The 288358-nt window shown below is 37.5% G+C and overlaps 1 protein-coding gene and 2 long non-coding RNA genes across 19 annotated transcripts in view; 2 read left to right on the top strand and 1 right to left on the bottom strand.

The window, feature by feature from the left end:
- Window positions 1–113934: 113934 nt before the first annotated feature.
- LOC140848927 (uncharacterized) lies at window positions 113935–121482 on the bottom strand. The gene is made up of 3 exons (XR_012130234.1): window positions 121350–121482; window positions 115048–115159; window positions 113935–114695 (listed from the first exon to the last, which is right to left on the bottom strand). It is a non-coding gene; the product is annotated as an uncharacterized lncRNA (long non-coding RNA).
- ZNF644 (zinc finger protein 644) lies at window positions 120365–225766 on the top strand. Of its 17 annotated transcripts, none has more exons than XM_017666255.3 (10): window positions 120365–120695; window positions 121490–122076; window positions 124508–124665; window positions 146521–146581; window positions 176625–176750; window positions 203365–206396; window positions 206577–207182; window positions 209077–209199; window positions 223252–223354; window positions 224070–225766. In XM_017666255.3, the coding sequence occupies exons 4-10, from the start codon at window positions 146538–146540 to the stop codon at window positions 224260–224262; spliced, it is 4227 nt and encodes a 1408-aa protein (XP_017521744.2). In that variant the 5' UTR covers window positions 120365–120695; window positions 121490–122076; window positions 124508–124665; window positions 146521–146537; the 3' UTR covers window positions 224263–225766. The 17 variants fall into 17 exon arrangements, with proteins under 17 accessions (XP_017521744.2, XP_017521745.2, XP_017521746.2 ...); XM_073234262.1 differs by lacking the exon at window positions 120365–120695 and adding an exon at window positions 120702–120994; XM_017666256.3 differs by lacking the exon at window positions 124508–124665.
- A 61133-nt stretch (window positions 225767–286899) lies between these two features.
- Window positions 286900–288358, top strand: part of LOC108400708 (uncharacterized) — a 61355-nt gene continuing 59896 nt past the window's right edge. The window contains exon 1 of the long non-coding RNA XR_005055944.2: window positions 286900–287076. This is a non-coding gene — a long non-coding RNA (uncharacterized lncRNA). The remainder of the gene's footprint in view (window positions 287077–288358) is intronic.

Raw genomic sequence — 288358 nt, 5'->3', positions numbered from 1 at the left:
CGAATTTGGTCACATTGTTACCATGTGACAAATGATAGGCAAAAATCCTAGTCCATTATAATAAAATATGGTTCTTTCCCAAAAAATGAAATCAACAGAGGAATTGCAAATTGAAGTTCGGGACATCTGGTTTCTTAATGCTGTCTTGGGTCGGCTGCTGGGCCTCAAAGGATTACAGCAGGGTAGTCACCTGGTCAGTGAAGCAAGGAGGCCTGGTTACCCTGCCGTCTGAGGATCAGCTGGTAAGCTATGGCAGATAGGGGTGGGGTTAAGCGTTATGTGCTGGCTCCAGTGTGGTAGAGGTCTCCTACTTGGCAGCAGCTGAGCTGAGAGGCAGGCAAATCTCTAGTGTGTCGCCCCTGTCCCCAGCCGATGGCACTAATATTCTCAAGTTATAGGCCTTGCTTTGCCCATTTTGTCACCTCAACTTTCCAAACAAGTCCCTCACTCTCCCAGTTAGGTATTTTCAAAGCATCATTATTCAAAGCAATCAGAATTTTTTTTGTTTTGAAGAAAAAAATCAAGGAATGCTAACCTATCAATTGTTACACATAGCCAAGTACATGTAAAACCACATGTCTAATTTAAATACAAATACAGGCAAACAGTAAACTCTAATGCTTGGCATGAGATTAGTCTGGCTGCTATACACTTGGGAATGGAGATGGGGGCAGCCTGGAAGCCTCTCCGTGCCCATTAGGTCATCTAAGCTTTCTTTAAACCCTTCTGCAATCCCCCAATTTCTGAAAATTTATACTGCTTCTATTTCCTCTGTAACACTCTAGTTTCCTTTCTGGGACCTCAGCTCCTTTAATGGAGATCCTGACACCTTGTCAGACTTCGGCCTGCCCCATCTCAGGGTCTGTTCCTGACTTACTGAAAAACACATGCATATAACCCATTTCACACACCTGCTGGGGGTCTGTCTGGCTCACCCTCTGTCCAGTCCTAGCCCCTAATAACTCCCCTTCCATGCTGCCTTCACCTCACAACTACTCCTATTGTGATGCCCAAATCATAATGAATAACAAAAGCTATGATTTCTCTAGCTCTGGCCGTGTGCCAGGCAGTGTGCTAAGAACATAACATATATTAGCTCATTCTCTCAACAGGATGAGGTAGATGTACTGTCTTAATTTCACACCTAAACTAAGGCTCTAAGAAGTTAAGTAGCTTGCTCAAGAGAACAAAACTCAGTGATAAAGCCAGGATACAAATCCAGGGCTAAAGGGGGCCAAAATCAAAGTTTCTGACTGTCCCTCATAGTACATTAGAAATAAAGAAACCATAGAAGTAACCTAGAATCTTAAAGCTGATTCATTGAAATTGTTTGGTGTATTGGACATGTCTGTGCCCCACTCCAAATCCTCCAGCCCCTGAAGAGGCAGCTAGGTCTGGGTGGGCTTTAATCTTCATGCACAAGCAACTTGGCAGTGTCTGACTTCAACCCGTGTCCCATCCTCTCACTTTCTGCCCTGTGGTTTCTCTGCTGTCACACATGGGACACCAGGGCACAGCATCCCACATGAACAGCACAGAATGCAGAGAAGTCAACACCCAGGGGCCGATCTTGACCAGTCAGATAACAGCTAATAAATTAATGTTTCTTTCTTTCAGCCCCCATAGACATTCTTTTTTTTTATGTTTTAAACTTTTAAATTATTTTTTAAAACTGAGATATATTCAGTAAAATGCACACATTTTAGTGTGCAGCTTGAAGAGTTTTGACATGTGTATATACTCATGTAACCATCACCCAAATAAAGATATCAAATATTCTCACTAATTTTTTTTCCCTTCACCTGTTTCACCCACCCCCATAAGCCCCAACATCTTTTCATGTGCCCATTGGGCGTCTGTATGTCTTCTTTGGAAAAAATGTCTATTTAGGTCCTCTGCCCATTTTATAATCAGATTCTTTGTTTTTTTGGTGTTGAGTTGAATGAATTCTTTATATATTTTGAATATTAGCCCCTTATCAGATATGTCATTTGCAAATATATTCTCCCAGACAGTAAGTTGCTTCATCATTTTATTGATCCCCATAGACATTCTGAGACCCATTTCATATGGATCCTCAGAAAGTTTTACAGGATCAAGCCCTGTTTATTGCTCATGGCATGGCCAACTCAACAATACATCCGTAAGTCAGTTTTCCTTCCTTCTCTGTTTTATTTCCCTCATTCCTGCCCTCTAGGATCACATTTCCAAGTAAACTACCTGGATGTAGCCTTTGTCTCAGGCTTTGCTTTTAGGAGACACAGAGGAAGTGCATTTCTCAAGAAAACCAGTTCTTTCCTTCACATATTGCTCTCTCTTCTAGTGACCAGTGTTTTTTTTCTCTCTGTTTCTCTTCATCCTGGGGACATAGTGGAATCCCAAACCTCCATCCTTTTTCCAGAGTCACTACTGATTAAAACGTGCTGAAAAGATTAGGAGGAGGATCTGGCAGAGAGTGTAACCAATCTGGATGCCTTTTATTTCTTTGTTTTGTCTAATTGCCGTGGCTAGGACCTCCATTACTATGTTAAATAAAAGTGGAGAGAGTAGGCATCCTTGTCTTGTTCTCGATCTTAGAGGAAAAGCTTTCAGCTTCTCGCTGTTAAGTATGATGTTGGCTGTGTGTTTGTCATATATGGCCTTTATTATGTTGAGATACTTGCCCTCTATACCCATTTTGTTAAGCGTTTTTATCATGAATGGATGTTGAATTTTGTTGAATGCCTTTTCAGCATCTATGGAGATGATCATGTGGTTTTTGTCTTTCTTTTTGTTGATGTGGTGGATGATATTGATGGATTTTCGAATGTTGTACCATCCTTGCATTCCTGGGATGTATCCCACTTGATCATGGTGTATGATCCTCTTGATGTATTTTTGAATTCAGTTTGCTAATATTTTGTTGAGTATTTTTGCATCTATGTTCATCAGGGATATTGGTCTGTAGTTTTCTTTTTTTGTGGTGTCTTTGCCTGGTTTTGGTATTAGGGTGCTGCTGGCTTCATAGAATGAGTTTAGAAGTATTCCCTCCTCTTTTGTTTTTTGGAAAACTTTAAGGAGAATTGGTATTATGTCTTCTCTAAATGTCTGATGAAATTCAGCATTGAATCCATCTGGTCAGGGATTTTGTTCTTGGGTAGTTTTTTGATTACCAATTCTATTTCATTGCTGGTAATTGGTCTGTTCAGATTTTCTGTTTCTTCCTGGGTCTGTCTTGGAAGGTTGTATTTTTCTAGAAAGTTGTCCATTTCTTCTAGGTTATCCAGTTTGTTAGCATATCATTTTTCATAGTATTCTCTAATAATTCTTTGTGTTTCTGTGGTGTCATCATAATCTTTCCTTTCTCGTATCTGATTCTATGTGTGCAGATCCTCTTTTTTTCTTGATAAGTATGGCTAGGGATTTATCTATTTCATTTATTTTCTCAAAGAACCCACTCTTGGTTTCATTAATTTTTTATATTGTTTTATTCTTCTCAATTTTATTTATTAGTTCTCTGATCTTTATTTGTTCCTCCTTCTACTGACTTTGGGCCTCATCTGTTCTTCTTTTTCCAGTTTCAATAATTGTGAATTTAGACTGTTCATTTGGGATTGTTCTTCTTTCTTTAAATAGGTCTGGATTGCTATATACTTTCCTCTTCGAACTGCCTTCACTGGGACCCACAGAAGTTGGGGTGTTGTCCTGTTGTTTTCATTTGACTCTATATATTGCTTGATCTCTGTTTTAATTTGGTCTTTGATCCATTGATTATTTAGCAGGATGTTGTTAAGCCTCCATGTGTTTGTAAGCCTTTTTGTTTTCTTTGTACAATTTATTTCTAGTTTTATACCTTTGTGATCTGAGAAGTTGGCTTGTACAATTTCAATTTTTTAAAAATTTGCTGAGGCTCTTTTTGTGGCCTAGTATGTGGTCTATTCTGGAAAATGTTCCATGTGCACTTGAGAAAAATGTGTATTCTGCTGCTTTTGGGTGGGATGTTCTATAGATGTCTGTTAGGTCCATCTGTTCCAATGTGTTGTTCAGTGCTTCTGTGTCATTACTTATTTTCTGTCTGGTTGATTTGTCCTTTGGATTGAGTGGTGTGTGGAAGTCTCCTAAAATGAATGCATCACATTCTATTTCCCCCTTTAATTCTGTTAGTATTTGTTTCACCTATGTAGGTGCTCCTGTGTTGGGTGTATAGATATTTATAATGGTTATATCCTCTTGTTGGACTGACCCCTTTATCATTATGTAATATCCTTCTTTGTCTCTTGTTACCTTCTTTGTTTTGAAGTCTATTTTGTCTAATATAAGTAATGCAACACCTGCTTTTTTCTCCATATTGTTTGCATGAAATACCTTTTTCTATCCCTTCACTTTTGGTCTGTGTATGTCTCTGGTTTGAAGTGAGTCTCTTGTAGGCAGCATATAGATGGGTCTTTTTTATCCATTCTGTATCTCTGTGTCTTTTGATTGGTGCATTCAGTCCATTTACATTTAGGTTGATGGTCAATGGATATGTACTTATTGCCATGGCAGGCTTCAGATTTGTGGTTACAAACGTTTCAAGGGCAGCTTCTTTACTATCAGTCCAACTTATCTCACTTATTATGCTATTATATACACAGTCTGATTATCCTTTTTCCTCTCCCTTCTTTTTCTTCCTCCTCCACTCTTTATATGTTAGGCATTTTATTCTGTACTCTTTGTGTATCCCTTGACTGACTTTGTGGGTAGCTGATTTAATTTTGCTTTTGGTTAGTATTTAGTTGGTCTCCTTCCTTTGCTGTGGTTTTATTTTCTCTGGTGACAGCTATTTAGCCTTAGGATTACTTCCATCTAGAGCAGTCCCTTTAAAATACACTGTAGAGATGGTTTGTGGGAGTAAATTCCCTCAACTTTTTCTTACTGGGGATTGTTTAATTTCTCCTTCAGATTTAAATGATAATTTTCCTGGATAGAGTATTCTTCTTTCAAGGCCCTCCTGCTTCATTGCATTAAATATATCATGTCACTCCCTTCTGGCCTGTAAGGTTTCTGCTGATAAGTCTGATGCTAGCCTGATGGGTTTTCCTTTATATGTGATCTTTTGTCTCTGTCTTGCTGCTTTTAATACTCTGTCTTTGTCCTTGATCTTTGCCATTTTAATTATTATATGTCTTGGTGTTGTCCTCCTTGGGTCTCTTGTGTTGGGAGATCTGTGGACTTCCATGGTCTGAGAGACTATTTCTTTCCCCAGATTGGGGAAGTTTTCAGCAATTATTTCTTCAAAGATACTTTCTATCCCTTTTTATGTCTCTTCTTCTTCTGATACCCCTATTATGTGAATATTGTTCCATTTGCATTGGTCACTCAGTACTCTTAATATTCTTTCATTCCTAGAGATCCTTTTATCTCTGTCTGCCTCAGCTTCTCTGTATTCTTGTTCTCTGATCTGTATTCCTATAAGAGTCTCTTCCACCTCATCCAGTCTACTTTTAAATCCTTCCATTGTTTGTTTAATTTCTGTTATCTGCCTCCTGAATTCATCTCTTAGCTCTTGAATATTTTTCTGAAGCTCTGTCAGCATGCTTATGACTTTTATTTTGAATTTTTTTTCAGAAATATTGGTGATTTTAGTCTCACCAAGCCCTCTCTCTGGTGTTTGAGGGATTTTGGACTGAACAAGGTTTTTCTACCTTTTCATGGTGATGGGAGTGATAGCCAGTGAGTGGCGCATATGTCAGCTGGAGAACAAAGTCCCTTCCTGCTTGCTGGTCACCTTGCCTGTCTCACTGTCTGTGCTGGCTAACTGCACACAGGAAACGGCCTCTGGGTTAAGTCCCTGAGCTGCCATGGGTGGGGAGGCCCTTGGGATGGCCTAGGGCACTGGAGGGGGTCACAGGCAAGCCACATGTGTTCTGGTGTGAGAATGGAACCCCTTCAGACTTCCTGACTCTGCGCCCATCTCTGCTGTCAGTGCCGGTCAGCCATGGGCAGGAGCAGCCTCTGGGTCAATCCTGTAAGGTACCGTGCGTGGGGTGGCCCTTGGGATGGCTTAGGGCACTGGTGAGGGTCTCACGCAAGTAGTGTATGTTCTGCCACAAGAACAAAGCCCCTTTTTGCCTCCTGGACTCTGCTCTGGTCTCCACCGTCTGTGCCAGTCAACTGCATGCAGGGAGCAGGCTCTGGGTCTGGGTTGGTTAGCTGCATGCAGGAAGAAGCCTCTGTGTTAATCTGTGTGGTTGCTTTAGGAGTGGCTGCTCCTCGGCTATTCCATAGCAATGGCTGGTCAGCTGGTTTGCTTGCAGTGCCGTCAGAGTGGAAGTAATGGCAGGCTGCTTATCGCTGTGAGGGGATTCAGAGCTGCACTGCCACCCAGGGGGTTAGGGCACCTGAAGTTCCTTAAAGTTCCCTTGGCTGAGTGTGCCAGGATGATTTAAACCCTTGTCCCTTTAAGACTTTTAAAGTGCCTGCTTTTCTTTTGTCCCAGTGCAGCTGGTTGTGGGAACCTGTTCACAGTCTTAATCTCGGATTTTGCATTTCTGCTCCTCTAATATCCAGTGCACCATGCAATGTGTGTGCCTCTGCTCCCATGGCAGATTACTAGGGCTGGTTATTTAACAGTCCTGTGCTTCCTCTCCCTCCCCACTCTGATTCTTTTCCTCCGACCGGTGAGCTGGGGTGGGAGGAGTGCTCGGGTCCCACTGTGTCGCAGCTTTGTATCTTACCCTTTTCCGTGAGATGTTGAGTTCTTGCAGGTATAGCCTGGCTCATGTTCTGTATCTTCTGGTCACTCTTTTAGGAATAGTTGTATTCACTGTATTTTCAAAATATATATTGTTTTGGGAGGAGATTTCTGCCACCGTACACACGCCGCCATCTTGAGAATCTGCCCCAGCAATGATTTTATCATGGATCAGCATTTGACAGTCTGAGTTGGATGAGCTTTGAAGTCCTCTTTACCTTGTAAACTTTATGATTTTTAGCATCATTTTTCCATTTACAGTTATTTCAGAGGTTTCTAGCTGTTGGGTCTTTGTAATTTAATCCTTCTTAAGCTTAAAGGACTATTGGAGATTTTACATTCAGAATAGCAACATGTGGACATATAATTAACTGTCCCCCATCTTAACACTGCATGGCTTCTCGTTTCCCTTACCTCCAACCCAGGGAAACAGAGCAATGATCTGAACTCTGACTTCTTCCTTCTTAGGCTCCTTCAGGCCAAAGGAGTCAGGCTTAAGCTCCAGCAGCAGATTTGGGTTTTCTACTGACTGAGAGCCCTCTGAGATTTGACACTTGCACAGGGTCTAATCAGGGAGTTTTGTCAACCCTTGGACTAAGAGGGAGAAATTCCTAAAGAAAGGAACATTGACTCCATGTAACAACTTGTGGGAAGAATGGAACTCTGGCCCAAATGCCTCTTTGAATTATTTTTCCCTTGGAAAATTCATTTCTTTGTTTTCTACTTCATATTGCCAAGTCATATATATGTGTGTGTTTGGAGTAGGGAGAGAGCTGGGAGGAAGTTAGAGCATAATAGTACTAGAATATAAATGCATTGAAGGCAGAGATCTGTCCACTGTTCTGCCTCTGCATCTCTGGCAATCTTCCTGGCTAAAGCAAATGTTCAACAAATGTTTGTGGAATGCACCCAATTTTTAAGCACACTAATTTAGTAGCAATAACTTTATCGTGTGACTGCTAGTGCCATGATTGGTGTTTTACAAAAATTTTCCTCTAAGTCTTACTGGAACACTCTTTGGTAGGTGAATCATTATTCCCACTGTATGTATGATGAAACTGAGGCCCAAAGTGGCTAAGGGACTTGGCCAAAGTCACCACACTGGTTTAAGTGACAAATAGTCTTTGTAGTGTGCTGAGCTACAGAGCCTGCATGTAAACCAGGCTCCAGGAAAAGGAGTGGAAAGGCAGCTGGCATCTCCCTGCAAGGGCTTGGCAGAACCCCTTTCCAGCCAAGTCTGTGAGGGTTGCAAGCAGACAGTTTTGTCATCACCAGAGAGGAAGGAATTGCTGACCTTTGTAGACCCTCAGATCTCTGAGACCATTTAGGTTCATCAGGAAGTGAGGGGTAGAGCTCAAACAAGGACCAACTCTTCTGACTGCCTGTCTGGTACTTTAGCCAGACTTCAGAGACAAGCAAAACATAGAAAGGCTCATTGTACCCATCAGGATAGGCAAACTGCTACAACCACTACCATGAGTATCCACAGCTGAACACAATAAGAATTTACTTCCCATTTTCCACAGTCCAGTGTTGGTAGGAGGTGGGTCTTCCCTCTTCCCTCTAAACTGGCCCTCTCTTAGGCCCTTGATGCTCTTGGAGTCCTTCCCATTCAGCCAGCAAATGAAAAACAGGGCAAGGATTATACCTGGGAGGGTTTAACAGGCCAGGCCTAGAAGTGGCCACCTCACTTCCATGGTCCAGAATTCAAGCAGATGGCCACATCTAACTGCAAAGCAGGCTTGGAAATGTAGTTTGAGTGTGTGCTAAAAAATAAGAACACTCGTGGACATTCATGAATTCCTTAAGTCTCTTCTGAGAGCAGCAGCTTTCAAGGGGTCTATTCTCAGTTTGCAGTTTTACCCTGAAATTACTATGGGTACTTGAACTTTAATTCCTTATAACATTTATATAATCATAGTTTTCTTTGAGGTCACTGCAACTAGCATGCTTGCAAATATAAGTGGAAAGGAAGGAGTCAGTGGCAGTGTTAAACAGATAAAACATTTTATGTCTCTTCAGAGTTTCTTGTCCTATTTTTGTTTATTTGGTTGATAGGGTTTTGTTTTGTTTTGCTTTGTTTTTTGTTTTGCTAACATTTATTATGTACATACTGTGTGCCAAATGCTATATGAGACATATGATATGTCTTATCTTTATTGATCCTTATAACAACACTAGAGGGTAGGTACTGTTACCATTCCCATTTTACAGAACATGGAAACTTAATGAGGTCACAAATCCAGGAGGTATGAGAGCTGAGATTTCAGCCTGGGTCTCTCCCCACTCCAGACCCTATGCCCTCTACTCCATTGGCCTCTGGCTGGCAAGCTTCTGGCCAGAGCTGAAGCCCACTCCAAGCCTGGGACTTGGTTCTCTTGGAGTCTGTGTACCTCTGTAATGTGAATTCCACTTGTGGACATTGAGGTCACCACGTGCCTGTCTGCTGATGGAAGCTTCCCAGGCATACAGGCTCCTACAAACATTTCAACTGAACAAAGGGATGTCTGTATTGCCGTGACTCTTCCTTGAGTATAAAACAAATTTTTTCATGTTCATAAATTTTTGGTCCACATTTTACAGACTAATTTCACTGCAAATGAATTAATCTATGTTCATCCCAATGTCTCCTAAATAACTTTTAGTTCAGTGGGGTATTTCAAAAGGAATACTATAGCAGTTCTCTTAAACCACGATGGTAGCAGGCTGATTAGATCTTTCATTACATGCTTTTAAATACTTAGAATGCCTTGGGAGTGAGGCACTGGATCAATTAGGGCAAACCAACTAAAGGTTAATTTAACAGAGCCCTGAGCAGATGCTCTGCCTGTCTTTGTGGCTTGGTCTAACAAGCTGAACTACTTTGACTGTGTGATCGCCATTAAAAACACAACTGGGCCTGGGTTGTGTACCTACTCCACCATTAGAGAGAAGCTTAAAAGACCCTATTAGAAGGAAATCACTGGGCAGGAGGGTGACGAGAAGAAGAGGGAGAAGGGGGTTGTTGAGCTATTGAACTCTAATTGAACTATAAACAAAGGCTTATTATAAGCACTGCTCCCAGTACTCCCAATGTGTGACCCCCTTTGGGAGTTTCATTGTAAGCAGAATTTAATCCACACCTGTCTTTCTAGGGCATCATGCCACACTGGAAGGTATGAACAACAGATTTGGAGATCATGAGACTTTAAAAGTGGAATATGAAAGGAACACTCAAGCAGCATAGTCTGAGATCACTCAGAGGTGGTCCCAGGGCTCATGGATCAGGCATGGAGCTGGTTCCAATCCCATGCACTCTCCCCTAACAGCGACAGCCATCATGGTGACCAACAGCCACATGTTAATTTCTCAGGGACTTATTACCTGGTTTTCAAGTTATTCCCGTGGAAGCAGGGGGAGCCTCATGAGAGCCTGAGTCCTCCACTCCTCCTCTAGCATGGTGATTCTGTATCCTGGCTGTGTCTCATATGTACCTGGGGAGCTTTTTAAAATACTGATGGCTGGGGCCCTCCCCGTAGAGATGGTGTTTTTCACAGGCTCCCTGAAAGGACCTATGTGTAACCATGACTGAGAACCAAGGGAGTGGCCCCCCAGCCTTTGCCAGCATGGTAAAGTGGTTTGATCTGGATATCTTAGATATAGAAAATAGAAAGGAGGTGGGCCTGTGAAACTGCTGACCATGGCCAACAGCAGCAAATGGGTGGGTCAGCTGTGCTAAACCTCTTCTGGGGCAGGGAATCTAGTGGGACTCTATAATCCTGGATGGTCATGTTTCAACTCAAGTTCTTTGCCTTTTCTTCTTCCAGCCACATTGCCTTCCTTCTTGCCACATGACAATTTAATGAGCATTTTTTGCATGTTTTCTGTATCTGAGGCACTAGACTGGGCACCATAGAGAGAGAAAGACATTGCCCCTATCCTCAGTTTACCAACCTTCACCAGGAAAGCAAATGCAATAGTATGGAAATCAGTCTGCTATCTGTGAACAGCTCTTATTAAAGGTCCCACAGATAAGATAAATACAGAATTGTGCAACGTTTTCAGAGATTATTGATGCTTTTTCTCATTATAGAGGTAATGAAGAGTTGTTAATATCCCTTCTCCAAAGCTGTTCTCTCTCATGCACACATGCACATACACATGCCTTCTTCAGAAACAAGAAAAGCTACACAATTGATATTTTAGATACCAGTCACAGGCCTACTATCTTTTTTATGTGGATATAGGAAAACTGGATAAGCTAAAGTTTTGGCCCTAGACTCCCTCTAGTTAGTCCCTAGTCAACAGGCACCCCCCCATCTAAGCTCAATAGGCCTTTGCACCCGGCTGCTTCACACCCCCACATTCACAGAGTCAACTAAGATTTGAGTTCTGTTATGCACCACACACCACACTAGACAGTGAAAATGTAATACTGAGCCAAAAAGACCATCCCTACTCTAATGGTGCTAAAATCTAGTGAGGAAGACACATTTCCTTGTAAAATTACTATTTGTGGTAAGTGAAAATATTCATGAGGTATGTGAGAATGTTAAAATGGGAATCCCCCTAGGAAGTCAGGAAGGACTCCTGAAAACTTGGTCATGAACTTGGGCATTGCATCTATAATTGGTGGCCTGGTGAACAGGTCTGGTGGGCGGGTAGCCTTTTAGGTAGAAGGAAATGTATGAGTGAATTAGTGAGATGGGCCAGAGTGATGGTTCTCAAAGTGGCCTCTCAGACCGTGTGGGTAGCAGAGATCCTTTCAGAGGTTCTGCAAGGTCAAAATTATTTTCATTATTACCCTAGAATTTTATTGCCCCTTTTCACTGGATTGACATTGCACTGATGATGTAAAAGCACTGGTGGGTATAACTGCTGGGGCCTTAGCACAAAGAAAGGCAGTGGTACCCCCAGTTTCATTTGGAAATACCTTTATTTAAGCAGTAAAGTTGTTCTTTTAAGTCACTAACCTTGAGAACACATCTTAATATTCTGTGTGACAAATGGGAAGTACGAATAAAGCACGTCTATGGCCTACAGAAGTACAGTGTTGTCTTGAGGAAAAGCACTTGTTTGATTTTTTGAGTTTTCCATAGAATTAGCTAGTTTTTATCATAGAACACAATTTTTACTTTAAAAAACTACTGAGCATAAACCATAAACTATTATTCAAACTTGGGTTCTTGGCAGAATTTATTTCTTTTGAGAATGAATAGAGTAGGCCTGTCACTTTAAGGAAAATAACTGACAATGTTGGTTGCTAAAGATAAAATTCAAGCTTTCAAACAAAATTACAATTTTAGAAAACTTGTAGCCACTACCATGAACTTGACAGCTTCCTAAAAAAGACTCTAATGAAATTGATGGTGATACTAATTAATGTGATTTAAAAATATATATCGTATCACTTCCTTGGTTAGGTCTATTCCTAGGTATTTTATTCTTTTTGGTGCAATTATGAATGGAATTCTTTTCCTGATTTCTCTTTCTATTAGTTCATTGTTAGTGTATAGGAAAGCCACAGATTTCTGTGTGTTAATTTTGTATCCTGCAACTTTGCTGTATTCTGATATCAGTTCTAGTAGTTTTGGAGTGGAGTCTTTAGGGTTTTTTATGTACAATATCATGTCATCTGCAAATAGTGACTATTTAATATATATGTATAATAATATATACATCACTATTTAATATATGCATATAAAAATATAATATATATATATATAAATTTAATATATACATATAAAAATATACGATTAGCATGTATAATGTGGGGGGGGCATGGGGAGGGCTGTGTAACACAGAGAAGACAAGTAGTGATTTTATAGCATCTTACTATGCTGATGGACAGAGACTGTAATGGGGTGTGTGGGGGAGGACTTGGTGAAGGGGGGAGCCTAGTAAAAATAATGTTCTTCATATAATTGTAGATTAATGATAACAAAATAAATAAATAAATAAGTAAATAAGTAAAATATATTGTATCATGAAATATGTCAACATTTAGAGGATTTGTGTAACTCAGTGAACTAATCTTTTCCAAACAACCAATGTATAAGGCTACAAAATCATGCACAGCTAAAGGATTCATTCAAAGTGCAAGGAATCCAATTTGGACTCCTTGTATTTCTTTGTTTTGTCTAATTGCCATGGCTAGGACCTCCAGTACTATGTTGAATAACAGTGGGGAGAGTGGGCATCCCTGTCTTGCTCCCAATCTCAGAGGAAAAGCTTTCAGCTTCTCGCTGTTCAGTATGATGTTGGCTGTGGGTTTATCATATATAGCCTTTATTATGTTGAGGTACTTGCCCTGTATACCCATTTTTTTGAGAGTTTTTATAATGAATGGATGTTGAATTATGTCAAATGCTTTTTCAGCATCTATGGAGATGATCATGTGGTTTTTGTATTTCTTTTTGTTTATGTGGTGGGTGATATTGATGAATATTCGAATGTTGTACCATCCTTGCATCCCTGGGATGAATCCCACTTGGTCATGGTGTATGATCCTTTTGATGTATTTTTGAATTCGGTTTGCTAAGTGTCCATCAGTAGATGAATGGATAAAGAAGGTGTGGTACATATACACAAAAGAATATTATTCAGCCATAAGAAGAAAATAAATCCTACCATTGGCAACAGCATGGATGGAACTACAGGGTATTATGCTCAGTGAAGTAAGCCAGGTGGAGAAAGAGAAGTACCAAATGATTTCACTCATATGTGGAGTATAAGAACAAAGAAAAACTGAAGGAACAAATCAGCAGCAGAATCACAGAACCCAAGAAAGGACTAACAGTTACCAAAGGAAAAGGGACTGGGGAAGATGGGTAGGAAGGAAGGGATAAGGGTGGGGAAAAGGAAAGGGAGCATTACGATTAGCATGTATAATGTGGGGGAGGGCATGGGAAGGGCTGTGCAACACAGAGAAGACAAAAAGTGATTTTACAGCGTCTTACTATGCTGATGGACAGAGACTGTAATGGGGTGTGTGGGGGGGACTTGGTGAAGGGGGGAGCCTACTAAACATAATGTTCTTCATATAATTGTAGATTAATGATAACAAAATAAATAAATAAATAAATAAGTAAAATATATAATAGGGGAGGAAGAAGGGGGGTATTAAGATTAGCATGCATGGGGGATGGGAGAAAGGGGAGGGCTGTACAACACAGAGAAGACAAGTAGTGACTCTACAACACTTTGCTATGCTGATGGACAGTGACTGTAAAGGGGTTTATAGGGGGGACCTGGTATAGGGGAGAGCCTAGTAAACTAGTAAACATAATATTCATCATGTAAGTGTAGATTAATGATAACAAAAAAAAAGCAGTTCCTATGTGGTGACCTCCAATGAGTTCTACACAATGGTATAAAGGGCATATAAAAGTGTAGGCAAAGGGTTTGTTTGTGCTTATACAGAGGATCAAAGCCTAATTTGGCTTCCCCGATAATGAACTAAGATACGATATGAAAAAGAACTTCCAACATCAGCACTCTCTGGAAGACTCATGCCAGAAGATGATCATCAAAAAACCCGAACAAAGATCCATGCACTGCTACAGGTGTAGATGCACTCATCCCACCAGTTCCTGGACTTGCCATGGGAATGAAGAAGGAGATATCTAAGCTGGCCTGTGCATACAGCAAAACAACAAATTTGACTGGATCTACACTGTTGGAACTCAACCAAGAATTAGGAGAAGTGAAAATTGTAGTGCTCCAAAATCTTACAACTACAGACTATTTACTGTTAAAAGAATATATGGGATGTGAACAGTCCCCAGGAATGGGTTGTTTTAATTTGTCTGATTTCTCTCAGACTATTCAAGTTCAGTTGGACAATATCCACCATATCGTACATAAGTTTTCACAAATGCCTAAGGTGCCTAACTGGTTTTCTTGGTTTCACTGGAGATAGCTGGTAATTATAAGTATGCTTTGGTTATGTACCTGTATTCCTATTATGTTAATGTGTGTGTGCAATTTAATTAGTAGTTTAAAACCTATACGTGCTGAAGATACTATGCAAGAAGATATGTCAAAGAAATAATCAATCTTCCCATGTTTTCTTCCGCCTGCTACTTCTATAGCTTTTCTTCTTCCTTCCTAATTACAACCCATAAATAGAATTCGTGCCTCATATCGAATTTACCATGTATCACAATTCTTCCAAGTGGTAAAGATACCTCAAGGCAAATGCTGGGCATAGAAGCCACAGGGCATAAATATTCAAAGAAGTAAAAAACTAACCTTTTCAAACAATAAGGCTTCTCTCTCACTTACCAACTTTACATTTCCCTGTATGGCCCAGAAGGTGACTGGTTAGCCAGAGACGGGTAAGATTCCTCAAGGGAGGAACAATCTAAGACAGGCACAGTCGCAGGGGGGCTACCAGGTGAAGAATTGGGGATCAACAGAGGTGAGGCTTAGAACCTCCCCCCGCCCCCGTTCTGAGAGAAATCTGCATCCGTGGATGTTTTATTGTCCTTGTCTAGCTTGGATTAACACATAGTCTACAGGCACACACCTGATCATCTACATTTGCTCTCTTACAACACTAAACTATGTTTTCTACCTTTATCTTGCATCTACCTACCACTTCAGCATTTTATTAAAAATAAAAATAGTAAAGGGAGAAATGGTATCCACATATAAATCAAGTATAAAAATCAAACGAATATTCATATTTGAACTGTTTATAGTTCATAATGCATGATCAAAACCGAAAGCTTCTGTGATGACTGCCCTTGTACTATTCACCATGTAACTTATTCATTATGTAAGAATTTGTTCTCCATGTAAGAACTTGTTCATTATGCTTCAGAAGATTGGAGACTGACGAAAATTAGGCTTGGGGTGGATTAATGATTATACATTGAGCATTGAGTCCCCTATACAGAATTTTATTGTTGTTAACAACCATTTGATCAAAAAAAATAGGAGAGATGCCCTCACAAAAATAAATAAATAAATAAATAAATAAATAAATAAATAAATAAATAAATAAATAAATAAATAAAGTACACACTTACAATTGTAAAATAAGTAAGTAACCGGGATGTAATGTATACCATAAGGAATATAGTCAAAATATTGTGACAACTTGGTATGGTGATAGCTGGTACCTAGAATTATCATGTATATAAATGTTCGATCACTGTGTTGTACACCTGAAACTAATGCAATACTGTATGTCAACTACCCTTCAATAAAAAATAATTATCTAAAAAAAATAAGTAAAATATATTGTCTCATGAAATATGTCAACATGTAGAGGATCTGTGTAACTCAGTGAACTAATCTTTTCCAAACAACCAATGTATAAGGTTACAAAATCATGCACAGGTAAAGGATTCATTCAAAGTGCAAGATAGCCTAATGGATTTTAATGTAGGAGTGTGATAAGTTAGTACATATGGTTTCAGATACCATACTGTAACTTTTAAGAAACTACCACATGTCAAGTTGTGGTGTAGTATCCAAAAAGAATATCCACAGTAATCAGAAAAGACTAATACATTTTCTTTAAACTACAGTATCTGTGTGAAGCCAGATTTTCTTTATATACCTCAACAACAGCAACAAAACAGATTGTAACTGATTAAATGCAGGAGCAGATATGAGAATCCAGATGTCTTCAAATAATCCAGAGATTTGCAAAAATGTAAAATATTACCATTCTCAGGTTTTTTTTGGAAGCTAGCCATTTTTCACAAAAATATGTCATTTGTGTTGACATATAATGGCTTTATTATTTTAAAATAACATATATATACATTTAAAATTTTCTCAATTTTAAGCTCTGATATGGAAATATTGCAATAAAATCCATGTAAACAAAAGCTCTTTGGGACCATAAATTTTAGGAGTTTAAAGTGGTCCTGAGACCCATATGTTTGAGAACTCCTGGGCTAAATTATTTTGCAGTAACAAAATTGTATTGAATCTCAGCGGTTGAACATAACAAATGTTTATTTCTCTGTCATGCCCAGTGAGTCAAGAGACTCTCGAAAGACATAGCCTAAGCCACTAACCCAATTCACTCACCCACACCTGCACACATACATAAATGTAACCCTAAACCTAATCCTAATCTTAACATTGAATCCTAATCCAATTACTAACTGTAACCATATTCTCACCTAAATTTAAACCTAACCCTAATCCTAGGCACTGACCATAAGCCCAAACCCTCACTTCCACCCACACCTCACCATACCCTAAACTTAAAAATAATCCTAACCTTAACATTAAAGACTAAACCTAACTCTCATCATAAACATATCCTCACTGTACACTTAATCTTGAACATACCCTAACCCTAACCATAAACCAAGCAACTAAATGGAACCCCTAATCCCTCACCTGTGCCCCAAACCAATCATAAGCCTAAACTTAAACCTAACCCTAAGTTTGGGTTAATACTAAACCTAACCATAACTATTAGTTCATTGAACCCTACACCCAACTCTTACCATAACTGGATCCTAATCATATACCTAACCCTAATTCTAACCTTAATACTAATCCTAACTGTACACCTGACCTCTAATACTTACCCTAAATCTAACTCATATGGAATCATAACCTTAAACCTAAATTAAACCCTATCCTTCAACCTAAACCCAAAACCTAACTCTAACTATAACCATATCCTCACCCTACACCTATCCCTAAACCTAACCCTAACTCTAACCCTAGGCTCTACCTCTCCCCTCACACATACCTCACTGTTAGTGTAAAGACAAACTTAACCCCAGCACAAACCATAACCCCTCATTCTAACTCAAACCATAACCATAACTTCACCCTAATGTTAAGCCTAACAGTAACCCTAGTCCTTACCCATAACCCAGAACCTAAACCCAAACCCCTGAACCTGAAACCTCAAAATCCTGAACTTGACACCAAACCCTTACAACTGAACTGAAACCTCAACCCTAACCCTGACCCCTTACCCTGAATCTGAACCCCTGAATGCAAATCTGAACCCTAACCCTGTCCCCTGAACACTTACCATTGACTCTCACCCTGAGCCCTGACCTGGACCCTTAGGAATCCAAAGGAACAACCATGTCCTGTTCAAGCCCCAGGTGCATATGCAAAACGACTGCACCAAATCATCATTTAGGTTCTTAGATCTTCTTCTTAGGTGCATGGCTCCCTTGTTAACCCCACCTTTATGCCCATGATTTCCTTGTGAGAAACTGGTATGGATAGAAAGGACATGTTTCCTTTTGGATGAATCTGTTCCTGGTAGACTGGGCAAGACCCGGGAGAATGGAGTGTTTCTCTGTACTTATGTTTCTCGTTCTTCTTCTCATCCTAATCCTATACATTTGCTAAACCCTAATCCTCACCCTCACCTTCACAAACACTCTCATGGAACCATAAACCTAAACCTAACTCTAACCCCAAACCTCACCCTAAGCCTTAAATTCTAAACCCTGACCATAACTTCATCCTAAACCTAATTCTACACCTAATCCTAACCCTAACCCTACCCCAACCCATAACCCCTCACCCTCATCCCCACCAAACTCATAACTAACCAGAACCCTAAACCTAAACCTAACACCATTTTTACCTAATATTGAACCCTAAATTTATCACTAATCATAACCATATCCTCACCCTACACCAAACCCTAAACATAACCCTATCCTTAGCCACTAATCATAAACCCTCTCCATCAACTTCCCCACACCTCACTATAATCCTAAGCCTAAATCAAACACTAACATTAACATGAAAACCTAAACATAACTCTCACCATAACCATATCCTCACAATACACTTAACCTTAAAGCTGACCCAATCCCTAATTCTAGCCACTGACTCGACACCTAATCCCTCACCTTCACCCATACCTAACCAAAAGCTTAAACATAAATCTAACCCTAACCCTAAAATTGAACCCTAACTAAACTCACCATAACCATTTCCTCACATTATACTTAACCCTAACTGTAAGTGTATGCCTAACCACTAAACCTCACTCTTAGCCTCACTCACATAGATGCAAAACCCTAAACTTAACTCTAAACCTAACCCTCATCTTAAACCCTAAAGCTAACTCTAACACTAATAACAACTTCATCTTAAACCTAACCCTACAGTTAACCCTGCCCCTTGCCTACCCCTACACATTAACCTCACCCTCACCTTCATCCACACCTAACTGTAACCCTAAACCTAAACCTAGCCATCACCTTAAAATTAAGCCTTAAAACTAACTACAACTGTAACCATATCCTCAATCTACACATAACCTTAACCCTAACTTTAACCCTATCCCCTAACATCACCTACACCTATACCTCACTGTTAGCCTAAAGCTAAATTTAAGCCCAGCCCAATCCCTAGCCCCTCATTCTCAATCAAACCATAACCATAATTTCACCCTTAGGGTAATCTTAACCCTAACCAAAATAATTACCCCAACTCTGAACCTGAATCCCCAAAACCTGAACCTGACCCCCAAACCCTTACACCTGAACCAAAACCCCAACCCTAACCCTGACCCCTTACCCTGATCCCAAACCTCTGAATGAGAATCCAAAACCTAACCCTGACCCTTGAACCCTTACCATTGACTCCCACCCTGATGCCTAGCCAGACACTTAGCAATCCAAAGAACAACCACATCTTGTTGAAACTCCGGTTGCATAAGCCAAGGGACTGCAGCAGAATCATTATTTATTTCATTAGATCTAATTTTTAGGTAAATGTCTCCTTTGTTTATCCCACCTTTATACACATGATTTCCTTGTGGTAAACTGGTATGGACAGAAAGGACATGTTTCTTGTTAAATGAATCTCTGTTCCCAGTAGACTCGGCTAGCCCCAGGAGAACTGAGCTGTTTTTGTACTTATGTTTCTGGTCTTCTCAGCCTAACTCTAACCCTACCCTCACCCTAACTGTTAACCTCACCCTCACCTTCACCCACACCTAACCATAAGCCTAAACCTAAACCTAAAACTAACCCTAACCCTAATATTGAAGCTAAAACCTCTTACCATAACCATATCCTGACCCTACACTTTACACTAATCCTAATCCTAAGCCTAAACCTAAATGTATGCTGAACCCTAACTCTCAGCCTGACCCTCATTCACATGGAAATGTGACCCTAAATCTAACTCTAACAATAACCCTCACCTAAACCATTAACTAACTCTATTCCTAAGCATAATTTCATCCTAAACCTAACCCTACTCCTAACCGTAACCATAAGCCTACCCATACACCTACTCCTTAACCTCATCTACTTTCACCAACACCTACTGTAACCCTCAACCTAAACCTGGCCACCACTTTAATATTAAACCCTAAACCTAACTATAACTGTAATCATACCCTCACACTACACCTAACCCTAAACCTATGCCAAGCCCATAATGCTCCTTTCACCCATACCTCTTTGTTAACCCCAGCCAAAACCCTAAACCCTCACTCTAACTCAAACCATTAAAATAACTTCAGCCTAATGCTAAGCCTAACAATAACCTTAGTCCTTACCCCTAACTTGGACCCTGAACCTGAATTCCTGATCCTGAAACCCAAAACCATGAACACAACCCCAAACCCTTATACTTGAACCCAGACCCCAAACCAACCTCTGACTTCTTACTCTGAATATGAACTCCTGAATGTAAATCCAAACCATAACCCTGACCCCTGAACACTTACCATTGACTCTCACCCTGAGCCCAGACCCAGAACCATAGGAATCTAAAGAAACAACCATATCCTGTTCAAGCCCTGGTTGCATATGACAAACGACTGTAGCAGAATCATTTAGTTCTTTAAATATCTCCTTTAGGGACATGGTTCCCATGTTAATCCCCCCTTTATACACATGATTTCCTTACAGGAAGCTGGTATGGACAGAAAGGAAAAGTTTCTTGTTGAATGAATCTCTGTTCCAAGTAATCTGGACTAGACTGGGGTGAATTGATCCATTTTTCTACTTATGTTTCTGGTTCTTCTACTCATCCTAACTCTAACCCTAACCCTAAAAAAACCTTCAACCAAACATTAAAGCCTAAACCTAACTCCCACTGGAACCATATCCTCAACCTACACCTAATGCTAGCCCTAAACCTCACCATCACCCTCACTCACACAGAACTGCAACCGTAAACCTAACTCTAATCTAAACCTGAACCCTGAATCCTAGAGCTCACTCTTACCCTTACCATAGCTTCATCCTAATCATCACCCTACACCTAACTTTAGTCCTAAACCTACACATACCCTGAATCCTTCATCCTCACCCTCGTGTTTAAACACACCTAACCATAATCTTAAACCTAAACATAGCCCCACTCTGAATACTAAACCTAATGCTAACTTTAACCATATCTTACACTGCACCTAATACCCTCACCCTACAATTACCATCAACTCCTCACCTTCACCCACACCTAACCACAAACCTAAACCAAAATCTAACCTTAACCCTAATGTTGAATCCTAAACCTAATACTAACCACATCGATATTATCACCCTACACCTAACCATAAACCTAACCGTATCCCTAACCTAAGCACTAATCATAGCTCCTTGCCCTAACATTCACCCTCACCTAAGTATAACCCCATACCTAAACCTAATCCTAACCCTAACATTAAAGCCAAAACCTAATCCCCACCATAACTATATCCTTACCCTACACTTAAACCTAACACTAACCCTAGCCTCTAAACTGATCACTCACCCTCACCTTCTTCCGCACCTAAACATAACCCTAATCCTAAATCTAACCCTAAGCCTAACATTGTACCATAAACCATTGCTAATGATAATCATATCTTTACCCTGCCCCTTATGCTAACCCTAACCCTAACCCCACCCAACTGCTAATCACTCACTCTCACCCCCACCTTCTCTCATATCAAACCATAATCCCAAACCTAAGCCTAACCCTAACATTAAATCCTAATCTGATTGCTAACTGTAACTATATCCTCACCCTGTACTTTACACTAACCCTAACTCTAATACTACACCAATCCCAAACCCCTCACCCTCACCCACACTTGCACTCATACCTAAATGAAGCCTTAACCCTATACCTAACAGGAAAGCCAATATATAACTGTCACCATAATTACATTGTAATCATAAACTGAACCTTGAAGCTAAGCTTATCCATAATCCTAGCCACTAAACTAAACCCCTAATCCCTCACCTTTACCCACACCTAACCATAGGCTAAACCAAAACCTAACGCTGACTCTAACACTGAACATTAACCTAAGACTTACCATAACCATCCTCACCCTACACATAACCCTAAGCCTAACTGTATGCCTAACCACTAATCCTCACAGCGAGATTCACCCATATGGAACCATAACCTACACCAACCCCTTTGAGTAACTCTCAAAATAACCATACCCTCACTGGACACTTAACTTTGAACATAACACCAATAATAACACTAGCCCCTAATTAGAACACTTAACCCCTCACCTACACCAACACTTAACCATAAGCATAAATATAAATCTAACCTTAAGCTGAACTATAAATCATAAACCTGACTCTAACCATAACCATATCCTCATCATGCACCTTATGCTAACCCTAACCATAATCCTACATTGAGGGTTTAACCTGACCCTCACCTTTAGCCACAAAAAACCATAACCCTACGCTGACACCAGTGAGCACCCTAATGTTAAACCCTAAACATAACTAATTGTAGTGATATGCTTACACTACAACTAAACTAAACCTAAACATAGCCAATAACTCTTCCCTCACCCACTCCACACTGTTAGCCCAAAGCTAAACTTAACCCCAGCCAAAATCCTAACACCTCATGCTAACAAAACTGAAACAATAACCTAACCATAAACCTAATTTTAGCCCTAAACCCAACTTTACTCGTGACCACTAAACTAGGCCCATTTAACCCAAACCTCTGAACCTGAAACCCCAAAGCCCTGAACCCTAACCCTAATGCTGCAATCCAAACCCAAACCCTTGCACCTGAACATGAAACCCAACCTTTACCCTAAGCCCAAACCCGTGAAGCTGACCCTGAACCCTGAATGCAAATCTGAACCCTAAGCCTGGACAGTGAATCCTAACTGTTGACTCTCACCCTGACCCCTAGCCACACACTTAGCAATCCAAAAAAACAACCATGCCCTATTCAAGAACTGGTTGCATATATTCAAGGACTGCAGCAGAATCATCCTTTAGTTCTTGAGATCTGCTCTCTAGGTGCATGGCTCTCTTGTTAGCTCCCCCTATATGCACATGATTTCCTGGAAGGACACTGCTATTGACAGAAAGGAGATGTTTACTGTCAAATGAATCTCCTTTACTACTGGACTGGGCTGGAAACCCAGTGAAGTGAGCCGTTTTGGTACCTGTGAGTGTGGTCGTTCTTTCAACCCTAACCTTCACACTCACCATCACCATAATGCTAATCCTAAACCATAAACCTAACTCTAGCCATAACCATTGCATCCCCCTACCCTTAAAACTAACCATAACCCTTGGCCTACACCTTTTCCCAGCACCTCACTACCACTCTCAACTTCACCCACATCCAACCATAAGCCTAAAGCTTAAACTCTAAACATAATCATAACATTAAACACTAACATTATCTCTACCCATGACTATATTCTCAAACTAGCCTTAACTCTCCAGGTACCTGTAAAATTAAAACTGGCCACTAAGCCTAACCCCTCACCATAAACTACACCTCTCTCACACCAAACGGGAACACTAATCCTAGAAAACCTAAACCTAACACTGAAAACCAAACCTAACTATACCATAACTAAATCCTCACCTTGGAACTAATGATAAACTTAGACCTATCGCTAACCCTATGCCTAAACCCTCGCCATCACCTGCATTCACATGAACCATAATCCTAATCCTAACTGTAATGCTAACCCTCATTCTAAATCCAAATCCTATCTACAACCCTGACAATGACTTTATCCTAAACCTAAGCCTACACCTAAACCTAAACCTAACCCTACCCATACACCTACACCCTCACACTCACCCTCACCTTCACCCACAACTAAGAGTAACCTCAACCTAAACCTAGCCCTAATAAAACCATACATAAATCCAACATAAAACCATAATGCTAACTCTCACTGTAACCATATCCTCACCCTACACCTACCCTAAACCAAATCCTAACCTTAAACCTAGGCCCTCACCATCACCCTTGCTCACACTTCACTGTTAGCCTAAAGGCAAACTTAAAACTAAACATAATCCTAACCCCACACTCTAACAGGATTGAAACCATAACCTCACCCTAAACTTAATCTTAAACCTAAACTTAACCTTAATCCTTACCCCTAAGTTGGGACTCTCAAAACCGAACCACTGGATCTGAAACCCCAAAGTCCTGAACCCGAATCCGAATGCAGAACTTTACCCACGTCCTTTCCCCTGAACCCAAGCCAAAACCCTAACTCTTACCAGGACCCTGAGCCTGAACCCCTAAAACCCTGAATGTGAATCCAAATCCTAACCCTGAATTGTGAACCCTAAACTGCTGACTCTCACCCTGACCCCTAGCTGCACACTCAGCAATCCAAAGAAAAAATGATGTCCTGTTCAAGTCCCACTTGCATATACTCAAGGACTGCAACAAAGTCATCCTTCAGTTCCTGAGATCTGCTCTTTAGGTGCAGGGCTCTCTTATTAGTCCACGCTGTATGTGCACGATTTCCTTGTGGGGCACTGCTATTGAAAGAAAGGAGATATTTTCTGTTGAATAAATCTCTATTCCTACTGGACTGGGTTGGAACCCTAGTGAATTGAGCTCTTTTGCTACTTGTGATTGTGGTTCATCTTCCAAACCCTAGCCGACATGCTCACCCTCACTGTAATCCTAACCATAAACACTAAACCTAATTCTAACTGTAACCATTCACTCACCCTCCTCTTAAAACTAACCAGAACTCTAACCCTACACATAACCCTAACCCCTCGCTGTCACCCTCATCATCACCCACATCTCACTGGAACCCTAGAGGTAAACCTAAATTTAAATTCTAACATGAACTCTACCCATAACAATAACCTCACCCTACACTTAACCCTCAAGCTATAGTAACCCACTCTGACACTGTAACACTACCCTACCCACTCTAACGTTGACCACTCTAACACTGACCACTAACCCTAATGCCTCATCCTCACCCTCAACTTCACTCACATGTAACAGTGCCTGAAAACCTAACCTTCACCGTAACACTGAACCCTTTTGCTAACTCCAATCTTATATATAACCTGACCCTACACCTAATGCTGACCATCACCATATCTATAAACGTAGCCTTATGCCTATCACCAAACATTCACCACCAACCTCACTTAAACAGAACTGTAACCTTAAACTTAAATCTAAGAGTAACTATCAGTCAAAACCATAACACTAACTCTTTCCTCCACCATAACATCTTTCTCAACCTAACCCTACACCTAAACCTAAATCTCCAAGTATGCCTAACCCTTGCGTGGACCCTCAGCTTCACCCACACCTAACTGTAACACTAAAACTATAAGTAGCACAAACTTCATATTAAACCTTAACAAAAACTCTACCCATCAACATATCCTCACCCTGAACCTAACCTTTAAACTAAATGAACTCTTAACCTTTGCCACCAACACTAACACCTCACCCTCACCCTCACCGTGATTCACTAAAACTAACGGTGAATTGAAACATAAACATAACAGTACTCACAACACTGAAGCCTAAACTGAACTCCAGCCATAATCATAACCCAACCCTACCCATAACGTTGACTTAACCCTAATCCTAATCCTAACCCTGGACCTAACTCCTAATTCTCACTCTCACCCTCAATCACAAGGAACCATAACCAGAAACCTCACTCTAATGCAACTCTCACTTTAAACCCTAATCATAACTCTCACCCTAGCTGTAAATTCTTCTTCAACCTACTCTTAACCCTACCCTCTCACCCTCACACTTAATTTCACCCACACCTAACTGCAAGCCTAAACCTAATCCTAACCCAAACCTTAACACTACACCCTAACCCTAACTCTCAACATAACCATATCTGAAATCAACACTTAACCTTAATCAAAACCCTGGCCACTAATGCTAACATCTCACCGTCATCATCATCTTCACTCACACCTAATGGAAACCCTAATCCTAAACCTTACCCTAGCCCTCACACTGAAAACAAAACCTAACTCTAACTATAACCTAGCCTCACCCTGCACCTAACGCTAAACTTGGCCTTAATCCTAAACTAATGCCTAACCACTCACCCTCACTCACATGCAACAGTGACCCTAACCTTATGTCTAATTATAACTCTCACCCTAAATGCAAATATTAACTGTAGACCAACCATAACTTCCTAACATTAAAGTGGAACCCTAACACACCCCATAACCATATCAACACACTACACCTATGCTTAAAGCTAACCCTAATCTTAAGCCTAGGCCCTCACACTCACCCTCACTGACACCTCACTGTTAGCCTAAAGACAAACTTTACTCTAAACCTAAGCTTAACCCCTCACCCTAACAAAACTGAAACCATAAGCTAACCCTAGCCCTAACCCTAACCCTAAACCTAATCTTAATACTTAACATTAACAAGAGCCTGAAAAACCTCCACCCCTGGACCTGAAACCCGAAAGCCCTGAACCTATATCCTTACACTGGAACCCAAAACCAAAACCTTGCATGGAAACCTGAACCCCACCCTTACCATGGCCCTTTACCCTGAGCTGAAACCTACCTCTAACCATAACCATATCGTCATCTTGCACTGAATACAAACTTTAGCTCTAAAACTAACCCTTTGCCTAAGCACTCACCCTAGTTCACATGATCAGCAATCTTAACCCTTCATCTAACAAAACCCTCACCCAAACCCAAATTCTAAATCTAACCCTAACCATGACTTCTTCTTAAACCTAACCCAACACTTAAATGTAATACTACACATATGCCTACAGTCCAACCCTCACACTAATCTTTACCCACTCCTAACCATAACATGAAAGTAAACCAAGCCCTTACCATTACATTAAATACTAGCTGTAAATCTCATCATAAATATAACTGCATCCTATACTTAAAGGTAAACATAACCATAACCTTGGCCACTAACCCTAAACACTTACCTTGAACCTCACCTCGCTCACACCTAATGGGAATCCTAATTCTAAAGAGAACACTAAACCTATGACTGAAAACTAAACAAAACTATAACCATAACCAAATCCTCATCCTGACTTAACACTACCTTTAGAACTAACCCTAAACTGACAACTAAACCCTCCATTATTCATGTGGAAACATAATCCTAGCCCTAACTGTAATGCTAACCTTCATTCTAAACCCAAATCCTAACTCTAACCCTAAACATGACTTCATCCTAAATTTAGGCTGACATGTAAACTAATCTCTAACCTTACCTGTACACCTACTCCCTCAGCCTCACCCTCACCTTCACCTACACCTAAGCATAACCCTAAACCTAAACCTAGCCCTAACCCTAACATTAAATCCTAACCATAACTCTCACTGTAACCATATCCTCACCCTACACCTAAAACTAAACTTAACCTTAACCCGAACCCAGGCCCTCACACTCTTCCTCACTCACACCTCATTCTTAGTGGAAACCCAAGCTTAAGCTTATAGCTAATCCTAACAACTCACTCAACCAAATGAAACCATACCTTCACCCTAAACCTAACCCTAGCCCTAACTCTAAACCTACATTGATCCTTACCCATAAACGGGGACAACAAACCTGAAACCCTGGACCTGAAACCCCCAAAACCTGAACTCTTACATTAAAACCACAACCCTAACCCAAACCATTGCACCTGAACCCCAACCCCAGCCCTATCCTTGACCCCTCACCTTAAGCCCAAACTCCTGAACCCCAAATGGAACCCCTGAATGCAAACCTGAACCCTACCCCTGAACAATGAACCCTAACTGTTGACTCTAACCCTCACACGTAGTGGCACACTTAGCAATCCAAAGAAACAACCATGGTCTGTTCAAGCCCTGGTTGCAAATGCTCAAGGACTGCAGCAAAATCATGCTTTAGTCCCTGAGATCTGCACTTTAGAAGCATGGCTCTCTTGTTAGTTCCCCCTGTATGTGCACGAAACTCTTGCAGGCCACTGCTATTGACAAAAAGGAGATGTTTCCTGCTGAATCTCCTTTCCTAGTGGACTGGTCTGGAACCCAGTAAATTGAGCTGCTTTGGAACTTGTGATTGTGGTTCTTCTTCCAACCCTAACCCTCACACTCACCCTCACTGTAACCCTAACACTAAACCCTAAACCTCACTCTAACTGTAACCATCCCCTTCCCCTCCCCCTGGAACTAATCATAACCCTCGCCCTACTCCTATCCCTAACCCCTCACCATAACCCTCACCTTCATCTGCATTTAATGGTAACTCTAAATCTAACTTAACATTAAAGACTTACGTGAACTCTACATGTCACCAAATCATCAACCTACCCTTAACCCTCAAACTAACCATAGTCTTAACCCTGGCCATGAAAACTAATGTCTCAGCCTCACCCTCACCTTCACTCACATGTAATGGTGACCCGAAACATAATCCTCACCCTAATACTGAACCTTATTCCTAACTCCAGTCATAACCATAACCTGAGCCTACAACCTAATGCTGACCTTAACCCTAACCCTAATCCTTGCTGTTCTCCTAATCTCTAATCTTCACCATCACCTTCACTCTCACAGAAACATAACCCATAACCTAAATCTAACGGTAACTGTTAGCCAATACCCTAATGCTAACTCTATCCTTCACATAACAACAATGTAACCGGAACCTAACCCTAGCCCTACAAGTACACCTACCAATCACCCTCACCTCCTTTTCACCCACACCTTACCATAACCCTAAACATAAAAGTAGCACAACCTTCATATTAAATCTTAACATTAGCTCTACCCATCAACATATCCTCATCTTGAACTTAACCCTAAAACTAAATGTAACCTTAACCTTGGCCACTAACCCAAATGTCTCACCCTCACCTTCACCATGATTCATAAAACTAATGGAGAGCCAAAACCAAAATGCAACTCTACCCATAACACAGATCTTGAAATCTAGTCCCAGCTGTGACCTTAACTTCACCATACCTGTAACATGGATCATAATCCTAACCCTAACCATAGCCTATGCCTAACCCCTAACCTTCATCATCACACTCACTCACATGCATGGAATCATAACCCTAAACCTTACTCTAATGCTAACTCTCACTGTAATTTCTAATCCTAACTCTCATCCTCACCATTACTTCCCCCTCAAACTACCCTCTCACCCTTGAATTCAGTTTCTCCCATACCTGGCCATGGTTCCATGGGTTTCGGCTTAAGATTAGGGGTAAGGGTTAGGGTTGGCATTCTCGTCCAGGTATAAGAGTTTGGGTTCATGTTGTGGTATTAGGGTTCAGGTTCAAGGCTTTGGCATTTAAGGTCAAGGTTTCGGGTGTGGAGAGCCCAGTTTAGGGGTAAGGATTAAGGTTAGGCTTAGGGTTAGGGGTAGGGTTTAGGGTGTGGTTATGATTTCATTTTGTTAACGTGAGCGGCTAGGCTTAGGTTTAGGGTTACGTTTGGCTTGTGGCTATGAGTGAGGTGTGAGTGAGGGTGAGGGTGAGGGCTTAGGCTACTGTTAGGATTTGTGTTAAGGTTAGGGTTTGGTGTAGGGTGAACATATGATTATGGTTATAGTTTAATTTCAGGGTTATGGCTAGATTTAGATTCAAGGTTATGCTTAGCTGTGGACGAAGGTGAGGGTGAGGCTGAGGGGGTAGGTGTACAGGTTGGTTAGGGTGAGGTTTAGGTGTAGGCTTAGATTTTGCAAGAAGGCATGGTTAAGGTTAGAGTTAGGATTTGGGTTTAGAATGAGAGTAAGCATTACAGTTAGGTAGGGTTACTGTTCTGTGTGAATGCTAAGGATGAGGGTGAGGGTTTAGGCAAAGGGTTAGTGTAGGGCTAAGGTTAGAGTTAGGTTCAAGGTGAGGATTTAGTTATGATTAGGGTAAGGTTTAGTTTTCAGTGTTAGGATTCAGTTTAGGATTAGGGTTCCCGTTAGGTGACAGTGAGGTGAGGTTGAGAGGGGTTAGGATTAGCAGCCAGGGCTAGGGTTAGGGTTAGGTTTAGGGTAAAGCATAGGGAGTGGAAATTATTATGGTGTGAGTTTGGATGATAGCTTAATATGTGGGCAAGGGCTAGATTGAGTTATGGTGAGAGTTAGGATTAGGGTTTAATGTTAGGATTAAGGCCAGGATTAGGTGTAGGCTTGTGGTTAGGTGTGGGTGAAACTGACTGTTGCGTTAAGGGGGTAGGTGTTTGGGTAGGGTTAGTGTTAGGTTGAGGAAGAAGTTATGATGAGGGTGAGAATTAGGACTCGGGTTTAGAGTGAGGGTTAATATTATAGTCAGGTTTAGGATTATGATTCTGTGTGAGTGAGGGTGAGGGTGAGGCCTAGGGATGAGGCCTAGCTTTAGGGTCAGGGATAGGGTTAAGGACAGTGTTATGTGTAGGGGTAGGTTACGGTTATGGCTGGAGTCAGGTTTAGGATTCAGTGTTAGGAGTAGGGTTATGTTTAGGTTTTGGTTCACCGTTAGGTGTTTGTGAAGGTGTGGTTGAGGGGTAAGTGTACAGATTGGATTATGGTTAGGTTTACGTGTAGGCTTAGGTTTATGATGAAGTCATGGCCTGGGTTAGAGTTAGGTTTTGGGTTTAGAATGAGAATAAGCATTACAGTTAAGGCTAGGGTTATGGATCAGTGTGAGTGACAGTGATGGCAAGGGTGAGGGTTAGGGCTAAAGTTAGCATTAGGTCCAAGGTGAGGATTTTGTTAAGGTTAGAGTTAGGTTTGGTTTTAGTGATAGGGTTATGGTTCAGTTTAAGATCAGTATTCCTGGTCTATATGAATGAGGTGAGGTTGAGGGTGAGGGGTTAAGGTGAGCGGCCAGGGCTAGGATTAAGATTAGGTTTCGGGTTAAGTGTAGGGTATGGAAACCGTTACAGTGTTGGGGTTCTTGCTGGGTTTAATTTCAGGGTTATGGTTAGTTGTGGATGAAGGTGAAGGTGAGGGTTTAGGGGCAAGAGTGGAGTTAGGGTTAGGGTAAGGTGTAGGGTCAGGTTTAGCATGAATTTACCGTCAGGGTGAGTGTTAGGATTTCACTGAGGGTGAGGCTTATCATTAGATATAGGGCTAGGGTCACTTTTTGGTGTGAGTGAGGGTAAGCAATTAATTGTAGGGTTAGGGTTAGTGCTAGGGTTTGGACCGAGGATAGCTTTAGGTGCAGGGTGAGGAAATGAGTTAAAGTTAGAGTTAAGTTTCATTTTCAGTGTTAGGGTTATGGTCAGGGTTAGTATTAGAGCTCTTATTAGGGGCGAGTAAAAGTGAGGGTGAGGATAAGAGTTTAGGATTAGTGGCCAGGGTTAGGGTTAGGATTATATTTAGGGAAAAGTATAGGTTACAGATAATGGTACAGTAAGAGTTATGGTTAGGGTTTAATGTTATGCTTAGGGCCAGGATTAGGTTTAGGTTTGTGGTTAGGTGTGGGTGAGATTGAGTTAGGGGGCAAGTGGGTAGGTGATCATGGAGGGTCAGGGTTAGGTCGAGGAAGAATTTATGGTGAAGGTAAGAGTTATGACTCGGGTTTAGAGGGAAGGTTGGCATTAGAGTGAGGTTCAGGCCTATGGGTCAGGCCTAGCATTAGGTTTAGGGAAGAGTTAAGGTCAGCTATATGGTAGGGTCAGGTTATGGTATGGCTGAAGTCTGGTTACAGGTTCAGTGTTAAGGGTAGGATTACATTGAGGATTAAAGACAGCAGCATGAGAGGTGAAACAGATACCTCCTCCTGAAACCGTATATAATACGAAAATAAAATTAGTACAATTAATCCTGAAAGAGCAACAAGAAAGAAGGCTGAACCAGACTGCGTAAACCTGGAGGAAAGAACAGACATCACAGAACAGAGTAATGTACCAAAGCCATGACCCGGCAGGACCCAAGCCCTTCCCCCAGCCCAGCTCACCTGCAGGAAGAAGAGAAGCAGAGTAGGGAGGGAGTGTATACCTGGGACTGCTGAGCACCTAGTCTTGGAGATCTGTTCTGGGAGCATGAACGTACATTGCATGGTGCTCTGGTGATTAGTGGGTTTGGAGAGCTAAGACAGGCAGAATACATGGAGAGACTGAGATTCCAGCTGCTTGTGGAAAACAGGGATATGGCTGAACTGGGTGGGCAGTCTGAGAGACTTCCTAACAGTGAGAGGGCTGCTAATGGGGCAAGGATTGCACAGAGCTTACTGCTCAGGAGAAAGGACAGGTAGACAAAATTGTCCAGGTGCACTCTGCCAAGCAGCTTGGGAACTTTCACGATCTTTAGGCACTCCATTCCCCTGGCTGGCTGTGAAGGTCCAAGGCCTCCGACTGTGATACACAGCCTACTGTGCCTTCCTCCAGGCCTTCCCACACCTGGCTTGCAAACAGAGAAATCCTGCCCTGGTGTCAGGATAGTCAGAGGGAAGCCATGCCTACAGCAGCTACAAATGCAAAGTATAGAGGCTTACACCTTTGTGTCTATCCCACTGGTTCTGGCAGTGGAGACAGGCATAGCAGCTGTGAAGCAGGAAACAGCTCTTTCTTCACCACAGGCAATAGCACCATTCCCCTGCAACTAAAGACAGCACTCCAGGGGCTGAGCAGCTCCAGAGAGTAGAGATTCTAGGTACTAGAGGATGCCATATGAAAATATGAAACATCAAGGAAAACTTGTTCAAAGCAAAATCTAAACACCAGATAAATGATACAAGTGAGACTGAATAAATCTTCCTGAAAGATATTTCAAAATAAATATCACAAACATGTACCTGGAGGTACAGAAAAATATTCACGAATTCAGTAATGAATTTAGGATGTAGATCCAATACTTGAGTAACACAATGGAGGGTATTAAAAGAAGATTACATATAGTGGAAGAGAGGATTAATAAAACAGAAATTAGAGAAGAGGAATACAAAGAAGTTGAAGTACAGAGAGAAAAAAAGGATCTCTAGGAATGAAAGAATACTGAGAGAACTGTGTGACCAATCCTAACAGAACTGTATTCACATATAAGGTAGTAGAAGAAGAATAGAGAAAAGGGGATAGAAACTGTATTTGAGGAGGTAATTGTTGAAAACTTCCCAAATCTGGGGAAGCAGTTAGTCTCTCAGGCCATGGAGGTTCACAGATCTTCAAACACAAGGGACCCAAGGAAGAAAACACCAAGACATATAAAAATTAAAATGGCAAAGATCAAGGATAAGGACATAGTATTAAAATCAGCCAGAGAGAGAAATAAGATCACATACAAAGGAAAACCATCAGGCTATCATCAGACATCTCAGCAGAAACCTTACAAGACAGAGGAGAGTGGCATGATGTATTTAATACAATGAAGCAGAAGGGCCTCGAACCAAGAAAACTCTATCTAGCAAGATTATCATTTAAATTTGAAGGAGGGATTAAACAATTTCCAGATAAGCAAAAGCTGAGAGAACTTATCTCCCACAAGCCATCTCTACAGTGTATTTTGGAGGGACTGCTATAGATGGAAATATTCCTAAGGCCAAATACATGTCACCAGAGGTAATAAAAAGGGAAAGACAAAGAGTACGGAATATGATACCTAATATATAAAGAATGGAGGAGGAAGAAGAGGAGGGGAAGATAAAGAACATTTAGACTGTATTTGTAATAGGATACTAAGTTAAGTTAGACTCTTAGATAGTATGGAAGTTACCCTTGAAACTTTGGTAACCATGAATCTAAAGCCTACAATGGCAATAAGTACATACCTATTACCTATTGATAATCACCCTAAATGTAAACGGTCTGAATGGACCAAACAAAAGACACAGAGTCACTGAATGGATAAAAAAACAAGACCCAACTATTTGCTGCCTACAAGAGACTCACTTCAAACCCAAAGACATATACAGACTAAAAGTGAAGGGATGGAAAAAGATATTTCATGCAACTAATAGGGAGAAAAAAGCAGGTGTTGCAGTATTTGCAACAGACAAAATAGACTTTAGAACAAACAAAGTACAAGAGACAAAGAAGGACATTACAGAATGATAAAAGGGTCAATCCAACAAGAAGATGTAGCCATTATAAACATCTATGCACCTAACACAGGAGAACCTACATATGTGAAACAAATAGTAACAGAATTAAAAGGGGAAATAGAATGCAATGCATTCATTCTAGGAGACATCAACACTCCACTCACTCCAAAGGACAGATCAACCAAACAGAAAATAAGTAAGGAGACAGAGGCACTGAACAACAAATTAGAACAGATGGACCTAACAGACATCTACAGAACTCTCCACCCAAAGCAGCAGGATGTAAGGATGTACATTCTTTTCAAGTGAAGATGGAATATTTTTCAGAATAGATCATATACTAGGCCACCAAAAATGCCTCAGGATTGAAATTGTACTAACCAGTTTCTCAGACCACAAAGGTATGAAACTAGAAATAAATTAAGCAAAGAAAACAAAAAGCCCAGAAATGCATAGACATTTAACAACATGCTCCTAAATAACCAATGGATAAATTACAAAATAAAAACAGAGAACAAGCAATATATGGAGACAAAGGACAACAATAATTCAACACTTCAAAATCTCTGGGACACAGCAAAGGCCATGGTAAGAGGGAAGGATATTGCAAGACAGGCCTACCTCAGGAAAGAAGAACAATCCTATATGAAAAGTCTAAACTTACAATTAATGACACTAGAAAAAGAAGAATAAATGAGTCCCAGAGTCAGTAGAAGGAGGGACATAATAAAGATTAGAGCAGAAATAAATAAAATCAAGAATAAAACAATAGAAAGAATCAATGAAAGCAGGAGCTGGTTCTTCAAGAAAATGAACAAAATAGATAACCCCTATCCAGACTGATCAAGAAAAAAAGAGAGTCTACTCACATAAACAGAATCAATAATGAGAAAGGAAAATTCACGATGGACACCACAGAAATACAAGGAATTATTAGAGAATACTATGAAAAATTATATGCAAACAAACTGGATAACCTAGAAGAAATGGATAACTTTCTCAAAAAATACAACTATCAAAGGCTGACCCAGAAAGAAACAAAATCTGAGCAGACCAATTACTAGCAATGAAATTGAATTGGTAATCGAAAAACTACCTAAGAACAAAATCCCTGTACCATATGGCTTCACCACTGAATTTTATCAAAGATATAGTGAAGACATAATACCCATTCTCCTTAAAGTTTTCCAAAAAGTGGAAGAGGAAAGAATAGCTCCAAACTCATTCTAGGCCAGCATCACCCTAAAACCAAAACCAGACAAAGACACCACAAAAAATAAAATTATGGACCAATATCCAAAATGAACATAGATGTAAAAACACTCAACAAAATATTAGCAAACCGAATTCAAAAATACATCAAAAAGATATTCATCATCATCAAGTAGGATTTATTCCAGGGATGAAAGGATGGTACAATACTAAAAAATCCATCAACATCATCCACCACATAAACAAAAAGGACAATAACCACATGATCATCTCCACAGATGCAGAAAAAGCATTTGACAAAATTCAACATCCATTCATGATAAAAACTCTCAACAAAATGGGTACAGAGGGCAAGTACTTCAACATAATAAAGGCCATATATGACAAACCCACAACCAACATCATACTTAACAGCAAGAAACTGAAAGCCTTTACTTTAAGATTGGGAACAAGACAGGGATGCCCACTCTCTTCACTTTTATTCAACATAGTTCTGGAGGTCCTAGCCATTGCAATCAGACAACACAAAGAAATAAAAGGCATCCAGAAAGGTAAAAAAGAAGTTAAACTGTCACTATTTGCAATGAAATGCTATTGTACATAAAAAACCATAAAGAATCCACTCCAAAACTACTAGAACTAATATCTGAGTTCAGCCAAGTTGCCAGATACAAAATTAATATGCAGAAATCTGTTGCATTCCTATACACTAATGATGAACTAGCTGAAAGAGAAATCAGGAAAACAATTCCATTCACAATTGCGTCAAAATGAATAAAATACCTAGGAATAAACCTAACAAGGAAAGTGAAAGATCTATACTCTGAAAACTACAAGACACTCATGAGAGAAATTAAAGAAGATACCAATAAATGGAAACACATCCCGTGCTCATGGCTAGGAAGAATTAATATTGTCAAAATGGCCATCCTGCATAAAGCAGTCTATAGATTTAATGCAATCCCTATAAAAATACTAACAGCATTCTCCAATGATCTAGAGAGAATAATTCTAAAATTCATATGAAACCACAAAAGACCCTGAATAGCCAAAACAATCCTGAGAAGGAAGAATAAAACTGGGGGGATTATCCTCCCTGACTTCTTCAAGCTCTACTACACAGCCACAGTAATCAAGACAATTTGTTACTGGCACAAGAACCAACCCATAGATCAGTGAGTGGAACAGACTAGAGAGCCCAGATTTAAACTCAAGCATATATGATCAATTAATACACGATGAAGGAGCCATGGACATATAATGGGGGAATGAAAACCTCTTCAACAACTGGTGTTGGCAAAACTGGACAGCCACATGCAGGAGAATGCAATTGGATTATTGTGTGTCCCCATACAGAAGAGTAAACTCGAAATGGATCAAATACCTTAACATAAATCATGAAACCATAAAACTCTTAGAAGACCACATAGGCAAAAATCTCCTGAATATAAACATGAGCAACTTTTTTCTGAATATATCTTCTTGAGCAAGGGAAACAAAAGCAAAAATGAACTCACGGGACTACATCAAACTGAAAAGTTTTTGTACAGCAAAGGACATCATCAACAAAACAAAGAGGCATCCTAGAGTTCAGGAGTATATATTTGTAAATGACATAGCTGACAAGGGGTTAACATCCAAAATATATAAAGAACTCACACGCCTCAACACCCAAAAAGCAAGTAACCTGATTAAAAAATTGGTGGAGGATATGAACACACAATTCTCCAAAGAAGAAATTCAGATGGCCAACAGGCACATGAAAAGATGCTCCACATCCCTAATTATTAGGGAAATGCAAATAAAAACGACTATGAGATATCACCTCATACCAGTTGAGATGGCCAGTATCAAAAAGTCTAAGAACAGCAAATGCTGGCAAGGATGTGGAGAAAGGGAAACTCTCCTACACTGCTGGTGGGGATGTAAGCTAGTTCAACCATTGTGGAAAACAATATGGAGATTCCTCAACAAACTAAAAATAGAAATAACATTTGACCCACGAATTCCACTCCTAGGAATTTACCCAAAGAAAACAACGTCTCAGATTCAAAAAGATGTATGCACCCCTATGTGTATTGCAGCACTATTTACAATAGCCAGGATATGAAAGCAACCTAAGTGTCCATCAGTAGATGAATGGATAAAGAAGAGGTGGTACATATACACAATGGAATACTATTCAGCCATAAGAAAGAAACAAATCCTACCATTTGCAACAGCATAGATGGAGCTGGAGGATATTATGTTCAGTGAAATAAGCCAGGTGGAAAAAGACAACTACCAATTTATTTCTCTCATTTGTGGAGAATAACACAAAGCAAAACTGAAGGAACAAAACAGCAACAGACTCACAGAAACCAAGAAGGGACTAGCGGTTGCCATGGGGGAGGGGTGGGGGGGTCGGGTGGGGATGGAGGGACAAGGGGATTGAGGGGTATTATGATTGGCACACATGGTGTGGGAGGGATCATGGGGAAGACAGTGTAGCACAGAGAAGACAAATAGGTACTGTGGCACTTTATTATACTGTTGGGCAGTGACTGCAATCGAGTATGGGGGGTACATGATAACATGCATGAATGTAGAACCACATTGTTTTTCCATGTGCAACCTTCATAAGCATGTATATCAATAATACCTTAAAAAAATAAAATAAAGTACATAGGGAATTTCAATCAGATTTTTAAAAAGGGTAGGGTTATGTTTAGGTGTTGGTTCACAGTTAGGTGATTGTGAAGGGGTGGGTGAGGGTGCAGGGGTAAGTGTACAGGTAGGGTTAGGATTAGGTTTAGGTGTAGGCTTAGGTTTAGGATGAAGTAATGGCTCAGGTTAGAGTTAGGTTTTGCATTTAGAATGAGGATAAGCATTACAGTTAGGGCTAGGGTTATGATTCTGTGTGAGTGATGGTGAGGGCCGGTTGAAGGGCTCAGTTTAGCGTTAGGACCTTGGTGAGGATTCGGGTATGGTCAGAGTTAGGTTTAGTTTACAGTGTTAATATTAGAGTTCTGTTTTGTATTAGGGTTTCCGTTTGGTGTGACATGAGGTTGAGAGCAAGGGGTTTGGTTTAGCAGCTGGGGCTAGGGCTAGAGTTAGATTTAGTGTTTAGTGAAGGGTGCGGATATGGTTACAGTGAGAGTTAGGGTGAGGGTTTAAAGTGAGAGCAAGAGCTAGATTGAGTTTTCGGGTTATGGTTAGGGGTGGGTGAAGAGTAGTGTGAGGCCGAGATCATAGCCGTATGTGTCAGGTTAGGTTTAGGTGTTGGGTTAGGTTTAGGAAGAAGTTATGGTGAGGTTTAGAGTTAGGATTCTGCTTTAGAGTGAGGGTTAGCATTAGAGTGAGGTTAAGGGTTATGTTTCCATGTGTGTAAGGGTGAGGGTGAGGCCTAGGGGTCAGGCCTAGCTTTAGGATTAGGATTAGGGTTAAGGTAAGCTCTATGGGTAGGGTCAGGTTATGGTTATGGCTGGAATCAGGTTTAGGGTTCAGTGTTAGGGGCAGGGTTTTGTTTAGGTTTTGGGTCACCATTAGGTGTTTGTGAAGGTGCGGATGAGAGTGCAGGGGTCAGTGTACAGGTAGGGTTAGGGTTAGGTTTAGGTGTCGGCTTTGGTTTAGCATGAAGTCATGGCTTCAGTTAGAGTTGGGTTTTCGGTTTAAAATGAGGATAAGCATTATAGTTACAGCTAGGGTTACGGTTCCATATGAGTTATGGTGGGGGCAATGGTGAGGGTTACGGCTAAGGTTAACATTAGGTCCAGGGTGAGGATTTGGTTATGGTTAAAGTTAGGTTTAGTTTTCAGTGTTAGGGTTAGGTTTGAGTTCAGGATTAGGATTCCCGTTTGGTGTGAGCAAGGTGAGGTTGAGGGTGAGGGTTTACCGTTAGAAGGCAGGATTAGGTTTAGGTTAGGTGTAGGGTGATGATAGGGTTATGGTGAGAGTTATAGTTACAGTTCAGTGTTAGGGTTATTGCTAGGTTTAGTTTTAGTGTGACACTTCAATGTGGGTGATGGTGAGGATGGGGTTTAGTGGCACATGTACGTTTAGGGATAGGTTAAGGTTTAGGGTCAGGTTTAGGATGAAGTTAGGGTGAGGTGAGAATTAGGATTTGGTTGAGAGTGAGGTTTAGCATTAGATATAGGGTTGTAGCACTGCTCCATTTGAGTGACGGTGAGCAACACACCCAGGGTTAGGATTAATGTTTGGGATTGTGCTGAAGATATCATTAGGTGCAGGGTGAGGATATGACTACGGTAAGAGTTAGGTTTTGTTTTCAGTGTTAGGGTTAGATTTGGATTTAGGACTAGGCTTCCCATTAGGTACAAATGAAGATGAGGTTGAGGATGAGGGTTTAGGATTAGTGGCCAGGGATAGGGTTAGGGTTACATTTAGGGGTAAGTGTGGGTTCAAGTTATGGTTACATTGAGAGTTAGAGTGAGGTTTAATGAAAGGGTTAGAGACAGGATTAGATTTGGGCTTGCAGTCAGATATGGGTGAAATTGAGTGCAGGGAACAGGAGGTAGGTGTTCATGTAGGGTTGGGTTATGTGTAGGGTTAGGTTGAGGAAGAATTTATAGGGAGTGTGAGAGTTACGATTCAGGTTAAGAAGGAGGGTTAACATTAGAGTCTAACACTGAAAACTAAAACTAACTCTAACCATAACCAAATCCTCACCACAGAACTAATGATAATATTAGCCCTATCCTCACCCTCGCCGTCACCATCACTCACACAGAACCATAACCCTAGCCCTAACTGTAATGTTTATGCTCATTCTAAACCCAAAAGCTAACTCTAACCTTAGCCATGATTCGTCCAAAACCTAGGCCTACACCTCAGCCTAAACCTAACCCAACCTGTACACCTACACCCACACCCTCATCCACACCTTCACAAACACCAAATGGTGACCCAAACCTAAACACGGCCCTATCCCTAACACTGAATCCTAAACCTGACTCCAGCCATAACCATAACCTGATGCTACCCATAAAGCTTACCTTAACCCTAACCCTAACCCTAATGTTAGGGGTGACCCCTAGGCCTCACCCTCACCTCATGCATGTGGAACTGTAACCCTAAACCTCACTGTAAAGATGAAACCTAATGTTCATCCTCAGCATAAGTTCTTCCTCAACCTAACCCTACACCTAACACCAATAATACCTGAACACCTAGCCCCTCAAACCCACAGTCAATTTCACCCACACCTTACCACAAGCCTACACCTAATCCTGGCCCTAACTCTACATTAAATCCTAATCCAAACTCTCACTGTAACCATATATGCACCCCACACTTATTCATAAACCTAATCCTAACCCTAATCCTGGCCATTAATCCTATTCCCTCACACTCACCTTCACTCGCAACTAATGGGAACCCTAATTCTAAACCTAGCCCTAACTCTAACACTGAAACTGAAACCTAACTAAAACCATAGCCATATCCTAATCCTAACCCTATGCCTGACAGCTCACCCTCACTCACACGGAACAGTGACCTGAACCCTATACCTAACGCTAAACCTCTCCCTCAACCTAATTGTTACTCTCACCCTGACCCTAACTTCATCCTAAAAATCATCCTACACCCTAACCCTACCCATGCCCCTAACCGCTCACTCTGACCTTTACCCAGACCTAAATGTAGCATTGAATGTAAACCTATCAATAACCTTAACATTGAACCATAACCCTCTCACCGTAACCATATACTCACACTACACCTAACCCTAACCTTATCCTAACACTATGCCCTCACCCTCTCCCTAACACACATGGAACCATAACCCTAAACCTCACCATAATGCAAATCCTCACTCTAAACCTGAACCCTAACTCTCACCCTCACCTTCACTTGTACCTAATGGGAACCCTAACCCTACTCCCTCAACCTCACTCTCGCTCACATGGAACCATAACCCTGAACCTAAATCTAAAACCAAGCCTCAGACAATTCCCTAACCCTAACTCTACCCTCACCATAATTACTTCCTAAACCTACACCAACACTGAAACCTAACTCTGCTCATACGTCTATGGTCTCACCTTCACGTTCATCTTCACACACCCCCTAACCATAACCCTACACGTCAATCTAGCTCTTGCCTTCACATTAAACCCTCACCCTAACTCTCACTCTTACCATGTCCACACCCTAAACCTAGCACTTAACCCTAAATCTAGCACTATCCTGAGACCTTGTTGCTAATCCTAACCCTTCATCCTCAACCTCACCTCACTCACACCTAATGGGAACCCTAATCCTAACACTGAAAACTAAACTCAACTCTAACCATAACCAAACCCACACCATGGACCTAACACTAATCTTAGCCCTAACCCTCACCCTCACCCTCACCCTCACCTTCACTCACATGGAACTGTAACTGTAGCCCTAAGTGTAATGCTTATCCTCATTCTAAATTCAAATCCTAACTGTAACCCCAACCATGACTTTGTCCTGAATCTAAGCCTAAACCTAAATCTAACCCTAAGCCAACCTGTACACCTACACCTTCACCCCCATTGCACCTTCAAAAACACCTAATGGTAATGCAAAACCTAAACATAACTCTTCCCTTAACACTGAACCTTAAAATTGATGCCAGCCATAACCATATCCTGACCCTAGCCATCAAGGTGACCTTAACCTTAACGCTAACTCTAATGATAGGCATCATCCCTCTGCATCATCCTCACCTTCATGTACACAGAACTGTAACCCTAAACCTCACTCTGATACTAACCCTCACTCTAAAACCAAATCCTAACTCTCACCCTCACTGTAACTTCTTCCTCAACTGAATCATTTAAATAACTCTAACCCTATTTGAACACCTACCCCCATGTCCCCACATTTAATTTTACCCACACTGACCCACAAGTCTAAACTTAAACCTTAACCTAACCCTAACATTAAATAATAACTCTAACAGTCACCATAACCATATCACCTTCACTCGTGCCTAATGGGAAACCTAATTCAAAACCTCACACTACTAAATGAAATCTTACTTTAATCATAACCATATCATCACTCTGCACCTAACATTATTCTCAGCCCAAACACTAATACTAACCTTAAACCTACACCTGACTGCTCACCCTCACGCACATGGAACAGTGACCCTAACCCTATGTGTACTGCTAAACCTCTCCCTTAACCAAATCCTTACTCTCACCCTGACCCTAACTTCATCCTTAACCTGACCATAAACCCTACTCTAACCCTAACCCTAGCTGTGCCCCCTAACCCCTCACCCTCACCTTCACCCACACCTAACCATAACCCTGAAACTAAACCTAGTAAGAACTCTAACATTGAACAGTAACCCTAACTCTCACCATAACCATATCCTCACCCTACACCTAACCCTAACCCTAACCCTAGGCCCTCACCCTCACCCTCCCTCACATGGAATCATAACCTTGAACCTACCTCTAACCCCAACTCTCAGCCAAAATGATAATCCTAACTCTAATCCTCACCATAACTTCTTCCTAAACCTAAGCCAACACCTAAATTTATCCCTACCCATATGCCTATGGTCTCGACCTCATACTCATCTTCACCCACCCCTAAACATAACCCCAAAACTCAATATACCTCTTGCCCTTACATTAAACCCTCACCTAACTCTCTCACCAGAACCATATCCTCACCCTATACCTACCATAACACTAATCCTACCCCAACGCTGAACCCTTTACCCTCGCCCTCACATTCACCCACACCTAACCTTAACTCAATCTAAACTGAGCCATAACCCTAATATTGAACCATAAACCTAAATCTAACTGTGACCATATCTCACCCTCCACCTAAAACTATCCCTAGCCCTAAACCTACCCTTTTCCCTAACTCCTCACCTTCACCTTTACCCTCTCTTAACCATATTCCTAAACCTAACCCTAACGCTAGCCACTAACCACAGCCCCTCACTGTCACCTTCACCCACACCTAACCATAACCCTAAACCTAAACTTAAACTTAACCCTTATGCTAATCTTAAAGCCTAAACCTAACTCTCACCATAACCATATCCTCACCCTACACTTAACCTTAAACCTAACCCTAACCCTAGCCACTAACTCAAATCACTTACCCTCTTACTCTATTTTGTGGTTTGATGTCTCAGCATTTGGCCTCCACGATGGCAGCTGCAGCAGAGAAAGCTGGAAGGTTGGACATCAGCTCCTGTATCTCCTGCTGCGTGTCACTTCTACTCACAGTTCACTCAGTAGAACAGGTCAGATAGACCCACCTACCTACAAGTGGGCTGGTTAATCTGAGAAAGTTTGTGAATATTTGGTGAGCAGCAAATGACTCTGTATGCTATAGAATGAAAAATTTGTGCCCAGAGCTTGTTGTGAGAAACTGAAGCTTTGTGGGAAGCACTGATTGGGCACAGATTGTGAGGTGAAGCAAAAGCAGGATAGACCTGTCGGGGCCAGACTCTAATGGCTGGCCTTATCAGCCATGACAAAGTTTGGGGTTTTTTTTTTCAGAGCAAGGGGAAATCATTGGGTGGTTCAAACAACAGGTGACAACAGTTTGCTTTATCTGTTCATGGACCACTATAGCTGTAGAAGGAAGTGAATGTAAGGGGACCAGAGTGGAAGAGGCAAGGTGCTGTGCTAATAAATCAGATCTCTGGGAAAAGCAAAAGTCTTGGTTTGTGGTATTTGCCAATTACTATTGTGAAAATACACCCACCACAGGCAGAAATTTAAGCTTACAACTTTGATGTCACTGAATGCAGAATTAGATAGAGGCATGCACAGTCAACTCTGCATGCCAGTGGGGCAGGTTACAGTGCCACTGTGGTGAGAAAGGGAGTCAGGAGGCTAATCAAGACAAAAGATGATCAGAGTCTGAACTTCACTCTCCTTCCAACACACAGCCGGTGCTAATCCCACATCCTCTGCATGTCAGTGACTGAAATCCTCCTGCCTCCCCCACAAATACAACCACCACCACCAAATAGCACCAAGATTTTCCAGCTATTATGATGACATCTGAGGGTGAGGGACATGGCTATCTCCCTGACCTATCAGTAGTATTGCCTCCAGTACAAAAGTATGGACCTAGATTCTTAAGAATCAGCAATGAAATATCTCCCCCACCTTTACCTCATCTTCCCAGAGCCATGTATGCTAACACCCTTAGATAATGTGGCATAACATTCCCCCACTGTGCTCCAGGGAGGGAGAAGCCTAGAAAGCTGCTGGAAAGGCCCTGGTTGGGTTTTCTGCCTCCCCTGGTACGTGAAAAGATTGATAAGAATCAAAGCAGCTGAGTCTACACCACAGGTTACTGAAAAGCCTATGCAAGCTTGTGAACAGGGTGAACACTGTAGCTTTTGCTGGCTGGCTCAGAAGGGAAGCAGATGACTGTGACAAGGATGAGGGGTGGAGTGAGGGTTCCTACCCCAGGGTACTCTCACAGAAGTTACCAGTTACCTGAGGCTTGAAGCAGCTGCCAGACTAGCTCCTGAGCTGGGGTTCAGCTAGTTCACCCAGGCTCTGCTTTCCTCTTCCTTCTGCTCTGCTCAACTTCCAGAGCAGAATAACAGCTGGTATATACCTGAAGTGGGGCCTGGGGTGCTGCTATTTAAATAGCTTTGCCTCTGAACACAACAGGTATCACTCACAAGGTAGCTCCCAAATTTTAACTGGTTTTTATTTTTTCTCCAGAGAGCCATATGGAATTTTTATTTAAAGAGCTGCTCTGGCTCAGACAATAATCCCTTTCACCATCTCTCCCACCTTTCTTTACTCCCTCCCTTCCTTTCTTCCCTCCTCTTTTCTCTTCATATGAAGCCACAGGCTGAAGTCTTCCTCAGCAGCTTCACCCATACCTCCTGCTAGTTCTGGAAGTTACTGACCCTTGAGCAGAGTGGGACACTTTTGTTCTGGCTCCTAAATTTCCTCCCCTGTCTTGACCTGCTGGAAAAAACACCCCAACAGGAGCTAGGGACTTGGGCAGGTTCAGTCATAGTATCTGCATTTAAAGGTCTTATATAACCCAAGTCACCAAACACTGGAGAAGTTGAAGAAGGGCAACAAAGGTAGATGACATAGGCAGATGGGGAAGAAAATGCCACAAAAATATGAATGCCACCAAAGCTCACATTCTCGAGACAAATTAGAAGTATGAGATTGAATAGCATGGCTTGAAAATTTTCTCTTGTAGACATTTCAGTGTTTATTCCTAAATTCACTGAGGCTACTAACCAAATAGAAGACCTGAAAGCAAAAAAGGTACACCTCTTTATTTTACTGGAGTTGCTTAATCCAAAAATTCCTGCCTATGCAGGTTCAAATCCAGATTATGAGACCAACTTCTTATGTAGCTAAGTAAGGACATTTTTTTAAAAGATAGTCTCTTATCACTGTCATTTGATGAAATAAAGGACACTGTAACATTAAATATTTCAATGAATTTAGCATGATGAAAATGCACTACGTTGTTCTATTTCACCTAGCAAAGGACAGGTGACAGTCCAACTAACAGCATCTGAGAACCCAAATCTTAGTGCGTCCCACACCATTTAAGAGACAGAGACTATATTTGAGGGTATCCCCACAGCACCTATGGAGAAATGAACTCTCAAAGGAATTAAGCAACTTGTCCAAAGTTACACAGCTACTAATATCAGAGCCAAAATTCAAATCTAAGATGCAACTCTTTCCATGAAAAAGGAAACTAAATCTTCCCAGCCTCAATACTGAATACATTTTACTAGGCCTGTTCTTATGCTGTATAATCCTCTGCCTAACAGCAGTTTTCCTATTATGTTTTTGCTCTAACAAGAAGACCTACTACCATGTAAAGAGTTTCTGGAATAGACTGTATCCCCCTTGAAAATGATTAGCTTCCTTGATTACAAATCAACCTCAGCAGAGTTGGGTTATCATAAGCCTATTTCCTCAGGCCTCTGAGGCACAGCTGGGAAAGTGAAGAATGTTGTAGGGTTTTTAGACTTGAAAAACCTGATCTCCCAGCCCTAGAACTCAGAGACAACAAACACACTGGCAACAGCTATGACCAAGTGGGATGGACCCTCCACCTGCTAATCTGATGGGTCTCCAGCAGGTCTTCTCAGCCAGGTGATGCCAGTACTGATGGCATGACCTTGGGAATCTCACTACACCCTTAGTTTCTACATCTGTGAGTGGAAGGGATTTGGATAAAATGATTCTGAGGAGTTCTTCCAGGTTGGACCGATGATATTCACAAGACATTTTCTGCTAAACATAGGGGTGGGGGTGGGGGTGGTGGTGGTGGTGGTGGTGGTGGTGGTGGTGGTGGTGGTGTGTGTGTGTGTGTGTGTGTGTGTGTGTGTGTGTGCGCGCGTGCGTGCGCGCGCAAGAGCGGCTAAGTCTGGGAACTAGGCAAGACTTCTTTCCTTCGTTTTTATTTCCTAGTGTCCTCTGCTTTCTCCAGCCCTCAGCAGGACATACACTAAGCCAACCAAAGCTATTTCCCTTTGAGGAGTTCTCATGTGTGGTTGAAATGTAATTCATGTAGCTCAACAGTGCATGGTATCTTATAGCAAGCCCCATTCCCAAACTGGATACATTTTTACTGGTAAACACCCAGAGGGTGGCAGGGGAAGGGAACTCACATGGCACAGACTTGTGACTCCTGAACCAGAGCTTCTGTTGGACATCCTTTTTCATTTATTTCAAAATCATTCCTTTAAGTCTGAGATCTACAGAAGTGCATTGATATGTCAGCAGGGGCTGTGACTGGATCCCATGTTTTCCTAACTTCCTGCATCCCTCTTCTTCTTTGATATGTGCAGTGTTCAAGGCAGAAACAACTTCAGATGGATACAGAAAGAATGATTTTGACCAGAAACTTGGCAATGTTGTCTGATACACATAAAGGAAAAAGGAAAAACGAATTTTTCTCTAAGGGTTGGGCAGCACTGAGATAGTTCCCTGTGGGATAATTTTAAGAATTATTTAAATTCTTTTTTAAAAAGCTTATTTTATTGAACAGGCATTTCATGCACTTGGTATGTCTCCTGCTCCATTACCTCCATTCATTTAAAAGCATGACCTCAGCCCACACCCCCAAGGGGTTGGCTACTATTACCACACTGCCTCAGCCCTCTTCCTCCTCTTGTGTCCCACGGGCTGGGGCCTTGAGGTGACTTGCAGCCAATCAGATGCACGCCCATGTCCCCAGTGGAAGTGGACTCTGGATGCTCCCAAAGCTTCAGTCTCTGCATGGGAACAAGGCCGGGGGGGCTCTGTGACAGCAGAGGAGGGGGAAGGGCCTACTCCTACCCAGCTTGGCTGGGCTCCAGGGTCTCGCCCAGCGCTCCTCCAATAGTTCGTTCTATCACCTCCTTTAACTTCCCGCCTCCAGAGGGGCCATTCAGGGCAGATGCTATTCATTCCATTGCTGCCCTCCTCTCCTTCCTCCCTCTCCCTTCCCCTGTGGAGACTTTGTCTCTCCTCTTCTTAAGCACGTATGTGGATCGGAGGGTAGGGGCAGGCCAAGTGTATCCCCCACACATACACGGCTAGTGCTGGGGCAGTGAGCAGTTCCACAGGAGGGGAGCTGGGTAACCGAGAGCTAGGGGAGAGAGGAATTATTTTTCACTCTATACTTTTTGTGCAGTTTGGATGGTGAGCATTTGTGAAATTCCTCCCCTGGCTCCAGCACGTAGCCCAGTGCTTGAACATAGGTAGATCCAGTAAATGTTTCCAAAATGAATAAGTAATGAAAAAAATAGAGTATGAGTGCAGTTATTTTGAAGGTCAATACACAAAAATAGCAGAAATGCTTACCAGCAAATAAAAGCAGGGGAGTCAAAAATTTTTAAGAGGGAAATGTTGAATGTTCATTCAGCATTACTGAGTAGATAAGTCATTTGGACAAAGCATATTGAGTGGGAACTGGGTTTTCTAAACCCCAACTCAATGTTACTCATACTGCGTTTATCATCTCTGTCATGTTGTTTTTGTTTTTGTTTTGTAGTCTTTTGGGAGTTACAACATCAGTTCACTGTTTGCTGGTTTTCCCATCAAGGATGTAACATGAGGCACATACAACAATTGTATTTTATATACCCAAGAATTTAAATTATATTTTGTTTTGAAAACTTCATGATACCCTTTGAGATAACTGGAAACACCTGGAGATATTGCAAAACCAGGCCCAAGAATGGCCTATTCCGAATGTGCTCAGCAGGGCTCTCACAGTTAAGAGAGAACATGCAGTCCCCTGCTGGCAGTTTTCTTCCTTACATGTGCTTCTGCTCCTATGCTTAGAATTCATATTTAACTTAGCTGGAACCTGGGGACACGTGGCAGGATGATCTAAATTATTGAGGAGTCAAAAACCTACATAGAAATAAGTACTTTCCTTCAAAATAGACCATTAATTTGGCAAAAAGTTTGACTTCAGCTATCGAATCAATTTTTTGTATTCTATATTTAACTTAGTATAGACCATGATATCCAAAACTGCAACTACTAGTCACATAGCAGTGACTACTGAGCACTTGAAATGTAGCAAATCTGAATTTTGTCAACTTAGAATAAAAAAAAGACAATAATTTTAATGTTGATCACATATTAAAATAATACTGTAATATATTGGTTAAATATCCTACATTATTAAAATTAATTTCACCTGTTTCTTTTTATTTTTTTTAGTGGCTACTATAAATTGTTATACTATATATGTAGTGTGTATTATATTGATACTGGACAGCACTGATGAAGACAATGCCTATTTAGACTCTATAGACTATTGAAGCAAAAAATCATAAAGATTGGATCACTAACAGAGTAAAAGGAGAAAAGAGAATTTATTCCAGGGGGACAGATGGTTTATTTCTGAAAAAATATACAACTTGGCCAAAATTATTAATTATACCATAATTTCCTTTTCTCAGTGCAATCCACTGACATGCTAATACTCAGAGTTTATAATGAATGACATGCTACACCTAAGCCTTTGAATCATCATGATTGCTTTATGTATTTTTCCTCGATCATCTCTGGACTGTGAGCTCCTTGAGGACAGAGACCCTATGCTGGTCATCTGTTAGAATGACCAACCATCCTGGTTTTCCCAGGACTGAGGAGTACCTGGGATGTGGGACTTCTGGTGCTAAAACCAAGATAGTCCCAGACAAACAGGATTCAACCGGTCAGCTAGTAGGAAAAAATATCCCCCAAACCCTTCCATATTCTCTGTGCTTGATATGTAATAAGTGTTCAATAAGTGTTAGTCAAACTTGTTCTAAAAACTGTGAACTTGTGCTGAATGTTTTCCCATTTGTGTATAGATACCCAATAGAACTGAAGTGCCTTCTAAATCAAAGAAGAATTAGTATGAGGTGTTTTTAAACATGTGATGATTGACCCGAGGCTACTCTCACTGGGGATCCCCTTTCTAGCCATCAGCACTGCAAGAACTATCTTTTGTCCCTGTTCATGCAACTTTCATCTCCCTCCCCTTGGCCCAATCCCCACCAATTCTACCATAGCCTCAATCTGCTACTGCTGATTTAGGGGGTTCTTGCCATTGTCAGGGCCCCTTCACTACCCTTGGCCAGGGGAGACAGCTAGTTGCTTGAGCTGAAGGAGTTCCAATGTATATTGTCTGTCAAGCAAACACAGTATAGTTAGTTGTGTGTTTGGGGTAGGGTAGGAGTAAGGAAAGATTGAGGAGTTAAAGGTAAGAAAAAAGAATTCCCTGATCTGTTAGTAGCCTCATCTAGGAAAAATATTAGTATGTAGTATCAAAAACTTTTCCACAACAGAACAATCCCACAGAATAGTTAAGAACCTGGACTCCAAAATCAGAGTCCTAGGTTTAAACCCAGCTCTATAAGCTACTGACTTCTCTGGGATTCAGTTCTTTATTCATAAGTGGTAATAAGAGTACCTTATCTCATAGGCTTATTCTAAAAAGAAAATGAACTGATGGACATACAGTGTTTTGTGCAGTTCCTAGCACACAGAAGTGCCCAATTTAAGTCCAATCAGATCAAGAGAGAAAGGTAGAGAGAGAAAGTTGGTATAAGGAAAGAGCATGGACTTTGGAGTCAGATCTGGAAATAGTTCAGATCCATACAACAGTGGTCAGACAAGTAATTTAATCTCTGCGTGCTTCAGTTTATATATCTGAAAGGCAGAACTCATTGTATAGGATTGCTATGAATATTAAATAGGACATCGTAAGTATGGTGCTCAGCACACAATCAAGATAGTTGGTAAGATCCTTTCTGTATTCAACTCATCCCTTTCTCCAGTCTGTCTGAGAGACCCAGCAGATTTCTTATCTTCCAGCACACTCTGCACTCCCAGTCTTCCTAACTAGACTGTTACTTCCTCATCTCTAGAAACTGACCCTGAAATGTTAAAATCCTGCCAAGCACTCAAGATCCAGCTTGAACCAACCTCCTCAAATGTCTTTCCTTCTCCCTGGACAGAGAAGGTAGTCTTCTCATTAGCCAAATGTCTCCTCAATTAATCCAATCCAGTGAGTCAAGTTGCATTGCCCTCAGATACAGTCAGCATTACACACCAGTAGTTCTTAGAAAATAACACATTGAGAAAAATAATTGGTTTATAACCAATTCACATATCCTTTCTTCTTTTTGAAATTGGTGCTAAAATGTTCTTTGTTTTATATAAGCATGGTGATGGCAGTGCCTATTTTTCAATGTCCTTACTTGGTAAAATAAAAAGTAGGCAGCCCTATCTTGATCACCAAAATGCATTTGATTTTGTTTAATTGCTTTGCTATTTTACTTACTGGTAAAATCAAAAAGCCTATAAATTGCTTTAAAGAGTACAACAGAAAAAAGGGAGATAAAGGAGATGAAGAAGAAAAGATGTAAGACGGACTGGTTAGAATCTGGAGTCTCCATGTGACCACCTCCTGCTGGTGGAATGGGGACCCCAGTGATTTTGCCTAGGTGCTAACAAGGCACCCATATAAAACAGGCTACAGTTAAGAGTACACCTGTATGCTACAATCAATGAATGATCATTTATTTCTAACTCCAAGTTGCAACAGGTAAGACTGGCTCTGCCAGGTGTAAAGCAATGATCTTCAAACTTCCATATGCATGGGAAATACCTGAAAAGAAACACTGGAGTCCAGGCCCGTCCCCCAGAGGCTGTCAGTGGGGGCCACCTGGGGGCATCTGCATGTTAAACAAGCTTCTGGGGAGTTGCTGTTGCTGGTCCTCAGACAGCCTGACAACAGAAACACAAATACTGACCATTCTGCCCTTGTACATCCAAAGGCTCACCAACCCCCAGCCTCCATCTTCCCCAGCCTCTGTCCTGATACTGCATCCACTTTCACCAATGTGAAACTCTCAGATGTCCATAACACTTCTTTTTCTTGAACCCTTGGTAATGACAAGTCTTTAATGGCTTATCTAGGGTAAGGCCCCTGAATCAACGTGAGATCTCAATTTTAGTTTTTGGCAGCCTATTTAAAAGTTACAAGTATTGTGAGTATGTCCTGGTCCTGTGACAAGGCAGCACGCCTCTACATTCCCATCACTGCTTCCATTCTACCTTTAGAGAGAGGCACCTGTTTTTCCTTGGCATCATCAGTGCTGTAGAAGAATCAATAGTGTTGTTTCTCACAGCAGGTGCTTACAAGTTTGTTCATGGTCAACAACCTGAATTCATAATTCAGATTTTCAGATGCCCCAGGAAAGAAAACATGGCTAAGAGAAGCTACCTACTCATCTCCATTTTTAAAAAGCAAAGAGAGAAACTAATGTGGAAACTTGGTATTTTGTTTTAGCAAAATCACTAATTACACCAAGTTCATCTTCAGCCCATGCTCATGACATTTACCCATTTTCTTGTGTTAGTCATCACCATTTCCTTGGTTAGTCTTGTTTTAGTGTCACTGTCAGATTTTAATTATCTCTTCGCAGAACTTCTGACCAACATTCATACAAATATCCCAAAAGGAAGGGAAAATAGCCTTTCTTGGGGTTTCCCTGGAATCCTGCATACTGGTGTTTATCTAGAATCATAAAGACTTTAGAAAAGACTTCACAGGTGGAAAAAGCTCTCAAAGAGATTGATTTACAAAATACCAGCAAGGGTCCAACCTTACTCTTCAGAGATCCGAGTTTCTGGAGGAGTGAATTTTAGAGGCCTAGGAACAAAGCCTGTATTTGGCAAGCTTAGAAAGGATAGGTGAAGCAAGGAATTTCTTTGCTTTACACATAGAATAATTGATAAAGGAGGCGTGTGAGTGAGAAGTATAGGGGAAAGGTGTTCATTCCTGCATTGAAAGAACAGAAAATTACCATATTTTGCCTTTTAGTTTTTTTTGGTTGCAAGGCAGGTGGGCTGTGGATTGACACTAAATAAATCCTTGAATAAATGAATCTCTCTAGCACTGGGGTAGTGGAAGGAGTGGGGGCATGGTGGGAAGTGGCTTGTGAATATGGAGCAGATAACTTTTTAAGGAATGGGGGATTAAAGCAAGAACCTCAGGGCATTTAATAACTGTGGCATTTTATTCTTTATTTATGTGGTTTATTGGGGATTACCTGCTAAAAGTAAGAGCCCAGTCTAGTGTTACTATTTGACTCTTTCTTCCTTTCCTCTCATGTAAAATTTCTGTCTCCTCCATGACTTTCATTTGGTTGATGACAGACAACTCTGGAGTGTGATAAAATTTTTCCCAATAAATGGAAGGCTCTACACAACCAGTCTTCTCTAAAGATCAGGAATGGGTTATACTGTCAAAGTCAGCCTTTATAAAATCAAAAGCCCAATCAGAATCATTAAAAATTAGAACTGTAGAAGGCTTTTGCAACCCGTGACAGTGGCCTCAAGCATGAGCTGCTGCAGCTCAATAGAGCCAGTTAGTGGCAGAACATGGGCTCCAACCCAGGCCTCTGCAGTAAAGTGCCAGCTTTTCACTGCACCATGTGATCTCTGCAGGTTTGCAGTGACTCGTGATGAACCAGGCAAAGGCTTATGCTTTGCCTCAAACATTACAAATCACTTGAGGGAAAAGCTGTATTCCAAAACGAAGTCTTTCCTTGGGCTTTGTGGAGCCAGAAGGAAATTCTAAACTGAAGCTCAGCGTAGGGAAGGTTTAGCCTCCAGAAAGTTCAGCTTGGAGATTCCAGACATATGGGATAAGATGAGAAGATTAAAAAGATCAGTTATCTCAGGAACTACAATCTTATAGAAGAGCAAAGCGTTTTGGAGCCGATTCCAAAGTGTGCATTCTTGTAACTGGTCCTGGTCCCGCATTTGTAGTTTGACCTGGGACAAAGTATTTTAAGTTCTTTAAATTTCAGTATCTTTATCTATGTAATGGGATTAACAACCTCTCTCACACATTGTTGTTGTACGTACTTATGACATAATACACTGAAATCTTGCTTCCACAAATAAATGCTCAGTAAATATCACTTTCATTTCCCTGCCCTCTCTGCCTTCCTCCCATCTACCCCCAAACTCCTTAGTCCAACCACAGCTTCTCAGTGCTGCTGTGTCCACATGCCTCAGGCACTTATTTCAGAATGTCATAGCAGGATAATTTGATGAAGTCTGCTAATATCAAGGAATTTCCTTAACAAACACACTGGTAGGGTCTGCAAGCTCTGAGAACAACTGTTGCAGGTGGTGACCATAATTTGGAACTGATAAGATCTATTTCACCACCAGAAAAGCTGGCTCAAAGTTTTGGTCCAGGTTCAGCTGGAAACGAGGGATGGTGGGTCCCCAGCGAGTCTGTAGTCAGAGGGTGGAAAGCCAGTCAAGAGAGAGCAGCAGATAAGGCAGTGGGGGAGGAGGGTGGTGGTGGCCCCTAAGGAGGGCAGATGAATTAAACTGGGGAGAAACCCAGGCCAAAGAGTGAGCCAAGTGGGAGCATATGTTGACTTTAGAGGCACAGTGAATTCAGGGGAGGGGAGAGACTCTAATGTTACCTCCAGGAATCCTGTTGCAGGGACTTGAGGGTAGCAATTTTGTTAGATTGGTGGTTTGAAGCTATGTTTATTGATAAAGCCTATCTGCATGTCAGTCAAGACCCACAACATGGAAGCTGCCTGTCAATAAAATGAGAGTTCCTGTGGCCAGGATTCTCACCTGGCCCTGGTTGACTAGCTCACTGCACACCTGTGGGCAATACATGGCTGTTGACTCTATATAAAGAGCTCTGCCCAGTGCTCTGGGTTTGACATGATGGCACGGCTGCAAGGCTGCAGGAGAGCAGAGCAGAGGCTGGAGTGGCGCAGTGCAGAGGACAGAGGCCCAGAGGACGGGTGTGCAGGACGACTGTGCAGAGAGGCCCAGAGGATGTCTGTGTGGGGCAACTGTGCAGACAGAGGGACCCAGAGGCAGAGACCAGCTTACTGCACGCAGACTTGCTCTGAGTGAATGGGATTCTAGTGACTGACCTGCCACCGGGAAATAAAGTTGGGTATAACCCTTTCACCCCAAGAATGTTTTGCTGTTAATTTCTTTGGTCACATTGAATCCATAGTGAACTTGCCCAGGGCTGAAACCCACTGGCAAGACACTGCCTCAGTAGCCCTGCCCCATCACAGATCTAAACCTAAGTAAGCCTGCACTTACAGGAAACACCCCACTGTCCCTAACACATACCAATCATGACTGTTCGACTGACTCTACGTTAGCTAGCTCACCTGACACTGTTTTGCCTCTTAATTTTTTTTTTGGTTGCAGGGCAGATGGGCTGTGGACTGACACTAAATAAATCTTTGAATAAATGAATCTCTCTCATGAGAAACCTGGCACTTCAGGCAGAGCGCTTGTGAGAGGGGCTTACTCCCCCTTCCATGGACTCTCTATGTGGATTGTTTTAGTTCTGCCATTTGACAGAATAAAAGTGGGGGAAATGTCCATTAGACTTAACAAAGATGATGAGAGAAGGAATGATGGAGTTCAAGGAAGGACAGTGACTGAAGTCTCTGTTCCCTGAGCCTTTTCTGGAAAGGATGGAGATGGGAAAACGAGCCAATCCAGCGGGAGGCAGGTGGGGCAGGGGCTGGGGTCTCGAGCACATGGAGAAATTTGGCCAAAGAATATATATATTTTTGAAGTTTCCCCAAGAATTCAGTTTGGGAGCCCCCCCATTAGGGGTGTCCTGTTTTGCATGACAGGGAGCCTGCACAGCCATCTGCCAGGTCTCCGTTTGTTATTGTTATTTAAAGTCCATGTCCCTGCTCACAGGTTTTTCTTTTGCAGGGGTAATAACAAGGCACAATTCCTAAGGATCTCTAAAAATGTTTCAGACCTAAAAACAAAATTGGTTATAAAATAGAAAAAGAAAATTTGCGAAACTAAAATTAATTAAATGCTTAAAGCCTGCAAAATTTAACTTTATGCCAACAACTCAAATATAATTCAGCTCATATGTATAATTTGTTATACATAAATTATAGTCAAATAATTCAACTCAGTTCCTCAGTTTCTTCTATATAATGGGTATATAAAAATAGTACCTTTCTCATAGGTATTTTTTTAATCTTCACTTGACATTGGTGGGAATAAATGTGATATGACATGCAAAGCAATATACAAGGGCCCTGATACACAGTATGCCGGCATAATTGTTATTAACGATGTTAACAATGATGAAGATGACAGTGACGATGATGATAAAAGCATGTTTTCCATGCAATACCTTGAGGAACTCTTGCTATTCTAAGCACTTATGAGACTGATATTCGTCTTCCTGAAATACAGTGGTATGTCAGTCCAAAGCTGAACCATAGCTCTCTATAAGTAGACTCTTCCCTGTATGTCCTGGTATGTATAGCTCTAAAGGATGTGGTCTGGTGTCTTCAGATGACCAAGTATGCCAAGAATTTGCATATCCCATCTTCGTTGCTCCTTATTGCTACTTCAAGGTAGGCAAGGGGTTGCAGGGGGCTAGAGCATTGTAATGTAGAGCCTGAGATGAGTCCAGCTTGAGTCCCATGTTAGCCCTGTGATTTCCAACAAATGCTTTAAACTTTTAAGATTCAGTTCTCAGAAGAGAATTCCTGCTTTGTGGAATCCAGTCTTGTGAGAATCAAAAGGGAGATTGTATGTCAAAGTGCTAAAGCACAATGCCCACATACAAATATCTGATCTGCCCTTATTTGGGAGATAAGGAAACTAATATTGACAGAAATGACCTGACATGTGCACAATCTCTCAGTTTATGAGAGAAAGAGAAGCAGGACAGGAAACTGGGTCAATGTGCCTTCCTTCACACAGCACAGCTTCCTGAACCACTAACATGCCCTGCAGGCCCTTCACCGGCAAAAGAAAGTAAGGAAAGACTCAGGTCACACAGACCTCTAGGTCAGACGTTTGCAAAGTGCACTTGGCCAATAGATCACTGCACCCCTGCCCCATAGGGCAGGCCACCACTTCTCTGTGGGAAGCGTCTCTTCCTGAATCAGCCTCTGTGCCAAGACAAAGCCTTTTGGGAATATTTAATTCTGCTGCATCTGAATTTATACTAGGGTTGTGAAGGGCAGTGGGGCCTGAAGTTTCCGCTGATGTTCTTGCAGCCATTAAGAGTTGGATAATTTGTTTCTGCTTGAATTCAAGATAACAATAGCTACCATATCTTGAGTGTTTCCTATTAGTACTTTACCCACATTATCTCATTCATTTCTCACTACAGCCCTCTGACGCTTATCCCTGTCCTGCAGGTGAGAAAATTGAGGCCTTTACAGGTTAGGTTACACTTCTAAGGTCATGCAGTTATGTAGTCTGTCTCAGAAAGCAGTGCTTTTAATCACCTCAGTGTTTCTTCAAGGAATGGCCTGCAGGTCACATATATCAAAATCACCTGATGTCTATTCCCTCCCCCGAACTCACCCTAACTTATTGAATCAGAGGGGATGAGTGGAAATAATGGGAGCCCAGGAATCTGAATTTCAGTAAGGCCCACAGTTGATTCCCATGGACATCCAATTTGAGAAGCACAGTCACACTCCCCAGGCTTCTAGATGCATTCTGTCAAAGACAGGAAAGGTTGGTAGTAGTTTGACCTTCAGTACCACACACACCCTTGTGGACAACAAGAGCCAAGTCCCTTTCCCCTTACAATTTGCTGAATAACCCACACTGTTTCTCTTTAGTAGGTTTGAGTGGGACAAGGTTGTTCCTGGTGATTGACAAGGATTTTAGCATGAATATTTAATGGACAGGGCAGCCAGTACACTTAGCTAATGTAATATTTCAAGCTCTGCTTTTTTACTGAAGGGATTTATCCTCCCCTAATGCATGTCTACATCCTGTTCCAGTCCTTCCAACAACATTTTTCACACAGATAATGCCAGTTCAGGGAGCCTCTTTTTCCCAGCTCTCAGTTTAAGATAGCACTTACTCTTATCTTGAGATAAGGTTTTTGTGATGACAAAATTCCACTGGACATTGTTTTGATTTTTGTCATTTCCTGCCCAGGACCTCCATGCTCTTTTGGTTACAACACATAGACAGGATCAGCTTGGCTGATGTCATTCAGATAATTCTTTCACACCTTTACGATTCTATCTCTATCATCTCTATCTCTAGCTCTATCATCTCTATTTCACTCCATCTCTGTTGTCTCTGTATCTCTCGTTCCAGCCTCAGATATTTCCCAGCTTGCAAAATATTTGGATCCAATATTGTACTTAGGGTTTATTTAAGCCAATCAGATAGACAAAGGACTCTGTCACCAAGATGTATGATCCTGTTTGTTGTGTTTCTGAAAATTCTTAAAGAGTGATTTCATACAACTAACTTATACTTAATGGTGAAAGATAAAATACTTTCCCCCTAAGATCAGGAACAAGGCAAGGGTGTCTCTTCTTACCCCTTCTATAAGTCAAATAAATAGAAGGGGTAAAGAATTCAGGTTGGCAAGGAATAGGTAAAACTGTCTTCATTCACAGATGACACAGTATTGTATGTAGAAAACCCCAAAGAATCTACAACAAACTACTAGAACTAATAAATGGGTTGAGTTAGATTCGAAGATACAGGAACCATATGCAAAAACCAATTATATTTCTATATATTAGCATCAAACAATCCAACAATAATATTAAGAAAATAATTTCATTCACAGGGGCACCAAAAAAGTATATAGCAATAAATTTAGTAAAAGAAGTAAAATGACAAAACATACATGATAGACATTCAAGAAGATTTAAATAGATGCAAAGATATCCCATGTCCATGAATTGGAAGATGTCACTGGAAGACTCAGTAAAGGTGACAATTTTCTCCAAACTGATCTCTAAATTCAACACATCTCTATCAAAAATACCAGAAAACTTTTTTTTAAATATTTTGGCAAATTGATCCTAAGCTTTATGTGGAAATGCAAAGGAACTAGAATAGGTAAAACAATTTTTAAAAAGAGAACAAAGGTTGGAGTTTATACTACTCAATATCAAAGTTTACTGTAAAGCCACAGTAGTCAAGACAGTGTAGTAAGGTACAAAGCTAGGCCTAGAGATCAATGGAACAGACTTGAGAGTTCAGAAATAAACTTTATATTTATGGTGCATTGATCTTCAGCAAAGGTGCAAATGCAATTCAATGAGCAAACTGTAGCCTTTCCAGCAAATAATGCTTGAATTGGATATTTGTATGCAGGATATCCCTCCAATATGCAAAAAAGTGAACTTACCCCACAAAATACACAAGGATTATCTTAGGGACCTTAATGTGGGATCATAGACCTAAATGTAATTGCTAAAATTACCAAACTTCTAGAAAAAATATAGGAGAAATCTTTGTGACTTTGGATGAGGCAGAGTTCTTAGATACAATGCCAAAAACAAATCCTTTTAAAAAAAGTAATAAATTACATTTCATCAGAATGAAAAACTTTGCTACTTTGAAAAACACCATTAACTGATAAGGCACTTGTATCTAGAATATACAAGAACTCATAACTCAACAATAAGAAAAAAGTAATGAAATAAAATATGGGCAAAGAATCTGAATGGACATTTTTCCAAATGGCCAATACATACATGAAGAGCTGCTTGACATGATTATTCATCAGGAAAATGCAAATTCAAACCACAATTAGATACCGATTTAAGTCTGCTAGAATGACTATAAAAAAGAGATAAAGCAAGTGTTGATGAGCAAGTAGACAAGTTGGAACCCTCATACAATGCTGGTAGGAATGTAAAATGGTGCAGCCATTTTGGAAAACAGTTTGGCAGCTCTTCAAAATATCAAACAGAGTTATATGATAAACAGTTATATCAAACAAATAATATCTAACTTAGAGCTATTATATTATACTATAGTGAGTTATTATATGATTATAATATAATAATATTATCTAGCAATTCCCATCCTAGATATCTACCCAATATGAATGAAAATGCCCACACAAAAATGTGCACATCAATGTTCATAGCAACCTTATTCATAATAGCCAAAAAGTAATAACCCAAATGCCCATCAACTGATGAACAGATAAACAAAATGTGACATATCCATATGTCCAATAAAAAAGAATGAAGTACTGATACACGCTACAACATAGAGAACTTCAAAAATACTATGCCAAGTGAAAAAGCCATCACAAAAGACCACATATTGTATGATCCCATTTATATGATGTGTCCAGAATAGGTACATCTTTAGAGACAGAAGGTAGATTCATGATTGTCAGGAGCTAGGGGAAGAAGAGAATAGAAAAAGATTGCTAATGGGTGCAATGCTTCTTTTCAGGATGATAAAAATGTTCTAAAATAAGAGCATGGTGATATCACACAACTCTGTAAATAAACTAAAAGCCGTTGAATTGCACATTTTAAACAGGTGAACTTTATGGTATGTAAATTATATTTCAATAAAACTTAAAAAATAAACCAAAAGCAATAACAAAATGCACTGTTAAGAAAATTAAAAAACAAGACACAGACTGGGAAAAAATATTTGCAAATCACATATATGGTAAAAAACATATTTAAAATTTATAAAGAATATTTATAACTCAATAGTAAGACAAATGATCCAATTATAAAACAGGAAAAATACTTAAGTAGACATTTCACCAAGGAAAATATACAAATGGTTAATAAGCATGTGAGAAGATGCTCAGTGGCATTAGTCAATAGGGAAATGCAAATTAAAACTATATTGCATTACCATTTCATATTTACTAGAATGATTACTATCAAAAAGACAAATACTCAGTGTTGGGAAGAACATGTAGAAATTGGAGCAGTCATACTTTGCTGGTGGGAATGTAAAACCTAACTTTCAATTTGGAAAACAGTTCGGCAGTTTCTTGAAAAGTCTAACATTAGGTTGCCATTCAATCCAACAACTCCATTTCTAAGAATTTAGAGAAATGAGAACATGTATTCACACAAAGACATGTTTGTGAATCATAGTGGCTTTATCAGAGCCCAAAACTGGAACAAATCCTAGTATGTATCAACTGATGAAGAGATAAAAAAAAATGTGGTATAGTATACAAAAATATTTTCTTTCTAATATATATATATATATATATAATATTATATTTCTATGGAATATTATTTAGCAAAAAAAGAAAGAATGAAAGTAAGAAACAAACTACTGATGTATCATTTGGAGAGACTCTTCCGGCCTAAGGCTCTAAATACCTTTGTTCCAGACCATCTTTTCAGGGATGATTGTTTAGCAAACAGATCTGGTGTTTGTTTAGCAAACAGATTATGATAGTGCCTTTCTCTGGAGCAGAAAGATGATTTGTTTGATGTACAGTTTACTAAAGATAATGTCTCTCTCCAGGGCAAAGATTGAGTAGGTTTGCTACTAGCAAAATTGGGGTTTCCTAAGCTTAGGGTTCCACAACCTTGACATAAACCCACTGCAGGTACAGCATCCATCTAGGCCCACTTGCTTCACCCTGGGGGGACTTGAGGGATATAGGAAATTGGCACAACCATGAACTCATGCTGTGTGCTGGGCTGTGAATAATGCTGTCCTTTTTCCCTGACCCAGGAATATCATGTCTTCAGTCAGTAGCCAAGCAGCTGTGGCTGGCTAACTTGTTAGCTTGCAGTTGGGGTAAAATTTCAGACCTTTCATAGTTCTTGATCTATAAACTACAATATGAATGAACTTCAAAAATATTGTGATAAGCGAAAGAAGCATGATACAAAAGACTTCCAATTGTCTGACTCCATTTACATGATAGCCAGAATTGGTGAATTTATAGAGACAGAAGATCAGTGGTTCCCTCGGGCTGAGAGTGGGAGCAGAGACCATTGCCAAGTGAACATGAGGAAACTTTTTGGGGAGATAGAAATACTCTAAAACTGGTTTATGTCCCTAAATTTACAAGTCTCTAAATTTATTAAAAAATCACCAAACTGTACACTTACAAAGGGTGAGTTTTTATGGTATGCAAATTATGCCTCAACAGCTGTTCAAAAAACGCCATAGATACTACATCGCACTCACTGGAATGGCTAAAATTAAAAAGACTGACAACAATGTGGGTTGACGAGGATGCAGGGCAACAGGAACATTCCTGCACTGCTGGTGAGAGTATAAAATGGTGCAAGTAACTTTGAAAAACCATTTGGCAGTTTCTTGAAAAGTTAACACACATCAACCTTATGAGCCAGTGAGTTTGCTTCCAAGTTATTTACCCACAAGAAATGAAAACATCTGTCCATAAAGACATGAACTGAATGTTTATAGAAGCCTCACTCTAAATAGACAACCTACTCAAATGTTCATCACCAGATAAAGGGATACTAAGTTGTGGTATATTCACACAATGGGATACTATTTGCAGCATCCCCATAATCACTGATAGATGCAGCAATGTGGATGGACCTCACAGCCATTACACTGAGCAAAAGAAGCCAGATGGAAAGAAGAATATACAAAGAGGTATAATCTGTTTATATGAAGTTCTAGAACAAGTAAAGTCAATCTATAGAAATAGAAATCAAATTAATGGTTATGGGGCATAACAAAGGAACGAAGGGCCACAGAAGAACTTTCTGGGGATCTGTGAAAGTTTTATATCTGGATCAGTGTGGTGGGTACACAGTATATACACATATACACAAAAGTCATCAACCTGTGTGTGCTTTACATGTAAATTTTATTGTATGTAAATTATACTTTAATAAGTTTTTTAAAAGTGAGCTTATTTTCCCTTCAATTTGCCTCTCTCTATCATGAATATTAACATCCGACAAGTTAACCAGGTTAAAAACCATAAAGGTTTTGTTGATTTTTTTACTCTTCTTTATCTTCCAAATACTGTTAGTCATAGGTCCAGTGAATTTTCCCTTTGAAATCTCTCCATTCGTTATTACCTTCTCCCCTGTACTGTACACCTATTGTTTTCACCTGCCTTGCACAGACAAAAGCAGAGGCAGAGTGGGGGAGAGGAGAGAAGGAAGATGTGTGTGTGTGTTGAGGGAGAACTTACAACAATGAATTCTCTTATTTTGGGAGGGGAGGTGACATGTAAGATTTATACTTAAGCTTTGTGCTGTGTACCTGTTATTTGCAACAAATGCTAAGGCAGAATGATATGGTGATTAGCAGCTTGGACTCAGGAGCCAGAATAACTAAGCTCCAATGGATCCTGTCTCTACGACTTATTAACTCTGTGACTTTGGGCATGTTGCTGAACCTTGTTTTCTCCATTATTACTACACTACTACTAACAATAAAAAACCACACACTATAAATAAAACCTCTCGACTCTTTGAATATTTTTATTGCCATTATATAACTAAATACTAAAAAATAAGCAAAGAGAACAACGTGTTAGTTAGTAACAGGGTGCTGTGGGAGAACAGGAGAGGAACAGCACCCAGTTAGACAGACTTCAATGTTTGAAGGCATGGTCCCCAAGACTGCCCTCACAGTTAAATTACAGGGAAAGGATACAGAAAAAAAATCAGCTGAAAGAGAAGCCACTTAGGTCAAAATCTGAGAGAGTTTCAAATTTAACACTTGCTGTATCCCCTCCCCATGGAGGCAGGATGCGATACCCTCCCAGCATCAGGGGGTGAATGTGTTCAGGAGCACTGCCCAGCAGGGAGGCTCACCTGAGCTTTGGCGTCTAGAGTTTTCATTGGGGCTTCATTGCACAAGCATGATTGATTGCTACCTAGGTGAACTCAGGCTCCAGGTCCAGTGATATTTCATGACCCAAAGCCCTGACCCTAAATCACATGGTTAGTCTTTTTTGTGTTAACAGCCCCTGCTCTAAAAAAAGACACTCCTAAATAAAGGCAGAATGCCTCCAGAAGCTGAGGACAAAAGACATAACTTCTTTTTGGATAAAGCCAAGTTCTTTGGTACTCAGAACCTAACTCAGATTTGGTAGCCAGCTACAGTTTATGGTTAGGGTTGAGATAAATTGAAGTCTTACTGAAGTCTGTGGAAGAATCTGGCAAAAGGCACACAGGATTGATTTGTTACTGTTATTTTTATGTTGTTAAAAGAAATCATATTCTTTTATTTTTTAATTTTAACTGTTATTGTTTATTACTGTTTGACTACATTCTCTACAATTTCAGTAGCATCTTAAAGAGACAATGTGTCTATATACAATGGAAAAACAAAATGGCTTGCAACATTAGAAATAAGATCCACAGTTTAACTGTACAACATTAAGGAGAGTGTGGTAAGTATAGCCTCCTTTTTCAGCAACAGGGACAACTTACATTTAAGTATCAGCATTATGAATGTGACAATAAAGAAATAATTCTTACAGGAGTGAAATACAGCATCCTGAAAAATAATGGTTTCTAACATACAAGCAGTTAGAAAATGTTCACATTTTAACAAATCTGTACAAACTACAAGAAACTTTTTTATGGGACTATCATCCCACCTTGCTGATAAGAACCTTCTAGAAATGTAGAATAACCATGAACAATTTATAAATCTAGTAAGGAAGCATATTCTTTTATATTTAAATATTAATTGCAATAATTCTTACCTCTAGAATTTTGTGTTATCCTGGCCACCTCTTTCTTCTTTTTCCTGTTACCTTCTTATGAATATTTTGTTTTCCTAAAATTAGGAATTTTTTATAAGTTAAAATTAGGATTGTAAGAAAAACTGAACTGAATGTTAAACATGTATATTTTACTTGAAAGAAAGTAAAAGAATGGCCAGAATCAGGTTTGGGATTTTTATCTGTTTTTAGTAATCTATACTTTAGTCTATATTGCTGTAGATAATCAAGAGTTGTCCAAAACTGGTTTTTATAAATGGTTGACTTTACCTGATTTTTACAAGATAGTCACTTAGCAAGAGAAGTTGCCAAATAATTCCTCATTTGAGCAGTAATATGCAAGAAAAGGAGATCAAATCCTTTAACTATTTACTTAGATGAACAGAAATACCCTTTTTTGAAATAATGGATATGCAAGATATAGCCATGAAAGGGTTAGGGTAAAAAGAAAATCCTTTCAGTTATAGTTGAAATCTGAGAAAATCTTTCATGGAAATTAAACACTTGATCAAAAAGAGGAGAGGTTTATTGGTGAGAGCTGAGATTAAACAGCAGAGTTGTCTGAGAAGAGGCCTCAATTATAAGACATAGGCACTTAATAATATCCTCTCAGGGATCTGTTTTTCCTCAAGACATCTCTAGGGAACTGCAATAGTTTCATTTTCTTTTCACTAAGATAGTAATAAGTGTCTTATTTTGAAAAATGTGAAGAAAATACAAAAATTTTGAAAAAATATAAGAACCAAGAAAGAATTTAGAAGTATGCTTCCAGTATAATCTAAGAAAAAGTACCTCCCCAGACTGGGGTCTAAGACTTCCTAAGGTATACGCCATTAAATTTTATTTGGTTAACTGAAATATAGAAACAAATCAAAAACAAGATAATAGTGATTCATATTTCTTTTATGAAACTAAGCACATCCATCATTTGGGCACTTTGCTGATAAGAACACACAAATCCCTAAAATGAGTCACTTATTTAAACCCTATCTTTGTTAACAGCTCATCACGTGGCCCTGAGGAGAAAGAACCACTTTAGTATGCTGAGTTTCTCTACTGCAAGGAGTGAGAATGATTTGCAGTCAAAATGCTACCATTATTATCATCACCAACCATCATCATTATCACCACACTACTACATACTAAGTGCCCAACTATGTGCTTTCCATATTTTATTAATTCTCATACAGCGCAAGAGGTTAAAGTACTATTATCCTCACTTTATAATGAAAAACCTGGTATTTAGAGAATAACAGAGTTGTAAGCAACAGAGTTAGAACCTAGTTCTGTGGGGCTCTAAATACCCACTTCATCCTGGCCCCTCAGTTCAGTAGTTTAGCATTTCCTATGAGCAGTTACATCTGTACTACAGCCAGTGTTCAGGACTGGCACTTGCTATGCTTGTGCTCAGGGTTAGCTCAGTGTTGGTAGGACAGCAGGGGTTCCACCATGTGTATGAGCCTAAGGTTAACAGAATATGGGTCCCTGCAACTCCATAGGGAATGAACAGTGTGAAGATTATCTTATTGGTTGTGAAGATAATTCTGGGGCATCTGGGTCCCAGCACCAGGCTGACCAATCCCTGAGCTGTGCTGAGTGAACCACTTGGCCCTGTGCCAATTTTCTCTTACACTCTACCCAAATTCCATATGTCAGTGATAGGTGCTCAATACTTCATGGTACCTGAAGTTCTTTCTAATATTATTTCAAGCCCAGAATGATTTCCATTGCAGCATGCTTCCTTTCAGGTAAGTATACAAACAAAAAATATTTCATGGATGTATGTAGTCACAACTCTTTGGCTGCATGAGACAAGGCCCCACTTTTTACCAAGGGAAACAGATGTTGAATCACATAGTGAAATTGTGGGAACGGCAGAATGAAGCTTGCCTAAAGAAAGACTGGATTCAGAGGCTTCTGTGCCATGAGGATTGTGTCTCTATTTCTTTAAAGAGGCACTGGTGGCTCCAGGCTCACACCCTCAGAGGGCCGCAGCGAAAGGAGGAAGTGTGTGTCAATCTCTATACCTCCACTTTGAAGGGTTCTGGGAAGGAGCTGTGATGTGTCGATTTGGATCATGTGCCGATACATTGGACCAATCACTGGGACAGGGAGGCAGTCATATAAAAAGATGGCCACTCCCATTCAGACCATGTGGATAGAGTGCAAAGAAGGGCAGTTCCTCCAAAGAAGTAGCTGTCACCAACCCAGATACCAGCAGAATTATTGACAGCATGCCCAGTCTTGGTCTATCAGAGGGTCCTATCTGAAGCAGGGGTTAGGTTATAAAATCATTCAGAAGATGAATATCATGTCTCAAAATCATCCATGAAAAAAATCTCTAAGATGGTATATAGCCCTAATTCTTAGTCACACTAAGAATGAAAAAACATCAGGCTTGATTAAAGGAAAGAATAAAACAGATGTCTACAAACTGATGTTTTGTCATTTAAATGAGCTTGCTTTTAGGACAGTAATCACATCATTTCACAAGAATGGGAGATGCAGAGGAAATTCTACAAGTGTGCCTTCTTATCCACAGAGTGTTCTCTGTTCTTTTTTAATAGGAAACTTCTATTACCTTAGCACATATCAATAAAATCATTTGTTGTGACAATTAAAAGTGATAAGTGAAAGTACATTGCACAGGTGTGGTCATAGAAGGTACTTAATAAATGTCTGCTGGATTTAAATGTAAATATTCCTTGAAAATAGACAGAAGTTTTTCTTTTGGGTTGGCATTAGTGTGGGGTCCCTCCAAACAACGATTCCCTGTTAATTTGGGTTTGGTTGTGTTGCAGTTGGACGGTCAGTGGAATCGCATGTTACAGGAGTTCCTCACAGCATAGGCTTTCAGCCAGGAGAGACAGCCTGAGGAGATGAAATGTGGTGCAATGGCTTGGGGAGCCTGAGCTCTCTGCTGATATTAGTCAGGAAACTTCAGGCAAATTCTTTCAGGTCTCTGGGCAAACTTGGGATACTAATAATACCTCCCTACCAAAGAAGCTGTTGGAGGGGGGATTAAATTAGATAGCAAATAGCTAATAAACTAACTCATTTTTAGTACTGAAATAATGGAATTTCTTTCCTTTCTAGAAGAAATGCCAGACCTCAGCACACCAGTACCCAACCAGAGTCTGTATATCCCCTTACACATGCGACATGATACGGTTAAAACAGCAGCTTCTGACTCAAGAGGGCAGCATGCAGTTCTTCACTGCCTTTTTCTTAGACAGATGCAGTGAGCTTCTCCCTGTTTCTACCAAGCTGCCAAATCATTATTTTCAAATATATTGAATTGTGCTTAGTGAGAAAAAAAACGTTTAAAAATTTTGAATTTATATTTGTGCATGTGATATGATGTTGGTGAAGAAACTCAACTACTGAGTTAAAAAAATCATGTGCTTTTAAAGTCATTCTGGACACATTGCTGTTACATATATTCATTTGTTCTTTCATGTATAATTTACCACTTGTCTTAGAAATAATTTTTCAATGTTTCACTGCTGGCAGTTGAATTTCTTACTTTCCCAACCCTGGTATTAGCCTTTTTAACCTTTCCTAATTGACTTCTCCAAAATATTTTACTATTGTTTTTTGTAGTGTAGCTTGTGTATATATATTTGATGCATGTTATGGTTTTGAGGACCCCTTTTGGCCCGCAGAAACCCAGAAGCAACACAAATATTAATAACACATGAGCCCTGGAAAATATCTGGCCTGGAGATCTAAGTCAACATGGAATTAATTTGATGTAATTCATTGTCTTGGAAGCATTGTTTAATATAATTGGTTTAACATTATATTAACTTGAGAAATTATTCTTTTTTTGGTAAGTATAAATTAGAATTCTGTGCCGATTTTGCAGAGGAGATTAGGTTCATTTCATTTTTTTTTTCTGAGAGGGCATCTCTCATATTTATTGATCAAATGGTTGTTAACAACAATAAAATTCTGTATAGGGGAGTCAATGCTCAATGCACAATCATTAATCCATCTCAAGCCTAATTCTCATCAGTCTCCAATCTTCTGAAGCATAACGAAAAAGTTCTTACATGGTGAATGAATTCTTACATAGTGAATAAGTTCTTACATGGTGAACAGTACAAGGGCAGTCATCACAGAAACTTTCGGTTTTGATCATGCATTATGAACTATAAACAATCAGGTCAAATATGAATATTTGTTTGATTTTTATACTTGATTTATATGTGGATCCCACATTTCTCCCTTTATTATTATTATTATTTTTATTTTTAATAAAATGCTGAAGTGGTAGGTAGATGCAAGATAAAGGTAGAAAACATAGTTTAGTGTTGTAAGAGAGCAATTGTAGATGATCATGTGTGTGCCTGTAGACTATGTGCTAATCCAGGCTAGACAAGGGCAATAAAACATCCACGGATGCAGAAGCTTTCTCTCAAAACGGGGAGGGGGGTAGTGAGGTTCTAAGCTTCACCACTGTTGTTCCCCGATTTCTCACCTGATGGCCCCCCTGCGACTGTGCCTGTCTTAGGTTGTTCCTCCCTTGAGGAATCTTACCCGTCTCTGGCTAACCAGTCATCTTCCGGGGCCATACAGGGAAATGTGAAGTTGGTAAGTGAGAGAGAAGCCATATTGTTTGAAAAGGTTAGCTTTTTACTTCTTTGCAGATTTATGCCCTGTGGCTTCTATGCCCAGCACTTGTCTCGAGGTATCTTTACCACCTGGAGGAATTATGATACTCGGTAAATTCGATATGAGGCACGAATTCTATTTAAGGGTTGTAATTAGGAAGGAAGAAGAAAAGCTATAGAGGTAGCATATGGAAGAAAACATGGGAGGATTGATTATTTCTTTGACATATCTTCTTGTACAGTACCTTAAGCATGTATAGGTTTTAAACTACTAACTTGCACACACATATTAACATATTAGGAATATGGTGACATAAACAAAGCAAATCTATAATTACCAGCCATCTCCAGTGAAGCCAAGAAAACCAGTTAGGCACCCTAGGCATTTGTGAAAATTTGTCTATAATATGATGAATATTGTCCAACTGTACTTGAACAGTCTGAGAGAAATCAGACAAATTAAAGCAACCCATTTCTGGGATCTGTTCACATCCCATATGTTCTTTTAACTGTAGATAGTCTATCTATAGTCGTAAGATTTTGGAGCGCTACAACTTGCATCCCTCCCAACTCCTGGTTGAGTTCCAACAGTACAGATCCAGTCAATTCGTTGTCTCACTGTATGCACATGCCAGCCTTGACATCTCCCTCCTCATTCCAATGGCAAGTCCAGGAAACGGTGGGGTGGACGCAGCCACAACCGCAGCATCGCCCGGATCCCTGTGGAGGCTTTTTGATGATCATCCCCTGGCACGAGTCCTCCAGAGAGTGCTGATGCCGGAAGCTCCTCCTCATATCGTATCTTAGTTCATTTTCTGGGTAGCCAAGCTAGGCTTTGATCTTCTGCATAAAAACAAACAGACCCTTTGCCCATACTTTGACACGCCCTCTATACCACTGTGTAGAACTCATTGGAGGTCAGCACACAGGAACTGCTTTTTTTTTTTTTATTAAGAGAAAGGAATATTATCAGAAAAGAGTACCTCCATAGCCGATCATCTGACACCCTTTAAGTGATCAACATTAAGGATATTTAAAGCATGTGTTAATCTTTGATTTACCAATAGTTTTATCCTATCAAGGAGTAATCCCCCTTTTCTTTCTTTCTTTCTTTCTTTTTTTTTTAATCTTTAATCTACACTTACATGATAGGTTCATTTCATTTTAATGGTCTTCCAGGACTCCAGTTCAATTGTTGGTGAAGTACAGTGCTGCTAAGTAAACTGATACCCAGGCTTAATGAGTTTCTTGGGGGAATTAATACAAGATGGCATAGCCCTAAGCAGCAACCCTCATTTTTAAAAACATGTATCATGTGATATTTATTTTCTTGGTCCATGCATTTCCTATCATTGTAACTCATCCCTGAGGTCCTCATTCTCTAGAAAAAATGGAACACTCATGATCATTACATACACTAGTGCAAGGTCCAGCACGGGTCTCCAAACTGTATCTACAAGATAGCTTAGCACAAACCTGTGACACCAGCTATCCCACTCGATTATAGACCCAGTGAGTGTACATACACCAGAAAGCAGGGTAACAGCATGCTGATATATTGATAACTTTTGTAAATAGGAGACATGGAACTGGCTAGGCTGGGATCTAGCCATTCACTCCCCTGCCACCTCCTTACCTTGTTCATGTTTCCAATCAGAGCGACAGCAAGTGACTTAGAATTTACTTGTTTGCCAGATGAGGTGAGAGAGTGGGACATTCCAGGAAGACAGACCAGCATACATGGAGACCTAGGTATGAGAGAGAGCATGGAAACCATGGAAATAAGTATTTCCAGGACAGCTGGCATGTGTAAACTAAGCAGAAGAGTGAGAGAGACAGTCTATGGAGAAGTAAGGGGCAAAGCCTGTAGGGGTTTTTGCTTCATTCCAACGGCAGTGGGAAGCCACTGAAGAGTAAGTGAGGAAATCACACAATAACATGTACATTTTTATAAATTTTTTCTAGCTGCAGTATGGAGACTAGCCATGAGAAGGTCATGATTATATTCAGGGAACCTACTGAAGTAAGGCAGTAAGCGATGTAAGGTTCCATGAATGCGAGTGGGGGAGAAATGGAGGAATATTTGGCAATGGGTGATAATTTAACATTGGAGTGAAGGAGAAGGAGGCAAGAAGAGTTCTCAGGTTTTTGACTTCAGCAACTGAGTGGTTGGGGCCATTTATAAAGCAAGAAGACAACGGAGGAATGGCAGGTTTTTGTTTTGCTCTTGTCTGTTTATTTCAGGGTAGGGGATATGAGATGAGTTCCGTTTGGGACACACTGACTTTTAGGTACTATGAGATATTCAAGCAGAGATTTTGAGGAGTCATGGCAGGGTGGGGGGTGGGGGATGGCTGAAGTTCAGAGGGCAGGGTTGAGCCAGAGGTCCCAATCTGAAAGCTGTTGGTATAAAGATGGTGACTTGAAGCCTCGGGAGTGAGTTGAAATCTTCCAGAGAGAGAAAGAACTCCAAAGAGAGAAAGGAGGCTCTCCAGCATCTAATTTTAAAGTAGAAGATGAGAAACCAGCAAAGGGGATTGAGGAGAAACAGCCAGAGTTGGGAGGAAACCAGGAGAATGTGGTAACTTGGGAACCAACAGAAAAAAGACTTGAAGAATATTACTTTGTTTCCTTTCTTGTGGCCTGGCAAGTCAGAAGCTCCCTTAAATAAAGCATATCTGTGTCAGACTTCTGGATCTGGTCCTGGTTCTATTCCTCCCAAAAAGTCAGAGATGCAACAACTGAACAACAAATATTGATTGAGCAATTAGTATGTTAAAGTTCTGGTATGGCCTCTGCAAAGCTCTGGAGGACAGAAAGAGGTAGACGAAGGTCCTATGCTCAAGGAACTCCCTATCTTGCAGAGGAGTTGAGAAATATTTTCACGCAGAAATAATTCACAGTACGGGGCCATGACTATTAACCTCCATAAGGTTTATGTATTGAATGTTGTGAGTTTAGAGGGAGCAGAAATTGCTGTGAGCTGAGAGAGTCAGAGGGAAAGTGGATTTGAGTTAGAAGGGCTGTGTCCCTAAGGTTTGAGCAAGCAGGCATTTTGGGCAGGGGAAAATCACGTGAGCATTGAGCACGTGGCACATCAGACCCTGCCATCCCTTTGTAGCTGGGGCAGGACTCCCAGGGGCTTTCCAGCTTTGGCCTCCGCCTGTGGCGCAGACTCACTCTCACCCCTGCTCCTTCCTCTCTGGAAGGCGCTTTGTATTCCAGCAAAACAGCTGTTTGTAACTTTTCACACATACACACTCACACACACCAAGCTGTTTCTAGCTCCTATGCCTTGGTGCATGCTGTCCTCTCTGTTTTGAATACCCACCTTCCCCTCCATCTGGCCTCCATTTACTGTGCCAGTAGGACTGAAGCCAAGCCGAGATTCTCAGGGGAGGCTCATGACACCCTTGCTCTGTAGTAGCAGGAGCAAATACATCTCCTTGAAGACCCCTACAAACACTCTTTTCTAAATGTCTGATTGTTCATGTGGCTATCACCGTCCTTCCCCTAAACTGGCAGTTTCCTGAGGGCAGGAACTGTTTCTTGTTTCTGTATTTGAACATAACCCCAGCATCTAACCCAGACAATGTATTTCTATTAACACTGTTAATGAAATAAATGACCTAGAGATGCTTCACTTTGCTGTGTTACAGTCTACCTAACTGATATTCAACTTTTTATTTGTTCTATAATGCAATAAATCATTAAAGGTATGGAAACACAAACTAGGCAGGAGCAAGCTTGAATTCCATGGGAATGAAAAGTGTTGGGTTAGCAACTGGGACCACTAGGAAAGGGCCTGGCTTTTGGATACTCACCTACTTAGTTATTGTGAGTGCATTCATTGGCTCTGAGTGGTACACACTATCAAATTCGGGAAATGCCAAGTATTCATAAGAGTGTAAGACCAATTTTTAAGCATGAGAAATTTATTTTGAAATGGAAAAGGAAAAGAGTAATGTATAAAGAACCGTAAGAGCCAATCTTTAGTGGGAACTTCCTATGTATTAGGGGTTTACTATTTCTTAAGTTCCCAAACCAGAAAAATTGGTGTCAGTGGGGAAGGTATGTGTATGTGTTTCTAAAGAGGGCATCAAGTCAAGTTCAAGACATTAAACAGAAATTATAACTCATTTCTGTCGTTACCACTTTAAAAAGAAAGATATGGGACAAGAGAAGAAGAAAGCAAATAATTATTGAATGTTAGGCACTTTTCTAAGTTCTATATTATATTTATAGTTCATTGCATTAAATCATCGTGACTACCTGATTACGTACCCATCATTATCCTACTTTTGAAGAGAAGAAAACTGAGATTCAGTGGGGTTCAGTGACTTGCCCAAGGTCCCCCAGTTTGTTAGTGTCAGGGCTGGGATTTGAACCTCCGCCTGGCTCAGTTTTTTCTTTGTTTGTTTTTGAGATATAATTGAAATAGAACTGTGTAAGGTTAAGGTATACAATATGTTGATTTGATACATTTATATATTGCAATACAATTACCACTGTAGCATTAGCTAACACCTGTATCATATCATCAGTTACATACATTACTAAATGCTCACCAATGCTAAGTGTAGTTACCATCTGTCACCATAAAAAAATATTACAATATTATGAGCTATTCCCCATGCTATACTGCCATTCCTATAACTGAATTATTTTACAATTTAAAGTTTGCACTTCTTTATCCCCTTTATCCATTTCACCCATCCCCCCCATCATTTCTTTTTTTGTGGTGAGAACTATTAAGATCTAATCTCTTGGCAACTTTGACCTTTATAATCACTATGCTGTGCACTAGATCTCCAGAATTTATTTATCTTCTGGTTGTAAGTTTGTACCCTTAAACATATCCCCAATTCCCCCACTTACCAGTGCTAGTAACCACCATTCTACTCTCTGTGCGTATGTGTTGGGCTTTTTTAGATTCCACATATAAGTGATATCATGCAGAATTTGTCATTCTCAATCTGACTTATTTCACTTAGCATAATGCCCTCAAGGTCCATCCATGATGTCCTAAATGGCAGGATTGCCTTCCTTCTTGTGGATGAAAAACAATCCATTGTATATATACACCATATCTTTATCTATTCATTCATTGATGGACACTTAGGTTGTTTCCATATCTTGGCAATTGTGAATAATGTTGCAGAAACTTTTTCAATATCCTGTACTCATTTCCTTTGGATGTACACTCAGAAGTGGGATTGCTAGAGCATATGGTAGTTGTAGTTTTAAGTTTTTAAGGACCCTCCATACCATTTTACATAGTGGCTGAACCAATTTACATTCCCACCAAAGGTTCTCTTTTTTCCATATCCTTGCCAACATTTGTTATCTTTTGTCTTCTTGATGACAGCCATTCTAACGTGTGTTAGGTGATATCTCATTGTGGTTTTGATTTGCGTTTCCTGCACTGTGCCTGTCTTAGGTTGTTCCTCCCTTGAGGAATCTTACCCGTCTCTGGCTAACCAGTCATCTTCCCGGGGCCATACAGGGAAATGTAAAGTTGGTAAGTGAGAGAGAAGAAATATTGTTTGAAAGGTTAGCTTTTTACTTCTTTGCAGATTTATGCCCTGTGGTTTCTATGCCCAGCATTTGTCTTGAGGTATCTTTACCACTTGGAAGAATTATGATACTCGGTAAATTCGATATGAGGCACGAATTCTATTTAAGGGTTGTAATTAGCAAGGAAGAGGAAAAGCCCTTTCACCAGGCGCTGAGCTCTCGCACGTGTGGATGTAGTCTGGCTGTTGTCCTGTGTCTTCTGGTCTCTCTTTTAGGATTAGTTGTATTTGTTGTATTTTCAAAAATACATATGTTTTTGGGAGGAGATTCCCACTCTCCTACTCATGCTGCCATCTTGGCTCCGCTCTTGAATCTATTTTGAGTTAATTTTTTGAGTGGTGTAAGGTAAGGGTCGAGTTTCATTTTTCTTCATGTGGGTATCTTGTTTTCCCAGCATCATTTGTTAGAGAGACTATTCTCTCCCTCTTGAGTGTTCTTGGCTTGGCTCCCTTGTCAAATATTAATTGACCATATATGCAGGAGTGTATTTCTGGGCACTGTATTCTGTTCCATTGGCCTATGTGTCTAGTTTTATGCCAGCGCCATACTGTTTTAATTACTATAGCTTTGTAGTACAACTTCTGATGAGGAAGTGTGCCACCTCTGGCTTTCTCAAGATTGCTTTGGCTATGTGGGTCTTTTGTGGTTCCATGTAAATTTTAGGATTGATTTTCTATTTCTGTGAAAAAATGCCATTGCAATTTTGATAGGGATTGTATTGAATCTATAGACAACTTTGGGTAATATAAACATTTAATGATATTAATTGTTCTGATCCATGATCATGAGATATCTTTCCATTTGTTTGTGTCTTTCTCAATTTCTTTCATCAAAATTTTATAATTTTCAGAGTACAGGTCTTTCACTTCTTTGATTAAATTTATTCCTATGTGTTTTATTGTTTTTGATGCTTTTGTGAATAGGATCATTTTCTTTATTTCCTTTTCAGATGTTTCATTGTTTAGGCTGGCCTAGTTCTGAAAGCTGTGCTCTCCCTATTATGTCAGACCACATATAATCATAACTTTTCTTCCAATCACATCCTTCTTATTATCAGAACCATGGGAAATGCCTGCAGTTTTCACTTTTCAAAAAAAATTGCCTTTTTAAACTACAAAAATCTGTAATATTGTTAAATGTTTATATTACCCAAAGTTGTCTATAGATTCAATACGATCCCTATCAAAATTGCAATGGCATTTTTTTTCACAGAAATAGAAACTACACACTGTCCCTTTTATTTCTTTTTCTTTTGTAGCAGAACATTAAGAATTTATAAAAATGGTAGAAGAAAAAAATCACTTAATCAAAAAAAAAATATATATATATATCAGTGTCTTATAAAGGCTCATGAAGATGCTTTCATTGCTAAGACCTAAATGAGAAAAATTAAAACAATGTGTTGAGTTTTCCCATAAACTAAATGTATTTTTTTTATTTAAAGATTTCCTTACTATTTATCTGATATTAAGAAAATCTTTCTTTTGTAAAATCATAATGACAGCAACAGCTAATTTTCTTTTAATGTCCTGACTTGGCAATTATACATTTGCCCTACTTGTCCCCCCACCCCCCCACCTTCCCACCTCCCCTCAGAACTTTACTATTCTGGGAACTGATGTACTAACATATGCCTTTTTAATAAATTTGCCTGTATATAATGAAATCTCTAAATGATTTTGTAATTACTACGGTAGCCTGAACAGGCAGGAGTTTTGCAAACAGGGAGATGTTGACAATATAGCTATTGTTTGAAATATTTTCTCTGAAAAGAGTGAAAATGCTGCCTGCTGAGGTATCTCACACCAAACACAATTCTGAACTACACCCAGTCATGAATATAAAAGCCAAACAAATGCCATTAAAGTGTTAGCTCTTTTGTGGAAAATGGCTTTCCAATACCTAAAACATGTACTAAACAGAACTGAAGGGAAATTATTCCCATACCTTATCCAAAGACCTTTAAGCAAAGAAAGATTTTGTCTAAGTTTATTTAGTAAGCTACTTGAAAGAAGAAACTTAGATACAGGCATTCATTTCTATAGTGTAATTTTAGAACCAAAAAGAGCTTCCATCCCCCAGGTAGCTCTCTGCCAACCTATAACAAAGCACAGCTCAAAGAAACTGCGAACAGCAAGACTCCCAGCTGCTTCTGCCTTTGCAGAGGTGACTTTGTTCTGACATTATCCAGGGGGCCCAGGTTTCCTGCTCCTGGGCTCACAGTCACTCTCCCTTCCCCCACTCTGTGACAACCTACTCCTTGAAACCTTTATAGGCTATTTACAGTACAATGAGAGAAATCGCAGGGTCACAAAAAAGATACAAATTTGGCAACTACTCCAATATCGACTTGTTTGACTCTTGATTCATGTCCAAACTAACACCCTTCTCTCCCCCAGAGTCAAGCTTTCAATCATTTCCAGCCGCCTTTCCCAGTGAGCTCAGGCTTCCTTTGCCAGGCCCAGGGCAGAGTCACCCGGCTCCAGTGAAAACAATCTTGTCGTTTATGCCTCAGCACCTTCCTCACCCCAATCCCACCCAACCCCTTAGTGTAGGTGTGGTTTTCCACAACCAATGGCATGCTGGAGCCAGCTCATTTTCTCTCAAAACAGCTGACTATAACATTTTCAGGAATTTTGTAAGCCAGTAATTAAAATGGTTATTATTAAAAAATAAATTATATAAACTTACAGTTAAGAAAATTACACAAAAACAAAGGTCATACACAATCAAAACTCATCACTTCTTAATTATTTTACTACATTTTACCATTTTCTATGCACTTAAGGTTACTTACATCTTTATATCCGTATGGTGGGAATACTATATAATAGTGTGCCACTAGACATCTCTTCCCAAGTCTGAATTCAGTGACATCACATTGGTAGCTTGCAGTCTCTCATGCTGGGAATATCTATACCACTATACAAATCAGGGTTCCTCCCATTGCATGCCCTAAAGTATTTGTGAAGTATTTACCAGTGCATCAGTGTGCAACACAACAGGAAAACCCAGCTATTCCCTCCACAGTGCCTGAAGAAAACCCCAGGGCCCTCCATTGGTGCCATATTGGTAAATTTACCACTTTGGTAAATTCAGACTGATCAATCAGCTGGGCCCTCAGCGCTGCTCTGCAATCTTATGTTCCCCTGGTCATTTTTCTCCTCCATACTCCAGATGTTTGTCTTTCTTACCTTCTCTACTTCCCTCTATCTTCCTCCTTCCTCCTCCTCTCAGAAGACAACTAACATTCCTTCTTCATAGAGAAAACAGAAGCCATTCTTTTATGAATGAAGCCATCATTTTACAGATGATGAAGTGTTCAATCCACCAATCTAGTAAGTTGCCGAGGTGGAATTTAAGCCCACTTCTGACTCCTAAGACAGTGCTCTTCCCAGAAATAGCATACCTTATCTGATCTGCTCTTAGTTTATAGGGATTCTGTGGAAGACAATTAGATGCTTCTTTTGAGTGTGCAAATACTGGCAAGAAATGACCTGTAGCTGTTAGGGAGCAATGGGTTGTTGGCTTGGCTTGATGACCTCCAGGCAAGACTTTTCAGCACAGCTGTAACACACAGAGAACTTCACAGGCAGGTTCCCTGCCGGCAGAGAAACTCTATTCTTTCCAGGGCACCCAGAAATAGTGTCTAGCACACAGATTCATACCACTGAACTCAAAAGACTGGCATATAAAGCAAAATGCCAATTTATATAACTTTCAAAAATCTGGTATCCACTTACTAATGTATTCTGAGCCTTTGGAAATATATCTATGAAAAGTAAATTTTTAATCAACAGGTTACTAAGCCAGAAACCAAAGCCAGGTGAGTTATATTGATTATCTTTCTTGCTGCAGAAATTGAACTACCATCTTGCTAACAGAAGGGAGAATGGAGAAACAAATGTCAGGTATCCTTTACCCTACTTTAGGCTGAAGATTCCCTGGCAAGTTCCCACTTTATGAGCCTCCAGTTGACCATTCATCCCCCTTCTGCTTACATTGTGTAATAGTTTTATACCACTCAGGTGATATAAATTTGGGCTGAAAAAGAGTACAAATGCCAGCTGAGGGCTACAAGTTGCCATTGGAGGTTCCTCTTCACCTCCTCAACCTCTCAGAACCAGGACAATTTTAACTCTAGCGTTAAGGTTTGGGGGAGATACTTCTGGGTCATCCTACCCTGGGGTCTAGACCTTTTGAGTTCCAGCACTAGTGCAGAAGAAATATCCATTATGTTCTATAGCTTGAGTGTCCCAAAAGCTAAAACTATGAAAACTGCCCTGCAGTTTTTCCCCTTTCAGCAAACACCCTCAGAACAAAAGCAACTGTGGTTCTCGGGTACACTCAGATTTTGGCCTGATAATTTCTTACTGTCTTGCCAGTGGGTTTCAGCCCCAGACAAGTTCACTGTGGATTTAATGTGACCGAAGAAATGACAGTAGAATGTTCTGGGGTAGGAGGGTTTTTTTACCCGTCTTGTTCTCCCGGGGATAGGTCAAGCACTAATGTCTCTGCCTCTGCCCAGAGCACTGGGCCAAGCTCTCTATATAGTGCACTAACAGTTTATTGCCTACGGGTGTGGAAGCAGTAGCCTAGCAACAGGCCAGTTACATCATGAGGTGATTTAAGTTCAATGAGGATCCTGGCCAAAGAAACACCAACTTCCCCACAGTTACCTAATGGTAAGCTGTCTTCAAGAAGGTATTCTAAAAACCTATTTCATTGAGCATTTTCAGTTGTTTTTAGCATGAGGATCCATTCAAATAACCTGTTCTCATTTTATTAACATAATGTATAATAAGTCTTCAATAAAAAGTCACTAACATCTTGTCCAAATGGACTCAGGAGATTTACTAAGATATGCTTAGTCAAAACTGAGTGTTACAGAATTGAGACTTGCTCGAAAATGCCTCTGAAAGTGTGCTTTTGTATTGTCTGCATCCCTGGTCAGAAATACAGATTTTAGACCCTATGCAAGGCCTACTGATTAGAATTTGGGGTATCAAATCAGATCTACATTTTTATAAGCTATGCAGATAATTCATATATGCACTCAAGTTTAGAACAATTGAACTAAGACATGGTTTCAAATCAGATTTCATACATTCCCAGAAATGCCTCTTTTCTAAAGCTTCTCACTTATCATATGCATTAGCAAAGCATTCAATTATAAGGGAGATATTATTTCTCACCACATCTTTTCATTTTCTTCATATTTATAATACATATTCATAATAGACTTTGAGCAGCAAACTTAAATTACCATAAGTAATGCATAAAAATCTTAAAATCTTAAGAATGTTTGACTGTGTAACCTTCATAAATATCTAGAAACTGGAAATCCAATTGTCAAATGAATGGGGAATTTAGACCATGAACTGTAATTTAAATCACAGTGTGCTAATCAGTATAAACCCTTCTACAGTTGCCACAAAATAAAACAAAAACAAAATAATACACAGACATTTTCTTGATAGATGAATGTGTTATGTAGTATATGTATTATATTTTTTATAATAGTATTTTCCTTTGTTCATTTTAATATGACAAGTATACCCTTAATTCCTTTATTTGAGGTCTAATAAAAAAACTATTTATGTAACCTCATGGAAATCTGGTTATGCAAAGAACTATAAAAAATGGTAATTTGTTATAACTAACAAGTATTCTTATTAGTACATACTGTTTTCTTAGAATTTGGAAATTCATATGGATAGATATGTGATAAAATAGCATAGAAATATTAATGGTGGAAGCAGTATATGAGTATTCTTTGTAATATTATTTCAACTTTGTTTTATACTTGAAAATGTTCATGACCAAAATTTTATGATCAAAGCGATCAACAGCCACACTGAGCTAATTCCTGTATATTGGTCAACAGCAGCTCTACCACATGCCCTGCAGTGCCACGCTGCTCTCTCACCCTCAGGCATCCTTCCCCTCTTCTGCTCACCTGACTAAAGTATACACTTCCTTCTGCACTCAATTTAAAGATCAGGACTTTTCTCATACCCCTACCCCAACACAGACCTGCTCATGGCCTCTTTCTTCAGTACTGCTCCTTATACACCCTACGATTGTAGCCCTTATCTTGTTGAACTGAGACTGTTCATTTACATGGCCTAGATCCCTATTTAACTAAGCTTCCTGATGGCAGGGCCTGTGTCATTTCATCCCTGTGTCCCCAGGGCCTAGGCTAGGTTTCAACTCAACTATGATCTCCTCTGTGAGGCTGTCCTTTCTTGTCCCACTCTAGGTGAGTGGCCATGTACTTTTGTAACACATTCTGTATTTCTTTGAATCTTAATACACCTCACATTTTATTGTACTCCTTGGTTTAATTATCCTTCTTCCCTGTCAGACTATAAGCCCTGTGAGACCATGGGCCACACCTGCTGTTCAACCATGGTGTCTGAACATGAAGTACACCACAGAGTTCATAGTCCATTAATATCTGTAAATTGAATGTTTAGCAAAAAGTAGATGCTCTGTAAACATTTGTTCATGAATCACTGAGTGAATGCTGCTCTCAAAAGAAGATTAGGCAAGAAAGTGAATGACAAAGCCCACACAACACTCATTCATATTTTTTCAAAAAGCTTTGTAAAACAAAGGACATGTTTATGCAACTTCATCAAAACAAAGACTATCCTATGTTAAAAGAAAGGAACCATATACTGGGACCAGTTTTGATTCAAGCACTATGATGGGCACATAAATTCTAAGTACCAAAGCAATCACTTTTACATGCTGATTATACTAGTTTCCTGAGGCTGCTGTAACAAAGTAGCACATTCTTGTTGCCTAAACGAACAGACATCTGTTCTCTTACAGTCCAAATTCAGTTTCACCGAGCCACAGTTAAGGTGTTGGCAGAGCTGGTTCCTTCAGGAGGATCCAGCCCAGAACCCTTGCCTTGCCATTTTCGGCTTCTAGTGGTCCCCTCTTCCCTGGCCTGTGGCCCCTTTCTCCATCTCCCAGATGCACCACTTCAGTCTCTGCTTCCAGAACCACACTGCCTTCTCCTCTGTGTAGTAAGATCTTCCTCTGATGAGAACACTTATGATTATTACATTTAGGGCCCACACAGATAATCCAGGTGAATCTTTCCATCTCAAAGTACTTAACTATTATATGTACAAACTCCATATAAGGTAACATTCACAGGTTTGGGGGATTAGGACTTGGATTTCTGTATTCAGCCCACCATGAAGATTTTCTGTAAAAATTAAAAATGCAGGTATGACTGCTTTATTCTAAAAGTTTCAATATGCTTGGTTTCCAATATTTATTTGTTGTACATGTATTTGCAACATGGACAAGTAATAACACAAACAATACAAATGTAGACTGGATCAAATGGACATACATATATTTCAGAATATTTTGTAAATGGGAATATTATGAACTTGGAAATGCAGACAGAATATGAAGATGGGAGTGTACATTAGGCTGTGACTCCCTGTCACTGCCCCGGGCCACCCACCGCCACCACACAAACACTACAGTACTGCCCTCCCACTCATAGAAGCAGACCCTATAGTCATATTTAGTCTGTGGGATTTCACCCATGGTTGATTGGACAAGGAACATCAAGCGGGGCCAATCAGATTCTTTCTTCTTAAGAATTCAGAATGTTACATTCAGAGACAGTGTTGCTAGCCAGTCTTAGCCAGCACCTGAATTCAGGTAGCACTCTTTTGCCATACACATGAAAAATTAGAGAGAAGTGGTCTACAGTGACAGACGAAAGCATCAAATGTACGGGGGAAAGATGGAAAAACACGTAGTTCCATAGAGAAAGTGGAGAGAGCACAAGGTTTTGCGTTCTTTTCAGGTTCTAGTTCATTATGAAGCTCAAGAGCACATCCTGCTCACTAGTTTCTTGGGGTAAGCTTATAGTCATATAATTCCCTCCACCTTCCTCTTTTCTTCTTTCTTTTATCGTTTTTATTTCTTCCTTCATCTATTTTGAATTTACATCTGTTATTTGCAGTGAAAACATTATTAAGACAGCCTAAAATCTTTAGTGTTGCACACTATTCTGATCTTAGAACAGAGACAATGGTTGTGGATTTATGCTTCAAAATGTTGAAATTTCTTATAGGTGGGATCTTAGCTCTAATGAAACAAACTAATACATATTTGAAGTTTTAATTTTTTTTAGGATAAGGCTTTTTTATAATGAATTTCTAAGTAGAATTGCATACTTGAGGGATAAGATAAGGATACCAATTTATAGGAAAAAATTTTCTCTATTTTTATTTTTCTTTCATCTTCTGATACCATAGTTTTCTAAAATAATTAATAATTACCTACAGGTTATGCTGTTAAAACAATCCATTTGTCTATAGTTAAGTGGGGTTTTGTTTTCCTTTGCTCTTAAAAAATGAATTTAGATTTGGAACAATCTGAATTTTGCAGTTTTCCCTTTATCTAGATATTGTTTCAGTTCAGTTCTCTGCAGATGCTTTCTCTAAATTTTATCTCTTTATTTTGCACACCAGAGTTTCATGAAAGATAACTTTTTAGAATTAAAATATCCTTGATATACAATCTTATGTTGGTTTCAAATATACAACACAGTGGTTCAACAGTTACCCATATTATTAAATCCTCACCACCTCTAGTGCAGTTACCATCAACATAATAAGATGTTACAGAGTCATTGACTATATTCTGCATGCTGTGCTACTGTCCCCATGAACAGCTTATATTGTGATCATGAATTATTGTGCCTCTTTTCTCCCCTTACCATCCCGCCACTCCCCGTTATCCTGACCCCTCCCCTTTGGTAGCCACTAGTCCCTTCTCAGTGTCTATGAGTCTACTGCTGTTTTCTTCCTTCTGTTTTGCTTTGTTTTTATATTCCACAAGTAAGTGAAATCACATGGTATTTTTCTTTTTCCACCTGGCTTATTTCACTGAATAGAGGCCCCCTAGAACCATCCATGTTGTTGCATATGGGAGGATTTCTTTTCTTTTTATGGCTGAATAGTATTCCATTTTGTATATGTACCACATCTTTATCCATTCATCTTTCAATGGACACAGTAGGTTGCTTCCATATCTTGGCTATTGCAAATAGTGCAGCAATAAACATAGGGGTGCATATGTCTTTTCAAATCAGGGATTTTGTCATGAAAGATAACTTTTAAAATTGTTTTCTTCTTTTCTGCTTTGAACACTAATTAGGCACAAAGGAATCTGAATGATACCCTCAAATATAAACCTTTATATACTTTTATTATGAAACAGAGTTTCCTTGTCTGGAAAATAAAGTGGGGTCTCATGTGTGTCCCATAAATTTTTATGGGATATACAAAAATAACAGCAAACAAAACTTGAGATTTTAAAATATTTTTATTTTTGCTATTTTCTCAGAGCCTTGTATAAGGTAGAAATCCTCCTGTATATTTAATTGAACAATTGGAAACTGATTGCTGTTTTTGACTCATAAAAATGGCAATTTCATGTTGTTCAAACTAAAATCTCCCCATTGAATCACATGAAACCTAGTCTGATTGAGAAATACTTTCTATTGCTTTGTTTGTTTTATCTGACTTTTCTTGGACTCTTTCTATTTGGTAAAATGTTCATGGCTATCATACTTTTTTTGTTCATAATGGTAAAATCACAAGTTATTCCTGTGTTTCCTTTACATTTATAAAATGATTTTTTTAATGTAAGCCGTATGTGCTTCTGCAGAATAAGTTCTAAGAGATTACTTTTGTTTAAAAACCTTTCTTTCTTAAACAGTTCTCCTATTTTTGCTTCCTTCTCTATACTTGAATGAGGGACATCTGTTTCTGTTTTCAGTGTCCTTTTGTTACATGACAAAATAGAATATCAAAGTTCTCCTTCTTCAACAAAGAAAGAATGTTTTCGTTTTTTTTCCTTTTATTTATTTTCACTGTTTTAAGAATTACAAATATTGTACAAAAAGGATGAACTGCTGCTGGAAAAAATGCAAACAATAGGAAATACAAAGTGAAAGCCCCTCTGTCGTCTGCCCAATTCCTATTCCCTGTGGGTAACCACTGATAATAGCTTGTGAGCATCGTTCCAGACCTCTTCCTAATGCCCATACATATATGTGCATATATGAGCATTCTATCATTAGAAATGGGATCATACTAAACAGATTGTTACACAACCCGGTTTTTAACCCATTAAAGAATCATGAATATATTTCCAGGTTAGTACACACAGATCTACTTTATTGACTTCCTTTGCGTGAATGTAGTATAAGTTATTCAATTATCCCCCCACATTGATGGAGATTTAGATAATTTCCAATATTTTGCTACAATATCAAATGCAGCAATGGACACTGAGATACATGTCTCTATTCCTTCTGTAGTATAGATTCCAAGAGATGGAATTAACTGAGTTAACGGTCTATGTATTTAAACCTTTCAAAGGTGCTGTCAAATTGCTCTCCAAAGAGGAAGTAGTACCAATTTACACTGCCTCCAATACTGTATGATAGAACTTTTCTCCATCTACTCTTGCTTTCATTAGAAATTATTAATCTTTAACATTTTTATTAACCTGACATGCACAAATTGATATCTCATTGTAATTTTTCCTGTATTGTCATTGGTGAGATTAAGCACTTTTTTAAAAGTTTGTTACTCATTTGTATTTTTTCTTCTGTAAACTGTCTATTTATATTCGGTGTTAGGTATCTATTGTTGCATAACAAATTACCATAAATTTAATGTTTTAAAAGATATGAGTTTATCATCTCAGTTTCTGTGGGTCAGAGTCTGGGCACAGCCTGACTGAGTCCTCTCCTTCAGGGTCTCTCATAAGGCTATGGTTTCATCTGAAGGCTTATATGTGGAAGCTCATGCTGTTGTTGGAAGAATTCAGTTTCTTGAGGGCTACTGGTCTGCGGGCCTCAGTTCCTTACTGGCTGTTGGCCAGAAGCCATTCACAATTCCTTTCCATGTGGGCCTTTCCAACATGGCTGTTCGATTCATCAAAATGTGTAAGCTCAGAGGCAATAAAAAGAGTCAGCTAGCAAGATGGAAGTCACAATCTTACGTAACCTCATCACAGAAGTGATATCTCATCACCATTGTTATACTTTTTGGTCTGCCCACACTAAGAGGCTACACAAGAGGTATGAATATCAGGGGATGGAGATCACTGGAGACCACTGAGTCTTCTGGCCACATATCCTTTGCCCATTTTTCAGTTGGGTTGTTTGTCTTTTATTTTTTGATTTACAAGAGCTCTTTTTATACTGTGGATATAATTGTATGGTGGTGGTGGTGTGTGTGTTTGTATGTGTCTGTGTGTGGGGGAAGAGAGAGAGAATTTTCTCCACTGCCTAGGTATTTAAGTTTTACGAAGTCAAGCTTGTCAATCTTTATTTACAGCTTGTGAATTTTATTTCTTCTTTAAGGTCTTAGTATCCCCAATACTTCTTAAAAATGATCATTTCTTCTAATACTTCTAAGTTTTGTAAAAATGAAAATGTATTTAGGTCTTTAAGTCCAATGGAACTGATTTTTATATGAAATGTAAAAATCTACTTTTTTGCCAGAAGAATGGTGAATTTACCTAGCAACATTTACTAAATAGTCCATGTATTTGATTTTTAAGAAATAAGTGCCTTTGAAAAAAATTTTTTTATTAAGGTATTATTGATATACCTTCTTAAGAAGGTTTCACATGAAAAAACAATGTGGTTACTACATTTACCCATATTATCAAGTCCTCACCCATACCCCAATGCAGTCACTGTCCATCAGTGTAGTAAGATGCCACAGAGTCACTGATTTCTCTGTGCTATGCTGTTTTCTCTGTGACAACCCACACCATGTGTACTAAACATAATACCCCTCAATCCCCTTCTTCCTCACTCCCTGCCCTCCCACAATCCTCCCTCTGGTAACAACTAGTCCCTTCTTGGAGTCTGTGAGTCTGCTGCTATTTTGTTCCTTCAGTTTTGCTTCATTGTTTTACTCCACAAATGAGGGAAATCATTTTGCACTTGTCTTTCTCCACCTGGCTTATTTTACTGAGTATGATGTCCTCCAGCTCCATCCATGTTGTTGCAAATGGTAGGATTTCTTTCTTTCTTATGGCTGAATAGTATTCCATTGTGTATATGTACCACATCTTCTTTATCCATTCATTTACTGATGGACACTTAGGTTGCTTCCATATCTTGGTTATTGTAAACAGTGCTGCAATAAACATAGGGGTGCATGTCTTTTTGAGTCTGAACAGTCATATTCTTGGGGTAAATTCCACAGAGTGGGATTCCTGGGTCAAAGGGTATTTCTATTTTTAGCTTTTGAGGAACCTCCATGTTGCTTTCCGCAGTTGTTGAACTAGCTTACATTCCCACCAGGAGTGTAGGAGGGTTCTCCTTTCTCTGCATCCTCATGAGCATTTGTTGTTCTTAGTTTTTTTGATGTTGGCCATCCTTACTGGTGTGAGGTGATATCTCATTGTGGTTTTAGTTTGCATTTCTCTGATGATTAGTGATGTGGAGCATCTTTTCATGTGTCTGTTGGCCATCTGAATTTCTTCTTTGGAGAATTGTCTCTTCTTATTCTCTGCCCATAAAAAAATTGGGTTATTTGCTTTTTGGTTGTTGAGGCATGTGAGTTTTTTATGTATTTTGGATGTCAACCCTTTATTGGAGCTGTCATTTATGAATATATTCTCCCATACTGTAGGATGCCCTTTTGTTCAATTGATGGTATCCATTTCCATACAGAAGCTTTTCAGCTTGATATAGTCTCACTTGTTCATTTTTGCTTTTGTTTCCCTTGCCCGGGGAGATGTGTTCATGAAAAAGTCACTCATGTTTATGTCCAAGAGATATTTGCCTATGTTTTTTTCTAAGAGTTTTATTTACTAAGGCTCTTTTTGTGGCCTAGTATATGATCTATTCTTGAAAATGTTCCATGTGCACTTGAGAAGACTGTGTATTATGCTGCTTTTGGGTGTAGAGTTCTGTAGATGTCTGTTAGGTCCATCTGTTCTATTGTGTTGTTCAGTGCCTCTGTCTCCTTACTTATCTTCTGTCTGGTGGATCTGTCCTTCAGAGTTAGTGGAGTGTTGAAGTCTCCTAGAATGAATGCATTGCATTCTATTTCCCCTTTTAATTCTGTTAGTATTTGTTTCACATATGTAGGTGCTCCTGTGTTGTGTACATAGATATTTATAATGGTTATATCTTCTTGCTGGATTGAGCCTTAATAATTATGTAATGTCCTTCTTTGTCTCTTGTGACTTTGTTTTGACGTCTATTTTGTCTGATACAAGTACTGCAACTCCTGATTTTTTCCCCCTATTAGTTGTATGAAATATCTTTTTCCATCCCTTCACTTTAAGTCTGTGTATGTCAATGGGTTTAAAGTGAGTCTCTTGTAGGCAGCATTGTCGCGACCCTTCAGGACCGAAGCAACACGCCCAAGGTCTTGATTCTTCTCTAGGCTTTATTGTCTAATCTCTCGTGGCGGTTACAGCAGTTGTTGGGAAGCTCCTCTCCCTCCCGGCGGGCTCCCTTATATTCAGTCACCCAACCAATCCGGGACAGTATCATGCGTGACCTTTAAGCGGATAGGTGTCACGCGCCACTCTAAGCAGGCAGCACGAGCTGTGCACGGGTACGGCCAGTCCCCAACAGGGAAGAGGGGAAAGGGTGGTGAGCAGGAAGCAGGCGCCATCTTTAGGGCGTTGTCCAGCTAGAGTGGGGCACAGCCTCGGCCGTTGGCCGGGCCCCCACATCTCCCCCTTTATTGTTTTATAACCAAAGGTCTGTCGGGATCATGCCTGTCTTAGGTTGTCCGGAGTCTGCAGCATTCTTACCCGTTGATATGCGCAGCTCCCGATCTTACCGTTCCTTGACTACTGATCCAGCATATTAAGCCATACTCTAGGGGAGATGCCTTCCTCTAGCGCTGCCATGGCCTGCAACAGGACCTTCCGTTCTCCCCGTTGCTGTTTTTGTAACAGACTTTCCTCCCAAGCAGGAGAAGCCCACAATTAGCAATATTCCTATGACACCTACACCTGACCAGGCTTTGGTGGCGTTTAACATCTTGCCTAACTGTCTGGACAAGTTGGCAGCTTTAGAATAATTATGAAAAGGAATACCAGTAATACACCCCCGTATAAGAATGGACGCAGCCCACAGACAAAACCTCCCCCAAGAGGTCCAATTGTTCTTGAAGAAGGTTCATGCGTTGGTTGACCAAGGCCATCCCATTTTTAAAATGGCCGTTGATGACGTTCTGCTTTGTCATTGCCGAGGCAGTGGCCTGGGACAGACCATTCAGTGTCTCTGCCGTAGGAATGGTGATAGTCAGTGCGGCGGTGGCTGCAGCTGCAGCTCAGCTCCGCCGTCACCTGCTGTAGGATTCACGGCAGGAGCAGAAGCAGTGCCATCATCTTGTACCTCTGCTCTGGGGTTTTCCACTCTGCGTATCAGACGTTCAGGCACCCAAACAGGGTTCTGCTGGTCCTGTGGAAAAACACAAACCGAGCCTCGGGTCCAGATTATCACTGGGTCCAGGCCTTTCCATGTTCCTTCCAACACATCCTTCCACAAAACTTTAGGCATGTGTTTTGGATTGGATTGTTGGCCGTGCCCCTCTGCTGCACTGCAGCCATTTTTGTCCAGTGTTCTAAAATCTTCTCCTATTCCCCCTTTTTGTTTATATAAGGCATTCTTGAGGGTGAGGTGGGTGCGTTCCACCATACCCTGACCCTGAGGGTTGTCTCTAGCTCCCTGCTGCTCTCATGACACAAAAGGATGTCATCCATATGATAGATGATTATCAGGGGAAACTGTTTCCTGACAGTTTGTAAGGCCTTCTTTACATACACATGGTGGGGCTATTAGCCATGCCCTGTGGCAATAAACCTTTGACAGTCTCTGGGGTGAAGCGGGATGGAGAAGAAACAGTCTTTGATACTTTTTCCTAATTACAAAAATAGGTGTGTTCCATGGCGAGGTAGAGGGCTGGAGGTGACCAGCTGCTATCTGTTCTTGTACTAAAGTGTGGGCTGCTTCCTTCTTTTCTTTGGTGAGGGGCCACTGAGGTACCCACACGGGCCTTTTTGACTGCCATGTTATTTCTATAGGCTGTTTTCCCTCAGTGGCCCCAAAGAAAAACCCAATCCTGGTCCTCCGGGCCCTTTGGCCGGTCTCCCTGCTAAAAGGATTGGTTGTTCTTTCCCTTGGAGATCCTTCCCTAGTCCTCTAGTGCCCGCGTACCCCTGTTTTTTCATTATGGCATTAGACTGCTCACTGTAAAGAGTCTCTGTGGTTAGTTTAACTCTGCTATTAAACCTGTTCTCTAGTTCGTCCCCCGAAAGTTCCCCGTCTTCATCCTCATCAGATGGCAGTCCCTGTTCAGATCCCCCTTCCGATGCCTTTGCGAAGGCACGCTCTTCTCGTACTTCCTCTAATATTTCCTCCCCCTCTTGGATGGCCTCTCGGCAGCTTGGCTTCTGTCCCTTCAGGCAATTTTTTACTCGACCCCAAATAGGGATTGTCCCTGGTGGAAGGGGCTCCCTCTTGTCTGCCCGGCATAGGTCATCCCCCAGCCTGTCCCATAAAGGGATGGTGATTTTTCCTTCATCTAAGAACCATGGGGCATGATTCTCTATAGTAATCAGGAATGCCCTGGCAGTCTTCGTTTTCAAAGGGGTTCCATTAGCTCTAAGGAGCGCTTTCAGAGGTTCCTCGGCCCTAACCCTAGAGGCCTCCATCCCCATCCTCTCTCTAAAGGGGCAAGTATCCTAGTTATGATTTAGATGGACTACGTCGCTAATTCCACGAACCTTTTGATTTTGTCGCCACTCTGTGAACCTTTTTATTTCGTCGCCACTCTGCAAACCTTCACTGGCGCCTCCTCATTTCATATATTATAATAAACAATGTCACAAACACTAACAGGACACACACACTACACATAAACACCCACCACAACTGCCTGCTGTCTGCCCTGCCACGTATACTTTCAGTTTGCTCGCAGATCCACTCACCCTCCTCGGTTCCCTCTCCCGGTCTGGCCAGCCGACTGAACGGCGTCCAGCGACGTTCCTGAAGAGTTACAAGCTCTACTTCATCAGCAGGTGCCAGGGTCAGCGGATCAGGTCGTGACGAGGTTTAACGATTCCCGGGTTTCGGCACCACTTGTCGCGACCCTTCAGGGACCGAAGCAACACGCCCAAGGTCTTGATTCTTCTCTAGGCTTTATTGTCTAATCTCTCACGGCGGTTGCAGCAGTTGTTGGGAAGCTCCTCTCCCTCCCGGCGGGCTCCCTTATATTCAGTCACCCAACCAATCCGGGACAGTATCATGCGTGACCTTTAAGCGGATAGGTGTCACGCGCCACTCTAAGCGGGCAGCACGAGCTGTGCACGGGTACGGCCAATCCCCAACAAGGAAGAGGGGAAAGGGTGGTGAGCAGGAAGCAGGCGCCATCTTTAGGGCGTTGTCCAGCTAGAGTGGGGCTCAGCCTCGGCCATAGGCCGGGCCCCCACACAGCATATAGATGAGTCTTGTTTTTTTATCCATTCAGTGACTCTATGTCTTTTGATTGGTACATTCAGACCATTTACATTTAGGGTGATTATTGATAGGTATGTACTTATTGCCATTGCAGGCTTTAGATTCATGGTAACCAAAGGTTCAAGGTTAACTTCCTTACTACCTAAGAGTCTAACTTAACTCACTTAATATGCTATTACAAACACAATCTAAAGGTTCTTTTCTTTTTCTCCTCCTTTTTCTTCCTCCTCCCTTCTTTATATATTAGGTATCATATTCTGTACTCTTTGTCTATCCCTTGATTGACTTTGGGGATAGTTGATTTAATTTTGCATATCCTTAGTAATTAACTGTTCTACTTTCTTTACTGTGGTTTTATTACCTCTGGTGACAGCTATTAAACCTTAGGAACACTTCCATCTATAGCAGTCCCTCCAAAATACACTGTAGAGACCGTTTCTGGGAGGTAAATTCTCTTAGCTTTGCTTATCTGGAAATTGTTTAATCCCTTCTTCAAATTTAAAGGATAATCTTGCCAGATAAAGTATTCTTGGTTTGAGGCCCTTATGCTTTATTGCATTAAATATATCATGCCACTCCTTTCTGGCCTGTAAGGTTTCTGCTGAAAAGTCTGATGATAGCCTGATGGGCTTTCCTTTGTATGTGATCTTATTCCCCTCTCTGGCTGCTTTTAGCAGTCTGTCCTTATCCTTGATCTTTGCCATTTTATTTACTATATGTCTTGGTGTTGTCTTCCTTGGGTCCCCTGTGTTGGGAGATCTTTGCACTTCCACAGCCTGAGAGACTATCTCCTTCCCCACATTGGGGAAGTTTTCAGCAATTACCTCCTCAAAGACACTTTCTATCCCTTTCTCTCTCTCCTCTTCTTCTGGCACCCCTATTATACAAATATTGTTCCATTTGGATTGTTCACACAGTTCTCTCAATATTTTTTCATTCTTAGAGATCCTTTTTCCTCTCTGTGCCTCAGCTACTTTGTATTCCTCTTCTCTAACTTCTATGTCATTTACCGTCTCCTCCACTGTATCTAATCTGCTTTTAATACCCTCCACTGTGCTCTTCAATGATTGGATCTCTGACCAAAATTTATTCCTGAGTTCTTGAATATTTTTCTGTACCACCATGAGCATGTTAATGATTTTTATTTTGAAATCACCTTCAGGAAGATTCATGAGGTCAATTTCATTTGAATCTTTCTCAAGTGTATTCATAATTTTACTTTGAACCAGGTTGCTTTGGCATCTCATATTTGTATATGGCGCCCTCTAGTGCCCAGAAGCTCTACTCTCTGGAGCTGCTTAGTCCCTGAAGTCTTATTGGGGATCACAGGGGAGCAGTATTGGTGCCTGGGAGGAGGAGAGAGGTGTTTCCTGCTTCCCGGCTGCTATGCCTGCCTCCACTGCCAGAAACAGTGGGCCCAGCACATAGGTATAAGCCTCTATGCTTTGCGTTTGTAGTTGCTATAGACAGGTCTTCCCTCTGGCTGGCCTAACACCAGGGTAGGGTTTGCGAGTTTGCAAGCCAGGTGGGGCTGACCAGGGGGAAGTGCAGTAGGCTGCATATCATGGAGGGGGTCCTTTGAGCTGTGTCACCAGCCAGAGAGCTGGAGTGCCTGAAGATCAAGAAAGTTCCCAACCTCCTGGGTAGAGTACACCCAATTTTGTCTACCTGTCCTTTCTCTTGAGCAGTAAGCTCTGTGCAATCCTTGCCCCTTTAGCAGCCCTCTCGCTGTTAGGAAGTCTCTCAGACTGCCTGCTTTTCTTTTGCCACAGAGCAACCAGATATGGATCCCTGCTTTCCGCAAGCAGCTGGAATCTCAGTCTTTCCAGGTATTCTGCCTGTCTTAGCTTTCCAACCCTCTAATCATGAGCGTACCATGAAAGCACCATGAAATGTAGGTTTGTGCTCCCAGAGAGATCTCTGGAGTTAGGTATTCAGCAGTCCCAGGCCTCCACTCCCTCCCTGCTCCATTTCTCTTCTTCCTGCCTGTGATCTGGGGTTGGGGAAGGGCTTGGGTCCTGCCGGGCCATGGCTTTGGTACGTTACCCTGTTCTGTGAGGTTTATTCTTTTTTCCAGGTGTATTCAGTTTGGTGCAGCCCTCTTTCCTGTTGCTCTTTCAGGATTAGTCATATTAATTATATTTTCGTATTATATGCGGTTTAGGAGGGAGCCTCTGTCTCATGTCTCATGCCGCCATCTTTCAAGAATTAAGTGTTTTTTAAAGGGTTGTGTATGTATGTATACCTAATTTATTTATGTAATAGGAGAATATACTAATACCCTCTGAATTAAAAGTTGTGTGTTTTTCTTTCCTGAGTTATCCTTTAGGTTTAGTTCTAAGTGCTTTCAACCAATTGACTAAAGATATATTGGAAAGAAAAAGGATCTGGGTTATCCTGTCTCTGATAGTTACAACTATAAACCTGGGATAAGTCATTTGCCCCTTTTTCCCTAACTATAGGTCTGGTGGAAGATGAAGTGAGTGTTTAACACTGTGCTTGGTGCACCCTTAGTGCCCAATAAACAGTAAACAATGTTTACTAGTGCTACATGCTCCACTGGTCCTGTCTGATTTTTCCATTCCCTGTGTACTTAGGGATTTAAGGATTATTCAATACATATATTTCAGCAATTGCCTATTTTTTTTACATGTTGACAAAATGCCCAGGTTAAATATAAAAATGTAATTGAACCTGAAAGTTAGAATAAGGTAGACACCAATAATTTTCATCCTAAAAGAAATTCTTTTGAATGCTTACCCAAACACAAACCTATGTTGAAATAGCTAATTTAATTATTAGACAGGAGGTCTACCACTTTGCACAATTCTGGAAAGCACACCATTCACACTCTTTTCTTTGTGATGTACATATGGGATTGTATGTCACAATGGCCATTGGTGAGATTTCTAAAATTGAAATAATATTTTCATATTTTGTTCTAAAAGATTTTCTTGTGCTTTGAACATCATTCAACAAAACTGGAGAGGCAGTTATAGCTGACTAGTTAATAGTTGGGACCCTAGGAGCTTGTGTACTGAGTTTAGATGCCTCCTCTATTAGTTATCTATGTGATCTTTGGCAAGTTATTTTCCTTCCTGTACCTCAGTATCCTCTTCTGTAGAATCAAGAAAACCAAGATGCTGATTGCTGATAGTATCTACTCATGAGGTTTCTTGTGAGGACTAAATAAGTTTATATATCTATATATACACCTATCCAATCTCTATCTATGTACCTACCCATATATCATCTGTCTATCTTTGTCTCTATCTCTCCATCTATCTATCTATCTCCCTGTCATCTATTGCAAACTGTCATGTAACAGGCTCTGGGTATATACAAAGGAAAATATAGACACAGCACAATTCCTTGCCTCAGAGGTTTACAATCTATTGGGAAGACACTCATGCAAAGATACAGTTATAAGAGAGTGTGATAACTATTAACTCAGTGGTCTCCACAAAGTGAGTTTGTATGTGGGAAAAAGTGCTGAAGTCTAAATGCCATCTATAAGCCTATGACTTCAAGCTTCACATTTCTAACCTTGATCTCTTGCCTGCTTAGGCACATACAGAAAGTTATTTGGCATTTCCCCTTGGATGTCTAATGCTCTAATGTGAGTTACTAACATGCCTTTAAAATTAAATCAAGTGGTTCATTAAACAAACAAACAAATATAACACAATATAAACAGAATTCTTGATTTTTTACCTCTTGGCTTCCCTGTCTTAGTAAATGCACCACCCACCGTCCAGGCTAAACCCTTGCAGTCAGCTCCAAGGAAAGGAGTCAAGGAATTAAGAAATCAAGAAGGGCTAGATCTAAGGAATATTTAACAGATTTTACTTCCAGGCTAATATGTCAGCAAATGCTCTTAATTTCATTTCTGGTCTGTTTGCTTTGCTCCTTCTCTATGGGGGCCACTCTCAGTAAGGTCTCCATGGTATCCCGCTGAACTGCTGACATGACCTTCTAATGGCCCTTTCTGCTCCTATGCTTATGCTTCTACACTCTGTTCCCCACAGAGCAAGAGTGAAGCCTTTACATGTCAATCAAATCATGTCACTGTCCTGCTCAAAACCCTCCCAATGGCTCCCCATTACATTTAGCATAAAATCCAAACTCCTCTCCATAGCCTATAAGGCCCTGCATGATCTGGCCCTTGCTTGTATCTCTCTGGCCTCATGTTGGTCCACAGTTCCCCTCAGTACTGCTCTTCCACTACACTGCCATCTTTTCTTTTCTTGGAACATGCTAAATTCTAGGACCTTTTCACTTGAGGTTCCTCTGTCTGGACTGCCCTTCCATGGCTTATCTACATGGCTGGCTCATTTCATCCTACAGAGGTGTACTCAAAGCCTTTAAACTCTATCATGTAAGGTCACTCTGATATCAAGGTCACTTCTATCATGTAAATCTATTCATTCCATTCAAAGCACTCATCACAATGTGAACTTATCTTAATTATTCATTTGATTGCTTACTTATTTTTATATTCTTCTCCTCTCAACTGAAATGGAAGCTCCATGAAAGGTTGGACTTTGCATGTCTTTTCATAGCACCTACATGGAATAGTGCCTGGCACATAAAAGGTACTAAATAATTATTTATTGAGTGAGTAAAAGAGAAACCATCAGGGAAAGTTAATGAGGTCTTCACAGAATGTAGCTCCTGGTTAGGACATGAATAATAAAAAAAGTCCTCCAGGTCAATGTGTTCAGAAAGTAAGTGAATAACATGCATTCAGAGAATTGGTATAGAAGGAGTACAGGAGTGGAGAGAGAGAGAGTGTCAGGAGAGCAAGCTACATGGGTAGGTTGGGAACAGAGAAAGCTGACATTTTTTTCCTATGCTAAGGAGCTTAGATTTTATCATTTGTGTGACTGGAGCCACTCATTCATTTTGAGCAGCCAGGCTTTGTGTATTTGTTTCCTATTGATGCCATAACAAATTGCCACAACTTAAAATGACACCTGTAGGTTAGAAGTCCAACATAGGTTTCATCTAAAATAAAGGTGTCATCAGGGCTCTTTCTTATTGGAGGTTCCAGGAAAGAATCTACTCCCCCAATTCTTCTTGTTCATATTGTTGGCAGAATCCAGTCCTTTAAGGTTGTAGGACTAAGGTCGCCATTTCATTGTTGCTGTCACCAGGGGGCCATCCTTAGCATCTAAAGGCCTCTCTCTGGTCTGTGTACATAGGTCCCTACTTTCAGAGCCAATAACAGCCCCATCAAATCTTTTTCTCACTTGATATTTCTCTGAGTTCCCCTTCAGTCATATCTCTCTTTTTCCTCTTCACCATATTTCTCTGACTCCAGTTGAAGAAAAGTTCTCTATTTTTAAGGGCTCATGTAATTAGATTGGGTCCACATGGATATTCCAGGACAATCTCTCTACATCAAGGTTTAAAAACTTGATTACTTCACTATGTAATGCAACACATTCAGAATTCCAGAGATTGTGATCACATTTTCTTGTTAGATTACTCAGCAGGCTGTATAAGGTAATTTAACTAGAATAGAAGGGGGGTAAGACTCATAACTGAGTGGCTATTGCAGTGGCTATGATGAAAGACTGAAAAAAATATAAAGAGCTGGAACTCAGGAGTATTTAATAGATTTTATTGCCAGGCTTTGGTAACTGATCAGATGTAGGGGCTGTGGCCAGGAAGACTCAACTCAGCTTTCAGGCAGCATCATTTGGTGGGATAGGGTAGAAGACAAGGCTGAGAAGAAGATGATAGATTTCCTGAGGCTTTGTAGATACTCCCACATTTTGCTGATGAGTCATTCATGATGACACATGGTAGGTGCTCAAAAACTCTTTGTTCAGTAAACTTATGCATGAATGAATGAATGAGTAATTTTCAACATAGTATCCTTTACAGGTATTCTTAGCATATTGAGGATATTATATTAAAATACAATTAACAACATTTACTCACTCTTTTCCAAACTATAACAAACATGTGATAGGATAACAACCCTAAGTTTTTATTTGCGAAAATCCTTGTAAATTCCTTTTTTTCTAGATATTTGTAAATGTTGCTGTATGTTTTACTTCTAAACTCTATTTAAGAGGACAAATAATGGCAATATCACAAAAATTACTAAAGGGTACCATAGGCGATACAAGAGGAAAAGGCATAGTTCCTCCTGGCCTTGGTCTTTGTGCTGGTCTTTGAGGGGCATTACAGGTTTGTATTATGCCATAGCTGATTAATCAGGACATACTCAAATCTGGTCACAATATTTTAAGGGAAAAGCAATCCAGGAAAGGATGGTTGCTTGATATGGAAGTGACACTTGTCTAGAAAATTAGGACTTGTAAGTTCTAGCACGTATTTATTTGTTTATTTTTAAGAATAGCTACATTTTATTGAATATTCACTCTTAACAACATCTCACTTAATCCTTGTAATAAAACTGAGAAGTAGGAATTATTCCCATGTTCCAGAAAAGGAAACTAAGCCTAAAGGAGGTTATATAACTTGTCTAAATCGCATAGCTAGGAAGTAATAGAGATAGAATTCAAATCCAGGATTATTTGATTCCAAACGTCATACTCTTTACACAGAGATCCAGGGCCTCATTCTTGGAAACCCAGGGAGAAATGAGGCTTTCCAAACTACCATTTATTTGACTTCACCTTGAGGACTCTTCCTTGATCTACCTGACTACATTGTTTCCTTCTGCCTCTGTGTAGTTCCACATATACAACTTTTTGGGCACTTCTCTACAGTCGTAATTTACTTGTGTAATTATTGTCTATTTCCTCCCACTAGACAAAAATTCCATAGATTAGGTACCTCATGACTTTCAATTTACCTTCAAATTCCCACTTCTTACTTAGCTCAGGGCTTAGCACATGGTAGGTGCTCAAAAACTCTTTGTTCAGTAAACGTATGCATGAATGAATGAATAAATGCCATTTAACTTCTCTGCACAACCAATTTATCATCCATAAAATGAAGAAACCAGGACAGATTAATTCGCTCATCCACTCAAAAATATTTTCATGGGCCTACAAAATGATCTGCAGTTCCCCTCAGAGAGACACAATATAGTGAAGATATATATATCTAGTAGAAGTGTTATATATGTTTATTCCTGTTTATGTCTATCCATCTAGATATCTATCTCCTTTCTATGTATAACATTTTTTTCACCTATAATTGTTCATTACGACTGGGCTATTAATGAAATTCTTTACTGTTAAGTAAATTATTAAATATGCAGAAATATTTGAATCCTAATGTGTTCTACTATTAGTAGTATTATCACAGTTGATTTTTTTGAAATGTGTCTTTTTATATTTGAGGAAATTTTATAGATTTATGAATGCAGTTAGGTTAGCTTTATATCTTTTTCTTTTTTTCTGCAAACTCTTTTTATGTTTTCCTGGTAATTGAAGCTGATAACATGAAACACTGAATATAAGAGATACAAAGTGTTTATGTTGTTGTGTCCCATTTATTTCCTATTCTGCAGTTCTGTAATTGGAGCTACAGAGTGCTACATTTTGTTTTCTTAAGGCTGCTGCTTGCTCTTTTTCTTTAGTTTACTCTTAGTGCAAATGTGTTTTACATCCTCAAAAAGAGAAATTGTAAAGAAAAAGCCTTTTTTTACTCTATGTAAAGGAATGTTTGCTGTCATTGCTATTTCATTTATTAAAGCTAATTTATACATCTAGTTTTTTAAATATATTGACAGATAATAAATAGCATTTAAAAAAATCTTTCAGTAGGTTTACTGTACAGTTGTCTCTTAAATAGTTCAAGGATTATGAACACCAATACCCTGCACACTCGAAAATCTGTATGTGAATTTTGACTCTCCAAATACTTATCTACTAATAGCCTGCTACAGATTTATGGTAGGAAATGATAAAATAGTCTAGTATCTACATGTATTTTATGCATTCATGAAAAACATAACTTTTTCTTAATATTGTCAATATTTCTAGGCTATGCAGTTCATCGGCAAATTTTTAAAAAATCTCCAAAAATTTTTCCAGTATATTTATTGAAAAAAATCTGCATATAAGTGGATCCACACAGTTCAAACCTTAGTTGTTCAAGGGTCAGTTGTATTGACAATATACAAATATAATAATATTGGGATTGACATTCTTTAATGTATATAAATTGTCTGGTTTGGATAAGAATACTCATTTCAAGACAATTTACTTTTTTTACCTGTTAGTCTTTATGTATTAAAACTGATATCATAACAATTCCTTTAGATTTTTCTAATAATCTTTCAATAACTGAAAACTACTCAGGACTTGCGTATTTATTTTCTTTAAGATCTTCTATTTAGTATTGATGAAGATGAACCAATTTAATGACCCTTTCTTACAAGTATCTTACTTGTAAGATACACAGAAGAGAATGATTTTGACCCATTGACCTCTGTAGCCCATTCAACACCCTTTCACTACATATCTTTTTCCATTGCCAGTGATATTCTGAATATCTTAAATTACTTCACTGAGAACAGCTTCACATTCACCTGTGACTAGTAGCTGAGAAGAAATAAATTCCTACTTAATAATACACAGTATTGTAAAAAATATCTATTTGATAAAATAAATGAAATAGACAAATCCCTAGCCAGAGTTATCCAGAAAAAGAGAAACAGTACACAAACAAAATCAGAAAGAAAAAACAATAGTCATGATGAATATCACAGAAATACAAAGAATTATAAGAGAATTCTATGAAAAATTATATGCCAATAAATTGGACAACCTATAAAGAATGGACAAATTCCTAGAAAAATACAGCTTCCCAAGACTGACCCTGGAAGAAACAGAAAATATGAATAGACCAATTGCTAGTAACAAGATTGAATTGGTAATAAAAAACTCCCAACAAAAGTCCAGGGCCAGATAATTCACAGGTGAATCCTACCCAACATTTAAAGAAGAGCTAATATTCATCTTTCTTAAAGTATTCCAAGAAGTATAAGAGGAGAGACAACTTGAAAACTCATTCTATGAGGCCAGCATCACTCTAATACCAAAACCAAAGACACTACCAACAAGAAAATTTTAGACCAATATCCCTGTTGAGCACCGATACAAAGATTCTCAACAAGATGTTAGCAAACCAAATTCAAAAATACATCAAAGGATCATCCATCATGACCAAGTGGGATTTATTCCAGGGATGCAAGGATGGTATAATGATTATCATACACCGCATTAACAAAAAGGAGGATAGAAACCTCATGATCATCTCAATAGATGCTGAAAAAGCATCTGACAAAATTCAACTTCCTTTCATGATAAAAACTCTCAACAGAATGGGTATAGAGGGTATGCACCTCAAATGCATAGCTAACATCATACTGAATGGTGAAAAGCTGAAAACTTTTCCTGTAAGATCAGGAACAAGACAAGGATGCCCACTCTCACCACTTTTATTCAACATAGTACTGGAGGTCCTAGCCATGACAATCAGCCAACACAAAGAGATAAAAGGCATCCAAATTGGTAAGGAAGAAGTTAAATTGTCACTATTTGCAGATGACATGATATTATGTATAGATATTATATACAGATAGACACCACCAAAAAACTGTTAGGCTGGATTCAGCAAAGTTGCAGGATACAAAATTAATACACAGAAATCTGTTGTGTTCCTATATATTAACAATGAATTAATAGAAAGAGCAATAAGGAAAACAATTCCATTTACAATTGCACCAAAAAGAATGAAATACCTAGAAATAAACCTAACAAGGGAAGTGAAAGACTTGTACTCTGAAAACTATAAGACACTCATGAGAAAAATTGAAGAAGGCATAAATAAATGGAAACTGATCCCATGCTCATGGATAAGAATAATTAATATTGTCAAAACAGCCATCTACCCAAAGCAATTTACAGATTCAGTACAATCCCTATCAAAATATCAAGGGCATTTTTAAACGAACTAGTGCAAATAATCTTAAAATTTGAAAGGAACCACAAAAGACCCTGAATAGCCAAAGCAATCCTGAAAAAGAAGAATAAAGCTTGGGGGTATTACATGCCCTGACTTCAAGCTCTGCTACAAAGCTACAGTAATCAAAACAGTATGGTACTGGCAAAGGAACAGTTCATTGATCAATGGAACAGAATTGTGAGCCCAGATATAAACCCATGCATATATGGTTGATTCATATATGGTGAAAGAGCCATGAGTACACAATGGAAAAAAGACAGTCCCTTCAACCATTGGTGATGGGAAAACTGGACAACTGCATTCAAGAGAATGAAAACTGGATTCCTGTCTAACTCCATATACAAATGTAATCTCAAAATGGATCAAAGACTTGAATGTAAGGTATGAAACCATAAGACTCTTAGAAGAAAACATGGGCAAAAATCACTTGAATATGAGCATGAGCAATTTTTTCCTGGACACATCTCCTCAAGCAAAGGAAACAAAATCAAGACTGAACAAGCGGGACTACATCAAACTAAAAAGCTTCTGTACAACAAAAGACCCCATCAGCAGAATAAAAAGGCAACCTACAGTATGGGAGAATATATTCATAAACAATTTATCCAATAAGGGATTAACATCCAAAATGTATAAAGAACTCATATACCCCAACACCAAAAAGACAAATAACCTGATTGAAAAATGGCCAGAGGACTGGAACAGACATTTCTCCAGAGAAGAAATACAGATGGCCAACATGCACACGAAAGATGCTTCACATCTCTAATCATCAGGGAAATGCAAATCAAAACCACAATGAGATACCACCTCACACCAGTCAGTCAGAATGGCCACTATCCAAAAGACAAGAAATAACAAGTGCTGACAAGGATGTGGAATAAAGGGAATGCCCCTACACTGTTGGTAGGAATGTCAACTGGTACAGTCACTGTAGAAAGCAGTATGGAGGTTCCTCAAAAAACTAAAAATAGAAATACCATCTAACCTAGTAATTCCACTTCTAGGAATTTACCTGAGGAAAACAAAATCCCTGATTCAAAAAGATATATTCACTTCTATGTTTACTGCCCATTATTTATAATAGCCAAGATATGGAAGCAACCAAAGTATCCATCGACAGATGCATGGATAAAGAAGATGTGGTACATATACGCAATGGAATGTTATTCAGCCCTACGGAGGAAATCTTTGTGATCTTGAGTAAGCAAAGTTTTCTTGGATATTACACAAAAAGCACAAACAATGACACTTAAAAATTTATAAATTTAACTATCAAAATTAAATATATCTGTTCTAAGAAAAACATTTTAAAAATTAAAAGGCAAGACATAGGCTGAGAGGAAATATTCGCAAGACAGGTATTTCATAAAGGAGTTGCATCCAGAATATATACCCTTGGAACTCAAAAAAAAAGACAAACAACCCAATAAAGACATGGGCAAAAGATTTGTTTAGTCACTTCATTCAATATACACATGGCAACAGGCAAATCAAAGACTCCCAGTATCATTAGTCATTAGTAAGTGCAAATTAAAATCATGAGATACCACTACATACCCACTAGAATGACTAAAATCTAGGACTAACAATCCCAGAGTTGACAAGGATTTAAAGAAACTAGAACCCATACACATTGTTATCAACACTTTTAGACAATTTAGCATTTTGGAGGAAAGTTACTGTATAAACCAGAATATCTACTCCTATGTATCTAACCAAAAGAAATGAAAACATACGTCCTCACAAAACTCTTTTCATAATAGCATTACTCATAATAGCCAAAAATTGGGGATAACCCAAATGCCCATCAACAGTTATACTCCTATGAACATGTCATCACGTTTCTTTGCAGTCTTGTTTTAATGCATATTTTTATGTAGTTGGATTTATAATTTTGTGAGCCAGAAATATTTCGGGAAGCCTGAAGAATTTTGTGAATTATTTGATGAGAAGTTCCATGCAATCAAATAATTATAACACTAAAGGAGAAGAATTCAGACTAATAATAATAAGTAAGAATATACAGCTCATCAGAATGGAACACAGTGTTGAGTAACAAATATGTATTTCTTTTCACCACCACCCCTCTCTCTTTGTACCTGTAACTAGTGTTTAACCTAAGAAATACTAACAGGTTTCTCTTTTTCAGGCCTTCTTATTATTAATAGAGGTAGGAAGTGAAAGGATATTAAATCTCTGTTTTGTTCTAGGAATTGTGCTGATTCACACTGCTGAGGATTCAGCAATGATCAGGAAATGACAGCCTTTCAAAGTCTCTTTCTGAAGGGGAAGAAAGGCATTATCCATATAATTATAAATTATTAAATTATTACAAGCTTTGAGACTAAATTTAAACCTGTGTTCATTAGTCAATGCCCAATGTATAAGGCCACCCTCGGCCTTATACCTCCCATGTGCCATCATCCCCATAAGACTCTGGATTTCCTTGACCCTTGTTCAGCCCTTCCCCCAGTGTCCATTGTCTAAAGCTCCTCCTGACCTCTGGAACTGCTTCCCTTAAAAGGGAAGGGAAAGGGAAAAGGACCAAAGTCTATGCACTTGTATAAGCCCCATCTTCTGCTGAGGGACATTTTCCATGTGTCCCCTTGCTCTTTGCTCTGCAGTTCCTCTGTTCTTTCTGTTCTTGAATGCATCTCAATCTCTCCTGCCACAGGGCCTGTGATATGCTGTCCCCATGGGAAACACACTTCCTCCTCCCAGCTCACTACTGACTCATCCTCAATTTTCAGGTCATATCAATCATAATATCCTTGGGGAACTTTTCTGTCCAACCTAGTTCCTTTCAAAGCATTGTGCACTTCTACTTCATAGCACTTTTCATAGTTATAATTTTACATTTATGTGTGTGATTATTTAATAACTTCTTTCCCATAAGGTTCTATGCTATGTAAGAAAGTTACCATGTCACTTTTCCTCACTAATATATATCCCGTTTCAGACACAGTACTTCGCCCCCAGTAGATTCTTGGTAAATGTCGGTAATACTGAAACACCAGGGTAAGAGGGGAGTTAGACTGCCAGTGAGGAGTTGTGAAAGTTTCAATAAGGAAGTGGCCTTTAAGTGAGACCTGTGCAACAACTCCATAGTCAGATGAAAAGAAGGGCAGGACAGCAAAGCATTCCAGCCAGAGGGAACAATGAGTGGGAAAACCTATGAGGCAAGCAATAGCCTGGTAGTGTACCCCAGGAAATATTCTTAAAAGTTTCAGAATGACTGGATCTAGGAGAGTGGTAAGCAGACAGCTTTATAAAGAGTTTGGAATTTATCCTAAGGGCAATGGGAAGCCTTTGAAGGGTTTTAAACTAGGTAGTGACACAGCTAGATTTGCATTTTCTGGGTGATGTGTAGAGACTGGATTGGGTGGGGGGCAAAGTGGACCCAGTGTGGGGAGACAATATGATATCCATACCTAAGAGGTTGAACAAATAGACTTGATGGCTGATTAAGTGTGGTGACTGAAGGACAGGGTGGAATCAGGAATGACTGCCAGGTTTTTAATTTGGACAGCATTTGAGTGGATGGTGACACACTGAGACAGGTAACACTGAAGAGGAGCTTTGGAAAGAAAAGTTAGCTTGGGGCATTCTAATTTTGAGGTTTCTTAAGGTAACCAAGTGAAGATATGCACTAAATAATTGGAAATATGAGTCAGGTGGAGATAGGAGGGTTCATAAGAGACATGTGACACAGATATAAAAACGTGGGAGTTAACATTTAGATGATAATGGAATTCCTTGGAAATTATCGGTAATGGAGGAGATGGCTTAGGATAGTATATGGCATGAGAAAAGCATCTCAGACAGTCTTGAGAAATTCCAACATGTAATGGTAAAGGAGAAAGACCCCACAAAGGAGACTGAGACAGGCCTACCAGAGACTGCACAAAAACCAGGAGGGAGCAGTGTCACAGAAGTCAAGGGAATTCTGTGGTTTTTGGAGGAAACAGCCTCTTATATTACCAGTCCAATTTATTGGAAGAAACTGATCTAAAATATTTTTCATTTACTGAGCCTATTTTGTTCCATCTTCCTGGAATGTCCTTTCTCCTTCCTCTGCGAGAAAAAGAAAGTCACTATATTATTGTTTCTTAGGGCATCTTTCACATTTACTATAGTTGGTTGCTTCCAGGGCTGTTTCATCATGAGGAACATAATACCTGCCACACAGTGGGAGTTCAGTAAATATTAAGTAAATGAATAAGTGAATAAATCAATATAAATGACATTAAGAATATCTATCATTTATTGAATATTTTTTCTGAACACTTGTGCTAGTGCTTGATTTACAGTCACACTCACTTTTAAGCCTTATAAAAACCTTATGGCCATACACAAAAGTAAATTGGAAATGGATCAAAGACCTGAATATAAGTCATGAACCATAAAACTCTTAGAAGAAAACATAGGCAAAAATCTCTTGGACATAAACATGAGCAACTTCTTCATGAATATATCTCCCTGGGCCAGGGAAACAAAAGCAAAAATGAAGAAGTGGGACTATATCAAGATGAAAAGCTTCTGTACAGCAAAGGACATCATCAGTAGAACAAAAAGACATCCTACAGTATAGGAGAATGTATTCATAAATGACAGATCCGATAAAGGGTTGACATTCAAAATATATAAAGAGCTCATGTACCTCAACAAACAAAAAGCAAATAATCCAATTAAAAAATGGGCACAGGATCTGAACAGACACTTCTCCAAAGAAGAAATTCAGATAGCCAACAGACACATGAAAAGATGCTCCACATTGCTAATCAGCAGAGAAATGCAAATTAAAACCACAATGAGATATCACCTCACACCAGTTAGGATGGCCACCATCCAAAAGACAAACAACAAATGTTGGCGAGGATGTGGAGAAAGGGGACCCTCCTACACTACTGGTGGGAATGTAGATTAGTTCAACCATTGTGGAAAGCAGTATGGAGGTTCCTCCAAAAACTAAAAAGAGAAATACCATTTGACCCAGGAATTCCACTTCTAGGAATTTACCCTAAGAATGCAGCAGCCCTGTTTGAAAAAGACATATGCATGCCTATGTTTATCGCAGCACTATTTACAATAGCCAAGAAATGGAAGCAAACCTAAGTGTCCATCAGTAGATGAATGGATAAAGAAGAGGTGGTACATGTACACAATGGAATATTATTCAGCCATAAGAAGAAAACAAATCCTATGATTTGCAACAACATGGATGGAGCTAGAGGGTATTATGCTCAGTGAAATAAGCCAGGCAGAGAAAGACAAGTACCAAATGATTTCATTCATATGTGGAGTATAAAAACAAAGAAAAAAGCTGAAGGAACAAAACAGCAGCAGACTCACAGAACCCAAGAATGGACTAACAGTTACCAAAGGAAAAGGGACTGGGGAGGATGGGTGGGAAGGGAGGAACAAGGTGGAAAGGGAGCATTATGATTAGCAGACATCATGTAGGGGAGCACAGGGAGGGCTGTACAACACAGAGAAGACAAGTAGTGATTCTATAGCATCTTACTATGCTGATGGACAGTGACTGTAATGGGATATGTGGTGGGGGACTTGATGATGGGGGGAGTCTAGTAACCATATGTTGCTCATGTAATTGTAGATTAATGATATCAAAAAAAAAACTTATGAGCAGGCATGATCATCCCCATCTTATCAGTGAAGAAACTGAAGCAAAGAGAGAAAAGTAACTTATCCAAAGGTACACAGTAAGTTGCACAGCTGCAATTCACAAACAAGCAGGCCTGATTCCAAAGTCTATGCTTTTATCCACCACCTCTCCCAAGAGAAGTAAACATTCACATTTTCCAGACATCTGTGGAAGAGACATTTTTGAACTGGCAGCTTTCCCAGTTCATCTCAAATCATAGCACATAAGCAACAGTCTGCTTTTGCTTTAAGAATGCTCTGCTCCAGGTCTAAGTGAGCTCCCACTGACCTACGAAATTTTCTTCATTCCCTCACCTGAGCCTATCGGCCTGCACCAACTCCAAGCAGGAGTTCTCTCTTCAGATCGGTACCTTAACTTCACTCTTCCTTTCCTAATAGTTATTATCCCACTTGATTCATAGGATTATATAAGAATCCTTTTCTTGAAGTGTCCAGTATCAGCTTACATATCAACTCCTAGAGTTAAACTACCGTGAACATTCTAGAATGTAAGCTTCATGAGGACAGGGACCTTGAAATATTTTTCATAGAATTATGCCTAATATCACAAATGGTGTGATTCCCAGCACCCAGTATGCACACGACAGATAATTTTGATTGAATCAGTCTCACAGTAATACAGCCCCAAACTGGGCTGACTATCAGAGCAATATAGACATGCTGTGCTCTGGTACTGTACAAAATCCTAAATTCATAGATGCCAAGTACATATCAAAAGTTCAGCTAAGAAAAAACATTTCATGAGGTTTGCCTGAAGGCTCTTCAGGCCAGTCCTTCCAGACACAAACCAGCGAGGGAGTTAGGGGAGACAGAGTAAGTTGTTTTTGGGAAGAGGGAGAATTCTTCATAAGTCACCAAAGATAATTCACACACTGATCTGTCTTAAGAGTGATTTAGAATTATTTTTGTAAGTATTCTTTGATTATTTATTTAAAGAAAAAATACTGAGAGGACACTTTTTATAGTAAGCTCTTATAATTCCCTATTCTCCAATCAATGGTTAAGGTTCCAAAGAGCTGGAGGAAATTATGAATTCCAGCACCAATCTTTGTCATTTGGGGGGGGTGGCGACTGATCGAACTTCAGTAAATTCATGGATCTTCTCTTGTTTTCTGTTAAAATTTCAGCAACTTCCTCTGGCAAGTATGATTGCAGACAAAATGTTAATAGTTGGCCAGATGTAACCTTTACACTTAATTATGGATGGCGATCATCCTGGAATCTCCAATCAGATTCCTTGCCATCTAAGACACATGGGTAATCTATGTATTGACCTGACTTAGGGAAATAGCTGGCATATGATTACTTTTCCTATTAAAAAATTCCTCATTACCCATAGGGATAGAAAGATTAATACTTTATCTCTTTAGGGATATTGCAGGGAGAGTCCCCTTTTTCTATTTGGTTCCTTAGGAAAATTTCATAGTCATAAGAAAGCTTCTCTCAGGGGCTATTACAAGACCACTTTGTTTTCCTGTGCAATTTTAAAAATTGTTGCTTTTTCAGTCCTGGTGCTACTTTGCAACATTTTTTTCTTATTAGTCATATTGGCTATTACTGCTCTTTTCCAAGGCCTTTTGCCAAACTCATCAATTTTTATTCCCAATTTTTATGGATTCGTTTTCCCCCTTTTCACCAAAAGAAACATCTCCTATGCATCTGTGTATATTTTTAATTTTTTGGTTCTCAACAACAGTAGAGAAAAGAACATGCATGTATCTTTTTATACCTACTTTTTAATTTTATTACTACTTAGCTATCTCTTCTGATTGTGACCTAACAGACAGATTATTGACAGTCAGATAGATGACCAAAATACACAGGATTCTGGCTAAGAATCATAATCTCATATGGGATTTCTTACTCTACTCCAAGTAGACTTACAAAGGTAGAAAGAAACTCTTACTTTTCTATTTCCCCTCAAAGCAAGTATAATATGATGCCTAACTCAGCATTCCATATACATGAATATACACTCACATGCATTTGACTATTATGCATCTGGTATCTCTGTTTTAAGAGGATAAAGAAATAATATATCATTTCCATTTGATGCAGTAGTGCCACATTATTTAAAATGTAAATATTTCTTAATAATTTGTTGTCAAAACTGGGTGAAACTGCAGGTTAGCATTCATCTTTAATGGAAGGTCATTGTGAAGGTTTATTGAATTTCAAGGGAAACAAATACCTGAAGATCTCACTGAAAGGGTCCTAGATAGTTGTGCACATTCCCTTTTGCCCTTGGGTCTTTAGTTGAAGATCCTCGCAATTCGTGTTAGCCACATACTTCTCCCAGCTCACAATACCCACACTAGAAAGGAGGAACGTGACATGGGGCCAGTTTGAAAATGGGAACAATGTTGAAGCCACATTGATTATGGGTGACCATATGGCGTGTAGCTGGCATGAGGCCTAGGGGTGACCTACACTTGGGAGGTCTGCAAGGGACCAGGGTAGAGCCTCAGGTAGGAAGTTATTTAGGCATGGACCTGAGAGCAGGGATCATGTATATTTAGACTACTATATATGATGTGTATTTAGACACTAAATACCTCACACCTAAATTAAAGGGACTCAATAGATATTTATTGGATGAATGAATGAATGAACAAGAAATGTCTTGACATGTTTGGCGAAATGGTGGAGCAGATGCCATAAAAACCTGAGTGTTCAAAAGATTAAAGAAGCTTCTGAAAGATAAGACATGTTCAGAGAAGTGAGAGGCCTGTTCCTTTACTTGCACTGCTAACTCGTACTAGAGAAAATAACATAATGATAGAGAACTGGTCTCACTATATTTCTTGGTCTTTAACGTCAACAGAAACCCTAATGCCGCCCAAATGCTAAGGTCTCTGCTCACCCACTCTCCATAGCCACTGTTTCAAACTTGCTCCACTCAGCTTGAGCCTTCTGCCTACCTCCTTCACGTCATTTTGTACAGAAAGGCTTGTTGCCAGTTTTACAGAGAAAATAGACAACATCTAGCAAAAGAAATAATCTTATCTGCCCAACACCCCACATAGAAATGTTTCAAATCGGACTGTTATCTCTTCCTGTCCAAGTCTAATCTTAATACCCGACTCTTCCATCACTTCAAGGAATTTACTCCTTCCATTATCTCTCTTTTAGAAAATTTTAAGAGTTTTACTGAAACTCTTTTACAAACAACAAACTGTATTTATTTAAAGTGTACAATTTGTTAAGTTTTGACATACATCTACACCTCTGACACTATAATTACAATTAAAATAATGAACATATCCATTACCCCCAAACACATCCTCACGTCCATCTCTAATTCCCTATCCCCATTCCTGTCCCCTTCTCCATAATAGGGAAAACACTGATCTACTTTCTGTCACTGTAGATTAGTTTGCCTTTTCTAGAGTTGTACGTAAAAAGAATCATATAGTGAGTATTCTTTTGGGGGGCTGGCTGTATAAATTCACCTCCTGATGGATATTTGTGTTGTTTCCAGTTTGGAACTATTAGAAATAAAACTGCTATGAGTATTCTTGTACAAGTCTTTGTGTGGATATTTATTTCTTTTATCTCGGGTAAATACCCAGGAGTGAAAGGGATGAATCATATTCACTATATGGTGTGATTAAGTTCTTAAAGAAACTGTCAAGTTTTTCCCAAGGTGGTTGTACCATTTTACATTTCCATAAGCAGTGTAGTAGAGGCCCAGTTGCTATGCATCCTGGACAACACTTGGCAAGGCCAGTCTTGTTAGTTTTAGCCATTCTCACAGGTATGTGGTGATACGTCATTATGGTTTTAATTTGCATTTCCCTCATGATTGGTGGACATTTTTCCAATGCTTATTTGATGTCAATATATCTTTATTGGTGAAGTAACTGTTAATTCTTTTGTCCCTTTTGTATCAGGTTGTTTACTTACTGAGTTTTGAGGATTTTTATACATTTTGGATGTAAGTCCTTTACCAATTAAGTGACTTGCAAAAAATTTCTCCAATGCTATAGGTTGTCTTTTCATTCCTCAACCGAGTCTTATGAAGAGCAAAAATTTTTAATTTTGTTTAAGTCCATTTTATCAATTTTTTTTCTTTAATGACTGTGTTTTCAGCTTCTCGTACTTCAGAAATCTTTGCCTAACTAAAGCTCAGAAAGATTTTCTCCTAGAAGTTTTATGGTTTAGTTTTTACATTAGGTCTATGATTCATTTTGGGTTAATTTTTATATATGGATCGAAGTTCAATTTTTTGTATATGGATATTGAGTTTTTTCAGTATCATTTGCTGAAAAGATTATTGTTTCTCTTCTGAATTGCCTTTTCCCCTTTGCTGAAAATTAATTGATTGTGTATTTGTGGTCTATATCTGGACCCTCTAATCTCTTCCATCCATCTATTTGTCTATGATAATGCCACACTATTTTCCATGCTAGCTATGTCATAAACCACTTGCCTGCCTATGAATTGTTTTTTATAGGTTCCCATTCATGGTCCAGTCAGCTGCTGCCAAGAATTAACAGGGAGCAGGCTTGCAAAATACAAGCAAGACTTTGAGGATTATCTCTCCATGTGGGCTGAGGACTGGGCAGTTTCCTTAAGCATACACTATGGTTATATAGGCACCAAGCTGTATCTTGAAAACATTCCTCTCTCTCTCTGCATGCAGTTTTGCCCCCTTTAATAAAATTTTCACACTGTAGATCTTTCTGAAATGCAAATCTGACCATATAATTTCCTTTTAAAAATCCGTCAATAGTTTTCCATTGCCTTTAGGGTAAAGTCCAAGTTTCTTGGCCTTTGAGATCTGATTTCTGCTTTCCCTTTCAGCCTCAATTCTTACTACTCTCCACTCCTCACTCTCCATTCCTGGCTGTACTCTAGCCATGTGAATTACTTGCCATTCCCCAAACATGCCACACTCTCTTGCATTTCTTAGGCTTTTTTCATGTTGCTCCCTCTGCACAGAATACTCCCCCCACCCTACTCTTTTGCTCCAGCTAGCTAGCTTTTAAAAGTCTTCTAGGTCTCAGCTTAGATATAACATCAGTTCAGTTCAGAAAACATTTATTAAACAACTAATACAAGTTAAGAGCTGTGCTATGAACATCTAAAATGTCCTCATATAATATATAGTCTAGAGGGGGAGGTGGACATTAACTAAGTAATTATACCAAAATCCATGTCTATAATAATATAGAAAATGACATTGGTAAATCATGTTCCCTGATAATATAAAAACAACTACAGTACTTCTCACCACTAATCCTGTCTTCTGCCCAGGTCCCATTTTCAGATGTAATGGGATGAAGTTCTTAATTTGGGATGGGGAGAGGCAAGATTGAATGGAGGAATTGGAATTCTACATTCCCTGTATTCTCCCAACCCAGTCTTCCTGATCAGGCAGATGAAGTGAGTACCAGGTAACTGGGATATTGCTAGGATCAGTGCTGTGATCCTGGAATTCCAAGCTAGTTATGGGACCTAGAAACATCCCCAGTATATTTAGATTGGAGAAGTCAAATATGAGCAGATTGCTCCAAACTCTAGCTGAGACCAGGATGGATTTTGATCACACCGACCCCTGGAACTCTAGTCAGCAAACTATGTGGGTTTTCTCCAGTCATTTCATTAGCTTCATAGTAATGCGATCTTGTAATTTATGAAATTTAATTTTTGGGCCCCATTTTTTCAGTTATAATGGGGGTTACTGTACATGTAAAAGAATTGTAAATTGAGGAGAAAGCATAGTGTGCTATTTGGGAATGAGGTAAGGGGGTGGGGGAAAACCTGGGAGAGGGCTATTTAACTGACATTTGAAGAATGAATTAGAGTTAGCGCAGGTGAAGGGGAAAGAAGATGGTTCTAGGCAGACAAAGCCTCCCCCAGGAAGCCTTCCCTGGTCCCCCAGGCTAGAGCTTAGGTCCTCCTTGGTGTTTCCAAGGTCCTACTGAATGCTTACTCCTATTTACACTTACCACACATATCACAATGGTCTTTTTCTTTGTTTATTTCCCTCCATTAGACTGTAAGCTCCTTCAGGGCAGGGACTGAGGATTTAGGACCCAATCGCCTGTCAACTCCCTATGTGTGAAATAGGAGAAAAGAATTAGAGAAAGGCCCTCTCTGGGCAGAGGGACTGAAAAAGGGGATATCTTTGCTGAGGAATTAGAAATAGACTGATACAGGCCCACTGACACAAGGATTGCTCCTTAAGGAAAGGCACTTTTGTGGGAAGAAGATGGCATCCTTTCCAGAATAAAGATTCAGCCCTGCACTAAGGGGAAAGATTTGGTGAGTGAAGAATAGCACTGATTTTAGCCTCCATTTACTGTTTGGAGGAGTGACTTTCTGTAGTACACAAACTCCATAACTATACATAGTGACACTATGGATTTTTCACTACAGTCTCTGCAGTGACTTTTAAAGGGCTTAACACATAGTAAGTAAATGTTTTAAAAACAGTCCTTAGAGGGAAAGGGACTGGGGAGGACAGGTGGGAAGGGAGGGATAAGGGCAGTAAAAAAAGAAAGGGGGCCTTACAATTAACATCTATAGTGTGTGGGGGTCATGGGGAGGGCTGTGCAACACAGAGAAGACAAGTAGTGATTTTACAGCATCTTACTATGTTGATGGACAGTGACTGTGAACGGGGATGTGGGGGGGACTTGGTGAAGGGGGGAGCCTAGTAAACATAATGTCCTTCATATAATTGTAGATTAATGATACCAAAATAAAATTAAAAAAATAAAAACAGTCCTTAGAAATAAAAGCTTAGACTCCGGATCCCACCGCTGCCTGAGTACCATGTGTATTGCAGATTGTCAGATATGGCTATGCAGGTAGATGCCTAGCAAAAACTGGTGGTGCCATATGGCAGGCAGTAGTTTCCTGCAGAAAGTTTACAGTAGTCACTGAAGAAAGCTTGTCTTATCAGGACAATAATAAGGTAGCAAGTAGGACCTGATTCTGAGAACACAGAGAATCCCTCCAGCAGCTCTGCAAGGCTTTCAAGGGTCCTGCAGTACAAACTGGTGACAAAACCCAGGAAAGGTTACTCCTGGGTTACTTTAGGCAAACAGCAAAGAAGGCACTTGTATATGAACTATACTCCAATGTTTTGTAACCCTTTTGAATTTAGCTCAATTATAATAGCCTGATCAGAATATGAATTGGGGAAAAAAAAACTTGATAAAGTTTTTGAACTTAGAAAGTCAGTAATGATATTCTGGGAAAACTACTAAGTTTATGAAAGTCAATTTACCAAAGCAGAATTGGGGGAGTTTCTAAAAATGTCAAACTGTTATTCTAAGATGTCACTGATTGAGATGCCACTATTTTATGAACACTTAAGAAAGAAAAAATGCCAATTACAAACTATGATTTGTAAAACATCTTGATTTCAGAGATCTTACAACATTTTTTTAAAGTGTTACAGAGTTGATGAAACATGGATTAGAAAATACTCCATCTTTTTGTGCTTTTAATATATATATCTTTAAGGAAAATAAGAGTTATTTTCCTGGTGAGAGCAGACTAATAGTTCAAATTCCCTTGAAAGGTACATCTTCAAGGCAGAGTGCAGTTTGCTATCAAAGTTTCATGACACCATCTGTTATGATCATTATCATATAATTCCATGCTCATTGAGCAAGTAATTTGGTGTTCCTGGCACCCCTCTCTACAGGGGAGGGAATGTGTTGACCAACCTGCCTGAGTATTCCATTATGTTTGGCAGTCAAAACTTTTACTTTAAATTAATATTTTAACATGTGATTTATACAGTAGTTTCTTACACATTTCATGAGTCTGAGCATGATCAATTCTGACCTCATAAACTGCAAAGCTAAGAGCCAAGTCCTAGGAGAAAATGACTCCACAGCATTATCATCACCCAAGGCACTGGTTGAATAAGCTGATCTCTTTGTCAACTTCAAAATGCAAACAGCACTTTGAGCATGAGGCTTTTGATCTACTGACCATAAAATATTTGAGAGCTGAGTGTGTTCTATTTATCTTCACATCTTCTAAGTACAATACTTGAAGCTTGTAGGTACCATATGAATATTAGAAGAAAGGATGGTTCCGTATTTTCAGTGCATCTTTCAAGTCTGGGTGGAAAAGGATTAAATTCACCTGCTGCTTGGAGAACATAGCTGTTCTATGCTGAGGGTGAAGTATGACAATCAGGAAGGAAGTTGACAGAGAGTTTGTAACAGAAATCTTAATGTCCTGGAACAAAAAGAGAAATGGAGAAGAAGAATAAACATGACATTATGTTTTATTTTCAAACCTGTATTTCTATTTCAGGCTAAATATTTTCTAAATCTATTATTTAAAGGTTGCAACCACCATTCTGGTTCTTCTTACAATATATATTTAGACAATTTAAGTTAATAATATATAATAGATATTTTAAAGTTCATTTTGAAGATATTAAATTTCATTTATAATTGAACTAGAGATATCAAAGTCCCATTTCTAATTATTGCTATGCAGTTAAAGGAACACATTAGTACAATTATATCTCCCAATTATTCATTACAAAGGAAATTAATACATGTAGTGCAGACTTTTGGCTTACTCTTTTATGTTCCTTTTCTTTAGTAAATCACATGGGAGGCTGAAATTACAAATGCCCTTTTTCCTTGGATGGATCTCAACCAAATATGCTGGAACATCTGGAATCTTTTGCTCTGGAAAAAAATAAATGATAACAGCATTTCTCAAGCTTAATGTGTGTGGAAGTTTGATGAAGGCCTAGTGAGGGCTTTCCTCTTACCAGGAGAAGGCTGGCTGGTTACTTACCAAGAATCCTTGAGCAGTGGCATTTATCAGTGCCTTCAGATTAGTCTCTCATCCTTGTGAGCCCAGTTGCTTGATCTTTTTATGTTTCCACAGTTGATCAGACTCAGTTTCTATTTCCTCCTTTTCTTTCCTTTTCATTCACTCCTGATCCCACTGCAGTGGGCTGAGCCACTCCCCTGATTTCACTCTTACCAAGGTCGCCAATGATCTTGTACACCCAGTGGAAACCATTCATCTTTTATAACCTCTTTGCTACATTTACTCAGGATGTGCAGAGACCCTGCATTGTGCTCATCAGTCCCATTTCCTTTTCCTCCAGGGTACACAGCCTAACTACATTTCCCAGCCTCTGTCTACAGCCAGGCCATGTGACTAGCCTGCCGACTAGCCAAAAGTGAGAAGTAATGTGTTCCACTTTGGGGCTTGGCCACTTCAACTTACTGTACTCATGATTCTCCATGTGTGCTCTCTCTCTTTGCAGAGGTTCCAGTAGAAGACTCTAAGACATTAGGGAATGGCAAAGCCGTATGATGGAAGGAACTTAAGTACCTGAAAAACTGCTCCAAGGCCTCCACTCCCCTTGCTGCAGTGGTATGGTGATATGAATAAGAAATGAAACTTCATGGTGTTAAGTCATTGTTATAAGCTGTTACCACTTCCTTGGCTTCTGTATTGTTATACTCTGCCTAAATCTCCTATTATCTGTCCGTGTCTCCATTTCTTATTTTCTTCGACTTCTCTTCTACTCATTCCTTAGATATTTTTTATCTAAGTTTCCATGGCCCACTGTTTTCTTTCTCTACATGTGTTCTGTGAACACACTGATATATTCTCATGATTTACTTCTGATAGGAGGATGCATTAGAGTAGTAAATGTGTTCCTAATTATTAGGCATATTTTTACTACATGTATGTATATGTATATGTATTTCTAGAATGAGAATTTACATATACTAGAATACATAATTCTAGTATAATTCAGTATATATATATATATATGTATGTATACACACATATACACAACTAAACCTATTTTGTATCATTTTTTATGAGGTTTTATTTTAAATATGATCTTAAAATTTTTACTATATCCTCATCTCCCCCATTCCATGGTAAATTGAGAGTTGATTGTATCTTTTTGTCTAGTTCTTTTATTGTACTAAAAAAGCCACTTATTCATTCAACTACTATTTACTGAATACCTGTAAGGAACTGTCTCATTCCTCTTTTTGCCTAATACAGTGCCTTGCATAGAGTAAGTATTGTTGCACAGACTAACAATTGTTGAATGTTGGCTTAATGCAGCAGAATTACGTATTGCTTATGTGCTATAAGTAAGGCTCTGTGCTGGGGTGAATGTGGATAAAAAATAATAAGACTTAATCTCTGTTTGTTTCTTCACCTCACTCTATGCCAAATGTCCTACTACCCCACCCCAATTAACAAATTGTTATATCTTCAGCTCCACAAATGAGACTACTTTACAGTTTTGATACTCAGAGATAGGTGCAGAATTAGTGAGGTCTAAGACAAATCCAAAATTTGACTTTATTATGAGAAATTAATCAATGCTTTATTTTTTCTTTTTGCCTGATATTTGGAATTATTGGAATGTGGAGAATTAGCTTTCATCCAACTTTAAACTGCATTTTCTTCTTGTTTAGAGCATTTGAGACCATAGTTTACTTTGTATCTTATATTGGGTAATTCCATTCCCTGAAATAACTAATGGATTCAGATATTGTGCTAATATTGTCAGATTTTAAGATATTAACAATAGCCAGGTCTTGCTTTTCTTTTCTGTTTCTTTGTTGTTGCTTTTAAAGATTCTTTCACCAGTGTATTCATGACAGCATTACTTTATTACAGTGAGTAGATGTGCTTTGTGAATTTCCTCTGGGTCAAACTGTTTCCCACATTTTGGTTTTCATTCTCAACTGCAATTTCCTTTTAATGTCTAGATATTTTGGCATTGAGCACATAACTGGTCCTTATATTTTTCCAATTACCTGCATTTGTTTTCTTTTTGCATTGCCTTATTCAAGCCGTCTGTCCTGATCAAGTTTTCTCCCACTCATAGAAAGTTTTTTGACTTCTTATTTTTTTTGATATCGTTAATGTACAACTATTTGAACAACATTATGGTTCCTAGACTCCCCATATTATCAAGTCCCCCCCACCTACCCATTACAGTCACAGTCCATCAGCGTAGTAAGATGCTATAGAATCATTACTTGTCTTCTCTCCATATACTGCCTTCCCATGTCCCCACCCCCTATATTATGTGTGCTAATCGTGATGTCCCGTTTTCTCCCTTATTCTTCCCTTCCCACCCATCCTCCCCAGTCCCTTTCCCTTTGGTAACTGTTAGTCCATTCTTGGGTTCTGTGAGTCTGCTGCTGTTTGGTTCCTTCAGTTTTGTTCTTTGTTGTTATACTCCACAGATGAGTGAAATCATTTGATACTTGTCTTTCTCCACCTGGCTTATTTCACTGAGCATAATACTCTCTAGCTCCATCCATGTTGTTGCAAATGGTAGAATTCGCTTTCTTCTTATGGCTGAATAATATTCCACTGTGTATATGTACCACATCTTTATCCATTCATCTACTGATGGACACTTAGGTTGCTTCCATTTCTTGGCTATTGTAAATAGTGCTGTGATAAACATAGGCATGCATATGTCTTTTTAAACTGGGCTGCTGCATTCTTAGGGTAAATTCCTAAGAGTGGAATTCCTAGGTCAAATGGTATTTCTATTTTTAGTTTTTTGTGGAACCTCTATACTGCTTTCCACAATGGTTGAACTAGTTTATATTCCCACCAGCAGTGTAAGAGGGTTCCCCTTTCTCCACATCCTTGCCAACATTTGTTGTTGTTTGTCTTTTGGATGTTGGCCATCCTAACTGGTGTGAGGTGATATCTCATTGTGGTTTTAATTTGCATTTCTCTGATGATTAGCGATGTGGAGCATCTTTTCATGTGTCTGTTGGCCATCTGAATTTCTTCTTTGGAGAAGTGTCTGTTTAGATCCTGTGCCCATTTTTTTATTGGATTATTTGCTTTTTTGTTTGTTGAGGTGTGTAAGCTCTTTATATATTTTGGATGTCAACCCTTTATCAGATCTGTCATTTATGAATATATTCTCCCATATTGTAGGATGTCTTTTTGTTCTACTGATGGTATCCTTAGCTGTACAGAAGCTTTTTAGTTTGATATAGTCCCACTTGTTCATTTTTGCTTTTGTTTCCCTTGCCTGGGGAGATATGTTCATGAAGAAATTGCTCATGTTTATGTCCAAGAGATTTTTTGCCTATATTTTTTTCTAAGAGTTTTATGGTTTCATGACTTAACATTCAGGTCTTTGATCTACTTTGAGTTTACTTTTGTGTATGGGGTTAGACAATAATCTAGTTTCATTCTCTTACATGTAGCTGTCCAGTTTTGCCAACACCAGCTGTTGAAGAGGCTGTCAATTCCCCATTGTATATCCATGGCTCCTTTATCATATATTAGTTGACCATATATGCTTGGGTTTATTTCTGGACTCTCTAGTCTGTTCTACCAGTCTCTGGGGACATCTATCTTATTTATAAAGTTTCACCAACTATTGCTACTTTTACTATTACAATTATGACTATTACTTAAACTACTATTACTATTTCTCTGGTACTGTAGTTTAATTACTGAATTCTAGTATAAATAAACAGTTTCATTGGTGAGACAAGTTCCTGGTCATGGTTGAGATCTAAGTGGCTCTATTTGCTTGTGGTAGGATCTGTCTGCAAATCAGTCAGTCAGTGCTGTACATTCACAGCAGAGTTTTAATTTTTGTTGATAATTGCTTTTGTAGTAATAGAATATTTTGAGAATTTCTGTCATACATAATATTTTTCATTTATTGTAAGTCCAATAGTAAACTGAGAATGTCCAGTTTTAATGGGTTCTACTGATGAAATGACCCAAAGTTACGCCCTTCAACACACATTTGCTGAAAATACATATATATTTATATTTTACTTTTTACCCATTTGTATAAATTAAGATGGAAAATTTGCATTTTGAAAGATCCCAGAGAGCTGTGTGACTGAGAAAATTATCTAACCACTTTTTGTTTCATTAGGTTATAGTGAAATTAAATTCATTAGAACAATGCTTCGTGCATAGTAGGCACTCAAAAGTGTTAGCTATTACTGTTAACTAATGCAGCAAGGGTAAGTATCTGTTGCTAGGAATCTATGTTTGCTGATAACGATTATGAAGTCACCAAACTATAGGAAGGAGAATGTTTCTCATTCTTGTCAAATAAGTACGATTATAGTGTATTTCTCTGGATGCCATTAACATCTGGAGAGGTTGGAGGAGCATAGCTTCTGATAGCTAATGTAATTTTTTTTTTGGTGAAAAAACAGAATCAGAAAAGTCAAAGAATTTCTTAAGGGAGGACTAGTAGATTCCTGTTTGGTTCATGTCAAACATGCTTGCAACTCCTTGTTTCCTCAGTTTAAAAAGAAAAGAGAATAGCCCCTAATCAGTGTTTCTCCAGGTGTGCTGTGTGAAACTCTGCCCTCAGTCTCCAGTGGGAGGGGGGGTGCTTTAAAAAAGGAAGCGTTCCAGAACTCTCTTGGGACCTACTGATTCTTCAAAGGGTTAACCAGAATCTTAGGTGCTTCTAATGTAACTTTAATTTGGAGACCCATGACAAATTCAAGAAAGTAGAGAAAAAGTGTCTTCATAGAATCAAATCAGACCAAATCGAGGGTACCCCTCCTAGGGTAGGCTGTTCCACTGAGATGTCACATTTGACGCTTTGCCTGGCCATCAAGCATCACCTCCCGATTGGTCCCCTTAAGATCCAAAACCCTTCCTCTGCCATTATCCTTCAGTTGTAACAGGCAATCTTGAGGGTATTTTTAGCTGTTTCCTCAACAGTAGGAAAAGGACAGGAATTTAGGCACGCTAGTGACTATGGAAATCAAACACGGGCCTGTTCCACCTTAAAGAGCCCAGGCTTGCCTAAGTGGGTCTTGCAGAGTTTGGGCACCACCATATTTGGAGCGTGCCTACTTTGGGGCGGAAACCTCCTTGAGAGTGATTAGGTCAGCGCTGGGGGAGGTGACCTTGTTTGGTTTCTGGCACCCGAGAACAGTGGTGCACTGTTTCTGCTGCCCCCATTTGTGTAATAGGCCCAGACGCTCCGCCAGAGCGAAGCCGCCCAAGAACTACTCGCTGGCCACCCCCGCGGCCCGCGGCTCGGTAGAGGCGGGAAAGCAGCGCGCGTGCGCCGTGGGAACCGGGGCCGAAGGCGAAAAGCGGGGAACGGAGGGGGGCCGTTGGAGCCGAGTAGCGTACAGAGCGGCGTGTGACGCGGGGACGCCGCGCGCTCCCAACGTCGCCCCGGTTTGACGCACACGGCACCAAACTGTGAGTTTCAGGGATTATTTGATCAGATTTGTCGGGACCCAAGTGGGTTCGGGCTTCTGGGCTGTGGCGGCGGCGGGATTGAGGGTGGCGAGAGAAGTTGGGGACCCGGCCTTCGGTGCTCGGGCCCGGGGAACTACGCCCTAGGCTGGGTCCCAACCATCCAAAAGGACGCATTTTGCCGCACAGGCTAAGATGGCGGCGGCGGCCGAGGAGGCGGAGTTGGTGCTGCACAAGGAGCCCGGGACCCGGGTTCGGGGAGGCGGCTGCCGCGGCGGCCGCGGGGGGCGGCAAAGCTAGAGGTGAGCGGCGGCCGCCGCCGCGGGGCGGGACGCAGCGGTGGCAGGGGGACCTTTCCACGGCGGCGTCGGAGGATCCGGTAGCGGACACAAAGGGGTGATCTGGGCACTAGACTTGGGGGTTTTGTTTAGTCACATGAAGTGGAGCAGCCAGTGAGCAGTAGGGGGAAGGGGCCGAGATCAGGCGGCTTGGGGAGCCTGGCGGTCGCCATTGCAACGCACTGAGTAACGGGGCGGTCCGAGAGCAGTCGCCAACCCCTCTCGCCGGGACTGCTCGGTCTTGGCCTGAAGCGCCAGCTCTGGCATTAACTGTATACACCCCTCCCCTAAGGGGATAAGGACCGCATAGCCCTCTTACCTCTCTCCCCGCCGCCCCGTTCTGCAAGATCTTAATGCCGCTAGGTGCCTGGGAAGTTAACAGCAAGAGGTAAATCGTTCAAAGGGTTTGGATTGCCAGGAGCTTGGTGGGTGTCCAGCTAAAGCTTTTTGCTTCTCCAGGTCTGATTCCCTGGCCTTTGTGTCCCTGGGAGCTTAATCTCTGCCAGAGGAAAGCAGGTGTGCTCCACTGCTCCCGTGAACCTGAAGATGAGTTGTCCCAGACCCTTCTCAGTGATTGGAAACTTAGGTGGTGGAGCTAAAGGTTTCTTGTTACCAGACTTCCGCAGACGACTCTCGTGTTGGGATCCATCCATGGTTTAGCAACATTAGTTGAAAACTTTTCTTGAACTGTTTAAGTAATATTGACATAAATTTAGTTGTTAAAAAACTTTTATGTTTAGTCTTCATATTTTGTGTGATTATTAAGAAGTACTCAACGAGGGGGTAAACACAACTGGGGGCCTAAATGACGGTCCTGTTTTGTATACAAGTTGATTTCAGCAAATACCAAAACAGCATCTTCTATTCTGGCCAGTTTTGATTAATGCCAGGTTCCTTGCATCTGGATTACAAATTAGATCGACCTTAATATTGCCTCTCTGCTGTTCAGTTACATTTTTTTTATTCCACCTGAAGGAAAGCATTTCAAAAGATAGACAACTCAAGTTACTCAAAGAAAGAAAACCTGTTTGCCTTCAGTGACATGTGTGAGTATCTAGGGAACTTGATGGCAGCAATATTTCATCAGTAGGCTTGGTAAGAAAAACATTAGTTTAATAAAGAAGTTATAATTTAGTCATTTTATAGGTGAATCATGTAGGTTTGACTAGTGTCAATACAGTGATAAGTATTTTGCTATTAAAATCATGGCAGTGTAAGTTTCAGAATTTCTAAAAATTTTAAGTTACGCTGCACTTAACGGCTAGCTACATATTTTCTATACTGGGATTAACTAATATTTGAAGTGCAAAATTTGAAAGTAGCTAATGATTTGTTTTGGCCAAGTCATAACAAATTACTTGAAAGGATACTTTAAACATTTAGATCACGAACTTCTCTGTACAAATTGAAGGTTACACTTCTCAACTTTAACGTTTCATTTTCCTTATTTTATACAGATAAATATTTTTCCCCTTCTAGCTTTTCTCCTGAGGGAGATCAATCATCCTTTGTATTAATTAAGAAGAGAGATACCAACATTGGTAAAATGTATTATTGAGTCATACAGTTTTAGAGTGGAGGTAATCTCAGAGAACAATTCATCTTACTCTTTCTTCTACAATATATTAAGGGCCAGAGATGATTAAGTTAGTGGTAAAATGAAAATTCTAAACTTCTACCCCATTGCTCTTTTCATTGGTCACATTGCTGAGATGAGGTGATGACTATCTGCAACTAGTAATGGCTAAAAATAAACTAGAGAATATGTTTGATAATAATAGATAATATATTGAGAACTTCTGTGGCAGTAAATTAAAAATTTGTCTGACATGATAAGGTCAGTTCTTAAATTAACTTTCACTGAAACAAACTCAGATTCAAAATACATACACTTAAGATAATATCCGAGCAATGTTGCTTTTCAATTTTGAGGTTTTCAGAAAGCAATTTTGACCCAAAATTAAAAACAAAAACAGGTATCTTGATTAACTTCTTGGATGTTTGAAATAATTGCTATTACTATCAGTTATTACATTGGAAATGAGATAGACGCTGGAAACAATGATGCTAGTGCCTTTCATTTTGTAATAGCATTTTATTAGTTGGATAAATGGACATGCCACTTAGACTGGCCCTTAAAACAACTTAAAACTGACTGCTAGTACTACTGAGCTGTAAATAGATCTGTAAGATATTAGGAGATTCAATAAGTAGTGAAATCATTTATGGTAGGATCCTACAATTATTTTTAAATTCTTTGGAGGTCACAACAGTTAAATCGCCTTGATGTTTTAAAGCTTTTGTGGGTCTTATAAGGTGTACTTAAATTACTGATTTTTCTAAGAAAGTTGATAAGCTGTTTCTTAATTTTTTAAACTGAGTGGATTTAATCATACTTTTAGTCTTGTGATAGTTAGGATTACTTCCAGATTATTTGTAATTATAAACTGAGTCTTGCCTACAAACCTGAAACATTTTGCAAGTTTTGTTATTGAAGTTATAAGAAGCAACATTTTGGTTGTGGTTGAATTGAGACTGTTATTGACAGGGGGAGAAAAAGACTCAAGAACAGTCGCTAGCAATAGTGGGGATAACCTGCAGTTTAGAGAAAATTCTCTTATCCCAAATACACAGTGTTTAAAGTTACTTATTTAGACTCTTTTCTCAGGGTCTGATTTCCAGAGGAAAAGAGTGGATCTTATCCTCGTAGGAATGCTTTTCAGGCAGATCTTAAGGCAGCTGTAGTCTGCATTGAATGCATAAATTGGTATGTTGAATTATCCAGTCCTAGTTTTAAGAAACACTGATTTTAGCTCTTTTTAAAAAAAAGTGTTTTAAATTTTATAAAACAATTGATAGCTCTATAAAACAAGACATGAGAATACGTGATAGCTGTTATAATATTTTGAATATCCAAATGAGCTCTTATTTTTTATAGTTGTTTCATTAATCCCTGTGTTATAGAGAATGTCTTTTGTAAATAGAGAATCTGTAACTATTGACAAAAGTTATAAGATGTAGCACTGACTGAAGCAGTTTAGGAAGTCTTTTAATTAAGGTTTATTAGAGGGAAATAAACTGCTTTTAACAGTGCAAACCATTTTCACCTTTGAATTTTTAAAGACTTGAAAATAATCAAACTGATTCTAACATTAGCTCACCCTGCTGGTTGGCTAAAGTATTTCTCCTTACCTCTCTTAAAAATACAAGCATAAAAATAACTTGAGACCTAGAAAGTAAGAGCACCAAATTCAATTGATAGTCTTTCTTCAGGAAGATGGAGTCTCCACGAAACAGGTCTCTTCTCATCTCTGGAGCCTTCTGAGTTGCTTTACAATTTAGTTTAATTTTATCACAGATCTGCCAAAATTGAACGGTGGAGTTAACTGTCCTCTTTGCATTTACTGGGAACTATGCAATTATGGGGAGTTAGTATAATTTTGTTATTTCAAGTTCAAATAAGATATCCTTTGGCAGTTGTGAGATGTTAGCAAGAAAAACAAAAAGTCCTGTGAGATAATTTTCTCAGAAGAGCAAAGCAAAGGATTTCAAGAGGAAGAGGAGAGAAGCATACCAGAGCTGAAGCAGCAGCAACAATGCACATTTCTCTTGGATGGGGGAAAGTGAGATTTAAGGTTTGTGTTTCTAAGAGGTATCCTTTGTAGTCTCCCTCTGCTGATTTTTGCCTTACCTTTTCTGTCTGCAAGCTGTAGCCTTCCAATTCCATTTCTTGAAACTGTGATCTTGTAAGTAACTTTGATAAAAGTATAGATAAGTGATTGTTCCTTGAAATGTAATTCTATTAGTCTAGATTATGGTACAGTTGAAGTTGTTAGAGTGATAAATACAGATTTTAGGTATTAAGACTTATGATATGTATCATTCATTGAAGTTGAAAATACAGCTTTTAATAGACTTTGTACAAAATCCAGAAACTAAAATATGTTACGAGTCAAATGGATAATTAAAAAAAAAACTAATAAAGTATTGGGATTAAAGTACTTTACAGTTTACAAAGCATATTTATCTGTATTATACCAATTATCTATAGTTTTTATAAAAGATTAGCACTTTTATCTTTTCCATGGTGTTTATCCTGTTACTTGAAAGCTTAATGCCTATTTTTTTCATGCATTTCTCAAGGAAGATGCTAAATATAACTAGTACTTTCAAAACACCATTTATTAGGGAGGGGGGAATCCCAATTATTGAATGGTTTGTGAGGGTGCATGAAAACTGGCAAAGTTGCATTTAATTGCCCCTTGCTTACTGTTGACTTACTGAATTGTGCGCAGGCGCGCACACACACACACACGTATGTGTATATATATGTACACCACACAAAAACATAATTACATTTGTAAGGACTAAGCAAGTAGATTTTACAATAATGTCATCTTCATAGGGGCTTAAGGTTTACATTCCATAATTCACATAAAGTCCTTAGCTTTCTGCTGAGTGTTAGCTTTAATAGTAACTATTAAACCATTATTGTTTTTTTTTCAATAGTAACTTGAGTTTTCTATAGTAACCTGAAAGTGATTTGGAGTAGTGTACTTTTTAGACTCATGTCTACAAATGCAAGGTTTATAAAAGAAGTCAGAGGTAGGCATCAAAGTGTGCCTTTTCCAGTTTATAGCAGCAAAAGCTACAACCAAGTTCAAAATTTCAGGAACACATTCCTTTTTTATGACTGTCAACTGATGAATAAATGTACTTAGGAATGAGTACATTTTAGTGAAGTTATTTCCCAACAAGTGTGTTGGTTTGTCTTTGTTACAACATCCTAAATTTCTTCACTCTCTCTTGAATTGTTTCCATGCAGCTGGTGATGACCGTTAGTAGAGAGAAAAGGGTGAGTGGCTATGTGTATTTGTAATAAACCCCAGGTGAGAGTGAGAAGTGGTTTCAAATTAACGAGAATGAAGAGAGGCATATTTCCTCATTACTTAGTCCGAGTCAGGAATTTCCTCAAACAACATTTCCTTTTGCTGTTTTCCTTTCCACACTTTTGTGTTTGTGCTGGTATGGTCTTAAAAGTACTTCCTCCTTTAATTTTTCTTCTACCATCTACCTCTTCCACCACCAGAACAATTTAAAGAAAATTGGAAAAGGCAGCCCAGTAAAAGTAATTTTAAGTTTACATGAAGAAAGGTGTGAGCATAAAAAATTAGAAGTTTCTTATATGCTTAAAAATATTTTCAGCAGTTTGGAAAATGAAGGGGGGAAGTCACCCATAATCTTATCACTGTTATGTAACTTAGTAGGAAAGGAAAGGGAGATGAGACATTAATAAAGCATCTACATGTGTTCCTTACAATAATACTGTAATGTATATATTCCATTTTACATGGAAAGAAACAAAACTCAGATCACATAGATAGTAAATAATAGAGCAGCCAAGTTTAAAATTTAGGTGTATCTTGCGTGATTCTGTAGATAAGACCTTTTTGTTCTGCCTTCTTGTTCTTTCTATATGTTAGTCCTTTAATTATATAATTTGTAAGTTTTACCTCCTACTTATAAAACTTAATGTTAAAAAAGCATTTTCCTGTCTACCCTTATTGCAAGTGCTGTCTTATTGCCCACATTGTTTATTGATACCACCATATAAAGGCTCGTTGTCTTGGCTGCTGAACATTGGTACAACAACATTGGTCAAAATGGAAGCTGCCTTTTTCTTTGCTGAGTGACTCAGATGAAAAATAATCTCGTTTAATAAGATTGATAACTGTAGGATTAGAAATACTAAGGGCTTAATACTGCCCTTTCTGGTATGACATTTAGTAACTCAAAATTGCATATATGTAAAATGTAGTTTATGTTACCAATTTATAACTATCTGAGTACAACTTTTCTTAGATTATTACACTCTGAAGTGTAAGCTTTAAGCTTCTTATTAAAATTCTTTAAAAAGTGATGTTAAAATTAAATAGGCCCTTAGATCCTGTTTAGTTACTATTACTGATTCCTAATACAATAATACTTAATTTATAAAAGAAAAAACTTAATATTGAATCCTTATGCTTTTGCTGGGTGAGTGATGTGTATTAAAAGACTTGTGGAGCATTTATAAATAGATTGTATAGGTCAGCACTGCCCAGTGAAAATATGTTGTCACAAATGTGATGAAAAATTTTTCATAGCCATGTTAAAAAGTAAAAATAATAGGTAAAATTAATTTTATTAATGTATTTAATCCATTATATCCAAAACATTATCATTTCAATATGTAAGCATGATTGAGATATTTTACATTTTTTTTCACACCCAGTCTTAAAAACCCAGTGTTATTAATGAACTTAAAGCACATCTCAGTTCAGATTAGCCAGACTTCCAAGTGCTCTCTAGTCACATAGGGTCTGCTGTATTAGACACTGCAGATATAGATAGTACTGTATATGAATGAAGAAAGGATAAAGTAAAAGTTGAACTGAGCCTTAAAAGACTGCTGATAAAAGAGTATCCTGGAGGAGAACATTTCTGAAAAGAAGAGATGGGGATTAAAATAGGAAATACAATTTGAAAGCAGGTAATTGAGCAGTTTAAATCCAGATTAGGGAATTTGCTTTGTATGGTGTGTGTGTGAGAGAGATACATATGGGAGAGTGCCTGCTTCATGTCTTGTACATGAGCACTGGCTGCATGTTCACTTAATGTTTAAGTTAATATGAGGCAGAATAAGGAAGATGCTGGAAGAGTACTGACAATGTTTTGTGGGTCTTCTAAAGGGGAGAGAATTGCATTTAGGGAAGATTGGTGTTTTGTGATTAACAACATTAAAAAGGATGAGAATTGAGAAAGTTTTTAGATTTGCTCATTATTGTTGACTTACTTTTAAATGTTTTATTTAAATATAACTTACATGCAGTGAAGTGCATTAATCTTACAAGTACAACTCAGTGAAATTTTACATATAAATACACCAAGGCAAGTTCTACCCAGATTAAGGTAAACATTATCTGTACTGAAAATGGTACCTTGTGCCCTTTTCAGTGAATTCTCCCTCACAGAAGCAATCACTGTTTTGACCTCTGTCACCATAAAGGAGTTTGGCTTACTTTTGAATTAACTTGGCATTTATGTCAATTCTTTCCAAAAGTAGTGAGATTTGGTGCTTGAATCTGACTCTTTTCTGTCCTTGTTTGGCATTGTTGTGTGAATTTGGAGGTATATCAGATGATAGGTAGTTGGTACTGTTGCCCATCTGTTGTTTTCCAGTGTGGTTTATGCCAAGATGAGAGAGAATTTTCTTAGTTTTCATTAATAGTAATCTTTGAGAAGTTTTATGGCAAGAAAATTTGTTTAGAATGCAGAGATTTGAATTGTTTCCCCAGATAACATATTTGTCTGGCTTGCTTCCATTACCGTATTCCCTAGGCATAATAGCCAAGAAGGTAGAAGAGGTATTGGATTGCCTCCTTATATAGATCCCTTTTGGAGCCTCTTTAATTGTAGCCTCTAGGCATTATGTAAGTTAGCTTTCAGGCATTTCAGGTTACTTAAGAAGGTATTTGTGTATTTCTGATTGTGATTGTATGGGTAGAAATAAATTGATATACTTCTGTTTACAGGTAAATATCCACTCTCAGAAAGATTTTGACATTTATGTGTAAAGAAGTAAAATATTACCTTAAGGACAGTTACACAAAAGTTTCAACTGTTAAAATCCATAAAGGTCAATTTATAAAATGAGAACCAAAATGAAATTATTAATCATGATTTTTTACTTCTAGTTCTTGAATTTGTTTTCTTTTTCAAATGAAATTAATGGTAATAGCATTGTTTTTCATAAATAATGACAGTGAACATCTTATTGTAGTATATCAATTGGTCCTTTTGGGAGAAAGTATTTTTCTTGAAATATGTATTGCTTGTAATAAAGTTGTAAAAAGTACATAAGAATGAAAATATGTATCTTCATATTTTATATAGCTTTGAGAAATAGATGTTTGTAAATTGTTCAGAAATTGACATGAAAATACATTCTTATGTTTGAATTATGAATGCTTTTGTGTTTTTTGAATTTGTAATAAGTTTGCTTAATATACTTTTGCTCCAAGAATCTTAATAGTTATCTTGAAGAAATAAAACCTTATGTGTCACCATTTCTTATGTAGGTTTTGTATTTATGAAGTATAGAAGGCCAAAGTAAAATTAGACATTGGAAATATATTTATCAACTATAAAATAGTAAGACTTTATAGAATATCTTTTGGGGGCTAGATTAAGAAAACCACAAGACAATTAGAAAGAAGGTTATTAACAGCTTTAAGAACTTTAAGAGCTGATTTCTGTGTGTAGAAAAATACATTTAAGGGTATGTTCTCTATTTTTGTGTTGTTTTGACAAAAATGGATGTTACAGTTGAGTTTAGCTTTGGGAGATTTGATATTTTGTATTCAGAAAAACCTTGTTTGTGTGGTTGTACTTTCCCTAACCAGTGCTTGTTTTAATTGTGTTAGTTTTACAAAATTCATTTAATACCTCACTAGAGGTAAGAACGAAAATATGTAGAACAAAGGATATGGTTCCTGTTCCAAAAAACTCATTATCTAAGACACAAAGAGCATTTAATAATGAAATATTTGAATTACTGAGCTGATACAAAATAATATGAATGGTATATAGAAGATTGGATGAATTAATAAGGCTTCTTGACAAAAACTTTTTATCTAGATTAAAGAGTATGTATAGATTGGAGAGGGAAGGAATTACCCGCTGGGGGAAAGTCATGTTAAAAATCACAGAGAAGGAATTGTGGAATACAAGCATTTTCCTTGAAGGAGTGTCTACTTTAAATGAATGTAATGAAAAATAAAGTTGGTAAGTTGTGGCCTGAGTTGGAAAAATTAAGAGAGTTTGAATTAGAAATAAGGAGTTCTAAAGCCCACTGAACAGTACTACATGAAGAAAAGAAAGATTAGCAGTCAGAGAAGAGACTGAAGTGAGGAAGGCCAGTTAGAAATTACCTTGGTGGTTATTGGGGGAGGGTATATTAAGAGGAAGGATGGGTAGTATTAGAATAAAGCATGTGAACTATGTGTCTCCTGAATTTGTAGTGCAAAGTTAAAAGACTAATGGACCAATTAAATTCTTTTCTGGTATACTGAAAATAAATTTAATTGAACATGTGGTTTGCAAATAAGTTATTAACTAATTAAGGTACTCTGTTTCTTTGTATAAAAATACTGATGAGGTTTTAAAGTTTAATTTGAAAACCAAGTAAAACCCAAGAAAGTTATGCTGTAGTGGTATTTCCAAGTTGCTAGTACTTTTGACTAAAAGTATTCGAGATAAATAGTAAAAAGAGCTTGTAATTATAATGCTATCTTTTGAGTTATAGTACACTTTAGCCATGGCGTAAGAGACATTCTAATTGGTGTAGTAGTTGGTGGGAAAACAGGAGATAATAAAAATTAATAATCTGGACTATCAATATTTACATTTATTTCAAAATAGATACTTGTTTTAAAATTAAGAAACAGTTCCAATACACTGCTTTTACAGGGGAAAAAAACATCCCTAAGATATAGCCCTCTGAGTAATAGCATTTTTCGATACTTGAAATGTAAAATGTTTTCTTCACTGGAGTTTTTAAGAGCTTTTGGATTGAATGTATTCTGTGTCTTATAGTAAGACTTAAGATTATTCGTAATATAGAAGAATTAGAAAAATATGAGAATGTTATAGAAGTAATATAATTAAAAAATCTTTTTGTCCCTTTTTTAGAGATAATAGAACAGTTTGAGGGTTAATGGAGTCCAGAGTATATAACAGCTTTACATTTTAACCATTCCAACAGCTAAGATAGGCTTAACCTCAGTAAACAAGTTAGGTTTCTGACAACATGGTAAATTAGGGAGGTACTTTTGACTCTGTCCTATTGAGGCAATAAGCTAAAGGAGAATAGGTTGTTCCCTATTATCACTGGGAAATAGAAATATAATCTATACCTCAGAAATGTGGGATTTTCTGTATAGATAGTATGGGTGAGAAGAGGACAGTAGATTATCAAATTTCCTGATAATCCTGATGAACTAGTGTTATGGGAATAGTAGGCTTGCCTGAAAGCCCAGCCCTGCCTCTTAATACCTGTTTGTGGCTGCAGACTTCTTTGGAAGCAGATGCATCCCTACCTATGTATGCTACTGTGGGCCTCTGAAAGTTGAAAGCAACTTCTTGAACAATCACTACATGCCTCAGGGGAAGCAGCAGTTTGAAAGGGATAGGACTAAGAAACCAAATTGACTGTTCCATGTACATTTATCCTGCTGAAACAGGAAAGAGGTGGAGGAGATAGACATAATTTTCAGTGGCTGTGGTGGAACAAAAGTCTTAATGTTATGTCAGTGAATGTCTTAATGGTGGCAGTGCCACTAACAGTGAAACAAATGGCATCCTAAGTAGGTGTCCTTTAGTGTGATATTGCTGTCTGATCTCCTGGTGTTACTTTCCAAGTCTTACCAACTTTCCTGTCAGGTTTGATTAACAATACCCTTCCAAAAGCTTTTTCTTAATTTAACTGGGATCGATCCCCCCACCCCTTTACAAATTGGATTACAAATTCTTGCCATGTGGTTTTATGAGTTTTATCTAAGTCAAAATGTCACAAACGTTTAAAATAAAGGAACGGCAAAAATAATAATAAAACTTCCAAGTGTAATTGATGCTTAGCAAAGAGTAAAATCCTTTAAGCCCAGACATTTAAGTGAAAATAATTTAATTAATAAAAGGGACTGCTAAATACCAGGCTTGTACTTTTGTGTGTTAAGCTCAGACAAATAGCGTTGAAACATGGGAAATAGAGGTTCTTTAGGGAAATGGTAACATCAGTCTTTTTAGATTTTAATTTACCTCTCAGAATTTAGTAGGTCAGGTAAACAAAAATTAAAGCTATAGAGATTTAAATAACAATATACTTTATTCAATCTGTGGCAAACTTAGTTCCCAGTAGAGAACGCATATTCTTTTTAAAGTCCTGTGAATTTTTGTTTTTAATTGTCTTGGCCTCAAAGAGAATTTGAAATTTTAAGTGAGGAATTATGTAGGCCAATTATTTTTTTGATGACAGTATAGTAAAATTAGATATTCAAGCCAAAATAATTGTAACTACTTTGATGATGAAAAGTCTGTCCTACTGTAACTTGAATTTAAATTTCATACTATTTAGAAATGAACAACAGTGAGGACATGACATCTCATCAAAGCTGATGAGATGAATGTTCATTTAAACATGGTAGATTAAACAACCATTTACTTTGCTATCAAATCTCTATTAGAATTATAATAATGATTTAATAAAAGAAGGTATAGGATGTCAAGGAAAGGAAAACTGAGAAGTTGATCACAGAAGTAAAACTTTGGAAGCTGAAAAGCAACCAGTGGTCACTAACTTCATAGATCTGAGAAACTTCATTTTCAGCTGTTATTGGGGAAGGCCTAGAACTGGTGCTATAGGAGAGCCCTGGGGCGCTGCAGGAATTGGGGCCTGGGTACAAGTACCCTGAAATAATTGTCTTAAAGTCTATAATAATAAGTAAGCAACACTCATGGTGCCAGGATTGAGTCTCCTGTCTTATTCAGGTTTCTTCTCTGCTATTCAAGGGGGAGAATTTCTGTACTTTAGAATACTGAGCACAGCTAGGATTAAGAGTGTCACCCTGAAGAACAATTGAGTAGGAGTAGAAATCTGCATGTTGAACTGGAAATTATATCCCACTTCTTTTCCTCTCCTAGTTCAGAGAACACTGGGTGTCAGGCTCCCAACCCCAGATGTGAGATAGGAAGATTCATCCTGTTAACTGCAAACTAATGATCAGGAAAAAAGACCATCAGATAGTGACAGGTGGGATCTGCCAGGGAAATGGCCAGGACTGAGCATCTTACAGTGACACCTACCCACACATTATATTAACACAGAATTTCTAGGAAACTTTTAAATGTTTCATTTTAAAATGCGACCTTAAGGATCATTAAACATTGAGGATAACCCCAATATGAAAGAGGAGAAGGAAATAGCAACAATATGAAAGAGGAGAAGGAAATAGCAACAATTCAAGAAGAAGAAAGTTTTTTTTAAAAGTTACTGACAGTTCGGAAGTAAAGGGATATTTGTATTTCTGAAACAGGAAAGAATGCTATAGAGCGTTCCTCAGGAAACAAAGGAGCTCTTAAGACAGACAATATGCAATAGTTAATAGAAGGATTGGAAGTATAGAATATGAAATTGAGTTACAAATTTAGAATATTAAATTCTTAGAGATTTTAGAAAGTTAAAAGATATAATTTGAGAAAATCTCCCATAAAGCAGGACAAAGAGATAGGAGAAAATAAGGAAATTAAGAGGTTCACAGTTGGCAAGTTGAAGCTATGAAAAATAAGAATTACAGAATGGGAGAAATTGGGTGAAGGAACTTACTTAGGAATAATTGAGCAAAAAAAACTTGAATTTCTATATCAAAATGGCTCACAGAATGCTCACCATAGTAAGTGTAAAAAAGAACCACATCCAAGTACATCTGGTGAAATTTCAGACACCAGAAATAAAGGAGCTCTAATAGCTTTTAGGTGTGGAGCATATAAAAGATGAGGAATCAGTAGCATTGGAAAGTAATTGATAATGGAACATCGTCTTCAAAATCCTGAAGGAAACTTGTTTCCAAAGTACTAATTCTATACCTTGACAAACTGTCAAGTGTGGGAATAGGCTAAAATTATGAAACATGAGGTTGTTAGAATATTTACTTCACATGTACTTTATCTCAGTAAGTTACTAGAGGGCTTCCTCTAAATAATGGGGTAAATTAAAGGGAGGAAAGAGCCAGAACAAGGAAGAAGTAAAGCGAAAACCTAGGCTGATGGTGAAGAGAGATCCAAAGAAGGTGGCTGTGCATCAGATCTGAAGAATATCCAGTTCAGAGAGATAGGAGGACATGGATCTAGACCTTATGTCTTCAGAAAAACAAAAAAGTAATAGAGGGGATTTTTGTGACTTTATTCATAAGGGATATTTATCTGTAGTTTCCTTTTCCTCTGATATCTTTGTCTGGTTCTGGCATGAAATGGCCTCATAGACAGAGTTGAAGTATGTCTTCCTCTTCTACTGTTTGGAATAGTTTGAAAAGGATTGGTGTCAATTATTTAAACATTTGGTTTAAAGGTAGATTTCATCCGAGAAGCCCTCTGGTTCTGGGCTTCCTTCAGGGAAGTTTTTTCATTACTCACTCAATCTGTTGTTATAGAGTATGTTCAGATTTCCTTGGTCTTTTTAAATCAGTTTTTATAGTTTGTTTTTTCCTACAAATCTGTCCATTTCACCTAGATTACTTAATTTATTGCTATAGTTCCTATTGTTTTCTTGTAATTTTTATTTCTTACTATAAGGTGGATAGTAATGGCTGCTTTTTCATTCCTGACTGTAGTAATTTTTTGTTGTTGTTTGTTGTTCAGCCTAGCTGAAGGTTTTTCAGTGTTTTCAAAGAAAGCTTTCAAATATTGGTTTCATTAATTTTCTCTTACTATTTTTCTGTTTTCTGTTTCATTTATTTTTGCTGTAATCTTTATTAATTATTTTCTGCTTTAGGTTTAGTTTGCTCTTTTTCTGGCTTCTTAATGTGGAGGGTTAGGTTATTGACTTGAGATCGGTTTCAATGTAGGCTTGTTTAGCCATAAAGTTCCCTTAAACAGTGCTTTCACTTCCTCCCATAAGTTTTAGTGTATTGTGTTTTTGATTTCAACTCAACATATTTTATAATTTCCCATGTGATTTCTTCTTTTTACCTATTGCTTATTTAGGAGTTACTTTATTTCCAAATATTTGTTAATTTCCCAAATTTCCTTTTGTCATTGATTTCTAGTTTCATTCCATTGTGTTTGGAGAACTGCTTTGTATGATTTCATTCCTTTTAAACTTACTGAGACTTGTTTTATGGCCTAACATATGGTGTTTCCTGGAGAATATTCCATGTGCATTTGAGAAGGAAGTATTCTGCTGTCGATTAGTGTAGTGTTCTGTAGATGTCTGTTAAGTCAAATTAGTTTATAGTGTTCAAATCTTCTGTTTCATTGTTGGTCCTTGTCTGGTTCTGTGCATTACTAGAAGTGTGATATAAAGTCTCCAGTAATTTTTGTTTTTGTTGTCTATTTCTCTTTACAGTTCTGTGAGTTTCTGCTTCATATATTTTAAGTCTTTGTGGTTAAAGATATATATGTTTATAATTGATAAATAATTTTTGATGGATTGACCCTTTTATTATAGAATGTTCTCTAGTAACAATATTTTTATTAATGTTTATTGTGTCTGATGAGAGTATAGCCACTCCAGCTCTCTTTTGGTTATTGTTTACATAGTATATCATTTTCCATCCTTTTACGTTCAACTTACTTGAACTTCAAGTGAGTCTCTTCTTGTAGATAGCGTATAGTTAGATTTTTTAAACCTATTCTGCCCATGTCTGCTTGTTGATTGAAATGGCCAATTAATTTGCTTTAATGTAATTACTTAATAAAGGAGGATTTATATCTGCCATTTGTCAATTGTTTTCTGTATGCCTTGAGATTTTTTCAGTTATTGTTCCTCTGTCCCTCTTCTATTACCTTCTTTTGTCCTAAATAGATTATTTTCTAGTACCATTTCAATTTCTTGTGGGTTTCTTCAGTATATATATATTTTCATTTTCTTAGTGGTTGCCCGAGGAATTACAATGAGCAACTTCTCCACCTAGTTAGAGTAATAATAGTTTAATTTCAATTATATAAAAAAAAATTTGCTCCTTTATTGCTCCATTCCTTTACCTTCCTTTGTGCTGTTATTTTTATATAAATTATATCTTAATATATCTTTTAAACCAGATAGAAGAAAAAGTCACAAATTTAAAAATTATACTGTCTTTTATATTTACCTATCTAGGTACCTTTTCTATCCCCTTTATTTCTTCAGGTAGATTTAAGTTACTGTCTAGTGTCCTTTCATTTCACTCATAAGAGCATCTTTATTTCTTGTACAACAGGTCTGCTAGCAACCAGGTCTCTGGTTTTATTGTGAATGTCTTGAAAAGTAGTTATATAATTCTTGGTTGACAGTCTTATTTTTGCAGTACTTTGTGTATTTCTTACTGTTTGTTGCCTTCTGGCATCCATGGTTTCTGATGAGAAATTAGCTATTACATTGAAGATGTGTATATGAGACAAATTGCTTGTATCTTGGCTTTTTGGGGGATTATCTTTGTTTTTTGACAGTTTGATTATGATGTGTGTTAGTGTGGGTCTCTGAGTTTATACTGCTTGTATTCTTTGAACTTTGTGAGTGTTTAGATTAATATTTTTCATTAAATTGGGGGGAATTTTTAGTCATTATTTAAGTATTCTTTCTGCCCCTTGCTTTGCTCTCTCCTTTTGAGACTCCCATTGTGTGTATGTTGGCATTCTTAATGGTGTCTCTTGTGTTTTGGGTTTGTTTTTTGCTTTTCTTTTTTTCCCTCGGAGTGGATACTTTCAATTGACATAACTTCACATTCACTGTTTGTTCTGCCTGCTCATATCTGCTGCTGAAACCTTGTAGTGAATTTTTCATTTTAGTTATTGTACTTTTCAACTCCAGGATTTCTCTTCTTGTTCATGAGTTCTAAGTATTGATAGTTTCTATTTGTTGAGACATCCATTTCATATTTTCCTTTAGTTCTTTAGACACGGATTTCCTTTAGTTCTTTAAACATGTTTAGTGCAACTGATTTATGAACTTTGTCTAGTAAGTTCAATGTCTTGAGTTTCCTCAGGGACTGTTTCTGTTGACTGCTTTTCCCTGCCATGTGCATGTGTATGAGCCATATATATATATATATATATATATATTCTAACATCTTGTCAGATTTTTTTGGTTGAAACTGTACATTTTAAATAATGTGGCAGATCTGATAGTCAGATATTCTCCCCTCCTGTATTTATTTAGTGTTTTTTGTGTACTCATTCTGTAAAATCTAGATTCTTTGTCATGTGTGGCCACTGAAGTTTGTCTACTCAGTTAGCTTAGTGTTCAGCTAATAATTGGACAGAGGTTTCCTTAAATGCCAGGAAGCAGAAAGTCTCCCAGTATTTGTTGAGAGGTTCTCCGTGTGTTGGGGCACACCTACAGCACTCAGCCTTGAAGTTTGTAACTTTGTCTTGCCTTTTACTTGCTTGTACAGAGCTTCCTGGTTAGCCAGAGGTGGGCTTTTAGGGCCTTCTCAGGCCTTTTCTGAGTATGTGCACAGCCCTGTGTATACATGTGACCATCTAGATTCTCAGGAATTTATTGGAGCTTTTCTAAGCCCAATTTTTCTTTTTAAGCATTTTGGTTAGGCTGTTGTCTAAACTCTTATCCACTGTCTCAGCTAGCTGCAATATGAAACAATTGCCTTTGATTATTTTTGACAAATGCCATGTGGGAAGACTTTCTTTGCACTGGGTGATCTGAGCCAGATCAAGTTAAGATAGTTTTGGGAGTGGGGTCTTCTGGAAACCACCAGACAGGTCAAACAATGATAGCCCTCTTGGCATGTGATTGTGAAAGAGCTCCCACTGTGCTCTACCCTCTCAAGGTAGCTGCCTGGCTGCTCGTTTTCACCAGGCTTGTGGACTGTTGGCTTTCAAAGCAGCTATGGAGCTGGGATGGGAGAATGTCTTTCTGGTCTTACTAAGATATAGCTACGTTCTAAAATAAACTCTACCAAGACTGCTGCAAACCTTTGGTCAATTTCTTTAGTGTTGAAAATCTTGATTGTTTTTGCCAGCATTTTTGTTGGTTTTATGGAGGAGATGATTTTAAAATGCCCAGCATTCTTGTTACTTTTATGGGAAGAGATGATTTTCAGATGTCCTTATTTTGATCTTTTTGCTGATGTCTTACTGTTTACTTGACAGTTCTCTTAGATACAAGTCTTTGTTAATATATAATTCATAAATGTTTTCTCCACATCTGTCACTTGATTTTTAACCCTCTTAACAGGATTGTTCACAGAGTACAAGATTTTCATTTTGATAAAGTCCAGTTTATCAAATTTTTCCTTTTATGGGTCATGCTTTTAGTTTTGTAAGAACTTTTTTCCTAGCTGTAGATTCTGATGATTTTTCTTCTGTCCTCTACAGTAGGATTAGTAATTTTACATTTAAACCTATGATCCATTTTGAATTAGCATTGGTATAGCATGTGAGATTTAGGGTGTTCTTCCCTTACCCCCACCCCATGTATATCCAGTTGCTCTAGCACCAGTTGCTGAAAAGACTTTTTCTCCATTGAATTGATTTTGCACTTCTGTCAAGAAAATCAACTAGCCATCCACAAGTAGGGGTATGGTATAATTTTGGGAGGTTACAGAGGGATATAAGAGAGTGAAGTTATCTCATATGTAGGAGGCCATCAGATCCAAAATGAGAGATCAAGATAACTGTATAACTGTGTTGTTTAAAAATGGGGGAGGGCTAGGGAAGGGGTGTTTGGTTGTGCTGTTTTTCATAACAAGCTTTATTTGGTTTTTAAAATGTACATTTCTATAACTTTAATCAAAGTGAAAAATACTACAGGTTAATGTCAGTCCCTTAGGGGAAAATTCAAAGCCTTAGGTGTCTGTATGTTTAGTTTTGAAACATCTTTACTGTGAAAAACATACTCACAAGAGTGCATGGAAAAAAAAATTAACTTAAGTATTCAAAAGTACATGACTGCTTAATCAACCTGTAGTCAAGAATTAAAACATTGCCAGATCCTCCACTCTGCCCCCTCCCAGCCAAACCTCTCCTTTCCTTAGGAAACTAACATCCTACCTTCTATAGTAGTCACTTTTTTGCTTTTTATTTTTACCATTTAAAAATACATTTTTTAACTGTATATTTTTTCTTATTAATATAATTTATGTAAATAGATCCTGCCTTTTCCTGAATTGTTTGTAAGATTTATCTCTGTTGTAATTAATGGGTTCATTCATTTTCATTGCTGTACAGTATATTATATGAATATCCCACAGCTTAGTTTCATTATTGATGGAAGCTTGGGTCGTTTTTACTTTGCTGTACATGTCTCTTGTTGCACACATGCATGCATTTATATTTAGTAAATACCTAGGAGTTTAATAGCTTGGTTTTAGAGTGTATTTGTGTTGGAGTTCAGAAGATACTCAAAACTTCTTTTCCCAAAATGTTTATTAACAGTTTACAATCTCATCCACAAAGTTACTTTGCACTTCATCTTCCTCAGCACTTTGTATTGTTAATCTTTAATTGTAGCCATTCTAGAGGGTATGTAGTTGTATCTCAGTGATTTTATTTTCCATTTCCCTGATTCCACAAGTGATTGTGCCTTTTTATTGTATTTATTGGCCAGATTTTGTAAATATTTTGTGTGTATTTGAAAAGTGTATTCTGCAGTTTTTTGGGTGCAGTATTATGTATCCTTGAAGTTCAGTTTTGTTAATCATGTTCAAAACTTACTACATCCCCACTGATTTAATGTCTGCATATTCATTTAGATGTATTAAATTCTGTATTAAATTAGATGTATTAAATTAGATGTATTAGATTAATGTATTAGATTAAATTAGATGTATTAAATTCTGGATTTGTCTTATGTTACTTTTTGCTCTATATATTGGAATCTGTGTCATTAGGGGCACAAATTCAGAATTGTACTATGTTTCTGATGAGTTGAACCTTTTATCATTATTATTTCTTAATATCTTTTGAAATGCTTTTTGCTTTGAAGTACTTGATAGATAGTAACATAGCTACACTAGTTTTCTTGTAACTCCTATTTGTGTGGTTCATTTTCCTCCTCTAACCTTTCATTTAAATTTTTTCTGTGCCTTTTGTTTTAGAGATGTTTCATGTGTACACCGTATTTTTGTGTTCCTTTCAATTCCATCTAATACTTTTCTTTTAGTTATAAAGTTTGTTTGAATTTCGTTTAATTACTGATGTATTGAGGCTTAAATGTATAATCTTACTAAGTACTTTTTATTTATTCTGACTGCTGTGTTCTTTTTCTTGCCTTCCTTGACATTTTTGGGTTAAGCAGTTTTATTACTTCTCTCCTTCCCCCACCTTATTAAAAAAAAAAAAAAAACAACTCTTGGTTTGGTGTGCTGGCCAAAAGTCTAATTTTTGTTTCTGTGAAAAATATCTTTTTTTTAAGTATATTTTTGAATGATAGTGTCACTGTATATAGAAGATGCTATTCCATTATCTTCCCCCCCTCCTTGTTTTGATGTTAGCTGTTACTTGTGTTGTTGCCATATATAACCACTCATTTTTCTCAGGATGCTCTTAAGGTTTCCTCGGCCTTTGTGAGCTTGACCGTGGTATGTGTGTAGTATGGTCTTTGAGTTCATCTTGCTTGGATTTGTTGAGATACTTTGGATCTGTAAGTTAATGTTTTCTATCAAATTTGAGATGTTTTTGGCTATTGTTTCTTTGACAAAAATTATTTTGTACCTTTTTCATTCTTGTCTCCTGCTCCATCTTACTATACATCTTTGTTGTTGAATTGCATCTATGTTAGGCTGCCTGATGTTGCCCTATTGGTTTCTGAGATGCTGTTCATTTTTCTTAAGTCATTTTACTTTCTGTTCTTTGGAGTGGGCAGTTTTTTGCCTTTATCGAGCTTACCAATTTTTTTCTTCTGCCATCTCTAATCACATCCTTTGAGTGAATTTTTCATTTCAGTTATTATATTTTTCAGCTTTTTCTTTTTTTATAGTTTCTGCTAACTTTGAACATATTTTAATTTTTGTAATGTTCTTAGGATACCTATTTTGAATTCTTTATATCTAACTCCAACATTCAGGGAACTCAGAATTAATGTCTATTGACTCCTCTTTTTTTCCTGAGTATGGATCAGGGTTTCTTGTTTCTTTATACATAATGTAATTTTTGCTTGAAAACTGAGCATTATGAATATATGTTAGTGGCTCTGGATTCTGTCAGTGTTCTGAGAATTGTTGGGTATATAGTCAGATTGTGAAGCTTGCCTGATGGTTTTCTTGCTTCTGGGGAATTGCACTAATTCCAAGCTGTTCTGCTGAGTTTGGGTTCTATTCTTGCAGATTTCACCCTTGTAGGGTTTTATCTTCCTGCTCCCCTAACTGCACAGTAGAGGAATGCGCCCTGTTGGAAAAGCATTAAACTCTCAGTAGAGCTCTGTTTTCCAAGCATAGTTTTCTCTCTGGTCTCTGCCAACTTCACCCCCTTGGCACCTTCAGTTCTCCACTGTTGCATACTAGTTTATCAGGTATCCAGTGATTTGGGCAAAGTTTGTTCTGAGAATTTTTGTTTCACTCCCTCCTTTTTCTGGTCTCACTGCCATGCTCTCTGAATTTGAATTTCCAGGTGCTTTTCCAGTCCTAAACCTACAATCATATTATCTGTTTCCAGAGATAATTTTTGTTTGCTTGTACCACAATTGGTGTCTTCAGCAGTCTGGGCTTACCTTGTATTTTAGTGATTGAAATTTTTTATTTGGCCACCTAGGTGTCTTCAAGTAGAACTGCAGTAAATGAAATGCAAGGACTTACTTACTTCTGGCTCACTAGAGTTTAATCCCTTAGGGTCCCAACTCAAATAGTAGCATATAGTATGGTTCCCACCATTTTTGAACCTTGCACTCCCCTTTTGGTCCCCTAGGTCTACAACAATGTCAGAAATAATGATCGGTTCCCAGCTGCCTCATTGGGATTCTCAAATAACCCCAAGGCAAAAGCATCTCCTAGTGCTGGGTTTATATCTGCAGGGTCTCCATCTTTTCTTAGATTTTGGCCTGGTCATTCTTCATAGCTGTGAGGCTTTTCAGTGCCTTCAAATTCATGAATTTTAATACTTATATTCAATTTCTCTTGTAGGTCTTGGTAGGAGGGTTGATAAATATTACCTATTCTGCTACAATTATTTCAGGTATGTTTGGATTGATGGGTGCATATGATATCATTAGGATGATGTCTCTATCTCTTGGCCTCTCGGCTTCGATTTTTTTCTGTGGTGGCTTCATTCCTAAATGTTATCTCCACAAGATGCCAAAGGTGGCCGCTGGCTGCTCTGACCTACATCATTGTCATAGCTGTTCTTTCCACCTTTCCCAGTACTTGCAGACATCTTGAGAAGGATTCCAAGTTTCCCAGTTTGGGCTACATTCTCATCCATGAACAAATTAGTGTGGCCAAGAGGACAAGGTACAATGATCAGCCTGGTGTCACTTGTTCATCCTTGTTCTAGCTGCCTAGGATTGGCACCATTTTAACCGTTGAGTAAGAGTGTTTCCTTAAAAGACAGTCAGGGTGCCATTAATATAAATAGGAAAAGAAATGTTAGGAATGATAGCAGATTGCTCTGTAACAGTTTTCGTAGATTTTTAGAGTTCTCTTGAAAATTATCATTGCATGGTTGAATCTAGTAAAGCTGCCTAGCAACAAAATTTCATAAAGTTATAGTTGACTGGTAACATTACTTGTAAAAATGATTTTGCTCAGTTTATGTATCTCTGAGATTGACAAACTGACAAATGTAGAGTCACTGCTAAAAAAAAGAATAAGATTTTTTTCCATTTCTTTTTTCCCATGCTTTCAAAAGTTAAGAGCTCTAGATCAATTGTTAATTTAAAATAACTCTTCTAGGGATAAGAATAATTTATATGGTATCCTTAAGGTAGAGTTGCTGTATCAGTCAACTATTGCTATGTAACAAATTCTAAAAGTTGGTGGTTTTGAAACAGTTTACTATTAGAACAAATCTGTGAGTCAGCTAGCAGTATTTCTGTCTTGGTTGGGCTCATCTATGAGTCTGCATTCAGCAGCGTATCAGGAAGGTTGCTCTGCTGCGCTTGGTTGGTTTCCCTAAGATGGCCTGGGGTAGGACATCTGAGCTGTCCTCTCATCCTCCAGTAGGTTAGAGTGGGCTTGTTCTCATGATGGTGGCAGGTTTCCAGGAGAGCAGAAGCGTGCAAGGTCTCTTGAGGCCTAGCTCAGAACTGGCAAACTGACATGTGCTGCATTCTTACCTGTCTTCCTTCTAAGATCAAGCCCAGAGTTTAAAAAGGTGGGGAAAACTGCACCTCTTAATGGGAGAAACTGCAAAGCTTCATGGCAGAATGTGTGAATAATGGGGTGGTACAGATTTGGGGCTATTTTTGGAGACAAACTTTTTGATTCATGCTGTAAAGTTGCTTTTTCAGTGTTTGTTTAGTTCTAAGTTGAGTCCCATTGTATTGCAGCAGGAATTGCGCTTGAATATTGAAGGTGGGGCAAGTATAAATTTACATCAATCTGTTCAGTAGTGAAGATGACTCTGGTTATACTTATTTCATAGGATATATCTGATGAGATTTTGGAAGCATTGTTCATGCACTGAATTACCAATTTTAGGGTAATTGTAGTACCAGTTGTTAGGTGTTGAAAGAGGATTCATTTGTACTTTCACTCTTTTGGTTATAAAGACACTGTTCTTTATGTGTTCATTATTATTGTCTTTCTAATTTTTAAATTTGAGGTTTGACTTTTTTTCCCCCAAGCTTATTATTTGCATATTGTGATTTTTAAAAACAGATTTATTGAATTATAATTGACATATAAATCACTTGTATAATTTGAACAGATTTGATGTCTGTATAAATCCATGAAATCATCACCACAATCAAGAATAATAAAAATATCCTTTACCCTGATAAGTTCCCTTCTACCCTTTGTAATCATTTCCTATTTATTGCTCCTCCCCTTATGCAGTATGTAATATTTTTGTCTACATTTTTTCTCTCTGCATTATTATTTCCAGACTTGCCCATGTTGAATGTATCATTAATTCAGTCCTACCTACTCCATTGCAAAGATACAATGTGAAGATTCATATATTGTTGGATATTTCCCCCTCAGCTTTTGGCTGTTACAAATAAAGATGAACATTTGTATGTTTATTAGGGCTTCAACATAGGAGTTTCATGGGGACCCAATTAGTCCATGATACCTTTTAAGTAGTGCTCTTAATTTATTTCCTAGAGAACCTGCCATCCTTAGTATATTAGTTTCCTTTGGCTGCTCTAACAAATTACTATGAACAAGGTGGCTTAAAACAATAGAAACTTACTGTCTTATGGTTCTGGAAGCCTAAAGTCTGAAATCAGTACCACTGGGAAGAACAAGGATTCTTACCTCTGGAGGTTCTAGAGTAGAATCTGTCCTTTGCCTCTTCCCAGTTCTGCTGGCTGCTGGCATTCCTGGCTTTGGGTGTATTCTTTAAGGCCAGTGTTTTCAAATCTTTCTCTGCTTTTTCTTTGCCTTTTCTGTGTATAGTCAGATCTTCCCATCTTCCTCTTTATAAAGGTGAATGTAATTGTATTTAGGCTTTACCAAGGTAATCTAGGTTAATCTCATCTCAAACCTTTAATGGCATCTGCAAGGATACAAGGACATATATTGCCATATAAGGAAACAGTTCCAGGTTTCAGGGATTAGGGTGTGGATGTCTTTTGCAGCATAGGTTTTCAGCCCATCACAGTCAACAACCCATAGTAGATTTTTAATGTTCACACTTTGGTTTATAGTTAACTTTGTAATTGTATCCACTGGGTAAATTTGATGGCAGTGGGTGGCAGAGAGAATATTCTTGCTTCTTCTGGACATTATGCAGAAAACTCTAGGTCTCAGTTAGTGGTCCTGGAAGTATGAGCATCAGCATCACTTTAGGAATTTACTAGAAATGTGAATTTTCAGGCTCTAATCTTAGACCTACCAAACCAGGAATTGTGAGGGTGGGTGGGCCTAGTAGTCTCTGTAACAAACCCTCTGGGTGATTCTAATAAACACTGAAGTTTGAGAACCACTTTTCTAGATTATTGATGTTATTAGTATTAAAAATATATTTGCCCTTCCAGCTCTTTTCTGCTAAAGCTATAAAGCTAGTGTTTCAGTTAGTCTAGGGCTTATAGTCCACAAACTTTATTTTCTGTATGGATGCAAACATTTAGTACCAAAATCTTTGTACTGATAATCAGTAAAATTAATTAATTCAGTCACTAAAAGGTTGCAATGGGCTGATTTTTGTCAGTTGTGTTTTTACTTAGATGTAAATATGTCATAAAGTAACATTACTGGATCCAGATGATAATGAATTTTTTTCTCTCATCCTTAAAAATGTGAGTTAAACACAGTAGCCTCAACTTCATTTGTTTATCTTCTATTTCCCCATGTACATTTTGAGATACATTGCAAAATTTTTTTGCTTTTACTGTGTGCCATCCAGTGAAAGTCCTGAAATGAGATAAGTGAATTCTTGTCTTCAGTGTGTCCACATGTGTGTAGTTCAGAAAATACACAAGTAAACAGTTAAGGTTGATATAGAGCTATCACTGGTTATTATAGCAATTGAGAAAAACAACTTTACACAGCTGAAGACATTAAAGATGGCTCTGCCAGCATCACTGAGCTAAATACTGAAAAACCAGTAAAAAGATATTAGCAAAATTAGAGATAGAAGGTAGGTGTAGTTCACTTTGTGAAAAGGCATGAAGGTGGAGAGCATGGGTACTGTTTTGGAAGTTGATGTGTTTAGTATGGTAGAAACAGAAAGAAAGGGAAAGTAAAGATTGGGGATAGATAGGAAAGGCTGAGATCATTAATGAGCTCTAGTGAACTTGAAACATAGATGTGACATCTTCAGAATAGCGATTGCAAAATGATTACTTAAATAGTTTAGGGAGGAGTGACTTGGAGATGATAGTGAGCCTGGAAAGGGAACAATTATGGTAACCAGGTGAGAACAGAAGTAGATATGGTGGTGCCATTTTTTGAAAATAAGAATTCAGAAGAACAAACCAGTGTGTCAGATAGGGGAAGGAGATGTTTAGAGTTCAAGGTAGAATATAGTTAAGTTTTCAGAAATTTGTGAAATATCATAACATTAGAGGTAGGTAGATTGTTGACAAGTAAATTTTCAGCAGTGTTGGGGTGAAGGTCACATTATACTAGATTGAAGAGGCAGGAGAGTATCAATGTATGCTATTCTCTAGAATAATGGTCCCTGGAATTTACTAAGTGCTTAATCAGTGTTAACCACTATTATGGCCACTTTAGCATGTGTAGTAGGTCATCTCACACTGTTTTTTTATTTTTCAGTTTTTGGCATACTTTTTGGTGTGCACATAATAGTATTAGATAAACATTGATGTACATAGAAGTGTGTGTTTTACTAACAAATACTGAGTTTACTGCTATTGCCATACTGCTAAAACAAATGGAAATTACACATTTTTTTCAAAGAGATCTGATTTTAAGTTTCTCATTTGAATAGATTATTGTTCCTCATAAAAGGTATTTAGCAAGTTTCTTGAAGGTTAAAGTGATCATATGTTAGTTGAATACTTTTGGATAGATTTTTTATCAAGAAAATAATATGACTTGCAGTTTTAATTTAATAGTGTATCATAGATATATTTATTCAGATCTAAAATAAAAACTAAATGGTCTTTACATGTATTCTTTCAGGTTTGATTTAATTTCGAATGAGATTGTTCTTGCAGCGAGATGTTACTAAGACAAAATCTAGGTAAGTAGAAGACTACTTTGTTAAGTGTTACATGTCAAAATAGGAGTGATGCAAAAAACTTATGTTTTAAAAATGTGCCTTCAATTCAAGAATCAAGGAGTTTTTAAATAAAATCTTAAAATATGAAGAATTGACTTTGATACACTTGGTCCAGTTGATTTGGTGGGTGTAAAAATACAACTCTCAAGTTACAGAGCTAAGTTCTTAGTTTCCCTTCTTTTTTGAGTTTAACTTAAATTTTCTATTTCCAGTGACTATTAAACACATTAGAAAGTCAGGTTGGTGTTTGGGTTAGCCACTCTAAAACCAGTTCAGTAAGAGATTTGCTGGATTGCTTCAGTGTTCTGTATTTAGTGGATTACAGTAATTGAGTAGTCCGCTTTGTGAATTTTACTTTTTTCCATTAATGAAGCAACTTCTGCAAATAGGTTAAATTTGCCAAATTGTGACTTATGTTAACATAATGTACAAAATTGTAAATGATTGTTTTAATATTTTTCGTGTGGGTATGACTGAATGACTTCTAATTTAGCATTCTGTTTTACTTTAATTTTTTAAGATTTGACTTTCAGAAAATTGAATTGTGGTCATGTACTTTTGGTCTGGCATGTGAAAGAATGACTTTTAATAATACAAACTGTTGAAATGTTAAAAAGATACATTTACTATCTATTGGTAAGTGAACATGACTTAAGTATATTAACAGATTAAAACGAAGGCTTGGATAGATTTGCAGTTAACTTGGTCTTTCTCTAACCTAACCAGATGTTTCAGCTGTCAGAAACTTGCTGATCTCAAAGTAAAAAAAAAATCCTCTGATAAGAAGTGCTGTAGTTGAGTAATGTGTGGTTAAATAATGTATTCTGAATGAGTGGTTTAATTTGAAGCAGTGTTTCCTTTTTATTATTGATTATGTAATAATAATAGCAGTGGTAGTGTAAAGAGTATTTACTGCTCTGTATTTTGTTAAGTTCTCATGACTTACTAATTTTTATAGTATCTCTTATAAGATAGATACTGCTGTGTAGAAAATTCTTGCGTTTTTTTGTTAATAGTTGAGCTATTTCTTTTTCTTTAGGAAAAGTACTTCATTTTTATAGCATTTATTATAAAGAACACTTGTTTATATATTTCCTGAAGGGGAGAAGAAGCTAGACTTCTTGTATTTAAAGTCTTATAGGGATTTGGTATACTGGTTGAATATACAGTATTTACTAGAACCTTTATTCTGATTTCTTGTAAGTTAGATACTGCTCCTGGGATGACTTGGTTTAGCATATTTTGATCTTATTTCACTACAATTATATATGCATTTTTAATTTTTTATTAATATATAATTTATATTTTTATTAAGTTTTATCTGTGGTAAAATGTGTAAAATTTATAGCACAGAACTGAGTTTTTACATATATGTTCACATGTGTAACTACCATTTACACCAAGATGTAGAACATTTTCATTTTCCTGGAAAGTTCTTGTGGTCTTCCCTTTCCAGTGCAATAGATTTTCCTATCAGCATAGCTTAGTTTTGGGTGTTCTTAAATGTTGGCAGCCGCGCTCAGAAAATAGCGCCCCATGCAGGGCAGCCGGAAGGCCCCGAACTTCCTAATGACAAATCATCCCACACCACTAAACTACATGCTAATTGCGCCTTGGCATAAGGACCAATGAGACCCACCAAATGGTTATGCTAATAAGGCATATGGAGCCGCACCAACCAGGTCAGAGCATGAGAACTATATAAGCAAGCCTCTCCTTCCCCTCTGGGTCCTGCCCAACTCATTTGTTTCACAAAGAGCTGAAGAATAAAGCTTTCTGCAGAAGAATCCTGCTGTTGTTGCATGCTGTTCTTGCCGGCGAGGACAGGGCACGCGACACTTAAATTTTATGTATTTAGAATTATAAAATGTACTTTTGTATCTGGCTTTTTCATTCAATATGTTTTTGAGTTTCTTCCATGTTCTTGTATCAGTAGTTCTTTTTTTATTGCTGAGTAATATTGCATTGTATGAACACACCACAATTTTTTTATGCATTCTTATCATAATTTTGTTTGGGGTCATTGTTACTTCAGTTGCTGTTGGGCTGTAGGAAGGAACCAATGAGGACAATACAGAGGTAGCATGATAGGCATTTTAGAAAGAAATGAAGTATTCCCCAAGTTTTTCAATTCAATTGGAACAAAATAGGTAGGAATCTTCTTAGTTCAGACCTTAAGAAAGACTGAGTGTTGTTGATTTTGATTACTCTTTACGAATGAAGTCATTAATCCATTTTATGGAAATCAGAGTGTTTGATACTAATAGCATTCATTTTGTGAGTTTGTACTAGTTATTTCTTTAAAGATATTCAAAGATGTGTTAGACTAATACAAATAGAAGATTAGGAGGACTGGTCACATGTGTAAGAAGGGAAGAAAAATTTTCCTTATTTTTCTGAGGGTAAAAAACTGTTGGAGTGGAGGAAGAAATTAAATCATAGTCTGAAATTGTGATAGCATTTTTAATACCTAAAGCTTGGGAAGCTTGCTATTTGCTGAAAAGTATTTTGAAAAATGTTGTTTTATTATTATAGATCTGTAATACATATACACAATATACTTTCTTAAGAAATGGAACTTTAAAAAAATGTTAAAGCATTTACACTATAGTTTTTTTTCTTCCATATTTGAAATTTGGTTAGTTGTTTGGCTGCCATCTTTTCTGGGGGATTTTTATGCCTTCTAGCAAGTCCAAAGCAAAAGAAGGTTCTTCCCCATTGGGATCAATTTTTGCTTTTCCTCTGTAGCTTCTGCCGTAAAGTTTGAACAGAGAATTGGACACTGACCCCATCTCATGCTATTGCTTGTGTCTCCCTACAAGGATTTTCTTAGAGACAGATTCTTACCAAATGTAGAACCTTGGTTATTTCTTTTATTTCATCCAGGATCTAAAACGTGTTTAGTTTTCTCATTGATAAACTTTGAGTATTCAGAGTTTAACTTTGCAATTTCTTGACTTATATGTATTTAAAAGATTTTAGGTAATTTTTCTTCTCAGAGACTAATAGGTATACCTCAGTTTCAGACTCTTTTTCATTTTGTGCTTCAATATCTTACAGTGTCAGCTGCTACTAAGCTTTTTCATATTGTGGAATCCTGAATCCAAGGATTAAAGTTCTTTAGGAATGTTTGTCTTACATTAGCTTAATTTCCTTAATTTCCAAGTTAACCTCTTTCTGCTTCAATTTCTTCAGCAGCACCACGGATGTGTTGCCTTTGTTGTAATGTAGAAAAGAAAACTTTTTAGTTAAAATTATTTGCTCTTCATTCTAGATGAGATTACACAATGTACATTCAACCTTTTCAAGTATATGTCCAAGTAACATTTAGTATTTTTGACATTTTTAATAAAAGTCACATTGTGCTTATATATGTGAGCAAATAGTACAGAAATGTTTAAAATAAGAAGTAAAACTGTCCTGTTGCCCACCACTGTAATTCCCATAGATTACCAAAATAGCTGTTATGTATTTTGCATCTTTCTCTTTACTAATATATCTTGGGCATTTTTTCATATATGCATTACATTTACTATAACTGTTTCCTTACTTGGGTAAATCTCAGGTGTTTTTGTATGTATAAGCAGTGCTGCAGTAAATATTCTTGGCTGCACCCATTGGGGTTGTGTCAGAGTGCCTGTAGAATAGTTTGTAGCAATTGATTGTAGCGTCAGTGTATATGTGCACTTTAATTTCTGATACATATCACAAAATTGCATTCAGATTGTACCTTTTAAAGTTCTTATTAGCAGCTTTGAGAATATATGTTTCCCCACACTGCTAAATATTCCTTTGTGTTTTAATCCTTGCAAGTTTAACCAGTGAAAAGTGGTACTGTGCATTTATTTCATTAATTGTGAGGTTTCTCAAAGATTTGAAGTGTCACCTTCATCATAGCTTAATTCCATTGGTGAATATGTAATGTGCAAAGATTTTTCTCCTCTATTGTTAAATCCACAAATTAATGCACCTTCATATTTTAATATTAAATAACCAGTTGTTTGCTTTTGCTGTTCCCTTCATACTATTTATTTAGGATAAATAATATATATATGATTTTATATACTTTTGTGAAATACATTTTATGTTTTATTGTTATAAAACAGTTTTATATGTTTTATAAACTACATATGGTTTTACATATATATGTAAAGCTGATGTTAGCATAGTCTGATAAAAGGAAAATAAAAGCCATTACTAAGCATTATATGAATTACATCTAGATTGGTAGTATGCTGCTCAAAATCTGTTGTCTCTTGCAATTCAAGCATTAGAAAATTTTACTTCTTTGCATGTTTTTTTTATGCCCTTAGCATGTATAGTAAGTTAATAATTGTTGGTCTCAGGTCCAGCTTTAAAGTTGTCCTTTTTTTGAATTCTTTAATTGTAAAAACTCGTAGATTTAAAGCCAAAAAAAAAAAAAATGGAGGCTGAAAAAATCCTTGACATTGTTATGATAGTTTTCCCTGAGTTATTATTAAAGATTATGGTATTGCCTTCTTTTGGACTTCTGTTTTTGTGTATGTGCAATATTTTCTAGTATGTTCTTCTGTTCTAGTATGTTCTAGTAAGTACTTCTGAATATGTTATATCTCTCTTTGTCTACAGCTCTTAAAACTCATCCTTGGTATCACTGTGTTGTGTTTTTTTTGTTGTTGTTTAAAGGGTTAAGTAGGCTGCATTGATCTGTTCTAAACCTAAGCTGTCAGTCTATTTCTTGAAAGGAATTCTTATCCAGGCCTGTATTTAATATAAACGTTTCTACCCAAATCTGAAGTGGTTTTCAATGTAACAGTTAAAGGCTAAGTGGCAAATGTCATTCCAGCATGTAAACAGGAAACCATAAAACTGCTCTGTCAGACCCAGGAATTTGGCAATCGCTATAGTTTAACCATATGTGATAGGTCTAACCTGTTAGGTAAAACAAGGCATTCAGTAAGCTTTATTGAAACCTAATGTTCTAGGCACTATGCCATATATTAAGTATGCATTGGCAATAATTAGAATTCTCAGTGCCATATAGCTAATTATGTTAAAAGTCATGAACAGAATACTGTCAGGTATGTGTAGGAGAGTATAGTAAGACTAAGGGGGGAATTTGAAGGAAGAGATCAAGAGAGGCTTCATAAAGGGAAGGGAATATTTATGTTGGGCCCTGAAAGAAAGAATAGAATTTTGACTGTAGGATGACCTTGGGGAAATGCAGACAGAAGGGATATGAACTAATGGTCTTATTTTAATTTCCAGAAATTATTGTGTAAAACAGTTCCATTTAACTAAATACCCATGGTGTCAAGGTTACTGGCACTTTACTAAGTGTATGAAACTTTATAATTCACTATAGCTTAGGAACTCAACTGTTTGAAGTTTCCTTATCCTCCTTTTTCAAACTTTTTTAACAACTGATTTTGAACCCACCAAGAAATAAATTATACTGTGAAAGACTCTATGCTGCTCATTAATTTAAGTAATATGATATCACACTTAAGGGTCTGAGGTTTGTAAATAATAAGAGACTGGTGTGAGGTTAAGAAGATAATTGCCAAGACAGAATTAGAACCTAAGTCTTCTGACCTGATACACTATTTTGAGATGACCATCAAAGCAGGTATCTAGAAACTTTTAAGGGTCTTCTAGTTAAGCTGAAGACTGTGGGCCTTCCTGTCAGATGGTCAGTGCTCAGTTAATATTTGTTTAATGTTTTATTGATTCAGTCAGTGTTTTAGTAATTGGTTATTGTAGTTAAATTGGTTTTAGCTCATACTTGATACAAGCTACTAGTCTCAGGAGAAAAGATGACTATGTAATTATAATAAAATATGATTAGTGGTGTGATAGTGTGTGTTCTTAGATGGCAAGGACCATGTCTGTTTTATTTGTTAATATATTACAGCACTTAATACAGCATGTACTCATAGTAGGTACTTAACAAAAATTTACTGAGTGACTGAATGGAAATATGGCAAGTCCTCTCAGAAGAAGCGACATTTAAACTAAATATTGGAGGCACATTTGTGATTTATCTAGATAAAAGTTGGGTAAGGACTATTGTTAACAGAAGAAATAGCATGTGGAAAGGATGAAATCTAAGAAAGGGAAGATTGGTGGGACTGAAACAAATATAGCATTTTTGAGTGTAGGAATTGTACAGGAAGTGAGGATGGGGGAGTGGCTAATATCAAGAGAGAACACAGAGTTAAGGTTTGAGCTATTTAACTAGGAGTTTTATAAACCACTTTACAAAAGTGTCTATTAACAGAGTAATGAGACGACATTGAAGGAGTATTAATGTGAGGAAGTGATGTGATCATATCTGTGTTTAGGAAAGGTTCCCTAACTATAATGTGGAGGACAGATCAGAGGAGAAGTTTGATTGGATTCAGGATGACTAGTAGCAGGAAGATGCTGGCCTGACTCTAGAGTGGTGGTAGAGGGTATAAAAAGATGTGGTCAGATTTGAGAGAGATTCAGATAACAAAATAGATCAGCTTTGGTGATTAACTGTAATGGACCTGGGAGTAGGAGAATAATAAGGAGGGAGTTAAAGATGATCTTCATGTTTCTGGCTGTATCAGTACTATACTCACAGATAGGAACTGTGGAGAAGAAACAGGTTTGTAGACAAGAGCTTAATTTAGATATACTGATCTTGAAGTAGATCAAGACAGCTAAGTAGAAATGTCAGGTGGCAGTTAGATACAAGGAACCTATATAACCTATGAAAGACATCTGAGAGTCATCAGCATTTATTGATTGAATGACTTAAAAGCATGACAAGGTAAGATACTAAATATTAATCTCACCTACTGCACCCTCTGCAGTTGACAGCTTTTAGATTTTTTTGACTGACTGCTTAAAGGCTAAGACTATGAAAATCTTATATTTATCTATTATTTAAACAAAAGTTCATATAGTGTTTACTTTCTCTACATGCTCTATACTCTCTCTACTCTAATTGACAATTAGATATTTTTTACATGATTGATGAAAAACCAAAAGCATGAAAAGTCCAGATTGATTTTGGTTAACATTTATATAATGCTTACTATATGCTGGTCATTATTAGAAGTACTTTATAAATATTAACTCAGTCCTCAGTTTTCAGATAAGGAAACTAAGATATAATGAGCTTAATTGATTTAGCAGTGGAAGAGCTAGGATTTGAATCAGGTAGTGTAGCCTCAGGGTCTGTGCTCCTAAAGACTATTTTACTGCCTCTCATTTGAGCTGTAATTTATCTCTGATGAGAAATCATACAGAAAAGGCTATATTCAACTATATAGTCTTATCTCATTTAGACTCTCACTTCATCCTCAGGTTATTTTGGAGCAAATCTAGACACATTTCAGTCCCAAACCAACCCCCATTGGTAATTTTTTAAAAACCTCAAAACAAGCATACAATGGATGGAATGAATAATAGCTGCAAGTAGAGGAGACAGTCAATGACATGAAAATGAGAACAGAAACAATGAAGCTGAGAAACAGAGAGAAAAAAGTATCTCTAGGAATGAAGGAATGATGAGAGCTGTGTGACCAATCCAAATGAAACAATATTCACATAATAGGATTACCAAAAGAAGAGAGGCAAAGGCATAGGAATTCTCTTTGAAGAAATAATTATTGAAAACTTCCCCATTCTGGGGAAGGAAATAGACACTCAGACCATGGAAGTACAGAGAGCCCCTAACAAATGGAACTTCAGGAAGACAACAACAAGACATATAATAATTAAAATGAGAGAGAGGAGGAGCCAAGATGGCAGCGTGAGTAGAGCAGCGGAAATCTCCTCCCAAAACCATATATATTTTTGAAAATACAACAAATACAACTATCCCTAAAGGAGAGACCAGAAGATACAGGACAACAGCCAGGCTACATCTACACTTGCGAGAACCCAGTGCCTCGCGAAGGGCGTAAGATACAAGTCATGGCCCAGCGAAACCCGAGCGCCTCTCACCCCAGCTCCCGGCGGGAGGAGAGGAGTTGGAGTGGGGAGGGAGAGGGAGCCCAGGATGGCTAAATAACCAGCCCCAGCCATCTGCACCGGGAGCACAGACACACAGTGCGTGGGGTGCTGGATACTAGGGAAACAACAATAAAACCTGTGAGCGGGTCCCCGCAGCTGGCGCCCCTGGGACAAAGAAAAGCGAGTGCTTTTTGAAAGTCTTAAAGGGACAGGGACCCACAGCTGGACGGAAGTGTCCCAGGACACTCAGCCCAGAAGCTGGGAATCCTGGGGAACTCTGGGCGCCCTAACCCCCTGGGCAGCAGTGCAGCTCTGAGAACCCTCACAGTGATAAACAGCCTCCCGCCCGTTCCCCCTCCAGTGTGGCTCTGCCATAGTGGAGCAGCAGCCTGAGATCGGCTATGCCCACAGCAGCCACGGAGCTAACTCCACAGTGGCTGGGCAAGAATCAGAGACCCCGTCTGCGCGCATCTGCCCAGTACAAGCCGCTAGGGGTCGCGGTTCTCCCAGGAGAGGAAGGCCACAAACTAGCAAGAAGGGACGTTCTCACAGCCGACACATGCACCAGCTCCCTACAACTACCTCTATCACCATGAAAAGGCAGAAGAATTTGATCCAGACCAAAATCACAGAGACAACCCCTGAGAAGGAGCTTGAAGAGATAGACCTAACCAGTCTTCCTGAAAAAGAATTCAAAATAAAGGTCATAACCATGCTGATGGAGCTGCAGAGAAAATGCAAGAGCTAACAGATGAAGTAGGGAGGGAGACTACAGAAATAAAACAATCTCTGGAAGGACTTAAAAGCAGAATGGATGAGATGCAAGAGGCCATTAATGGAATAGAAACCAGAGAACAGGAGCACATAGAAGCTGATGCAGAGAGAGATAAAAGGATCTCTAGGAATGAAGCAATATTAAGAGAACTGTGTGACCAATCCAAAAGGAACAGTATCCACATTATAGAGGTACCAGAAGAAGAAGAGAGGGGAAAAAGGAATAGAAAGTGTATTTGAAGAAATAATTGCTGAAAACTTCCCCAAACTGGGGGAGAAAATAGTTGTTCAGACCACAGAAGTACACAGAACTCCCAATAGAAGGGACCTAAGGAGGACAACACCAAGACACATAATAATTAAAATGGCAAAGATCAAGGACAAGGAAAGAGTTTTAAAGGCAGCTAGAGAGAGGAAAAAGGTCACCTACAAAGGAAAATCCATCAGGCTATCATCAGACTTCTCAACAGAAACCTTACAGGCCAGAAGAGAATGGCATGATATATTTAATGCAATGAAACAGAAGGGCCTTGAACCAAGAATACTGTATCCAGCATGATTACATTTAAATATGAAAGAGGGATTAAATAATTCCCAGACAAGCGAAAGTTGAGGGAATTTGCCTCCCACAAACCACCTCTACAGGGTATTTTAGAGAGACTGCTCTAGATGGGAGCACTCCTAAGGCTAAATAGATGTTACCAGAGAAAATAAAATCACACCAAAGAAAGCAGACTAACCAAATCCTAACTAAAGGCAGAAAATAAAATCAACTACCCACACAAGCAGTCAAAGGAAACACAAAAGAGCACAAAATAAAACACCCAACATACAAAGAATGGAGGAGGAGGAATAAGAAGGGAGAGAAATAAAGAATCATCAGACAGTGTTTATAATAGCTCAATAAGTGGATTAAGTTAGACAGTAAGATACCAAAGAAGCTACTCTTGAACCTTTTGTAACCACGAATCTGAAGCCTGTAATGGCAAAATGTACATATCTTTCAATAATCACCCTAAATGTAAATGGACTGAATGCACCAATCAAAAGACACAGAGTAATAGAATGGATAAAAAAAGCAAGACCCATCTATATGCTGCTTACAAGAGACTCACCTCAAACTCAATAATTAAAATGACAAAGATTAAGTGTAAGGAGAAAGTATTGAAATCAGCCAGAGAAAGAAAAGATTACATATAAGGGAAACCCCATCAGGCTATCAGCAGAATTCTCAGCAGAAACTTTATAGACCAGAAGGGAGTGGCATGAAATACTCAGTATACTGAAAATAAAGGACTTTCAACTGAATGCTCTACCCTGGAAGATTATCATTCTGAGTTGAAGCAGGGATTAAACATTTCCAGATAAACGAAAGCTCAAAGGAATTTATAACAACTAAACCAGCATTACAGGATATGTTAAAGGAACTGCTGTAGATGGAAATGTTCCTATGGCTAAGTCATTTTCACCAATGAAATTAAACCCAATTAATTACCAAGCAAGTATGAAATTAAAAGAAAAGAGGCAAAACCAACTGTATACAAAATCAATCAAGGGATACAAAAAATAGTGCAGATTATGACATCTAATATGTAAAATGTGGAGGAAGAGGAAGAAAAAAGTTCTTTTAGATGGTGCTTGAAATAGAGTAATCAACCTTATAAAGACTGTTATATAGTCAGGAAGCTACCTTGAACCTTTGGTAACCACAAAACTAAAGCCAACAATAGATACACAAAAAATTTAAAAAGAGAAATCCAACCACACCAACAAAGAGAACCATTAAATAACAAAAGAAGAGTAAAAGAGAAGAGGAAAGGAACACAGAGGACCTAGAAAAACAACCAGGAAATTAATTAAATGGCAATAAGTACATATGTATCAATAACTACCTTAAATGTAATGGACTGAATGCACCAATCAAAAGACACAATGGCAGAATGGATAAAGAAACAAGACCCCTCTGTATGCTGCCTACAGGAGACTCATTTCAGACCCAAAGACATACACAGACTAAAAGTGAAGGAATAAAGAAGATATTTCATGTAAATAGGGAGAGAAAAGCAGTTTTAGCTGTTCTTATACCAGACAAAATAGATTTCAAAACAAAGTAACAACATTACATAATGATAAAGGGGTTTGACCAACTTAGAGATATCTGTGCACCCAACATAGGAGCATCTAAATATGTAAAACAAATACTAACAAAATTGAAGTGGGGAACAGATCACAACACATTCATTTGAGGAGATTTTAACATACCACCCACATCAATAGATCAACCAGACTGGAAAAAAATAAGGAAACAGAGGCACTGAATGCACATTAGATCAGATGGACTTAACACATATCTATGCAACTTTCCATCCCAGAGCAGCAGGATACACATTTTTCTCAAGTGTGCATGGACTGTTCTCCAGAAGAGATTATATACTAGGCCACAGAAAGTGCTTCAATAAATTAAAAAAGAATAAAATTGTATCAAGCAACTTATCAAACCTCAATGGTATGAAACTAGAAATATATTACACAAAGAAAACAAAAAAGCCTACAAACACATGGAGACTAAACAACCTGCTTCTAAATAATCAATGGATCAATGAACAAATTAAAACAAATCAAGCAATACATAGAGACATATGAAAACAAAAATAAGAGTCCAGAATTTGTGTGATGCTGTAAAAGTGGTTTAAAGAGGGTAGTAGTACATAGCAACACAGGCCTATCTCTAGAAACAAGAACAATCCCAGATAAACAGTTTTAAATCACAATTAAAGTAACTAGAAAGTGAAGAATAAATGAAACCCAAAGTTAGTAGAAGGAGGGACATAATAAAGACCAGAGCAGAAATAAATAACATAGAGAAGAATAAAATAACAGAAAATTTAATGAAACCAAGAATTGGTTGAGAAGGTAAGCAAAATGGATAAACCCCTAGCCAGACTAATCAAGAAAAAAAGAGAGTCTGCACACATAAACAGAATCAGAAATGAGAAAGGAAAAATCACTACAGACACCACAGAAATACAAAGAATTATTAGAGAATACTGTGAAAAGTTATATGCCAATAAACTGGAGAACCTAGAAGAAATGGAAAATTCCTAGAAAAATATAATCTCCCAAGATTGATCCAAAAGAAACAGAAAATATGAAAGGGCCAATCACCAGGAATGAAGTTGAATTGGAATCAAAAGTTCCCCAAAACCAAATTCCAGTACCAAATAGCTTTATAGCTGAATTCTATGAAATATTTAAAGCAGAGCTAATACCCATCCTTCTTAAAGTATTCCAAAAAGTAGAAGAGGAGGGAATACTTTCAAATTTATTCTATGAACCCACAGTTAAAATAAAACTTAATGGTGAAAAATTGAAACCTTTTCCTCTAAGATCAGGAACAAGACAAGGATGTCCACTCTCACCACTTTTATTTAATATAGTACCAGAGGTCCTAGCCATGGCAGTCAGACAAGACAGAGATAAAAGGCATCTGAATTGGGAAGGAAGAAGTTAAATTGTTTGCAGTTGACATATTTGCAGATGACATGGTATTATACATAAAAATCCCTAAAGACTCCACAATAAATAACTGTTAGAATAACTGGATTAAGCAAAGTTGTAGGATGCAAAATTAATACACAGAAGTCTGTTGCATTCCTATATAACAACAACAAACTAGCAGAAAGAAATCAGGGAAACAACTCCACTTAACAATTAAATTAGAAAGAATAAAATACCTAGGAATAAGTCTAACCAAGGAAGTGAAAGACCTGTACTCTGAAAGCTATAAGACATTCATGAGAGGAATTAAAGAAGACACAAATAAGTGAAAATCTATCCTGTGCTGATGGAAAGAATACTGCCAAAATGACCGTCCTGCCTAAAGCAGTTTACAGATTGAGTGCAATCCCTATCAAAATTCCAACAGCATTGTTCAATGAACTAGTACAATAGAACCACAAAAAAACTCTGAATAGCCAAAGCAATCTTGAGAAAAAAGAATAAAGCTTGGGGGTATTACACTCCCTTACATCAAGCTATACTATAAAACTACAGTAATCAAAACAATACGGTACTGGCACAAGAACAGACCCATAGATCAATGGAAGAGAATACAGAGCCCAGATATAAACCCATACATATATGGTCAATTAATATATGGCAAAGGAGCCATGAATATAAAGTGGGGAAAAGATAGCCTCTTCAGTAACTGGTGTTGGGAAAACTGAATTGCTTCATGCAAGAGAATGAAACTGGATTTCTGCCTAACTCCATACACAAAAGTAAAATCAAAATGGAAGACCTGAACATAAGACATGAACCCATAAAACTCTTAGATAAAAACATAGGCAAAAATCTCTCGAACATAAGTATGAGCAATTGTTTCCTGGACACATCTCCTTGGGCAAGAGAAGCAAAATAAAAAATGAACAAGTGGGATTATACCAAACTAAAAAGCTTCTGTACAGCAAAGGACACCAGCATAACACAAAGGCAGTCCTACAGTATGGGAAGTATATTCATAAATGATTTATCCAATAAGGGGTTAACATCCAATATATATAAAGAGCTCATATGCCTCAATACCAAAAATACAAATAATCTGATTAAAAATTGGGCAGAAGACCTGAACAGATGTTTCTCCAAAGAGCACTTGAAAAAGGTGCTCCACATCACTAAACATCTAGGAAATACAAATTAAAACCGCAATGAGATACCACCTCACACCAGTTAGAATGGCCACTATCCTAAAGACAAGAAATAGTAAATGTTGGCGAGGATGTGGAAAAATGGGAACCCTCCTACACTGTTGGGAATGTCAGTTGGTACAGCCACTGTGGAGAGCAGTGTGGAGGTCTCTCAAAAACCTGAAAATAGAAATACCATTCAACCCAATAATTCTACTTCTAGGAATTTACAAAAGAAACCAAATCACTGATTTGAAATGCTATATGCACCCCTATGTTTATTGCTGTGTTATTTACAATAGCCGTGATATGGAAGCAACCTTCAACAGATGAACGGACAAAGAAGAGGTGGTACATATACATGATGGAATATTATTTGGCCATAAAGAAAGAACTCCTGCCGTTTACAACACCATGGATGGATTTAGAGAGTATTATGCTCAGTGAAATAAGCCAGGCAGAGAGAGACAAACACCATATGATTTTACTTACTTTTGAAATATAAATAAAAAGAACAGAATGAACAAAAACAGCAGTAGACTCATAGACACTCAGAAGAGACTGGTGGTTACCATGGGGGAGGGATTAGGGTGGGTAGATGAGAGCTTGAGGGAGATAAAGGGCCACAAAATTTCTCAATCATAATGTTGGTTGGTCATGGGGACAGTAGGACATCATGAAGAACGTGGCCAGATTCTGTAACATCTTCGTATGTTGACAGATAGTAACTGCACTAGTGGGATGAGGATTTAATAATATGAGTAATTGCTCAACCACTATGCTGTATACTTGAAACTAATACAAGGTTGCAAATTAGTTTTAAAATTTTATGTGGAAAAAAACCCCTCAAAGCCAAAACTACAATGTTGATATACTTTCTCACTTCAACAGAAAAGCTACAAGGTACACATGTACACACACAGACACATAAGGGACTCCGTATTCCATACGCCTACACAGATTCACCAGTTAACATTTTTTTTTCACATTTGCTATTTTCTTTCTGTATGTATCATTTGCTATATGTCTGTATCTACTGTATCTATATATATATCCATTTGTCATTTTCCTACTGAACTATTTGAGACTAATCTGCAGACATATGTCTGTTAGTATGTAAATATTTCAGTGTTTGTTTCCTAAGAATAAGTCTGTCTTACATAACCATTCAGTTAATACTAGGAAGTGTAACATTGACAGCATATTATCATCTATTTAATCTATAACTCATTAAAATTTCACCAATTGTTTCAGTAATATCCTTTATATCATCTTTTCTTTGTCTTAAGTGATTTTGGTATTTTTGAAGAGGACAGACCTTTTAAATTGTACTTTTTATTTTGATATAATTGTAGTTTTACATGCAGTTATAAGAGATAATTGATATCCATTTTACCTTTTACCTAATGGTAACATCTTGCAAAACTACAGTACAATATCATAACCAGGATATTGATATTGATACAGGTAAGGTTTAGAACAGCTCCCTCATAAGAATCCCTAGTGATATAGTCAATTCCCTTCCCGTCCCCAATCCTTAATCCCTTCTAACCAGTAATCTGTTCACCATTTCTATAATTGCTATAATTTTGTTGTTTCATGTATGTTATATAAATAGAATCATACAGTAGGTAAATTTTTGATACTGCCTTTTTTTAATCAGCATAGTTCCATCAAGATTCATCTCAATAGTTATGTTCATCAAGTAGTTCATTTCTTTTTATTGCTAAGTAGTATTCCATGGTGCCAGTGTACCAAGGTTTAACTATTTACCCGTTGAAGAACATCTGTGTCATTTCCAGTTTGGGGAAGAAAGCTAATATAAATGAACATTTGTGTACAGGTTTATCTGTTAACATTACTTTTCATTTCTCTATAATAAATGGCCAAGAATGCAATTGCTGAGTTGTATGCTAGTTACATGTTTCGTTTTACAGAAATGGCCATATTGTTTCCCAGCAGTGTATTAGTGATTCAGTTTCTTCATATCCTTGCCAGCATTAGGTGGTGGATGTCACTTTTTATTTTTTTACTTTAGCTGTTCCAAGAGATTTTTAGTAGTACTTCATTGTGTTCTTAACTTATATTTCCCTAATCATTAATGATACTCAGCATCATTTCATGGGCTCATTTGCACTTTGATTTCCTTTTAGGTAAAATGTCTGTTCATGTCTTTTGTCCATTTTCTAATTGGACTGTTTGTTCTTTTACTGTGAGTTTTAAGAGTTGTATATTATAGCTACACTAGTCCTTTGTCAGGTATGAAGTTTGTAAATACACTCTCCCATTGTATAGCTTGTATTTTTATCCTCTTAATATGGTCTTTTGTAGACCAAATTTTTAAATTCTGATGAGGCCCAATTTATCAATTCATTTTTCCCCTTTTTGAATTGTGCTTTTGGTGTCATGTCTATGAGCTCTTTACCCTAGAGCCTGAACACTTTTCCTTACATTTTTTTTTTCTTGAAGTTTTACTGATATCCTTTTTATTTGTATTTCTTCCATGGTGTGATCCATTATGAATTAATTTTTTTAGTAAGTTTCTTTTTGCCTATGAATGTCTAATTGTTCTAGCACCATTTTGTTGTAAAGACTGTGGTTCCTCTGTAGAACTGATTTTGGATCTTCATCAAAAATCAGTTGGGTATATTTGTATGGCTCTATTTCTGGATCCTCTTTTCTGTTTTTTTGATGTGTCTATCCAATACCATAATGTTTTGACTGCTGTATAGCTGTATAATTTGCCCTGATTTAGGGTAGAATGATTCTTCCTATTCTTCTTTTCAAGATTTTTTTAGCTTTTCTAAGGCCTGTATCTTTCATATAAAGTTTAAATTTGCCAATGTCTGTCAAAATCTATCCTGGGTTTTTATAGGATTTGCAACAAACCCTAGAGATTGATTTCAGAAGAATAAAATCTTTACTGTGTTCAGTTTTCTAGTCTATATATCTCTCCATTTATTTAGGTCTTTGACTTATTTCATCAGTATTTGTAATTTCAGCATACAGGTGCTTTACATGTTTCATTAAAAGTTTATTCTTTTAGATTTAGATCTTTGATCTATTATGAATTAATTTTTATGTTACAGTGTGAGATAGAGGTCCAACTTAATTCTTTTGGATTTGGATATCCAGTTACTCCAGCATCATCTGTTGAAGAGACAATTCTTTCCCTATTCAGTGGTCTTAGTGTCCTTATTGAAAATCAGTTGTCCATTGATAAATGGATTTATTTCTAGACTTTCAATTCTATTCCATTAGTGTATCCTTATTTCAGTACCTCATTGTTTTTATTACTGTAGCTTTGAAGTAAGTTTTGGTTTGAAAAGTGAGTCTTCCAACTTTTTTCTTCTTTTTCAAAATTTTATTGACTAGTTGGGATCCTCTGCAATTTTACAAAATTTAGGATAGGAATTTATCTACCTGTCAAAAATGGAATATTGCAGGGATTGCACTTACTTTGAAGATGGTTAGGGGAGTATTGCCATCTGAACATATAAAGTATTCCAGACTCTGAACATAGATATCTTTTCATTTATTTAGGTCTTCTTAATTTTCTTCAACAATTGCTTTTAATTTTTAGTGTGCTAATTTGCTTCTTTGGTTACATTTTTTCGTAAGTATTTTCTTCTTTTTGCAGCTACTGTAAATGGATTGTTTTTTAAATTTTCTTTTCAAAGTTTTTATTGCAACTGGTTTTTCTGTGTTGATACTGTCTCCTGCAATTTGCTGAACTTATTTGTTAGCTTTATAGGTTTGTTTTTGTGCGTGTTTGTTAATTGGGGTTTTCTTTAAGGTCATGTCAGATGCAAACAGAGGTAGTTGACTTCTTTCTTTTCAAACTAGATGCCTTTTATTTCTTTTCTTGCATATTTTCCCTGACTGCAGCATCTGATAAAATATTGAATAGAAATGGTAAAAGCAGATATCCTTGTCTCGTTCCTGATCTTAGGGGGAATGCTTTCAGTTTTTTCTCATCAAATGTGAGATTAGCATTGGATTTTTCATACATGCCTTTATCAGTGTAAGGAACTTCTAGTCATACTTTATTAAGCATTTTTATAGTGACAGATACAGAATTTTATCAGATGATTTTTCTGCATATATTGACATGCTCAGTTGGTTTTTGTTCATTCATTTAATGAGATGTATTACATTGGTTGATTTTCTTACATTGAACTACCCTTGAATTCTTGGAATAAATCCCACTTGATCATGGCGCATAGTCATTTTAGTAGGCTATAGATTTGTTTACTAGTATTCTGTTGAGGATTTTTTCATTTATACTAAAGAAGTACTGGTCCATAGTTTTCTTGTGATGTCTTTGACATCAGTGTAATACTGGTGCTATTCCCACTCATCCAAGACCAAGTTCAGTGGTGTATTTCTTCCCTACATATATGTATAACAGTAACAGTGTTATATACAGCAGTAATAGTAGTATAACTTCATTCGGGTATCTGGACCCAATTCCAATGTGTGTAAATAAATATGTGTGTGTGTTGGGGGGGGTCTTCCCACACACAGTTAGACCAAGCAGCTCTTGAACAACAGCAGGGTGTTGGAGAACTCAACCCAGTTCTGGTGCAGTGTGCTTGGAGACAGCACCAGATTTCCAGGTTAAGGGCTCTGTCCTACAGGACTGCCCTCCACCCCCACTCCAGACACCAAGTCACAAGCTCCAGCAGTTACCTGTGCTTCTGACATACCAGCTACAGATTGGAGGTTCCTACAGCCTCCCCCTTAGGTTTGATTAATTTGCTAGAGCAGCTCACAGAACTCAGGAAAGTACTTCTGTTTACAAGTTTTATAAAGGATACAAGTTAACAGCCAGATGAAGAGAGACATAGGGCAAGGTCTGAAATAAAGGAGCTTCCATCCTCTTGGAGCTTGAGGCCTGGCTGATGGCATGTGGAGGCATTCTGGTTCCCCAAGCATAGAAGCTCTCTCTGACCAAGAAGCAGGGTTCAACAGAGCAGAGTGGAGTGCAGAGAAAAAAGCTCTTCTCAAGGGTTTTTGTGAGGGCTTTATTGCATAGTCATGATTGACTAAATTATTGGCATTGACTGTTCAACATCCAGCCCCTGCCCTGTTACCTTTAAGATTCTGCAGTGTTTTCAGGAACTGTGGGTGAAGATCAATATACCTGGGAAATATATATATTTCAAAATACGTGTCTCTTATAACTCATTACATCACAGCTGGATTTATAGAATGTTAGGAAGCATTCCCTCTTCTGTTTTTGGGAGAATTTGAGGATTGGTATTAATTCCTCTTTAAATGATTGGAAGAATTCACTAGTGAAACCATTCTCTGCTCTTGGGCTTTTTCTTTATCAGAGAGTTTTGATTAGTGAATTAATCTCATATTTTCTTAAGTCATTTTTGGTAGTTTGTGTTTCTAGGAATTTGTCCATCTCATCTAGATTGTTGGTATACAATTGCTCATAGTATTCTCTTATAACCTTCTTATTTCTATAAGGTTGGTAGTAATGTCCTTACTTCAATCTCTGATTTTAGTAATTTGAGCGTTCTCTCTTTTTTGCTGGTCAGTCTAGCTAAAGCTTTTTCAGTTTTATTCATCAAAGAACTAACTTTTTCTTTCATTAATTCTGTATTTTTCAATTCTCTGTTTTATTTCCACTCTATTATTTCTTTCATTTTGCTTTCAGTTTAGTTCTTTCATTTTGCTTTAAAGTATAGAAAATAAAGTTATTGATAAGACATGTTTCTTTTTTAATGTAGGCTTTTATAGTTACAAGTTTCTCTGAGTAGTCTTTTCATTGCATCCATACGTTTCCAGTATGTTGTGTTTTCATTTTCATTTATCTCAAAGTATTTTCTTATTTCCCCTTGTTGCCTTTTTTTGGCCCAGTGGTTGTTTTAATAGGGTGATTTTAAATTTCCACATGTTTGTGAATTTTCCAGTTTTCCTTCTGTTGTTGTTCTCTAGTTTTATTCCATGTGGTCAGAAAAGATACATTGTATGAGTTCAGTCTTTTTAAATATATTAAGACTTATTTTATGATCTGACATATATCTGTCTTAGTGTTCATGAACACTTGAGAAGAGTTTATATTCTGTTGTTACTTAAGTGGAATATTAGGTGTACATCTATTATGTCTAGTTGGATTAAGTTGTTCAAGCCATTACCTTATTGATCTTGAGTTGGAATCATCTATCCATTATGAAATTAGGTATTGATGTATTTACCTATAGTAGAACTGCCTTTTTTCGCTTGTCAATTTTTGCTTTGTGTATTTTAGGTCTTGGTTGTTAGGTGCATGCATGTTTAAACTTGATTTTTTATAATTGGCCCTTTTATTCACATTATGTCCTTTGTTTCTTGTTAACAGTTTTTGTCTTGAAGTCTATTTTGTCTGAAATTAGCACCCTGGCTCTTCTTTGGTTGTTATTTTCATGGAATATCTTTTCCCATCCTTTTACTTTTCAGTTTATTTGAGTCTTTCATGTGAAAGTCTTGTGGGCAAATATGGTTGGATCTTTTTCTTTTTAATCAGTGTGCCAATTACTACATTTTAATTGGTGAATTTGATAATGTTTATATTTAAAGTAATTACTGAAAGGTAAGGAATTGGCATTTTGCTATTAGGCTATTTATGTGCTATCTGTGTCTTAATCTCTTTTGGTCATGATATCCCCCATTGTCTTCCTTTTTTTTTTTTTAATGTGGTAAAGAAAACATTAAATTTACCATCTTAACCACTTTCAAGTATACTATTTAGTAGTACTAAGTATGTTCACATTGTTGTAAAAGAAAAATCCAAAACTTTTTCATCTTGCAAATCTAAAACTCTTAAGTCCATTAAATATTAACTCACATTTTCTCCCTGCTCCCAGGCCCTGGTAACCACATTCTGCTTTCTGTTTCTATGAATTTGACTACTTTAGGTACCTCATATAGGTGGAATCATTATTTGTCTTTATTGTGACTAGCTTATTTCACTTAGTATAATGTCCTTAGGGTACATCCATTTGGTAGCACGTTAACAGGATTTTATTTCCTTTTAAGGTTCTATAATATTCCATCTGTGTTTATACCACTTTTCTTTTATACATTCATTGATAGATGTTTGGGTTGCTTCCACCCAAACTGTTGACTTTTGTGAATAGTGCTGTTACGAACTTGGGTGTGCAAATATCTCTTCAGGATTCTTTTAAAATTTCTTTTGAATACATACTCAAAAGTGGGATTGCTGGATTATATGGTAGGTCTTTTATTTTTTGAGGAACTTCATATGATTTTTTCACCGCTTTATAATACCACCAGTAGAGCCTAAGGGTTTGTTTATCCACATCTTCACCAGCATTTATTTCTGTTGTTTTGATGCAGACATCCTAATGATGTGTGTGGTGCTCACTCATTTTGGTTTTAATTAGCATTTCTCTGATGATTACTGATGTTGAGCATCTTTTCATGTGTTTGTTGGTGTTTTGTAGAGATCATGTTTGGAGAAATGTCTTTTCAAGTCTTTTGTCCATTTTTTAATTAGTTTATTTGGTTTTCTTGTTGATGATGATTACTGTTGTTTTGTTGAGGATTTTTGCATCAGTATTCATAAAGGAGATTGGTCTATATAGTTCCCTTGTTGTATTTATATATTCTGAAGTTGACCCTTTATCAGCTATACAGTTTGCTAATATTTTCTTCCATTGCTTTTTCACTTGTCTTTTGTTTGATTGTGTTCTTTAATGCATACAAGTTTTTAAGTTTGATTTACAAATTTGTCTGATTTTGCTTTTGGTGTCAAATCCAAAAAATCATTACCAAGTCCAATGTCAGGAAACTTTTCCCCTGTATTTTCTTCTACAGATTTATAGCCTTAGGTCTTACATTTAGGTCTTTGATTCATGTTGAGTTAATTTTTACATGTGGTGTAACATAAGGGTCCAGTTTCAACCTTTGTATGTGTTTATCCAGTTTTTCCAGTACCATTTGTTGAAGAGTCTCCATCCACTCTCCATTGAGTAGTCTTGGCATCATTACCAAATGTCATTAGACCATATATGTGGGTGTATTTCTGGGCTCTCTGTTCTGTTTCTTTAGGTGTTTATTTGTTTTTCTTGAAGCCAGTACTAGTATGTCTTGATTTCTGTAGCTTTGTAATTTATTTTAAAATAAGAAGTATGAGACATGCATCATTGTTCCTGTCTATCAAAATTGTTTTGGCTATTGGGATCTCTTGAGAAGTCATATGAACTTTAGGGTGAATTTATCAACTTCCACAAAAAAAAAAAAAAAAAAAGAAAGCTACTGGGAATTTGATAGTGACTGTGTTGATTGCTTTGGGAAGTATGCACATCTTAAATATTAAGTCTCTTAATACTTGAACATGAGATATCTTTCCATTTATTTGTGTTCTCTCTAATTTCTTTCAGCAATATATTTAGTGTTAAGTGTAGAAGTCTTGCACTTCCTTGATAAAAGTTTGTTCCTAAGTATTTTATTCTTTTGATGCTATTGTAAAGAGATTGTTTTCATTTTTTTCAAATTATTTGGAGTATAGAAATGATGGGTTTTTGTCTTCATTTTGTATCCTACAACATTGCTGAATTTATTTGTTACAATTTGCTTATCAGTTACAATTTGTTTTTGTGTAGTGTATTTTGGGTTTTGTACATAAAGCATGTTGTCTAGATACTTAATTTTTTTCCATTCCAATTTGAGTGCCTTTTATTTATTTTTCTTGCCAAATTGCTCTGCTAGGACTTCTCAGACTATATGAATAGAAATAGAGCAGACAGCCTTATCATGTTCCTGATCTTAAATTTAGGAAGAACTTTCAGTCTTTCACCATTATAATTTTAGTTATGTCTTTTTCATAAGTGGACTTTATTCTGCTGAGGTTGTTTCCTTCTATTCCTAGTTGATTAAGGATACGTATCATGAAGTGGTGTTGAATTTTGTCAGGTTTTCTATGCAGCAGTTGAGATGGTTAGGTTGTTGTCTGTGCTGTTGATGTGGTATGTCCCGTTGACTGGTTTTGTATGTTAAATCATCCTTGAGATCCAAGAATAAATCCCACTTGGTCATGGTGTAATACTCCCTTGGTGTATTGTTGAATACTCCATGGTGTACTGTTGAAGCCAGTTTACTGTTGTTTTGTTGAGGATTTTTGCATCAGTATTCATCAGGGATATTGGTCTATATAGTTCCCTTGTTGTGTCTTTGTATGTCAGACAAAGCTTAACTGTACACCTCTAGACATTTGCAGTGTAATAAATTCAACTCAAATTGAAATATTTGAGTCTTCTTTTCTTAATCTAGCTGAGGACTTGTCAATTTTGTTGATCTTTTCATAAAGCCAACTGTTTTTGTTTATACTTTCTTTAATATTTATTACTTCCTTCCTTTTGCTAGCTTTGGGTTTAGGGTTCTTTTCTAATTTCTAGAGGTGTAAAGTTAAGCTTTGTATCAGGGAAATGCTGGCCTCATTGAATGAGCTTGGAAATGTTTCTTCTTCCAATTTTTTGGAAGAGTTTCAAGAGAATTGGTGTTAATTCTTCTTTAAATACTTGGTAGACTTCTCTAGTGAAGCTATCTGGCCTTGGGTTTTGTTTGTTGTAGGGTTTGGGTACTGCTTTAATCTTGCTGGTCATAGATCTGTTCATATTTTTTATTGTTACATGATTTAGTCTTCACAGATTACATATTTCTAAGACTGTATCTGTTTCTTCTTGGTTATCCAGTTTTTTGGAGTACAGTTTTTCGAAGTGTTCTCTCATAATCTTCTTTATTTCTGTGGTATTTATTGTCTGTATTGTGCCCTTTCATTTGTGATTTAGTTATTTGAGTCTTCTTTCTTTTTTTCTTAATTTATCAAGCTGAGGACTTGTCAGTTCTGTTGATCTTTTCATAAAGCCAATGCTTTGTTTCATTTTTTTTTTTTCTATTTTGTTCATCTTTGCTTTAATGTTTATTCCTTCTGGTAACTTTGGGTTTGGTGGTCTTTTCTAATTTCTAGAGGTGTAAAGTTCAGCTGTTGATTTAATATCTTCCTTTTTAATATAAGTATTTATAACTGTATACTTATGTTTTAGCATTGCCATCACTGTTTTGGTTTGTTGTGTTTCATTTTCATTTGTCTCAAGTAATTTTCTAATTTCCCTTTATTGTGTTTTTTTGATCCACTGGCTCTTTAAGAGTGTGGTGTTAAAGTTCCACATATTTGTGCATTTCCAGTTTTCTTTGTGCTTTTGATTTCTAGCTTCATTCCATTGTGATGAGAAAAAGTATTTGTATAATTTCAGTCTTCCTGAATTTGTTATAACTTCTTTTGTGGCCTAACATTCAGTCTATCCTGGAAAATGTTCAATGTGCACTTGAGAAGAATACATGTTCTGTTGTTCTTGGGTAGATTATTTTGTATATATGTTACGTCCATGGTTTATAGTGTTGCTTAAATTCTTTATTTCCTAATTGGTGATCTGTGTGATTGTTCTATCCATTACTGCTTTCTTTTGTACAGTTGATCTTTTGTTGTGCATCATGTTAAATTTCTTCTCATTACTTTTATGTATATTTTTTCAGTTAGTTTCTTGTGTTAATCTTGGCGATTATTATTAACAATTTAAGCTTATAATATTCTGGTTCAAATTAATACCAACTTTGTTTCAGTAGTGTAAAAACTATGTTGCTGTACAACTCTATTCCTCCTGTTTTGTTATCCCTACCTGGGTAGTTGCCTTTATTATTGTTCTTTATTCCTTTTTATGGCTTTGAGTTACCATGTGGTTTCCTTTCATTGCTGCGTGAAGGACTGCGTTTTAACATTTCTCATGGAGCAGGTCTGTTAGTGGTTGATTCTCTTTAACCCCTTTAAGCTTTTATTTATCTGGGAGTGTTGGTTTTACATTGATGTAACTTAATCTAAATTGCTTTGCATTTATCCTACTTGGAGTTTGTTGAGTTTCTTAGATGTTTAGATATATTTTATCAAAGACTGGGTGTTTATGACTATTTTCTGAAATATTCTTTCTGCCTTTTCCATTACTTTGTCATCTCTGTAAATATGTAGTTACATTTGATGGTGTCTATAGATCTGTTAGGCTCTGTTCAATTTCCTTTATTTTTTTCCTTCTGCTCCTTAGACTGCATTATTTCAATAGGCTTATTTTCATATTCACTGATTGTTTCTTCTGCTCGCTGAAATCTGCTTTTGAAATCCAGTAGTGAATTTTTCATTTTAATTGTTGTTCATCTCCAGAATTTATATTTGGTTCTTTTTTTTTTGGTTGGTTGGTTCTTTTTTATATTTATATGGCTCCTTTCTGTGTATTGATATTTTCTATATTGAGACATTGTTCTCCTGGTTTCCTTTAGTTCTTTCCCTGGGTTTCTGTTACCACTTTGAGCATATTTAAGACTGTCAATTTAAAGGCTTTGTCTAGTAAGTTCCATGTCTGTGCTTCAGAGATAATTTCCAGTGGTTTTATTTTTCCCATGAATAGGACATACTTTCTTGTTTTTCTGCATGCCTTGTAATTTTTTTCTTGAAAACTGGGTGTTTTGAATATTATAATGTAGTAACTCTGGAAATAAGATTCTTCCTTCTCCTCAGGGTTTCTTGCTGCTGTATGGTTTGTAGTCGTGAATTCCTAAAATTTTTCAAGCTGTGTTTTTGTCATGTGTCTTTGAAGCCTGTATCCTTTAGTTTGTTGTCACCTAGTGGTTTGACAGAAATATCCTTAAATGCCTAGAGCCCAAGACAAAGAGAAAAATTTTAAGGAAAAAAAAACTTTTCATGTCATTGCCAATTGTCCTTGAATTCAGATACTCCTTTGATTCTTACCCATATTATTTAAAACTGCCTCAATCTTTACTTCCTCCTTGTACTGAGCCTAAGGATTAGCCAGACATGGAATCTAAGGTTGTTTTTTTTCTGATCATGTCTTGCCCTGCGTGTGGGTGTGGATTTCTAGATTCCCTGTTCTATACACAAGCTTTTCAGATTCTTACTCACTAAAGTACCTTTTACCCAGCTTTTCTTTCCAATCTTTCTAACATCCTCTACTTTGTTACTTTTCTGTCCTGCCTGAGACATTTTTGAGTTGGGTGAAGGAGAGGCACATGCATCTTGTCAGTCCTTCAAATCCCCAAATACAAAACATGTTCTTCTTTCTTTGGAGCAGGTTTTCACAGCAGGAATGCTGGCTGATGTCTTCTTGACTTTGCTGTGCTGTACAGGGGGGTGGAGCCAGACTAAGTTAAAATGTCAGAAAGCTTTCCTAACATTATTAAGTTGCGTTTTTCTTGGTTTAGCATTCATTTTTTTGTAAACCTTTTACTATTTTCCAGAGTTTCAGTGAAGTTGCTTCTGAAGATTTTTGCTCTTTTTTCCAGTCTTTCAAGGGCCTGTTCTTCAAAGAATTTTCCCATCGTATTCATTAAGTGTTCTCCAGAAAAGCAGAACCATTAGGTTGTATGTACATGGGAAGGGATTTATTTAAAGGAATTGGCTCATGCAATAGAACTAATGGAGGCTGACAGGTTCAAATTCTATAGGGTGGGATGTCAAGCTGGAGACCCAGGAAAGAGCTGGTACTGTAGTTTAAGTCTAAAGGCTGTCAGGCTAAAGACTCAGGAAAGAGCCAATATTGGAGTTCACATGAGAAGGCCATCTGCTCTAGATCTGATTGGATGGACTGACCTCATTATGGAGAGCAATCTACTTAGAGCCTATCAATTTCATCCAGAAACATGTGCACTGGAATTTCCCAGAATAATGTTTGACATATCTGGATACCATGCCTGCCAAGTTGACATAAAATTAACCATCACACCTACTCTGCCATTTTAATACATCCTGCAGTTGATTTGTATGTGTTTATCTTGTATCCTATGCCCTTACTAAACTCATTTCATTCTAGGAGGATTTTTGTCAGATTCCTTGGAATTATTTACATAGGCAATGATCTGTCATGTGTGCAGATGGGGGCAATTTTATTTTTTCCTTTCCATTGTGTATGCCTGTCATTTCTTTTTCTTGCCTTTTTGCAGTGACTGGAAGTTCTAGTAATATGTTGAATTAGAGTGGTGAGGTTTGACATCCTTGCCTTGCCCCCAATCTTAGAGGGAAGTATTCATTTTTTTTTTACTATTCAGTATTATGTTAGTTGTAGGTATTTATTTTGTTGATACCCTGTATCAAATTGAAGTAGTTTCCCTTTATTCCACATGCTGACAGTTTTATTAAGAATGGCTGTTTGGTTTTCAATTAATATGGTCATATGATTTTTTTTCTTTAGCCTATTGATAATGGCAGATTACATTGACTTTTTTCAAAGTTGAATCAACCTCACATTCCATGAGTAAATCCCACCTGCTTGTGGTGTATAATCCTTTTTATGCATTGTTTGATTCATTTTGCTAATATTTTATTGAGAAATTTTATGTGCAAGTTAATCAGAGATAGCCAAAAAAAATTTTTTTTGTACTCTGTCTCGTTATGGTGTCGGTGTAATACTAGCCTCATAATATGAATTTGAAAATGTTACCTCCCCTTCTCTTCTGGAAAAGGTTAGATAGAATTGGTGTTAATTCTTTTTTAAATTATTTAAAATAATTCTCCAATTTGGAATTCCCTAGTGAGATCACCTTGACCAAGAGATTTCTTTTTTGGGAGTTTATTAATTCTAAATTCAACACCCTTAGTAGTTACTGAGCTAGTAAAGGTTAATTAAATATTAAGTGAATTGTGGTTGGTTATGTTTTTCAAGATACTGAGCCATTTCATCCAAATCGTTAAATTTGTGTCTGTAAAGTTTATATTATGCTCTTGTTATCCTTATGATGTTGATAGAGTCTGTAGCAGCGGCCTGTTTGTTTTCTTTCTATCTTTGTCAGTCTTGTTAGAACTTTATTAATTTTAATTTTTTTTTCCTATAGTTAGCTTTTGGTTTCAGTTATTTTTCTCTTTTCAGTTTCATTTATTTCTGCTTATTCTTTCCTTCTTTATGCTTGCTATTAATTTATTTTGTTCTTTTTGTATTCATATGAAACCTTTCTCTTTAAAGATGCAACATTTAAGAAATAAATTTCCCTGTCATTATTTTAGCTGCATCCCTTATATTCTAATATGTTGTCTTTTCATTAAGTTCTAATTTTTAAAAATTTTCTTTGAAAATTTTTGAGCCATGGATTATTTAGAAGTGTGTTGTTTAATTTTCGATTAATAGAGATTTCCCTGTTTATTAGTTTTTTCTTTGCATAATTTTTTATACTGGTTCCTCTGGCTATTAAAATACAAATACATAATTTTCTAGCAGTCTGCCAGTGTCAACCATTTTTACCACTAAGAGTAAAGTCTAGACCTCACTTCCATTTACCTTCCTTTTACCTTTCTCACTTCTAAATATTGTGTTAAGTATTAGTGATAACATTTTGTTTCAGTCATCAAAGATAATTTATAAAATTTATAGTGAAGAGCTTAGTCTGTTATGTTATCTATACTTATGTTCTTTTTATTGTTTCTTCTTTCCTTATTTGCAAGATTTCTTCTACCATTTCATGCTTGATGAGTATCCTTTACATTCTTTAGGGGTAGATCTGCTAATGACAAATTTTTTAGTAGTTTAGTTTTTCTATGAGAATGTTTTTATTTACTCTTCATTTCTGAAGGATTGTCTCAGTGGCTGTAGAATTAGGGATAATAGTTATTTTCTTTCATCACTTGAAAAATAACCATGTAACTTCCTTTTTATTTCAGATGGGAAATCTGTAATTTATATTTGTTTTCCTCCGTAGCTAATTTGTCATTTCTTTCTGGTTAGTTTGAAGATTTCTTCTATGTTTTATGCTTTCAAATTTTTAAATTATGAGTCTTAGTGTAGATTTGTTTAAGTTTGTCCTTTATAGGGTTCACTCAGCTTCTTAGTGTGTGGGTTTGTGTCTTTCACCAAATTGGGAGGTTTTCAGCCATAATTTCCTCAAATATTCTGTCAGCCTCACTTTTCTTTCTTCTTTACTTATGGAATTCCAGTGATACGTGTTTTTGCTATTTTCTCACAGCTCGCTAAGTCTCTGTTCTTTACTTAGTTTCTGTTTGTTGTTTATAAATTGAGTGAATTTTATTATCTGGTTTTCAGGTATACTAATTCTGACCTCTTGTCGTCTTTATTCTACTATCAAGCCCTTCCCACAAATTTTTTAAATTTGTTGCTGTATGTTTCATTTAAATAATATCCATTAGCTTTTTAAATAGCTTCTGTGTATTTGCTTAGACTTTCAGTTTTTCATTTGTTTCAAGAGAAAATTGTATTTGCTTGTTGAATTATTTTTACAATTATTGTTTAAAACATTTGTCAGATTTTTCTGACATTTGATTTCTGTTGTTGCTGTCATTTGTCTTTTCTCAATAAAGTTGTGATTTTCATGATTCTTGGTATGGCAGTTGATTTTTCTATTTCATCTCTTTTTTGTCTGTTGTCAGATATTCTCACAGACCCCTTTAAATTACTTTGTTTTAACAGGTATATATCTATTCAGATATAGTATGTAGGTCTTAGCGTACTTTTGTGGGCTATGGTTTCAATGGCAGTCTAATTATGTAAGTATTGTTTTTATTTACTTGATTTATTTCATGCCTCTGGGGCTCCTGCTTGTTCCTGTGGTGCTGCTGTAGGTAGTGGAAGATGCTTCCCCAGACTGGGGACCTGGTGCCTTTAGGTTAGGGAAGATAGTCTCTGGTGGGGACAAAGAATGTTTCCTGGATTTGGTGCTTATTGAAGTAGAATCCCTCTTCCTGATGCTCCCCATCTACACACTACTTCTGGATGGGGGAAGGTAGTCTCTCACCTGGCAATGAGAATAGTACTTTTATTATCAGCAGAGCTTCTAATTGATACCCCTTGTTGCTTCTGCCAAGCTTCTGTGGCTGGGACACCTGTTCGGTCCAGGGAAGGTATAAACCTACCTTGGTTCCTTCTGGTGCTTTATTGGGAAACAGTCAGCCTGGGTTACCTTCTTTTGTTGGGTGCAGGGTCGTAAGATGCCTTATTGCTATCCTCCAGTTCTAAGATCCCTAGCCAGTTCATTTTCCTCTTGCCATTTTTCAGATTTCTCCTTTGGCTGTCTCTTTTGTTGTTCTTGGATTTTATAGTTGTACCGAGCAAGGACAAGCAAGGAGAGGGGAGTCTGCTCCATCTCATCTAGACCAAAAGTGCTATGATTACAATCCATGTTAATTGCTGTATTTTATTTATCCTATATGAGATTATTTTCATAAAAATCATTAGGTTTAAAATCTTTAAATAATAATGCCTTTTAAAAAATAGTAGCATATGAAATTAGTTGTTATTCCATGAATACAGTATCTGTTCTGGAGTGATAGATTTCAAACGTTCTTAATGACAAGGTGAGTTAAATGAGAATAATTTGCCTGTCATTTTATGATAATGCTTTGAGAAAATGTAATTAAATTTATAATTACAATAGCTTGAATCTTTTTATATATAGCAATAATAAAGAGGTTAAACCTTAACTGTTATATTTACCTGTCTTGTTCATTCCTTTCAATCTCTTAGAATATGCCTAACTAGTTTTAAATAAATTATTAGGAGATCGAAGAAAGAACAAAATGCCTGGAAGAGAATTCTACACTACTCAATTCTTATTTATGCCAAAATGACTGTGAAACAGTTGTTTTTCGAGTGGCTCTTCTCACACAGTCAAACCTGCCACAGGTAAACAGGTGCATTTAATCTGCAGGTTGAAAATATTTCTACCATTGGCTTTCTTGAAGATACTTTAGTAGTATCTCTGCAGTTCACTGCCTATGCTTTATAACTACAGTGATGGTGTTTGACAAGGATTTTTAAAAATTTTGTTTCTAGGTACAAATGTGGTCTGGAGGGATATTTGGTTAATGAAATACTAAAATTTCTGAAACATTACCACTTATTTGAGGGGTGTGAAATAGGATGCTTGAAAAATTGTCCTTGAAAATCCAGAACTGTACACGTATACTATTTAGTTGCAAAGAAGGGTGAGAGAATAAACTAATTAATGAGTGTTAAAGAAGGGCAAAGGGAAATGGTTATATTAGAAAATTTAGCTAAAGGAAAACTTGTACAACTAAGCAGACTGTAATGCTCCATTTCTCATTGGAAAAAAGAGACCTGTGTATTAGCCCTTATTGTCACCTAAAAGGGAAGAATAAGAAAATTAATTTTTCTTGCATTAAACTGTAGAATTTATCAAATGGATCTTTATTATGTCGAGGGGCATTGAACTACATAATGGATAGTGCTTTTAAGGAAAGTTTTATATAAAAAGGGGTTTTTTTGTTGTTCTCCTGAGACATTTTTATGTGTATGTGGTCATGAAGTTTAGCTTTCTGATGATTTGACTTGATAAAGAGATCTACTTTAGAGAATCTTAAGTCTCTAGGCTTTAGAGGAATGAGTGGTTGATGTGTTCCTGTCTAACCTGTAGATATGAAGTTCTCAATCTTTGTGTTTTTTTTTAGAAAATTCCCTGCTTCCATTATTTTGCCCTGTTTATTCCTAATTTTCTTTTTTAAAAAAATGTTTAATTGTGGTAAAATAATACATAACATAAAATTACCATCTTGACCATTTTTAGGTGTACAGTACAATAGTATCAAGTAGTTGCATTGTTATGTGACCTACTGAAACTGTATGTTCAGTGAGTTTCCCATTCCCCCTTCACCAAATTCTTGGCAACCACCATTATACTTTGTTTCTTTGAATTTGACTGCTCTAGGTATCTTATATAAGTGGAATGTTACAGTATTTGTCCTTTTATGGCTTATCTCATTTAGCACAATGTCCTCAGTGTTCATCCATGTTGTAGAATATGTTAGAATTTCCTTCCATTTTAAGATGAATAATATCCCATTGTATATACATGCTATATTTTGTTTATCCATTTATCCAATTAGTGAACACTTGGGTGACTTCCACCTTATAGCTTTTGTGGATAATGCTGCTATGAACATGAGTGTATACCAATATTTCTTAAAGACCTACCTTTTAGTTTTTTGGGGTATATACCTAGAAGTGGAATTACTAGATCATATGGTAATTCTATTTTTAATTATTTGAGGAACAACCATACTGTTAACAAATTTTACATTCTATTTTAAAATGACTACACCATTTCTCACTCACAGTGCATAACAATTCTCACCAACAGTACACAAGAATTTTAATTTCTCAGCATCCTCACTAACACTTAATATTTTGTGTTTTTTCTTTTCCCTGTAGTAGTAGTCATCCTACTGGATGTGAGGTGGTGTCTCATTGTGGTTTTGATTTACATTTCCGTAATAATTAGTGATCTTGGGTATCTTTTCATGTGCTTTTTTGGCTATTTGTATGTCATCTTTGAAAAAGTTTCTATTCAGGTCACCTTCCCACCTTTTTCATCATGTTGCTTCATTCTTTGTTATTGTATTTTTTATCAGGAAGGAGGTTCCCACACCAATTACTTGCTCCAACTGTTTAGATACCAACTAGCTGTCCTACAGGTCATTTATGAAACCAGCTGCTACCTTGGGGTTAGTGCAGGTTTAGTGTTCAGTCCCACAAGACTGTCTACCACCTCAGGTGGCAATCTCAGGTAATGGGTACCCAGCTTACCCACACTTCTGTCCAGAGTGGCTACAAATTAGGTTCCCATGACCTGCTCCTCAGGCTTGATAATTTGGTATAGCAGCTCACAGAACTCAGGGAAACACTTCTCTTTGCCAGTTTATTTTAAAGGATACAGATGAACAGCCAGATGAAGAAAAACTGAAAGGTCTGAAAGGGTTTCAAGTGCAGGAGCTTCTGTTCCTGTGGAGTTAGGGTGCATTGCCCTCCCCATGGGGGTGTGTTTAGCAGCCTGGAAGCTCTCCAAACCCTAGCCTTTAAGAAGGTTTATGGAGTCTTCATGACATAGGTATGATTGATGATCAACTCAGTCAGTGTTTAGGCCCCCTACTCCCCTGCAAGAGAATGGAGCAGAAAGTTACAAGCTTCTAATCATGGCTTGGTCTTTATGGTGACCAGTCCCAGCCCCCACCCAGGAGCCTATCGAGAGTCATCTCATTAGAACAAAAGACACTTGTATCACTCAGGATTTTTCAGGGACTTTAGGAGCTCCTTGCTATGAGCCAGGAGCAGAAACCAAATAAACATTATGTCATAGAGTTTTTTATATACTCTGGATATTAAACTCCTATCAGATATATGATTTGCTAATATATTCTCCAATTCCATAGGTTGCCTTTTCACTTTTACGTCCTTTGATTCATAGAAGTTTTTAAGTTTGATGTCCCATTTATATGGTTTTACTTTTGTTGCCTGTCGAATCTAAGAAATCATTGCCAAATCCAATGTCATGAGGCTTTCCCCCATCTTATTCTATGAGTTCATAGTTTTAGCCCTTACATTTAGCTTATTAATCCTTTTTGAGCTAATTTTTGTATATGGTGTGTCTTAGTGCATTAGGATTGATGTAACAAACTACCACGGACTAGGTAGCTTAAAACAACAAAAAGTTATTCCACAATAATGGGAATTGGAGTCCAAGATCACGGTGCAGCATGGTTGAGTGAGGACTTTCTTCCAGGTTGTTGATTTCTTGTGTCCTCACATGGCAGAAGAGGCAAGGGAGCTCTCTAGAGCTTCTTTTATGAGAGTATTTATCTCATTCACGAGGACTCTGTCCTCGTGACCTAATGATCTCTAGATTTCAACGTAGAATTTTATAGGGGCAAAAACATTCAGACCATAGCATGATGTAAGGGAAGAATCCAACTTCATTCTTTCACATGCATTTATCCAGTTTTTCCCGCATTATCTGTTGAAAAGACTGTCCATTTCAAAATGTTGAATGGTATTGATATCCTTGTCGAAAATCATTTGATCTTATGTATGAAGAATGTATTATTGGGCTTTCTACTGTTGTTCCATTAGTCTGTATGTCTGTTTATGTCAGTATCATACTGTTTTGATTACTGTGGCTTTGTAGTAAGTTTTGAAATCAGAAGTATGAGACCTACAACTTCGTCCTTTTTCAAAATTACTTTGACTCTATGCGGTCCTTTGAAATTCTGTATGAACTTTAGGATGAATTTTTCTATATCTGCAAAAAATGCCATTGGGATTTTGATAAGGAGTGCATTAAATCTTCCTTGGGTAGTACTGACATTTTAATCCAGGAACACTAGATGTCTTTCCATTTATTTTTGTCATCTGCAGTTTATTTTGGCAATGTTTGCAGTTTCTAGTATACAAGTTTTTAGCCTTGGTTAAGTTTATTCCCAAATATTTCATTCTTTTTGATGTTTTTATAAATGGTATTGTTTTCTTTCTTTCTTTTAGATTAGTCATTATTAATGTATGGATATGCAGTTGACTTTTGTGCATTCATTTTTTTTCTATTACTGTATATTTTTCTAGTTTTATTGTTATATAATTCACATACACCCTGTATAAGTTTAAGGTGTGTGGCATAATGGTTTGGTTTACATATATTGTGAAATGATTACCACAGTCAGTTAGTTAGCATGTATTATCTCTATAGATACAATAAAAGGAATAAGCAAAAAAAAGAAAATTATATTTTTCTGTGATGGCAGACAGCTCTTAGGATTTACTGTCTTAACAACTTTATGTACATCTTACAGAGGTGTTAACTGTAGTCATTAGGATGTGCATTATATCCCCAGGACTTACTTAATCTTATAACTGGAAATTTTTACCTTTTGACCATCTTCACCCATTTTGCCAAGTCCCCAGCCCCCTGTCTCTGGCAGCCACTAGTTTGTTCTATCTATGAGTTCAGTTTTTTTTTTTTTAGTTTCAGTTTTTTTGGGTTTTTTTTAGATTCTACATTTAAGTGAGATCACACAGCCTTTGTCTGTTTCTTACTTATTTCACTTAGCCTAATGCCTTCAGGGTCTGTCAGTGATTTGCAAATGGAAGTATTTCATTTTTTTTTATTAAGGTATCATTGATACACAATCTTATGAAGGTTTCACATGAGCAACGTTGTAGCTACAACATTCACCCATGTTATCAAGTCCCCCCCCCACACACCCCATTGCAGTCACTGTCCATCAGTAAAGTAAAATGCTGTAGAGTCTTTACTTGTCTTCTTCATGCTATAATGCCTTCCCTGTGACATACCTATATTATGTGTGCTAATTATAATACCTCTTAATCCCCTTCTCTCTCTTTTCCCACCCACCTTCCCCTACCCCTTCCCTTTGGAAACTGCTGGTCCCTTCTTGGAGCCTGTGTGCCTACTGCTGTTTTGTTCCTTCAGTTTTGCTTTGTTATTATACTCCACAAATGAGGGAAATCATTTGGTATTTGTCTTTCTCTGCCTGACTTATTTCCCTGAGCATAATATCCTCTAGCTCCATCCATATGTTGCAAATGGTGAGATTTGTTTTCTTCTTATGGCTGAATAATATTCCATTGTGTATATGTACCACATCTTCTTTGTCCATTCATCTACCGATGGACACTTAGGTTGCTTCCATTTCTTGGCTATTGTACATAGTGCTGCAATAAACATAGGGGTGCATATATTTTTTTCAAACTGGGCTGCTGCATTCTTAGGGTAAATTCCTAGGAGTGGAATTCCTGGGTTAAATGATATTTATATTTTTAGTGTTTTGAAGAACCTCCATGTTGCTTTCCACAATGGTTGAACTAATTTACATTCCCAGCAACACTGAAAGAGGGTTCCCCTTTCTCCACATCCTCGCCAGCATTTCTTGTTCCTTATCTTCTGGATATTGGCCATTCTAACTGGTGTGAGGTTTTTATTGTGGTTTTAATTTGCATCTCTCTGATAATTAGTGATGGAGCACCTTTTCGTGTGCCTGTTGGCCATCTGAATTTCTTCTTTGGAGAAGTGTCTTTTCAGATCCACCCATTTTTTAATCAGGTTTTTTGCTTTTGGGTGTTGAGTTGTGTGAGCTCTTTATATATTCTGGATGTTAACCTCTTATTGGATATGTCATTTACGAGTATAGTCTCCCATATTGTAGGATGCCTTTTGTTCTGCTGATGGTGTCTTTTGCTCTACAGAAGCTTTTTAGCATAATGTAATCCTGTTTGTAATCCATGATGTAATACCTCATATCTGTGTTGAGGTACTTGCTCTCTATACCCATTTTGTTGAGTGCTTTTATCCTGAATGGATGTTGAATTCTGTTCATTTTTGCTTTTGTTTCCCTTGCCTAAGGAGATATGTTCAGGAAAAAGTTGCTCATGTTTGTATTCAAGATATTTTTGCCTATGTTTTCTTCTGTGAGTTTTATAGTTTCATGACTTACATTCAGGTCTTTGATCCATTTCGAGTTTACTTTTGTGTATGGAGTTAGACAGTAATCCAGTTTCATTCTCTTACATGTAGCTCTCCAGTTTTGCCAACACCTGTTGTTGAAGAGGCTGTCATTTCCCCATTGTATATCCATGGCTCCTCTATTGTACAGTAATCAGCCATATATGTATGGGTTTATATCTGGGCTCTCTATTCTTTTCCATTGATAAGATGTTCTTATGCCAGTACCAAATTTGTTCTTTTCCATTGATAAGATGTTCTTAATGCCAGTACCAAATTGTTTTGATTACTGTAGTAGAACTTGAAGTTGGGAAGCATAATCCTCCCAGCTTTATTCTTCCTTTTCAGGATTTCTTTGGCTATTCAGGGTCTTTTGTGCTTCCATGTGAATTTTAGAACTATTTGTTCTAGTTTGTTCTAGAATGCTGTTGGTATTTTGATAGGGATTGCACTGAATCTGTAGATTGCTTTGGGCAGGATGGCCATTTTGTCAATATTAATTCTTTGTATCCATGATCACAGGATAGATTTCCATTTATTGGTGTCTTCTTTAATTTCTTTCATGATCATCTTGTAGTTTTCAAGGTATAGGTCTTTCACTTCCTTGGTTAGGTTTATTCCTAGGTATTTTATTCTTTTTGATGCAGTTGTAAATGGATTTGTTTTCCTCATTTCTCTCTTTGCTAGTTCATCATTAGTGTATAGGAATGCAACAGGTTTCTGTGGATTAATTTTGTATCCTGCAACTTTGCTAAATTCAATTATTAGTTCTAGTGGTTTTGGGGTGGATTCTTTAGGGTTTTTTATGTACAATATCATGTCATCTGCAAAATGACAGTTTCACTTTGTCCTTACCAGTCTGGATGCCTTTTCTTTGTGTTGTCTGATTGCCATGGCTAGGACCTCAAGTGCTATATTAAATAAAAGTGGTGAGGGTGGGCATCCTTGCCTTGTTCCTGATCTTAGAGGGAAAGCTTTCAGCTTTTTGCTGCTAAGTATGACGTTGGCTATGGGTTTGTCATATGTGGACTTCATATATCCTGATATACCTCATATCTGTGTTGAGGTACTTGCTCTCTATACCCATTTTGTTGAGTGTTTTAACCTGAATGGATGTTGAATTTTGTCAAATGCTTTTTCAGCATCTTTTGAGATGATCATGTGATTTTTGTCCTTTTTGTTGATGTGGTATATGATGTTGATGGATTTTCGAATATTGTAGCATCCTTGCATCATTTGATCATGGTGGATGATGTATTTTTCAATTCGCTTTGCTAATATTTTGCTGTATATTTTTGCTTCTATGTTCATCAAGGATATTGGTCTGCAATTTTCTTTTATTGTGGTGTCTTAGCCTGGCTATGTTAAAGTTTGGGACTAAGTCCTGAGAGAGGATAACATGCTCCACAGAGGAGTGATGAAGTTGAAAAGATAACTGTGTCTGTAAGTATGAAGAACTTTTCAGAGAGGAACTAATAGATGCATTTAGAAAGCAAAGACAAATTAATTTTTTGAAATCCCTTCTGCTTATGATAATACACAAAAAAAGCAGTGTCACTAGGTACTGTATCAGATGCCAGGGTGTGTCAGTGAAAAAACATTAGTCTCTGCCCTCAAGAAGCTTCTTTGTAGTGGGGAAAGAAAATAGACAACTAAATAACTATATAGTCTGTCAGATATATAGTCTGTAGATACTGTGAAGAAAACAAAACCAGAAAAGAGGTTAAAGAGTGACTAAGATCGCTGTTTTATTTAAGATCTTCTAAGAAGAACTGAGGAGATAATTGGAACTAAAGGAACTGATCTATACATACATATGGAGGAAAAACTCCAGCAGAGATTATTAAGTACAGAGTATGTGGGGCCTGGTCAAGGAATAAGGGCTCTTTGTCTCCAGTGAGGAGAGAAGAGTGTGAAGAGATGAAGTGTAGGGCTAAGAACATTATAATTGGGTTGGACATAAAGTATATGATGCTTATTACTTCAACATTTTCTGTATATATCTTTGTTCTAAAATTTAGTCATTTGTTTTGCTGGTAGTTGTTCATGAAATTAAAATAGTATTATTTGGATTCAGGACCCACTTTCAATATGTGGAGGGGACTTCCTCCCAGACCACCAAGTAATTCGCCAGACATCAGCTAGGTGTCCTGCAATTCAACCCAGTTCTGACACTATCCAGAGACTGACCCCAACACACACACTTGAGATGCCAGTCGGCATGCGGCAAGCCCAGGTCATCACAGATTGGAGGCTGCGGATTGAAGGTTCCTGTGACCCTTTCCCTGGACTTTAGATGCCAATTGGAAGTCCCAAGTTGTTACTGTATTTCTGACAGACTGTAAATCAGAGGTTCCCAACCCCTTCCTTGGGTTTGATTGATATGCTACAGAACTCAGAAAACCTGTTTACTCACTAGATTACTGGTTCTTTATAAAAGAACCTAAGTCAAGAAGAGCCAGGTGGAAAAGATGCAGAAGTCAAGGTATGGGGAAATGTCATGGAGCTTCCATTCTCTCTCCAGGCATGCCCCCACCCTCCCTTTTTTTTTTTACCCAGGCATGACCCTTTTGTAGCACTTCCACTTGTTTATCAACCCAGAAGCTCTCTGAACCCCATCCTTTTGGGTTTTTAAGCCATTGACCATTGGTGATAGATCCAACCTGCAGCCCCTCTTCCTTTCCTGGGTGTCAGGTGGGTGGGGCTAAGTTCCAACCCTCTAATCACATAGTTGGCTCTTCTGGCAACCAGCCCCTATCCTTAGGTGCTTTCCAAAAGTTATTAACATTTTAACAAAAGGCACCTTTGTAATTCTCATCACTTAGGAAAAGGGAAGACCAAATATATGCTTCTTATAAATCACAGTACCACAGGTATTTTATCATTAAACAACTTTTAACAGCTATTCTTGTTTTTCTGCTAAATAAAAAAATACAGTCTTATCAAAAATACTCAAATAGAGAAGAATAGTGTTATTGCTTGAATTGTAGTACCCGTTCCCCAACTCCAAATTAACTTGCTCTGAAGTCCTAATTGCCAGCACCTCAAAATATGACCAGAAGTAGTACCTCAGAGTAGGACCTTATTTGGAGACAGGGTCTTTACAAGGGTAAAAGTAGGTTCTTTAGGGTGGGCCCTAATCCAGTGTGACTGGTGTCCTTATAAAAGGGAAATTTGGACACAGAGACAGTCACAGAAGGAAAACAATTTGAAGAGACGTAGGAAGATGGTGAGGTCTAGAACCAGGTCCTTTCCTGCTCTCCTCACTCTCTCCCTATTTAACAAAGGTAACATTGTTATACTACTGTTTATACTGTTAGCCTTTTTCATTAATTTCTAAAGCAGTATAAGTCTTTAAGGAAAATATGAAATTAAAAATAAGAAACAAAAAGTAAATACTGTAGCATTATAGTTATAGTTCATTGCTTTAAAAATTTAACTTTGAAACTTTTAAGTCCATCACAATAATACATTCAACTTTTCTCCAAAAAGAGTGACTCTTTTGTTTTGTTTTTAAACTTTTGTACCAAGATATTTCACAATCTTTCTTACTTAAAATTTACTGTAAGATTGGTCTTTTTTTTCTGTTACAGTATTATATTTGCAGTATAAATTTTTCTATTCCTTCAGACTGGTATTTTGGAAAAAGAATTTGCTACCACTTGGTGGCACTACTTGGCTTAAAAACAAATCAGATTGTCTGTTATTAACTATATGTTCTACATAAATGATTGAATTCAGAGGAGATTTATTTGGTATTAAACAACAATATTATAAATCTTTGATTCTTATTTTGTAAATAAAATAATTGGTGTTGTAAAATTGAGTTTTATTAAAATGTTATATGATATACAAAAATACAAATCGAGGCTTGAGAAGCATACAAATTTTTGATAGAAACCTCTTTTTGTTCGGTTATAATTTATATTCTGCCTTCATCCTCTTTGTGTCTAAATTCCAGAAAAAAATATTTTTAATGGAAACAAACATCTTTACCTTCCCTTTTATGTTAGTATTTTCCAAAATGTATACTTAATTTAGTTTTATATAAAGCTAAGAAATAGGATATTTTTCAGGTGATCAAGGTAAACGAAACATACAGGAAAACAGAAAATTTAAATGTATTTTTGCCTACCTGCAGCGTACTGAAAACTCAGGCAGGCCTTATTAAGAATTTCTTTTTATTTTATATAATTAAACAAAGGATCCTAAAGTGTAACCCACATGTGGAAGGTTATGTCCCAGACATGACTTTTACCACTAAACAATTGATATCTAATACCATAATAGTGAAAGTATTTGTATAATTATCGTTTCTTCAATTGCGTACATAGTATATAAAAGATAGTGCTTCATATCTTTTTTAAAATTGAACTATACCACATACGAGAAAGTACACAAAATAGAAGTATACAGCTCAGTAAATCACCACAAAATAAATGTCCCAGGACACAGATCAAGAAATATAATACTGTCAGCAACCCGAAATTCTGTGTGTTTTCCTTTCCTAATCACTCTGCCTTTCCTATTTTTGGAGTAACTACTGGCCTGGCTTCAAAAGAGTATAGCTTTTTTTAAACCTGCTTTTGGACTATGAATATAGAATTATATAGTAACAGTAGTATGGCTGTGCTTATTTTGCTTAACATAATGTTTGGGACATTCATAGATGTTTTCAGATATAGCTATAGCTCATTTGTACTGGTACTGCTTTATCACTCACTGTCTTCTTACTTTTGGACATTTGGATTGAATAATGCTGTCATGGACATTCTTGTATGTATTTCTTGGGGCACATGTACAACATTTATTTTGAGTATATACCAGAAATAGGATAGCTGGGTCATTGGTGTATATATGTTCAAATTTAAAAGATAATGTAAAAATTGTTTTCACTGTTTCACTGAGGTGTAGTACCTAACCCATCAACTGAATATGAAGCTTCCTGTTGCTTTATTCTCACAAATATTTTGTATTAATAGCTTCTTCAATTTTTGTCCTTTTGGAAGATGTATTTCCTGGATTCCAAATAAGATTTAGCTGCTTTTTCATAAATTTATGCACTGCTTAGATATCGCCTTTCGTGAAGTTTCTTCCCCCCACACCTACCTTTTTAAAAAGTTATTACTGTTGAGCTTTCTATGTTACCTATTTATAGGAGTTAGATATTTTACAGATAGGAGCTTTCCCCCCTGTTTTTAGGAGTTTTTGTATGTGCTAGATAGAAGTACTTTGTTTAGTTATATTTGTTGGAAAAATACATTCCACTTTGGCTTGTTTTTCACCCTATTAATATTATCTTTTGATGAAAGGAAAAAAGGAAGGTCTTAATTTTAACAGTCTTATTTATTATTGTTTTCCTTTACAGTCAGTGCTTCTTGTGTCCTGTGTAGGAAGTCTTTTCTTGCTCCAAGGACATGAACATAACCCCTTATGTTATCTTCTAGAACAGTGCTTTACTAGCCCAAAGTGTTACTAGTAGTGCTTAGGTTGTGAGATACTGTCCTAGAGGCTTTATTATTTTGCTTTCTACTTTCTACTGTATTACTGTATATTATTTTGTATATTGTTTATTATGTATTTAGATTTACCTTCTAACCTAGAACTGATTCTGTATATTATGTGAAGTATGAAGATCACCTTTTTTTTATGGATATGCATTTTATGTACTTATTGAAAAGATGGTCTCCCCACTGTTCTGCAGTATCCTCTTTGTCACGGATCAAGTGACCACATACACATGGGCCTGTCTCTGGGCTTTGTTTTTTCCATTGGTTTACTTTATTTACGCTTGCACATGGTATTATAAGAAGTCTTTATATTTAATAAGGCAAGTTTTCCCACCTTGTTCTTCTTGACTCAGCACTACGTATAATTTTTACACACATTGTCAGTTTTCCAAAAATGTAATCTTCATTAATTTGAGATAGAGTTCAATCTTTATGCTATTGTCTTCTAAGCCATGAATGTTTTATTATCCTTTCTTTTATTTAAGCCAGTGATTCTCCAACTCTGTTGTTTCAAAATCCATTTAAACTCTTAAAAAAATATCTTTTATTTGGTTACATCAGTTTTACTCAACCTTCACGCAGTTGACATTTGGGGTCAGATAATTTGTTGTTTGGTGAACAAGATTATCCCGTTACATGTTAACATAAATAACATAATTTTGTGGAAAACATACTTTTCAAATCAAAATTGAGAAAAGTAGCATTGTTTCACATTTTTGCACATCTCTTTAATGTCTAGCTTAATGGAAGACAGCTGGATTCTCATACCTGCTGCTTTTAAGTCTGTTGGATACCACAAGCCATACAGATTCTGGACAGTTCTATTATACACGTGAGAGAGTGAGAGCAAAAAATGAAAATAAGGTCTTCATTCTTTTTATGCAAATAGTTGTGATTTTGAGGATCCCCTCATAGGGTCTTAGGGACCCCTAGAGGTCCACGAACCACACTAGTGGGAACTGCTGCCCTAGAGATTGCAACATGCATCCTTGAGCCGTAGGAGTCTGAATTAGTTTGTCTTTCCTGACAGTGCAAGGAACCTAAAACACTTTAATTCCGTTAATCACCCCGCTACCACACACACACACACACACACACATACCTCTTACTCAGTTTATTTGCTATAACACTCATCTATTTTTAACTTCATGTATATTTTAATCCCCAAAAGACAATATTATTGTTTATGTCATTATTTTAGATTTATCCACAGTTAACATACTTAACTTCTATTCCTTCCTGCATCTTCAGTTCTCTATCTGTGATCACTTCTCTTTTTTTGGAAGGACACCTGTGCTGAGAAATTGTGCCACTCTTTTGTTGTAGTCATGATTTGTATTTCACCTTCACTTTAGAATGATAGTTTTTTTTACTGGTTAGAATTCTGGATTGGCAGTTAATTTTTTTTTAACTAGGATATTACCCCTTTGTTTTCTGGCTTCTGTTATTTTTGTTGACATACTAGTTGTTAGTCTTGTCAATGCCTTCCGGCCAAAAGACCAGCAAGCATACCTGTAGTTGAACAAGTTTTTATTTGTTGCAGTGAAGGATTCCACACACTATGAGGAACCTCTGGGTGTATTTTTAAGATTTGTATTTTAGAACCTATTATAGGATTTGGACTTGGGTTGTGTAATTTTTAAGGGGGTCGAAGGAAGTAGAAGTTTGCTTTAAATTTGGATATTGTCAGAACATAGGAGAGTTTTTTGATTGCTGTTTTTTTTTTAATTGAGGTAAAATTCACATAACATAATCATTTTAAGTATACAAGTCAGTGGTATGCAGTATATTCACGAACTATGCAAAATTCTCTTATTTCAAAACTGTTTAGCATCCTTGGATCCATTAAGTAATAATTTCTTATTTCACTCTTCTATCACCTGGTACCCTTTACTTTCTGTCTCTGTGGATTTGCCTATTCTCAATGTTTCATATGAAAAGGATCATATAATATATGAACCTTTGTGTCTGGCTTCTTTCACTAAGCATGTTTTCAAAATTCATCCAAGTTGGAGTGTGTACTGCATTTCCTTTTTTGGCTATTATGAATAATGATAATATAAGCATTCACATACAAGGTTTTGGTGTGCATCAAATGAAATGAAAATAAGTTTTCATTTCTCTTGGATGTGTATCTAGGATTTTAATAAATGGGTCAAATGGTAATTCTATGTTAATCTTTTTTTTAGGAAATACCAAACAGCTGATGTGCTATTTTAATTTTACATTCTCACCAGCAATATATAAAGATCTGTGTTTCTCTATATTCTTATCAACACTTACTATTTTCCAGATTTTAAAACAATTAAAGTTAGTGGGTATGAAGGGGTGTCACCTGGTATTTTCATTAGCATTTTATAATTGACCAAGAATGACCATCTTTTCATGGGCTTGTTGGCCATTTGCATATCTTTTGAGAAATGTCTACTCAAGTCCTTTGAACATTTTTAAAACTCAGTTGTCTTTTTGTTGAATTTTTTAAACATGTGGTTAAACCCTTATCACATATATTTTAGTACTGTTAGTTGTTACACAGAAGCTTTTTATTTTGATGAAGTTCAAATTATCTGCTTTTTCTTTTGTTCATGATGCTTTTGGTATCAAATTTAAGAATCCATTGCCAAATCTGACACAATAAAGATTGATCCCTAAGCATTCTTCTTTTCTAAGAGCTTAACAGTTGTAGTTCTTCTGTTTTATTGATCCACTTTGATTTAATTTCTGTATGTAATATGAGGCAGGGATCCAGTTTTATTCTTTAGCATGTGATTATCCATTTGTCGAGTGCCATTTGTTGAAGACTCATCTTTTCACATTTCATTGAATGTTTTTGGCACCTTTGCTAAAAATCATTTGACCACAGATGTTTGGGTTTGTTTCTGGTTTCCCAAATATATTCCGCTGGTCTATATGTCTTCCCTTATGGCAGTACCACACTGATTATTTTAGTTTTGTAAGTAAGTTTTTAAATCAGTGTTAAGTTCTACTTTCTTTTTCAATATTGTTCTTGATCTTGAGGATTACTTGCAGTTCCATATGAATTTGAGGATTAGTTTATTCATTCTGCAAAAAAAGGCCATTAGAATTTTGGTAGGGATTGATTAGAATCTGAAATCACTTTGGGAAGTTTTGCCATCTTAACAGTATTTCATCTTTGAATCCATGAACATGGGATGTCTTTTCATTTATTTAGGACTTGCTTAACTTTTTTCAGCCGTGTTTTGTAGCTTTCAGTATGTAAGTCTTTTACCTCCTTGGTTACATTTGTTCCTAGGTTATTTTATTTTGGATGCTTTTGTAAAAGCAGTTATTTTCTTAATTTCTTTCTGGATCATTCATTGCTGGCATGAGAAACACCACTGATTTTTGTACATTGATGTTACACCTTAAAATTTGCTGAATTTGTTTATTACGTTAGCTCTAGTAGGGTTTTTTGTAGAGTTTATGGAATTTTCTGTATATAGAACCATGTTATCAGCAAATGGAGATATTTTTACTTCTTCCTTGCCTGTATGGATGCCTTTTATGTATTTTTCTTGTATAATTGCTATGCCTAGGATTTCCGGTACAGTGTTGAATAGCAGTAGCGAAAGCACAGTCTTGTCCTGTTACTTGTCTTAGGGGGAAATTTTTGTCTTCTGCCGCTGGTAAGTATGTTAACTTTGGGTTTTTCATGGATGTCTTTTACTGTGGTAAGGAAATTCCCTTCTGTTCCTAGTTTGCTGGGGTTTTTTTTTTTGTTTTTATCATGAAACAGTGATGGGTTTTGTGAAGTGCTCTTTCTACATCTATTGAGATGATGATGTATATTTCTCATTTGTTCTGTTAATATATTAAATTGATTCCTTTTCTTATATTGAATCACCTTTGCATTCCTGGAATAAATCCCACTAGGTTATGATGTATAATCCCCTAATGTGCTATTGAATTCAGTTTGGTAGTATTTTGTTGAGGATTTTTACATCTGTATTCATAAAGGTCTGTAGTTTTCTTTTGGTATGTTTGTCTGGTTTTGGTTTTAGTGTAATGCTGGCCTCATAGGATGTGTTAGGAATTGTTCCCTCTTGTTTTTGGAAGAGTTTGTGAAGGATTGGTGTTAATTTTCTAAATGGTAGAATTTACTAGTGAAGCCATCAGGGTCTTGACTTTTTCTTTTTGAGAGGTTTTTGATTACTGACATGTTTTCATTACCTATTGTAGATTTGTTCAGATTCTTTTTTCTTGAGTCAGGTTTAGTAGTTTGTGTGTTTTTAGGAATTTTCCATTTCATCTAGATTATCTAATTTGTTGGTGTACACTTGTTCATCACAATTCTTTTAATTTCTCTGACTTTTGTAGTAATGTCCCTACTTTATTTCTGATTGTAGCTATTTGTACTTTCTCCCTTTTTTTCTTAGTTAGTTTATTTGTCAATTTTTTTGATCTTTTAAGAGAACCAACTTTTGGTTTGATTGATTCTCAGTTTTTTACATTCTCTTACCATGCTCTACTATTTATTATTTCCTTTCTTCCTCTGGCTTTGGGTTTAGTTTGCTTTTCTTTTTCTACTCCTTAAGATGTAAAGCTAAGTTACTGATTTGAGATCTTCTTTTTAATGTAGGCATTTAGAGATACAAATTTCCATCCAAATTCTGCTTTTGCTACATTCCATAAGTTTTTATATGTTTTTATTTTGTTCCATTCATCTCAAGATTTCCATCTTAATAAATTTCATCTGTAGGGAAGCCAGACTGAAGCTGGGATAAGCTTATAATTGGTAAAGAAGGTAGCAGTCAACTCAGTGAGAGAAAGGGATGTTTCATACTTTGTATTGTACAGTGACCTAGTCTAAAGTGAATATTGTGTGAGATATTTTTATGTTCAACAGGAAAGCAATATGATTTAGTTGAAAACATCAAGTTAATCATTCTTGGACATCTGAAGTAAAGTGTAATTCTTCTATTTTTCCACCTTAAGAGTTTCCAGTACTTCCAAAAGCTGCAGCTTGATGTCTTTTGTTGGTTTTAGAAAATTATCCACCATTGTCTCTTCAATTATTGCATCTGTCCTATTCTTTCTCTCTGCTTCTGGGATTTCCATTAAATATATGCTAGCTCCTTTCACTGTAACCTTTTTGTGGTTCTCTTCTTTTCTCCATTTTCCACCCTTTTGTCTCTCCTTGCTTCATTCTAGATACTGTGTTTTGACCTTTTTCTAGTTCACTAATTAACTTTTTTGTTTTAATAGAGACTCTTTCTTCCCCTGGTTTTATTAAGATATAATTGACATTCTGATAACGCTTCAATTCTTTTTAATTGTACCTAATTTAGTTTCGTTGCATGGTGGCCAGAGAATATGGTTTACATGATTTCTATCTCTGTTGGAAATTTCTCTGTGATCAGTATGATATATAGCAGACTTACAAGTGTTCCACTAGTATTTTGAAATAAGATTGTCTACTTCTTGTTGTATATAGAGAGCTCTCTATATATTTGATCTTCGATCTTTAAACATTTTCTTTGTATATCCCCAAAAAGAATTTTGAAAAACTTCAGTATTTTTAAGTTGGCAGTTGTAATTTTGTCACAAATGAAAATAACTATCAGTGTTCATATATTGTATACATGTTTTAAATATAATTTTATAAAAATATTGGTACTGTAGTTTTAATTCATTCAGTTTGCAGAAAATACATGCCATGTAACAAAGCCAGTCTTCACAGCTAAATCAAAGTGAGCTTTGTAAGTAAAAACGTGGCTTCACTTTTTAAATTTAAGTATTGTACATGTCACTGTTGACAGCCTTACCATTTCTGAATTAAGTCTAAGACTGGGAAGTAGGGAGAGTAAGGAGAAGAATAAAAGAGAGGGGAAAGTAGGTATGGAGAGGGAGAAAGAGAGGCAGACACTGGAATCTTGCTTTGAGTGGTTTAAATGAACTAAGACTATGTGGCCTTTCCATATTGTTACTTTGCTGCCATGGCCTCTCTCTGAGGAAAACAGTATTCCCAAGCTTCTTTATAGTTGGATCCCCAAAGATTTTTGTCTTCATCCGGCTGAGCATTCATTGAGCCCTTTTAGTCTGAATATTCTGTGTTTCTTGAGCTCTAAAATTTTTTTCTGTTATGTCCTCTTCTCCATTCCCCTGGGTTTGTCTTCTATTATTCTTACTTAGCATAATTTGTGAACTTAGACTTCGTCACTCTTAACTTCTCTTTTATTTATCCTTTCAAAAAAGTCCCTGCTCTGGAAGAATACTTCCTTTCCCTTTCAGCAGCTGTGTCCACTCTGCTTTCCAGCTCACCTATTGAACATTATTTTTTTTTTGTGGGGGTTTATAGTAATTTTTCATTTTAAAGTTATTTGTTGGTCTCTGTATCTAGTGTATATAGTATTTCTTTATTTAAAACACAGTAGTTTATAGATTCTAGGGATATTAAATAAATAATATGCTTAATTCCTCTTTGGATACTTCTAGTGATTAGCCTTATAATTTTAACATTTAAATTTATATATTTCAGTTACTATTAATAATTAATAAGCATCTATAACCTTGCATAAATTAATTAAAATACACTTAATGCAGCAATTTCGGCCATTTTCAGATTCCCCCATACTACAATCTTTTGGAAAATTTTTTGAGATACAATTGAATGCCTTCACCTTGAATATTATGTAATTTGTCTCTGTATAGGATTCTATAGTCAAAATAATTTTAACCCCAGATTTTGAAATTATTGCTGTATTGACTAAACACATAGTCTTGATGGTGAAAAGTCTGATGCTATACTGATTCATATATTTTTAATATAAAACCTGCTTTTAGTTTATTTGAGATTGTTATCTCCATTCTTTGTGGTGGCTCTTGTCTATGACAGTTCTAGTTTATGTTTTAATCCATCTTGGTGTGTCTCTCTCTTCTAGACCATCTGCTTTTATTTCATTGGCATTTTATGAGAGAGGAAATATAAATTCCTGTCCTCAATAGACCCTAAGGAATCAGAAACTCTTAAATTCTGAGTGGCTACTTCATGTTCTTTTTCCTTGGAGCACTGGGTCAAGCACTGTAACTCTCACCTCTTTGTTACTTACTGAATATTATTTCACTTAAGCCCTGCTTTGTCCCCACAAGAGTGTTACAGTTTTAGCTCCAGCAACTCTTAAGATACGCTGCTTCTCCTGATTCTTAAGCTTCTGCCTATTTATCTTCTTTAATATACCCAGGGAGTGATATAAGGTCCCAGATATCTCCTCAGAATAAATTCCTGCTTAAAGGCCTCCATCATTAGGAGCAGTATACAAATTCAGTGTCATCATTCCATGAATGAAACAAGTTAATGTCATGCATCATAGGAAATTAACACATAATGAGTAATTACTAAGTGTCAGGCTCCATGCTGCATGTTTTATGTACATTGTTTTACTTAATCTTCACAATCCTGTAAGGTTTCATCCTTATTTTATTGATGAAGTAACTGAAATTTAAGGGAAGTGGAATAACTTTGCCCCAAGCTAGAAGTTGTGAAGCCAGTCTTCAAATCTAGACATGCCTGCCTCCAAAGAGTGATTCTCTTGGCACTGCACTGTAAAACTTAGCTAAAACCCTTTCTTTTCTGTGAGGCTTTTCTTGGCCATGGTATTTTATAGGACCTCCTCTGAACTATAGATTGTATATTCCATATTGCTCACAGGAGATATGTACTGCTTTTTATTGGTAGCAGTTTTTATGCATGTGTGTCTTATGTAGTCTTCCTCGTATAGCAGTTCAGCAAAAAGAAACTTTAAAAAAAGCACTACCAGCAAAGCTATTTCACTAGTGTTAAGAATAATTAAAATTTTCCATGAAATGTTCTCAATTTTAAATATACTTCAGTCATCTATAAAAGAAAAATGTACTATTGGTAGTATTTTGGTTTTGGGATTGGGTAAATTGAAATTTGAATTCATGCATTCTGTAAGTCTTGTATAGTTCAGAATTGCTGCTCTTGGCCATGCCGTCATTCTCTGTTAATAGGAGTAAACCTGAAGGAAATGTTTTAAAATCATAATTGTTTGAATAGACCTATACATTTGATTACTAATAAGCACGTGTATTTTTCTGAATACTTACAAAGTGTTTTCTATAACATTTTGGTGAGATTTTGTAATTATTTAAATGCACAATAAGTAAACATCTCTGGTTTTATTAATGAAACTCCAGAATTGAACATACAATAAGCAAAAATGTGGTAGCAGCCCAAATATTAAATGAGAAAAAAAAATAATGACTGGTTTGTGATTTGCCATCACAAAAATATATTTACATTTTTTTAAAGACATGGTGTCAGAGAGGTGCATACTACTGCATATTTTGTTTTAAGAAAAGCAAATTTTCTGTATTTGATATTTTACCTAAGTGAAGATGATTGTAGAGAAGTGATTACCTTGGATTATTTCTCTTAGAAGATAACTCGTTCTTGGGGGCTGGTTTTCAAGAAAGAAAAATTAAGTAAATGATAATATCAATAAGAGAGTTCACATTTAATTAAAATACTATTTTATAGAAGACAAAATTTGTAGTTTTATTTTTCTAGTTCTCAATAGTGTCATACTTGTCCATCTAAATATATCTAAATTTGAATTTACATACTAAAGTTTAAATGTCTGTAATATAGGTGAATGGTTAAGTACTCATAGATAATTACAGAATATTTTCTTATAATCTAAACTCCCCTTTGAATAAAATTATTTGTAATTCAATGAAATAATTTATTTTCTGGATGTCATAATGTTAACCTCCCATTAGACTAAAAGAATTTTGTATTCTCTAAATATGATTAATACATGATTAGCAAAATGATACTGGAACTTTTATAAATAGAGTTTATTAAGATCTACAAGAGTTTAAAAAACGTGCAGTTGAATACATGAAGTTTTGCTTATGAAAGAGCAAAATCATTTTGTATTAAAAGGTAACTAGCATAACATTTGTTATGTTTCAGTCAATGTATTAAGGCACACACACCTCTTCAGCTGTTATAAGGAATTCCTTCCAAGCCATAGTTTGCATTTGCAGTCATACCACTAATTTTGATGTACACACCCATTGTATCTTGATCGTGTGGCATCACACATGGTTGGGGCAGAAGTTTCATGAACAGCACTTTGAACATTCTTAGCTTTTAAGTTCTTGAACAGATTCATGGCCTTTCTTGTATAACATTTAGGCAAATAGACATCTGACGTTGATGCTGATTATGTACTTTAAAATGTCCTCTGTCACGTTTCCTTACCTCTGTTGATTATTGTCAAATATATAGGCACAGTAATTTTTTAATGGTGATGTTAAACTCTGAAACAGTTTATTCCATATATATTTATATGTGTCTTACCATGGGTATTTTTTATTACCTCTGTTTTCACCTTTCATATGTGTTTTGTCTTCCCTCGGACTTTGAACACTTGTACTTCTTTTGCACTTACTGTACTTGATGGGTTGATATTTCTAAAGTACCTCAAAACTAAGCACAAGTAGCAAACTCATCATAGACAGAAGAAAACTGAAAGACCTTAAAATGAAGTAACAATTCATGGCTGTTAATACTGTGTTGGTAGAGGGCAGAGTTGACATGCTACCTCTGGAATGTAGAATGGACACATTTTTTACGTGTGTTAATTATGCAATTGTGGTCAAAAGTTTGGTTTGAAAAACATAAAGGAGACGTCATTCATTTTAATTTAAAAATAACATGAATGTCTCTTGTTGGAGCCTTGTACCTATGTGCATCATTTACCCTATCAAAACTGAGATAATAACTTTCATTTTGACTTAAAAAGCATGAACAGCACAACAAGCAGTCAGTCCATATTGAATATGACTTAGCTCTTTCCTTTGTCTACAGCTAAGTAGCCTTGCCTCTTCCAATAGCAAAATTATTCATTAGGAGATTAACCTTTGATTAGTGGATATGTGTTCGTTTTTCTACTACCATTGTTTTCATGATAATTTTCCCAGGTTGTTAAAGTTAGGCCTTTGTAGCCCTCATCCCCACCCACTGTTGTCCTCCTTGCAGTTACCTCCTTCAGTTTACTGATAGCGGCTTCTTGAGATGTGTCAGATTATGTTTAGTATTTAGATTACTTTGCAGTAAGAATCACTTTGTGTTATTTATGGTCTAGTATCTTACTATTTGTAACTTACTCCTATTAAATAATGAGGATATTTCATGCCATCAGAAACAGAATCATTCAACAAGTTCAGTGTAATTTGGTGGTAGGTGGTAAAATCACATGTAGATCATTAGTTTGTCACAGCATTGCCACATGCTGCTGACAAGAAAACATTATGTGCCCAGTGTATTTTATCTTTTATTTTTTTTCTGCTCATTATCTATGTGTTTTCTAGATGTTCAAACTCCGTGACAATTTTTTTTTTTGGTGTTGCCAGTAGAAAAAACCTCTTTGACTATATGTAGAATTTTCATGATGTAGATAACTGACCTCTGTGTGTTTGTCATTTAGGGCCATCCTTTCATTGTTCAAGAATCAGTTTATCAACATGTTACATGTTTACTAAGGGATTATTTAAGGGAATTTTGAATTTAGAGAATGTTTATAAAGTCCAGTAATGTGATTTCCTTTCTGTTTTTAGCTCATTATTTCAAATAATGTTAAATGTTATATAACCAAACATTAAACACAAGATACATATGAGAAAGGATCTTAGAAATCTTTGTCTCCAGTGTTTTATTTCCTTCTTTAGTGTTCCTGAAAATTAGTCCAACTTGCTGAGCTATCCAATTCACTGTTGTGTAAGACAACCCTTTGCAATTTGGAATGATTCCTGTTTCTAATTTTTCTTGAGATTAAATACACATCTTTATGATTCAAACACATTTGATTGTATGTTCTTCTATATGCCAAACCTTCAGACATTTGAAGATCGTTAATTGTGTTAATTGTACTGGATAATTGTTAGACTAAACCTACAAAGGTTTGTCTTCATGTCATTATGGGGCATGGTAGATACCCTTATCAATGTTCTGTGTTTTTTTAGTGTTTCCTCTCAATGTGACATTCAGAGTAGGATACTTCCTGGATATGGTTATGTAGTATACTCTGTCTTCACTTGCATTGTACGCAGGGTGAGACTAGGGTATATACATTTTTATATTGTGTATAGTATATATAGGCTTAAACACTGCAGTACTTTTAGTGTAGTATTTCAGTTAATTAAGACTTATTTTGCAATTAGAATAACAGTTGTGAATGTTTTTCTTTTCTTGACTCAGTCTCATATATGACTAACTGAACTTGCCATGTGTTCTCAAGGAGAATTTAAATGAATATGGGGTTTGTGAAAATCTGACAGATCCTAACAGTAACTCAGCTAGTAAGCAACATTATTTATAGCTGTGTAATACAGTATAATACAGTTATTAATGAACTAATGTAGAGTGAGGGCAAATTGTACTACATTTTTGTGTGAAATTATACTACATGACAAAGGTTGGCATTATATAATAAGTACCCACAAAATATTAACCTACTTGCAATAAATACAATTAATAATGTACATAAAAGAATGAAATTAAGCTAATTTTCAATCAGAAAAGAATTATTCATGAACAGAAAGTGGACAGCATAGATTTGATGACAGGAAGGTTGTATCTAATCTGAATTACTGAGTGACCTAGGAAGCTTGCTCAGAGGGATTACAGAATAATTATGTTAATATGCAATTATCACCTCATTTCTTCTGTAGTAACCTCAAGATGTAGTGTAGTGAGGGTGTTATAGCAAGTGCTGATAGTTTGCAAAAATACTGATGTTTGAAATTTCTAAGACAATAAGTCTAGCTTGAGGCATATAAGTGATGATCTGTCATCTTGAAGACAGATCTGACCTTTGTACTTTTTTTTAATGCTCACAGTATGTAACTACAGGCAGTTATAGCTGTAGAACTAATTATAATTTTTTAGAAACTGAAATATGTTTCATGTAGATTTAAAGTTCCATTTGCAGCTTTTTACAAAGTGTGTGATTTTTTTAAGGAACATTTTAAAATTCAGTTAAAAGAAAAATTCTGTGGCTATGGGATTACATGAAAGAGGACCTAGTAATTGTGTCTAAACATTTTAGTAAAAGATCCTAATTGATACAGAAAAATTAATTGAAATTTCAGGAGTCAGCAGTGTAACATTATTTATCTAAATTTATTAGTTTCCTGTTTTTAAAGTTAATGAAAAATGCTTACCTTGAAATATCTCCCCTGTTTAGTTATATTAACAAGCTGGTATTGATGGCTTTATGACATACATTTGACTATATAAAGGTAGTTGGAAAAACTATTTGAGACATTGTGAAATTAGCTTATAGGTCAGATGCTTTCCTGCCTGGATGCCACACAGCCATCTGTGAGTGTAAGGAAATAATTTTTGATGTAAAAATTCTAGGTCCATTATTAGTGCAAACAGATTTTGATGATCCATTGTTCCACATTGCATTTCAATGCAATAGCTATTAGTCCTAATATTGAGTCAAAATGCTTAATATGAGTCAAAATACTTAAGAATATTTTGAACATTTTTCAGTTCCAATATACTCCGAAAATTAAATCAGGAAAATTTTTCATTGTTGCTAAAATACTAGCATTCTGAGTCAGTTTCTTACAGCATATGTTTTAACTGAAGGAATAGATTTTTAATATGTGCTAATACATTTTTTTTCTGAAAAAGAACTCAGTAGATACCATTAATTTGGTGGCAAGTAAGGCATATTTCACTATGTAGGTGTGAAGGAAAACTTTGATGGTTAAAGACCTCACTTTATATATATTTTAACTATATTGATGTTTTGTTTTTCTTATTGCAAGATGTGTTTTGTAGATAAGAGATCTGTTACAGAATGTTTCAGTGTTTTTGAGCAAACAGTTTGCTATCTTCAGAATATGAACTTAGGAAGTCTTACAAAGCCATTCTGGTAATGAGGATGCGGTCTCCAAGCCGACGTGATATTCTCATAGTTTGTCACCCTGCTGTTCAGGGGGTACCAATGAAGTTGCTTTAAATGGGAAGCGTCTGTTCCATCTCTGAACCTCTAACACTAGAACAGATGGGTGGAACATGGAACATGGAAGATTTTACCTCTGAGGTGGTAACAGTGAAGCCACTCATTAACACTGAATTTACCACTTCGTTAGCAACATTGCTTCCTGTTGAGAAAAGCTAATATAGGCTTTCAAATTGACTGAGCATATATTTGTCTACCTCTGTGATTATAATAAGTAGGAACAGAAAGTGCCTTTCAGGCCAGTTTCTTAAAAACTCTGCCATCCATTTCAGATTTTTTAGATTGTTCCTATTTGGGTATTTTCTTTTTGCCACCTAATGAGAAATAACCAGGAATGGGTAATAGTATAACATCAAGGTTTGCTTTTCTTTTCCTTGACATTTGTGCACTCTTTCCTAACACATTTATGTGCTGCCCGTCTTAACGTCTGTGGCTGTGATGTAGAGACTCCTGCTGGTGCTGCATTAGCACCATTTTGGGGTGATATCATTGAGTATGATCTTATTGGAAGTCTGTTTTTATTACTGTGGAAGTTTGCCAATCTCAGAACAATTCTAAGAGCTGTGAGGGGTGATAAAATGACTGTTGGTATAAATAATAATGCCAAAGAAAGCTATTTGTAGTATTTATTTGTAATGTTTGTTGTGTTAAAGAGCACATCTCGTGGAAAGAATAAGCTCATATTTGTAAGTGCATGTTCTAAGTTGTGAAGTAGGAAGGTAATTTGAAACAATTATTTTATTCTTGAACTAGATACAGTGTTTTACAAAGTACATAATTAGTACATAGAAGATAGAGATAATGAACTTTATTGAAAATGTTTTAATTTCTGAATATCAGATTGTAAATTCCTTCTATCCTAAGGTAGTACTACTCATATTCAAATTAAAAATACTCTAAAAGAACAATTGAAGACTTTATCTTCTTTATCTGAGATCAGAACCCTAGTCTGTCTTGTTAACTACTGTATCCTTAATACTAGAGCAGTGCCTGGCACATAGGAAGGGCTCAATAAATAATTGGCGAGTGAATAAACTATACTTACTGCTATGTAGAAAAGGAAAAGAAATAGGAAATTTTATACAAGTATTTCACATATTAATACCTGTGTTTGCCAACCAGCACATTGTATGTAAAAATCATTAGATAATTTGAAGGCCTTCCTACAATTGCTGAGTCAAGAAATCAGAACCGTGATGGACTTTGCATTATTTGAATGGGGTATCCAAATTTCATTGGAAGAACTGTTTTTCTTCTTAAATAGGAACCTTTGCTCTGATTTTTGCAATTGTGTTTTTATTCATTCAGCACTTTAGTCTTTTATTCACCAAATACTGCCTGAGTGAGCACTTATGCCAAGCTCTGTGCTTGGTTCTAGAGATATGAAGGCAGCTAGGTCACCGTCCCTGCCCTCAAAGAGCTTACATTCTTCCAAGGAAACAGGCAATGCCTGTATACTGTGGCTATTTCTAAGAGCAGGATGAGAACAGGGTGCCAGGGAACTCTTCACAGTTGGCAGTAATATAGCCGAGGTACGTGTCTCCCAAACTTTCAGTCTCCTTTCTTCTGCTCTCTTCTCATAATGATTATATTATCAAAAATGCCTGAAATTTTTAATCTCCATTTCATATAAAGTAAACTAAAAACATATATTTCAGAGTAAAAAATTTTAGGCCATTGCAGTAGAGCATCAGATTGTAAATATGATAACTGCCTTTAGGGAAGGCCTAGAATTTGGGGGCCCAGGTTATGAAAATTTAAACTACCATAAAACTTGATTAATTCTAACTTTACTAATTTAGAAGTGAGGGTAATTTACATAAGTGAATGAAATCCTGTGAAAATATTGTTTATCTTGGTAGAATTTTATAAGAATATGAAACATTGACTGTAAAGCAGTTTTTCAGTTTTTTTAAAGAAACAAGTACTGTTTCATACAAATAAGTTCATTCAAGTAAGGCTCTTTACTGAGTATATTTTGGTACCTTTCCTTGTAAATGGACCTTGAAGTTCAGACAAAACTTTTACTTCTCTGCAACTTTAACGGTTTACATTGTTCTCTAATATAGAGTAACTGTCCCTAATAAATCTGAGATAATTTCCTTTTTATTAGCGTTTATATGAGAATCTAAAGGTGTTTTTTTTTCAGTCTCTAGCATAATCATTTATATCATGTTATATCTGTGTGTTTGTGTTTATCTTGCTTTTCCCTAGACATTTTGTATATATGCAGTATTGGGTTGTTGTTTTTGCCTAGCACAAAGAAAAACTTCACCTTTGAAGTACCTTTAAAGTCTCAATTTTTTAAGTGCTTCCTCATTCTTGAAAGATTATTAGTTCAATATAAAGAGTAGAATTAAGCTAATAAAAATGTGTACTTTAAACTCTCTATACATTCTAATAGTACTTTTTCTTTCATGCAAACCTAAATGTTTTTTTTTTCCATTTTCTAGACTAAATGTGTTAAATGGGCTTGTCAACAATATGGATGATTTGAAGATAAACACCGATATTACTGGTGCTAAAGAAGAACTCCTAGATGACAACAATTTTATCTCAGACAAAGAGAGTGGAGTTCATAAACCAAAAGATTGTCAAACATCATTTCAGAAAAATAATACATTCACTCTGCCTGAAGAACTGTCAAAGGACAAAACTGAAAAAGCCTTAAGTGGAAGCCAGTCTACTCTATTTATACATGCTGGTGCTCCTACTGTTGCTAGTGAAAACTTTATCTTGCCTAAAGGAGCTGCCGTTAATGGACCAGTTTCACACTCCTCCTTAACTAAGACTTCCAATATGAATAAAGGCAGTGTTTTATTAACCACTGGACAGCCTGTGGATCAGCCAGCATCGGAATCTTGTTCAACTTTGAAGATGACAGCTGATCTTCAGCAGTCTCCATCACAGAAAGCAAGTCAACACCAAGTTTTATTTTTGTTATCAGATGTAGCACATGCTAAGAATCCAGCTCATTCCATTAAAAAACTACCTACCTCTGCTTCAGTTAGTTGCGAGATTCAGAATTCAGTAGGGAGTAGTATAAAATCTGATAGCACTTTAATAAATCAAGTAGAGGTGGGTGAAGATAGTGAAGATGTATTGGTAAAAGATGATTGTATTGATTCATTAACAAGAATTTCCTCAGGTACAGATGAATTTAGGTCAGAAAATGATACAAACTGGGATCCCCAAAAAGAGTTCATTCAGTTTCTTATGACTAATGAAGATGCAGTGGATAAAGCTCCAGTTCACTCTAAAGTAGGTCTAGAAAAAAAGAGAAAGCGAAAAATGGATGTAAGCAAGATAACTCGTTATACTGAGGATTGCTTTAGTGATTCTAATTGTATACCCAATAAGTCAAAAATGCTAGAAGTAGATTTTCTGGAACAGAATGAAGAACTACAAGCTATAGACTCACAGAAATATGCATTATCAAAAGTAAAGCCTGAATCAACTGATGAAGACTTGGAATCTGTAGATGCTTTTCAACATCTAATTTATAACCCAGATAAGTGTGGAGAAGACAGTTCACCTGTTCATACTAGCACTTTTCTTTCAAATACCTTAAAAAAGAAATGTGAAGAAAGTGATTCCGAGTCACCTGCTACTTTTAGCACCGAAGAGCCATCATTCTACCCCTGTACAAAGTGCAATGTGAATTTTAGGGAGAAAAAGCACCTCCACAGGCACATGATGTATCATCTAGATGGGAACAGTCACTTTCGCCATCTTAATGTCCCAAGGCCATATGCTTGTAGAGAATGTGGACGGACATTTCGAGATCGTAACTCACTCCTGAAGCATATGATTATTCACCAAGAAAGAAGACAGAAGTTGATGGAGGAAATTCGTGAATTGAAAGAACTTCAGGATGAAGGGAGAAGTGCACGATTACAGTGCCCTCAGTGCGTGTTTGGTACCAATTGCCCTAAAACATTTGTGCAACATGCTAAAACCCATGAAAAAGATAAAAGGTACTACTGCTGTGAAGAGTGTAACTTCATGGCAGTGACAGAAAATGAATTGGAATGCCATCGAGGCATTGCCCATGGAGCAGTGGTAAAATGCCCAATTGCCAGTTCTGATGTACCCCAGAGAAAAACACAAAGAAAGACTTTTATGAAAGACTCTGTTATAGGATCATCCAAAAAATCAGCTTCTTACGTATGTAAGATATGTCCTTTCACTACTTCAGCCAGAAGTATTTTAAAAAAACACATGGAGTACCTGCATTCATCATCATGTGTTGATTCATTTGGCAGTGCTCTTGGACTTGATAAAAGAAAAAGTGATGTCCTTGAAGAACCTATAGATACTGATAGCACAAAACCATTAGTTAAACAACAGTCAACCACATTTCCAAAGAACTCAGCTTTAAAACAAGATGTAAAGCGAACATATGGATCAAATTCACAATCAAGTAATATTTCAAAATTCCATAAACGACCACACAGAATACAAAAAGCTCGGAAAAGCATCACCCAGACAGGTGTAAATGTGTGCAATCAAAACAGTTCTCAAAAGACTGTTACAATTAAAAGCAGCATTGACCAAAAACCTAAGTATTTCCATCAAGCAGCAAAAGAAAAGTCTAATGCCAAGGCAAATAGCAACTATTTATACAGACACAAATATGAAAACTACAGGATGATCAAAAAATCAGGTGAATCATATCCTCTGCATTTCAAAAAAGAGGATGCTAGTTCATTAAATACTTTACATCTGTTTTCATCATCCAGTAATTCTCACAATAGTTTTAATTCAGACTCTCAAAACTCTGACACCAAAAGGCCAGGAAGCTTCAAAGACCACAGGCGTGTAGCTGTAAAGAGAGTAGTTAAGGAATCTAAGAAGGAAAGTTCTGTTGGAGAAGACTTGGATAGCTATCCAGATTTCTTGCACAAAATGACTGTTGTTGTTTTGCAAAAACTTAATTCTGCTGAAAAGAAAGATAGCTATGAAACAGAAGATGAAAGTTCCTGGGATAATGTTGAGCTAGGTGACTACACTACACAGGCTATAGAAGATGAAACCTATAATGATATTAATCAGGAACATGTGAATTTATTCCCTCTATTTAAAAGCAAAGTGGAAGGTCAAGAGCCTGGAGAAAATGCTACCCTTAGTTATGATCAAAACAATGGTTTTTATTTTGAATATTATGAAGATACTGGAACTAATAACTTTTTGCATGAAATACATGATCCTCAGCGTTTAGAAAATGCAGAAACGTCACTGTCAAAGCATAGTTCTATTTTTCACTGGACTGATTTGTCTCTTGAGAAGAAATCATGTCCTTATTGCCCAGCAACATTTGAAACAGGTGTTGGGTTGTCAAATCATGTTCGGGGACATCTTCACAGAGCAGGGTTAAGCTATGAAGCCCGTCATGTTGTGTCACCAGAGCAAATAGCCACAAGTGACAAAATGCAACATTTCAAAAGAACTGGCACAGGGACACCTGTTAAACGAGTTAGAAAAGGTAAGTTTCCATGTAGATAATTTTGGACTAGTATGTCTGTATTCAGTTTCAAAGGATTTGAAGGTTTTGCTCAAATTTGGTCTTTTTTAGAGTCACTTGATTTCATATTTCAGAGTTAATTGGCTTTAAGATGGGCAATTTATAAAAATTCTGATATTACTCTTCAAAAATTTTTTTTAGCTATAGAGAAGTCTGAAACCAGTTCTGAACACACTTGTCAGCTCTGTGGTGGTTGGTTTGATACTAAAATTGGATTATCAAATCATGTTAGAGGCCACCTGAAAAGACTTGGAAAGACCAAATGGGATGCTCACAAATCTCCAATCTGTGTTCTGAATGAAATGATGCAAAATGAAGAAAAATATGAAAAAATCTTAAAGGCATTGAACAGTCGTCGTATTATTCCCAGACCATTTGTAGCTCAAAAACTTGCATCAAGTGATGACTTTCTCTCTCAAAGTGTTATACCTCTTGAAGCATACCGTAATGGCCTAAAGACTGAAGCTTTGTCAGTGTCTGCATCAGAGGAAGAAGGGCTGAGTTTCTTAAATGAATATGATGAAACAAAACCAGAACTGCCCAGTGGGAAAAAGAACCAGTCACTTACATTGATAGAACTGCTTAAGAATAAAAGGATGGGAGAAGAAAGGAATTCTGTTATTTCTCCTCAAAAGATCCATAATCAAACTGCAAGAAAGAGATTTGTCCAGAAATGTGTTCTTCCATTAAATGAAGATAGTCCATTGATGTATCAACCACAAAAAATGGACTTGACTATGCATTCAGGTAAGAGGACATTTATGACTATCTTATATACACACAATTTAATTATGCTTACTCTAATGGAATGTTGGTAGAAAATACTTTCTTAGAACCTTTTTATTTAACTTTTTTTTTGCAGAGCAGAGATTGGTTTTACTGTCATTTCTGTATCAATCATCAGTTAGTGCTCATCAGCACTGAATTTTCTATGCTTCATTTCTTGGTCAGAATGTAAGGTGAGAACAAAAGCAAAAACAAACAACAAACAAACAATTGATCTACAAAAAAATTTGCTGTGGCTGGGGAATGGGTCTGTGAATGGGAGGCTGATGTTGTTCAAAAGCATAGCATTACTGAAAAGGCAAACAGCTGTCATATTTTTGCCAGTGATCCACAGTGATAATGTTTTCAAGATTTAATTGTTGGTTTTCCTACTGCTTTGGTAAAACAACCGAAAAAGACTATTTAAACTGAATGGATTGGTGTTTGTTGTGTGTTTGTGGTTAACCCAAAGAAACTTCCTCTTCTCCAATTCCTCACTGTATTGTGGGATAGTTTGGTTTGGGAGACCTGTTGTGAGTATAACGCATTTACTGGGGTTTTAGATTTTACAGTAGTGTTCTGATGGAACGGAACAGATGGTTTAGCATAGTGCTTGTGCACCAATAGTTTTTCCTTTTCAAAGGAATAATTTGTATGTGTTGGCAAATGATGTGGCAGGTAAAGCAGCCAAACTTTATGTGGTATTGCTAAGTGTGGTTTATACTTTTAGATGAGAAAAATTTTAAGTGTCTTTATAGGTTTCTTTGGAAGTTAAGAATGTTGAAGATTAATTTAGATGGTCTCATAATTTTGGCCCTGAGTCAAATGTGTCTAAAGTAAAAGTAATTGGTTAGTGGATTACTAATGTTGATTTGTTTACTTTGGGCTGACTTTGGAGTATTTGAAATATTGGTAGTGCAGTTTTGATTTAAGGATAGGTTATTTTGTATTGTAAGTGGTCTGAAGAACAATTTATCTTACATGGCTTCTGGTTAATAGGGCTCTATCTTTTGTATGAGGTCTTTGAATGTCACTTTTTCATTTTTCAGAAGGATAAAATGTAAGGAAGATGTGTTAGCTGTGTTGACTAAAGTGTAGTACACTTCAGAGGTGGAAAGCAAGTTTGTGGCTATCACAGTAATGTTGGAGAAACTAACTGAAATGTACTTGGGGAGTGAGGGTTGTCTGAGAAGTTAGGAGTTTATTGTTTCAATGTGTTTTCTTTCCTGTGATGACTAAGATGTTAGCTTGTTGATCATTTATTTAACACAAAGATTTTAGCAAAAAACTTCAAATCATTAGCTTTCATTATTGATTGCGCGTTCAGAGTAATGAACATAAAATGCCCTGAATAAAATGTTGTCTAACAGCTGTTTAGTGGTGTGTTTTACCACCTTTTCTCCCAGCCTTCATCAGAAAGCCTAATTTAGTATTGAGCCTTTTACGGTTTTGTGGGTAAAACACTTTAATTACCACTTTGTCAACTAGACTTTTTAATTCTTTTTATTGGTAACGTTGTAAGCTTTGAAACTTCTCAACAGAGCTGTGCTTTTCAAATCTCAAGATTGTATTTTAGGTCTAGGAAATTATCTGCGTAACACAGAAATCTGCAAGAAAGTGATAATAGGTATTAAATCGAGAGGAGCTCAGGTTCAAAACACTCCTCTTCCACCTTTCCAAAGAGCGTGAGTTGGCTCCAAATGCTAACCACAAACAAATAATAGTTAACTTAATTCCCCCTCCTTATTTTAAGTTAAGCTAATTCAATGAACGTTTTTAAACCCTCCTTATTGTGGTACTTCTCTTCACGCTTTTAGCTAAGAAAATTTCACTTTTTGAAGTGAGAACTGGATTATAGTTTTCTTTTGAATGATAGGTATGCCTGTGAAGCTTAGAACATGTGTGCATTGCAATACGACGTTTACAAGTGCTGTTAGCCTGTCCAACCACTTACGCGCTTATGCACGAAAGAAGAGTGCTGGACTTTTGACTGGTACAGGTATGTTTGAACAGATAACACAGCAAGTCTGTTTGATACAATACACTTTTTTTCTCACCAGACTGGTGTTAATTCAGATGATATTTATAACTTTCTTTGGTAAGCAGCAGCTGAGTCTGAATACACATGAAACTTCAGCAACTTGTAAACTGTTAGGTATAATTTTAAGCAAGTTATTCTTTTTCATTTGGCTTTTATTGATTTGGGGAAAAAAACAACAGATGTGTGGAACTTTTGAGCCTACATTGATTTTTTTTAAGTATAATCTTTTTTATTTTTAAATTTATTTTTGTTAAGAGTCCAGTAAACCTCTCTTTGGTAGAAAGATTGTAGTTCTATAGCTTTGGGAGATGCTTTCTTAGAAAAGGAGATTATTATGAAATTTCAAATATATACATCGATTAGAACACTAGGCAAAACTAACAAGTTTCAGTAGTCTATATAGATCAGATCTTTAAAGGGGCAAGCCTTAATTAATAATGGCCCATGTTGAAGACTGAGTAGATTTTTCTTTTAATGCTCCTAAATTATATTTAGGATTTATAAATATAACAATGCCCATAAGTGTTAACATGCACATTTCTGTGTTATTTTTGGTTGGTTAGCCCAGCCTTGCAGATACCTCTTCATACTGCTAGTCTCTGAAAATTTTAATTAGCTTACTCATATGTAATACTGCTTCTTACCCTACAAAATGCCTTGCTCCTTTTGTTTGTAGCCTTGTCAAGCTATTCTGCTCTAGCAAATCCCATTTCTCTCACATCTTAAAATATGCCCTCTTTTATAAGCTACATAAATCCTTTGGCCTAAAATTCTCCTTCCAGTCTTTTATTTCTCTTGCTCTTTTAGATCACTGCCTTCTGCTTTCTTCTAGTTGCTGTTTTCCCAACATTTTTGTTCTTCCCCACATCTTCCTATTGCTTAATTCCAATACGTTCTTGCTATCAAAGAAACACTTGTATTCATACTAATGTCTTTCTTCTGCTTCTTTGCTTTATCCTTTGACTTGATACTACAAATGACGAAGGATAACTGTTGACTGTATTAAAAGAAGGGGAATAGAGTTTTACGTTACTGGATTAGTTCTCCTCCTGAGGTTTTCATTTTTATGATGCTGCTCCCACCTTCATCAACTTGGAAAGTGACTAGAGGCAGGGAAGCACTGAAAATAAGGTACTGTAAGAAGAGAAGGTCATCATTATTGTTATCATAGTTACTAACTTTTATTGAACACTTACTATGTCAGGTACTACAGTAGGCAGTTTACATGCATAACATTTAATCTTCACAACCACCATATGAGTTATAAGTACTATAGTTTTCTCAATTTTACAGGAAACTAGGGCTGAGAGAACTTAAACAAGGTACCCAAACTTACATAGTTATTAATGGCAAAGTTGATTTTTAAATCAGGGCTATCTTACCCTACACCTTTGTTTTTAATCACTATTATCTATCACATACAGAATGAAAGCAATTGAAAATTGTAAAATGAAGTTGGATTTAAGGTGGAGAGCATTCTAGTGAAGACTGAATAATAAAAGCCTAATTAGAAAGAACAGAGACCCAAGAAAAGGTTAGGCCTAGGTTAGATTTTGGGGGAGTTTAGAAAATATTCCATTCGGAGAATTCAGGCAGATTATGCAAATATTCAACAGGCAGATCTCTTCTAGTACAGATTTGGTAGTCCATTAAAAGATACTTTTACCTCATCTGAAAATCCTTCAAAACACAGGATTAATTGCTTATAAATAACTGATAGTAATCATCCATTGACCAACAGTGCATTCTAACAAACAATTTATTATCTAGAAACTTTCATTATTAGAGAAAAAAGCAACATAGGATGAATGGGGATGCATCTGAGCATAAAAAGGGAGAAGATATTATTTTTTAAATATCATTAAATACTAAACAAAATGTCAGAAGTGTTAGAAAATATAAAGTGTGTGTTTGGCAATCTTAGGGCAGAGAAGGGAAATGAAAGCTCAAGAAAGTCTAGGGGGTATTTTCTACAGCTCACAACCACTTTGAAGAAAGTTTTAAAACTCATGCTCTCTTTTCTTAGAAATTCTGAAAATTTTCCTAATTTTAAAAATCTTCTTGGCCAGTAGAACTACACAGAAGGTATCTTTGTTGTTTATTCATACCAAGCAGTTTTCTATTGGCTTTATTAATGTCCTCTGTTTTCTAAATAGAAAATTGCATGTTATGTCTATAAATACCACATATCTATTTTCTTCCCCCTTATCTGTTTCACTGGTATAAAGTAGTGGTCCCAACCTATGGGCCTGGAAGGTTCCACTGGATTATTATGGGGATTAGACAATTCATATGAGGAACAAGTGTTATTTTTCAAGAATATGTACATGCTCTTTTGATGAATAAAATACAAAATCATTTTGAAAAAGCCTTATATTTAATTCAAGTATATCACAAAACTGGAACAGTGAAATGTAAAGGAAAAACAGGTAGGACTAAAGCCTCCATAACAACGTCTAGTATCTGTGTTCCTCATTCAAGCAGTCTTCATTCATGTGGATTTTTAATTTTTAATTTTAATTTCTGTTCTTGAAGAAAAAGCTTAGACTAAATGCTAAAGTCAACTCATTTACTTGTGATAGAATAACTATCAAGCCTTTTTGGAAGCCACCAGCCCCTGGACTTTTCTGTGGAAACCCCTTGCTTCCCCGAATAGTTATTTACTGATGACTCAGATACACCTAATGATTCCCAGTCTTTTTTGGGTCATTGACTGCTTTAAGAATTTTACGAAGCTGTGAGCCCCATCCCAGAAACATATACTTATTCATCCATAAATAAAAATTTTTCCATATATAGACTTTGCATATCCCTTGAAGGTTATTGTCCATAAACCCTTGCTGTGGTGAAAAACTGTTAAGGGGGAGATGTCAAAATAAAAGTGAAGTGGAAAGAACACAGAATTGGGTATCAGGAGCCCTAAGAAATATATATATTTTTATAGGACTTAGAAGATGCTTAAAGTACCAGACCTGTGTAACAACAAAACTAATTTATGTAGTCACAAATATAAATTACAATAAAACATCCTTCCTGACTTTAGTAAAGGAAGTGATGAAGAAAGTAGGAAAGCTTTGTAACTGAAGACATGGAAGAGGTACCCATACTTGGGACAGAGTTAAATTGTGAAAAAAGAGTAACCTTCACAGATTAAAATTTTGCCCAGAACTAACCCAGTTGGGCAGATTCAAATAAATTGTTTAAAAAATTTCCATGTGCTTTCTGTTGTGGATAATCATTTTTGAAGATATTTCACTTTTTTTTATTTAAGTCAATTTTTCTATAAAGAGACTTGTACCAAAGGGTTTACTATCTGCCCTGTATTATAATTCAGTGCATACTTCGTATTCAAGAATGTATTTCAGTTAATATAGACTGAAGTATTGGTAGGCTTCTTTTTCAGGTTTTGTTCTTTTTAGATTGTGTTACATGCTCATACAATTTTTTCTTAATTTCTTACACAGTCTAATAACATTATATAATTTTCATTAAGAATAAAAATTTCATACAATTCATATCAAATGTTTTTGGAGTTTTTATTTTCACTATTGGCTTTTTTATGTTTGATAATATTTTAATTAAATTATATCTTTTTTATACTGGCAGTATTAAGAACACAGTCTTACTAAGTTATTAATAAAGTGCCCATACACACTGATGTAGCCCTGTTGTTCCAACTGAGTAACAGTGCCTCTTTCATAAGTGTCCTGGATTGGATGATAAATTATAAAACTTCTAACATATTTAAAATTATTTAAGGCAAAGTGTATTCTATCAACTTAATCTGCAGTCAGGAACCAAAAAAAAAATTATTTTTTTGAGATCAGAGTAAGAATAATTTTCAACAGGTAAAAAGACAGAAATAATTGAAGTCCAACTAGAGAGAATGTTGTGAAAGGAAATGTATCAGTAAGATGAATGCCTGTTTGCATTGTGCTTCTCTGTGGTACAGAGCAGTGTTAGCTCTTGAAAAGGAGAAAGAATAATAGTGGTGTTCAACAGTTTTATTGGGACTCCATGTTACACGACCCTGTATACCAACTCAGATTTAAACGTATACTCAACTTGTTCACTCACCTGAATTGAGTGTGATTGTGATGCACCCTAATATTTTCTATTTTATTCTTTTTTGTTAAAAATTAATGCTGGTCATGACCCAGTGAATTGATTTACTACTGACTAAGAAGTAACTGCCCACAGATGCAAAACACATGTGACTCATTCCTTTAGAGACGGGTACTGACTAGAATCAACAATTAGAAATATTTTAGAGATCATAATACTTACATATGACAGCAAGTTAATTTTCTTTACTCACTATATTCAAATGTTTATAGATCATATTTTATTAATAAAATGCTGACCTTCAAGTATTTAAAAAGTAAATTAGAAATTTCTAATTACTTAAAGTTAATGCAAGAAAAATAATTTTATATGCAGATGTATTTGTGGGGTCTTAATTTTATTGTTTTCAGAACACTTCCATGATAACATTTCAGAAGTAAAGCATGATTGTTGCTATTCTGCAGCAGACTTACCATTATAATTAAAGAATGACTTTTCCAATGAGAAGAAAACACTTAGAAAAATTGGTGTTAGAGCCTTTCAGTCAGTACCACTATTGTAATATATCTACATTCTTTTTTAGAAAAGTCAGTGTTGTTTTTCTTCATATCATCCACTTTTAAGTGGAATCGTAGACTGCATGTTACCTAATATAGCATCTTTTGCCTGTTTTCAGCTTTAATGATGTAATTGGCCCCAGGGGCCTACAACAAGTGCTAATGAACATGTAACATGGTACCAGGTGTGTGCTGAGTGAGTGGATAAGCCACTTTAAAAGTAATTCTCATACTGTGGAAAATGCTATAGGAATACTTTCTGCTGTTACAGAAAGAAAAAAATAATATTCTGAAAGCTTCTCAAGGTTGTGTTACTTGTCTTTTCATGAGTGTCTCTGCAGTGTCTTTTAAAATATTATTGTTATATTGCTTCTTCAGCAGACTGCATGCTTTTATAATAATTCATTCAGCCCAAAAGAGGACAAGTAGAAAATTACCTCCTCCTTATGATTAAAATCTAAAGGAGTAAATCAGCTTCTAGTTAAACAAATAAATACCTTGATAACTCCTGCAGACGAGGCTGTATGGGAAATACATAGAAGTATGAGACATGTCCCGATCATTAAAAGAACATGGGGGAACACTATTGGTAACACATACAAAACTATCAAAATTAGAGAACTATGCAAATAGTATACAAATAAATGGTATATTGGCTGTAAGTGCCATAGGATATAAGAGTGTTTATTTTAGTTTAGGCCTCCTTTCCAGGGGAGTTGGGAATTGTATTGGGTTCCTTTATTCCTGCTGTCCTTGCTACTTATCCCATTGTTAAATACAGTCTCAGAAAGAAAAGGAAATAAGAAAAATAGTTCATGCTGGTATATTTCTTGTCATTATATTTAAAATGAGAGAGAAAGATAAAACCAGTAGTCAAAGACAATTTTCATTGATTGAACAAAACACCCTGCACTCCAGCTGCATAAACAATCATTATCCAGTGGAGTAAGTGCACATGTCCTGTTACAGAAAGCTTTATTAAGATTTAAGCTACACCCTGAACGTGAAGGATGAGTAGTTTTAGCAAAAAGAGATGAAGTAGACATTCAAAGTAGAGAGAGCATAGTGTGGGCCCAAAGGGATGAAATTTGGGGCTCAAGAGGTGCTGGGAGATTCAGTTGTAGGTATTTGGGAAGATGGTCATGCTGGAAAGGTGGGGTTAATGCTTTGACAATGCTTGCTAGAAAATTTAGGAAGTCATTGAAGGATTTTTTTTTAAATAAGGAAGTAATGTGTTCAAACTTTATTTTAAAAAGTTATCCCTGATACATTGAAAAATGGAGTTCTGTATTTTCTTGGTTATATAACTTACCTCTGCAATACTGTGCTTCATTAAAGGTGCATATATCTACATGTATTTATCTGCACAGTAATGTATCATTTATTCAGGATTAGCAAGGTAATGAATCATTCAAGTTAAGTAAATTTTCTGGGTAATCGAAGACTAGTTAGTGTCAAACTTGATTTTATCCTAACCATTTTGGTGCTGATGTTTCTAAAATGTTCATGAAACAGAACACTGAATATAATTTAATCATTTGAGTATTTAGAGTCACCCTTGTGGATGCTAATTGTGTTGTTATGCCAGTAGGAATTGGGCTGTTTGCCCACAATACTAAAAAATTATTGGCTGATTAATTCACTAATTCAAGAAGCTTTTTTTAGCTCCTACTGTGGTTTATGCATTGTGCTAAGTACTGCAGGGATAAAAGAATTTACAATGTAGTAGAAGCACATTTATACATAACACATATATACATATATGTAATATGAAACAGATTGTGTCACTGGAGAGGTGTGCATGAAATAACTGTGTAAGTTTGGAGGAAGAGGAAGGTACTTTCAGCTAGACACAGCAAGGACTCAACACGGGTTTTGGAAGTAGCATTTGATTTGGACCCTGAAGGATAGCTAATTAAAATGGAAATGGGGGTTGGGATCCGGAAGGAAGATACCTGTAGGAAGGAGCAACTTAGGACAATGTGGGAATTTTATTGAAAATACTGGGAAGTAGGAGGTAAGGGAATAGAGGTAGACAGGTAAATAATATAAAATGCTATCTATGGCATTGGAATTAATTTCGTAGTGAGGAGCTAGTAAATTTTTTTTTTCCAAAGATTTTGAGTAAAACTTTTAAAACTGTCTTGCAAATTAAATTTAAAGGCTTTGGTGGGGAGATGGAGAAATTACAGGTGAGGTCACTTTAGGAGTCCTGAACGAGGACACTGACAATGGGAATGTAAAGGAGGGACAGTATATGGACAGATAATACTATGGAAGTAAGTAAGCAGAACCTGGCAGTTAGAAGTAGAAGAGTAAGAGGAAAGAGGTGGCTCAAGGCTTTGAATCTTGTTGCTGGGAGGATGATGTTAGCAGTACAGTTAATGAATCTACTACCATGTAGTCATAGGCTTCATCACTTCTTTGGCTGTCTTTGGTCTAGCAACACCTCATCCATGCATCTGTCCGCAGTAACAAAGCAAATATTAGCCACACTGAGCGCATCAGTAAGTTTGTTGTTAGCAGAATGGAACCTAAGAGTATTGTAGCGTAGAATATTTACATTTTATTACGTCTGCTTTTGTTAGTCATTGGTTATTATATTTAGGAATTCTGTTTGGTTGGTAATCTTTTTTGACCAACATCTTGTTTTTTGTAAAAGTCTTAGTCCCTTAGCATTCCTATTGGTTTGGTTCTGCTACCTACTATTTTTCTGAGTTTTGATTCCTTGTGTCTTTTTCTGATTTTTTTTAACAATCGACTTAACCTGGAGGTTCTATACTCAGATTTTTTTAATGTGTCTATTATCTTTATATCCTCAGTTGTAATGTTGTATTTGCCATGATTTCTAATGGAACATGAGTTTTTTTTAATGCTCTTTGTAATCTGGATTAAGATAGGATTAGAGTTTACAATAATAGGGCATGTTTTAGCTAGAGCTAAACTGTAGGTAATTTGCTTTAAGGGACTTAATAACATAATAATACACTGTCTTCCTGTTTTGGGGGTTAGGGCAGAAAGATGGCTTGTTGGAGATGGGTGGTTCCTCACTTATCTAAGAAGTGGGAAAGTAGGATTTACTATTTCTTTGTTGTGTCTGGAGTTTGAGAAATGAGGTTAATTCTTGCTATACAGTATGTAGAATAACTATTTAATTGTGGCCTTTGATGGAAGTTAGCTAAAACGGAAGATATTCCTGGTTAGCAACAGGTTTGATTATAGTTTGGATTCTAGCTGTCATGTGTAAAGCACTACAAAATTATAAAAAGCCAAATCAGATCTGTTGGATTGTGGATTTGTGACATTTAGACTTAACTGTTATAATTATTGTAAAACCTATCTAATGTAAGTTGAACATGATGATATTAAAGGTAATTTAATGGAAATTTAAAATAAGGTGGTTTCTTTCACAAGTTTTGTAATGGGGGACAATTAATTACTCCTACTAAATATGAAATGGTATTTTGGAAATACTTAGACTTTCAGAGGGCAGGGAATGTGATTACATTCAAGTAATTCTAAACAAAAGTGATTTAAGGCGGGTTTGTCATTGTGTATTTTAAGTTCATTTCAGTTTTGGATGTGCCTTGGCAGAAGAGCGGTTGATACTGACAAGCATTAATTTTGCTTAAATAAACAGCACCCAAGTCCAATCCACCTTAAGGAGACACTTAGATGTTTTTTTCTTACCTTTTACCAAGGAGAAATAATAACATCTGGTATTCTATTAACATTAATTGACCAGTAAGCAACTTGTACTTTGGGTATTGTTAGCTTTTTGTTAATGGCAAGCTGGAAAAACTAGTGGGCCAACAATTCCTCTGTTTATAAAAATGTATGATAAAGTATCATATTTATGTTTAGTTTTTTTCCCTTCACATCTTGAAAACACTCAGAATATTCTTTTACTAATCATCCTTTCTATGAAATAGCAGAAGCCTCCACAAACATATGTACTTTTCTTCCCCCAAGTAGACCCAAATTTTTTAAAAAGCCACCTTTATTTGGTTTAACTCTTTCTCTGAACCAGTCTATGACTGCAGCTACCCTTAATACAACCTTCTACTTTATAGGGCCAGCTCAAGTTACCTGTCTCTTCTAGACCAATACTGTTAGCCATAAACCTCACACTTAAAGGAAATTTGCTTTTCAGGTATTTTGCATTTCATCCTCTTCCAGGTAAAATGTTAAATCATGCAGGATCGAATAAACTTTGCTGTGATTGCTTTATTATTCTGGGTTAGTTACTGTTTTTTAGTCATTGAGAAGAGAAACTAAAAATTGATGAAAGTAATTTAGGTATGGAAAAAAATCCAATTTAGAGTAAAAATTTCAAAGGAAAATGCTGGTCAGTGTATACTTCTGAGGTTGCTAATTGTGTATCTGTCTATATGTGTTCTTCTGATTGAAAGAGGGATGTTACTTTTCATAACAACAAACCACTTAAACTGCTTGTCTGTACACACTTGAAATAATGGCTCATTTGATTATAGCAGTACAGCTAAGAACAAAAAATTGGTACTGGGAGTAGGGAAGTCCTTTCTAATTTTAATAGTCTGTAGAGAGAGTGAGATTTAAAAATTCTTTTCTTATTAACTATTTTATTTTTAATGGGCCAAGAGATAAAGAAGAGGTGGAACTGAGGGCTGCCTTAGGGTAGTATCCAGGACCCAGAACTGGCTACATAATTATCAGGGCCCGGTGCAAGATGAAGATGTAGTTAGCACCATGTGTTCAAAAATTACTAAGAATTTCAAGACTGCAAGAGCAGAACATTAAAACAAGTGTGGAACCCTATGTGACTGTATACTTCATACCCCCACAGTCTGTCTTGTAGGCGCTTTATGGAAAGAGAAAAGTATACACTGAAGAAATAAGAATTTTGTTTCTCAACAAATGGCTTCCCCTGACCCCATCTCTATTTTATACACGCTAACGTGTTTCTTCCCCTTCCACCCCTACCTCACCCCAAAAAAGCCATGCTTCTTGTTCAGTTGGGGCTGAGGGAAAGAAAATACTATTTGCACAGTCCTATTTCTATGCTTGGGACTTACGAACTTTGAAGGATTAATGGCAGCAACCAGAATTGAATTTATTATCTCACACTTGTGTACCTCTTGGGAGATATGCCTCTTCTTCCCACTTCACCACTGCCAGTACCACCTCCATGACCAACCTGATAATGGTGGTAAGTAATGGCTTACCTGTTTCTCATTTTTATCCCTGCTGTTTTCCTGAATAAGTATATACTAAGTTACACTACTGCTTACCCACCTTATACAGTTGAACTAGATGGAGAAGAAATTTTCTTCCCTCTAGTAGGGTTATACACATGATTCTTACTTTGCATATGTATAACATGGCCATTATATTAAGTTTCTCTCTACCCCAGAGATGACAACAACCAGTTAGGAATGGAACAGATGAAATGGGGTTTTCAACTAAATGGGCAGAGAAGGATGACTGCAAATAAAAATATTTTGGTGATGAATGTTAATTTACTTATGATGTGCTTCTTTACCACAGAAGCTTCAGAGGTTTTAAGAAATGAATCTTCATTCTTTGAGGTCACTTGTGATAGTGAATTAAAAAGAAAATGACATTCACTGAAGCAATTATTGTATATAAGGGGCAGAAAGGTGGAAAGGGCTTAAGGACTAATAATGCAGAGCCCAAAGTAAATTCTTTTTTTTCTGTGTGTAAAATTAGGCAATGTCTCAGAAAACAGGCTTGAATTTGTATGTCTCGCATTATTCATTGATTTGCTTTCCACTGATCTGGTTTAGTGCTTTAAACACATATATGTTGTATTTTGTAACATAGCAGTATCGTGTTCTTATAAAGGGCTTCTAAGTCTTCTGTATTTCTCATTCCTATTTGCTCAGAGCTGTTTTATGGAAAGGTATATTCTATAACTTTCTGTATATAACCTTACAGCTCAATTCATCCTCCTTACAAATAAAATATCCCCAGTAATAATTTAGATCCTTTATAATTCAGGTAACTGCAACGATTTTTTTATAGTCACCTGGTTAAAATTGATCACTATTTTCTGCCACTCTGAGGAAGCTTAGGAAGGCTTGAGTGAATGGGTTTGTTCCTTTCTTAAGCAGTTATACTTAAGGAAAATAAATTAAGAATTTCTAGAACTAATATTTTCTGTAAGTTTCAAGTATGAAAACAATGTTAGATTTAAAATACTTTGAAACAAAAGTGTGTGTGGTTTTTCTTGACACAAGTGCAAATCCTGTTATATACAAAGAAAAGCTTTGTATATCTGTTTGGCATATTTTTAATATAAACAACTTTGTTAAACCTTTGGCTATTTATCAAAATACTGATGGACCCCATTATACTAAAAATATGAATGTGTTGGTGATGTTCTGTTTTTAATGTTTCCGTGAATTTTGGTAGAGTTCAGAATAAAAGTGCTTTTCCTTCTAAATACAATAAAATCTGTTAAATGAGAACGTTTGTATAACACAAATGTTTGTACATCATCTTTTTCATTTAGTGGAACATTTTGTGTAAACCATCTGTTTCATATAGAGAATACCATATAGATGTCCCCTCTGTGTGCATATTAATGATACGTTAAGTACTCAATTTTTTTAACAAATTTTTCTGAAATGTTTGGGCAGTATTTCAGGGGTAAAGGTTGGGTGTTGGTATTACAAAAAAACTATTCCTGTAAAATGTATTCATGTTTTGCCTTCTGAAGTAACTAAGTGACATTTCAGAGGATAGGAAATTTAAAAGTAATCATGAAGCTACTAAGATACTGGTGTGTTTAGGTATAATTAATTGCCAGAAATTCCAGGTTTTAAATCTCCTTACTTTATGGACAAGTTACCAAATATTCCTCATGCATTTGGCGCTCTAAACTTATCTGGAATCCTGTATACTGAAGATTCTCAGTCATATGCTGGCAGGGTTGTCCTACTTTTCAAAGCCGTAATACGTTCAAATATTACTTACTGTAAAACTATGGCATTCTCATTTAAACTTAGATATGGTCATTCATAAAACAGCCTAAACTTCAGAGTGTCTAGAGTCTAGCCTCAAAAGTCAGAAAAATTCTTTTTTTCTCTATTAAAATAAAACATATTTTTACACCTCAGAGCAAGCTTGTCCAGTTCAAGTTTTAAAGTATCATGGCATCTAAATGCAACTTAAATAGTGTGTAAACAGATAAAACATTGTTTGCACACCTTCCCCATCACCCTCTGCCCTTCTCCCTCAATTTGCTTTACATACTTTAACTTTAGCATTTTGTGAACATATTTTTAAAGGGTTGTTATCATGTATTCTATTTGTACCCTACAGTAATTTATTTACATTTTTAAAGGAATTTGAATACAGTGTGGCAACTTTGACAACCAGCAAGCTCATCAAAGTAAGATTCTACCTGTAATCTCTTGATACAACAAACACTTCTGCTCCATGTAACAGAGATTGTGTGTTGTTTACCTTACAGATAGGGAAAAAGTAGCTAACATCTAGTAGCACTTAGCCCTTTGAGTTCCCCGAACTCTTTTTTTCTAGTGTATGAATTGTTTTAAAATCCACTTAAATTCTAATCACTCACCAAAGCAACTAGGAAAAAGAAGGTACTGATTGCAAAATACGTGATACCTCATTCTTCCTACTGGTTGTGAAGAGTTTAAGTGTGACTGCTAGCAACATATTCATTCAAAGAAATGATGCAGAAGTGTTCTACAGGAATGTTGTCTACGTTACATAGTGGTGAAACAAATTGCCATTTGTGTGCTGTCTAAATGTCAACAGTTAAATTACTGGGTTTTCTTGTATATTTTACTCCAGGACTATTTGTTGAGTTCCTACTGTGTGCCAGGCTCTTGACTGAAATAACCAATGAGAACTTTATAAATAGATTTTTCTATTCCAGATTTTGGTTGTTTATTTGAACTAGCCATTCTTCAACACTTAACTTCCTGTAGTTCTTTACTTAATAGATTCTTCTTCTGAGGCTAAGCAGAGAAAGACTATGGACCCTAGATTTTACTCTTAAAGAGGCAGGTGACAGGAAGCAGAAACCAGTGGCTTGAATGAGATTTAGGCTTCTCATGGTTTTTAATTTTCTATATGACATCTCCTTTAACGTTGCCACTTGACTACTACAAAGAACCGTGTTTACTTGTTTTGTAATGGTAGCATCTATTCTTTTGCAGCCTGGACCTTGAACAACTCATTTCACAGAATCATTGTATAGCCAGTTCCTATTCTCTCTTACCTAGAATTTTTCCAGGCGATCTCACATGCAGATTGACAGAAGAGAAGCCATTTGGGTGACTCTTTTGTACGTTTGTTTCCCTCGCCCTTGGATTCCCAGAGAGAAACTCTTACTTTCTCTTCCTGCTAATTAACCAGCAGCACCCTGGAATGCTATCATCCCTTTGTCCAAAGGAATAGTATACTTGTACTCAAAGACCAATAAAATGTTATGTCTTGTCTATTCCTACTTATAAAAAAAATCTTTTGTTTTCCATTTATTAAATTAGATTTTTTTTTGAATAGTGTTCGAAGGAAAAGTCAAGTAATGGAAAAATTTCAAGAACAGCACTAAAATTTTGATCTACTTTAATATAAAAATCTTTTTTTCCCCTTTTTAATAACATTTTAAAAATAAGCTATAGGAGAAAATGGAAAACAAGTAAGGAATAGTTAGCACTAAACTTCCAGTCCACTTATAAACTTATATGAGATCATCTGGACTTACATTTATTTTGTAGTAAGATAAAACACATGATTGTACGTGCAGTACAGGTTGAATTTAAAAACGAAAGTTAAGCTTTTTTTTTTTTTGCCCTTTCAAATGTAGGACCAGCATATAATTTCAACAGCTATTTGCTATTATAGAACTCAAAGTGAAGTGCTATAAAATTGGTCTTTATGAACTTTTTATTTCATTGCTGATGTTCTTTACTAAGTTTTCAAAGCATATGACACCTGCTTAATGGAGTATTAATCAAATGCAAACTTAATTTAACAATCTTAAATAAAAGGTTATAATTTTCCTGGAAATAAGGAAGATTTAACCAGGTGTTAAAGTAATGTATGTATAAGAGAAAAGATTATCTACCACTGTTATACTAAATGACCAATTTAGTAATTTCAGGTTATTTAGTTACACTTTCTCAGTTCTAGTTGGTATGGTAAAGCGTTATTTGAAAAAGCAGAATAGAAAGAATATGCAGGTACTGGTCCTGCTGTTAGACAACCAGCTGCAGGTTTAGTGCATGCTTCAGGAACTACCAATGAATGCAGACTTTTTCTAACTTGATTAAGATAGTCTGACCTCTCTAGAAATATGTATGTATATTTTTTAATATATAAGAAATGTTAAGTGTTTCTCTTCCCTTTTTAGCCTTAGATTGTAAGCAAAAGAAATCAAGGTCAAGATCTGGAAGCAAGAAGAAAATGCTAACATTACCTCATGGTGCTGACGAGGTTTACATTCTCCGATGCAGGTATATGCCTATATTGCCAAATCTGCTGTTTCTTTGGATTTTTGTCTTGAGACATATTAGCTATTCTATTTGGGATTTTCCATTTGTGGCAGGAGGTACATTCTCAACAATCAAATTATTGTAAATAAACTTTTTGGTTTATTTACAGGTTTAAAAATCTTATTCAGCTCATAATCTGTACCTCAGCAAGTGTTTTATATTAGCTAAGAGCCTCTGATACTGTGATTTAAAAAAATAGCTTTTGGTGGTGTATTTTATTTATTTGCCTTGTTCAGTTGAATTTGATTTTGTTTTTGTCTTGAGTTCCTGCCTACTGGGAATGCATTTTCTCTCTACTTATATTTCTAAATATAGGTATACAGACTCATTCACACTTCCTTTCATTACTCATCCTCATGCAGTCTAAGGAATTCTGAATTGGGGAAGGGTCTTTTGAAAATAATGGTACATTTTGGGATTATGGTTGTTTTAAAGTATTAAGATATGTAGGTGTTGAGACCTTTTGATTAATTTTAACCTAGTAATGTTCCCACTTCTGCACATATTACTGGCATTGTTACAGGTGTTAATATGAATTGGCAATTTTGATGTATTAAGTCATTTTGACTTTATATGAATTTAGAAACTATTGTTAGGTGCTATCTCCTATATATGGTAAAGTTCGCTTCTTATGTTTATGGATTTTATGTGAATTGGTTATCAACTTCCTCTTTAGGTTTTGTGGTCTAGTCTTTCGTGGACCATTGTCTGTTCAGGAAGACTGGATTAAGCACTTACAACGACACATTGTAAACGCTAATCTTCCACGGACTGGAGCTGGCATGGTGGAAGTCACATCACTACTTAAAAAGCCTGCCTCCATTACAGAAACTTCATTTTCTCTACTAATGGCAGAAGCAGCTTCATAGAACAAGGAAACCTTTTAAATAGCAAATTTGAAATTTGTAAATTTGAAATTCTTTGTCCTTTTTTTTAAGCCACATTAAATTATCCATTTATAAATACAAAAGCAGGAATATGGGGAAAAGTGAATTACAGTGACATCAGTGCAAATTGAGTTCTTCAAACAGTAAGTAGTCTATATATTTTATATAGGCTGGAAGATGTGTTTTTAAGGTTTACTAAGTTTTGTCAGTTAACTGTTCATTCAATAAAAGATCAGTATGTGTAAACAGTCATTAATAAACTGTTGTACATGTATACTTAAAGACAGGCTTATTGGAAAATTATGTTTTCTGCAGTGTTACCAGAATCAAGGTTCTGTTTATTCCCCACAAGACTTGCATTGAAAAATAAGATATTATATTTTGTTTGTATGTATTTAGTGTTTTGTATATTATCAGGAACTGCTAATTAAATTTACTCAATTTAGGGCATTAAACATCATGTACTTCATAGTTTGAGACTGTTCACTCAAATAGGGCAGAGTACTATTCTATCTAGATGTGTAAGTGTTTTTTTAAAATCACATGGAACGGTTTTTTTTATACTAAAAAGTGGAGGGAGATTTGTTTAAACAAGTATTTCTAAAAGAAATATGTACATAGTCCTGAAAATTATTTGTGGTAAGGAAATATTCTTTACTCCAGTTGCATTTCTCAGACAATAAAGTGGTGCATCCATGCTACCTCCTACTTTGTCAACAAAGATGCTATTTACCCTTTACATTTTTGTATCATAATAGATTTAAAAAATTTTAAATTCTTTATTGCAAGACATCCTTTTGTTAATAGATTTGTTTCTTTTTAATGTTTTACCTAAAATTTGACATGCTTACAGGACAGGTTTGCCTCTTTATTTAACATTGTAGAAATGTAATTAATAAACAATGCTCACTACACAGTTTAGAATAGGCTTTCTCATTTATAGTCTCTTCCAAATTTGATCAGTTAGCAAAACTTAATACACAAATTGAAATATTTCTACATATGATGAGAATGTTTACAATTTAAATTTTAGAACTTGTTTTGGATGTGATTATATGTATTAAAATCATGTAACACTATGCTCATGCTAAGAACCGACATAACAGAATTACTGAAATAAATGTGCTGTGAGGAATGGAAAATATGGTGCAGATGTCTTGGTCATAATAAATTGTGATTCTTCTTATAAACTCTTTCCAAAAACAAATTAGTTCTTTTAAACTGCAGTCAGATTCTTTTACAAAAAATAGTTTTTGTATGCAAGCACCATTTCATTTTATTTCATGTAGTATGGCTAATACTATAGTTGAAACAAGGATATGCATTGATACTTTTCTTCATATGTAAATAAAGTTAAAAACAGTTAAAATAAGGAGTATTTTGGTAGAGTATATACATACCTCACTGCCAGTGAAATTGCTTTCCTATGGTATATCTCCTTACCAGAAAAATCTCTAAATAAAAAAAGATTTAAAGAAAAATACAATGTCTATAGTGTGAAACATTTCTTATTTTTATCACTGGTGGAATTAGTTCACTTGAGGTTGTGTTTCATTTTATTTAAATTGTTTATTTACCAGGTTACTTTACTTACATACTTTATACGTGAAATTAGGAAGTTGGACCAGATGGATCATTCCCAACCCAGGGTTGTAAGAGTTTCATTTTTTGAAATGCCTAAAAGAAACTGTATTCCTCCAAGAAGATGAAAGACTAACTAAAATGTCAAATTTCTTAACTTTTGACTGAAAATATACCAAGTCTATGTATGTAATATACCAAGTCTGTGTATATAATATAAAACCAACTAATATTAGTTGGTCTCTTGCTGAGCAAGTTTCATTGAACAAATAGACATATATGAATGTATATTTTAAATTGGAGGACATACTACAGAGCAAGTAGAATCCCTCATAGGGAGAATAGCAGTGACTAGAGCCTCCCTGGGCTCTCTGCTCAGCTCTCATTGTTTTAGTTCTATGCTTTTATCTTATTAAGCCAAGTATCAGTATGTGGGACTACAAGAAGAATAGGTAGTTCCACCACAAATCTCATAAACAAATCAAGATTAAATTTTTTGTCTTAAACTGTATTTAAGACAATTATTTCACCTTATAGATATAAAAAGAATTAAATCAAAATAATCAAAAATTGAATAATTCAAATTAGAAACAGTAAACCAAAGGGATTCCTGAAAAGTAAACTAAACAAAGAACATTTTTCATAGTAAAGATACTTGAATTACAAAATTCTAAAAATTCCTTAAGAAGCATAGCTTACCTTTTTTTTGACAACAGGAAAGTTAATGATATATTTGCATTTGGCTTCCATTACAAGAAAATTATAATGTATTGTCTCAAGTTTCATGTTTTCATATCAAAATATGGCCTGATTCAGCACTCAGTATTGCCTAATTTTCTTATAATTCTTTTGTCATTCATTTATCATTACCTAAGATATTTTTTGAGCTTCTTTAATATTAGAATTTTTTAAAATCTGGTTTAAAGTGTTGATTTATTTAGTAGCATCAAGACAAAAAGTTAACTTCCCTAAAAGTAATTTTTTTTCCATTACACATGTATTAGAACCATGGCATAGCTAATATCTCTATTTTAGATTTCATGTACTTAATTATGATTTAGGAAAATTATGTTTTTTCAAAAGTAGCAGTTTAATGAACAAACTTTTCTTAAGGACATACACATAACCTCTCAGCAACTATGTAGTTAAAAACATACTAGTCCAATATATAGTTTTGATTTTTTTCCTCACCTAAGAAAGCTCATTTTAGAAGTAGGAAAATGAATAAAGAAGAAAATCACAAATGGTATCATCACTCAAGACACATTTACTTTTAACAGCTTGTTACATTTCTTTCTCTTATTGTTTCAGTATAGTTGTGATTATAATGCATCCCATTTTCCCAAGGTAATTTTATCTGAGTACTTCCTTGAACAGACTAGATCTGGAGCATCTCCCACCAGAAACCAGTGTTCTGATTCTTCAGGCACCAACTGGGCAACAGCACTTCAGTTCAATCCTGACTTGTAACTGACTTGTATTAGACCCCATAGGCTGAAGGGCAGTCTCCAGTATCAGGTTCACCACAGCTGTCCTTCTAACTAGCTGGCTATAAAGCAGAGGTGCCTATAGCGCACTTTTTGGATTCAGTAGTTTGCTAGGAAGGCTCACAGAACTCAGGAAAATAGGTGACTTTGCCAGTTCATTATAAAGGATGTGACTCAGAATAGCCACATGGAAGAGACGCATAAGGCAAGGTGTGCAAGGAAGAAGGCGGCATGGAGCTCCCATGCCCTCTCTAGGTGTGCCACGTTCCTGGCATCATGATGTATTCACGGACTCAGAAGTTCCCTGAATCCCATCACTTAGGGGGTTATTATGGAGGTCTCATTATGTTGTTGTGATGGATTAAATCATTAACCATTGGTGATTAACTCAATCTCTAACTCATTTCCCCTCCCTAGGGGTCTGGAGGTGGTAGGAGGTGCTGAAAATTCCAACCCCCTAATCATGCCTTGGTCTTTCTGGTGGCCAGTTCCTGTTGTGAAGCTATCAAGGGGCCCCTAGCCACCAGTCATCTCATTAGCATACAAAAGATAACTCATTACTCTGGAGATTTCAAGGATTGTAGAAGTTGTGTGCCAACAACCAGCAACAAAGACTGAATATTTTTTTGTTTTATTACACTAGTTAGTTAACACTTGGATATGACAAAAAACAGTCAGCATCAGTGATATTTCAAATCGCTCACTGCTGCTGTAGAAGATAGCTATCAAATTTATTTTAACAGTTGAAACTTGTTTTCTTATTTTGAGGGCCAGCAAGTTCAGTTACTGACCTTCCATCAATTGCCTAGAACTTTTTTGGTCCTTTATCCTACATTATAGACACAGGTATCATCTTGTTTTGTATCACAAATAATTGATTAATACTTTTAATTGCTTAAGTAAGCAAAAGTAAAAAGCAAAACTTACAGAATTTGGTACTTCATACTTCAAATTTCTTATACATTAGGCCGTAAGTCAAGATGAACAGAGAGTGGATATTATCTAATAAGTTCCTGGGTTTTTTCCTTGCTATTAAAATTCTGGCCAAGAAATTTACACAGAATTCCACCACTTAAAAAATCTGTCATATACCTACCTAGTCTTGTTTTTCTATTTATAGACTTTTCCTTTTTAAAAAAAATGAGAAATTATGTAGAAATTGACCCTTTATTCTCTTAGTAGTAAATCCATGAGCATTTTCATGCCATTAAATATTATTATTAAATGTAGTTTAAGTTTTTGCATAATGTTCCATTGTAGCACACTGTATTTACTTCTCCATTGTCAACCATTTCTACCTTTTTTTGAAATTTTTTCTTTGTGCTCTAAGAATATAGTAACTTGTAGCTGTATCTCATGTGTTTGAAAACAATGTGTAATCTCTGTAATCTCTATAACAATTATATACATATATAAATTTTATATATGATTTGTATCATATATAGTCAAGATTTAAATGATGCTGTTTGAATTATATCTTACTCATATGCTGTGTACTTCACCTGTCGGATTCTGTGAAAGGTATGTTAGGATACCAGTGTGATTGCTATTGTGTGCATTTCTTTTCATCCTCAGTTTTTGCTTTCAGTATTTCTAATCATTGTACTTAAATATGTAAAGGTTCATGACTATTTTATCTACTTGGATTCAATGGAAATACCAAAAAAAAATTTCTGTTTTTGTTATTTACCTAACATGTCTCTCCTCTTTAAGGTTTCCCTTCTGTTAATGACATGTACTTGGATTTTTTTTCCACCCAATTTGAGATGAATAGGTGAATACAACATTCATGTTTTTGTGTTTATGTACTTATATTTGCACTCATTCTTCCCACATTATTTTATGCTTTCTATGTAATATGCTTACTTAATGTTTCTTTTCCTTTCCGTCTTTGATTGGATTGAGTTTTCTTTGTTAATTTTTTATACATGTTTGTATGAGGTAATATAGAGCAAAGAAAAATATCTCTTTGCTTATACAGGTGCTTTTCTAGATTTTCTTGGAATATATATATATATTTTTTCAAATTAAGCCTTTGCTATGGTCTGAATTATATGTCCCTCCAAAATTCCTATGTTGAAATCCTAAGCCCCAAAGGTGATGGTGTTAGAAGGTGGAGCCTTTGCGGGGTGTTTAGCTCATGAGGGTAGAGCCTTCATGAATGGGGTTAGTGCCCTTATAAAAGAGAACCCACAAAGCTCCCTAGGCCCTTCCACCATGTGAGATGTCTATGACCTCTCACTAGAACCTGGCCATGCTAGCTTGTTCTTTCATTGTTCTTAAGAACCTATTCTGTTTCAGGGGTGTGATTTCCTATTGGTCCTTTCGGGATATTATATATGTTTTTTATGTCTCCTTTTTACACTACTGTTTTCTCAAATATTAGGTCTCTTTGTTGGGTTTGATGCCCTTTCATAATGTTGATTTCACTCAAATATTTGATTTCTTGCTTATCTTACTTATGTTTCACATTCCTGGTTAGCCTTTCTTCAAGTGTTCTTTTAATTCAACCTATTTCTGGTAATTATAGGGTATAGCTAATAGCAAGTTATCTAGAAGTGTAGCCTACATTTCTTTTTTGGTATTGTAGAGCAATGCCATGCCTCTGCCATGGCTGAGCTGAAAGTATCCCAATTTCTGGAGCCCCTCCCACATTTTATACCCATCTTCCCATGCCTTATTTGGGTTGGATTTCTTCCTGCAGTGAAATTCAATTTACCATCTTTTTTTCAGGATTACTTATAATTTTTGATTAATCAAAATATACTTTTTCTTTTCCAACACAATTACAGACCTAAATTTTTTCTTTATGTCAGTTTTTAGGTATTAGAGGATGCTGAAGTATATGTCCATTCCAGATCTTGATCCAAACTTCAGAAGCTAATCCATGAATTATTGTGAATATATAACCTTCCTAAGTCCCCCAAATCACTTCCCAGTGATTTCTTGGTCATTGGTAAACTTTTCAGTATATAAGATTACTTTCACATTGAAAGCCATTTTTTGATTGATAGGAGAATAGTTCATGTAAATTGGAGCAGGTATTTATCTAAACCATTATGAGATCATGTTGATAAGACATGGTAGTTATGAACATGCTTCAAAGCAGTGTTCTTTGTAGCTGCCTCAAATCATCTTTTTTTTGTCCATATAAATTATAAGTCAGTCCTTTTAGAATATCAGAACAGTGTAGGTAAGTTCAAAAGTATTTTTTTGAAGTTAATCTGAAACATCTGATTAAACTGAGTAAATTGGTTAGCCTATAATTTAAGTTTTGTATTCTGCTTTTTAATTTTTATCTGGTTATTTTTAGGATCTAGGTAACATTTATTATTATTTGTTTCTCTTTGCTCAGAGTGACCAACCTGCTATTTGAAATGTCAATTATGGTGCCATTTCAGAACTGAAACATAATTTACCAAAGGTGAAAATATTATATGAACATATGAATATATATATTCATGCCCTTTGAGATGGCCACATGTTATGGATCATTACATGTGAGACCCCTTCTCACCTAGAAGGCCAATACAATTAAGTACTTAAAGCCATTCACTGGAAAGATAAAAATTTAAGTTCTCTTATGTGTAACTTTAAATATCCATATTCTCTATTAGACATCTGCTACACTTATATTTCCTCTTCTAACACAGCAGGCACATGCCTTCTCTCCAGGATTAAAGCTTACATGGCTGTTTGGACTATTGGGAACTCTGGTAGTGTACACAGTCCACTGTGTGGTATTGGGCCCATACAATTTAAAAGGAAGTCAGTTTCTCACATAGTAATCGCTAAAGTCAAAGAGTTCAAAACAGTAATACTGGCATGACAGTAAATTTTATTTTATTCTCATTACCCATTTTCTGGTTTATCTACTCAGTTGCATAAAAACATAGGCAAAATGAAATATATACAATTAGCCATGAGTAGATTCAGCTAGGGCTCATTTTATATAACATCTACCAGTAACTTTAACTTCATATTTTACCTAACTCTTCAGAGGAGAGAAGGGTCTGATCCTGTTTGTTCTTCACTGCTATTTCTAGACTCTTCTCCCACTCGCCTTTCTAAAATTCTCATCTTTGAAGCTCCAGCTTCAAATACTCTACCACTCGAAACTGTCTTATTGCAGTTATCTAACCATTCCCCAGTATACCACAGCCTTAACGATTTTTAGCTCTTGGTCAGTCTCTGCAACACTACTTGTGTCCTTAATCTTGAAGATTTCAATGTCCATGATCAAGTGACATCACTAGCAAATTGCCAAGAAGGTGTGGGAGTAGGAGTTAGTCATGAATTATCTTGGGGAAAAGTGTAATGGGCTGAGGGAATGACACGTGCAAAGACTGAGGCACAGCATGCTTGGTGTGCCAAAAGGACAGAAAGCCATTGTGGCAGGAGAAAAGCCAGGGGGAAAGTAAGATATGAAGTCAGAGAAATAACAGTGGGGTCATATAGAGCCTGCGTGACGTTCTGAGACATCTAAGATTGTAAGATCTCTCTAGCAAATTTATCCTTCCCTCTACTTAAGTCTCACATTCTCATGATCATGCCCTAGTCTTGTATTGTATCCATAACTGCCACCCCATCTTTTTTTCCCTCAGTTTTAATATTCCTACTCTGAATTACCACATCCTACCTTCCCAGTTTTATACCCTAATTCTAGTTATTCTTCAACCCCACCAGGGCCTACAATCCATTGATCTTAACCTCCTTTTTACTGACTCAACCTCCCCACCTGACCTTGTCTCCCTTGCTCCCTTATCAAAATTATATTCGTCAGTCCTTTATCACAAACACTCCTGAATCACAGCTCTTGTGCTTCTCACTTGTGTGTACTCTTGACAAAATCCCAACTCCAGTTAAACCAGCTCGGGCACCTCCCTGATGTTTTTTTTTCCCCATCTCAAAAAGAACTTCTTTGGCCTTCACTATGCTCTCCAGCTACCACCCATAAATGTCCTAACTTTTTAAAGCAAAATTCCATGTCAGAGCCAGATATAATAATCACAGTAGACACTTAAATAATAGATAACATGTATTGATCATTTGCTATGTGTCAGGCACTGTTCCAAATATTTGACATACTGATCTTACTTCATTCTCAGTCATCCCATGAAATAGCAAATACCAACTTCTACATTGAAAAAAAGGTATGAAGAGCTTACTTTGCCAACATCTGAACAACTGGCAAATAGGGAAGCTGGAATTCAAATCTAGGCCATCTGGCATCAGAGCCTGTGCTTTCATAACTGCTAAGACCAAAGTGAAGTGTCTTCTAAATCTCACTTCTCAGACAAATTAACAAGAATTGGTGTACTCTGCCCCAATCTTCCTCATTCCTTATGAATGGTAGTGCCCATAGATTCTGGCTGCTGGACCATCGTATGGTAAATGGAGTTGTTATGGAACCAGAAGGTAAAAAGTAATTCCTTCAAGGACTGTTTCTTTTGGTGTTGGCCCATTTTTGTTGCCTAGTGCTTTGAATTTCTCTGTTACATCTCACATAAGTTCATTTGTTAAGTGGCTCAAGACTGCCTCTCTATTCGGTAAAACTCATGATAAGCCAAAGGAACAGAGTGGGCCCAAGGAAAAGAAGTAGAAAAGACTTTTCTGATCCTGATGTCTAATCCAGAAAAAAGAAGCCCTGAGCTGAATCAAGTTAGTAATGAACAAGATTTGTTTGTCTGAATTGCCCCCTCTGCAGTTGCTACTTTGGAATCTATGTTGGCAACAGTTAGATTTAAGAAAGAAAAAAAAATCAGGGACCTTGCACTATTTAAAAAGCGGGTGCAGGGACCTACTAATGACATAATTATAAAACTCTTCAGTTGGAGTTGTTTTCTTTAGACCTTAATCTGACATATCCCTAGAGAACTTACTCAAAGAAATGCCTTTAATCATTATTTGTCACTTTTTTCTTACATCATTTTTGGGGAGGAAAGAATTCAGTTAAACATTTGGTACGAATATTTTGTATAAATAACTTCTGATTAAGAAGTCAAGTTTTAAGAGCAAGGAAACATCAGAATCCCTCTAGTTGACTAGCCTCATTCTCATTGGCAAACATGGCCAAGAACACATGCCCCTTCCTAAAGGGTTACTAGCGAGAGGAAGGCATCCCTAGGGTTGGCTTTTCCTTCTCCACGGTGAGACAGGTCATGGAGTCAACCACATCCTTAGACGGCAGTTGTTAGAGTTTCTTATTTATTGCTTTTTGTTGGATCGGTTTTTTTTGGTTCCTTCTTGAAAGTTATCTTCATGTCAGAGATCATTTAAAATTCCCATATTAAAGAGGAGGCAAAATTTTCTCAGCCATGTTGTTGTACCTCTCATGCACCCCTGTACCCCATTATATGTAGTTTTACCTTCCTGTACCTATACGTTTTAATTACAGTCAGTTTGCAAAAACGTTGAAATTGTATTAACTCACAATGAGTGGTCTAATCTATCCAAAAGGATATGAATCACTGAAAGAGGATAAAACAGAACTGGCCTGGAAACTATCATGGTGAAATGAAAATCCAGCCATTTCCCAGGTGATTACTTCTCACTGTGGAAGTTTTATTTCTTAGAAAACATAATAAAGCTGAATAATTTTGCCAAAGTGGCCTAAACTTCAGCAAACTCCTGCTCCTTTAGGAGTAATATCTGAGATATTTGTCTCTTTGGTTCTAAGAAAAATACATAACTTGGTGGAGATTCAGCTTCAGAATTTTAAATCCTGTATGCTTTGGGGTGAGTTGATCCCTTTTACTAGACATCTGTCTTTGGGCTTTGGCATAATCACTTTTACAATATATTTTCATACTAATAGGTTAAACAAGAGCAGTATTATCAAGGACTGTGAAGACCAAGAATATAATTGATCAGTCTGTGGCTCAGGGTTTTATAGTGATGAATCCAGTTGTTTCTGTATTGATATTGCAGGAGAGGGCTTTTTACATGTGTTAAATGTAAAGACTAATGGTTATAGCAGGTCCTTCAGATTGATGGTAATCGTGTGATGTAAGGACAGAATTATATTTATACTATGAAATACTCCTGAGGGATTATGTATTGAGTAGGAGCCATAGAGAAAATGAGAGGTTTGACAAGGCTGAACAGATCAGAGAGTCTGTTTTTGAAAATGGAGGTCAGAGTGTAGAACTAGCATGAGGGGGTGTTAGGAAGGAGATTTTATGTAGAGCAGTTTCAGACTCAACCCAGTGGATATGGTTGAAGAGCCAACTAGAAAAAAAGCCAAAAACAAACCTTTGCTTCTTTGTCATGGACTAGATCATACAGACTAGGGCGGTATACCAGAAAAACATTTGTTAAAACTAGTGGGAGGAAGGAAGAGGACTTATGTTTCAAGTGTAGCTCTGTTTCTCGGTCATTGCCACTGATTTTCACACAGCTGCTTTCTCTGATACTACAACACTGTCAGAAGCCCCAAATGACACACACAACTTCAGTTGGATGTTTCTTTTATGGAATAAATACAGTTTTCCCCCACGTAATGATGAAGGCACATTTGCAATCTAGTGGCTTGTTAGGGGAAGGATGTTGGGAGTAGTAGTAGAAAGAAGAGTAAATTCAAGTATCATAACTCAGTTTTTAGGCCTGGTTGTTCCCTGTACTTTAGCCAAACACAGGATCTTGAATTCATACTGTTTTAAGTTTCCCTGTCACTAGAAGTGGACTATATGATCTCTTTTCCTTCTACCTCTAAAATTCTATAATTACAACAGAAAATTTCTTCTCCGACACTAATAAAATAGCCTGAACAGTGTCAAAATATGAAAAATACTATTTAGAGTAAGTTGTCCTATGCTTAATTATAACTGTTTTATGTAACAGTTTTTTTTTTTCCTGGAACTTCTGTACCTCAGAAAGGGTTGTCCAGTTCATTTTGGCAAAGAAAAGACTTGATAGCACATCATATTGCCACACGGAGGCTAACAATTGGACATAAAGCCAGACAAACCCACAAGGAGAGCCATAAATAAGAGAGTCTTAATGTGATTTAAATACTGTGACCGAGTTGCATTCAGTGTCATCCTGGTCACCAAGTCCAGTGCGACACCACCTCTATAGAGATGTATTCTGGCAAAGGACTTCTGCATCCGCCATCTGGCCCCTGACCCGGGGAGCACATCTCACTGAATGACACACAACCCAGTGGGATGCACCAAATATGCCTGAACATGAGCACATCCTCTTCTTCAAACAAAGGCTAAATATGCCCCTAATTTTATATTTTGTGAGCTATGTTTTTAACTCCTCTGAGAAGGCCTATAAACATTTGCTGATCTTGTTTTCTTTGTCAAAACCACAATTTCAAAAAATACTTTAATAAATTTCAAGTTAAATTGAGAAGCCAATTAGAGGTGCTTTAAATTTAAAAATTCATTCTTTATGTGGTAAAATATAGAAGTAAGAGACTTAAACTTTGTGACCAGCTGGTCTGGCCTTCCAAACACAAGAGTTTGAGCAGAACCCTTCTAAAACTCTGTTCTTTCCTAACATCCTGGGAAGTGTGTGAAATGAGTTCTACTCAAGGGAAATTTCTCCTAAGATTTTGTTTTCACTGTTTAGTTTTATACCTTAAACTATGATGTCAGGCATGTTCCAGAATAAAGGCAGTCTCACATCCACTCTTCCCAGTCTCTGAGATAGTCTATTGGGCTTCTTTTATCCTGTATTATTTTGCAAATACTTCACCCTTCAGGAGAAAAAGTGTGATTTTGTAAGTTTTTCCATGAAGTACATCTTTGGCATTCCTCAGACTGCTAATTATTCTATGGGTTGTTGGGAAGGAAGAAGACTATATTTTAGCCTCCTCTGTTACTTAAAATCTATAGATGCCAAGTTAATGCTCAAGACTTTCTGATGGTACCCTTTCTGAATAAAGGTAAATGCTAAAGAAGGAACATTTTGTGGAAATGGGGATAAAGTTCAGAGTAACCATTTTTCTACAAAAAAAATTATATACAACTATAACCCTTTGTTGGAATAAAACAAGAAAACCTTATTCAAGAACTGAGCTGCAATTAATAGAAGTAAAAGGAAATATAAACATCATCCTTTAGATACAGCAAACTCAAATAAGGAAGTAAAATGATTTCCTAATAAATGAGAAGCAAAAAGTACAAAATGATACGAGAAAGAAGTAATATTAATAAATGTTAATACGAATAAACGTAATTAGAAACTAGGGTAGAAATGGAGCATGTGATTAATAAGGTTAAGAATAATAGGAAATCTTGGGGAAAGCCTACTTAAGCTGGTTTTCAGGGCTGCAGCACTGATAACATATCTCGTGTTTCAAAAATTGACTCAAATTATTGTGGAGCCAAACGATAGTGGAGCCACTATCATGAAGGGTGGTAAGGTGAATGAAGACTGCAAAAGAGCATCATAATGCTGATAATTCCTAATGGAAAAAAAAGTCAAATTTTAATTCATAAACTCATTTAAAAGAGCAGTAGGCTGCGTAATAACAGTTTTAACATTTTTAAAGAATAAAGCCCATTCAAGCAGTCTAATATAGGTCCTGAGTTTCTATCTGGAATGCAAGCCCCACCTGAATATTAAGGGCCATTATATGGAAAATGGTGACGGCCAGCTCTTCTCTTTCTCCCCTGAGTTCCACACAGTAAGAAATGGGGATAAGCATCAGTGTGAAGGATTTGGGCAAAGAATGAGGAAGAACTTTGTTAACTGAAGCGGGTTGTTGAGAAGTGTTATTCCTTGAAAGTCTTTCAAAAAGTCGTTACTATCACCCAGAACATTTACTGTCTATGACGTACATAGGCAGCCCCTGTAGTAAGAGATGTGATGAATTAAAGAATTAGAAAGTCTGAGCTAGGGGATAAGCAAAAACACTATATCACACAAGATAGAATCATGAAAATGCATAACCACAAAAATGAGAGAGACTTATGTAGATCAACATAATGACAGCATTTAGCTAATGAAACTTCTGGAAATGTTCTGTTTTTTGAATAGCAAAGGAGTCTTTGTCGTTTTGTTAGTTGATGCGAATTTGAATTGAATCTGATTTATTGGCATCTATGATCTGTATACAGTATTTGTAACAGCCTTTTCCTGGAGGAAATTTTCAAATAAACATTTGGCATCAATAGAATATTTTCTATCAAACTGTCAGTTTTTTCCATAGTACAGCTTTGACTTCCAGAAGATTCAGGCTGTCTTAGAGACTCTAAGTTCCCTAGGGGCATTAGACCAATACCAGGTATGTTATTACACTGAGGGCTTGGAAACTGGGGAACTAGGTTACCTGCCTGAGATTGAACTGTTCTGCTGGTATAGATATAGGAAGATATCATTTTAGATCGGAATATTTAGAACTTCATGTAAACAACCATTGAAAACCATACTCTCTGATACCTGTAGAATCACAGTTTCAACACAAGTAAGAATAACATATTCAAGAAGTTTTAGTCCTATGCATTGGTCAATGTTTAATCTCTCGTTTCCAGGCAAGGAATGTGGGGCAGTTTTAGGGTGGGGGTGGTGCACAGGTCCTTGATTTGTAGCATTTGCCAATTTCTATGATGTAAATGCCCCAACTGTGGTCAGCCGGAGGCAGAGTTGGGAAGAGATGTGCACAGTCACCTCTCATGGCTCTAGCCCAACACCAGGGGCCGTGTCTGTAAATCACTGAAGTTCAGAAGCATCACGACTTGTTTAGTGACAGCCACCACTGTCATTATCACATAGAATTTCTCCCTCCCATGTTGTGACAAATGCAGTAAAACCAAATCTAATGTCACTACTTGTCCATTTGAGAGCTTTAAACTTTTAAGTCCTAAAATCTTCATTATTTAACAGGAGATCCCCCATAATACTGCTCTCTCTAGTAATGACACCCAGTTCCTTACATGTTCTGATTGATATAAACAGAAAATATGATTTTGCTTCACAGTCAACGGAACCGATTCTTAGAAGCAGTAAGCGCAACCTTCAGAATAGAAAAACAGTTTGGAAGCATGTTTTATTTTGGATTTTAGTATTTTTTGTGTTAAAAAGACTGATAACACACTGAGAAGTACTACTTACCATTCCATAAAAGCCTGGCTGGAAACAACACATTTCACAACAGTTCCAAAATTTCTCTTCACTACTTATTTTTGGAAACTAGAACTATTATGTAAACATGTGAACTCATGGCCCACCTCCTGTCTTCATTCACAGACATGTGCATATCTTTGTAACCCTGGGACATGTATCTCATATTGTCAGTCTTTCTGTAATAGACTTTTTGTAAAGTAAAATGGCATTAACTTCTCCAATGCCAGAACACCAAATAGCTTTGGTTCCTGGACATAAGACAAATCTTGGGTAAGGACTGGACAATCTCGTTGCTTTCACATTTAGTTGCTCTCTCTACTTAAAAACCATTTGGCAACTTGCCAAAAACTTCCCCTGAACCTTAGGGGAGAAAGCAATGGACTCTTAGGTCATAATAGTCATTCCAGTCGTGGTGTGGTTCATATTCACTCTAAACTGATAATGTTCATAATACACTAATACTGCCATTTACAATGACCTGTCCCATATGTCCATCCTGCTACACATACTGAATAACATTGGTAACATGAAATGTCATTGTCCAGTCTCAGAGTCTCCACCAATGATTCATATGTATTTATTCAATAAGTAGGTGACAGGTGCTTTTTGTGGTGAGGCAATAGAATATGTCAAGATGAGTTGAGACCAATCCATTAGTATTTGACTGAGGCTGGGCAGGAGTTAGAAATGCTCACACATATTTAGACTATATGAAATTCCTATTTTCTCATCTTCTCACTAGGAGAGAATTCAACCTCTAGGCCATCACCGTGGTCCTAAGAAATTTTTTTTTGTTACTAGGTTGATTGTTTTGGCTAATTTTTAATGTTAAAAACTAAAAGTTGAGTACATCTCTTAAGTCAATGGATTTTATATACTGCACGTCCAAGGTCATACTCGAGATTTATTTCTTTACTGAATGTTAGTTACCCTGACAGTAACAGTTAATGACAAGGTGACTCAGTCATCTTGATTGCTGTAAATTAGCACAGTCATTCTGCACTGCTGTTGACTAATGAAGTAGATTCATGGGCTGGTTCTGACATGACTGACAGAACATGTCAGTGACAAGGTAATAGTGTAGAACAGGACAGGAAGGAGAAGGAAAAAGCAGGAGGAGGAAAGCACACTTTAGTTGGACACATTAAGACACACTAATAACATCACAGTCTGTGCCCAAGGGAGAAATGAAAAATGTACAGAGGACCTCCTGATTATTTGCTTTAACATCACATTTTGATTCTCTTCTGATACTAAAAAAAAATTAACGGTAGGAAGTCATGAATGACATTATTCTGAAGCTCCACAGTAAGACTTTCTGCGTATCTTAGAGCCGACCTCCAGCTCAGTCCACGGTGGCACTAGAAAACAGCTAAGATACCTCTCACATCTGGATTTCTAAGCTCCATACATGGATGAAACAAGTTGCTGAGGAAATCTCAACTGCTTCACTTTGGGGACTGATGGTGAATCTCCGTGATTCAAATTACAGTGTTGCCAGTGAACTTTGAATTTGATATGCAATGAAGCAGTGGCTCTTCTTGGTGGTATGGACATACTGATAGCTTAGGTGTTCCACTGGTGTCCCCTCCAGATCTTTAGCAGATGTTGTTAAGAAGTGAAGAGCTCTTTAAAGGAATTAAGTCTAAACAAAAATCTGCTCAGTGTCATGTTCTCACAGCCCCCATACTCCTCACTGGAGGTTTTCTAAGACAAACTCCTTCAAATTCTGGAATGCATAGCCTGGCCTGGGCCACTGCCAGGGTGTATAAGCATAGACACATGATTTCCAAACAGTGGGAGAGCCAAATCTGAAGCCACAGTTCTGTATTTCTTTCTCGTGTGCTATAAATGAAAGCCAAAGCAAAAGGCATGGTTTGTGATTAGAACTATTAGATAAAATAGAATGAAAGAGCATCTGTATCCTCTAGAAGGTGGATAGTAATTTAAGTCATCCTAGTTTTTAAAGGACTTTCTTCACCATCTAAACTTAATGATCAAGAAGGAAAAGAAAAAACTGCTTGCTTCCAAGGTAGCCTTTCCTGGCTTGGAACTACTAGAAACCCTTTTTATGAAGTGTATTTCCAGGAGAGGTTTAAATAATTGTTAAGTTACATGGGCTGAGAAAGAGGCAAGGAGATCTTAATGAAAATTAAATACTAAGTTGGAGTGGATGAGGGGAAGAGTATCAGAACGTAAGTAGAAATACAGAAGTGAAGTGGGTGTTTCCACCAAATACTACTAACCCGTTTGTCTAAGGAGAGAACATCAGTTCTTATTCACAGTGTAATTAGGTCGAATCATATCAAATGCTGAAATTCAACCATCTGGATCTACAAAAAATGCTCATAGCTTGTGTTTCAACTTAAACTATTGGAAGCAAGGTAAATCTGTAAAATATATGAAAAGCACACTAAATTATCCCATGGCTTACTAATGGTAGAGTGCTAAAAAAATAATAATCCAAAACCAGTTTTTAAAAAAACACTATAGTCTAAATTTAACCTCAAAGACCTGTAGACTTACAATCCAAAATACTTTCCATATACCCAGGGATAATTTGAGGAAACTGCAAATTTGCAAGTTTTTCATTGAGAGAGAAAGCAAATCTGGTTAAGCAGGTATTTTCTTATAGCCTCTAAGGAATTAACACCAAGAGTGTTTTTCATTTTAAAAGAATCTGGATGAAACTATTAACTTCCCTAAAAGTTTAAGAACAGGCACATGTTGGTGAGTATTAGCTAGTCTTTCTGTACTGACTGTGCAAAATCTCAGCTGTGGAGTCTCCCACCCACAATATAACTTTAACCTGTGATGTCATCCACAGGTCCTCCACCTACCTAGAACAGCAGCGTCTGGGTAAATGCAAGTAAGCAGTGGGCCCAACGCTGCCAGTCTTGCCCTGGCCTACCCTTGCCTACCCAAGTGAGATGTGGACTCTGAGCCAGGCCTTCACTTCTCATGCTTTCTGGATGATTTCCAGGGCATCTGAGACCAGCTTTCTGTGTTTACTGAAAGATCATAAAAGGCCATAAAAAGTAATCAAAATAATTCTTTTTGGTTGTAAGCACAGGAGGAAAGCAGGCTTACCATTTGAAAGAAATATTGAATAGAAATATACCATTTTCTCTACATACTAAAAGAATAATCTGATGGTATAAAGGGAGAGGCAAAATAATATCTTGATAGTGTTTTTAGGGGGCAAAAAGCAAAAAAAAAATGAGAAAGTACAATGGAAGCAAACTATAAGGTACTTGACAATTTATACTTTCATAAACAGCCACACTCATAGTATGCTTTTTACATGGATATCATTTTTCTGATTTTATGGAGTAAAAACGGTATTCCTAGAGGTTTGGTGACTTCACCAATTTCACAACATCCCAAAGAGGCAAATCTCAAGTCTTGGTTTTGCCGAAGTTTAGTATGTGGTGGAAGGTAAAGATCTATGCTTTGGTGTCATACACACCTGGGTTTGATGTCTGGTACTGTTGTTTATTGTATATTTTGTTTCTTTATTCTAACTCCCGTTTTAGCATCTGCAAAATGGCAATGATAATCCGTCCTTTAGAAAATCACTGTGAAGATTAAAAAATATGTAGAAAATGCATACCATGTAGGTATGTACTCAAAAAATGGTAACAACTTTTCTTTGTTTTCCAATAATATGAGTACAAAATTTTGCCATCTCTTCCTCCTTAGTCGATCTTCAAAGCTAATAAAGTGAATGAAGGAAATCCAAGTCAGTATCATAAAACCTGTTAAACTATAACAGAATAAAACTATTATAAAACAATAGTTTATTTGGAACCAGACAAGAAATAGATGATCTAGAGCTGCACTATCCAATATGATAGCCACTAGCCACATGTGGCTATTCAATTAAAATTAGAAATTCAGTTCTTCAGTCACCCTAACCAACCCTGATACAGGGTATAAACCCTTCATTTCCAGGCAAAGAAATTGAGTTAACCTTAATATGTTCAATTCAATATCCTGTCTGCCCCTTTTTCCAACCACCACCAATTTACTTTCTATGTTTGTTAGTGTCTTCAATAATGGCAAAAGCCATTATGTCCAAGTACCCATGAGTTATCTGTCACTCACTTGTCTGGCAGTTGATGCTAGCTGTCAGCTGGGATTAACTAAAACTGTTGAACAAATATTTGTACAAGGCCTCTCCACACAGTCTGGGATTTCTCACAACATGGCTAGATTCCAAGAGCAGGCATCCCAAAGGAAAGTGAACCAGTTGGAGACTGCATCACCTAACCTGGCTTCAGAAGTTGAAGTCATGTATCGGCACTCTATCTTACTCTGTTCACTAGAACTGAGTCACTAAAGCTGGCCCATATTCAAGGAGTATCAAATAATTTGCAAACATTTTTTAAAGCCACCACAGTCTGTCACATTATTTACATTCTGACCACATGCAAAATACATTCACTCCCCAGAGCTCCACCAAAACACTCATCTATTAACAATGTCAGGATAAGATTCTGAGTCAGGATTGCATTATTTAAGTCAGATTCCAGAGGCAGGTGAAGCTGCTGAGATGTGGCTCCTTCAATACAGCTCCTTAAGTACAGCTTAATCTGAAAAGCTGTGAACTAACTAGTCCTAATATACAATTATGGGGCAGGATAGCTGCTATAGACTCTTCTATTCAAAAAGCAAAAGTGGGAGGCATACAGAACTTAATTGCTCCGTAGCCATACTGAAATTCAGCAGGGCACATGTTGCCACTTCCTTGATTATTAGAGTTTAGTCCTATTACCTGGGAGTGATTCTCCATAGCTTTGCTCTTCCCTCTGGACTTTGCCCCCCATATTTTATTGAACTTAGAGCTGTCCTTCCTTGCATATAAAAAGTAGTTAATGATGCAGCTGAGTAGATTCTCAGCCTGTGGCCTACTCTTAGTAGTGCAGGGGTCCAAAAGTTTTCTTAATTTTGTAACGTCTCTGTATTTTTCAATTCAAACTGATAGTATATCTGTTGCTACAATTTTCTTAAAACATTTGTGGGTTTCCTATGAATCTTACTGACATTCAATCCAAAGGCAAAAGCAACATTCAGAAATCTTGTCATGGTAAGCCATTCTCTACCTTGGATTCTTATAAGACTCCTGTGGAACAATGCAAGATCATTAGAAGACCTATTGCTTAGAGGGTCTTTGAGGCACACTCTTACGATCCTGAGAAAGATTTTTGTGCACCATCTTACCTTTCTGAGGTTTTATCAAGTCTTACAGTGATATGGTGGGCTGCAGTTTTACACCATGTTTTCCTGATAGCACCCTGGATTTGAACTGTGCTCAGAAGCCATTTCTTAGTTTTGGCAATATTTGCTCTCTGAAAAAACTGGAAATGATAAATAATTTTATTTCCAAACAAGTCCTTGTTACTTTGTATTTGAGTCATTCTTTAGCTTTTCTCTCTCCTCTTGTGTTTTAGTAGAAGCAGTGAAAAGAATCCAAAGGGCAACTTGAATACTTTGTCTTGAAATCTTAACTAGAACTTCCAGTTCATTATGTATACTTCCTAGTTTCAATATTACTGAAAGCAACAATGTAGCTAAACTTTCACCACTGAATAACAAGGGCTCCCTGTTTTTACTTTCCTTCAGTCCTGCACCACAGCATCTTTGCCATCAAGTTTCCACTAAGAGCATCTTTGAGACTATTTTGGCTTTTATTAACATTTTCCTTCCAGCTTGCACCCAAAGCCATTACCTGTAATTTAGGTTTTTGGTTACAGCAACACATTTTTTTCATATACCTGAATTTATTCCAATTACCTATTGGCTGTGTGACAAACTGCTCCAAAACTTAATGGTGCAAAACACTAACATTGATCATACAACTCAATAGCAAAAACAAACAACCTGATTAAAAAATGAACAAAGGACCTGAATAGACATCTTTCCAAAGAAGACATACAGATAGTCAAAAGTTACATGAAAAGATGCTAAACATCTTTAGTCATCAGGAAAATGCAAGTAAAAACCACAAAAAGATACCACCTCACACCTGTTAGGATCCAAAAGATAAAAGTGTTGGTGAGGATGTGAGAAAAGGAAACCCTTATACACTGTTGGTGAGAATGTAAATTGGTAAAGCCATTATGGAAAACAGTATGGAAGTTCATTTAAAAACAAAAATAGAACTACCATATGATCCAACAATTCCTCTTTTGGATATTTATATCCAAAGAAATAAAATCAGTATTGTAAAGAAATATCAGCACACTTATGTTCATTGCAGCTTTATTGACAATTGCCATGATATGGAAACAACACAAGTATACATTGATGGATGAATGGATAAGCAAATTGTGAGATTATATATATTGACAGATGATATATAGATATAGGTGTAATATCCTGACATATGCAACAACATGGATGAACCTAAAGGACATTATAGTAAGTGAAATAAGCTAGACACACAAAAAATATGACATGATTTCATTTACATATGGAACCTTATAAAGTTGAATACATAGAACCAGAGCAGAGGGTAGAACATTGGTTAGTAGGTGTGGGAAATGGGGAGATTTGGGTGAAGGGGTACAAAGTTGCAGTCAGGATGAATAAGTATGGTGAGCTAATGTACAACATAATAACTATAGTCAATAATACTATATTGAATACTGGAAATTTGCTAAGAAAGTAGATTTCAGGTGCTCTGATGACCAAAAAGTTAACCCTGTGAGGAGATGGATATGTTCATTAGCTTAATGTATAATGATTTCAGTATGTATATGTTTATCAAAACACCAAGTTGTACACTTTAAACATATACAAATTTTATAAAGTAAATAAAAAAACGTTTTTAACCTTGAGTGCAATTTGAAGAGGGTTCAGTGGGGGAAAACACATTCCTCTTTCAGTTAGTGTTAGCTGGGGTTGCTCAATGGTGAATGTATTGAAGGCTCATTCATTCATGTACCTACTGGGTAATGCTGGCTGTCGGCTTGAACTTTATCTGGGCTGTTGCTTTGATCACCATCATGCAGCCTCTCCATATATCCTAAGCACTCTTCCAAAATGATGACTGTCACTATTTATCACTCATTCCAAGGACAGTCTCAAGAAAGAGCTGAGTGGAAACTGCATCACCTTTTCTCCCCACTCCCCAGCTCAACAGTAGCCTTGAAAATAATAGCCTAAATTCCAGGTACCTCAGAGAGTAGAAAGGGCTCCATATGCAAATAACTGATTATTTGAACTATTTGATGGCTTTTTGGAAAAACATAGAAACTTCTACCTATATACCTAATTCAGAACTTGTCTGGTGCTAGAGCTGCTGCACAGGCAGTGTTTTTTGTAATACTTATGGGCAAATATTTTAGTTGCTGCTGCTAGAGGAGATAACACTTGGGGCAAAAAACAATGTATTAATGAAAAAGCTTGGTAGAAAAGACTGGGGAATGCATTGTCCCTAAGGGCTTTGAAAAAGTCTTGATTTATTTCTGGAAATCCAGAAGGCCAGCACATGCATAGGCTGTGTACATGCTCATGAAGACCCAAGAAGGCCCTAGGCTACCACTTTTGGCTGACCTTGAGGCTCTCAAGGTCAAAGCAGAAAGTGAAGGCTAAGGCAGAGTTGTAAACTACCTGAATGAGTGCCTCAACAGACACGAATTCCCTTGGTAAATATTGATATTTTGTGGTTCCAGACATTTAAGGAAATTTCAGTGTTGTTATTAGCTCACCACTAAGCCAACCAAGCAGAAACTGCTGTGACCACACACAGCAAAGAATACAACTTTAAGGATTAGTTTGGAAAAGTCACCAAACAACAGACCATAAGGAAAGAGGGAATCGAGACTTTCCCACATTATAATATGTCATTTTCAAAAAACAAATTATGAGGCCTGCTAGGAAACAAAGTATAACTCCTGCTTAGGAAAAATAAAAAAGCAATAGAAAGTGTCCCCAGGGAGTCAAGACACTGGCCTTTCAAACAAAAACTTCAAATCAGCTATTTTAAATAAGTTCACCCACTTAAAGAACTAAAGTATGAGAATAATGTCACAAAAAAGACTTTTAATAGAAATTATAAAAAGTAAATAATTCTGTAGTCTAAAAGTATAAGAAAACTGAGATGAAAAATTCACTTGAATGGTTCAGCAACAAATTTGACCTAGCAGAAGAATAAATCAGAAAGATTCAGTAGAAAATCAGGAAACCTAGAACATTCATGAATATGTGGAAACACTAAGGAGTAATCAATGGGTCAAAGATGAAATCATAAGGGAAATTAGAAAATATTCTAAGAATTGGACCACAATATACAAAACTTATGGATGCAAGAAAACAGTAAGTAGTAAGAAGTGAATGTATAGCTGTATATGCTACATTAAAAAAGAAGAAATCTCAAATCAATAACCTAACCTGTCTTAAGAAACTAAAAAAGAGGAAACTAAACCCAAACAGGCATAGGAAAAGAAATAAGATTAGAGCAAGTATTAGTGAAATAAATCATAAAGTAGAGAAAATCAATATTAACTAAAAGTTGGTTCCTTGGAAAAAATATCAGCAGATCAAGAAAAAAAGAAGACAAATTACTAAAATCAAGAAATGAAAGGACATTACTACTAACCTTACAGAAATAAGAGGATTATAAAGCAATTCTATGGACAATTATATGCCAACAAATCAGATAACTAGATGAAAGGGAAAAAAACTAGAAATACACAACCAAAACTGATTCAGGCAGAAATCAAAAGCTTGAATAGATCTATAACAGGTAAAGAGATTGAGTTAGTAATCAAAAACTTCCAACAAAGAAAAGCTTAGGACTTGATGGCTTCACTGGTGAATTCTTCCAAGCATTTAAAGAATTAGTGCCAATATCCAAACTCTTCCAAAAACAGAACAGGAGGGAATCTTCATAACATATTCTAAGAGTCCAGTATTACCCTGATACCCAAGGTTAGACAAAGACAACATAAGGAAAACTGTAGACCAAATTGCTTATGAAAACAGATGCAAAAATCCTGAACAAAATACCTGCAAACCAAATGCAGCAGCATATAAAAGGATTATACACCATGACCAAGTGGAATTTATCCCAGGGATGGAGATTTGATTTAAAATATGAAAATCTATTTTCTACCATATTAATAGAAAAAAGGGAGGAAAACACATGATCATCTCAATAGATGCAGAGAGCATTCATCAAAATCCAACGTCCTTCTGCACAATGTAAATAGATATAAATTGTGACAACAAGAGCATATAGTGTGAAGGAAAGGAGAGGTAAAAGGTTTTTATGCAAGTGAAGTTAAGTTGTTACCAGCTTAAAATAGACTACTGTAAGATATTTATGTAAGCCCTATAGTAGGCACAAGGAAAATACATAATAGAAGTTACACAGAAGAAAAGAAGAAAAGTGAAAGGCTATCAATAAAAAAAAATACAAAGGGAGATAGCAAGAGAGAAAAAGGATAAAAACTACAAAACAAAACAGATAACAAAATGGCCAAAGTCCTTTCCTATCAATAATTCAATGTAATGGATTAAACTCCCCAATTAAAGATATAGAGTGGCTGAATGGATTAAAAATCTAGATCCAAATATATGCTGTTTACAAAAAACATTTTAGATTAAAAAATACACTAAGAAAAATGTGAAGGGACAGGAAAGGATACTCTGAAAGTGGTAACCAGAAGTTAGCATGAGTGACCATACTTTTTTCAGACAAAAATAGATTTTAAATAAAAAGTCATCTCTAGAGACAAGGAATGTCATTATATAATGATAAAAGGGTCAATTCAATAGGAAGATATAACAGTTGTAACATCAAGCACCTAGATATATAAAGATAAATTGACAGCTTTGAAAGGAGAAATAAACAGCAATACAATAATAGGAGATTTCAATACCCCACTTTCAATAATGAATAGAACATTCAGACAGAAAATCAGTGAACAGTGGACTTGACCAATACATTGACCAAAGGGACCTAATAGGTAGATACTGAACCTTCCACTCAAGCATAGAAGAATATACATTCTTCACAAGTTCATATGGAACATTGTCCAGGATAGATCACATGTGAGGTCACAAAAAAAGTTTTTAAAAAATTTAAGAAGATCAAAATCATACCAACCATCATTTCTGATCACAATGGAATAAAACTAGGAAAACTCACATATACATGGAAGCTAAACAACATACTCTTTAACAATCAACATTCAAGAAGGTAATCAAAAGGAAATTTAAAAAATATCTCAAAATAAAAATGAAAACACAACATACCCAAACTTCTGGAATGCAGCAAAAGCAGTACCAAGAGGGGAGTTTTAGTGACAAGCACCTATATTAAAAAAGAAGGAAAATACTGCAAGGAATCTGAAAATGAACTAATGAGCCTAAATCTAACAAGAAAGGAAATATAGCAGAAATAAATCAAATAGAGAACAGGAAAAAAGTCAACAAAACTAAGAGTTGGCTTTTTGAAAGGTAAAATTGACAAACCCTTAGCTAGACTAAGGAAAAAGTAGAGAAGACTCAAAATCAGAAATGAAAGAGAAGACATTAAAATGGATATCTCAGAAATAAGGAAGGACTATTATGAACAATTATATGCCAATAAATTGGATAACCTAGAGTAAATGAATAAATTCCTAGAAATATACAACCTATCAAGACTAAATCAAGAAGAAATAGAAAGCCTGACAGACCTAGAATAAATACGGAGGTTAAATAAGTAATAAAAAACCTGCCAACAAAAAATACCTTATGACCAGATCCAATCCTTAAACTCTCCCAACAAATAAGAGAAAGGAACACTTCCAAACTCATTTTATGAAGCCAATATCATAAAAGCTAGACAAAAACACAACAAAATTATAGGACAACATACCTGAAAATAGATGCAAACATCTCAACAGAATACTAGCTAACTGAATTCAACAGTACTTTAAAAGGATCATACACCATGATCAAGTGGGATTTATCTCTGAGATGCAAGGATGGTTCAATATATGCAAATCAGTAACTGTGATACAATGCTTGGCAGAATGAATGAGAAAAATGACATTATCATCTCAATAATGCAGAAAAGGCAGGAACAAGCTGGAGGTATCACACTTCCTAATTTCAAAATACATTACAAAGCTACAGTAATCAAAACAGTATAGAACTGGCATAAAAACAGACATATAGATCAATAGAATAAAGAGTCTAGTAATAAATCCACACATTTGTGGTTAACTAATCTTTGAGAAGGGTGCCCAGTATATACAATGGGAAAATCATAGTCTTTTAAATAAATGGTGTTGGCAATGCTGATTATCCACACTCAGAAGAGTGAAATTGGACATCTCACTCCATGTAAAAAAATCAACTCAAAATGGATTGAAAACTTAAATGTAAGACCTGAAACTATAAAACAACTAGAAAAAAAATGAAGGGAAAATGCTTCTTGCCATTGATCTTGGCTACACAACACCAAAACCACAAAGCACTGTCAATAATAGACAAGTGGCATTGCATCAACTGAAAAGCTTCTGCACAGCAAAGGAAACGACAGGCTGAAAGAGCAACCTATGAAATAGGTAAAAATATTTGTACACCATATATCTGATAAAGGGTTAATATCCACAAATACATAAGGAAGTCATATAACTCAATGACAAAACAAAGAAAACAAAAACAAAGGCAAAAAAATCCAAACAATTAAAAAACAATAAGCAAAAAACCTGAATAGACATTTCTCAATAGAGGAGACATACATACAAACGCCCCAAAGTTACATGAAAAGGTGCACAATATCCCTAATTATAAGGGAATGCATATTAAAACCACAATGAGATGTTACTTCACACCTGTTATAAAAAGACGAGACAGTAAATATTGGGAATTATGTGGAGAAAAGGAAACCCTTGTGCACTGTTGGTGGGAATGTAAACTGGTGTAGCCACTATGGAGAACAGTATGGAGGTTCCTTTAAAAATTAAAAATAGAAATACTGAATAATCCAGCAATTGCTCTTCTGGGTATAGATCCACAGAAAATGAAATAAGTACCACAAAGAGGTACCTGAGCCCCTGTGTTCATTGTAGCATTATTCACAATATCCAGCATATGGAAACAATTGTCTCAACAAATTAATGTCTTAACAGGAATAGGACAATGATGTCTGCTCTCACCACTTCTATTCAACATTGTACTGGAGATTCTAGCCAGGGCAATTAGTGGAGAAAAAAGAAGTAAAAGGCATTCAGACTGGAAAAAAAGAAGTAAAATGATTTGCAGATTACTGATCTGTATATATAAAATCCTAATACCCTTGACATGAGTGACAAGACCAATCAAGGGGAAAAGAATATAGTCTTTTCAACAAGTGGTGGTAGGACAACTTGCTATCTTCATGTGAAAGAATAAATTTGGACCACTGTCTCACATCATATACAAAATTTAAATTAAAATGGATCAGCAACTTAGAAGGAAACAGGTGTCAATCTTCATGATCTTGGTTTAGGCAACAGTTTCTTAGGTATGACAACAAAATACAAGCAGCAAAAGAAAAAGATACATTGGACTTCACTGAAATTCAAAGCTTTTGCATCAAAGGAAAGTGAAAAGACAACCCACGAATGGGAGAAAGTATTTGAAAATTATATGTAAAGATCTAGTATCCAGAACATATAAAGAACCCTTACCCTTCAATAGTAAATAAATAACTCAATTTAGAAACAGGCAAAAATTTTGAATAGGCATTTCTCCAAAGATTTACAAGTGGCCAATAAACATAAAAAGATGCTCAATACCATCAGTCATTAGGGAACTGCAAACCCAAACCACAATGAGATACCAGTTTATATCCACTAAGGTGGCTGTACTCAAAAAAACAAACAATAAAGTATGCTAACAAGGATGTAGAGAAATTGAAACTTTTATATATTGCTGATGGGATTGTAAAACAGAGCAGTTGCTTTGGAAAACAAAGTTTGGCAGTTCCTTAAGAAAGAAGAATCATAAACATACTAGGAAAATTTGTACATGAGTTTGCATAGTAGCATTGTTCATAATAGCCAAAAAGGGGAAGCAACCCAAATACCCATCAATTGATGAAGGGATAACAAAATGTGATATATCTGTACAACGAAATACTTTGTATCTGATATATCCTAAATCATGGACATATCTTGAAAACATTATGCTAAGTGAAAGAAGCCACACACAAAAGGCCAATGCTATAAGATTCCATGTATGAATTGTCCAGAATAGGCAAATCCATAGAGACAGAAAGTAGAATAGTGGTTGCCAGGGATTGGGGGCAGGGAAGGTCTGGAGGGGAAAGAGGAAATGGGGGTGCTTGCTAACAGGTATGGAAGTTCTTTCTGGTGTGTTACAAAGGTTCTGGAATTAGCTGTGATAGTTGCACATCATTGTGAATATACTAAAAAATACTGAGTGTTTACTTTAAAATGGTGAATTGTATGTATGAATTTTATCTCAATAAAAAAATTAGAAAAATAAAAGATGAAAATGGAAAGGAAGTCACTAAATCCACCCCACATTCAAGAGGAGGGGAATGACTCCACCTTTCATTGGGAGGAATGGCAATTTTGGGGGCAAATGTTTCCATATTGCACATACTGCACACCCATCAGAAAGGCTAAAATGAAAAAGACTGACAGTAGATGATAATGAAGATATGGAACAACCCAAACCCAGCACACTGTTGGCGAGAATATAAAATGATATGACTACTTTGGAAAACATTTTGGTAGTTTCTTTTTTTTAATTAAGGTATCATTGATATACACTCTTATGAAGGTTTCACATGAAAACCATTGTGGTTACTACATTCATCCATATTATCAAGTCCCCCCATTACTCCATTGAAGTCACTGTGGCAGTTTCTTATAAGTTAAAAATATGCTTACCATGATCCATGACATACTTACCATGACATTAATATTCCGATGTATTTACTCAAGAGAAATAAAAACATATATCCACACAAAGACTTGTACACAAATAGTATAGCAGCTTTATGCATGATGGCCCAAAGCTGGCAATGATCTGAAGTCTTAACAGTATTAAATAAATGAATTTATCCAAACAATGGGATACTACTCAGCCCCAAAAAAGAATGAGCTAATGATACCTGCAAAAACACAAGTAAATTTCAGAAACAAGCTGAGTGAAATCAGACACAAAAAAGAATGTAAGGTATAGTTCCAGTGTACATGAAACTATAGAAAAGACAAATCTAATGTATGGTGACAGCAAATCAGTGGGTGGGGATGGGATGCTTTGACTTCAAAGGGACACAAGGGAATATTTTTGGGCAATGAAATGTTCTATACCTTGTCTGTGGTACTGGTTACACAAATTTGTGAAAACATGTAGAAATGCACTTATGTGGGTATTTTTTTGTATATAAATTACATCTCAATGGAGTCAAGGGAAAATATATATATATATATATATATATATATATATATATATCCAGAACCCAATCCCTTCTTGCCTTCTCCACCATTTCCATCCTGATTAAAGTTACCATTAGTTTTCACCTGGCTTATTGTAATCGACTTCTAACTTTTCTCTATTTTTGCCCTTTCAGCCTAGTCTCAACATAACACTCAGGTGATTCTATTAAAACACAAGTCATATCACACCATTTATGTGTATAAAATCCTCTGAAGGCTTCCAATATCACTTTAACAAATGCCAAAGCAAACCAATTTACATTAACTATGTGATCTGCCCCCACCCTCCACCCCCATCTGTCTGCCTTGTCTTCTACTCCAGCCATTCTGGCCACTTAGTTACATTTTGAACACACCAGGCACATACTTATCTCAGGCCTCAACACTGTTGTTCCTATTGCTGTGAATGCTTTTCCCCAACAGGTCTACATAGATTTCTTCTCACTTCCTAGAAGTCTTTACTCAAATGTCACATTTTCATAAGGCCTTCCTTGACTGCCTTATTTAAAATTCCAAGCTCTTTTCAGACTTCAAGATATGGTGATTTGGGGAGATACTTTACAAAGTAAATGGTAAATAATGTTAAAATAATTGATCAATATTTTTTCCTACATGAAGGAAATGTTAGGTCACACCCTGCTGAGCATCTAACTGTGTGGGGCTCAAGTCATACAAACTCAATTTGCTGACCTATAAATGCAGAGATGCCTCTAATAAACACATATGCACCTCAAAAACTTGCACAGCCTTGGAAAGCTTTAAGGTAAGAACAACTGTTTAATAGTGAAGTAGGAATCTTGTTGAAAGTTTCCAATGCTATGAGCAGTGTGGCCCAATGGTGGAAGACCAAGGATTCCCATGTCATACACATTGTTGAGACTTGGGCTGTTACTTCCAAAAAGGATGTAAATTGACCAGGGACTGCTTTTTTGAAAACAAAGATGCTCCCAATGTAGTCATAAATAAAAAGAAAGGTTTGCAACAGAGTCCCTCCCTTTCCTATCCCTCCATTCTCCTGCCTCTCCACAAAGCGGTGATCAATAGTTAACTAAGGCTTAAAAAAAAAAAAAGAAACTTTAGGGACTGTGTGGCCCACATTAAAAAAAACTATATATTGGAAATAGTACACAAATCCTTTGCCTGTGTTTTAAGAAATTAAGGAACTGTGAAGACTAGACTTTCCATGGAAAATGTGTTAAGGGCATATTTATTATGAATGATTTCTAAAACTTCATAGTTTCTCTGTGTCTTCCCCTGAGTTGCATAATGTAATGACTACTGTTCTCAAAAATATAACTTACTCTTAGCAGACACTATCTCTTTCTTAGGGAGAAAAAAAGGGCCCAGAATTCCTATGGCAGGAATTCTTGAACTTGTCTTGGAGTGGAGGTGGCAGGGCCTTCACATGGCAGTGACCTGAGAAGGAGAAAGGACAGAAGGGAGAGGAGATGGGGCAGGAAAGAATTATGGTCCAGGGGACAAAATGACTTGCTGTGGGTTATATATGTGCCAGGAATTCCATATATATATATATTTCAAAGTGTTTTCTTACCGTATTATCTTTTCTTGTTGCTACTGGACCCTGTCACTGCTGGGCCTGGAGGTGAGAAGTGATGGGAATTGAAAGAGGCTCCATTATTCCACCAGGGGAAAACCACGAAGCCCCCCAAACAGGACCTGGAGACAAGGCAGAGAGGAGTGGGCCACAACACAGAGCTCTGGGAGTCTGAGTGGAGGGGAGAAAAGAAGGTTGAGTGTTGCCAGGAAGTGTGGATTTTTAGTTAGATAAGTAGGTGCTTTAGAGAGTTTTCCTGTCCACTGAGGTATAATTGCTCTTTGCTGCTCTCTCAAAAAAGGCTTCTCATAAAGATGTACATCTCCTCAAGGCTTTTGGAATTCGATTGGTCTGCATCACTGTGTTCGTAAGGTACTCTTAATGGCAAAACTGAAACTAGAACTCAGTCCTCCTAAATCTTTTTTAGTCACTAGGGAATTGCCCCTTGTATACTATAAAGAAGCTGGTCCAGTCCCTGCTGTAACTCCACTTAAGAGCTGCAAGAAGGGATTTTGGAGGCTTAAAGATGGTGGCATGAGAGATGAGATAGAAATGTCCTCCCAAAACCACATATAATATGAAAAGAAAGCAAATACATCTAATCCTGAAAGAACAAAAGAAAAGAAGGCTGTGGCAGACTGCCTACACCTGGGGAAAACAGCAGATCTCAAGGAAAAGGATAAAGTTCCAAAGCTGAGACCCAGAGGAACCCAAACCCTTCCCCCACCCCAGAGGGAAGAAGAGAAATGAAGCAGGGAGGGAGCAGAGGCCTAGGACTGCTGAACACCCAGCCCTGGAGATCTGCTATGGGATCACAAACCTACATTACATGGTGCTCCGGAGATTAGTGGGGTTGAAAAGCTAAGACAGGTGGAATACTTGGAAAGACTGAGATTCCAGTCACTTATGGAAAATATATCCACAACAAGGACAAAAGAAAGGCAGGAACTCTGAGACTTCTTAACAGCAAGAGGGCTGCTAAAGGGGCAAGGATTACACAGAACTTGCTGCTCAGGAGAAAGGACAGGTGGACAAAATTGTCCTGATGCACTCTGCACAGGAGGTTGAGAACTTTCAAGACCTTCAGACACTCCATCCCCCTGGCTGGCTACGCAGCTATGAGGCCCTCCACCATGATATGCAGCCTGCTGCACCATCCTCCCAGCCAGCATCAGCTCACAAACTGGCTGCCCCCACCATTGCACCAGGTCAGCAAGACAGCTGCCTTGCCTAAGGCAGCTACAAGTGCAAACCATAGAGGCTTCTCCATGCATGCTCTACCCACTGGCCCTGGCAGTGGAGGCAGGCACTGCAGCCAGGAAGCAGGAAAGAGCTCTTTCCTACTGACAGGCACCAGTGGTGCTCACCTCTGACACCTGCCATCAGTCCAGGGGCTGAGGAGCTCCAGACAGTAGAGCTTCTGGGCACTAGAGGGTACCACATACAAATATGAAACATAAAAGGAACCTGGTTCAAACCAAAATCCCACAAACACCAGAAAGAGGGCCAAGTAAAACTGAACTCATCAGTCTTCCTGAAAGAGATTTTAAAATAAAAATCATAAGCATGCAATGGAGCTACAGAAAAATACTCAAGAACTCAGGGAGGAATTCAAGAATTAAATGCAAACATTGAATACAGTAACTGAAATGACACATACAACAGAGGGATTTAAAACCAGGCTAGATGAAGTAGAGGAGACAGTAAATGAAATAGAAATTAGAGAACAGGAATACAAAGAAGGTAAGGCACAGAGAAAATAAAAGGATTTCTAGGAATGAAAGAATATTGAGAGAACTGTGTGATCAATCCAAATGTAACAATATTTCCATTATAGGGGAACCAAAAGAAGAAGAGAAAAGGGGATAGAAAGTGTCTTTGAGAAGGTAATTGCTGAAAACATCCCCAATCTGGGGAAGGTGATAGTCTCTCAGGCCATGGACGTGCACAGATCTCCTAACACAAGGAACCCAAGGAAGACAATGCCAAGGCATATAATAATGAAAATGGTAAATATCAGGGATAAGGACAGAATATTAAAAGGAGCCAGAGAGAGAAAAAAGATCACATACAAAGAAAAACCCATTAGGCTACTATCAGACGTCTCAACAGAAACCTTACAGGCCAGAAAGGAGTGGCATGATGTATTTAATGCAATGAAGCTGGATGGCCTTGAACCAGAATACTCTACCCTGCAAGATTATCATTTAAATTTGAAAGAGGGATTAAACAATTTCCAGATAAGCAAAAGCTGAGAGAATTTACCTCCCACAAATCATCACTACAGTGTATTTTGGAGGGACTGCTATAGATGGAGGTGTTCCTAAGGCTAAATAGTTGTCACCGAAGGACATAAAACCAGAGTACAGAAAGTAGACCAATTAATTAATAAGTAGATCCAAAAGCAAAACAACTACTCCCAAAGTCACTCAAGGATTAGACAAAGAGTACAAAATAAGATACATAATATATAAAGAATGGAGGAGTAAGAAAAAGGGGGAGAAAAGAACCTGTAGATTCTGTTTGTAATAGCATACTAAGTGAGTTAAGTTAGACTGCTAGATAGTAAGGAAGGGACCTTGAACCTTTGGTAACCATGAATCCAAAGCCTGCAATAGCAATAAGTATATACCTATCACTAAGCATCCTCAATGTTAATGGTCTCAATGCACCAAACAAAAGACATAGAGTAACTGAATGGATAAAAAACACAAGACCTGTCTATATGCTGCCTAAAAGAGACTCACTTCAAACCCAAAGACATACACAGACTAAAAGTGAAGAGATGGAAAAAGATACTTCTTCGTACAACTAATAGGGAAAAAAAGCAGGAGTTGCAGTACTTGTATCAGACAAAATAGACTTCAAAACAAAAGTAACAAGAGACAAAGAAGGACATTATGTAATGATAAAGCGGTCAGTCCAACAAGAGGATATAACCACTACAAATATATTTACACCCAACACAGAGGCACCTATATATGTGAAACAATTACTACAGATTTTAAGGGGGAAATAGAATGCAATGCATTCATCTTAGGACACTTCAATGCAGCACTCCAAAAGACAGATCAACCAGACAGAAAATAAGTATGGAGACAGAGGCATTGAACAACATGTTAGAATGGAAGGGCCTAACAGACATCTACAGAAAACTCCACCCAAAAGCAGCAGGATTCACATTCTTCTCAAGTGCACAAAAAAACATTTTCAAGAATAGATCATATATGAGGCCACAAAAAGAGCCTCAGAAAATTCAAAAAGATTCAAATTGTACCAGTTTCTCAGACCACAAAGATATGAAACTAGAAATAAATTATGTAAATAAAATGAAAAATCCCATAAACACATGGGGCAAAACAGTATGCTCCCAAATAATCAGTGGATCAATAACCAAATAAAAACAGAGATCAAGTAATATATGGAGACAAATGACAACAATAACTCAACAACACAAAATCTGTGGGATGCAGCAAAGGCCGTGCTAAGAGGGAGATATATTGCAATACAGGCCTACCTCAGGAAAGAAGAACAATCCCAAACGAACCAGTCTAAACCCACAATTAATGAAACTAGAAAAGGAAGATGAAATGAGGCCCAAAGGCAGTAGAAGGAGGGATATAATAAAGATCAAAGCAGAAATAAATAAAATTGAGAAGAATAAAACAATAGAAAGAATCAATAAAAGCAGGGGCTGGTTCTTCAAGAAAATAAACAAAACAGATAAACCCCTAGCCAGACATCAGGTAAAAAAGAGAGTCTACACACATAAACAGAAACAGAAATGAGAAAGGAAAAATCACTATGGACACCACGGAAATACAAAGAATTATGCAAGAATACTATGAAAGACTATATATGCTAACAAACTGGATAACCTAGAAGAAAGGGACAGTTTTCTAGAAAAATACAACCATCCAAGGCTGACCCAGGAAGAAACAAAATCTGAATACACCAATTACCAGCAAGGAAATTGAATTGGAAATCAAAAACCTATGTAACAACAAAACTCCTGGTCCAGATGGTTTCACTGCTGAATTTTATAAAAAATTTAGTGAAGAACTAATAACCATCCTCCTTAAAGTTTTCCAAAAAGTAGAAGAGAAGCGAGTACTCCCAAATTCATTCTAAAAGGCCAGCATCACTCTAATACCAAAACCAGGCAAAGACACCACAGAAAAAGAAAATTACAGACCAGTATCCCTGACGAACATAGATGCAAAAATACTCAACAAATATTAGCAAGCTGAATTCAAAAAACATCATAAAGATCATCCATCATGATCAAGTGGGATTCATCCCAGGGATGCAAGGATGGTACAACATTCAAGAATCCATCAACATTATCCACTACATCAACAAATAGAAGGACAAAAACCACATGATCATCTCCATAGATGCTGAAAAAGGATTCGACAAAATTCAACATCCTTTCATGATAAAAACTCTCAATAAAATGGGAATAGAGGGCAAGTTCCTCAACACAATAAAGGCCATATATGACAAACCCACAGCCAGCATTATACTTAATAGCCAGAAGCTGAAATATTTTCCTTTGAGATTGGGAACATGAAGGATCCCCTCCCCACTTTTGGGGGGGGATTATTCATTTTTTTAAAATTTTGTTATCATTAATCTACAATTACATGAGGAACATTATGTTTACTAGACTCCACCCATCACCAAGTCCCCCAATATACCCCATTACAGTCTCTGTCAATCAGCGTAGTAAGATACTATAGAGTCACTACTTGTTTTCTCTGAGTTGTACAGCCCTCCCCATGCCCCCCTTCATTACACTTGCTAATCATAATGCCCCCTTTCTCCCCCCCACTTTATCCCTCCCCACCCATCATCCCCAGTCCCTTTCTCTTTGGTAACTGTTAGTCCATTCTTGGGTTCTGCATGTCTGCTGCTGTTCTGCTCCTTCAGTTTTTTCTTTGTTCTTATATTCCACAGATGAGTGAAATCACTTGATACTTGTCTTTCTCTGCCTGGATTATCTCTGAGCATAATACCCTCTAGCTCCATCCATGTTGTTGCAAATGGTAGGATTTGTTTTCTTCTTATGGCTGAATAATATTCCATTGTTATATGTACCACATCTTCTTTATCCATTCATCTACTGATGGACACTTAGGTTGCTTCCATATCTTGGCTATTGTAAATAGTGCAGCGATAAACACAGGGGTTCATAGGTCTTTTTCAAACTGGGCTCCTGCATTCTTAGGGTAAATTCCTAGGAGTAGAATTCCTGGGTCAAGTGGTATTTCTATTTTGAGCTTTTTGAGGAACCTCCATACTGCTTTCCACAATGGTTGAACTAATTTACATTCCCACCAGCAGTGTAGGAGGGTTCCCCTTTCTCCACAACCTCACCAACGTTTGTTGTTGTTTGTCTTTTGGATGGTGGTGATCCTTACTGGTGTTAGGTGATATCTCATTGTGGTTTTAATTTGCATTTATCTGATGACTAGCGATGTGGAGCATCTTTTCATGTGCCTGTTGGCCATCTGAATTTCTTCTTTGGAGAACTGTCTATTCAGCTTCTCTGACCATTTTTTTTATTGGATTATTTGCTTTTTGTTTGTTGAGGTGTGTGAGCTCTTTATACATTTTCAATGTCAACCCTTTATCAGATCTGTCATTTATGAATATATTCCCCCATACTGTAAGGTGCCTTCTTGTTCTATTGTTGGTCTTCTTTGCTGTGCAGTAGCTTTTCAGCTTGATATAGTAATTCTTGTTCATTTTTGCTTTTGTTTCCCTTGCCCATAGAGATATGTTCTTGAAGTTGTTCATGTTTATGTCCAAGAGATTTTTGCAATGTTTTTTCTAAGAGTTTTATGGTTTCATGACTTACATTCTAATGTAAGTCATGGTCTTTGATCCATTTAGAATTAACTCTGTGTATGGGGTTAGACAATGATCCAGTTTCATTCTCTTACATACAGCTGTCCAGTTTTGCCAACACCAGCTGTTGAAGAGGCTGTCATATCCCCATTGTATATCCATGGCTCCTATATCACATATTAATTGACCATATATGCTTGGGTTTATATTTGGGCTCTCTCTTCTGTTCCACTGGTCTATGGGTCTTTTCTTGTGCCAGTACCAAATTATCTTGATTACTGTGGTTTTGTAGTAGAGCTTGAAGTCAGGGAGCCTAATTCCTCCTGCTTTATTCTTCCTTCTCAGGATTGCTTTGGCTATTTGGGGTTCTTTGTTGTTCCATGAGAATTTTAAAACTATTTGCTCTAGTTCATTGAAGAATGCTGTAAGTATTTTGATAAGGATTGAAATGAATCTGTAGATTGCTTTAGGCAGGTTGGCCTTTTTGACAATATTAATTCTTCCCAGCCAAGAGCATGGGATGAGTTTCCATTTATTAGTGTCCTCTTTAATTTCACTTAAGAGTGTCTTGTAGTTTTCAGCGCATAGGTCTTTCACATCCTTGGTTAGGTTTATCCATAGGTATTTTATTATTTTTGATGCAATTGTGCATGGAATTTTTTTCCTGCTTTCTCTTTCTGCTAGTTCACTGTTAGTGTATAGGAAAGCAACAGATTTCTGTGTATTAATTTTATATCCTGCAACATTGCTGGATTCAGATTTTTGTTCTAGTAGTTTGGAGTGGAGTCTTTAGGGTTTTTTATGTACAATACATATCATCTGCAGATAGTGACAGTTTGACTTCTTTACCAATCTGAATGCTTTGTATTTCTTTGTGTTGTCTGAATGCTGTGGCTAGGACCTCCAGTAGTATGTTGAATGACAGTGGGGAGAGTGGGCATCCATGTCTTGTTCCTGATCTTAGAGGAAAAGTTTTCAGCTACTCTCTGTTACGTATGATGTTGGCTGTGGGTTTGTCATATATGGCCTTTATTATGTTGAGGTACTTGCCCTGCATACCCATTTTCTTGAGAGTTTTTATCACAAATGGATGTTGAATTTTGTCAAATGCTTTTTCAGTATCTATGGAGATGATCATGTGGTCTCTGTACTTCTTTTTGTTGATGTGGTGGATGATGTTCATGGACTCTTGAATGTTGTACCATCCTTGCATCCCTGGGATGAATCCCACTTGATCATGATGGATGATCTTTTTGATGTTTTTTGAATTCAGCTTGCTAATATTTTGTTGAGTATTTTTGCATCTATGTTCGTCAGGGATACTGGTCTGTAATTTTCTTTTTCTGTGGTGTCTTTGCCTGCTTTTGGTATTAGGGTAATGCTGGCTTCATAGAATGAGTTTGGGAGTATTCCCTGCTCTTCTATTTTTTGGAAAACTTTAAGGAGAATGGGCCTGTTGTGATGTTTCCCTTCTCATTTCTGATTCTGTTTATCTATGTAGATTCTCTTTATCTCTTAATAAGTCTGTATAGGGGCTTATCCTGTTTAATTTCTCAAAGAACCAGCTCTTGGTTTCATTGATTTTTTTATTGTTTTATTCTTCTCAATTTTATTTATTTCTTCTCTGATCTTTATTATGTCCCTCCTTCTGCTGACTTGGGTCTCATTTGTTCTTTGTTCTTCTTTTTCCAATTTCAATAATTGTGACTTTGGACTATTCATTTGGTATTGTTCTTCCTTCTTTAAATAGGTGTGGATTGCTATATACTTTCCTCTTAGAACTGCCTTTACTGCATCCCACAGAAGTTGGACTTTGTGCTGTTGTTGTCATTTGTCTCCATATATTACTTGATCTCTATTTTAATTTGGTCATTGATCCATTGATTATTTAGGAGCATGTTGTTAAGCCTCCATATGTTTGTGAGCCTTTTTGTTTTCTTTGTAAAATTTATTTCTACTTTTATACCTTTGTGGTCTGAGAAGTTGGTTGGTAGAATTTCAATCTTTTTGAATTTACTGAGGCTCTTTTTGTGGCCTAGTATGTGGTCTATTCTGGAAAATGTTCCATGTGCACTTGAGAAGAACATGTATCCTGCTGCTTTTGGGTGTAGAGGTCTGTAGATGTCTATTAGGTCCATCTGTTCTATTGTGTTGTTCAGTTCCTCTGTGTCCTTAGTTATTTTCTGTCTGGTGGACCTATCCTTTGGATTGAGTGGAGTGTTAAAGTCTCCTAAAATGAATTCATTGCATTCTATTTCCTCCTTTAGTTCTGTTAGTATTTGTTTCATATATGCTGGTGCTCCTGTGTTAGGTGCTCATGTATTTATAATGGTTATATCCTCTTGTTGGACTGACCCCTTTATCATTATGTAATTTCCTTCTTTATCTCTTGCTACTTTCTTTGTTTTGAAGTCTAGTTTGTCTGATAGAAGTACTGCAGCACCTGCTTTTTTCTCCCTATTGTTTGCATGAAATATTTTTTTGCATCCCTTCACTTTTAGTCTGTGTGTGTCTTTGGGTTTGAGGTGAGTCTCCTATAAGCAGCATACAGATGGGTCTTGCTTTTCTATCCATTCTATTATTCTGTGTCTTTTGATTGGTGCATTCAGTCCATTTACATTTAGGGTGATTATTGAAAGATATTTACTTATTGCCATTGCAGGTTTTAGATTCTTGGTTACCAAAGGTTCAAGGGTAGCTTCTTTACTATCTAATTGTCTGACCTAACTTGCTTATTAAGCTATTATAAACACAGTCTGATGATTTTTTATTTCTCTCCCTTCTTATTCCTCCTCTTCCATTCTTTATATTTTTTAGGTATAAAAATATATAAAGTCACATTCTTTAGGTGTTTTAATCTCTACTCTTTTGTGTTTCCTTTGAGTTCTTTTGTGCATAGTTGATTTTATTTTTTGCCTTTAGTTTGTATCTGGTTGGTCTGCTTTCTTTGGTGTGATTTTGTTTTCTCTGATGACATCTACTTAGCCTTAGGAGTACTTCCATCTAGAGCAGTCCCTTTAAAATATCCTGTAGAGGTGGTTTGTGGGAGGCAAATTCCCTCAACTTTTGCTTGTCTGGGAATTATTTAATCCCTCCTTCATATTTAAATGATAATCGTGCTGGATACAGTATCCTTGGTTTAAGGCCCTTCTGTTTCATTGCTTTAAACATATTATGCCATTCTCTTCTGGCCTGCAAGGTTTCTGTTGAGAAGTCTGATGATAACCTGATGGGTTTTCCTTTCTAGGTGACCTTTTTTCTCTCTCAGGCTGCCTTTAATACTCTGTCCTTGTCCTTGATCTTTGCCATTTTAATTATTATGTGTGTTGGTGTTGTCCTCCTTGGATCCCTTCTGTTGGGAGTTCTGTGGTCTGCCATGGTCTGAGAGACTATTTCCTCCCCAAGTTTGGGAAGTTTTCAGCAATTATTTCTTCCTATCTCTTTTTCTCTTCTTCTTCTGATACCCCTATAATGCAGATATTGTTCCATTTGGATTGGTCAAACAGTTCTCTTAATATTCTTTCATTCCTTGAGATCCTTTTATCTCTCTCTGCCTCAGCTTATCTGTGTTCCTGTTCTCTGATTTCTATTTCATTAATGGCCTCTTGCATCTCATCCATTCTGCTCTTAAGTCCTTCCAGAGATTGTTTTATTTCTGTATTCTCCCTCCCAACTTTATCCATTAGCGCTTGCCTATTTCTCTGCAGTATTCTTGTCTCAAGGCCCATCTGTTTCATTACATTAAAGACATCATGCCATTCTCTTCTGGCCTCTAAGGTTTCTGTTGAGAAGTCTGATGATAGCCTGATGGGTTTTCCTTTGTAGGTGAACTTTTTTTCTCTCTCTGGCTACCTTTAATATTCCTTCTTTTTCTTTGATCTTTGCCATTTTAATTATTATTTATCTTGGTGTTGTCCTCCTTGGGTCCCTTGTGTTGGGAGATCTGTGGGCTTCCATGGTCTGAGAGACTATTTCCTTCCCCAGTTTGGGGAAGTTTTCAGCAATTATTTCTTCAAAGACACTTTCTATCCCTTTCTCTCTCTCTTCATCTTCTAGTGCCTCTATAATGTGAATATTGTTCCATTTGGATTGGTCACACAGCTCTCTTAATATTCTTCCATTCTGGAGATCCTTTTATCTCTCTCTGCCTCAGCTTCTCTATTCCTTTTCTCTGATTTCTATTCCACTAACGGCCTCTTGCACCTAATCCAGCCTGCTCCTAACTCCTTCCAGAGATTGTTTTATTTCTGTATTCTCCCTCCCAACTTGATCCTTTAGCTCTTACATATTTCTCTGCAGGTCCATAATCATGGTATGACCTTTATTTTGAATTCTTTTTCAGGAAGATTGTTTAAATCTATCTCCCTGGGCCCTCTCTCAGAGGTTGTCTGGGTGATTCTGGACTGGACCAAATTCTTCTGCCTTTTTGTGGTGATAGAGATAGTCATAGGCAGGTAGCACTTGTGTTTTCTGGGAGAGAGCAAAGTCCATTCCTGCTTGCTGAACACCTTGGCCTTCTCCGTTGCCTGTGCCAGTTACCCGCACACTGGGAGGAGGCTCTGGGTTAATTTCCTGTTCCATGGTGGGCAGGGAAGCCCAGAGCCCCCCTTCATGAGAAGCTGTGTTCTGCAGATGTAGATGTAGCCTGGCTGTTGTACTGTATCATCTGGTCTCTCTGTTAGGTGTAGTTTTGTTTGTTGTATTTTCAAAAATATGTATGGTTTTGGGAGATTTCTGCTGCCCTACTCATGCCAACATCTTCCCCAAATCCTTCCCAACTTTTATTCAACATAGTTCTGGATGTCCTAGCCATGGAAATCAGACAACACAAAGAAATAAAAGGCATCCAGATTGGTAAGGAAGAAGTCAAACTCTCCCTGTTTGTAGATGACATGATATTGTACATAAAAAAATCCTAAAGAATCCACCCCAAAACTATTAGAACAAATATCTGAATTCATCAAAGTTGCAGAATATAAAATTAATACACAGAAATCTGTTGCTTTCCTATACACTAACAGTGAACTAGCAGAAAGAGAAATCAGGAAAACAATTCCATTCATGCATCAAAAAGAATAAAATGCCTAGGAATAAACCTAACCAAGGAAGTGAAAGTCCTATACTCTGAAAACTAGAAGATACTCTTAAGTGAAATTAAAGAGAATATTAGTAAATGGAAATTCATCCCATGCTCTTGGCTGGGAAGAATTAATACTGTCAAAAAGGCCATCCTGCCTAAAGCAATCTACAGATTCATTTCAATCCTTATCAAAATACTTACAGCATTCTTCAATGAACTAGAGCAAATAGTTTTAAAATTCTCATGGAATGCAAAGAACTCCAAATAGCCAAAGCAATCCTGAGAAGGAAGAAGAAAGCAGGGGGGATTATGCTCCCTGACTTCAAGCTCTACTACAAAGCCACAGTAATCAAGACAATTTGGTACTGGCACAAGAACAGATCCATAGACCAGTGAAACAGAAGAGAGAGCCCAGATATAAACCCAAGCATATATGGTCAATTAGTATGTGATATAGGAGCCATGGATATACAATGGGGATATGACAGCCTCTTCAACAGCTGGTGTTGGCAAAACTGGACAGCTATATGTAAGAGAATGAAACTGGATCATTGTCTAACCCCATACATAGAGTTAATTCTAAATGGATCAAAGACCTGAATCTAAGTCATGAAACTATAAAACTTAGAAAAAAATATACAGAAAAATCTCTTGGACATAAACATAAGCAACTTCTTCATGAACATGTCTCCCTGGGCAAGTGAAACAAAAGCAAAAATGAACAAGTGGGACTATGTCAAACTAAAAAACTTCTGTACAGCAAAGGATATCAGTAGAACAAAAAGACATCCTACAGTATGGAAGAATATATTCATAAATGGCATTTCTGATAAGGGGTTGACATCCAAATTATATAAAGAGCTCACGCACCTCAGCAAACAAAAAGCAAATAATCCAATTAAAAAATGTCAGAGGAGCTGAATAGACAGTTCTCCAAAGAAGAAATTCAGATGGCCAACAGGCACATGAAAAGATGCTTCACATCGCTAATCATCAGATAAATGCAAATTAAAACCACAATGAGATACCACCTTACACCAGTTAGAATGCCCAACGTGGAAAAGAGTAAGAACAATAAATACTGGCAAGAATGAAGATAAAGGGGAACTCTCCTACACTGCTGGTGGGAATGTAAATTAGTTCCACCATGTGGGAAACAATATAGAGTTGCCTTTAAAAACTAAAAATAGGAATACCATTTGATCCAGGAATTCCACTCCTAGGAATTTACCCAATGAAAAGCAAGATCTCAGATTCAAAAAGACATATGCACCCCTATGTTTATCAAAGCACTATTTACAATAGCCAAGAAATGGAAGCAACCTAAGTGTCCATCAGTAGATGAACAGATAAAGAAGAGGTGGTACATATATACAATGGAATATTATTCAGCCATAAGAAGAAAACAAATCCTACCATTTGCAACAACATGGATGGAGCTAGAGGGTATTATGCTCAGTGAAATAAGCCAGGCGGAGAAAGACATGTACCAAATGACTTAACTCACTTGTGGAGTATAACAACGAAGTGAAACTGAAGGAACAAAACAGCAGCAGATTCACAGAACCCAGGAATGGACTAACAGTTACCAAAGGGGAGGTGTCGGGGAGGGAGGGAAAATGTGATTGAGGGGTATTATGATTAGTACACATGATGTAGGGGGCGTCATGGAGAAGACAGTGTAGCACAGAGAAGACAAGTAGTGACTCTGTGGTTTCTTATTACACTGATGGACAGTGACTGCAATGGGGTGCGGGGGACTTTGTGGTATGAGTGAATGTAGTAAACCAAATGTTTTTCATGTGAAACCTTTATAACAGTGTATATGAATGATACCTTAATAATAGTAATAATAAAACAGCTGTAAGAAGCATCTGCTTAAATCAACTTGTGAGCAATGCTGTCAGTCAGACTCCTCCAGAGTCAGAATCTGTGGGTTAGGGAAGGGCAGGGTGTAATGAGCACAAAAGAAGTACAAAATCGTCGTCAAATATGGGAAAACACTTCTAAATGGTCTACTTCTGAATATACAGATGTGTATGTAAAGCTATAGGAATGCCAAACTCATCATAAGAGTCAACACTTGCATAGCACTTAACTATGTGCCTTGCACTTTTCTAATCACTTTACATGAATTAATTCACTTAATCACCATAACAACTCACTGTGGGAGGTGCCATTACTGTCCCTACAACATACTGAGGTAGGTCCTAATGAGGAGATGTCAAATGTCTGATATCTAACAGCTAGTAATTAGCAGAGCTGGGATTTGAGCAGCCAGGAGCCAATCTCTTAACCACATGTATCCGGGCAAGGAGGGAAAGGGACATGTTGGGGGTAGGGGGCATGAATGAGATATCATGCTTTTACTTATGTACCTTCACATGGTTTGAATAATTTTTATGAGGGTATATTCATGCATATACTTATGTAATTCTATAATATATGTAAATAAGCTGAAATTATAAAAAAGCTATGCAAAAAAATCAAAACAACAGCAACAAAAAAGTTAAAAAAGAGGCAAAGGACTTCAATGATATTCTTCCAAAGAAGATATACAGATGGCCAATAATCACACAATAAAATGCTCAACTTAAGGGAAATGCAAACCAAAACCTCAGTCACACCACTATCAGAAAAACAAAAACACAACAAAACCGGGAAGTAACAAGTGTTGGCAAGGATGTGGAGAAATTAGAACCCTTGTGGACTGTTGGTGGGAATATGAAATGAGCCACTATGGAAAACAGTATGGTAGTTCCTCAAAAATAGTTAAAAATACAATTACCATATGATCCATAACTCCACCTCTGGGTATATACCCAAAGAAATTGAAAGCAGGGACTTGAAGAGATAATTGCACACCCATGTTCATAGGAGCATAGGTAGAAGCAACCCAAATGTCGGTTGATGGATGAATAGGTAAACAAAATGTGGTCTATGCATGCACTGGCATATTATTCAGCCTTAGAAAGGAAGTAAATTCTGACACATGCTACGACACAGATGCACTCTCGAAGGCATTAGGATAAGTGAAATAAGTCAGTCACAAAGGACAAATACTGTGTGCTTCCCCTTGTGAGGCACCTAGCACAGGCAAGTTCATAGAGACAGAAAGTAGCATGGTATTTTCCTGCAGCTGGAAAGAGCAGGGAATTGGAAGTTCTTGTTTAATGGGTACAGAGTTTCAGTGATGCAAAGTGATCAGAGTTCTGTAGATGGATGATGGTGCTGGTGAATGTACTTAATGCCACTGAATTATACCCTTAAAAGTGGTTAAGATGGTCAATTTTATGGTATGTGTATTTTACCACAATGTTTTTTTTTAAGCTGTACAAAAGAGTTGGGGGCTGATGAGAGAAGGTTTAGAGGATGAGTTGACAGTTTGTCTTGGTCCTGGAGAAAACCTCCTGACTCAGGCCTGGGCCTTCACCCCTCAACTCGGACTGCTTTCCCAAGAGGCTCTGAGGGCTTTGGGGAGAAGAGCGGAGATGCTCTGATGCCCCAGAAGGCAGAGTGGGACATAGCCAAGAGGAAAACAGTAATCCCCACCTGTCCGCTGGAACACCCTGAGACTGTAGCCCACCATGAGCAACTTTTACTATTCTTGCCCTAGCTCTGGAATCAGTTTCTCCTCCAAGGAACTAATTTATTGAAAATACTAATTTTCTCCATTGAAGTGCCTTGTAACCTTTTTTAAAAAATCTACTAACCTTATATATCACGCTATTTTTAAGAATCTGTAAGACTCAGTTTAATTTCTATGCTTATGATATTACCATACTGCTCTTGATTAATGTAGCTTTATACCTAAGTCACAGATTCAGGTACTTTTAGTCTTCCAGCTTTGTTCTTCTTTTTAAAGGTTGTTTTTGGACTCTTTGGGTGCTTTGCACTTTCATATAACTTTTAGAATCAACTTATCAATTTCTATTTTAAAAGCCTGCTGGCATTTTGATTGGGATTACATTGAATATATAGATCAATTTTGGAGGATTGACATCTTAACAACATTGAGTCTTCCAGTCCAATAAATGTGGAATGCCTCTATATTTATCCAGGTTTTAAAATTTTCTCTCAGCAATATTTAGTAATTTTCAATGTATGCAGAGTTCTCACAGACATTTTGATAGATTTATTACTAAATGTTTTATGTTATTTGATTCTATTGTAAATGGAATTCTTTTTTGTATTTTTCTAATTGTTTGCTGTCTGTATATAGAAATAAATTTATTTTTATATTTTGACTTTGTATCTGTCTACCTTGTTGTGACAGGGTTCTCCAGAGAAACAGAATCAGTCAGGTGCATGTATGTAGATATATTTATTTTAAGAAATTGGCTTACATGATTATGGAACTGGCAAGCTCAAAATCTGTAGGCTGGGCCAGCGTGGAGGCACAAGGAATAGCTAATGTTGCAGTTCAAGTCTGAAGGTCATCTACTGGCAGAATTCCTTCTTGCTTAGGGAAGGTCACTCTTTTTCTACTCAGGTCTTCAACTGATTGGATGAGGCCCACCCATATTGCAGAGGGCAGTCTCAAAGTCCACTGATTTGAATGTTAATCTTACCCAAAAACAGCCTTACAGAAACATCCAGAATAATGTTGGACCAAATATTTGGACATCCAAGTTGATGTATAATTAATCACACCTGTCAACTTATTAATTAAACTCATCTGCAATAGAGATAACAAAGATATTTATATTCCTTATCTTCAAATCTTTGTGCATTTTTTTCCCTTGTTTTATTGCCCTGGCTAGGAACTCCAGTGCTATGTTGTAAGAACAGTGGACATTGTTGTCTTATTCTGAATCTTAGGAAGAAAGTATTCAACATATTATTATTACCATGACATTAAATGTTTATTTTTCATAGATGCTATACAGGAATAACCTTTCTGTGTTCTGTCTACTCACAGAATACTCTCAATACTTCACTTCCAACACCCCTGGTCACCAAACATGTGTGGGGTTTTCCTTACGCTGAGCAATTCTCTGACTGTCCAGACACCAGCTAGGTGTCCTATAACTTAATTCTGACAGTCGACCTGGAGATAGCGTCAGGTCCCACAGGTAAACGGCTCAGTTTCACAAGCCTGACCCCACTTCAGATGCCAGATGTAAGTCCAGGTTATCATCTGAGCATCTGACTGACCAGCTATAAATCAGTTTCCCTCAGCCCTCTCCTCAGGTTTGATCATTCACTAGAATGGCTCACGTAACTCAGGAAAAGTTTACTTACTAGATTACCAGTTAATTATAAAAGGATATAGTTCAGGAGCAGTCAGATGGCAGAGAAGTATAAAGAAACATCTGGCAGAAGGAGTGCAGAACTTCCATGCTCTTTCTGAGCACCCCACCCTCCCAGAACCTCCATGTTCTCACCAACCTGGTGAATTCTGTAAAGCTCTCTGAACATCCCCCACACCCTCACCACACACACACACACACACACACACACACACACACACACATTCTCACTCAGGAATTTTTTTGCAGGCTTTATTACATAGGCATAATTGATAAAAATCACTGGTCATTGGTGATTAATTCAACCTCTATCTCCTTTTCTCTCCCTGGACATTGAGGGGAGAGTTGCAGGATACTGAAACACCCCACCATCTAATCACCTGGCTGGCTTTCCTGGCAACCAGTCCCCAACCAGTGGTTATCTAAGGACTTTACAAAAACCACCTCATTAACATAAACTCAGATGTGTTTGAAAGGACCTTGCTCTGTATACAGAGCACATTCATTTCAGAATACATTCATTTCACCTTTATTCTCTGGAGCTATTTCAGGAAATGGGAACAAAACCTGTTTATGCAATGAAAGATGCCTTTATAACTCTTATCATTTAGGAAATTACAAGGGTTGCAGGAGTTCTGTGACTGGAACCATGAATGAAAACCAAAATATATGTTCCTTGCTGTATCACAATTTCACAGTTATAATTGTTGGTTTGTTTGAAAATTGTTATTATATGTGTTAAATTTTATCTTTTTCTGTGTATATTGAGATTTTCAAATGGTTTTTCTTGTTTATTTTGTTAATGTGCTAAATTACATTGATTTTCAAATAACAGACTAACTTTAAACTGGGAGAAACTTTGCTTGATTTTGATGTGCATCCTTTGTATATATTGCTGGATTTAATTTGTTAATATTATGTTAATGAGTTTTACATCTATGTTCATAGAGGTAACTAGTTTGCAACTTTCTGTGTTCTTAAGGTTTTGAGATCAAAGTTATGCTAGTTTCATAACAGGAGTTTGGAAATGGTTTCTCCCATCTTTTAAGTTTGATATCATTACTACTTTTAGAATGTGATGAAATTCATCAGTGACACCAAGAAGACCTGGAGTTTTGTTGTTTTCATTGTTATTTTAATGATGGATTCAACTTCCTGGATAGACACAGGGTTATTCGAACTTTCTATTTTATTACTCATCAGTTTTGATGTTTTTTTTTTTAAGGAAATTTGTCCATTTCATTATGTTGTCAAATATAAAGACTTAAAGGTTGTTCACATTTCCTTACTATCCTTTTGAAGTTCCTGGATCTGTAGTAATATCCATTCTTTCAATCTCTGACATCTTAAATGTTTTTTCTTTTTTTTGATCAGCTTAGAGTCTTGTCAATTTTATTAGTCTTTCAAAGGGTCAAATGTTGACTTTGTTAATTTTCTCTATTGTTTTATTTTTCTATGGTATTGACTTCTGCTTTTGTCTTTATTTTCTTTATTATTTCCTAAATAAAACTACCTATTCTAGATTTCATTTGCTCATCTTTTTCCAATTTCTTAACAGAAAACTTAGATAATTATTTTGACTTTTTTCATTATCATTCAGTCAAAAATATTTTCTAACTTTCCTTGTGATTTCTTATTTGATCCGTGGGTTATTAGAAGTGTTATTTAATTTGCAAATATTTGGGGGTTTTTTGGAGTATCTTATATTGTCACTGATTTCTGATTTAATTCTTTTGTGGTCAGAAACATACTTTGTATGATTTCAGTGTATTCAAATTTATTGAGACACACTTTATGGCCTAGCATATGGTCTATCTTGTGAACATTTTATGTGCCTTTGAAAATACTGTGTATTCTGCACTTGTTTGGTATAGTGTTCTTTAAATGTCAGTTTTGTCAAGATTGTTGATTGTGTTGTTCAGTTCTTCTATAGTCTTAAGGATTTGGGGGTGGGGGTCTAGTTGTTGGGGGGCATTAATTATAATTCTGGATTATCTATTCCTTTTTTTAGTTCTATCAGTTTTTGCTTAAAGTATTTTGAAACTGATTTATACACATACATACTTATAATGTTATTCTGGTGAATCAGCCCTTATATTATTATGAAATATTAGTTGTTATATTTGGCAACACCCCTTGTCTTGAAGTCTATTTGGGTCTAATATAAGTGAAGTAATTCCAGTTTTCATATACTCACTGTTTTCAAGCTGTATCTTTTTCCATCTTTTAATTTCAACCTATCAGTGTCTTTATTTGAACTGTGTCTCTGTTCTAGACATCATATTATGGAATGTCCTAGTTGTCTATTGCTATATAAGAAACTACTCAAATCTTAAAAGCTTAAAAGAACAAACATTTTATCTCTCAAGATTCTTTGGATCAAAACTTTGCACAGGGGTTGACTGAGCAGTTCTGCTCTTTTGTCTTGAGAAATTCACTTGGCTGCATGCATTTGAAAAAGAGCCAGAAGGTTCAAGAAGGTCTCTGTCACTTGTGAGGAACCTCAGTATTTCTCCATGTGGCTAACTCAGGCTTGCTCAGGTGTCCTCCATGTATTTGAGCTTCTTACATGATGGCTGGCTTCTAAGATGGAATGTCATCAAAATAGGTTTTTTTTTTTTAATTCATGTGTTCCTTTTTCTTCCTTGTTAACAGAAACTTAAATTTTCTTCAGGTGATTTATTTTCAAGCTTGGTATCCTTTACTTTAATTTGCCTTAAGGGGAAGCCGTGTTCTTTTTCTATTCCAAGAAGAGAGATATAGATTAGTTTAATAATCCAACCATGGTAAGTCTATTCCTCTTGCTGGTGACTGGTTTAGAAATAGGCTTGTGCCACAACTCTGATAAGGCTTGAGGTAAAGTCAGAAGAAGGGCTTTTGGGAGAGTGTTCCTCAAGTCACGGAATAAAACAGGAATGTCTCCTTTCACTTATGTTGGATGTTATTATCTGCATGTGACAACACCTGAACTGTATGGCCATATTGCCACCACAAAGAAAGGGTGTAAAAGGGCAAGGCAACCTGCTGAGCTGGCCAAAGAGAAATACAGGAAAACATAGGGGTCTTTGAGGATATTATTTAGGTACTAAATCAATCAACCCTAGAACCATAAAATTCCATGCCCCCTACTCAGTTTTATTAAGGTATAATTAACATATAATACTGTATTAGTTTAAGGTATACATGATGATTTGTTATATGTATATATTTCAAAATTACTACCACAGTATGTTAGGTTGATATCCATCACCTTACATAGTTATGAAAAATTTTTTTTCTTGTGATTAACACTTTTAAGATTTACTTTCTTAGCAACTTTCAAATATCCAGTACAGTATAATTAACTATAGTCACCATGCTGTACATTATATCCCCAGAAGTTATTTATCTTGTAACTGGAAGTTTGTAACTTTTGACCACCTTCATCTATTTCCCCCACACCCCAGCCCCTGCCTCTGCTAACCACCTGTTTCTATGAGTTTGGTGTTTTTAGATTCCACATATCAGTGATATCATACAGTATTTGTCTTTCTCTCTCTGGCTTATCCTACTTAGCATAATGCCTTCAAGGTCCACCCATGTTGTCACAAGTGGAGGAACCACAAGATTTTTGCCTTTCTGTTTAGTGAAATAACTTCTATTTGCAACTTAAAGTAGGCTGAAATATGTAACAGGAAGAGGTTAAAATAGAGGTGATATGATAGTAGACCCAGAGTTATTAGTCCTGTATTAAGAAATACTAATTTATGATTGGTTATTGAAGGGAAGATGTTTAATACACTTAAATCTACAGCACAAGTTATAAAGCACAGTAAGTACCTAGTATGAATTTAAATTTGTACTTTATAGATCAAATTAAAAATCAAGGAAACAAAATTATTTTCTTCTTCCAAATGACATCATTACTGTGAAACTGCTTCTGGCAACAGACCTGACATTGCATAGAGCTGGAGGTAAGAATCATGTTGTCAGGAAAGATTATCCTGAAGTAAAAATTATGGCGACTAGGACCACATATTCCAGTGTTTAAATCAAATCAGAGATTTGGGTTTAAAATTCCTAACTAGTTTTCAAAGATAAAATGTAGAAGGAAAACCTAAAAGAAACTCCCAATGACTTGATCTTAGTCCCGTGCAGTCACACTTAAAACAACTAGTGCTATGTGTCTTACTCACAAATATTTGTATTTATTGATAGTAATGTGTGTCTTGCCAATGGGTTTCAGCCCCAGGCAAGTTTGCTATGGATTCAATGTGACCAAAGAAAATGACAGGAAATGTTCTTTGGGGTGAACAGGTTTACTATCTAGCTTGTTCTCCCAGCAGTAGGTCGAGCACTAGCGTCTCTGCCTCCGCCCAGAGAACTGGACTGAACTCTATATAGCGCAATAATAGCTTATTGCCTAAAGGTGTGGAAGTGAGAGCCTAGCAAAACAGGCCAGTTACATCATCAGGTGGTTTAAATTCAGTGAGGATCCTGGCAATAGGAACCCCAGCTTCCCCACACTCCATCCCTCCAGGATTCTTGCCTTATAATCTACACACTTTCAATATTCCACAATGGTCCCTGTGCAAGAGAGCTGGAGCACTGTAACCAGATTCCACAACAGCAACAGAGGATAACCACAACTTAGAGATACAACAAGATTTATTTTGATACAGGTAACAAAAATTATAACAATCCTTAAGCCAGAGGAGGTTCCTAATAACAAAAATTATAATAATCCTCAAGCCAGAGGAAGTTCCCAATCCACAAAGACCTTAGGGGCAATAAGACACACGTTTTAATGACACCAACATATGCAAATCTTGTCCATCAGGTAGGATGCATGCAAGAGAGTGGTCCTGTGATAGGACTGTAGCAGGACGGGGGTCCCTTCCAGGTCTAGTATACCATACTTTTACTCCTCTTCCCATGAGGGTTACTGAAGGGTCTATATATACTGCTACTGGAGGTGCATGCACTGGCCACAATGATAAAACAAAACTCCCCAGTAAGATGATGCTCCTACCTTCTGGCCATTCAGGATATACTGCTGTGATGTTTGGGGGCCACTCTGCTGTTATTCTAGGAATACACAGGAGGCCAGCTTCCAGGCCTTGTCCCCAAGGTCCATGTGTCAAAAGGTCAAAGGCCACATCCACTCAATGGAGTCTCCAAGGTTCAATGTAGTTGGTGCTGGCAGCAAGATATTATTCTGGTGGCCAAACCTTGTTTTCAGCAATTCTTTCTTGGTTTGTACTTGCAGTTGTATAGGGGAGGCAGCAATATGCGTTAGCATGTCTATGGGACTCAGGGCTCCCTTTCAGAGTCTCTCGTTCAAACACCGTAGCACAGTCCATAAGTGGACTGACCATCCCCGCAGACTATTGGTATCTGACTTCAGTCCAGATTTTAGCAAGTCACTGTGCCTCTCTATCATGCCTACTGTGGTAGGATTGTATGGCACATAAAACTCCCATTTGATTCCCAGCTGTTGCATCCATTCTTGCAGTGTTTGTCCAGTAAAACAGGTGTCCTGATCACTCTCAATTACCTGTGGTTGGCCACAGGCAGCAAAGAGATGCTGCAGGCCTCTTTTGGTCGCCTGCTGGTCTGCACTATGAGTAGGAAAAGCAACCAGAAGTCCAGTAGCTGTGTCCACACAAGTCATGGCATACCGATATCCTTCTGACACAGGTAGAGGCCCAATATAGTCTATCTGCCATCTGATGAGGGGTATAGGCCCCTTAGCTATTGCATGTTGCTATGGAACTTGGTGTAAATTCCTTTTGGAGCACATGACACACTCCTGCTGGGCTCTACTACCTTCTTCAAAAGTCAAAGGCAAGCCCCACTGACAGACCCACATACTCTTTTGCGGTGCATGCAACAAATGCCAGTGTAACCATTGGACTGCATCAGAGGCAGGCATTCCTTCTAACCAACGTATCTGGGCCATTTTACCTGCTTCTTCATTTCCTGAGGATGCCAGCAGCAAATGACCTGTCACATGGTACACTGTAATTATTTTAGTCTGACCACAGGCCCATAAGTCTTGCCACAATTCTTGCCCCCAAAAGGGTCAGTGACCAACCAGCCAGTTGGTGTGGTACCAGGTTGGTAGCCACAGGATCAAGCCCCAATAGCCCAGCTGTCAGTGCAGACAACTATAGGGGTGGGCTCCTAGCTGATCACAAGCCACACAGCCTGCAACTCTGCCCATTGGCTGCTCTTCCCCTCACCATCTTCCATCCATACTGTTTAAGTCTATGGATGGAAAACTATGGCCCTCCATTTTGGGGGCTGCCCATGGCTGGAGCCATCTGTGTACCAGGCATCTTCAAGTATAGGGGCTCTTCCCTCCCGACAGGGACTCTCTGCTACTAATGGTTCAAAAGCAAGTTCTTCCTGCTTTTCACTAGTATATGTCACCAGCCCTGATAAGCATTAGAGTTCTTCACTCAGAGAGCTACTAGAGAGGACACTACGCTGATGTAGGTAAGCACCCCACTTGGCCAATGTGGGCATTTGTGCCACACCACTCCTTGGCTTTTGGGTCCAGTCTTGTACCCACCCCAAGATGGGATAGGTGGTTATTACCTTTATTGGGGCCATTCCAGTGATTGGTTCTGTAGCCAGCAAGGTATGATACCCAGCAGCCAGTTGTTTTTCTATCAAAGTGTATCCTACCTCTGCCCCTTTCCAGAGTTGTGACCAGAATCCAATAGGTTGGCAAGTTCGTTCAAGCCTCTGCCAGAGACCCCACCCATAACCATCTTCAGTCACATGAACATCCAGCTCACGGGGCCTTGATGGGTCTATCACACTCAAGGCCTGCACAGCCTTGACTGCTTGTTTTGCTGTAGTAAAGGCAGATGCACGTCTTGTCCCAATCCCACCTGACACCCTTTCATACCAACCGGTATAAGGGCTTCAGAATTTGTGCCAAGTATGGGATAAACACTCTCTAGTATTCTAGAAGACCCAAAAACTCTTCTAGCAATGCTACAGTTGTAGTAGTAAGAAAGGCCTGGAGTTTATAACTGCTTCTGGTATAACTTTGGTACTACCTGACCAGATGACCCCCAAGAATTTGACAGACAAACCAGGTCCCTGAACCTTGATACTGTTCACAGCCCATCTTTTCTCCTGTAGATGTTGCAGTAGTCTAGGTGCTGCACCTTCTAGATCTGAAAGAGAATTAGACATGAGCATGACATCATCAATATAATGGTACAGTCACAGCATTGGCAGTTTCTCCCATATAACCAAGTCCTGGGCTACAAGTCCATGACAGATGGTAGGGCTGTGGAGGTATCTCTGTGGAAGGACAGTGAAAGTTCACTGCCGTCCTTCCCATATGAAGGCAAACTGTTCCTGACTTTCCTGCTCAATGTCAATGGCAAAGAAGGCATTAGTAAGATCTACCACATAATGGCATGTTCCTAGTTCATGGCTGAGGGTATCCATCAGGCCTGCAATAGAGGGGACAGCAGCATGCAGAGGGGGTATGACTTTATTCAATTCTCTGTAATCCACAGTCATACACCAGGAACCATCTGGCTTTTTTACTGGCTACACTGGGGAATTGAAAGGACTATGGGTGGGCTTTATAATACCCACCTTTTCCAGCTCCTGGAGAGTTTCTTCAATCGCTTTATGCCCTCCAGGCAGTTTGTATTGTTTGGTATTAGTCACCCGCCAAGGCAAAGGCAAAGCTATGGGCAAGTGCCTAGCATGTCCCCTCAGAACTGCCTTCACCACATGTACTCTCAGTCTGAAATCACCTGCAATGGTCTGCAGCCATAGACCCTTCAGGATATCAATCCCCAAAATATACTCAGGGATAGGAGATACATACATGGTATACTCTTTTGGGGGTAGATGCCCTATTCCAAAAGGGATCTGGGCTTGTTTCACTCTGATAGCCTTACCCCCATATCCATCTATGATACTGGGGGTCCCGGGGAACCGCTTAGGGTTACCATGAATCAGTGAACATTCAGCCCCTGTATCCATGAGAGCCAGGACACATTGTATGTTCACTGGGGACCAATGGATAGCTATTTCAACATGTGGCCTCCCATCCCCCCCAGTCCCTCAGGGAAGATACCTCAACCTTCCTCTCAGTCAAACCACATCCCCCAGTCATCTTCCTGTGTGGGCTTGAGTGAGGATGGCTCGCTCTCCAGCAGGAAATCTTCCAAACACACAGGCCAGACTTGTGGCTCTGTCTCTGACTCTGCCTCTTTAATTTTAATGGCTTGAACTGCTGCTTTGGTTTGTTATTGCCATAGCTCTAGTAAGAACCTATTTGACTTCCCATCTAATTTCCTTCCATCTGCTTCTGCCTGTATTAAATCAACCCATATCTGGGTCCTCATAACCTTCATGGGGCCCTTTAAATTCTTGTGAGTAGCAGACCTTATTTCTTTCAGTGTTCTCATTGCTTCAGCCTCTCCTAAGTCTGCTCATGTCCGTGTCCCCTCGCGTATGGGATGCCCTAAGTGAGGGGAAAGAATGGCCACTAGAGACCCAAAGAGGGATGTGGGAGCCATTTGAAGCACAATATTTCTTATCCCAGTAGTGAAAATCTCTTAATCTGGGCCATAATTCTCGGACTAGAGATGGCATTTCTTATGTCTAGTTCTAGTAACACCTGTTGGAGCTCAGCATACATCTGCCATCTAACAGGAGAGGATGGTAGATCATCTGGATTGGGCCACACAGCATGAAGTGCAGCCATAAGCCAATTGAGGAGGGAGTGCTGTGCATTTTGTAATTGCTGCCTAAAGGTGGGCTGGACCATCAGGGAAGACAGCTTTCCCATCTCTGATCCCGACAGAACAATTCCATCCACCCCATGTCCCACAGATGCAAGAGCCAAGCTGATATTGACTCTGAGGGCTTCTGCCTAAACCGGAAGCCCAAATCTACCAGCTCAGCCTGAGTATAGGGTGGAACATAGAGTGCTCCATGACCTGGGGAGGGTGCTGCTGCTCTCCTTGGGGAGCTTTCAGCCACTGGGTCTTTATTTTCTTTACACCCACTGGGTGTGCTTCCAATACAGGAGGGGTCAGTGCCTCCGGCACCACCCCTTCATCCTTCCCCGGCTCCTCTATATTTGGGGCTGATGATACCTTTCCCTCTCCTCCCCGGAGTGCCTCTTCTGCTACAACCTTCACCTTTTCTACCGTGCCTCGCAGCAATGCTACCTCAGTCTTCAGAAGGTCTCTTACCTTCACCTCAATGCTTTGTATTCTCATGCCACCTCTGCCTGTGCTTCCCTCAGGAGTTCATCTTTTTCCTTGATGGCCTTTTCCTCCTTCAGAGCACCTGGCAGTGCTGCTACCTCATTGTGTAAGGAATCTTTTACCTCCTCAATGGCACCTCGCCACTGGCATTCTCCTGGTGCCTCCTCTCGCATCAGTGCCATTTCCTTCTTCAGGGAATCCTCAGAAGTTTGCAGCTCGCATTCTCATGTTGCCATTTCTTGAGTATTTTTCAGGAGCACATCCTTCTCTTCCGCAGACTTTTTTAATACCATGAGAAGCAGCCAACCCACAGTCCCTGGTGCCTCACTGGCACTCTGTCTCTCAAAAGACCTACTTACTATACCAAGGGCCACTCCTACTGCATCAGGTATCACCTCCACTTGCCTCCAGTCCTGGGGTGGGGCCCAGTCCTCTAGGAGGCAAGCCACCTCAGACCACATACCCACTGGGGGACACTCCACTGTCTCCCCATTCACAGGGTCAGCCTGCTGAAGCACCTCTCCCATACGGGCAGCCTGTCTTTTTCCTTAGTCAACAATGAACCCTGCCGACTTTGCCAATTGTCTTGCCAATGGGTTTCAGCCCTGGGCAAGTTCACTATGGATTCAGTGTGGCCAAAGAAAATGACAGCAAACGTTCTTTGGGGTGAAAGGGTTTATTACCCAGCTTGTTTTCCTGGCGGGCTGAGTTCTCTATATAGTGTAATAATAGCTTATTGCCTAAAGGTGTGGAGGCTGTAGTCTAGCAACAGGCCAGTTACATCATCAGGTGGTTTAAGTTCAGTGAGGATCCTGGCAACAGGAACCCCAACTTTCCCACATGTGTGACTGTAATTGCCTTAATTTTAAAAGGTGCATGAATAGGTTACTTAGATCACTCATTCTTTTGGCATTCACAGAAGCATGACTTTTAAGATATTGGGACCAATTCATGATTTTGTCCACTTTTAATCTTGCCTTGACAAGTAAGGATATTCATTAAAAGTATCTTTCACCTACAAATCACCATTATTTCTAAATGGAAACAATGCTCATCACCCTAAAAGGATATAATCTTGAAATTCCTAAAAGGTAAAATTTTGCTTTACAAAATCACATTAATTTAGTTTTGTTCATATATTTACCACAGACAGGAAACTTCTTCATGAACAGGCACGAACCTATAGACAAGCATGTGGAAACTATTTAATTATTTTCTCCCAAATCTATTATAAATTGGAAAATGCTTACCTTCATCATTGTATAGATAAGAGTAGCTTTTTGCCTCTTCATTCAGGAACTATTTACTGTGTGTGTGTGATGTGGAAGGCCTGTGGCAACCACTCTGGAGAACCCCAAAACATGTAAAGCCCAGCCTTTGAACTTTAGCTGCTGATGTCTTGGCTGGGCCAGAAGACATCTCACAGAATTAGGCAAATTTTGTGGTCTCTGTGCCACGTGTTTTATATTTATTAAAGTCCAAACCCAGTGGATTTTTTTAGGTCTAGTTTAATTTCTTTCAGGTCTCAGCCTTGTGTTTCTTTATTAATAGGCAGCCAAACAGCTCATAGTGTTGGTTTTGATAGCACTAGGAAACTGGAAATGCAGTGGTGTAAGGGCTGAAGCTAATCAAAGGCCATAAAGGGACCATTACAGGAGAGTGTGAAGATCACAGCACCTGTGAACAAGAGCCCAGCCACACATGGACTCTCACATCTGGGGTCTGTCCTTTCCAGCTTCTCACTGAAACTGCTCCCCAGCCTCTTTGAGCAAATGGCTGGCAAAACACCTGTTAGTTCTGCACTCTGTGGTTCATCTAGTCCTCAGAACTCTCTTCTAAGAATGTCTGAATTTGATCGGGACCATAAAATGATTATGTTCTCACTACAAGTGGATTGTGAACTAAATGTATCAGATTGGCAGTCAAGATCAATAGCTTTCCCTCTTTTTCCTTTTAAAGGAAGTTACCTTTAGTAGAGGCCATTAACAGACATCCTATGCATGACACAACCCAGAGTCCTTGAGCAGAGTTTTACGGACTTGTGTAGTGGACAAAATTAGGTCCAACCCATTGCTAATTTGGCTCAAGAAGAAACAGCTCTTGTTTCTGAAGAATGCACTGAGCAATATTTGAAATGATCATCGAAGGAGAAGAGTATTTTAAAAACTACTAAACAATGATGTCCCCCAACACACACTCAAGAGACCTTTACATTGTTTTCAAGCCTTTCTTTCTACTTCAAAACATACCAACACAGGTAAGCAGAAGCAGTCTAACATAACAGTCCTTTAACAATTTCATACATCAGGACTTTTTGAGCCACTATATTTTGGCTTAATCCCAACTTTTTTTTTCTTTTCTGCAAGCTTGTTTTATAATAAACGTTTTAAACATTTTCTTGTCAACTATTTTTTTAAATGGTATATCAGATCCCAGTTTGGCTAAGTGGCAATGCTAACCCCCATTCTGTTTGACCTGCAAGGCTGGATATTAAAGCCCTGATAGACTAATCAGGGTCATTTAAGGAAAACACCCAAGAAATGGATTTCTTCTCTATACTCAGTGAGATTTTCAAACACCATTGTCAAGAAATACAAGCAATCCCTGAAACTTTTTTTCCCCTGGGTTATCAGAGTCTGAGACAATTGATGACATTACATTGGTCGTTCATTTTAGATTCGTGGAGCCCACAAAAATCAATAGTTTTCCATTATCAGGTCCAGCTGGGTCACTAGTCTGTCAATGAGCTGTTACAATTGCTGTACAGGGGTGAGCCTGACCAGTCAATTGCTGCTGACAAGAGGAAAACATGCTGACAGCCACAGGAACAAGTCAGAACACAGATTTGCACTTCAGTTTGCCATCCAAAGAGACTCAGAGCAAGGCCATTTTCAAGACACAGGGCACGCTCCCTGGGAGGCCTGGGGGAGAGGCTACCCCCTTGGTTTTATAGCACAAGTGCGAAAGGGCTTCTCCTGGCTCCAGCCAACCATCTCCCTTAGAGACTAGCGTTGTCGCTGCCTTTGTTAGTAATAGGGTATGTACCAGCCAGAATGGTCCCTAGACACTATCTTCTAGCCCACACTGTATCCAGAGCAAGAGTAGGAGGAAAGGACTCTACTTTTACTACCACGGCCTCAGATGCAATTACATGGATCTTGGAGAATATAAAAAGTCAAAGAGAAAGTAAGTGGGCCAAAGGCACCAAACAAGAACAAATATGACTAAACACATTGCAAATAAATATTGACTGAAGAGGACAAAATGTCCTCCAAGGTATCTAGACTGTTCCCCTGTTGCCTCAGTATTTATAGCATTATCTATATTTTGATCTCAACTTGAGGCATTTTACTAAACCAAGTGCCCCTTGTTGGTGTCTCATCCATAGCCACTCTGTCTGATGCAGTGGGGAGCAAGGGGAACTGAGTTCTAGTCTTGCCTGCCCACAGTTAGGAAGTGATGGTGTAGAGTGGGCCAGGTTGGACAAATATCTTAACAGTTCCACATTAATAAATGTAGATGTGCTTGCCTTACCCGCTATGTCGCAAGGAGATTCAGAATGAGATCAATTGAGAGTAAGGTCTGTCCAAGTAAGTGACTGTGTGTGTGTGTGTGTGTGTGTGTGTGTGTGTGTGTGTGTGTGTATGTGTGTGTGTGTGTGTGTGTATGTGTGTGTGTGTGTGTGTGTCGGGAAGTTTGGCAGCAACGTGTGTGTGTGTGTGTGTGTGTGTGTGTGTGTGTGTGTGTGTGTGTCGGGAAGTTTGGAAGCAACCGAAAGAAGTCCTTCTGTCTCCAGAATAACTCATTTTTGGTTCTAGACTGACTGCTTCCCTTCTTCAGTTGAATACATGAATCATCTACTATGTATCCCATCATGAGTGAAAGCCAGAATATAGAGGGCAGCTCTGAAATCTTAATGGGTTTTGTGGCTCTCCTTAGTTTGTAGAGAACAGGATTAATCCTAGCAGGTTAGACACACACTGTGTGGGCCTCTGCATTCTGCGCACCTTCCAAAGCAGAGCGGATTTGTGCAGTGCTCTGGTCTCCTCATGATGGCTTTATTTTCAGACATCAAACTTATGAGCTCAAAAGATAAATATTTTGAATTTGTTTAAATATTATGATTTTTAATGTTTCACTTTTATTAACATCTTTCAAGTATTAAATTCTAGCCTTTTTTTTAAATGCCTACAGTCTTGGGTTTGATTCCTTTGGAAGTCAACATTCACTTGTGTTCCTCATCAAACAAAACTGGTAATCAACTGTATTACTGGAATCCTACTACTGAGGGTCTTTTTTTTATTACATCACCCAAAAAAAATCATTTTCTTTAAATGAATTTAAAAAAAGTAGTTTTAACAAGAGCAAATTTGCTAGTAATTAGATGAACCAGTCTTATGTCTTCCAGCACTGGGAAGCATGAAATTCATCAGAAATCTCATAGCATTAATTAAAAAGAATTTATGTTTTTTTAATAAAATGCTTCATGTTTCAGCTCCTTTATTCCTCCACCAAATGTGATTATGTGGGGGCTGAAGGGAATTCAGGTTAATATGTTGACACACTTAACAATGCAGGGTCATGTTGCGCAATACGCTTCACTGGTTTAGTCCCGTGCACCCCTGACAGGGCCTAATCATCCCCTGCCCTAAAGGCAGAGGGAAATAGAGGATTTTAATTACTGCTCTGTATGCAAGTTTGCCAGCATTAAATTGAGACATAATTAGGCCTCTGAATTTTAATAATTGTCCTAGCTAATTGGGCAGACAAGTACGTTATGCAGCATGGCGTGATTAGATAATTAGTATTTCCAAATGACAAACTTGGGCTCTTGATTACAAATTCTACAAGAAGGGGGAAAAAGGTAGCAAGCAGATCTTTATGAGTCTATTAAGGGAGAGTTTAGCAATGTTGGTAATTTAAAGTCCATTAGGAGGTAACTTTTCATTCTCAGAGCCTAGGGTCTGAGACAAGGGCCTCTGGCCAACTCTGGTTCCCACTTAAGGTTGCACCCCAGGGTGCCCTGCTTTCTCTGGAGTCTGCTGCATCCTCCCCTGTTCCCAGCCCTCACTCCAAGCTTAGCAGTCATCACTGACCTGGGGTAAAGTCCCTTTGGCTAGACACCAGATGGCAGGTGATAACTCTGAAAAAGAAATTATGGGACATAGGAAGGGTAGAACAGAGAGGGGGGAATCCACCGAGGTTGGGAGCACTATTGTGTCTTTCCTTTGCAGACAGCTGTTCTTTCATTCTCCTCCCAGAATTCACCATTCTCATTGTATTATCAGCTCTACTGAAATCTTTTCAGTGGAAAATCTTAAATCAAAACCTTACATTTTTGAGGCATGATATTATTGAAGTGAAGAGCATGAATGCTGGAGACTGACCTAGGTTTGAGATCATTACTTACCTTGGATAAGGTACTTAATTTTGCCAGCTCTTAATCTTTTCTTGGCAAATTGAAGACTCTTCCACATAAGTTTGTAGATAGGATTAAATAACATTATACATATAATTTAAAGCACAGTGCCTGGCAAGGAGTAAGTGCTCAATAAATATTAGCTATTAAATGCAAATTACACCAATTACTTTAGAAGGTACAAAGCGAAGGTGCTGGGTCTGCATCTTTGCTATGCCAATGCTCAGATGAAGGCTCTAGAGCCGCTTTGCTTTCTGAGGAACATGGTGTCCCATTTACGCTGGGGGGAGGCCCAATGGTACCAGCTGCCTCTAGAACTCAAATGCCTGGCCACATTTCCCTTTTCTCCATTCTTCAGAAGTTGGCATTGCAGACAAGCCCTGCCATATATCATGAGCCCAGTTAACCTAAGAAGAATGTGGTATAAACTCTGCATCTTACCTCACCTTGTGACTCACTCTCCACAAATGTCACACAGTAGGACTCTGGGCTGCTAAACTTTTCTCACAATACTCAGTAGGCTGGGCTCTAGAGCTGTTTCTCAGGCCAAAGGAATATTAACTGGATCCAAACCAGAATCCTCCTAAAAATGATTGCTAAGTGGTTGGCAGGTGAAAATATGATGATAGTTTATTAAGGGAAACTCAGAAGTTCTTAAAACATATTCATGTATAGTCACTGAGGATGACTATAAGGAAAACAACAATGTTTACACGAGTTGGTCCAGGCAAGTCAGCCTACCAGACTAAGTTAGAATTTCTTGTGACTTTCTCAGAACTTTGTTCCATCTCATTTATGAGTGATGGAGCAGTTCTGCCAGAGCTTCCAATTCAGAACGCAGGGTCCTCTTTGTGGTAAACTTTTTATCACCCCAGCACAATCTCTACAGTACATAACATTTAAGGAGTAGACAGTGGAGGACAGCACTCTGAGACCCGAGGAAGAAAAGAGATTTAAGTATACAATGCAAACTCTCTCCAAGAAGCTAGAAGCAAAGAAGATATTATTCTCCGTGATGGGAGTGAAGAGAGAGAGACAAAGAGTGAGTCATCCTTATGCCTGATCTGTACTTACCCAAGGCACCCTTTCCTCTTGGACCCTGAGTCTCCCTGTTGTTCACAGGGATGCTGCTCCCGGGGTCACACAAGTGGCCAGGAGAGTCAGCGCAGAGCTCTCGCGCTCACTGCCCAGACGCCAAGAGGAAACACCCTTGAAGAAAATTGGGAGAGGTAGTAACCGTCATAGGGTTCTTCCCCCCACCGCACAATGCTGGAGCTTCTTCTCCCCCGCTCTTTTTGAGTAAGTGCGTTTATGACTGATCACTCAACACCTTGTTGGTTCTGATTGCGGAAAACACACCTTATAAATATACGATAACCATCCTGTAATAGAGAGTGTGACAATTTACTTCACAGTGCGTTTCAGGCTGCTAATTGATCGTTTCAGTCCAGGGACGATTTGGAATAAATTATAGCCATCAAAAGGATCTCACAGCTCAGTTCGGCGGAAGGCTCTCCGTGTCGCTTCGCGTTTGTTTCCCGCGGGCAGAGCGGAGGGGCGGAGCGGCCGCGGAAGAGCAGGCCGGCGCGCGGGCCGGGGCGGGGCGCGCGGGGCTGCAGGGCCGCGGCCGGACGCTAGAGGCCACCCTTCCTAGGCGGCTGCACGGGCCTCCCTGCTGGGGCTCCGCTCCCCGGCGTGAGCCCGCGCGCCCTCCGCAGCGAGGTCCCTGCGCTCCCGGCCCGGAGTGAGTTCCCCTCCCGCCCGCCTCCTCCGGCAGGCGGCAGCGCCTGTTCTTGAGGTGAGAGGCTGCGTCGGGCTGAGGGCCCTCCTTGGGGGCGGGGGCGCCCGCTGGAGGCTGCCCGTCTGCTGGGCTTCCCCGCGGGGACAGACGGGGTTACGCGGGCGCTGCGCTCCGAGCCCCGGGGCGGGAGCAGAGAGGCGTGGAGGCGGCGCGGCCGTAGGGGGCTTTGTGTGCAGTTGGGTTGGCGGCTCGGGGAGCTTTGGTTCTCACGCCGCGAATGGGGAGGAGCGCCTGCGAAGTGACCCAGCCTCGGAGGGAGCCGGGCCCACGGCAGAGGCCGGGGGAGGCCGAGGAGAGGGCGGGCCGGGCGGGTCAGCGCCGCGCGGCGAGGCCGGGGTCGCCGGACGCGAGGTCGCAGGGGCCCGGGGCCCGCGCTGCAGAACGCGGCGCGCGCGGCCGCCTCAGAGCCGGGCGCGCTGCGCCCGGGCCAAGCGGAGGGGACCGGACCCTGGGCCAGCCCTCGGCCGGGTCTGGCTCCCGAGCCGCCTCAGACACGGTCGCCTGGCAGCCCCGTGCTTCGATTTCGTTTCCCAGCAAAATGTGTGGCGTTGTGTGCTGATCTGGAGAAGAGAGACCCAAAGGCCTGTCTCTGCATGGCATTCGAATTTTGAATCCTGTCGCGGCCTCCCCCTCCCCCCCTACCCCACCAACGAGACCTCCAGGCAACTTTCATTCTCTCTTTAAAACTAAAGCGTAAGAAGGATTGAGACCCTTCAGCTCACACGGAACATACCCCTTTCACCCAAATGCTCAAAGTTGGGGGTCGCACGCTTTTAGTTTTTTGGTCATTTGTCATGCTAATAAATTATGTCAATCTAAGGCACAGTTGTTTCCACGCAGGCGATTTTGACAGCAATCATCGTGCCAAGCTATTATGAAGTGTGATGTTAGTGCGTTCTGGAGGACGGATAATGTATACAAACGCCAGTTCTTGACACGCTATCTTACAAGGAAACGTCTGAGACCATCAGTAAGAGGCATTTTAATTCACACACCAAAAATATTTTGTTTGATTGACCTCTTTCAAGATGCTGAAAGAGGTAGAAGCATTAATCATTTCGTAGGTATTTATCGATGTATTCACAAAAGTCCCTATAGGAAGGAAGAGGGTTTTGTCTTACTCCTATTCTATCATATCAACCGGGGAACAGAGATGTTGTGTGTTGTACCAAAAAGTCCATAGTAAGTTAGCGAGAGTGCTCTATGAGACCAAGCATCTTCTACAGCTGGAATAATTGCAAAAGGAGGAAATTAGTTGTGTTCATACCTGTTGTGAGAA

Source organism: Manis javanica, chromosome 4 (assembly GCF_040802235.1).
Source record: "Manis javanica isolate MJ-LG chromosome 4, MJ_LKY, whole genome shotgun sequence".
NCBI classification, from domain to species: Eukaryota; Metazoa; Chordata; class Mammalia; order Pholidota; family Manidae; genus Manis; species Manis javanica.
This window is presented reverse-complemented; position numbering and strand designations above follow the sequence as displayed.

Coding starts and splice junctions, on each gene's coding strand:
- ZNF644 (XM_017666257.3), top strand. CDS start 146,538: ATGAGATTGTTCTTGCAGCGAGATGTTACTAAGACAAAATCTAG. Junction 176,751..203,364: donor CACAGTCAAACCTGCCACAG/GTAAACAGGTGC, acceptor TCCATTTTCTAG/ACTAAATGTGTTAAATGGGC. Junction 207,183..209,076: donor GGACTTGACTATGCATTCAG/GTAAGAGGACAT, acceptor TTTGAATGATAG/GTATGCCTGTGAAGCTTAGA.